At 46.6% G+C, this 288,358-nt stretch overlaps 2 protein-coding genes across 5 annotated transcripts; both read right to left on the bottom strand.

Annotated features, from left to right (window-relative positions):
• Positions 1-21,909: 21,909 nt before the first annotated feature.
• LOC134393620 (uncharacterized) lies at positions 21,910-29,546 on the bottom strand. The gene is made up of 4 exons (XM_063118678.1): positions 29,497-29,546; positions 26,369-27,186; positions 24,691-24,770; positions 21,910-22,352 (listed from the first exon to the last, which is right to left on the bottom strand). Exons 2-4 carry the CDS (start codon positions 27,139-27,141, stop codon positions 22,249-22,251), a joined length of 957 nt encoding a protein of 318 aa, XP_062974748.1. The 5' UTR covers positions 27,142-27,186; positions 29,497-29,546; the 3' UTR covers positions 21,910-22,248.
• A 15,654-nt stretch (positions 29,547-45,200) lies between these two features.
• ASIC4 (acid sensing ion channel subunit family member 4) lies at positions 45,201-279,671 on the bottom strand. 4 transcript variants are annotated; one of them, XM_063116837.1, is made up of 11 exons: positions 140,153-140,411; positions 138,830-139,368; positions 69,301-69,445; positions 68,384-68,511; positions 65,740-65,899; positions 64,182-64,238; positions 62,163-62,316; positions 61,535-61,626; positions 60,323-60,402; positions 58,885-58,989; positions 45,201-47,326 (listed from the first exon to the last, which is right to left on the bottom strand). In XM_063116837.1, exons 1-11 carry the CDS (start codon positions 140,157-140,159, stop codon positions 47,207-47,209), a joined length of 1,587 nt encoding a protein of 528 aa, XP_062972907.1. In that variant the 5' UTR covers positions 140,160-140,411; the 3' UTR covers positions 45,201-47,206. The 4 variants fall into 4 exon arrangements, with proteins under 4 accessions (XP_062972907.1, XP_062972904.1, XP_062972906.1 ...); XM_063116834.1 differs by lacking the exons at positions 138,830-139,368; positions 140,153-140,411 and adding an exon at positions 278,962-279,671; XM_063116836.1 differs by lacking the exon at positions 140,153-140,411 and having other exon boundaries at positions 138,830-140,133.
• Positions 279,672-288,358: the final 8,687 nt, after the last annotated feature.

The following is a 288,358-nucleotide window of genomic DNA, read 5'->3' as shown; positions in this document are numbered from 1 at the left end:
TACTTGTTATAACCTCTACATTGATGACCTCAACCAAAGCTTCAGACCTAGCCTTAATCTAGTACCTAGATTTAGCATCTAACCCTAAGAGGACTGCTTCCCAATGTAGCCACATTTATTATTGATTTCAGAAGCACCTTAATGAAGGTATCTCTTCTAAGCCAAGAACCTTTTTGCTTCAAAAAATTAACCAACACACTTGTGACAATTTTCTTTGCCCATTTCTAAAAATAGTTCCCAGTACTCATAGTTAGCTCACAACAGAACTAATCTTGTCTACAAAATACAATACAATTCTTATCAATTTCACACTCTAGTATAATGCATATTTTGTTACAGCAAAATTGGTGCCACTATCTCCAGCGTGTGGCAGCAAGCCAGAATACACAGGCCCTATTCAGACAACACACTAAGCCACGGTAGTTAAGCACTTTGAGCTAAGCAATATGTCGTAGCATGTCATGTGAACCATTTTTAACCATGGTGGCTACATAACCACGGTTTAAACACGCTCACTAACCATTTGCTGCAAAAGGGTTAGTGGCCTAACCATGGCTTAGCGTGTTGTCTGAATAGGCCAATATCCCCCTGTGCCTGAGAATCTATGCACTGGAAGAATATTACAAGCCGTATATATTATCACACTTTTGTGATGCTTCGGACATGCACAGAGGTGTGTCCAGGTGAGGCGTACGCGCTCAGTCCACCCATTATTTTACCCTGAAGTGAAGCCATCACTGACACACGCACAAACAACTGTAGACACAGCAGAGCAAAGTAAAAACTCTCAGTAAAACAGCATATCGAAAATGCGCAGCTGTGCAGGGAATACTATGATGTAGCTGCATCATATAAACAACGGAGTACCACTGCACAGCCACAACAGAGTATAGACAAGCCCCATACTTGGCATGCCATTGTAATGCCATTATGATACCACAGTCAGTCAAAGGGGCAGACTCTGACGTTTCTTTGACCAGAGCCAATAGACCCTTGAAAAGGCTTGATGTTTAATGAAAAATGGAACTTTAGAGGGAGGGACTCTCCAAATTACAGTTTGTCAGAGTTTAGGTGGTTGCATATTTGGTGCATTACATGTATACTTATGAAGTCCTTTAAAAAGAAAAGGAGAGCTCTCCATTTTCATGGTAATGTCTCGCTATTTCACAATCCTATTTTTAAAAAATCATTTTTAAAAGCCATGCACTCCTTGCTTTTGCATCTATCTATCTGCTGTAATTGGGGGGGGGGATTAAAACAGAAAACAGGCCATTTCAAGCGCAGCAAGGTTAACCACATTGCAGTGAGGCTAACTACCCTCCCCCTCCCGCCATTACATTTGTGTATTTAGATTTCTGAGCGGAATCAGGGCAGAGCAATACTAGCACTGTGAGGAAAGGTACTCTGTTTGCTAAATAAAGATTTGGCATAAACGTTCTGTATTCTCTAGGACGTCCTTCATGTAGCTATGGAACTGATTTATGAGTGCAGGCATTTTCTGCTCATCACCGCCCCTGGATCTAGTTTTTTCCTTTATTTCGTCCATAAACATATTGACCTGGTGAACCTGGAATTCAGCTGCTTGAGTATATTCTCTGAAAAATCCAAATCCATGATTTAGGAATCTTATAAGACTCTGGAAGTCATCTAAGAAACATCGGCATTCAGTGAAGATGGCATACAATTCTGTGGACCACACGGCTGCCGCTCCTCTAAGAACTGATGTAGAGACATCAGTCTTGGCTGTGCTGAGAGATTTTTCAATTTCAGCCACAATCTGGGTGATCCTTCTCATTTTGGGTGATATGGTCTGTGATTTTTTAAGCAGTTTTTCAAAATTCTCTGTTTTCCACCTAAGAAGTAGACAAAATGTGTGCTGTTTTAACTGGTTATTCCTGGGTAATTACAGCTACATCAAAATGTCCCACCTATTGGTGGAGGTTAAAACATCAGTTTAATTTCAAGAAACAGAATTTAGAAAAAGGCATGACTGAGGAACCATTCTGAAGCATGGTAAAAACACACACAACTGTATATGAGTTCCACTAATTATTATACTGTTATATGATTATTATTTGTAAAATGAGTAAACGCGTATAGGACTGATATTTAATAGTGTGGTCACTCAGAAGCTTTTTTAAAAAAATCTAAAACAGCACACTGGAAAGAAGTGCTCTGCAACCCTGTGCTTACTTCTGAGGTCTTACTTCTGTTTACTCAGAAGTAAGACTCTCTCTGTTCAATGGAGTTTACTCAAAGGTAAGCATGCATGGGATTTTAGTATGACTTGGATGTAAAAGCAGTTGAAATCATTGGGATTTACTCTTGAGTAAGAGAACCAGCAGATCTCTATTTACGAACTTGGAGATGCACAGCTTCACATGAACAAAGGAAAGGAAAAGTGATCCTTTGCACTGGTGGACTTTCAGGAAAAACGTTTAAGGGGGGGAATTAAAAAATTCCTAAAAAATCAGGGATATACCAATCAGATTCAAACTCGGCATGCTGAAAGCTCTACTTAAGAGCTCTCAAGGTCCAAAGTTTCATCTCGTTATCTTTAAAAATGAGGGAGCTGCAGGCAAGGAGGGTGCATTTTCTGCATGTCTTTTAAGGTGAAAATGTACCCCTGGTCATGCCTACTCAGGAGTAAGAACATAGAGTTAAATGGGAGATCTCTCCCTCCCCCTTCATGGTTGAGCGGAGAACCAGCCCACCAAATTTGATCTCTTTATCTTTAAAACTTATGCAGACGTAAGCATTTTTAAAAATTCTCATTTTAAAAAATCCCTTAAAATTAAGGCATGAACCAATCTGATTCAAATTTGGGATGGCTAAAGCCCTCCGTAAGAGCTATCACCATGCCAAGTTTGATTTCTTTATCTTTAAGAATTAAGCAGATGTAAGCATTTTGGTTACCTTGGAGCAAAGGAGGGGATCTGACCACCTTTACAAAAGAAATTAGTTATAATGATTGTTCATCTGCCCACCCTTTGAAATGAGCAAAACAAACCTTTGCTCCTCCTGCCCTGTAAACCTTTCCCAAGCCAAGGAGCAGCAACAGTCTCGACCTATGTGCTCCCTCTTGCTTCCTACAAATGGAGTCCCTTCCTTGGAATTTGTTTAATATGATCTTAGGGGAAAGTATAGTGTGTTGTTTTACCCTAATTGTGCACTTTCGGGCTGCTGTACTATTATATTTGGCAGAAATAAAGAAATTTGTTTTAAAAAATAAACAACTGCAGGGGGAAGGAGAATGTAGGGGGCGGGAGATTTCGTCGGCATAGTAGCGCTCCAGGTGAAAAGATACAGGCGCTGAAAGAGCTCAACAGCGTACAGACATGAAAGTGCCCAGCGCTCAACTCGCTAAGGAAACGGAGGGGGAAACCGCAGATGAAATAGAGATAAAAAAAGTAGGTATGATGGAGCTCTATCTGATGCTGACCTCAAGGGCTAGATAGGTCCATATGGGTAGAAACAGCCCTTGATGTACTGGGGTCCCAAAGTTATATAGGGCTTTTTAGGTTAAAGCCAGAACTTTGGCTTTGACCTTGATACAGATTGGCAAAGTGTGCAGGACAGCAAGGACTAATACTGCATAGGATTTTATTTATTTTGCACCAACAGGCTTGTGCAATCTCAATGAAGAAATGGCATGGCTTCAAAGGGTTTGTAATTTTCATTAGATGAGCAAAATGGGGTTGTAGGATGAGGAGAGGAAGTCCCTCGGTGAGAAATGGGTGTAAAGGCAAATAGTTTATGCATTGGGGGGAGGGAATGGGAATCTATCTTGACTTGTAAGCCCATACCACCACAAGAATACCTTGACAATAAAAACATACTCACTTTCTGTCAATTTTGCCAGTGAAGAAGTACTCAGGCACTGATTTTGCACACACGGAATACCTTGCAGTTTCCCCACAGCAGGAGTATTTGCCCTTCTCATACTCTCCTCTGTGCCTTATGGTGAGTTCAAACTCATATTCAATGTTGTTGGCATTCAACAAGGCGTTCCTAAGGACATCCCAGTTATTTTTGTTTAAACAAGGGATGCCATTTACTCCAAGGCCATTGCAGCAAACTTCAATAGTATTTTGTTCATAGCAGAAGTCATCAGTACCTAGGAAATGAGACACTTCATGGATGAGTATGCCTGGCTGGGAGTCTTCTGCAAGGTACTGTGGACACTTCCAGAACAAGGTACACAAGTAAACGGTTCGTTGCAGGTCATTTTGGTCTACGTATGCAAAAGTATCTGGCTCCGTAACATCCTTCTTAAATGTCACTTTTTCAAGTTCTGCAAGGAGCTTCTGAACTTTACGTTCTGTCAGTACTGCATGGCGTTTCATCCAAAACGCACCTCTGGCTTCTCCCTCAAGGACCACTTCATCAGGGTAATACGTCAGCACCTTGTCCTTTTTCTTCAGGGCATCCCGCAGAATCTCCAGGGCCCCCTGCTTTGCTGCTGCTGCAATTTGTTTCTCTTCCTTGGTCATCCTATCGCTTTGGGCATAGTACCGCTTCTTCCCTTTAACACAATATCGCTCCTTTCCTAATATTCTGCACTTAATGACCTCTCTTGAATCCATAATTGGGCAGATATTTAGAAACACTAATCCTCACCAACTTTCTAATTCACTTTCCTGTTGCAAAATAAAGCATATGATCAGGGTTAAATTACTTATATAATAATTTACTACACAGGACATTCCTCTTTCCATCTACAGGCACAGTGATGTCTTGTAATGGTATTTAATACGTGGACATACTACATGTTTGATATCCCCCTCCCTCCAGTCATAATCCTTTTTGTTTCCTTCTGTAAAGAAAAAAAAAAACTTTTCTCTCTTCATTCATCTCCCTCCTGGTTGCTTTTTCTGACTTATTTGTGTGTGTGTGTGTGTGTGTGTGTGTGTAACTTGGGAATTGGTATTATTTTTATTCTTACTGCTTCTCTTTAAAAAAAAAACATTAAAAAAATTCTATCCTTTCAGCGTGTGTTTGTTTTGTCTGCTCTGAGAAACCCTTCTCTCCTAGCTTTGCAGGTTTTCATGTATGTGTGTGTGTGTGTGTGTTGGTGGGCTGTAGTCTGTAGTCTGTAGTCTGTTACACACAATCACTGCTTGTGGGCAAAGCAGCATATACACACACATTGTGTTAACAGCATAATAATAATAATAATAATAATAATAATAATAATAATAATAATAATATAGTAGAGCAATGATGAAACATAGGGGCACAACCTCTCAGTTTGGGCTTGGCAGAGGAGTCAGAGGTGGGTGTGGGCGAGGTGCTGTTGGGGCCAGCAGCAGCAGCAGCACCAGTAGGCAGGCTGTCTCGCCCACAGTGAAAATGAGGCACCCTTCTTCGCTGGAGCAGCAACAACAACAGCAGGCACAGACGCCTGTGACTGAAATCAGTGCCCGCAAATCACTTTTTGAGGCATGGAAAAGTGCCCCTTTGGCAGAGGCAGGTACTAGCAGCAGCAGTGCCCTGGCAGGAGGAGTACCACTACCACCTTCTTCTTTATTTGTAGAGGGGAGCCCGCTGATGGACATTACATCAGAGATTTTGGATGTCCTCAGTGTGGTTGAGGGTCAGGAGGAGGAGGAGATCCTCAAGGACTAGGTGAGGAGCAGCAGCAGCCAAAGGCAAAGTCCCCCTGTCCTGTCTTTGTTAAGAAACTAAATTTGAGCACTTCTTCAGCCCAGGAGTATGGTTTTTGTTTTGTTTTTGCATCAGAACTAAGCCCACTGTGCTTCCACACACACAAAATCCATGACTGATGCCTCTCTTCCCCCCTGCTTCAAGCAGCCCATTTCACAAAACCAACAGAGCCTTGTTAAACAACTTACCCTATTTCTTCAATTCTAAGATGCAGTTTCCCCCCCATATAAACATATCTAAAAACGGGGTGCGTCTTAGAATCGCGGGTGTGTCTTAGGGTTTTTTTTCTGTTGGTGGTACTGATATTAGTGTGCGTCTTACAATCGATGGCGTCTTACAATCGAAGAAATACGGTACCACCACCGGGAGAGAGAAAGGTCAGACCGGCAATAGCTGGGTGTTTTGGAAGTGCCAGGTGGAGGGGAGAGACAACAAGCTACATAGATACATAGCTGTAGAAGCGGAAGAGACTTGTGGAGAGTAAGTGTGTGATAGACAATAGAGAAAGCGAAAATGAAGCTGAATGCGAGGAAGCTCTCCCAGGAGGGGGTTTTCTGAATTGTTTGCTGCTCTACTGCAAATTAGCTGATTGTTTCTAATCAACATTCAACACAGAAGGAGGAATTGGACAAACGAATTTATCAAGAGATGTCAGCCATACCACCAGGGGGAATGGGGAACCTTCAGGTCTCCCCAACCTTGATGCAAAACAGAGCCCCCCACCCGGCAACCTGGAATAAGAAAAGAAGCCGCCGCTGCAGCCCTCCCAGGCCAGTGATTTCACCTTCACCAATGCTCAAAAAGCATTGAGAGAGCCAGGCCTAATCTACACCAAGCAGGATATTGCACTATGAAAGCAGTATATAAAATACAGGAGCTGCGCTACTGTTTTATAGCGGCATTGAAGTACACTGACAACTGTTGGGGCCCATTGACACGTACCATATACCACTTTCACACCGCTTTTATAGTGATATATCCTGCTTGGTGTAGATTAGGCCAGAGAGAGAGAGAGAAAGGAGTGGCTGAAGCTGTGGCCATCCCCACTGCCATCCTTGCTTTGGACTTCTTAGTGATAAGGGCAAGGGCCCTACCCCCTTCTAGGGCAACTGTGTGTGTGTGTGTTATGAGCTATCCTAGGGTGAGTGTAGGATAGCTGGTGTGGCTGAGATCCAACCATCGCTCAGGTGAGAGCTGAGGGGTGGGGGCAATGTTTGCCCTGTCCTGGACGGGGTTGCACTCCCCCTAAAGGATCGGGTCCGTAGTTTGGGGGTGCTCTTGGATCCAGAACTGTCACTTGAGGCACAGGTGAACTCAGTGGCAAAGAGCACCTTTTATCAGCTCAGGCTGATATACCAGCTGCGCCCTTATCTGGACAGAGATAGCCTAGCTACAGTTATCCATGCTCTGATAACCTCTCGTTTGGATTACTGCAATGCGTTATACATGGGGCTGCCTTTGAAAACGGTCCGGAAACTTCAACTGGTGCAAAACAGGGCAGCAAGGTTATTAACAGGGACTGGCCGGCGAGATCACATTACGCCAGTCCTTTTACAACTTCATTGGCTGCCAGTCCAGGTCCGGGCCCAATTCAAAGTGCTGGTGTTAACATTTAAAGCCCTAAACGGTTTGGGGCCAGGTTATCTGAAGGAACGCCTCCTCCCATATGTACCTACCCGGACCTTAAGATCATCTACAGGGGCCCTTCTCCGAGAGCCCCTGCCAAAGGAAGTGAGGCAGGTGGCTACTAGGAGGAGGGCTTTCTCCGCTGTGGCACCCCGGTTGTGGAACGAGCTCCCCAGAGCGGTCCGCCTGGCGCCTACACTGTACTGCTTTAGTCGCCAGCTGAAGACCTTTTTATTCACTCAGTGTTTTAATACTTAATTTTAACTTAAATTTAAATGTTACTGTTTTAACTCTGTATTTTAATCTTATATCAACTTTGCGGTGTGGTTTTATCCTGGTTGCGCTTTTTATACTGTATTTCGTAATTGTGTTTTAAACTGTTGGGTGTTTTACTGTGGTTTTAATTTTTGTGAACCGCCCAGAGAGCTTCGGCTATTGGGCGGTATAAAAATGTAATAAATAAATAAATAAATTGGCTAGGGTGAGAGTCTGGCCATAGCCTGGATGACAGCCATGTGTGATTGTGTGGAACTCTGCTTGAGGAGGGTGGTATATTAGGCCATTTCAAATTTTTAGGTTGGTGCCTCACTTTCCGACTGCTCTGGCCTCCCTGCCTGACTTTATTGTTTCTGGTTGGTTTTATTGTTTATATATGTGCCCTGGTGAATCCCAGGGGAGGGGAAAGGGACAGGGTGCCCCTATTGGTGTAATCTCAGGGAGAGGGAGGTATGGCGTTGGGGGCTGGACAGGTCAGGTAAGGGAAAGGTGGGAGAGATATCTGAAATCTGTCTCAACTTTCGGTCCTTCCCCTATTTCTCAAGATCCAGGTTGCCCTATCAGCCCACCCTCTGATCGACTGGTGATGCTATTGAATGCCAGGTCAGTCCACAATAAAACAATCACTATCCATGATGATCATGGATGAAAGGGCTGACCTGGTGTGCATTACTGAGACTTGGGTGGATGAGCTGGGCGGAGTGGATCTGTCTCAGCTCTGTCTTCCTGGATACTAGATGCAGCACCAGCCTAGATTGGAGGGCTGTGGGGAGGAGTTGCCATCATCCATAAGGATTCCATCTTTCTTGCAAGGAAACCCATACTTTCTAGCACCAGTTTTGAGGGTTTGTACCTTGTGCTGGGCCAAAGAAACAGAACGGGTATGCTGCTGGTGTACCGCCCACCCTGCTGCCGGGCAGTCTCCCTGCCTGAGCTGGCGGGGGTGGTCTCGGAGGTGGTGTTGGAGAATCCAGGGACTGTAGTTTTGGGGGACTTCAACATCCATGCTGAGGCTATCCTGACAGGCCCTGCTTGGGACTCCATGGCTACCATGACAATCATGGGGCTGTCTCAGCAAATCACTGGCCCGACACATGTGGCAGGACCCTTGCCCATTGGGTGGATCCAGGGGGTGGTAAACACCTCATTCTGTCAGGGGGTGGTCCCTGCTGCCTTGAAAGAGGATGTAGTGGACCCTATCCTGAAGAGGACCTCCCTGGACCCAGAGGTATGTGAGAACTACTGCCTCATTGCTAATATCCCCATTTTAGGCAAGGTGCTTAAGTATGTGGTAGCTGGGCAGCTTCAGATGTTCTTGGAAGAAACTGGACCCATTTCACTCTGGTTTCAGGCCAGGGCACGGCACAGAAACAAGCTGGGTTGCTCTGACCGACGACCTACTCTGGGTCAGCTATGGCCTTTCCTGGACAGGGATAACCTAGCCACAGTAATACATGCACTGGTAACTTCCCAATTAGATTACTGCAATGCACTCTATGTGGGGCTGCCCTTGAAGACAACTCGGAAGTTGCAGCTAGTGCAAAATGCAGCAGCTAGACTGCTGAAAGGGACATCACATAGAGTCTGTATAACACCAGTTTTAAAGGAATTGCACTGGCAGCCAATATGTTTCCAGTCAGAATTCAAGGCATTGGTAACAATGTTTAAAGCCCTAAATGGCTTGGGACCTCGATACTTGAGGGAGTGCCTCTTCCTATATCTGCTTGCCCGAGATCTGAGATCTGTCAGAGGAGCCCTTCTCCGTGCCCCACCAATGTAAGATATACTGTACACTACGGTGGGACATAGGAGAGGGCTTTCTCTGTTGTGGCACCCTGGCTGTGGAATGCCCTCCCCCGGAAGCCTGACTGGTGCTGGCACTAGCTTCATTTAAGTGCCAGGTTCAGACACAGATTTTTAACAAAGCCTTTTATGACTAAATCCACCAGTCTGCACACTCTTGTTTTAATTGGATTTTACTGTTTTAAAATTTTATATTGGTTTTAATATATTACTAGTTCAATTTGTTTTAGAATTGTATATTTATTGTTCTATTTTATATGTATGCTCTTATCTGTACACTGCCTTGAGATCCTTGAGATATAGGGTGGGATATAAATATGTTTTAACAAATAAATAAATCTGCAGTCTCACCCTGTCAATTTCCTTGTATCTTCCATACTACACTTTGCTCCCATTTACAGCTGAAACTTACAAGGTCATTAAGAAGGCAGGAGTACACATATTGGACACTTAATGCACTTGTGAAAGATCCACCAAAAAATAATTTTAAGAAATGACTAACTCAGTCGTGCATTTTTCAGGGGTCAAAAAAAAATTACAACTTCACTTGTAGGGAACAAAAAGCCAGGGAACAAAAATGGGTAGCATTCGGACTGGGAAGGAAGAGACAAGTTGGTTTCTGCCACGAAGCACACTGGGAGACTGTCTGGGAGACTGATGAGGGGGGATCTACACTACTGCTTTAAAGCACTTTGAAAACTGTATATGGCGTGTGTCCTGGGCCCCAGCTGTTGTCAAAACTGTTATAAAGCGCTTTAAAGCAGTAGTGTAGATCCTGCCTGAGGGGGAACGAAGGACACAACAGCCCACAGTGAGCTTGTCAGGTTCACCGTGAGTCGTTCTGCAAACAACCCACCCTGAGTAGCTTATTCACAGGGTGGCTTAGAGTGTCATGTGAACCCACCCATTGTGTATGAGCAACCGAGCAACCTTGGATGAATACATTCCAAGGGCAATTTGGAAATAGCCCTGGCTATTGGGCGGTATAGAAATGCAATAAATAAATAAATAAATTAAAAAATTGTTATGCATCCCTCTGTCATTCATTTTAGTATGTTTCATACATAATAGACTTATGCCATTGACTTCCACAACATGACTGGGAGGGGTGTTTGTGATGGCTGCTTGCATAGGGCAACTACAGATGATGTTAAGCAGTTGTGTGATTCTTTTAAAAATTATACATAGCAGCTACTGGGGAGGGGGGTGAAGAGAAGAGATTCCATTAGTATCACTAGTGTGAGGAAAGCAGGGTTTAATGCTTTCATGCTCCTTCTTAAAGTGAGGAAAATCACTTTGCCCCCTCAGTTGCTATTATGGGGAGGAAGCTTCCATTGGTGCAAAAATAGAAGTTGCCCTCCTCCTAGGACTAACAGCAGCTTTGTGAAGCGATTTCTGTCAGGACTGCAGAATGGGAAACAAAGCGTTAACCTATCCTCTCTGCGTGCCGGTAGGACCCCACAGTAATTGCCAGATATGATTTTTAAAAGATTCACACAGAAGACTGGGAGGAATCCCAATTCTGTGATAAAAGTTACTTTTTCTAATGGAGTACTATACATTGGGCGGGGGGAATCCCCATTTCCCACTTTTGACCTATTGCAATGAAAAATGAGCCCCATGAATTTTTGACTCAGTACTGGCATTTATCGAGTACAAGACAGAAGGCAACAAACTACAAATGTTCCTAGACTGCAAGAAAAAGGATCTCCACTCCCCTCTGCTTGGAAGGAGACAAAATATTGTCGAGAGAAGTGATGCTATGTACTCACGTAGTGCTACTTTATTCCTTGCTCTGCTGTGTTGTTCAGTAGCTTAGTTGCTTCTTTCTCACCTTGAAAATAATGCAAAACGATGGTCCTGTAAACTGCAGTGTTTGCAAGGTAGGAGGCTGAGGTAGCTGGTCTTTGGCTTTAATGCTATTTATAATATCCTAGGTGTGGAAACTCCCTACCTGGCTTTAGATTAACAGGAGCCTATGTCTGTGGCACACAGCCCAGAGGTTTTTTTTCTTTCTAAAAAGCTATTAACTTATTTATCTCTATCAACATATACAACTTAACCAAAACTGGACTCCTTTCTAGAGCATTGTAAGATAGCCAAAACAACATCAATTTTTTAAAAAAAGGATCCAGAAAGTACCCAAGAAATTGTAGGTGCATTAGGTTGTTGTCCTGGATAAACTGGTGGAAAGCATGAATAAAGAAGGAATTATAAAACACATTGGAGAACCAACTTTGATGAGAAAGAGCTGGCATAGCTTCTGCAGGAGGAACGCTTGCCCTACCAAACTTCTAGAACCCTTTAACGGTGTCAACAAACATATTTGTTGTTGTTTATTTGTTCAGTCGCTTCCGACTCTTTGTGACTTCATGGAACAGCCCACGCCAGAGCTTTCTGTCAGCCGTCGCCACCCCTAGGTAATCCAGTAGAAATTATATACCTGGATTTTCAAAAAGTTTTTGTCAGAGTCTTTAAACAAAGACTCCTCTGTAAACACAGCAGTTGCGGGATACAAGGATAGGTCCTTCTATGTCTTGGTAATTCTTATATAAGGATACAGTAGTGTAAAGCTTATTACTTGAGATCTCCCAGACCAATTTTAGTTGTTTTCATTTTAAAGTGAAGCTCGAGCAATGTAGATTTGCAGAAAATTTTGAAAGTTAAAAAAAGTTTAAAGCTCGAGCTTTAGTAGCCAAACAGTATTTTTCTATGTCCTGGTTAGGAACCGGAGGCAGTTGGGGGGCTACAGCTCCCACATAGTTCTATGCCATGCTGGGAGAAAAACACAAAGATAGGGACAGAGGGAGGGCCTTAGACTTTGCAAGATGAGCCTGCTCTTGAAGTGGCCATATTGGCAGCAGGAATACTGGTGAAGGTGGAGGAAAATGCTCTGAGGCACTGACAGTGCAGGAAAAGAAGCAACCTTAGGAAAAGCTTGGTTTGTGAGGGAAGGAGGTGGGCTTGAGGCTTGAGGAGAAGAAGTGAATGTTATTCAGTGGCGACAGGTGTGAAGAAGCAAAGCCAAAACTCCTTGGTTGTGTTGAAGGAAAGGAACCTTCCAAGTCCCTACAATTTCCGGAGGAGTGGCATTGCAGGAGTCAAGAAAAGGTAAGTTTCAGCCTCAGACTACTAGCTCCCAATGCAACATGGGCTTTACACTAGTTAGTTAAAGAAGAGGAAACTGAGGTTAGGAATAAGTGGACAGTGTGCAAGATGGAAGTGAGCAAGTAATGGCAAGGTATTAGGACCTTTGCTATTGAATTTATTCATAACATGACCTGGAGTCAAGGGTAAGTTGCAAAGTAGCCAAACACGTAAATATCAGATTATTGAGCATGGAACATCACCCACACTGATGGTAGAAAGCTCCAAAAGTATCCCTCTAAATTGGGTGGACTGAAATGGCGACAAAATGATAAAAAGAATTTCAGTGTAAGTAATTGTAAATTAAAGCAGATTTTGGCAAAAGCCCTAACCAAATATGAACTCTGGAGCTTGAACTGGTGGCGTCTAACCAATGGATGACCCAATCCGATTCAAATTTGGTATGCTTAAAGCTCTCCTTAATATCTATTACTGTGCCAATTTTGAAGTCTTTATCTTTAAAGCTTATTCAGATGTGAGAATTTGTTTAATTCATATCAAATCCTGCTCCTGCGCCCAGTGGCCACTCGGAAAACACGCTTGGAAACTAATAGCAAAATAGGGTGGGTCTTTTCCCTTTATAGCACAATTAAAGCAGGATGCATGGGAGTACTTCACAGTCAAAGCAGATTATAAACTGGAAAACTTCAGAGTCCTTTGCAGGCAATTCGCAGTGATTGCACAGTATAACGCTGGTGGGATAAAGCTCTGTGTGAGGCTTAATAATTCCGGGGGGGGGGGGGATGCATCTGGGTATTTATAACAGTTACCTAGACAGGACTTTTGCCACTGTGAAAGGATAGTTGTCTGCTTCAGAACTGAAGTCTTACACATCAGTCTGAAATGACCTAACTGCACCACTGTTATTGATTTTAAAAACTGAACACATTACCTCACAGTTCATTTTCTCAGTGTACCAAGTAGACTAAGTGTATAATAAGTGATCCTTGCTTTTCAGGTCTGCTTTGTGTTTTCATTTCAGAAGCATCAGAGCTTCACATTTGGGAGTCTAACAAATTGACGTATTTGAACTGATCCCCCCCACCTGCCCCAATGAGAGTGTGTGGGCATTTGTGCGTGTGTAAACCGAGTGGTTCCCCACTGGCATAAGAGTTGGCATGGCTGCTTGAGCCAGCTTAAGCTATGTGTACTGGAGGCACAGATTCTGCTTGTGTCATAATGTCTTCTATGATATATGGTTTAATCTGTTTCAGGAGCTGAAATTTAGAGCATGTTGGTTTGGGGCAGGTATTGGACTTGATGATCTTTTGGTCCCTTCCAGTCCCAGTGCTCTATTATTCCTGGCCATACCCCTGCATTGGAGGAACAGGACTTTACAGTCAGCAAGATATGTACCTGTAGCTTGATTTTTCCCAAAAATGTAGGGAAAAGGGGCTGTGACATAGATTTCATTGTCTAATTTTGCATTCATCAAGATAACAGAGAGCAAAAGTGAAACTGTCTTTGGAGCTCGTTGAGAAGAAGCAATATGGATTACGGGAAATAGCTGGAAATCAGCCAAGAAAGTTTACTTTCGGATCACCGGCTTGTTTTTATGGAACTTGTACGGTTTATATAATTGATGCACGTATAGTTTGTACATTGTATTTAGGTCCTGAAATTAGAAACTATATGTGATGTGGGAGACCCAAAGTTTGTCTCTCACAGTATCAAGACCTAAACACCTAAAACTTGCCATGCCTACTAGGGGGATCCTCAAGTTAGAGTTATTTCATTTTAAAAACACATTTAGGGTCAGACTTCCTTAACCAGCACATAGCTTTGCGATTCATACAGTTGGAAGCCAGGGGGGATTAGTAGGTGGAGGGACACGGTTCTTAGTGGGCTGTGCACAGTCCCCCCCCCGATTTGCCTCAGAGCCCCCAAAATGGCCCTGATTTGACTCGGGGTGCTTTGGGGGTTTGCCTTGCAGGTCCAGTTTGTTTGCAGGTCCAGCACATTTCTTTCTTCCCTAGACAGTGTGACTGGGTTTTTTGTTAACAAAGCCCCCTGGCTATGGTTGCCATACATCCTGGAAAACCGGGAATGTCACGGTTTCCAAGCTTTTCCAAAATGTCCCGGCTAGTCAGTCAAGAATCCCAGATTCCTATTCCAGCCGGCCAGAGAATTTCCAACCTCTGAAATGGTGCCTTGAGCCTGCTCAGTGGAGTGTAACTGTTCATATTGAAGTCTCCTCTAGCTTTTGAGAACTAGTGGAGAAATGTAATTTAGTGTCATTTTTTTCTGTTTGTTTGCTTAAACTGTTCTTTGCCTTATTTATTTGCAGGTGCTTAACTACTTTAGGCTGCAATCCTATGCATACTTACCTGGGAATAAGTCCTATTTAACTTAATAGGATTTGTTTCCGAGTAGACACACATAGGATTGCAGTATTAGATAACTAAAGCTTAGATAGCTTTCTTTCTTTCCCTAGACCTTTACAAATTGCTGTTTTTTTTTTAAAAAAAAAAATCCTAGCCCCCCCCCCCCACAAATTGTCCTGATTTTGTGGATTCAGAATATGGCAACCCTACCCCTGGCATTTTGGCATTCTTTTGGTGGGGCAGTAGTATCTGGGTCCATAGATTATACAGCAGACCTGCAGTGGAAATCAGACTTGCCACCACTGCCACTATTTTCCAAAAGGCCACCTGCAGGCCTGTGAAGAGTTCAGTGGATTCCTCATTGTCAATAGGAGAGGGTGAGAGATCTTAACTTCACATTCCCCCAAAGGTCAACTATGAGAAACCCATAGAAGTTCAGCTCAGCCCAACCATTGATATACCACTTTAGAGTGTCAGGCTAAAGTAAATGAGTTGAGGCATAATGAACTACATATATTTCTGGACCTCCAAAGGTCCAATGTCCCCTCTTCACTGCCCCTCTTTCACAACACTGTTGAAAGGAACCAAGCCTTGTACTCACTGGATGCTACTTTACTCCTCAGTCTGCTGTATCTGGCCCCTTCTTTGCACGTCTTCCAGGAAGTGAAAGAGCTAAATCTGCAGAGCACCATGTGCAACTGATAAGGCTGATTTTACTGGGTTTCCTCTTCCACTAGCCTAGAGGGTGGGAAGTCCTTCCCCTTATTAGAATGTTAACATTAATAACATATTATTTCAGGATGGCATATGCCTGAAAGTTTGTTTGTTTGTTTTATAAAGAATTCAGTAGTGAAATTCTAGGTCTTTTTAATAGATATATGCAACATGTCTAGAATGGGTCTCCTTGCCACAGGATTTTTAGGCAGCCAAAATAACACCAGTGTTTAAAATAAGGAATCCAGCAGAGCTGTCCTGACCAGGATGTTCAAAAATACTTGGTAATTATTTATCCTACACCTTCAAGTTGTATCCCTGCCGTATTCTCTCACCGCTTCTTCCGTTTGTTTGTTTGTTTTGATTAAAAGAAAAATACATGTTAAGAAGGGAAAGATGGAAGCGACCTGCTTGAGCGATCTGTTCTGGAGGCACTTTAGTTTATTGATACCTGTATTCTGCTTGTGACGTAATGTCTTCTGCAATATGTGGTTTAATCTGTTTGGGCATCTGAAATCTAGAGCATATTGGCTTGGGGTGTTGGAGTTGGTGATCTTTTGGTCCCTTCAGACCCCAGTACTCTATGGTTCCTCTGTGTTGGAGGAACAGGGCTTTCCAATCAACCAGGTGTGTACCTGTTGCTCGATTTCCCCAAAATTTAGTAGAGGCTTTGAGATAGATTTCATTGTCTAATTTTGCATTCATTAAGATAATAGCAATGACTCAGTGCTTGCACGAGAGGTTCCTTTCCTCCTAAGATAATAGTTAACAAAAGTGAAACCGCTTCTTGGCGAGGAGAAGCAATGTGGTTTACTGGAAATGACTGGTAGATAGCCAACAAAGGGAGTTTACTCACAGAGCTTTCTCACACCAGCGTTATACTGTGCAATCACTGTGAATTGTGTGCAAAGAACTCTGAAGGTTTCCATCTTATAATCTGCTCTTATTGTGAAGTACTCCCATGCGTTCTGCTTTAACTGTGCTTCAAAGGCAAAAGCCTCGCCGTATTTTGCTACTAGTTTTTGTTGTTTTCTGAGCGGCCACTGGGGCGCAGGAGCAGGATTTGTAGAAAAATTAAACAAATGCTTACATCTGCATAAGCTTTAAAGATAAAGACATCAAAATTGGCACAGTAATAGATATTAAGGAGAGCTTTAAGCGTACCAAATTTGAATCGGATTGGGTCATCTGTTGATTTTTTAATGATTTTTTTCTTTTACATTTCCCCCCTTAAACCCATTTCCTGGTATGCAAAGGATCTGGCCGCCCGGTAGCAACAACAACAGTGACAGCTTAGTACTGTAGGGGATAATTCGAGGGAAACAGGTACGTGGGATGAAGCTCATTGATAACTCGCCTTGTTATTTTTATGGCTATAATTAGACAACTGACATATGTGTTGTTTGTTGGTACACAATACTTTGGCCCTGAAACAGCAAACTATACTTGATGTGGGAGATCCATGTTTAGTCTCCTAACTTTTTTAAAAAAGAGCTGAAATGAAACCATAGTGGGCTGTGAATTTGATCAGCGAGGAGTGTGTGTGCTTAACTCTTGCCTTGTTGGCCATTTTTTAATAAAAAAAATTAAAGCTGCCCCTTCTCATCTGCTTTCCCACCTGCTGGATAAAAGATATAGGAATCCTGAATCTTTTCCATTATGAGGGGAAAGGCAGCTTTGGCAAGCTGGTTTTCAATACAATGATGGACTATGAGGAAAGGGTTAAGTACTCTTCCTTCCCCCCCCCCTCAAACTGTTCTGCCAGATACAGAGCCTTCCATAGCTGTATTTCAGTTTTTAAAAGAAATAAGCAAAATGATGGGGATCCAAATCTCAGGTCTTCTGTGTGACACCTGCTTTGGCCCTGAGTAAAGCATTCCAGAATTCAATAGAGATCCCTAACTTGCTTAAGATCATAATCAGCTTTCTTCATTTGCATAGTTTCTTTTCTGTAACCATTCATCTGTCTGGACTGCATGATTAGATAACCAGAGCAATAGGGCAAGGATTTTAGCAGGCAGGGAAATACATCCGGATATCTAAAATGCTGGAAAGAATAACTGGCAGGATTTAGTGACTGCTTGGTTGCTGGACTAAGCTTTGCTCACTCACACAGAAGGGTCAAAAGCATGCCTCATTTTTCTCTTTAAGATCCTCTTGCAAGACCTCCACAGTTTGGAAAGAAAAATATATATCACCTGAACAATGACTTCTAAATCAATTATTTAATAGTGGTTGCAGATAATTGTGAATTGTTCTGCACTGAACTTACATAAATGAACTTACATAATCACTTATATGGAGTGTTCCAAAAGAGGCACGTTGGTGCTACAACATCAGACTTAGGCCTTTGGGTAGATTTTTGCCTAAAATTTCACCAAAAATGATATTACCAATCACCCCAATATTCTGTTATGTTTGACACAGCAGCCTACGCTTGGAAAAAGAAGCCTCATTCCAGCTTGGGAAAAGCACCCCAAAAGCCTAGAGGCCAGGTAGTCAAGGCCGAACTGTGTGACTAAGTTTGGATGACACGATAACCCATGATGGGCTAAATAAGCCATGATGGCTTATTTAACCCCTCATGGGTTATTGTGTTGTCTGTCAGGAGTTCTTTATCTTTTAACCCCATATGCCTTATTTGTCCAAAATAATCAGCTCTGATAACCCTTGGTCTCCAGAGTGGGTTATTTAACCCATCTTACATCATTGTGTTGAGTGGCGTTCACAGTGTGTTATTTGGTTGCCTATAGAGTCACTTGGCAAGAGCAGTCAAAACTGCTGCAGCCACTCTCCTCCAGCTGGCAGATCTCTGTTTCCATGATCTGCCTAGCGTTTGTATAACTTCTCCTAGTGTGGCTTCTATGGGGCTTAATTAGAACAAATGTGCAAAGAGAATATATATATATATATATATATATATATATATATATATATATATATCTTTAACAAAACATGTCTTTAGTAAACATTCAAACACAGAAATATGCCACAATCTGTCCTTTGTGCAACAACAAGAAAACATGGATCTCTTGCTCACAGCTCAATCCTGCATGGTGCGCCGAGTCCTCTGGGAGTCCCTTTTTGTAGACTTTTCAACTTTTATTTCCCAGGGCAATCCCCAAGGAGTAACAAAACAGTTCAGAATATTAGCCCTGCAATAACATAATTAGTACAATTAACAATACAAAAAATGATTCCCCACCCCTTGAAATGCTACTGTACACAATTAACATTTGAATTTACCTTATACAAGGTGATAAGGGCTTATAATTAAACAGAATTCACATAACATTCAGCTTGCAGCAGAACTGGCTCTCCTTCTCTCTGCTGCTGCTTCTCCAGCCCTCCCTCTGAGTGAGAGCCCCACCCAAGGGACCAAACCATCTACTCCATAGGGGTTACATTTGCACTCAAAGCCCCACCACACCCTAACCCCGTCTCCCGGCAGTGCACTCTACAACCTTCCCAAGTGTTCAACGCTGTCTTGGTTGGGTGGGGAAGCTGTGCAGGGTTGTCAGTTTGCCTTGTGGGCATCCTGGCCAGGGGAGGCTATGTCCTGCTCTTGCAAACTACCATGGAGTTATAGCTGCCACCCCCTTTTTGGTGCGCCCAGGGTTTTTGCTCCGTTCTGTGTAATCATGCAGGATTTTGATGGTGCATCAGGTGCCGCCTGAGCAGGGGGAGCTGTGTCTGATCCCAATCCTGCATACTTCCAAGGGTTTATTTGTGCCACCCCTTTTTGGTGCACCCAGGGGTTTCGCTCCTTTCTGTATAATTAATCAGGGTTGTGATGTGCGTCAAGTATACTGTATGAACTTTGGTCCCATCCTGTACACTTCCAGCTCTTTAGAGCCAGCAACCCCTTCCCCATTTTGTCGGTGTGATGCTGGAAGCACTGAATTAACCTCTCCCCTCTCACCACTCGCTGCTTCCCACAACCCATGACGGGTTGGCTGTCCTGGATTCAGATGACACATCGACCCATTGTCCAAGCCATAGGTTGCCAGGGTGGCCTGTTCCCCACAAACAAACCACCCTGCAGGCAGTGGTCTGAGTTCGGATGGTACGACAACCCACTGGGTTTGTTACCCATGATGGCTTGCTGTGTCATTCAACCCAGTCAATAGGTTGGCATGTCATCAGAAACTGGGAGAGCAATTTTATTATCAGCTACATTGCTGCTTGCCAAAACCAACAAAACACCCCTCTGCTCTTGGTGATCACACCCACCAATGCCGCCTCAAGACTCCCTCTCCAGTGACTGACCCTCCAACAATAGAGGGACAGTCAGTTGTTCGGCATTCCCCTTTAAAAAAAAACCTCCCCCTAATTATTTTTGGTAATTTTTTAAAGTTATTATTTTTCATCCGTCTTTTTCAGGTGTGCACTTACGCCTCTCTGATATGTGTAGTCCTGCCTTGCCAATGTCCTTGTAAGTTTCAGCTGTCAAAGGGAGGTCTCACCTTGTCAATTTCTTTGTATGTTACCTATTGCACATAGCTCCCTTTGACAGCTGAAATGTACAAGGCATTAAGAAGGCAGGAGTACAAATATTCCACAGCCCTAAAGCCTGCAGTTGTGGACTTGATCTTGATCAACATAGATGAACACAACTGCACAATTTTCAGGGGGCGATTTTTTATTTTTTAAATCTACAACACCATTTGCACATTTTCTGAAGCACCAAAAAGGGGAAAAAGTTGGGGAACAAAAAGAGGTAGTGATTGGAGTGGAGAGAGGGAAAGAAGACAGATTCTGCCACAAAGGACACTGGGATACCATCTGGAGGACTGAGGGGAGAACAACCCACATGATGTAGCTTATTTGCAGGGTGGTTTAGTGTGACGTGTGTACCCATCTGTTAATCATAGAATCATAGAATAGTAGAGTTGGAAGGGGCCTACAAGGCCATCGAGTCCAACCCCCAGCTCAATGCAAGAATCCACCTTAAAGCATCCCTGACAGATGGCTGTCCAGCTGCCTCTTGAATGCCCTAGCATGGGAGAGCCCACCACTTCCCTAGATCATTGGTTCCATTAGTTGCAAGTTGTCTTTTAATTGTTAGTGGTAGGAACTGGATTTCCTCATAGAGCTCCCTTATGAGTAAATTTGTCTGATGAACACTCTTGCATGAACTTTGCATTCTTCCAGTGGTCCAAGACATGGATTGGAGGTTGCAGCCACTGTACATCTTGCATTGGTCTTCAGGCACTCCTCTTTCTCGCCTTCCTCCTATGTCTGCTGTGTGACCAACAAGACTCTAACTTTGCCTAACTGTGAGTGCACTTTTTGTATACTGTAATTTCTCTCTCAGAAAGAATTTGGGGAAACTCACTTTTCCTTGGTAGGGCTGTCTGGCCCTTGGTAGACCACCAATTATTTGGCTAGAAAACTGAATGAGCTACAGCAGACCTGTCCAATGTAAGGCCAATGGGCCAATCGCTCCCCTGCCCCAATATAACTGCAATGCTTTAGGGAGATTCCAGATATTGATGGTTTCTGGTCCTTTCCTCCCTTTCAGGGGGAACCATAATGGTGGGGAGGGAAACCCTTGGGCTGTCGGGGTATGGCCAGCAGGAGAGTGTTGAGGAAAAAGAGGGAAAAAGCACCACAAAAAGGCTACGAGAAAAAGAGGCTACAAGCTCTGGTGCTAAGAAGTGTCAAAAGAAATTTCCCTATTTTTTATCTGAAATATAAAAATATTCAAAAAAACTTTCAACCAAACTTGTACAACGTTCAACGTTTCGGATCCGGAGATCCCTCATAAGGAGCTATAAGACATCCAAGTAAAATATATATAAAGTCATATTACATTATAAACAAGTTCATCCAACTTAAAATTAAATAAAAGGAACAACACTCATAGTGGCCAGCATGGCTTTCCAGAGCTCTGGGTGGGACACACAATTCTCCTGGTGGTAGAATCTGCTGCCCTTTGGGAACTCCCTTCTTATAGATGGGCTGGCCCTGAGCCAGAGTAGAAGGCAGGGTATTCTTACGCAGCAAGCTAGATCCTTGAGATGTTCTTAAGGGTTATTTTATTTATTTATTTATTTATTTATTTATTTATTACATTTTTATACCACCCAATAGCCGAAGCTCTCTGGGAGGTTCACAAAAATTAAAACCATAATAAAACAACCAACAGGTTAAAAGCACAAATACAAAATACAATATAAAAAGCACAACCAGGATAAAACCATGCAGCAAAATTGATATAAGATTAAAATACAGAGTTAAAACAGTAAAATTTAAATTTAAGTTAAAATTAAGTGTTAAAATACTGAGAGAATAAAAAGGTCTTCAGCTGGTGACGAAAGGAGTACAGTGTAGGCGCCAGGCGGACCTCTCTGGGGAGCTCATTCCACAGCTGGGGTGCCACAGAGGAGAAAGCCCTCCTCCTAGTAGCCACCTGCCTCACTTCCTTTGAACCTTCATTCAAAGAAGGTTAGATGATATATTCCAGGCTGTCATTAAATTATATAAGTTTTGATTTAGTGTGTACAAGTTGAGCTTTGGTGGGTAACTTAATGGAAACATTTTGGTCCGTGACTCAGAGGATAGTAATAAGAGTAATGATGTCAACTGCTGTTATAATAATAAAAAAATTCTCATGGTACATCAATTGTGAAATAATTATCTCATTTTTCTGAGCAAGGGTGCTTCCAGATGAGGCTTTACTGTGTAGTCAGTCTTCTGTCTCATTGGTTGACTGTATGGGGGATTCAGACAACGTGGTCTTCTGATTGTAGTTTCTCATCAGTTCTGCCATTTTTGTTAAAAAAATAATATCTAAGGGGAAAAAAGACAGAATAGCTGCATGTTGTCTTTTAATTGTCTGAAAACACCCCAAATTTTAGACAATAAATCTTGTTTTACTCTAGTGGATATATTTTATATCAAGCAAAGTTTAGTTCTCAGTCTCTGTCCAAGAAATAAATTAGAATAAACTTTGATCAATCATCTAAGGTTTTGAATGACAGCATCAAGGGGAACAGCAGCACAAGAGATTATTAATCAAGCACACTCGCTATGGGTGGCACTAACATATACCTGCTGCATTTGTCCTGCTATGGCTGGGGAAAACTCAGTCTGGGGCAATCCATGGGGCAAAGCCATCCGGCAGGGTCAAAAGGCAGGCAGAGATCAGGAGGACAGTATTAATGTTCCAGCTCTCCAAAAAGCAGGTCTGTGCCTGCTTACCCTACCCTGTGCCTGTTTGCATTCTCTTCCCCTCCTTATTGTTTTACTATGATTTTATTAGATTGTAAGCCTACGCGGCAGAGTCTTGCTATTTACTGTTTTACTCTGTACAGCACCATGTACATTGATGGTGCTATATAAATAAATAATAATAATAATAATAATAATAATAATAATAATAAGTGTGTAATGGAAGTCAGGGGTCCACCTGACAACCCTGCAAGGTAGGCTCCTGTCCTTCACAAAGTGCACAGTCCAAAGAACAGATTCTTAGCAATGGTCAGTAGTACAGGAGGTCAAGCCAAAGAAGCAAGGGAGCTGAGTTATAAAGAACTGCACTTCTCCAGGGTGGCGTCCTTCTGCCCACGCCGGAGAAGTGCGGAAGTGTTCCAGCGGCCATTCAGCTTGCTGGCCTGCCCTCTCTTCCCCCTCCTCCCTCTCCGGAGATGGCAACCCATCACGGGTCACCATTGGCTGGACATGCCAGTGAAGCAACACTGGAGCAAGACGACAGAGGGCAGATGCCATCGTCACCTCACTGAAAGAGGAAAAAGTCAGAGTAAGTCTACAACTTTTTAAATTCGGAGTATCAGGGGAAAGCCCTGGGATGGTTCCACAATGGCTGCTGTGTCATATAAATGACCTAGCGCCACGCCAGGGCCACCCCAGGGCTTTCCCCTCGTCAAGACAACCCCATAGTGCTTGTGTCAGGGAATCCCGTGTCGTCTTCACACACTGCAACGTTAGGCTCCTTGTCTGAAGAATCACCCTGCACTGGATCTCCGTCAGGCATGACAACTAACTCACAACAGCCATGGAAGAATGCATATCTAAGGTTACCTTCTTGATTTCTCCTAATTCCTGAACTATGTATTTTCAGAGAATAAGCAGAAACCAGGCCATTTAAATGTATCAAGGTAACCCCCATTGCAGCAATTTTCCTGACTAAGCCTCTTCTTTATGTTTGCATAGTTATGCTTCCAAGGCAGGGGCAGGGCTAGAGAAATAGTAGCAGTGTAGAAAAAAAGATGTTTTTGCTCAAAAAAGGCACTGCAAAGATGCTCTAGGATTTCTATACTGTCCAGCAGGACATCATGTAACTATGGCACTAAATTGAGAGTGCAGGCATTTGTTAGTCATTGTCTTTCCTGGATTCAGTTTATTCCATTATTAACAGCAGGGTTTTGACCGTGGAAGTATATAATTGAGCCACCCTGCCTGCAGTCCCCAGAGAATTCAGCTTCATCATTTAGGAATCTTACAAACCTCTGGATATCTGAAAGATGTTGGCATTCATGAAAGTTGTCATACAACTCCTTCTCAGTGGTGGTTAAACATGCACTGAAGGAGTTAGCAGAAGCACTGACAACTTCATCCAGAGCCACCACAGTCATTACTGCCACCCTCAGCCAACAAGCTAATATGTTTATGTTAGGGCGAATGCTTAACTTTTGAAAATTGAAAACGTGTATTACTGACGAAGTTGGAAACGGTGCATACTATCTGGAGTCATCGTTTAATATTACATTTATACGTTTTCCCTTGTTTGTATTCTTTCATGTTTATGACATGTTTTTGTCCATGTTAATCAACAGTAACTTTGCTACATGTTTATTAAATGTTTGCTAAATGTCCATTGACATTCATTATATGACTGCTGGCTAGGATAAATTGTGTTAAGGCTTTTGGTATATGCACAACACATTGGGCTCCCTATAGTTTGTGCGCTCAACTTCAAGAGTGTTGGTGGATCTTTTCCCTTTCTTTTCACCCTCAGCAGTATAGCAAATGTTTCTCTCAATGTTAAAAACAATAGGTCCCTCATTCTGGCTGTCATGCTTGCCACTCCCCCAGCAGGTGTTATGGAACTGTCAGTCTTGTTTGTAACCTCAGCATTTTTTGAAAGATCCATATATTCTATCTATACCTTTGATGATCCGTATCATCCAGGGTAGCGGGGTCTGTACTTCTTGAAGTTGTTTATTTAGAACTATGTCTGTTTTCCACCTAAGAAGTAGACAAAATGGATTTAAGTAAATTCATTTAATTCTTGATATCACTACAACATCAAAACACCCTAGCCATAAGTGGAGGTTAAATTTCATCCATGCAAGAAACAGAACTTAGCAAAAGGAATGGCCAAAGTACGTTTCTGAAGCAGAGCAAGGTCAGGAAAGGGGCTGTGTATGATTTTTACTGCTACTGAATGGCAGCTCTACTGTCCAGGCCAGTGACACCACATGTTACTTACAATACAGGCAGGCTATTTGTATTTGTTAAGTGCATGCTGCATTTCTGTTTCCCCAGTCAGTTCCCCTCCATTCTGATTGGGTGGCTGGATCTTTCCTCCTGAAGCAGAGAATAGAGACAGGCAGTCTGAGAGGCTGCTCTGCCTAACTCCCAAATATGGGCAGAATTTGGCTCCACAGCTAATTGGGTGTCACCTATTCTTTTCATTGTGACTATGGGCATCCTTGGATGATCCAGCTTAACAGTACAGAAGCAGAGGAGGAAGGACACAAAGAACTGGTTTAAACATCATGAGAGGCCATGCTGAAAACAAGCTGTGGTGGATTAGTTGATCACTCATCAAGCCATGCTGCTGCTGACAGATAATCTGGTGCTCGCTGGCTTCTTTCTTTCTTTCTTTCTTTCTTTCTTTCTTTCTTTCTTATTACATTTTTATACTGCTCAATAGCCGAAGCTCTCTGGGCGGTTCACAGAAATTAAAACCATGAAAAGCATAAAAACAACCAACAAATTAAAAACATGAATACAAAATACAATATAAAAAGCAGACAGGAGGACAATATATTCCTTTGTCCTCCTGCCTGCTCCCAGCATGTATTCCATGGGCTGTTACAGCACATCTCCGCTACATTCCTGCTGTGATGAGATTTTCTCCCCACCTTCCTTTCTGTGCTGCGAAGCACCTGTGTTGAAATATATGTGCTGTGTGTGGGAGAGGGAGAGGGAGAGGGAGAGAGAGAGAAAATAATAGAATCATAGAATAGCAGAGTTGGAAGGGGCCTACAAGGCCATCGGGTCAAACCCCCTGCTCAATGCAAGAATCCACCCTAAAGCATCTCTGACAGATGGTTGTCCAGCTGCCTCTAGTGTGGGAGAGCCCACAACCTCCCTAGGTAACTGATTCCATTGTTGTACTGCTCTAACAGTCAGGAAGTTTTTCCTGATGTCCAGCTGGAATCTGGCTTCCTTTAACTTGAGCCGGTTATTCTGTGTCCTGCACACAAAAGGGTTGGTATTAATCTTAGGAGTGGAGAGGCGGGGATGGGGGCTTACTTTACTTTTCCAGATGAGCTGTTTGAGAGTTTTATTTATATTCCTGGTGGCTGGGAGTGGTTAAAGAAAAAGAAAAAAGTCTTCTTCCCCTCTCCCCTGTTTTTTAACCACCTGCAGGTGGGTGGGTGGTGGATTTCTGCGTGAACACAAGAGGGGGGAAACTTAAATTCCTCCCTCTCTACTGGCATAAGATTGTATTTATTTTGTAGCTTGTATTTATTCTATATCTTGACTTGTAACCCTTATGGCTTGTAAGCCTAGGCTTCACAACAAGAATACTTAAAGGATAAAAATGTACTCACATTTCATCAACATTGCAAGAGTGGAATTGGTCAGGCACTGATTTCGCACACACAGAATACCTTTCAGTTTCCCCACAGCAGGAGTATTTGCCATCCTCAAACTTTCCCTTGTGGCTTATAGTGAGTGCAAACTCAAACTTAATATTGTTGGCATTCCAGAAGGCTTTACTAAGGCTAGCCCAGAAGGGAAGAGAGATGGCTGAACCATTTTCTGTGCAGTATTTTATCACAGAACCTTTGCAACCAAGATAAATAGTGTTTTCTTCATAGGTGAGGTCTTCAAAATTAAGGAAATGAGATACTTCATGGATGAGTGTGCCTGGCTGGGATGTTCTTTCAAGATACTTGGGAGACTTCCAGAAATAGTCACACAAGTAAATGGTTCTTTTCTCATCTTTTGGGTATACGTATGCAATGTAATGTATCTTGGTAATATCCTTCTTAAAAGTCACTTTTTCAAGTTCTGCAAGGAGGTCCTTAACTAAACGTTCTGTCAGTATTGCATGGCGTTCCATCCAAAATGCACCTCTGTCTTCTCCCTCAAGGATTACTTTCTCAGGGACCTTCATCAGCACCTTGTCTTTTTTCTTCAGGGCATCTTGCAGAATCTCCAGTGCTCCCTTCTTTGCTGCTTCTGCAACTGTTGCCTCCTCCTTGGTTAGTTCTTGAATTTCCTTTTTTTCATCATGCTTCTTTGTTGCTTTTACACAACTCCATTCATTTCCTTCCGTTGTGCCCACACTGACCTCTTTTGAACACAGAACTGAGCCCATTATATCAGCATACAACAATCCCCACCAAATTCTTAACTCAGTTTCCTGTTCCAAAAGAAAGCACATGGTTGAGACCAGATTACTTACTCAGTAATCAACAGAGTCCTTTTTCCAAGCCCATAATTTGCTGCTATCCCTATCACCATCTCCATGCCTACTGCCTTGTTGCTCTACACGCCTAAAACAGCCTCTCCAATCTGTTCAGCAAGCCTCTTCCACTCTACATTTGATGTGTTCCTTTCATGGATGCTTCTGCAATTGCTTTGGTCAGATCTGTAAAGAGCTGGTGTGGTGTAGCAGGTATAGTGCCGGACATGGGCCAGGCATACTCAGTTTCATGAAGCTAATTGGATGATCTTGGGCCAGTCTTTTTCTCAGTCTAATCTACCTCACCGGGTTGTTGTAAGGATAAAAGAGGGGAAATTTGTAGTTACCATGTGTTATTTAGAAGAAAGGTGAGATATAATTATAATAAATGTACTCCTCAACTATCTGCTCAGCCTTCTGGCTTCTCTTTCTTCTGAACCCTACAGTGATGGGTCTCCCTAATTGCAGGTAGGAGACCCCTGGAAAGCTCAATTCCCATTGTGGAACATGAAATTCTCATTTTCTGCATGTTGGTAGGAAAGACCTCATGGACAGTTCTTACAATGGAGTGAAATAAACAGTGTGGTCTTCCCAGGATCTGTAGTGGGACCAGCACTATTTAACTTGTTCCTAAATGATTTGGAGCCAAGGGATGAGCAGTTAGTTGATCAGATTGTTCAGGATGATGAAAACCCGAGTAGACTATATAAGAAGAACTACAAGAAGACTTCTTCAAACTAGGTGAATGAACAAAAACCGTATATGGGTTTCAACTTAAGTATAAAATGATGCACATTGGGACAAAAATCCCTACTTCACATATACACTGAAGGGGTCTGATGTTGAACTGATGAACATGACATTCTGGGGTCGTGGTGGGTAGCAAAATGAAAACAGCTGTTCACACTTGTAAATTCCAAACTAGAAATTTGAAACTAAAACAGCCAATATCATAATTCTTTTACATACATCTGTGATATGTTTACAGTCCTGTATATTTATATAGTATGTTTACAATATTATTGTAATGTTTGTAATACTGTGTATTGTGTATTCACCCCATTTGAAAAAGGATGACATAATAAAGAAATATGCAGAATAAGGCAAACAAAATGATCAAGGTCTTGGAGCCCCTTCCCATAAGAAAATGTTAAGGCCCGCACGTTTGTCCCTCATAACTTCCTCTTTTGAAAGAAGAAGTAAACAACGTGCACATGGCCCATTCAGTGGGCTGTTTTGATCCCGCTGCAAGAGATAGCGGCAACTTCCAGCTTTAAAAATAAGTTGGACTTACTGGGGTGTTTTTTTGTGGTGCAAAGAAGGCTAGAAGGGGCGGGAGGCACGGGGGAGGCAGACAAAGTCATGAGAGGGACCCCTGAAAATCTGTGAGTGCCCAGTAAGGAGCTTGCAATGAAACTTTCATCTGATGGAACTCTAAGAAGGCAGAGAAAGACTTGTGGAATACATTGGTTTCTTCTGTGTGGCCACAGGGATGCATGGGATTTCCAAATGGAATGTCATCAGCCCAGGTTGATCCGTTGTTTACACAAAATGGGAGGCAGACATCGTGAGAGGGACCTGCGAAAATCCATGGGTGCCCAATAACGAGCGTGCAGCAAACCGCTAGCTGTGATGTAGCCAAACATTGTACATTGGAGCAAAAATCCTAACTTCAAAGAAGGGGTCTTATCTGAGGAAGAGTTTTTTGGGGTTGTGGTGGATAGCAAAATGAAACCAGCTGTTCACACCTGTAAATTCCATGCTAAAGATTGAAACTAAAATAGCTGATATACTTCCTTTGCATATGTCTGTAGTATGTTTTACAATCCTGTGTATTTACATAGTATGTTTACAATATTATTGTAATGATTGCAATACTAATGTACTATTCTTTTCACCCCATTTGAAAAAGGATATAAGCTAGAAAAAGGCAAACAAAGCGTGCAGCTATCTCACTCAATTTAAAACTTTTTAATTTTTATTTATAGTCCTTGTGCAAGTCTATTCTCCCTCACCGGACCACTTTACAGAACTATGTTCCCTTTCTCACAACTCCCCCTCCCCATGTCGTATCCTTGTTAAGAAACGAGATTTCTTTCAGCACTTATTCAGCCCAGGAGTATGGGGTGTCCCCACCCTCACCCCTTTGCATCAGAACTAAGCCCACTGTGCTTCCACACACACAAAATCCATGACTAATGCCTCTCTTCCCCACTACTTCAAGCAGCCCATTTCACAAAACCAACAGAGCCTTGTTAAACAACTTACCACCACTGGGAGAGAGAACGGTCAGACCGGCAAAAGCTGGGTGTTTTGGAAGTGACAGGTGGAGGGGAGAGACAACAAGCTATGGGAGATACGTAGCTGTGGAAGCGAAAGAGTGAGTGTGTGATAGAGAAAGTGAAAATGAAGCTGAATGAGAGGAATTCCCAGGAGGGGATTTTCAGAATCCTTTGCTGCTCTACTACCAATCAGCTAATAGTTTCTGATCAACGTTCAACACACCCGCTCATAAAATTTATTTATTTATTTATTACATTTTTATACCGCCCAATAGCCGAAGCTCTCTGGGCGGTTCACAAAAATTAAAACCATCATAAAACAACCAACAGGTTAAAAGCACAAATACAAAATACAGTATAAAAAGCACAACCAGGATAAAACCACGCAGCAAAATTGATATAAGATTAAAATACAGAGTTAAAACAGTAAAATTTAAATTTAAGTTAAAATTAAGTGTTAAAATACTGAGTGAATAAAAAGGTCTTCAGCTGGCGACGAAAGGAGTACAGTGTAGGCACCAGGCGGACCTCTTTGGGGAGCTCATTCCACAACCGGGGTGCCACAGCGGAGAAAGCCCTCCTCCTAGTAGCCACCTGCCTCACTTCCTTTGGCAGGGGCTCACGGAGAAGGGCCCCTGTAGATGATCTTAAGGTCCGGGCAGGTACATATGGGAGGAGGCGTTCCTTCAAATGGGTTAGATGATCACATGTGCCTGTTCCTTTGACAGAAGGAGGAATTGGACAAACGAATTTGACATGAGATGTCATCATAAAAAAGATTTCCAGCAAAGACAGCCATGCCATGAGGGGGAATGGGGAACCCTCCGGTCTCCCCAACCTTGTAGGAAGAAAAGCAATTTGGGAAAGTTTGGCTTTGGGTAATGGCCAGAGACAGCTCTTCTTCATGCTGCTTCTTTGCACAACCTTGCAGCTTCATATGCTGTCCAAGCCTTGTGGAAAGGGCACCAGGAAAACCTGGTTCCCCTCACCTGCTTCCTCTCCCCACCTCACATGGTGCACCTCTCATACACCCCCCATCTGTCAAACACACACACACTACTCCGTAGCTCCCTAGAACTGGAATATGTGTTTACTCAGAAATAAGACTCTCTCTGTTCAATGGGGTTTACTCAAAGGTAAGCCTGTATGTGACTGTAGCAGTTGAAATCAATGGGATTTACTTTTGAGTAAGGGAACCAGCAGATTTGTAGTTTAAGAACTTGAAGATGTACAGCTTCACATGATCAAAGGAATAGAAGATCGATCCTATGATCCTTCACACTGGTGGACTATGGGGAAAGTAATTTAAGGGGGGGGATTTAAAAATCATTAAAAAATCAAGGGATAACCCAATCTGATTCAAATTTGGAATGTTGAAAGCCCTCGAGAGCCATCACTATGCTGATTTTGATCTTTAAAACTTATGCAGATGTAAGCATTTGTTTAATTTCCATTTAAAAAATCCCTTAAAAGCAAGGGATGATCCAATTGGATTCAAATTGGGCATGCTGAAAGCCCTTAAGACCTATCACTGTGCCAATTTGGATCTCTTTGTCTTTGAAAATGAGGGCGCTGCTGGCAAGGAGGGTGCATTTTCCACATTTCTTTTAAGGTGAAAATGCCTACTCAGGAGTAAGAACATAGAGTTCAATGGGACCTCTTCTTGCTCCAGAGGGACTGCTTATAACCCACATGCCAATTTAATCCATAGATAAATTGATTAATCAACTAAAACTCCCTTTTATTGAAAAGGAGAGAGGGAAAGGGGAGGGGAGAGAAGCTATGCAGCCCGATGGAAAAAGGCACACCCCTCTCTTTCGTCAGCAATACCGCCCCTTGAAAACACACCCACAGAACATTGGATTGAAAACAATGGATGAAAATACATGTTGAAGTTGGAGTGGTGAGCTTTCACATTACCGGAAGAACCAGACTTTTCACGTGTCAAAATATGTCGCGGGGGTGGGGGTGGGGGTGGGGGTGGGGAAGAACCGCAATCACAGCAGGACATGGTCAGCGTCATCTGAGTCCTTTGAATGTAATTCACTGCAACAGCAGATTAGAACACTGGTGTGATGAAGCTTATTGTTTCACGTAGTGATAAACCAGTCTGTCTTCACCTCCACCCTGCAAGGTAGGACAGGCTGCAAGACACCCTTCTGTCTTTGGTAATATCCCTTATCCTGGCCATGTTAGAAGACAGGCCTATGGCTATTATATATGCACAATATGTTCCTTTTCCAGAGCTTCATTTAAACTCCTTCACAATCTGGTTAGTGTGTCTGCCAAGCTGTTCAGTGCATAGATAATATGGACTTCAGGCTAGCCAAGAAAAATCAACTGTAGCTTCCAATCCAATATATTTCTTGAAGAATCAAGCAGAGAAATAGCCAGTTACTTTAAAAATAAAACGAAACATGAAATGAGGTCACGGAACCTTACCGATCAGAATCTGAACAAACATTTGGGGGATGGGAAGTGGGGGACGGGATGAGGCCCAAACTGACATTGCTTCTCTGCTTTCCATATGAAGACGAAGAAATTCTCAAAGAGCCCAAGTATTTCTATGGGGCTGGAGAGTTCCAGGAAGAAAAGTTCAAAATGACCAATGAATAGCTTTGGAGGACCTGTTCATTCAGTGATTTCTACTGTACTTCTTTTACATGAGCGGCGTTAGGTGGGAGGGTGGGTATCCGCCTGGAATGAGATGTATATCTGGTTCTGTTGCAGCCTTTCCAGGCCTGGACTATTCTTTGTTTAAGAGTCTTTCCAGAAAGAGAGATGGGGTAAAGTTTTGGATCTCAGGCATGTACTATTTAATAATAACAAATTAATTGATAAACCATGAATTCTGATTCTTCAGATAGGCAAACCCATTTTAATGGAACACAAAAGGAATATCTTACAATCGCAAGAAATTACTAACTATTGTGGTATCTGTAAACATTATTTATGTTGACTAAAATTAAGAATTTATCAGACACTGCATAATTTAAACAAACCCTTTATTACAATAATTAACGAATCATCAAATGAATCATCAATTTATTAAAGGTATGCACGCTTGAGCATTGCTATTTTATTAATTTTGTTTATTTCATTAATATTTTTTGGTGAGGAACTCAAAACAATGTTGGGATTTAGTCCACCTTCCTCCCACTCAGGGCTGTTGTCTATCCCAGATTACAGTCCTCAGCTAAGGCACCACTGCAGCACCACAGTTAACCTATAAAGCCTTATACGGGTTGGGACCACAATACCTGACGGAACGCTTCTCCCAACATGAACATACCCATACGCTATGCTCAACATCTAAGGTCCTCTTCCGAATGCCTACTCTGAGGGAACTCGGAGGATGGCAACAAGGGAGAGGGCCTTTTCAGTGGTGCCCTCCCCCCCTCAATTATGGAATGATCTCCCTGATGAGGCTCGCCTGGCGCCAACATTGTTATCTTTTCGGCGTCAGGTTAAGACTTTTCTCTTCTCCCAGGCATTTAACAACATATGCTGAGTTTTTTTTTAAAACCGACCCCATAATAGTTGTTTTAAACGGATATTGCTGTTTTTATGCTTTTGATGGTTTTAAATTTCTGTATATTTGTTTTTAATGTTCACTGTTTTTAACTTTTGTAAACCGCCCAGAGATCTTTGGCTATGGGGCGGTATATAAGTGTAATAAATAAACCTGTAGGGAATTATGGGACTAGGTTTCCCCTTTTGACTCTGTAAATCTATTGCCCTGTAGGGCAAAAGTGAATGGGTGGCAGAGACACTGATGTATATGTGAGCATATCACCATGCACCAGACGTCTTCCAAAAGCACAAGTATTTATTATTACAACTCATTGACAAACATTGGACAGAAAAAAAAAATTGATTTTGAGGAAAAGGAACAAGTGCAACTTAATTTTTTAAAATATGTCCCTGGGTCCATCTAGGCCCGGAACTGTTCTGCCCCCTGAAGAATTAACACAAGCCCAACCACTCATTCAGACTTCTGCTGCAAAGGTGAAACTGTTTCTTCCAATTTATTCACATATCCACTTGAGAACCCCAGCCTTCGTGGGACCTGGGGGGGGGGATTTCTCTCTCCCCCCACCAGCCCTGTTTTCCCCTGGCCAAAACTGGTAGAGGTAGGCTTTTTAAAATGTTCAGATAAGTTAACAGTCTATGCAGAAGCAGGCATAAAAAGAATCAATAGGGGACACTCCCAATTCGTTTCAACATTTTCTCCCAGGTTATGCATCCTAACCTGGGAGAAAATCAATTGAAAATCATGTTGCTTCAACCCTGGAAGAACCCGCCTTCCGCAGCAATGTTCAGCTGGGCTTTTAATCAAGGTAGACGTTTTTCCACTCTTTTGCTCGTAAAGAAAAGGAAAATATATATTTAAGTAGGATGAGGTACACCACTGTAAAGCTCTTATGTTGGCTAGTCAAAATATTGAAAGAACCATTAGTCTGAACCTGCAGCAAGACAGAGATAGCCTAAAAGAGATACAGTGGGGAATTGGCTCTGGTGACATTCAGGGCATGTGCACAATGGGGTAACTCAGAGCAGTGGAAAATAAAGAATGAAGGATAGAAAGATTAAGAAGTTAACACAGACATGGCCATTTCTAGGCACGCACAGCTGTAGTCAGACCATTCTTCAGGGAAAGGGTAGCTTGGATTGGGATGCCTTCTGCTTCATCAGGCTGTGACTGACCTGAGCAAGCTGGTGCGTAAATTTGGAAAGGGGGACTTTTAGTCTTTGACCTTGTCCTGACTATATTGATGATTCAAAATAACAAGCAGAGAGGAGGGAGAGATCTAAATGCAGTAGAATAGGAAGAATATTCAGCACTGGTAAGGTCTCATCTTGAGTAGTTCTGGGCACTACACTTCAAGAAGGATGCAGACAAGGTGGAGGGGGTTCAGAGGAGGGCAACGAAGATGATCATGGGTCTGGAAACAAAGCCCTATGAGGAGAGACTGAAAGAACAGGGCATGTTTAGTCTGGAGAAGAGAAGATTGAGGGGAGACATGATATTACCCTTCAAGTACTTGAAAGGTTGTCACATAGAGGAGGGCCAGGATCTTGATCATCCCAGAGTGCAAGACACGGAATAATGGGCTCAAATTACAGGAAGCCAGATTCCGGCTGGACATCAGGAAAAACTTCCTGACTGTTAGAGCAGTACGACAATGGAACCAATTACCTAGGGAGGTCATGGGCTCTCTCACACTAGAGGTCTTCAAGAGGCAGCTGGACAGCCATCTGTCAGGGATGCTTTAAGGTCGATTCTTGCATTGAGCGGGGGGTTGGACTTGATGGCCTTATAGGCCCCTTCCAACTCTACCATTCTATGATTCTATGTTTTTTATGAACCTTAGGAAGTGGGAGACAGTTGCTTGCCATAGTGTCTGTGGCCTGGAAGGCTTAATGCAGGGCAGGACAGCCTGTTTGTTAATGCAGGGTGGAAGGGGCTGTGCCTGAAGTGGATCCAGGAGTACTGCTATCATGCGCACCGGCTTAACAAGTGAAAGACTCGAAGATTGCTTTGGGTGAGTAGTGCAGACGAGGGATAGTTTTGAGAGCTCTGTAGTAAGTGCTCTTGGAGTTGTGGCCCAGGGTCTCACAGCAGCTCTGCAAGAGAAGGCACAATTAGTATTCATTACCACAATGCTGCCAACTTCAGCTTAGGACCTTTCATAAAAAGGGTTAAGTTATCCCTACTAATTGTCTGCCGTCCCCCACTCTCAATGATCAGTTGCTTTCTTCCTGCCCTGACAGTAGGGGAAGTGTTTCCTGCTTTTTTATCCTTGTGGGATGTGTGTATTAAAATACTCGATAGGTATAAACTGAAGATTAGACACAAGAACACTGATATGCTAAAATGTGGATAGGACATCCAGGAGACAGCTACAGCATCAAGAGGGGAGAGAAAAAAGTTTTTTTTAAATTGTATTCTCCCCTTTTGTTCCATTAGTTGCATCTCTTCTTTCACTATGTTGATTTTATACAGTATGTGTGCATGTTGGGGGGCAGGGTTGGGGTTTGAACGGTCAACACTTGTAGAATAAAAGCTACTCACATTTCATCAAGATCACAAGTGTGGAAAGGGGCATCCACAAAGTTCTCACACACAGAATACCTTGCAGTTTCCCCACAGCAGGAATATTTGCCATTCTCATACTTTTTGCCGTGTGTTATGGTGAGCTCAAACTCATACTCAATGTTGTTGGCATTCCAGAAGGTTTCCTAAGGGTAGTGCAGAAGGCTTTCTCGACATAATCATTATGTTTTCCTTGTAGTTTCAAGAGCTTTATCCAGTAATAAGAAAGTCCCATACTTTCCAAAAACTTTTCTGCATCGGAAGGGATCGTCGAACTATTTTCTGAATTGTCTTTTATCATACAACCATTGCAGCCAACATAAAGGGTATTCTCTCCATAGGTGAGGTCTTTAGCACTCAGGAAGTGAGACACTTCATGGATAAGGGTGCCTGGCTGGGAATCTTTTTCAAGGTACTTTGGAGCCTTCCAGAACAAGTCGCACAAGTAAATGGTGTTTTTGTCATTTACATATATGTATGCATAAGTTCTTTTTCTGTTTGCATCCTTCTTAAATGACACCTGCCTGAGTTGTGCAATGAGGTTATTGACTAGATTTTCTGTCACTATTGCATGGCGTTTCACCCAAATCTGACAGTCCTCTTCCTCATCAAGTACAAGCCTCTTAGGTACCTTCATCAGCACCTTTTCCTTCTTCTTTAGAGCATCTTGCAGAATCTCCAGCGCACCCTGCTTTGCTGCTTCTGCAATTCCTGCCTCCTCCTTGGTTAGGTCTTTAATGGTCTTTCCCCCGTCATGCTTCATAATTGCTTTAACACATCGTCGTTCATTCTTTGTCTTTGTGCACACAAAAATCTCCTCTAAATTCATAACTTCACGGAGGTAAGCAAACACACCAATTAGCAAAATCACATTCCTGTTCCAAAACAAAGCACACGGTTGCGGTTAGATGATTTATCCAGGTATTGATTATACTGGACATCCCTCTTTCCTCCTGTAGGGGCAAGGTTGATGCAAGAGCCTGATGGGAGCCTGATAACGGGGAAATGATGCACGGCCCCCATCCCATGGCCTCTACATTCTGGTGTAGCTCAGTTGTGCCCCTTAGAGCATCTGATAAGTTTGCTCCATGCTGAACAGGCCAGATCTTACCTTTTGTTCTCCAATAAACATCTGCATGCTAAGCTTACTTTTATAACAGTCCACCTGTTTTGAACTCTCTAATTCTTTTCAGATGTAAGTTTCGGATCATAAAGAAGATGGGTTTAGTAAAAAAAACACCCCTCTGATTTGCTGGCTTTTCCACTGATATCAGAACTGGACTATATTGCACTATTAAACAAAACAACAAGTCAGTTTCCTCTAGATGGCTGGCCTTTACTGGACTCAGATTCCCAAAGAAGCGAGACATTATCCTCACTCCCAGTTTTCCTATCAACTGCTAATCAGGAGGCTAAAGAGGCTGTCTCTCAGATCACCCAAGACACTACTTGGGAAAGGTCACATGTAAATATAAAGTATAAAGTGTTAGTTATCACCTTTAAAGCCCTACATGGTTTGGGTCCAGGCTACCTGCGGATCGCCTTCTCCCGTACAATCCGCCCCGCACACTCAGGTCCTCTGGGAAAAATCTACTTCAGCTGGCAAAAACTAGATTAACAACCGTTACCCAGAGGACCTTTTCTTCTGCTGCTCCCAGACTGTGGAATGGCCTGCTGGAAGAGACTCGTCAATTTAATAGTCTACTAGCATTCAAGAAAGCTATAAAGACTGATCTCTTCCAGGAGGCCTATCCAGTGGAATTTTAAGATGTTTTTAGGATGTTTTTTAAGGGTTTTTAACAATGTATGTTATGTTTTGGTTCAGTTTTGTGTACTTTATCGTTTATTGTTGTTCCCTGCCTCAGTCAGAATGGAGAGGCGGGTAAGAAATATATTATTATTGTTATTATAATTATTTAGCTAAGCTAAATTGATTGTACTGATTTTTATTTGGAATTCTTTCTCTGTGAGTGTTGCTTTACCTTGCTCTTCCTGTTTCTTCTCTCCCCACAAACTCCTTTTTATATGTGGACTTTTGGCTGTATTGTTTTTAAAAAGGGAATGTCAATGTCTCACTTAAACAGGGTTCAGATTGCTCTAGCTCGCAGGCCAAAACCACTCTCCTAGGCCACCCTGTCTGGCCTGTAGAGGCCTCGGGTGAGGCCACCCTTCCTCCTCAAAGCACCAACCTGGCTGACTCCACTTTCCTGCTTTCTCATTTCCCCTGATTGGGAAAGGGGGAGCAAAGCTCATCAAGGGCACCAGCTGAGTTCTGCGAGTGTGTGCATGTGTGTGTGTGAATTGTACGGCTGCTAAATAATTTTAAACCCTGGACTTAATTATTGTATGTGGGGATGGGGCTTTCAGACAGCCATGTGTATTACTTCAGTTGTGATGCACACATCTAACATTTCTCTTCTCCCGCTTCCCACAATTCCAAATGCTTCTACATTCCTGATATGTTAGAACAAATTACAAGCAAAAAATCAAACACTGTTTGCCAACTTTGATAAAAATAAATAAATGCAGAGTATGTGCAATTTCAGAATTTAAGGTGCTTCTAGACAGAGGGCTGTTACTGCCTCCAATCAAGAGGCAATGGTGCTTCTAATCTGTCTTTTCTTCCTTAACAGATTTTTTTTTCTGGTAAGAAAACATACAGAAGAAGTGGAGGGAAAACACAGGAGGGCTACAAATGGAAGATGATGTCATTGGAGCCTCCATAAAATTCTGCGAACGAGGCAGGACAACTGCATAATAAAAGCCTCATCTTAAATCATAGCTCTGGAGCATGACTGCAGCAGTAAAATGGAGCTTCAGCTGTTCTGTGAGTATGCTTACATTTACTTGGGAATAAGCGTCATTTTGTTGTAGATAATATATTTTAAATGTAAAAATAATGAAATGAGCATTTTTAGCCATGTACATACCCACTTAGCTACCCCAAATTCAGGGCCACAATGAGCCATAGGGCTAGCATTAAAATTAAAAAAACGGCAGCAAATTACACAAAATTTAAAGCCTGATGGAACAGACCAGCCTTTACTGCTCATCTAAGATAACATAGTGAAGAAGCCTATCTATCTCACCTCTCTCAGGAGGGAGTCCCACAATTGGGTGCTGCTACCAAAAAGGCCCTGTGTCAAGTACCCACCAATCTAGCCTCTCTAGGAGGAAGGACATTGGATGAGGATTGTTAATGATGTTCAGGTTCATATGGAAAGAGGTGGTTCTTTACATACCTTGGCCCCAAATGCTTAGGTTTTGTCAGTCAAAACCAGGACCTTATATTGTGCTCAGTAAGAAACTGGATGCCTGTGAAGTTGTTCCAAGCCTCGTGTAACATAGTGTCCCAAGCACACTCCTGACAAAAATTTAGCTGCTGCATTTAGTTTCTGAATACGCCAGCCACACATAGAGTGTGTTGCTGTAATCCAGATCTTTGCTGGAGTTGTGGGGTTGGATCTCTCAGCTTGTTCTTCTCCATTTTGTCCAGAGAGCATGGTCACTGGGGATGCTACTTAACCTCCAGAGATGGTTTGAGAGAGCACTTTCTCCCTTACCAGCCAGCCCGGTTACTCTGGTCATTATTTGAGTTCTTGATGCCTTTTTTCAGCTCTCTTGATTGCACAGACGCTGTCCCTTCTTGGAGAGAGCGAGAGCTCCATCACACCTACTCTTCCCCCCCCCTTAGTCCGTGGGCCCCCGCCCCCGTTTCCTTAGCGAGTCTAGTACTGGGCATTTTCATGTTTGTGCGTTGTTGCCCTGTTTCAGCTCATGTAACTTTTCACCTGTGCTACTATTCCTGCCCGTCCCCCTACGTTCTCCTTCCCCCTGCAGTTAATTTTTTAATATGTTTTTATTTCTGGGCAAATACAATAGTACAGCAGCCTGAAACTGCGCAATTATTGTGCCCAAACGGAGCTTCTAATGTCTCCGGAATTATCCGTCAGTTTTTCAGGCATCAATGGTGTGTGTGTGTGTTTCTTAATTAAACATCTCCATATTTGGAAAAGGCTGAGTGGGGTGCAGGGTAGCTTTGATATTGACATCTGTGGATAACCAAAATGCTTACCCTTACATCTGTGTAATTTTTAAAGATAAAGGGATGAAAAGTGATAGCTCTTAAGGAGGGCTTTAGCGATGGCAAGTTTGAATCAGATCCATTCATGCCTTGATTTTTAGGATATTTTTTTAAAAAAAATCCCCTCAAACCATTCTCCTGATACTCCACCAATGGAAACTTACACCTGCTTTCATTTGTGGAGGTTCTGTTTTCCTTTACTTTGCTAATGCACAGCTGTGCATCTCCAGTTCATAAAAGAGATCTGCTGGCCCCTTCTGCATCATCAAAGTAAAGGATAAAACCTCCCTCCATAAATACAGAGCTGTGTGGGACTATAAAATAGTTTTACTTCTTTTCTTTTGTGGGGGTGTAGGTGTAGGAATATGCAACATGGATACTTGCCAAATTGGCTTTAAAAAAAGCCTTTTCTTTTTATTTTCCCTCTGTACCTGAGAATTGTTCTGTGTCTTTAGTTCTAGATCCAGCGATCCAAAATAAAGAGTTCATTAAAGGGATATGCCCATCAGCAAAGTAAAGGATAAAACCTCCCTCCATAAATGCGCAGGGGTGGATTAACGGAGAATGTGTGTGTTTCTGGGGAAGAGGAATGGTTTGAGAGGGAAAAAATTAATTACAAAATCAACTGAATACAGGATCCGTTTCAAATGGCATGCATACAGCCCTACTTAAGAGCTATCATGTTGCCAAGTTTCATTGCTTTATCTTTAAAAATGATGGAGCTGTAAGCATTTTGGAGCAGTGAAAGTCTGTTCAACTGACTCAGCACAAGCCGTTTCACTGGACAGAGCATGCTAGAGAAGGAGAACCGTCCAGCCCTCCTCTTTCATTAGCAAGCACATGCCCCCAACAAAGGACATGGCGTAAGACCAGCAGTATATGAGGAGAGTGCTTTAATCCTGCTTGGAGGAAATAAGATGGACTTTCCCTGCTCTAGGAAAACATGTAAAATGGAGGGGAAGAGGCAGGGTGACTGCTGGACAGGCATAGCGTCATGTTAGTACTGGGCTGCAAAACTGCAAACCAGGCAAGATGAGCGTGCTATAAAACGCTGGTGTGATGGAACCCAGAGAATCTTGCAACACTGACCCAGGCTTTTGTAAGCACCAGTCTTGACTAATGAAATGCACTCTTTATGGGGCTGTTCATGAAGGCAACTTGGAAACTTCAGCTAGTGCAAAGTACAACTTTATGTTCAGGAGATTTTCACTTTCACACAGACATTGCTAAAGATATTTAGGTTGGGTTTTTTTTCACATGGACCCCCCTTTTTTATAGTTAGGCAGTAACTATACCAGATTTTTTTGGCCTGCCCTTTTGCAACCCACGATCCACACTGAACCCTTTTCCTGGCGTGCATAGCAGGATTTTGTGTCCACATGAGAGTGTGTCCATGACAGAGTGTGTTCAGGTATCATGTCCCGGTCTCATCCTTGCTCCTCATACAAAATCTTTTCTCCATTCTGGGCACATGCGTTGGTGAATGTAACTGGCCTGCTCACACTGCTTTTTAAAAAATAAAATAAAATAAAAACACTTTCTGGAAGTTCAGTATTTTGGAATGTCTTAATTTAGAAATACGGAGCACGCAAGTCTCCTGCATCTGCTGCCTCCTAGCAGGCAGCCGAAAACAGAGTGAACAGGTTCCTCTCTCACTGCTTTGTAAAAAGAAAGCCTCAGCCCCTCCGCAAATCACAAAGCTGACTCACACAATTTTATTTTTATACTTATAGTAAAAATTAAAAAGTATACAATTAAAACATATAAATAGAAATACACAAAAGTTAAAAATATAATTAAACCTGCTGCAATTTTAAAATATTTAAAACAATTAAAATACAGATAGCAATTTAAAAAAATCTAATGCATAAACAGAGGTCCAGACTATTCGCCAAAGGCCTGCTGGAACAAAAGTTTTTGCCTGCCTCTGGAAGCATAGCAAGGGAGCTTCCCTGGGAAGGGAGTTCCAGAGCCCTGGAGCAGCCACTGAGAAGGCCCTCTCCCACGTTCCCACCAGGTGTACCTGTGATGGTGGTGGGACCGAGAGAAGGGCCTCCCCTCAGAGCAAGGGCAGGCAGTTGTGCAGTCAGTGTAAAAAACTTCCCCCTGGATCACTCTACAGAAATATGTTCCCTTTCTGACAACTCTCCCTCCCTCTCCCCGTCCCCATGTCGTATCCTTGTTAAGAAACAAGAATTTCTTTGAGCACATATTCAGCCCCGGAGTATGCTTTTTTTGGCTTTGCATCAGATCTAAGCCCACAGTCCTTCCACCCCCCTACTTCAAGCAGCCCATTTCACAAAACTAACAAAACTTGTTAAACAACTTACCACCACCGGGAGAGAGAACGGTCAGACCGGCAATAGCTGGGTGTTTTGGAAGTGCCAGGTGGAGGGGAGAGACAACAAGCTACGGGAGATACTTAGCAGTGGAAGCGGAAGAGGCTTGTGGAGAGTAAGTGTGTGATAGACAATAGAGAAAGCGAAAATGAAGCTGAATGAGAGGAAGCTCTCCCAGGAGGGGGTTTTCTGAATTGTTTGCTGCTCTACTGCAAATTAGCTGATAGTTTCTAATCAATGTTCAACACACCCGCTCTTAAAATGGGTGAGCTCTTAAAATGGGATAGATCACGTGTGCTGGTTCCTCTGACAGAAGGAGGAATTGGACAAACAAATTTGACAAGAGCTGTCATCATAAACAGAGTTTTCCCAGCAAACAAGGAGACCCCATAAGAGACAACAGCCATGCCATGAGAGGGAATGGGGAACACGCAGGTCTCCCCGACCTTGTAGGAAGAAAAGCGATTTGAAAAAGTTTGGCTTTGGGTGGGAAAATGGCCAGAGACAGCTGTACTTCACGCTGTTTCTTTGCACAACCTTGCAGCTACATATGCTGTTTTTGGTGGGCTTGTGCATCATTGAATGATTGCTCTCGACTAATCCACGCCTTCCCCCAGTCAAGAATTCTGATCACGGATCTCCCTCCCGGCATTTCCTCTAGTTTGGCCCCTGCTAGCACATGTGTGAGGATTTCCTATCTTTAATAGTTGGAGTCTATTCTCTTGCCGTCCTCTGGTGATACATTCTGATGGGTAGATCTGGTGTTGGCTCCAGGGTTTCGAGGGCCCTTGTATGGGCGAGACATCCTCCATGGGGGCCCTGTCTCAGGGAGTCTTCCTTCTCACTGCCACCAGCTGCTTTTGCTCCTCCTCCTCTTTCTCATCATTGATGCCTCTTGCTGGCTTGACAGGCAGGGAGCCACTGAGCATGTAGGCAGCGACATCTACTGCTCCTCCTTTTCACTAGCATTGTTGTCTAGACTGGGGTGAGGTGCAGGTGAGCAAGCAAGTTGCAAGGGTGAAGAGGAAGAACACGTCTAGGGGACTATTGCCAGTGTGCCTCTGCTGGGCTGTGGGCCATGCCTACCTTTGAGCTGGTTGGAGTTAGATTCCATCCTACCTGAGCGGAAAGCCTGTTGCGCAAGTGCTCCAACCTTTCCCCCGTTGCACAATGTTGTTCTGCTATCCTGATCCAGTATACTGACTTCCATGAGCGCTAGGCTCTTGCTCAGTGTTATGCAACATATCACACCATGTGCTTAACCCAATACATGCACTTTTGCTTTAAAGCCAGATTCCAATCCATGGGTTTGCGCATGTTTGTAGGGCTATGTGGTATGGTGTGGGAGAGACCTGGGCTTGTCGTTCTCTTCCAAGCAAGCCCGGGGCTACCTGTACTGATGAGCAGGTGCTTGCAATGCAGCATGCCACAAATCGCAGGATGTATATCCGGGCCGATCTCCAGTGTTGCTCTTATGGGACAAGGGAGAAATGTCATTTGAAACGATAAAATCCATGCTGCGCTGCCACTTGTGCAACCTTTTGGCAGAACTACAGTGCTGCTACAACTCTTCCGCAAGTTTATATCAGTACTGGAACCTGAAACTAGGGCCAGCCTAAGACATTTTGCTGCCTGAGGCTGAATAGCAAAAGGCATCCCCATTCCCAAGTCAAGGTGTGTAGTACCCAAGGCTGGTCAAGTTGCTTTGGAACTTGAGACAGAAAATCCCACAAGAACCTTTTCCTGGGAATAATTAACACATTAATGATCATAATAATAATACATTAAGTGACTAAGTAATTGCTGTCCTTTCAAGATACCCGAAACTAGCTGCCTGAGGCAACCATCCCACTCTGCCTAATGGTAGGGCCTGCCCTGTGAAAATAGGTTTGGAATGGATCTTAAGGTAATTGTCAATCTGTACAGCTCAAAGTAGCTAGGGAAAAACGTTTGATTTATGCTGTTCTTGGAGAGATCCAAGACATACCTACAATAAAGTCTTCAACGTGTTTCTCTTTTTCCTGGGGAACCCTGGGGAGTGTACTTTTGTGAGGGAAAGCTAGGGATCCCTAACTGAGAATTTTCAGGACCTCACCATAATATAGTTCCCAAGGTGCTTTGGAAGATGCCATGAGATCTGTTGGAGGAGCTCTCCTTCACATCTCACCAACAGAAGACATACGCTATGGTGGGATGTGGGAGAGGGCTTTCTCTGTTGTGGCACGCCGGCTGTGGAATGCCCTCCCCTTGGAGGCCCGACTGGCACCAGCACTGGTTTCATTTCAGCACCAAGTTAAGTCATGGCTTTTTAACAAAGCATTTGATGGCTAAATTCACCAAGCTTGTACATAGTTTTAATTGTTTTAATTGGTTTTACTGCTTTTAAATTCTGTACTGGTTTTAGCTTATTAATGGTTTGATTTGTTTTTAGTTGTGTATTGTTTTATATTGTTTGTATGATTTTATCTGTACACCGCCCTGAGATCCTTGTGATATAGGGTGGGATACAAATGTCTTAAATAAATAAAGTGGTATAAAATCAATATATGTAGGGACGGTAGATAAGCTTTCAGAATCAGCTGGCAATGGGCTATGGAATTGCAGGGAGTTTTCCTTCTTGAGATTCTAAAAATGAAAGCTGCTGGATATCAAGCCTGAAATTTGCACCCTTTGATCTGAAAGTCTTTCTCCATAAATATAAGTATATCAGTACGACCGTTGGTTCCTCAGTGTTGAGGGAAAGGCTCTTTGCACATGCACATAAGTAAGTATCCACTGCTGTGTTTCATCCAAGTCAAAACCTTAGGACTGAAACACAGTTCAATGGCTCTGTCATGGCGAGTTGTTACAATTTCTGGACTTTCAGGGATTTGTGCTGGGTGGGCTGAAATGTTATCATTTGATCTGAGAAATCTAATCTTGTAAACTCTTAACTAACTGCTTTTGGAGTCAACATGTGCTGCAAATGGCATCTCAGATTGGAGAAGACAGTTTTGCGGATCAGATGGAGGCACGTTTCGGCAGTAGGGTGCCAACATCTCCCAAAGACAGAGGTGTCCGTTTTAGTGGGGATGAGAATGCTTTGTAGGGGCAGAACTGGGAAGATCCCAAGAAGGATGGAGTTCCAGACATTAGCAGGATAGAATAACTTATGACACAACAGACATGCCTGGAGTTCTACTTGTGCCTCTTTATTGGGAGAATCTTGTACATTTGTAAAACAGCGACTCGCGCTCAATAAAGTTATGGAATGATAAGCCCCTCCCGGGAAGATCCTTGGCTTGGTCCCAGTGAGAGCTCCACGCACCCTGCAAGGCTGCACCCCTTGGAATCACACACATTTCCAGCGGGCAGGCAGGTGGATGTTACCATCAACATCCTAATGCCTCTACAGCAGCTCATAGCCTCGATGCCCTTGACTTTTTAAATTGATCTACACAAGATCTTGGTGTTTTCACTGGAAGATGGGGAGAGCGTTTGCAGCATATTCCTGTGAGTGCCACGTTCCTTCCTGAATATGCACCCCCAGAAGTACAAGCACACTTCCCTAATTGTGGGGCAGGTCTCTGTGAGAGATCTTTGTGTGTCTAAGGGTGCATGCTGGCCGGGCCCCCCTCTGGTTTGCTACATGAGGGCTGGAAGCTGTTGCCGGGGTTCTGGGACATTCCCTTGCCCCACAAAGACAGCACAAGGTGGTTTGATTGGCTTTTTCCTGTCGTACCTTTTCTCGGGGCTCTGCCACAAAGCTAGAGGTTGACACACATTTTCTGCTCCTCCCCCAATATGCTTCTGGAGGACCAATCCCCAGCACTTGAGGATTCATCAATTCCCCCCGCCCCCCCACACTGGACAATTCTGCTACTGAGTGCGGTCTATGGGCCTGAGTCCTAGGGGACTGTGTGAGCTCTTATCCACCCCTTGGTGTTGTGCGGGACCCTAAAGGACTCCTTCCTTTCTCCTGGGGGGTGGGACAGTTATTTTTGGCTTGGACCCTGAATGCTGTTGGAGGAGGAGGATGGATGGACAATGCAGGGAAGGGAAAAGGCTGTACATCTGGGAAGTGGTGCCCCAAAGAAACCTGGGCTTTGTTGCTGCCAGCAACCTCCTGCTGAATCTGCCTCTGCACTTGGGCCTGGAGGAAACCTGAGATTCTGATGTCTATATCAGTGCCCGGCCTTACCAGCAGTTCTTGGCAACACCAGCAGGGGGCAGCTGCAGCAATGAAGGACTGAATATCTGGCTAAAAACCACAGGCCCAAAACAGTTATGTACAAATATACAGTTCTGAGGGGGATAAGGGAGGGGTGAAGCCGTGGGGTGGGGTGGGGCAGTGCCCATATGCTAAAGGGGCACATCCTGGTTCTTTCTTTAAGGGAAGGATTTATGGTCTTGAACCCTGTTATAGGTTCAATCCCAGTGTGGACAGCAAGAAGCAGGCAACAGGGCACAGGGCATTGCCCAACAGTAGTGAATGGGACACAGAACCTGTTTTCTGCCCTGAGACACCCCTGTGTGCATGTAATATTGTGATGAGTATGTAATGCATGTATGTAAGGGTTGGGGAATAGGTGTAAGGAAGAATACTAATGCTGGACAGGAGGACTATACGAAGTGAAAGGTGTTGGAAGGAACATTATGACTGCCAGGTGGAGTTTGTGGCAGAGGCAGACGCTGCCACGTAGGGTTGTGAACAGCTGGTTGGTTGCTGCTACCTCATCAGACTAGGCTCTGGAATAGATTTCTGCCTCTCTCTCTCTCCTGAGACAGCATCTTTGCTCCCGAGCGTACTCCATGTTCCCCGTTGCCCTTCCTCCCACTTTGCCGCTCAGGACAGACTGCCCCAATGAAGCCTTTTCCTATCCGTGGAGCAGTGCAGAGGCCATTCTGCCTCCCTGATCATGGCAGCGGATGCTCTCTCTGTGCTTCAATATGGTGGGGGCACTAAGCCTTAGAGAGGAGCGCCAGCTGGACTGGGCAGCGGATAGGACAAGGGGCTACAGGAAGAAGGGGGCTCAAAGCATCAAATGCCTTTTGAAAGCCTGAAGAGGTGGGAGAAGGTGGCTTGGGACTGGCCTTGCGACTTGGAAGGGCTGTTAGCACAGGGTAGGACCTGCTGTGCCCCGAGCTGCTCCAGCAGCGCTACCGCCCTTCGGTGGGGAGCGGTGCCCGGGCTGGACTAGCAAGCAAAGTCTTCAAAGACCCCTTGGGGCGAGTAGTGGTGGCGATGGTGATGGTTCGGCAGGAGGCCTGTGGGGTAGGTGCCCTCTGAGTGACGGCCCAGGGTCTCACAGGGGCTCTGCAAGAGAACATAAGAACATCAGAAGAGCCGTGCTGGGTCAGACCAAGGATCCACGTGGTCCAACACTCCGTTCACACACTGGCCAACCAGCTGCCAACATGACTGCAACAGCACCCTCCCACCCATGTTCCCCAACAACTGGTGTATACAGGCTTACTGCCACTGATAGTGGAAAACTGCACAGCACCCGTTACTGGTTTCCTGCCAACGTCAACTTAGCCTCCCCACCGCCACCCTGCCAGGTTGGGCTCCCTCTTCCTCCACCCCAGTCAGTTGTCCCTGCATGAGCAGTCTGCTCAATCTTCCTAGATAAAGGAGATGGAGACCAACAGTTTTAGGAAACCTGCACGTCACAAGAAAGCATAGGAGACATGGAGCTGCCATGGCTTTCCTTGTTCTGCGATATGACATCATCACACTATGCACTGTCCCACCCCTGCCAGCCAGGGCTGTGAGGAGGGGTAGGGCAACACAGTGTAATGACATCAACATCACGGATTCTGTCCTACTCCTACTAGATCAGTCGTGGGGAACCCAAGGCCCTCCAGATGTCCTTGAATTTCAACTCCCATGGGCAATGATAGGGGATGAAGGGAGTTGTAGTTCAGCAACATCTAGAGGGCCACACATTCCCACTCCTGAACTAGATGTTACAAAGAGGAGGGAGGGAGGAAGAGACATGGAACAGCAGCAGCTTTTCCTAATATCTGGTTATACCACTGACCAGTTATTTTCTTCTACTGTGGCAGAAAAAGGCAAGAGCTAGTGAGAAATTTTGCCCAGAATGGTAAACTTTGGACAATATTTGCCACTCCTAAACAGCAGCCCAATTTTGACGGCCTTCAGAGGGCTCCACAACCACATGCCCCCCTTTTTTGGCCTTGTCTCCCATTTCAACCACCCCATAGCAGTATTATTCCTTTTTCAGTGCTGGTTCATGATCCTGATCAGATTTACCTTTAACTGCTCTGCCCTGACCCCTGTAAAATCTGCATCTTCCTTAAAAGTCTGAGATGGAACTAACACACACACACACACACACACACACACACACACACTGTGAGAGAGCGCTTACAGAGCAGGAATCCACATATGAGGGGTGCCACACTCAACCATGCCAAATGAGATCAAGCTTTTGAAAATAATTACCGGTGTGGATTTAAAATGGTTAGGAACATCCACGATAACTCCACAGGGCAAAGTCATATCATTGAATTCAGAGAGGCCCTGTGCACTCAGAAAACATGCTTTGGGGATGAATATTATTCAAAAAGAAAATGTATGAGGGACATTAAAATGTCGGATCTCATTCACTGTGGTTGAGGCAGTTGAAACTTAGCTGAATGAGTACCAGCATAAGTATAAACTAAACAAGGTTAGTGGGAAGAAGTCATGTTGATTTAAGTAGTATTTCCAATGTTAATAAAATGGGAGGTTTCCAGGCAGGAAACATATTTTAGATCCTTAACATCAGGGGTCTAAATGTATCAACACTTACAATATGGAGATCTCTGAGGCTACGTACAGATGAAAATTCTTGAGACTTCTAAGTGGTATGTGGAAATATCACTGTCCACACTACACACATTCATTTTCTTTTCTATATACTCCTTTGATTAGTGGTTTGATTTTTTTCTTTTCTTTTTTTAGTAAAGGGTGTATACATACATATATGTCTTAAGAAATATTTTCGTAAGCCACTTTGACAGCCCTTTTGGCGCTATAATAAATCTTGGCTCTATAATAAATTCTATTTATTATAGAAGTACTAAAATAAATAAATAAATAAATATCCATTTATTTTGCATATCCACTATTATCCCTTAAAAAACAAACAAATACATAGTGCTCCTACGCAACTATATCCCACTATTTTAAAGGACATTTTCTTATTTTTAAATTCCATTTTCCTTCCAATGGTAGCTTAGAAAAGGAGTAAAAGTGATTAGAGCAGATTTATAATCTGGTCTAGTCAATTTTACTACTCTGTTTACTTGTATGGGATGGGATGACGACATGGCTGCAATTAAGAAGCAAGAAAAAAAGTTCCTGTTCTTTCCAGGGAGATTTCACATCCCTTGCATGATGTTTTACTTAGTTATTATCCTGCCATTGCGGGTTCAGGGTTAGCGATAGATTAAGTTGGAAGTTGCTCCCATGGCTCTTTAGAAATGTTATCTTATGCACAGTCTAAGATGGCTTTTATAAACAAGAAAAATAACAAGAGTTAGCATTTTAAAGACTCTCAACGTTCTATAACTGGCATTCCAAGACGAGCATCCTAACAAGCGTTTAAACACATATGCCTCTCAGTGCTGCTGCTGCTGCTGGCAAAACTGCCTTGAGGAGAGGCAGGTGGGAAAGTGGGACCAGCGGCCGCTCCTGGCGTATAACCTGAAGGGCTGTTGGAGCAGCCTTGGCTCACAAGCATGGAGCAACCTTGACCCGGCAGTTTGTAGCAACAAGGTGAAAAAAGTAGGGTATGACCTTGGCAGTGTAAATGGCAAGTGGAACAAGAAGAGCCCTGCTGGATCAGACCAAAGGCCTATCTAGTCCAGCATTCTGCTCCTATAGTGGCCAAACAGATGCCCATGGGAAGCCCACACGGAGGACATGAGGGCAATAGCAGTGGTTAAATCGTTGTTGTTGTTATTATTATTTATTATTATTATTTATTGTTGTTGTTGTTGTTGTTGTTGTTGTTGTTGTTTTTTAAAAAAACTCCCTGCACCCCACTGTATTGGATAATTTGCAGTTGGTCACCAATATTCCATTCTTGAGCAAGGTGCTAGAATGTGTGGTGGCTTCTCAGCTCCAAGGATTTCTGGATGAGGTGGAGTATCTAGATTCATTTCAATCAGTCTTCGGGTCTGATTATGGGGCAGAGACTGCTTTGGTCGCCTTGGTGGATAATTTACACCACAAACTGGGCACGGGTAGTGTGTCCCTGTTGGTTTTTCTGCAGCTTTCAATATCATCAACCATGGAATCTTTCTGAGGTGTCTGTCTGAGATGGGACTGGGAGGCACTGTTATATTGTGGCTCCAGTCTTTGTAGGAGGGGTGATCTCAGAAGGTGGTACTGGGGGGTTCCTGTTCAACATTGTGGCCTGTGTTGTCCCTCAGGGTTCCATCTTATATCCCATGCTATTTAATATATAATATGAAACCAATGGGAGGGATTGTCTGGAGTTTTGGGGTTTGGTGCCACCAGTATGCTGATGACACTCAACTGTATCTCTCTTTTCCATCTAAATCCACGAGAGTGTTCTGGTTCTAAATTGGTGCTTGATGTCGGTAATGGCCTCGATGAGGGCAAACAAACTGAAGCTTAATCAAGACAAGACAGAAATACTTTTGGTAAGTTGAAAGGCAGATAAGGGAATAGGGATTCAATCTGTGCTGAATGGGGTTACACTCGACCCAGGCTGCAGTTTGGGTATACTCTTAGACTTGGCCCTGTTGACCTGGGCCAGTTACAGGGAACATGTGATTCCCTTGTTACAAGACCTTCACTGGTTACCAGTCTGTTTCTGAGCAGAATTCAAAGTACTGGTTCTGACCTATAAAGCCATATACGACTTGGGACCAGGCTAACTGAAAGATGACCTTCTCCCAAACGAGACCATCACCTTCAGAGATGTATTTGGTGGTGATCCGAGACACACCCGGGCTGTGGATCTCCCTCCCAGGGAAGGCTAGGTTTGCTTTTTCTCTGCTTTTTTCAAGAAGGGTTTTTGCCTGGAAGCAGGTCTTTTGGGTTCTGTTCTGTTTAATAATATTTTTTGTGTAATTGTTATGTTTTTATGGTATTTTAATGTTTTGTTTTAATTAATTTTAATTGGTTCTGTAAGCCTCCTTGAGTGCCACATTTTCGTAGAAAGACAGGGTCCAAATGAAATAAATACATAAACAAATAGCACCCTCCTGTCCGTAATCCAAGCAACTGGTACTGAGAGACATACTGCCTCTTATCGTGGAGGTAATATATAGCCGTCATGACTAGTAGCCATTGAGAGAGTTGTTCTCCATAAAATAGAACTAGGTGCCTCATGAGTGTAGGGGTGTTTCTTTAGCCGTGGCAGCACAAACCCCTGGCATAGTGAAACAGGTGAGGGTCACCCACTTAACTGTTGATTATCTGCCGTCTCAGTGAGCCCATCTTTGTAAAAAGCCAAACCACCCTGCTAAATTCGGGAGGCCTCCCTGAATCCTAGGTCCAGGGTAGAAGGTCTTGGAGAAAAGGTGTCTATACTGCCTGCTTACCCCATCGTAGTGCTGCATTGTTTATATGCCCAAACTGTGTTTTTTCACGGTGTCCTTTTACCATGATTTTTAAAGTTGTTCTGAGCTCACCACATTGTTTCCCAGGCCATGGCTAGACCAGGCCTATATCCCAGGATCATCCCGGGATCATCCCTGTACATCCAAATGACACACAGGGGATACTGGGAGCAGGCAAGAATGACCCCTCCATTTGCCTGGGATAATCCTTAGGTCTAGCTAAGGCCCCAGTCTCTTAGTGGTGGCTGTGGTCCTGGTACAGTCAATGGGCATTGCTGGAGGCTGATGCAAGTCCAGGGTAAGTTCAGGTAAGCGCGGGAAAGCAGGGCACGGGGCAGACTTGACAAACTGAATGGCTGCCAGCACTGCGGTTTTTTATCCTGCTGTCTGAATTAATCGTTCCTGCCTCGCAACTGCGTGTTGCGGGGTTTTGAGGGAACCCAGCTACAAAGTGACATTGTATAGCCACAGTTTGCGTCTGTCTCACTTGGCTGCATGGCCACCTTGCTGGGTTGCCACCACCTTTCCCAAAGACAGATTCCCCTGGCACTTGACTTGGAAAAGAGAAGACATCACTGGGTTGCACAGAGGCTGTGATTCTGTCCACATGGTGGTGCTGTGACAACACGGCTTATCAGCTATGCTGGAACTTATCTCGTACTAGCTGTTTACCACAGATAAGTATTGATTTGAGGCATCTGTTCCATGTATCGAACCTGGAGGGTTCATGGAGCAACATAAATCTGTCCTGCATCTGCCTGATGTAATCTACATCAATGTAGTAATGACGTAGTACAAAGGTGTACACATAGCTCCACTCCTTTTGCTCCTGCCACAAACAATATATTTGTTAGAAGTCCTTCCCATGCATGCATGCACACCCACCCACACCCACCCACACTGGCAATTCACACCATTCACACACAATTAGAATCCGAACAGATGCCTGAATTTAGCATTAATACTTTCCACTGTAGGAAATTGGAAAATCAAAGTTAAAAAAAGAGAAGTAAACTAAAATGTGTAACTGCAATTTTCAGTATGTGGTTCATTTAAATTACAAGGAGTTCCTTAATGGCCCCATCTAGCCCAGTACTGCTTCTAGCAGCTCTCCGGGGGTTGAGACAAGGGGCTTTCTAAGGTGTGCTACCTGAGATTTTGAAGAAAAATGCCAGGGACTGAACACTGGGTTTTCGATGTGGAAAATCTGTGTGCCATCATTAAGCTAGGTAGGGCCTATCATCTTGATTTGTGCATTTATGGAAATTGATGAATAGAAATTAAATTAATGCACAACTGCACAATTATTATAGGATAGAGTTCTTTAAAAAACACATGATGGGAGAGAGGGAGAAGGAAACCAGAAATCACAGCCAGATATCCTTAGGGGGCAGCTCAGTTGCCCCAGTGACCAAACCCATGTTGTTGCAATATTGAACTGTATGGAATGTGCACACAGAGGTGAGTTCACTTGCGATGAAGACCTACCCCTTACCAGGAGTAATCCCGGGATGTTTGGCTCCGATCCTACTCTTACAGATATCAACCGCAAAACTCGTATTGGTTTTGATTGATCAGGATTGCAGCTTTTCATGTCCAAAATCAAGATGAGAACAAAGGACTTCCGTCAGGGGCTTGGGTCGAGATATAAGCCTATAAATCCACAGCTGCTCAAGTGGAATACAAAATGTTGCTCTCTCTTGGCCACTGCCCTAGGAATGAGCACAATCTTTCTGGTGCTTCAGGAGACTGACTGGGACCCTTGCTGCTGCTGCTGCTGCTGCTATATGGAACTCTTTCTCCCTATGGCATCCAATCAGCCAACTCATCAGGGATGGCAGCGGAACCTTTGCAGCATTAAAAGCCCGTCTGGGGAGTTCTCTGGCTGCAGCTTTATTTACAGCCCTTGCTGCAGCCAGGTTGAATTCCAAGGATTTCTAGCTTTTTATTGACTTAAATGTTGGCAGCAGCAGGAAATTAAAGTAAACTCAGCTGCTAATTAGTTATTCCTTGTCCGACAGCTCCAGAGCCAGCCAAAAATCGGCATGTTTGATGGGCCTTCACTGGCTTTGCTTCCTGCATTTTATCTTTATATAACATCGGGGCTCTAGGGATATGGAATGCACCGGCGGAACGACTCACGCTCATACCATAGCACAAGCATATGGTATATGTCAGTCATTCACAAGCATGCTCACATGAGATTAGAAGCAAGCAAGCAGTCTCTCTCTCTCTCTCTCTCTCTCTCTCTCTCTCTCTCTCTCTCTCTCTCTCACACACACACACACACACACACACACACACACACACACACACACACTTTTCAGTGCTTGTGCCAGGATTTTAGGGCCTTTTAACTTGGAAGACACAAGACATGCAACCTAGAATTCTTTCATCCTGCTTCTGATCTTTTTGGGTCCTCTGTAAAGTCAAAAAGGCCCTTTCTGGGCTGGAGAGCCCCAGGAAAAGCACAAGCACGCCACTCTCTGGAACTACCCTTGATTGTAATGTATATCACTGTACACATGAAGCTGCCTTAATGTTAATCCTCTGAGGTTAGGGAGGTGGCAACTGGGGAATGGGCCAGTTTCAGTGGCAGAACCCATTTGCAGGGGCTAAATCTCATTCATTCCACTGCCATGAGAAGACCTTTTTCTTTACTCAAGCGTATTCATGGGTCATAAGTATGAAAGCACCTGCTATGTGAAAGCCATGCCCCCACCCACCCCATGTGAAAAATTTACTCCATCAGAATGGAAGGCTTAAAGATGATCCTCCTCTTTTGCTGCTCCGTGAACACATAAGTATGTGGTAGTCCTTGGATAAGGTTTTTCCACAGGCAAGAACTCTTGACTCAGCCCTTAGTGATGGGTACAGAGGCTGGCATTCTGTCAGCATTGGGCCACAGGCAGGCGGATACATGGGTTCAAATGGCGCATTGGAGCAGATCTGCAGGAGGGCCACCATGGAGGAAGCGGCTGTTGCAAACTAGGACCTGGAACCATAAACAGTCGAATCAGGGCAACTAGCGCAGCGAGAATTAGAACCAAGGAGATATAAGGTCAGGTTTCAGATATACTGTCTAAACAGCATGTAGTGGAAACTGTGAGGTAGGGAACCTAGGTTGGAAAACACAGAATAGGTGCCTGGGGTCAAAGCTAGGTGGACTGTTGCTCACAAAAAGATTCAGGCCTGACCTGGAAGAATTTACAGTCATGCTAAGTCAGTAGCAGCCAATGGGCTGATTGGGAGCCTGAAAAATAAACATTGGCCCAGTCTTCCTCTACTCTGCATCTGTGAGTGGCTCACCACAAGGTGCACCAGCCCATTATCTAAGAGTCCCCCTATTTAAATTCCAGTCAGTCCAGACCCACTTTATCATATGGACTGCAGGGCTCTGCTTCCCCCCCCCCCCAAACAGTTGGCATTATTTGGTCATAGCCACTAAGAGCTCATCATTTCTCCACTGCCAGCTACAGCAGCTTTCTCTGGGATAAGTGTGTACCACTGTTTCCTTGGGTAGTCTGTAACTGGAGAGGCCTGTTCCACTATCTCCAGCTTCCCAGTCTGTGTCTCCTTTAGTTTTCTCTTTTGCAGGTTCTGTGTCCTTGAATCTGTACCTGAATCCCAGCCTCTGAGCCATCCATTCATGTCTAAACAAAGGGTGACCTGGATCCTCCATCTGTTTCCAACGTCCTTGATGACATGCAACTTCGCAGTGGATTGATGGCGGAGCAATGCTTCCAAGTTAGTATAAAGGAACGCGCATCTGTGTCGGTCTCAGGGCCCCACTAATGATACAGCAGATACAATTTAGTTCCACATTGATCTTCTTTGAATGGGCTGGACCAGGCAGGGCTACAACATTCAACAGCCTCGTTCATCTGTGTACCAGCTTCTGAAACACAACACAGTGCCGCCGATTCGCCTCCTTGGTTTTGGAGTGTGTGCACTGACTGAGAAAGACCAGCCCAGTGCACTTTTCAAGTAGAGCAGGTAGTCTTGAGGCATTAAAGTATGAGCAATTTAATTTCCAGTGGCTATCATCATTTTGCAGGGAAAAAGTCACACTTTGTACTGGTAGCATTAAGAGAGCCCTTATTAAACCCACTAAGCTTTGCTAGAACAACTTCCGCCACTCAAAGAACTTGAAACTTTTCTTTTCTTGACTAACAGTACAGAGGTTATCAGGACACAGATACTTCCATGGAGGCAAGGGGGAAAAAAACTATCAAAAAAGCCTCAGTGCCTAAATCAGCGGATGGACCCTGCTTCTTTTTCCTTCTGCCATCTATTTCTCTTCCCATTAATCTCAATGGAAAAAGTGTCGATATGTAGTAATGAGACCATTAGCCAAACAATCTGGAGGATCTTAAGATATTTTTTCTCTTTTCAGTAGGTGTCTGCTGTGGTTCACAGTAGCAAGAGCCTCTGCACAGTCTATAGCTGTACCAGTTCTCACATTTTGCTGAAAAGCATCCTCAATATATTAGCTAAGGTGCAGCAAGAATAGCCCTTGACCACAGCAAAAATAGCTAGGCATGAGCCCTCTGATTTTCTTTCTAAACTTGAGGACATATACTCTCTACTGGGGTGATCCATGTCTCTATTAATTTTTTATTTAAAAAAGATTGGCCTATAGTTAACAGGCCTAGGAAAGTGCATGGCCATGATTGCACCATGGAGTGTGAAACAATACTGAATTTAGAAGACTGAGGAATTCTGAGAATTCAAATGTTCATTTAAAAACAAAAAGCAGGATCCTATCCTTCATTGTTAAGAAAATAAACAGGTAAAAATGTTGGCTCGGAATGTCACTATGTGACTCCTCTTAGTTCTTAAACCAGGTCCCCTCAGCTTACAGATCTGCTCACTCCCCCTGCAAAAATGTCCTTGTCAGCCCTCTTCCCTGACTTTCTACCTTATTCCCTAAGAAAAATATGTATCCTTATTTCCACATTTGGGGAGGAGGACCAAGGGGGTGGCGAGGATGGACCCAATCTGCTCAAATGCAGTTTGTGCAATTCAACAACAGGGGCAAATGAAGACTGTGTTTACAGGTTCACATGTAATTTTAGATAAAACAGTTTTCTAGACCCCCTCCCTTTGCCCTAATTCACAGAACCAGAAGCTCTGCAGAAACCTGCACAGTGCTATGCTCACAGCTATTCACAAATGGCCTCTGCACAGGAATCAGAATGGGGTAATCTATTCAGTGCTGCTTGCAATTATCTCATTGATGGATACTGTTTCCCCCCGCAGACAGTAGCCTGTTGAGTGTGCACTACAGCTGATCTGTGTGCTGAAACCTGTTTCTGTGGGTGGAATACTGTCAGGGCCCCTGCCTAGGAATTAAACAAAGTTATTCTGGATCCTGCTTTGACTTCAATAAGGCCACAACGTTAGCTTGCATCCAGATCTTATGTATTCCCAGCCCACTCTTTCTGCTGCTAAATGGCCTTATCGGCTTCTCCTTTGCTTGAGGTCTGAGATTTATCAGCATCTTGTTAAATATACGATCTCTGAACAGCTCTTTTTCATAGGTGAGCAAACAGCCAGCAGTCTTATTTCAAGCTCTCCAATACCAGAGCCTCTGCGTCTTTTAGTATCATGGGTATAATGTTAACACTGCTTAGCTCCCTGATTTAAAGGCAAATAGAATGTTGGTGGTAGAGGATGAGTCACATCTTTTCATAGCTGCTGATGCTTTTAGAACAGTTACTATTATAGATTAAATTTATTTGCTCAGTTAAATCCTGCCATCTTTCCTTTCGCTATCAATTTGCTTCATTAGCTGTTCGCTAGTCTAGGTCCATATATATATATATATATATATATATATATATATATATATATGGAAGAAACTATTTCTGGAGGTAGGGTGGGGGTGGAGGGGGAACCCTGTCTGTACCTTTGATATACTTTCATGGTTTCTTTAACGAGGTTATGAATGTACTCTTTTCACTCTTTTTGGGATTTGCATTGTTGTGTGTGTGTGTGCTCCTGGGCCAGCAACCCTGTTGCAAAGGGAGTAAGGTAGTGGGTCAAAGCCACAATTCCCATCTCCCCAAGTGCCCTACTGTCAAGTTTCAATGTGCTGGATACTGCTCACGCCTGCCCCACCCCTACACTGTGAACAATTCAGGAGCCAGATGGCAATCCAAGGGAGACTTAGTTTGGCCCAGGATTCCTTGTTGCTGACTCTGGCTATATAAACAAAACACAAACTTTTGAATGGAAGCCGCCTTTTTTAGATGCACAACTCTCCCTCCCTCTGTGATCAGCAGCATTGGCTTAGACAGGGCTCCTCTTTCTAAGAGTCAGGTCTGATATGTCCTCCAGCTTTCAAAGCCTTTGAAAGTAGGCCTGTCTATGTCATTGTGTAACAAATCAGATTCTTAGTCAATTACCAACATGTTCTGGTCACTGTAAGTTTCCCATGTCAACCTGGATGGGATTATGGCTGAGGAAACAAATCAGAGACCGTCACTTGTTTGGCTAAACTAAATTTCTTCCACATAAGAAATTTGTAGCTCAGCTAGGAGGGTCTTACATCCACTGACTGTTCTCTGGTTTTATGTACCATAAAATCTTCCTTCTTCAGTAAGTTCTCAGTATTCACTACAATGTGTTAAAGTTATCAGGCATTGAGATGCATGTATATAGAACACATACCCCCCAGAGATACAGAACCCACTGATGCACAGCTGATATGTCAACATGCAACTTCCTCAAACAATGCTGTTATGAAATACAGATATGCATCTCACATACATCCACATGACTCAGCACACAGTGGTCCACAAATGAAGCCATTCTCTTAGGCTTAAATCCTATAAACTCTCCAAGTCATTTTTAAAATTTCAATGGACATTCTGGGGATATAACAAAATGGCATGCATTTTTGTATGCAAAAATATAGAAGGCTGTGTTCTCATTCTCTCTCTCTCTCTCTCTCTGTGTCCGTCCCACCTTACCCCCAGGTTTGCCCTAGCTGATGGGGTTCAAAGCTGGGACAGCAGCTGAATTGCACCTCACTTGCTTCCAGTGGGCAGTATCTAATACTGCTGCTGCTCTCCCACTCAATCTGTTGCACAAACTGGACCTCCCCATTTTGGAAATGCATGTTTCTGCTTGTTTCCGGCTGCTTGCATTAGCAGTGGGAACTGCTAGTGTGTGGAAAAGATTAGATAGTGCCCAGTTATTCCTCTGACCCCCACTGCATGGTAGTCACAGGAGTTAATCTGAGTGGGAAGAGATGTATATATATACCTGCTCCTTCATCTCCTCCAGTCCTAAGGTGGCAATGCTGCCTGAAGGCTTCTTCAGAGGAGGTTTGGGACGTCGTAGGCCATGGGCCACCTTGTCGCGGATCACCTGGGCACAGCAAGAAACAGGGAGAATGGCAGCATCATGGGCATTTAAATCCTTACACTACTTTGCATCACAGTGTGCTGACCATCGAATCTGGCCAACTCACATTTTGCTCTTTTCCCCTTTGTCTTGTTCCATTGGGTTAGATCCCATCCAGATCCTCCAGGCCCACCATTTTTCTCATTGAGGCTTGATGCCTGGCAGCAAGCAGTCATGAGCCACCAAAACACCCTGCATGGACTACAGCAAGCATCTGCCACACAGTCAGTGGCTGGGGCTGACTTTGAAGCCATCCAACTATAACAGATGCTATTGGCTCCCCCTTCTAGCAGTGATCCAGGTGCTGGTTCTGCAGGAAGAAGTATTACTAGCTTAGGACAGGGATGAGGAACCTGTGACCCCCCAGATGTTGTTGGACATCACTCCCACCACCCCGACAATTGGCCACGCTGGCTGTGGCTGACGAGAGTTGAAGACCAACAACATCTGGAAAGCCATAGGTTTTCCAGCTGTGGTTTAGGGGAGAGCACTACCTGTGCTGAAGGGAGGTGATCATCTCTGTGGGTTTAGGAGAACATGGGGGAGGTTCCAGGCTCTATGAAAGGAGATAATGTTACAAAAACTAACTAAAGGTAGAAATGTGGTATCCCACCACCTTCCTAGCATGGTAATCTTGGAACTTGAGGGGACTTCAGAGGAGGATCCCTAGTGGCTGTGAGGGTCAGGGGAAGTTGGAAAGTGCTGATAGCACTTTTGAGACCACCATCAGGAGTGATGCCCCACTTGAGGAGGCCATGGCATTAGAAGAACTGAAGCATCTGTACTGGTTTCATCCCCCTCTTTCCAGGCTCACCGAGATCATCTCCAGGAACAAAGGTGGCAGTGTGTCCAGAGCTGGAAGTGCAGTGCTTGTCTGGCCATGTATCAAATATCTTTGAGCCCTACTCATGAGGAGGAAGCATGCTCTGCATCAGGAGTCTAATGACAAGCCAGGAAAGGGTGGGGCATCAGCAGCATCCCCTATAAAATTGCTCAGATGGAGCCCAGACTTTGCTGAAGCAACATCTCTCCTACTGCGCTTGCTGGACAGCTCCCACGCTAGCCTGACCTTCCTGATCCTTAAAGGACAGGACTGCTCCTAATAAGGCAGGAATTGATCTTCATGACAGGGATGTCAGCAACAGGGCAAGAACACCTATTTTAGTGTGTGTTGGGATGAGCTTTGTTTCCCCCACTGATTCTCCAAGGTGAAGTCTCTGACTGCAACTCAGTACATGTCAGAACTAATACCACATATTCCTCCTATAGCTGAATCCATTCTCTCCTCAGTCCTCACCTCATAGATGTAGTCAAGGATTTCCAAGACAGTGAGGACGCTGGCCCCGATGAAGAGGCCCATTTGGCCTCCAATGTCTCCTAGCAGAAGAGAAAGGGGAATGTTAGGGCAAGAAAGAAGAGTATGTCGGAAGCATCAAGTCAGCTGCTGGGGATCCTGATAACTAGGAAGGCTGACAGGGCCCAGGGCAGCAGGGAAAGGGAACGAGAGAGATGGTGGTTGAAAGGGGTGGTCTAGGGGACGAGAAGAGTGTGAGTGGCAGGAGGTTGCCATCTGCTTTCATTTCGCTTTCCTTGACCTCTTATTCTTTTTTGGAAGTCAGGGTCCTTAGGCTGGAAGAGGGGGTTTCAAATTGGAGCTGAAGGAGAAGGTGAAGTAGGTATATGTGCACAGCTGGGATAGGAGAGGTACCACTCTATTAGGAGTGCAACTGGTAGTAAGGTAGCATTCATCTGTAATTGGAGGTGTGCTGTAGAGAGGGATGCGAAAACCAGGCCCAGACGGCTTGTCAACAAAGGGCACTGCTGGACTGCCCCTTGTTGGGCTGAAGTACTATCAATGACAGAGGCTGGAAGGCAATTCTGCATCTACTAGCTCAAGAACTGTCAGGTGACATGAAGAGCCAATAAGGTACCATTTGTCGCTATAAAGCCTTGGATGTAGGCAGTTTCAGCAATGCAGTCATGAGTTAAGACTAAGGGCTTCTCTACATCAGACTTTTTATTCTGCAACTTTACCGGAAGTTCTGCTTCTGGATTCTTTGCGGGATTAAGATCGGCCTTTTACATGTGCTCCCCTCTCCCAGGATTTTCTTTTTCTGCAAGTTCTATATGTTTCATTATGCAGCCCCTAGATGGCGTTGTGGTATAGCTATGATTATAGTGCAACTCTGTAATTACATGGGGGCATTCAAACTGCTATTTTAAAATAGTGCATTTTTCCTGTAACAAATAAAGCTACAAAAATGGTCACAAAGCACAGGCAAGGCCTGGAGGTTGATAATATCATGTAAAGGACCCACAAACTTCTTTGAGTATCTAATCTTGATTGCAGGATAAAAGCCTGGTGTAGAGAAGCCCCAAGGCTCTCTCAGTCTGTATATGGCCAATTTACCTGTTTGTCTGTCTGCATACTTGCCTTGGTTTCTCCAGAGCACGAGCCCTAACACAAGGATGTAGGGAGGCAGAAGGATAGCTATGCATATTCACTCACCCAGAAGCCCTGCCAGGTTGTACGCCTTCTTCTGCTCAATCGACTCATAGTTTAGAGCCTCAAAGAAGATGTCCAGCACCAAGAAGTTCTCCCTGAGGCCATTGGAAGTAGTCAAGGAGGATGGGGGAGAGAAAGGATGAACAGCCTGAGCTTTCCCATATATTCCCCAACACAGTCCCCTCCTGGGCCCCATTTGGTGTCTCCCATCCCATCCTAAAATGGGGGTGGAGAAACTCTTTTAGCCCGAGGGCCGACTTCTATCTCAGAGAAGCTCTTGGGGGGGGGGCACCTTCAAGTGGTGAGTAGGACCAACGACCAAAGGGGCATGGTAACAACAACAACAACAATAGCTTAAATCTCTTACTGGCAGTAATTAAGCTTTAAGAGAAGATTTCAGCCTTTTAGAATGGGGGAGGGGGGCTGTGCACAAGATGGAAAATTAACGGATGATTTATGGTTAGAGGAAGGGGTTTGTGGCCATAAAAAAGGGTGTGTGGCAGGATTGGGACCCTTGCAGGACCAGATTTGGCCCACAGGCCTGAGGTTCCCCATCCTTGCCCTAGAAGGATCACCTGTTGCCCCTGGCTAAGGACTGGACTGTGGACCTCATCAGTGCTGAGACACTCACCGGATGTAGGTCTCATTGCGGTTGTACTTGCGAGCCAGATACCGGGCCGATCCCTTGTTGGGAATGCGCACCATAGAGATCTCCTTGCCATAGCGTGTCATGTTGCAGGGCGTGGGACACACACAGCGTTCCTGGGAATCTTCGACGGCTGTATCTGTGAGTGGGAAGGCATGTCTAAGGCCTGAGGGGGATGCCCCGGAATAAGACTAAAGCCTACCCCTGCCTAACCACCCATAACTTGGAAAAGCCCAGCACCATCTATGAGTGAATGCCTCGTGAGCGAGGTTACAGGTGGGCAGCTGTGGGCTCCAGGCCACCTGCAGTGCTCAGGGACCTTGACTCCAGCCCACCATGGGTATCTAAGCCTTAGCATCCCCCCACCCTGCTCAGGACATGCAGGCGGGGGAACGGGATTGTGAAGGGAAGAAGGAGCATTCAGAGAGCCCTCCTCATTCCAATTATGCTCTAGCCAGCCTGCTTAACAGCTATTGGGTGGGCTGGCTTCAGCACAATTGGAATGGGGGAGAAGGGGTGTGGGGAGAGTCATCCCCTTCACAATCCTGCTCCCTCCGCCTGCTGAGCAGAAGGTGTGCGGGACAGGAATGCTAGGGATTGAGCACCCATGATGGGCTGATTTGCCCTGGGAAAAGTGCCAGTCAGCTGGGCAGCAGGGAGGTTCTTCCTATGAGAGAGTGAGTGCTTGGGGCTTGTGAGGCTGTGTACTATGTGTACGTTTGCATCCGAGAGTGGGGGAACACTGGCCCTGGCTGTGTCCGCCACACCCACACCAGTATGCAGCCCCACCACCACCCCTTGCTGCATGTGGACCTTGGTGACAATAAAGGTTGCCCACCCGTGGTCTAAATCCTTTCTGGAGCAGCTCTGCACATACGGTTCAGTCCCAGGACAGTGAAAGATCTGGGCCAGCCTTCCCCAAAATGGTGCCCTCTATATACTGTATGTTGGACTACAACCCATTTAGAGAGCTCCAGGTTGGGGAAGACTGCTGTAGGCCTTCCTGGGACTGTGAGTGGAGCCTGTAACACAACAACATCTTCCTCCTCCGTTCCCCAGGGAGGTAGCTACCCTCCTCCTGCTTTGTATCAGCCCTCACAGGTTGTGTTTCAACTGTATTCCTTGGAGCAGGAGTGGGGGACTTTTTTCCACCTTGTGGGCCCCCATTCCATAAAAACATAGGAAGAGCCCTGCTGGATCAGACCAAGGGCCCATCTAGTTCAGCACTCTGTCCACACAGTGGGCAACCAGCTGTCGACCAGGAACCTACAAGCAGGAAAAGGGTACAGCAGCACCCTCCCGTCCATGTTCCCCAGCAACAGGTGTACATAGGGATACTGCCTCTGATCCTGGAGGTAGCACATAGCTATCACGACTAGTAGTCATTGATAGCGTTCTCCAGGAATCTCTCTAAGCCCTTTTTAAAGCCATCCAAATTGGTAGCCTTATGCCAGTGGGGAGCAGGGCCAAAGCCACATAAACACCACATTCACACACATTCCTATGTCCCTTCATATCATCACTCCCTCTTTCTCACATACACCCCATACATCCCTCCACTTCCCTATCCATCCACACACCCTTTCCCACTCTCTTATGCACATCCATATACACCCAACACACCAGGTGCCTTTTCTGCTTAAAATGAGCAGTAGGAGTGAGGCAGAGGATTGCTGGGAGGGGAAAACTCCCTTCCAGTAATCTCCCCTCTCCGCTGCTTAGTTGAGTAGTGGCGAACAAGGCACTCTGTGTGTCTTGAGGCAGCAGCTCTGATGGAGCCTCCAGAGAGGGGACGGGACCTTGGAAGGCTGGTTGGGGAGCCATGTAGGCCAGAACCGGATGGTGGACCAGTGGTTCCCCACCCCTGCCTTTGGGCATAAGGCACCTACCACCCAGCTGTTCCCACAAAGGTATCAGGCGCTCCACTTTGGTTTCCCTGGCTGGCCATATCCTCTCCCTGTGGGCCTCCTCAATGGGCTGCACAATACCTACGGAAGTACCTACCTAGCGTGTGGTCAGCACATTCAATGTAGACGTTGGGTGAGCAGATGGTCTCATTACCTGGTAGAGAAGGACTTGATTAATGAGAAACGTAGAGGGGTCTGGTTCTGCCCTCCCCACCCATATGAGCTCATGGGTGGAAGAGAGCAGGGAGGCTGGTTATTTTATTAAGCAATTCTAGGCAGCTGCCTAAGAGTGTAGATGGAAGGGTCTTTCCTTTGATGTGCTTCCTTGATACATGTTGCTACTGGCCAGGAGCAGCTGGGTGAATGTAACATTAAGAGCAGAGGGCCTAATGTCATAGACAAGCAAGGAAACCCCAAGAAGGAAGCAGCAACACAAGTGGGTAGTCAAGAAACCCATTGGGTTCAGAGTCTGTGTGGGTCATCATCAGTGGCCCTTCTGAACCCAGGGGCTGAGGGACATGGAACAGAGATGGCCGTAATTGCCAAAGAGGTGGCCATGTTAGTCTGTAGCAGCAAAAAGTGCTCAGCCATGTTAAGGACTAACAGATTTATTGTGGCAATAAGCTTTTGTGGACTTATTATCCACTTCATCTGATGCAGATAGTGAAAAGCCCTGGGAAGTGGCAAAGGGCAGTGGGAAATGTGAGAGCAAAGGAGACACGGTAGCGGTTGGTGGTATGGGCCAGGGGGTTTCCGCAAGCCCTACATATCCAGAATCTGAGAGAGGTTCAGATAACACAAGAACCCACCATTCAATAACAACCCACACTGGGTGGGTTAGTGTGCTGTGTGAACCCAGCCTATGTTATTACATTTTTCTAGGGTGCCCAAATGCCTGGCTGTAGTCACTATGGAGACTGAGGATGTTTCCAGAAGGAGGACTCCTAGAGCTATCAATCAGAAAGCATTGTGCAGCTATTCTGTCTTCTCCCCCACCCCCTTAATGGGTTTTTTGTAGCAAGAAAATTTACAGGAGAAGTGGTGGGAAAACACAGGTCACAACTGGAAGATGAGGATGTCTATACACTGCCCCCCCCAATACAATTCTGTGAATAAGGCAGGGTGATGGCACCATAAAAGTTTCATCTGGAAGCCCCCAAGGTCACCCACCTGGTCTAGTTGGTGAGATCTTCAGGGCAAAGATCTAAGCAAGGGGCGAGTTGAACCACAAGGACCAGAGGCTTGTGAAAAGGGGTCCCTTCTCCCACCACTGACTCGGGTAGGCGAGGCATTCTTATTCCCCCAGAGCAATGGACACCTCAGAGTATGAGGGCTGAAGCAGCGTGCATGTAGCAACTACAAAGGATCACTATCATGCATCTGTGTCTTTAATATCAGTACTACATGGGCACATTTATCAGTGTAGTACTGATATTGAAGATCTTTCTGGCCCAGAAAGGTGTGATAAGAAATGCTTCTCCAGCTGAGTTGGCGAATGTCATATTGTTCCATTCAATGAATAGGGCCAGGGCCAGGGCCAGAAAAACAACAAAAGAAAACCAACCCTAAGAGTAAACGGCAAAATGAACACCAGGCAGCAGAGGCAGAGGGCCCTAATGCCCATGGGGCTTAGAGACATGGAAGGGTCACCTTACCTGGCATATGCACCATACGGCACTGGCAGTTCCGCACCACAGCCTCCTTCTCGCACTGCAGCCTGCAAGCCGCAATGCTGTAGCTCTCATAGCCAGGCAGAAACTGTTCTCCCTTCATGCTGGCCCGGCAGCTCCCCCAAGGCTGGGGCAGGTATGTCAGCTGCAGGAGAAAGGGTGCAGGTTCAGTGCTCAGGGAAAGCAGTGCCCTGGCCAGTTGGATCCAGGAAAGCCTCTCTCAGTGCACTCTCTGGGGCAGGTAGTGTGTCTCCCCTGGAAGCCCATCTTCAAGGCCAGACACCTCCTCTGCCACTTGGTTCCTGCCCCCATTAGCATGAGGCATCATCTGTGAACTCCATATTAAGGTGGGAAAGAAATACAGTTACTTCTGATTTTACAGATTTGCTTGACATTTCAGAGTCAAATATGCATATTTTTTAAAAAATTCAGTATAGATTTGTCGAATGAATCAAAGATTTTGTACCAACCTTAAAACAGGGTAGTTCTTTGTAGTGGTGGTGAGTCTGAAGTCTCTAGTTCAAACCTTCTATTGGCCACCAGCTCTCCCAATGGCCATAACAAGTCGCTCATAGCCTCAGCATCTTTTCCCTTCCCAATGTAATATTGCCCTTGCTGACAGGTTCTGAGATAATGTATGCAATGTTTGCACTGTAGAACAACTCATGGTTTAATTAACCCATGGGTTGTTGCCTTACCCAGAGTCACTAGCAATTTTTTTTTAATTCTTGGCCCAACACTTTTTTGATTATAAATCCTTCTTCAGGGGCACTTTTGCAGTAATATCCACAAATGCTGTGGCACCTCTGTAGCCTGGTGAAACAACCTATGAACTACCCACAATACTGGTTTACACAAAACAACCCATGGTTTAACAACCTAGAGTTCACAACCCAACAACAAACCAGGGGTATTCTTCATGGATTGTTCATAGTTAACAGCCTATAGCTAACCCATAGTTCCAGGTTCACATGTAAGGACAACCCATGATTCAACATCCATAGTATGGGTTGTTGTTATGTGTGAACCAGGTCAGTGTCTATTATATGTACTTGAAATGTGCTGTATGAATCCTACGTATTCGTAATAAAAGAAGTAGAAGAGCAGCATTTGTGTATCTCTGAGATCGGTGTTTAATGAGAGAGCCTACTTGATGCAGCCAATCAACCTCCTTCCAACAGTTGCTGTTAGAATGCAAAGAAATGAACCATCAAATGACAAAATGTTGACTTAACGTTTTTTTTTTACTGTGAACATTTTCTTTTATTGTAATGCTGTGGAATTCTTTGAGCCTACAAATGAAGCTTTTGATGAATAATCAGAGTAGCCACCCGGCTGGAGGGAAGACAGTCTTCATCTGCATATGCCAATTCATTGGTATGTATGAAAAAATTTAAATTGCCCACTGCCTAGTGCTGAAGCTGAGCTAAAATTAAAACAAAGCTAGGTGGCATTGGTGAAGTTTAATCTGAATGTGGTGGGAGAGGGAAAGGAGGCACTAAATTGGCACAGTTCACTGAATGTCTTTTCTGATGAAGGGATACTTGTCAAAGGACAACATCTTGGATTGGGTTTCTGGATCCTGTATTGAAATATCCCTACATAGTTTCCTCTGACTGTTGGATTTCTGTTTTACCATCTTAAGCTTTTCTTCTTACTCTAATGCCTCGTGGAGAAGCAGTCATTTTGGCATCTCCTCCACGGCCATTAATAATCAATCAATTAATCCATCCTTTTCCTCTTCAAACATATTTATTTACACTAAAAAACTTTCTTGGCTTCCCAAAGAATATTGGGAGTTGTAGTTTGGTGAAATGCTGAGATTTCTTTTTCTTTCTTTCTTTCTTTTGGTCAGAGATCCCTTTTATTCTACTGAACTACTGTTGCCACAATTCCCTGGAAAGGTGGAATAACCGTTACGCCAATTTAAGTCTGTAGTGTAGATTTGCCCATTAAAAAGGGTTTTTTGAAAGACAAAAACAACCACCTCGAAAGAACTTCAAACACTTCAGCATCTCACTCAAATTGCATTAGAGTTAGTTGAAAAGGTATAGAGTTTCCTGAATAGCATTAAGATGTGTCATGTTGCCGGATTTTTTGGCTGTCAGCATGTAGAGCTTTATTTAACTCCTTGGCATGCAAAGGTCGGATTAAAATATCCATGCAGTCCCATGGTATGATCTGCTAAATGGAGTTGACCCTACTACCATAATCTGGCTTCTGTATGTGGGCTGGTGTTGGGTGAGAGAGATGTCTTAATAGTTCACTGAAATTCTGCCTATGCTCCTTCCTCTCCCCAGCTAGTCTGGCTGGCTGAAACAAAACAAATAAGAATCTTATGAATTCCCAAAATATCAAATGTCTCTTTTTACATTGACATTCAAGACTAGACGACTACCGTGTTATTAAAGCCACCACATTGGTGCCATCTATGACAGCTCTTGGGGGATTTCAGGGATAAACAGTAACTGAAGGGAGAGATATTTCATCCTTATCACTCTGCTCAATGTGGCTGGGACAGCTTGTATCTACACCAGAGGCATCTCTCGCTATGGGCTTTGCCATTCTCCAAGCCTGAAACTGGAGCATCCCCTCCCCTGCTCCTTCCAGCCCATCTCTTGGCTCTTACCCGTTGCTCCTGGCAGGACACAAAGGTCTGGAAACCAGGAGAGACTCCAAACCCCAACTGATGGATGTAGGGTGGTTCATCCTGGCTGTGAATCTGTACCCGAATCCCGGCTTCAAATGATGTCTCATCTACAGGGAGAAGCAATCATGCCATAGTTATGGCTTTACTAGACCGCTGCTGAATAAATTCATGCACAATTACTCTACGAGTGTGATATATTCACGCTACCTGTTGCATTTATACATCCCTATCCTTTGCAATCAGGGCAGCTGATTCCTGCTTTATCAAGGGGAACCATTGCTTATCAAATATTAAATGCATTCATAGTTATCCAATTATTGCAGTTATCACTATATCTTATCTTTTTAAAAACAACAACCACACAAGTACGTTGCCAGGATCACCAGATTTTGTATACACAAGCGCATTCAAATTGTTTGGCTATTTGTATGAAATCTGCATATAAATAAACCATCTATATAGTTGCAATATATGTAAACTCCTTAGAGATTTTATTATATTAAGTGGTATGTAAGTATTATTAGTACAATAGAAAAATAAATAAATAAAAATGGCTATTCAGGTATTGAATTTCTTAACTCTTTGAATAGCGTGTAGAACGTTCCCTATTAGTTTTTCTTTCTGCTGTACATATTTTAATGGCCCTTTAATTATTTCCCCCAGGAGACACACAGATAGTTAGTGACTCAGTTGACTACCCTCCCCTCCCTCCGCTGGCTTTTGGGGCTGGACAGCGACATCTACGATGCATAACAGAGGTGATCAGGTACCAGGAGAGCAAGGACTAGCACAGGGAAAGTGAAAGGAAGCTTGGGAGCATGGATGAATCCTGCTGACATAAAGATTCCAGATTTTCCACCCTTTGGTCCCTATCCAAGCACCGCTCCAGCTCTTACTGGTCTCTCTCCAGATGGGCAGATACTCCTCCTGCTGGATATCCAACATGATCTCCAGCCCGTTGCCCATTCCACTCTGGCGAGTCACCCGTGGCTTGTTTCGATCACCATTGAATGTGTAGCATTTCCCATAGCGGGTGTAGACCTGTGAAGAAATAGAGGGGGCCATCAGGCAAAGCAGCTCAGCAGATACTGTACATGCCAAGGTAGCCAGAAACTTCCCATTCACCTCTGCCAAAGCTTGTGACCCGATCTGCTATTCCATCTCTAGGCTCATCCTTTCCTCAGTCTGTCACCATGACTTACCTGACAAGATTTAAACAGTTCATCTGCTAGCAAGGTGGTCCTTCAGCCACCTGGCTACTTTAATCAAAGCCGGGGACAAGCCACCGCAGCAGAGTAGAGAGCTAAATATCCTGCCTGAAGCCAGAGAGGAGTGAGACTGCATAGGCAGAAGCTGGGAGGGAGACATACATGAGTGAGAAAGAGCCCCATGTTCTATGGGGCGTCGGAGGACATACCCTGTTTGGGGGCTTCTCACCCTCATGAGAAACAAGATGTTGGACTACATGGGACTTCGATCTGATCCATTAGAAGGGCTCTTACAATTGTGTGACATAGACTTCATGCCTTAAAATATGTGGGCAAACTGTACCTGATCCTTGGAGGTCAGGAGAGGTAGGATGTTGGGAAGATAGCCCTATTCAGGCATTCTTCTTACCATGCGCAATCAACGCATGAAGGGAGAGAGCACTCCAGCCCTGCCCCTCTCCGTTGCTGTCCCATGTGAGGCGGTTGTCTGAAGAGGAGAGCCTCCTGTATCCATGGAGGCTTTCCACATGATTAAGGAACCTCAAAAATCATTGGTCATATGGAGGGGTCCCTCTCCTCATGTGTTGATTGCACATGGTAAGAAGAGAGCTTGGATAAATGCAAGAAATACATCAGCCTGCAGTATCACAAGATCCCAGAGTGAGAGTGCAAACATCACACGCAGATTCTGGTATCCCACATATTGTGATAATGGCCCCTCCCACATCTAGGACTCTTAAGAAACCCATTTGCTCCCTCAAAGCACCCTGAGAATGCCCTCCTCTCCCTCCTTCATATTTACCAATCATGCTGCAGCAATTATCGCTTTCCTTGGCCACCACCAGTCTGACCTGACTGATCCCTGAACGCTTTGGGATCCATCAGCAATATTTCAGGACCTGTTCATTTCTATTAGAGTCCAGATGCATGCGATACCTTGATCATCCCAGTTCAGCACCTTAAACTGCACAGAACTGGTAGTTTACGTCAAAACAAACAAGTAGTTTATTAAGGGAGATAGGTACAATAGGAATGCTGTTGAGGCACTAGGGGGAAGCAATATTGATTGCTAAGGAAACTAAAATGGAAGCTTAGCCTGTATTTCATGGTTGTTGTTGTTGTTTTCTCAAATTGTAGCATCCTCACACGGTGCTAAGATCGAAGTTTAGATTGCATAGTATCCTGGTCCACTGCAATGGTATTCATCACTTCATTCTCTCCAAATATTTTGCTCCCCCAGTGCAAGCCTTGTAATCCTCCACTTTCTGGGTTGTTCCATTGGTCATGGCAGTGGAGGCTGGTAGCTCAGATTTTGGTGGGGCTGTGAAGCCATTCAGGGTTTCAACCAGAACTCAGTAGGAGCTATTCAAGGTATTGAACTGATTTTAGGGCTAGGGTTCAGCACCTTGGATAGCTCCTTTAGAGTTCTGGCTGGTTCTGGCTGCAACCCGGAATGGACTCACAGCCTCTACTGGTTCCTGGGTAATTTATATGTGTGAGTTATATGAAAGGGGCATTGTAAACAGCGGAGAGTGGGCTGCACTGCTGCTCCCACCCCCATGTGTTGGTGGGGACATGTGCATGGAAGAAGCTTATGCATGAACCGCTGCTCCCATATAGGCTTCTGCCAGATTGGGACACCCATGTGGTCAAGAATTCTGATCGCATGAAAGCTGATGCATGAGCTGCTGCCCAAGTATGGGCTTCTTCAATGTGCTGGGGGGGGGAGGAGGTGTCCTACACTATGGAGGATAGTCCTCTCTTTTAAGGCATCCTGTATTTGAAGAGCTATCAAATTTAAAGGTAAAGAACCCTCAGAACCGGGAGCAGCCAGGGTTTTTGGAGTTGCCCATCCACAGTGAGCACCTGGACAACAGTCTGAGCAAGGCACATGGGTCACCTGGTCACAGTCTTCCCCAGTACGGTGAGAAGCATTGTCTTTTTATTTACATTATAGTAACTATTTCTACATTTGTATCCATATGTACAAATCAGCATATGCAAATGATATCGTTCCTGTGTTTTGGTGGCGTGTAGGCATAGTGGCTGCACAGCCTTGCTCCCCATTCATCGCATGGTGATTGCACTAGTCTTGAAATTCACATGCGAAGGGGGCTCTAGCTTATCCACTTTCCCCATCTGTGATTGGTTTAGCACCCATTTAGGACCATTCACAAAGTATGGCTGAGGCCAGTCTTTCTCAAATTCCCTGCCTGCAGGGCTCCTTTTTCCACATGGGCCTTTCTGCCAAGGAATCTCTGAGCACCTGCCATGGTGCTCTTGCGCACTGCAGAGCCTTCAGAGGCATGTTCCAAGCTGCATGCTCTGCACACCCATAGAAAGCCACAGAGTAGCCACCACCCACCCAGTTGCACAATCACTTTGGACCAGCTAACAGGTTACATGGGACTAAGTGGATCAGGGTAGCAAATACCATCATAGCAACAGTGCCAGGCTGTCCTCAGTGCCATGTTTGTTTTGTAGCTCAGCTGTAGAGCCTATTGCCTGATGATCAAGGATAGACAGCGATGGTCTGAATCACATAGGAACATCCCAAGCTGCCTTAGACTGAGTCAGACCATTGGTCCCTCTAGCCCAGTACTGTCAACACCGACGTTTTATGTAGTTTATTTGCCAGAGGGAGGAATGCTGTCTTTGAAAAGATAGGAGGGTGCTGGACCCATGAAGTTGAAGATCAGTGATACCAATGCACCACCACTTTCGATGGCCTAGGTTCGGCTACCATCTTCTAAAGCCGTGGTGGGGAACCTCAGGCTGGAAGGCCAAATTTGGCCCACCTGGGGTTCCAATCCGGTCCTCCAGGTCCCCAGATAGCCACACCCCATTTTCTTGACCACACACCCTTCCCTATACCTGCCAATCATTTGGGTTTTCCCCCCAGCTTTCCTCCAGTTTTCCCCATTCAAAAAGACTGAAAGGCCTCTCCTAAGGATGAGTTACTGGCAGTAAGAGCTTTAAGGCAAAATATGCTGGTATTTTAAGCATTTGGGCCCCACTCCTTCTTGCCCTTGACCCTACCCACCACTAGAATGCGGCCACTGACAGCTTCTCTGAAAATTAATTTGGCCCATGGGCTGAAAGAGTTGCCCACTCTTGCTCTACAGAGCAACCTACTCCCTGGTGTCTGCATCCTTCTGGCATATTACAAATTCAGACTCTTCAATTCTGGATTAATTTGTTAAAACCGAATCACTACCCGCCTCATCCAAGCTACTAAAACAGATGAGAATCATTGAACTGCTTTTCAAGCATGCATTGAAAAAGTAAACAAATCCTCCAACTCGTTCCCTTTCCCTCTTGCATATGCAAAAGAGTGATTCAAGTGTTTTAAGGATTAACTATGTTGTTCCCCATGATCCTGGCTATGCATCCTTAAGTCTTTTACTTCCTCCTTCTCCCCAAGACTAGGTACAGAATGGAAGCCACTCACAGGGGTGAAGTCTTGGTGCCCACAAGGTTTGCCCTGGAAGTGACATTCCAGCAGCATGTCCTCAATCTGATGCCCCATGCGATGGAAGAAGCTCTCCATTGTGTGCGGAGAGAGGCGTGGAGGCAGGAACCGCGAGTAGTTGGCCAGGCGGCTGAGCCAGGGCCGTTGCTCTTCAGGAAGCTCCTTCAGGACATTGGATAGCAGCGAGTGGTTCTTGTCGGTCAGCCCCAGCCAGTGCCCCACTGAATACAGATCGGGCCTTGTGAGCTGGAGGAAGCGTGCCGGGTTGTGGTTGCAGAAGGTGACCGCTGGGAATTGCATCTGTGGGCCCCAGCGCATGTGCACTCTGGTGTGCACTGGCTTCGACTGCAGGTATTGCATCCGGTTGGCTGACCAGGTACATAGCAGCCCCAGAGATGCCAAGAAGGCCCCACTCCAGATTAGGCGCTGTGCCCATGACTGCTGGTGGGAGCCCATGTAGTGGAGGCCATGCAGCTTGGTCACACGCAGGAAGCGGGTGGTGACCTGGGCCAGGGAGCCATCCAAGTCAGGCACAGGAGGGCACCCATCTGGACAGCAGGACAGGGGCATCTTCAAACCTGCTGAGAAACTCCTGGCTCAACAGATGTGGTCAGGCTGTGCCCAGAGACAAAGTGCTTTAGCTCTTCCCTTGCACTCTACGTAAGGAAACCAAGATCCTTGTCTGCAATGTTTTGCTTTCTGCAGGGAGCCCACAGTCCCCTCCGCCACTGTGTGCCAATTGTGTCAGATGCCTCTAGCTGCTCTCTGTGATCAGCGAGGGGAGGGGCAGATCCCTACATCAACACCCTCTCTTTGCCCTTAATTCTTCAAAAATCCTTTTCCATCTCAGGTGAGAGGGGGCCGAAGGTGCTAACAGGTTGCCACTCTTCTCCTGGGGAGGGCTTTGCATTCAGCTTGGCACATGCTTTGCCCACTTAACTGACCTTGTGTTGGCTTCCACACTCAGCAGTTACCTGCTAGCTGGGACCACCCCACACAGAGCAGACCGAGAGCCTGCGCCCTATGCATGGTAAAGGTGAACTGCCCCGCGTTTTATGGATTCTATGTATGTATTTTATTGTATATTGGGTTTTTTAATATTATTGTGATGATGTTTTCTGTTGTGCTGGTCTATGACCGAAATAAACAAACAACAACAACAACAACAGGTTATGTCTGAATTGTTAGGTCTGAGTACTAAATCCCCTGCTTGCGGGCACCAAAGGATTCTCAGTGCAGCCCAAAATCAGATTTCCTGTGACTATGCCTGGTGTGATCTACCCTTCTCTCACCCCCAGTACCTCTCGCCCTTCTCTCTCCTTTGATTTAGGGCCAAGGACAACCCCTCCCTGCGAATTCTATGCACCTGCATTACTGCCAACAGAACCATTTAATCAATACCACCTTCAACATGTGGGTGGGGGAGCTGTCTAGTGTTCAAAGGGAACCACTGTCAGTTCAGTGCAGATACTGAGGCAGCACTGAGCCCTTGTTTGCTAGTGTTATGCAGTGACAACGTTTTCCCAGAGTATGCTTCCCTGCATCAGACATGGCAGAATGCTGAGTTCTCAGCTCCCTTGGGAAAGCGAAGAGCCTGAAACTACTGCTGTCCATTCAGTTGGGTTCCACATCCCTGATTTACTATATTATCATCAACACCCTCATCCACATGGTAACAACAGCTGAGAAGGGGAAGCTTACATACATCTATGGACGCTGGAACTCCACATGATTGGGGTTCCAGCTCCCATGGATGCCAACACATGTAGTAGTCAATGCACATGCGCTTCCCCTCCTCAGATGTGCAACATGGTGGTGAGAGAGCTACACAACCTTGGGGGGTGGACGAGCAGCATGGCCCAGGTGCTCCTTTCAATGGGTAGAATGGGTCTCACATTGGCATATCCTGGAAACCTCACCCTACTGTTTCCTATCAAACCTGACCATTCTGACTCCACCCATCAACATGGCATCCTCTCCTCCACCCCACCCTGAGGCATTTCCCCCTCCACCCAAGAAGAACCAATGATCAACCATGATCTGACAAAAGGGACAGCCTTTCCCCCAGCTTTCTAAAGGCTATCTCCTCCTCTCTGTTCCACAGGAATGTCAATAGCTCATAGTCTCACCTCATCCTAGCAGGGTGAGGGCCGATCATGCTTGATGAGGGCCACCACATCAAGGTGAGGATGCCAATGAAGAAGGCCAGTTTGGGCCTAACGTGGATCACAGAGCACCAGGAACTAAGCGCGCACAAGTTCCTTTATACACCTGCCTGCTGGCGCTGCCCTGTTCCCTCCCGCCTCAAAGCCTTCCTGTCTGTTTCTGCTGTTCTCGTCACTCCCAGAGGGCTCTCAAGTGGCTGCCTGCCAGCTTGCCCCCTGTCTAGCTCGCAGGTTGCCTAACGAGCCCTTCCTGATTACATACTCCACTCATTACCACCCTAATTCTGCATCACAATTAATTGTGGTAATTAATAAATATTGATTACAGCCAACAATTGGAGCTGATCTCCCTCAGTAATTAAGCATTGCAGAGGCACCAGCCTCTTCTGTGCCTGACCTTCCTTTCTCCTTCAGGGCGGTGGGAGGCAGCATTTCACACCCCCACCCCAAATCCTGAGGGCTATGGGGTGCCAGGGTACAAATGAGGCTTTCGTGTTCCTTCAATCCCCCTAACAAGGAGTGCATGACATTTGCAGAGGGTTAGGCCAGGGGCTTGGGAAAAACTGCCCTTTGTCAAGTAGGCTGCCAAACTACACAAGCCTTTCAGCTAGGGTTGCCAACTTTTATTCCTGACAGGGCTCTTGTGCCTTTAGCGTTTTTGCCTGCTGCGCTTGTCATGTAGCTGTTAAAGGCATGGAACTGTTTTGTATCAGAAGCAAGAGCTGCTTATCTTACTTCCAAACCGTAGGGTTGCAGCCAATGTTAGGAACAAAAAACCAAAAGGAGGTGAACATCCAAGTCAGGTCAGAAAAAAAGGAGCCCATTTGAAATAAAACATCTTTGGCATCCTGAGAACATTGAAATAAATGAGACTTAGGTTAGACTATGACTGGATACAGCCCACTGGATACTATCCACAGAATTGTAAATAATGGACAGAGACACTCATCAAACGGGAAACACTCAGACATTTGGGGAGAACGAGCATCTTTAAAAGAGGGAGGCCCTTTCTCACATTACTTTTTTCTTTTTAGCTGTACACTGAAATGTAAAGTAAGAAGTTAACGTTATATCATGCAGGTGTACTCATCAGGGAGCCCCAACTGCCTGCAGCTTCCTGTTGAGTGTACATGGGAGCAAACCTGGTTTTGCTTCTGTGTAATGTTGAACTAACCTCAAAATGAAGGCCATGTAATTCATATTTAGTTTGCGCCAGGTACTACCATAGCTCAGCAGTGTGTGTGTAGAAAGAGATACATGGATAGATAGCCTCTGAACTTATGGTGATGTTAGCAAATTCATGAGAGCTACCCAATCTGTGCCAACTGGTGCTATTGTTATGGTGCATCCTGCGACATCTTGTTTCATTTTCATTTCATTATCCCTAGCTGTCAAAGTACTAATCTTTCTGCATTTATGATTTATACATTCTTCCTTCTGGAATTGCAAGCTTGGGCTTTTCATTTTTAATAAGCCATGAATTTGTGCATTTTAATTTGTGCATCCATGCTCACACTAATAAAGTTGATGTAGTTTGTGCTGAAAAGGGTTGGAGGACTTGAAACAAAATTGTGAATCATGACGAAGCTAGGTTTAGTTTTTGTTAATATATATATATATTTCTTAAAATTTGCAAGACATCTAGGTTAACGAGTGCACAGCTACAATAGTGCAAATTCACTTTTTCTGCAGCTGTCAGTCAGCATTCTGTACCCACTGAGCATACCCAGTCCTTCTTGGGCTGTTTTGTCCCCCCCCCCCCCCCTCCTTTCCATTCTGGGATGTTTTGGGTGTGGTGAACACACTTGTGCCCAATCTCAGCTACATTAAAAACTTTGGGTTTCTCCACTGATGACTATAGATAGCTCTCAAGTTTTGTCCCTGGGGACATTTAAAAATAGCTTTTCAGTGTGAACTAGGAAATGACCTATCCAGATAATGAGAAGGTTCATTCTAACCCTTTTACATCTGCCTCTTTCTCCCCCTCACTTTCCTTTCTATTCCCCACTTCACCCACTCAGTTGTCAGCTTTGGTTCCCCTCCTGCATTTACCCAGTGAACATTCCCTGCCATGGAGTCCTCCTTGGACTTTTTGGGAGGGATTCCCCCCACCCCCAAGGTCGTTTGGGCATTTGCAAACATTGGGTCAGAGTCGTCTTGTGCATAGGTGGTGCCCTGCTAGGTACAGCTCCACAAGCATGAGAGGTTTGCTTGGCACCTACATTGTTTTCTTCCCATCGCCAGCTGAAGACCTTTTTATTTTCTCAGTATTTTAACAACTAATTTAACTTAAATTTAAACTTTGCTGTTTTAATCTCATATTTTAACCTATATTATTTTTTGCTGTATGGTTTTATTCTGGTTGTGCTTTTTATATTGTATTTTGTATTTGTGTTTTAAATTTGTTGGTTTTTATACTCTTCATGGTTTTAATTTTGGTGAACCGCCCAGGGAGCTTTGGCTATTGGGCGGTATAAAAATGTAATAAATAAATAAATAAATAAGCAAGCAAGCAAGCAAGCAAGCATGGGAAGACTTGAATTGGAAAAAGAAGAAATGATATTACCTTTGCCCTATCTACTAAATATGAGAGAACAATCAAGATTAACAAACTGCTTGTGAGCTCCTGACAGTGTGGTGACCATATGAAAAGGAGGACTGGGCTCCTGTATCTTTAACAGTTGCGTAGAAAAGGGAATTTCAGCAGGCGTCACTTGTATGCATGCAGCACCTGGTGAATTTCCCTCTTCATCACAACAGTTAAAGCTGCAGGAGCCCTGCCCTCTTTTGTATCTGGTCACTCTAATATAGCTCCTGCAGTTTTAAATGTTGTGATGAAGAGGGAATTTCACCAGGTGCTGCATGCATACACATGCCACCTGCTAAAATTCCCTTTTCTATGCAACTGTTACACATACAGGTGCCCTGTTCAACTTTTCATAGGGTCACCCTGGACTGGGCCCTTAGCAGGTGCCCAACTATGTCTACAGAGAGAGGCTTGTATTTAAAAAAATGGTTTCCCACATGGCCCAAGGCTGTGATGGATCTCCACTGGGAGAAACTCTTGTCAATTTGCATCCATGATGTGACTCGGAACTAGAAGTAGGAAGCAGCTGCTTTTGATTAGGATTTCAGGACTTTAAAAATGTACGGCTGCTTTGGCAAGTCTTGGCAACACTTGCCAATGTTTATTAGGCAGCCAGATTGTGCATGCTTATTTTTATTTTTCACACTGCTTTAATCCTGTGACTATTTATTTCTGTTTTCTATATTAAGCCAGATAATTGACTTAAACATACATTTGCTCATTTTCCTATGTTTCCTCAATACGCCTTGCATTTGTAGGCCTTAAAATAGATCACATCATCAACATAATCGGATACCAAGATATTCTATCCTGCTAAGAATGGTTTGAAGAGATTAGTATAGTCTCTGGGTCAAATGTTAGATCTTGACCTCAGTCCAGAATAATTACTGCCTTTTAGCTCAGGCTGGGCTTCGTTTCTGTTTTAACAGGAAGCTGGTAGTGGCTCTGCTGAAGTCTAAGAGGCCAAGATAACATCAGTTTATTGAATCCTGCATTATTTAAGGGTGCAATCCTATGGCGATGCCACCTCCCTGCTTCTTCCCACTCTGCATTTTTACTAGTCAGGCTTTTTTTTGCCTGTCTAGCTGGGTCTCTTCAGAGTTGGAGGAAGGAGGGTGGGGAGGCATGGAGATACCTTGTATCCTGTCTTTGTCACTCCCTGCCCCGCCCCACCCACTGGCACACCCCCTTTGTGAGCTCAGATGCAGCCAACACAGTTCTCTCCATGTGCAAGGGGGAGGGAGCAGGGAGTGCAGATTCCTGGATCTGCAGGGGGAGTAGCACTATCTCTGGCCTCGGATCCAGGAATCTGAATTATGCTATGGCTCCCCAGACTCTGTCTAGGGGCCATAGGATTACTCCCTAAGTAAGCCATCACAAACATTACATTAAATAAGGCTCAAGACACACATAGAGCATTTATTTGTGTGTGGTTCCATGTGTCCCTGCATCATGTTTAAGGGATTCTTATCCTGAATGCTGACCCCCTACACTTGCATTTGTACATGAATGTGCCTTGCTAAGTCATAGATTTCCAGCATGAAAGCACCACATGTGGAAAATGCATCAGGTAGAAACATCTAAGTCTGTCTGGAACCCTGCACAGATAAGTACTTTGTATGTGCTCTGGATCTCATTATGTTCTTAAATGTTTGTGCCTGCATGTGTGTCATCCTCCTGCACCACTGCTAATAGCAGCACAGGTGATGTTGCTGTTGGATTGGGGCAACAGCACAGGAGAAACAGTTGGACTCTGCCTCCCTTTCATGCCCTGATCCAGATCTCTCCCCCCCCTCCCCGAATGGTTGTGATGCAAATTCCTCCCGTTCCCAGCAGCTGCTTTTTGAAGAAGAAAATTACATTGGGAGTTCAATCACATTTACTTTGACCAAGTGCAGAGAGAGCTAATGTCAAAAACTGAACATCTGGATTTTTTGACATGGTGGTACAAGTGTTCATGCGAAAAAGCCAGGCAGCGGGGTCCAATTAATGATGGATCACAGAATGTAGAGCAGATTGTGGCACTTCCTTGCATGATTATGAAAAGCAAACAAAGCCCAACCTGCTATTCTACACACACCCTCTTAATCTTACCTCATTAGCAGAGTTTTCAGCCTAGGCTCCTCTTTAGTTTCAAAGTCTAGTAAAAATCGCCTGCGCTCACAGTACCAACTCTCCAAGTAGACAGCAGGTGGCAGCACTTGCAAGGAGATGACACTGCCTCTTTATATATTATAGACTAAGATTCTTCTGCACTTCCAGGCCCTGAAGACTGAGGGCCTCCTAATACGTTAGGTATTATAAGACTGTACACTGTATGTATAAAGTATGTACACTGTCACATTTGAAATGGCTGCACAGACTTGTATGTACCAAGACATGTTCCAGAGAGCTGTGCATAATTGTGGCCCCCTGCTGTGAGTGACTTCAAACGTTATGATGCTACCGCATGTATCGATGTTCTTAAATGATAACAAATGGCACTCAGCTACAGTCACTGGCAAAATCTGTAGCTCCCTAAGGAGAGTTTCCACCAGATCCTTTACTGGCCGGCCACCACCACACACAGCCATACAACTAAAGCCAAGGAGGGGAATGAAGAATAAAGGGTGTGGAGGGAGGGTGTGTGGAGGGAGGTTAGCCTTGAGGTAATAGCCTCAGCTATTGCAATAGCATCATTTGTTTATCCCTCCCTCCCTCAACTTATTTGGAGGGAGGATGTGTGTGCCTTAAAGGCAGATAAGAGGTGTTTTAAGGGCTGCTTCATATTTTAGTACCTTTCAATTCTGTGAACCATACTCTTGGATTTTTTTGTGCATTTATGGAATGGAAATATATATGGGAAGAACTCTCTCTATAGGGAGGGCGGCGGATTGGACAAGAGCAGCATACCAGAGAAGAGGGTGTACGTCTGCAAGAGTTGTTTTGGCCTGTACACATATGGGGAATACCTGTATGTTTATATCTGTAGGACAATGTGTGTGAGAGTGTGTACACTCATTGTGTGTGTCTGCAGTGGTGATATTCAATTTATCTTATATTGAAAGAAATCTCTCTCTCTCTCTCTCTCTCTCTCTCTCTCTCTGTGTGTGTGTGTGTGTGTGTGTATGTTTGTGTACTTGAGTGTCTGGAGTAACAGGCAGTGATGTATAATGTCTGTGCTGGTAAAACACCTGTACATGCATGTAAAGTGTAAAACTGTCCTTCTCTGGAGGGAGGAATACCTGGGCCAGAAGGGTAGTGCTGTATCTGTCCATAGAACTCCTGGATCGTATGGACAGACTTTGTGCCTATAGCCACTGGATGGCAACCAGGAAATCAACAGGTGTGCGTTTCCTTATCACAGTGTTTTCATGCTGAGGGAAAGAAAACTGCACTTAGTGAATTTCTGGCTGTCATAGTCACAGAGCCTCAAAAAAGGATGGCAGCCACGGGGTTAGGTACATGTGAGTTCTGTAGTTGAGGTTTAATCGGCCTGTGGAGTGGAGAGGAACAGTCATGTGTGTTTGCTGGGGGCATCAGTGCTGCTGATAAAGATAGCTGGGTGTGCATGTTATATAGGGTGGTGTGTGCGTGCGTGCGTGTGTGAGAGAGAGATTCAGAGGTGTCCTAAAGAGCTAGCTGTGTCTGAGTCTCTGAGAGAGCGGAGTAGCCGTATGCGTGTGGCTGAGGCTGTGCCCGTCTCAGTGAACGTGCTCTTCGCTGAGATTTATTGCGCCATCCCCGATACCATCGGGCCCTTCACACAAGGGCAGCTTTATATTAGTTTTTCTCAGAGCTGAGGATGGTGGTTCCTGGCTCTGCTGGGAGAGAGGAAATGTCATTTTGCTGGGAGCTTCTGCCTAATAGGTTGATTTAACCCTGCCGGTGTGCGATGTCTGTGGCAGCTGTGCCTAACCAAACAGGACCTCTGAGCTGGTGGAAGCAGGGACAGTGTTACCTGAGGGGAAAGGGGGACTCCACTTCTCTCTCTCTCTCTCTCTCTCTCTCTCTCTCTCTCTCTCTCTCTCTCTGTGTGTGTGTGGGGGGGGGAGGGAGGGAGATGGGGCTGTTGACAAAAGCCTACCTGGTCAGCATCCTGTTTCCCATAGTGGCCAATGAGGTGCCTAGAGGAAGTCCACAGGAAGACAATAGCCTTCTTCCCCCAGCAACTAGTATTCAGAGGCGGCATGCTGGAAATAGCATAAGTAGCCATCATCAGTAGTAGTCATCTACTGACAGCTACTACTGATATTCTCCATTCTCACCACGTCTTGATGAAGCAAATTCCATAGTTTAACTAGGTGCTATGTGAAGAAGTACACTGTTTTGCCTGCCCTGAGTAGCAGGATTTAAATAGAATAAGTGACATGCTGAAGACCAAGGACCTAGTCCAAACTCTTGTCGGGGTGGGGGGTGGAGAAGAGTTTAAGAACATAAGAGCCATGCTGGATCAGACCAAGGGTCCATCTAGTCCAGCATTCTGTTGATACATTGGCCAACCAGCTGTTGACCAGGAATCCCCAAGTTGGGCACGGTGCAACAGCACCCTCTGCCCATGTTCCCCAGCAACTGGTGTATATAATTTGAGAGAGGGAAGTGTGACTCTCTTTGTGGCATGCTCCCTAAAGAACCGCATCCCCAAATTCATAAGTTATGTAGTCTCCAACATGGTGCCCATTGGCTGTATTGTGTCTGTAGATACATTCCATGGAGCCTGCCAGCCTCCCTGATCATCTTCATTTAAAAAAAGTTTTGCAGTTCTTTTCTTTAGTTAATTAAAACAAAATTAAGGGGAGGCTGGCATGCTGCAAAGTGAAGCGTTGGCCTCCAGTGGCATCTTTATTTTGAAAAATGCCTCATGGGCTCCAGAGACATTCTTAGAAAATAAAAATGGTGGCCAGCTACAGCCCAGTGCTTCATTTTGAAGCAGACCCAACTTCCTAGAAAAGAAAGCAAGAGAGAGAGAGAGAGAGAGAGAGAGAGAGAGAGAGAGAGAGAGAGAGAGAGAGAGAAGGTAAACTGAGGTTGTTAGGGAACATCCAGGTGAGGAGGAGGAGTGTTTGGTTTGACCTGTGTGTGAGTGAGCGTTTTTGCCTGATTTTGAGGCAGAGGTGTTGGTGGTATTGGTGTGTGAAATTCCTTCTTCATCACAACAGTTAAAGCTGCAGGAGCCCTGCCTAGCATGATCAGATACAAAAGAGGGCAGGGCTCCTGCAGCTTTAACTATTGTGATGAAGACGGAATTTCACAAGGTGCTGCATGCATACAAATGACACTACTGAAATTCTCTTTTCTATACAACTATTAAAGATACAGGAGCCCTGTCCTCCTTTTTGTATGGTCACCCAAGCTTACTTGAAAAACAAAATACATTAAACAAATTAAGATAAGCAGTAAACCGAAAGCTGAATAAAAGAGAAAGGAAAGATATTTTTAAAAGTTAAAATGTAAGTAAACCAAATTGGATCTTTTTAGGGAGGGAGTTCTGCCGTTTGGGTGCTACAGCAGCCATGAGGAAAGCTGATGAAAAATGTAACTAATTAAAGTTACAATTTAGCAGCCTTTAAATTATCTTGAATTAAGTTAAACATTTTACTTCTCACTAGTTAAAAGATAAGTTAAGAAACGAGTAGTCAGTTAAAAGTTATTTTGTGAGAAATGTGTGAAATACAATGGCCTATTAGCATTATTTTTTCATTTTCAAATGCAATGAGTGGATTTATTTCCCATAGGCTCACAGACGCAAACTAATTTACTCAGAACTCACCCTGCTTTAACTAAAAATAATGTTACTTGTCATACAGTTTTCAGAATAACAATATCTGTGTTAGATCCTTCTCATCCTCTCCACGTGCAACTGATCTTTGTTTCCTTTGGACTGCACAAAACGTATCCACATTTTAAGTCGTTGCTTTTGGCAGGATCAGGGTAGTCATGAGGTAACTGTGAAAAAATAACTGTTAAATTAGGCCACCATTGCTTAACCCCCATCATGTTATTTAATTTTTCTAATTGAATGATATGCATTATTCTGAAATAATAAAGAAGAAAATAGATTTTAAGCTCATGCAAAGAGCTGTGGAGCTCTGCAGCAGGGGGTGAGGCTTTGAGGACCAGGCTGTGGGAGCCAGAAGGAGGCATAGGATATTTTTAAAGGATCAGTTTTCACCTGGGGGCAGGGGACTCTAAAGGACACTTTTATGTAATGCAAAAAAATAGATTTTTAATATACATTTTAAAAGCACAACGGATCAGTTTTCACCTGGGGGCAGGGGACTCTAAAGGACACTTTTATGTAATGCAAAAAAATAGATTTTTAATATACATTTTAAAAGCACACATTTACTTCAAAAAAGAAATATTGTGATGCATGCATTTTAATATCAAATGGTGATGATTATTATTTCAGGAAACTTACCACTACTCTAAAGATGTCTAGAATTCCGAAAGAATCTTCGTCACAAAATTCCCATGGCATAAATCTCTGATAGGCTTATAAACTTGTACATTAAATTATTTCCTCACATATCTTTTGGGGGCTGTAAATTTAGCAGCAGAAATAGCTCCCTCCCATCAGTGTCTGTCCTTGTTTAGGCTCGTTCCCTCTTCTACAGCCAATTGGCTGCCTTGTTGACTTCTTCAGCTATTGGGCAGTACAGAAATGCAATAAATAAAATAAATAAAATCATAAAACTAAGGAACTCTAGGATGTGTAGTTCTTAACGGACCATATCTCATAAGAAGGCATACATACAGTGTGTATCTGTCACTTGAACAAGAAGCCTTAGATTTTCTTTATTGAATGCTCATTACTGGGCACTCACGGAATTTCGTGGGTCCTATTCATGATGTCATCTGCATCCCATGTGCCTTCTTCGCATGACAAAAAAGACCTCAGTAAATCCAAATTGTTTTTGAGACAGAAGTTGACGCTATCTCCTGCTGTGTGCAGAAGCAGCGTGATCAAAATGGCCCATTGAATGGGCCATGTGCACATTGTTTACTTCCTTATTTGAAATGAGGGACAAACATGCGGGTAGAGCGATGGCAAGGAAACACGATTTCCCCCCATGTGATGATGCTCAGGGTCCTAGCAAGTGTGCCAGGGAAAACTCTGGGAATACTGGGTTTGAACTTTAAACAAACAAAGAAAGAAACTTTAATGTACAGTTTTTAAAAGGTTACAATTAAACTTTTAAAAAAGAATTAAAGCTAAAAGTTGACTATTGAAAAATTTAACTAGTCAAAGTTAAAAGTTAACCATTTCTTAAGCCTTTGAACTAGTTAGGGCACAATCCTGTGCATGTTTAGAGAGAGAGAAAGTCCTACAAGCATCATTCCACAGCCAGCATGTTTCCTGGAAGACAAACAGGTGGGACTAAAAGAAAAGTAACTTGACCAAGAACCCAAGTAAAGATGGCACTTGCAGGCAGCACTTCGCTTTGCAGCATGCTAGACTACCAGGTTTTTGTGCATGTTTTAAAAAAATGTTTTTAAAAATAAAATAAAAATCAGGAGAGGCAGGGAGCCTGGTGGGCAGCAAGAGAGGCACTTGCGGGCACATTGGTGCCTGTGGGCACCATGTTGGAGACCCATGTTTAAATTATATCAGTCCTCCAATTTTTCAGAACAGACAAGGCCTTTCATAGGAGCAGGAGGAAAGGAAGAAGCTTCCAGTTAAAAGTTTGTACGGTGTCCAGGGAAATAATGCTCCCCTCAGCCTCTGGAGATAGGGTTGCCATGTTGCAGCCTGGAGATTTGCACTGTACCTCTGCAGCCTATTTACTAGAAAGGAAGGCCCAGTGTGGTCAGTGCTTCATAGTCCCAACCCCAAAAAGGGTGTATGGAATTGCAGCCTTAAATTGCCTGACGTGGTGGAAAACAAGGCAGCTACTGCTTTTATGATCCATTTCTCCCATAGTCGTGTTGTGTGTTGTCCTCTTCTTGCTAGCTGTAATGAGCTGGATTTGAGGTGTGCACAGCAGATGAAGGAAGGGGGAGCAGACAGGATAAACCACTACTACTGCCTTATATCTTGAGGCAGTGGCAAATCTAAGTTAGATAGAAAACCTGGAGTTGCACCCTGGCAACTTCATGTGGCAGTCATGGGATGTGAACTGTGGAAAGTAACTTCCTTTTCTTTGCTGCAGGTTCCATATCAGTTTTATTGGTGAAATCATATATATTTATTTTATGTAGTTTTCTTTTTAAAAGATGTATATCCCACCTTTCTATCATAGCAATCAAAGTGGCTAGCATAGTAGTTAGAACATACACAAATCATCATCATCATCATCTTCCCCCACCCCCAGCAAAATTTGAGAAGATGACTTACAGTATTTTAAAAAGAACACAATAAAGCCCGAGGCCTGATGTTGTTACTGTATGAAAGGCCTATGTTAGCTGTAGCTGTTCGGTGTCAGTTCTGAGGCAGGAAAAAGGCCACAGCTAGACCTAAGGTTTATCCTGGGATCATCCAGGGTTCACCTTTGCCTGAGCACTGGATCCCCTGTGTGTCACCTAGATGAACAGGTTTGACCCCTGGACGATCCAGGGATAAACCTTAGGTCTAGCTATGGCCTAAGATAACTAGTGGCAAAAGTAAAGTATCAGCTTGTGGAACTCTGAATTATAGCGGCAGGAATTTCCTTAGGCCCTGATATAAGCATTTGCTAAGAAAAATAAGAAACCCTGTAGGTGGGTTTGCCCAGTGAAGGAGAAGATTCCCCACATGTGGTGGGTAGCGATGGTATCAAGTAGATGATTTATAATGAACTAATTAAAAAACAATATAATAAAGCCATATGCTTTTTTAAAACAATAACAACTACAACAGAGAAACATATTTAAACTGTTTTACAGCCCAAATGCCAAGTTTTTAAACAACAACAACAACGGCAATGAAGGGTTCTGGCGGGCCACTTTGGGATGCAAGTTCCATGAGGTATGTGCCATGAGAGAGAAGGCCTTAGCTCACATCTGCTCAATCTCCCCACTAAACAGTACACAAGGATCCCAGGAAATGCTGGAGACTGCACGTATGAAGGCCATGTTTCCTATGGAAACAGGAAAGGGGTTTCTGTCACACAAGGTACTTCTAGTTGAGGCTTTATGGTGCCTTTGCCCTTCCTCATTCGTGGACTTTTACAGAGGGGGAGGGTCCAGACTTTGTGGTCTTACACTTGTAATCCTCCTGTGTTTCCCCATCACTTCTTCTGTCTTTTTTCCTTACCACAGAAAATCCATTAAAGGGGGGGGGGGGGATGTTGGAATTAATGCACAATGCCTTCTGGTTAGTAGCACTAGCTCTTAGTTCTGCAAACTTGTGAACCACCTGGCAAAGCTGTCTGCTGCCAACTGTCCCAGAACCATCCTTCCCCCTGTTTTTGCATTCTGAAAGCAGTCTGCAACTGAACCCTTAATGGGCCACTCTACCTTGCTGATGAGCTTCATTAGCCTACTTGGGACAAAATCAAACTTGCCAAGAGGCACCACATCTGCATGGGGTTCATGACGGCAAGCTGAACTTGGAAGAGACTGTCCCTTGTCCTTTGGCACCAACAAACCCAGAGAAAGCAGAGTACAGAGGCTAACTTTTCTGAGGCAGAGGCAGGGTGATCAGGACCATGAGTAACAGGTAGCTCAGATGTTGGAGATGAAGTAAAGCCAGCCTGAGAGACCTGAGCCTGGTGGAGGAGAGGGAGGGAGCATGACACTACATCTTGTGATGAACCGCCCCCTGTGAGCATTTCTGGTGCTGACAGAGATTGATGAGTTGCAGTGGATGCATGCATTTGAGAGGGAGTGCAGGGTCGGGGGGGGGGGCAGGGCTTTTCTCCTTTAACAACTTCATTAACGACCCTGGGAGGAGAGCAAGCAGCAGTAATGAAATCTGCTTGGCATTAAATCAGGGGGTGTGGATGGTCCAGGGCAGGGCAAGTGTCAGGAAGCGTGGTGCGCGGGGAGCCGCAGCTGCAAGATTTATGGGCAGGGAATGGGCAGGAGAGATTTATGTCCGACAAGGCCAGCCCATAGATCTAGGGAACTTGGCAGATGAGGGGGAGGAGGCTCAGGGGGAACAGTGAAACAAGGGAAAGACCATGGAGAAACAAACTAAAGTGTAGTGAGTGGGCCTTGTTGTAGGTTGTGGGGTGAGGGGTCTATACAGTGTGTGTGTGTGTGTGTGATCTTTTTGTATCAGCAGGCCTAGAGGGGTGGGCAGAAAGAGGGCTTAAATCTTCCTGACTGTGGGCACCTGGGACTAGAAAGAGTCCCAGGGGAGCCAAGACAAATGTTAGGGACAACAATAGAAATGAGAGCAGCTGAGTTTGAGAGAGGACAGGGCCTGAGAAGCTGAATGTGACAGAAAACTGGGTCAAGGCAAGCCTGATATATGTGGAAAGAACAACCAAAAGGCTCTGAGTGTGAGGCAGAGAAAGATCTAGGATGTAATGCTACAGAGAATGGTAGGACTTGACCCATGTCCACAAGGGCAGCCTTAGAAACTCCTGGTGTCTTAGCTATTCAGTGACTACTCAGGACTATCTTATGAAGTTGCAAGAAATCCAGAACTGCCTCACTGTGGTTCTGGCCATATTATATATTTCCTGTTAACCTTTGTATGCAGAAGAGGTGCTGTGAAGCGCCATCTTGTAGATGCAGGGCTGCCTTTGCCATTAGGCAGAGTGAGACAGTCACCTCAGGCAGCAGGTTTTGGATGCGATGAAAGGGAAGCTAAGTGTTAGTGGTGGTTGTTGTTGTTGTTGTTGTTGTTGTTGTTGTTATTATTATTATTATTATTATTATTATTATTATTATTATTTTGTTACTCCTAGGGAAGCGGAGAGGTGTTTGTGGGTTTGTTTTTTTTACCTCAGGTGCCAAAATAACTTGACTGGCTTTGGGTATTATGCAGCTGGGTTTGGTCTAAGGGGAGGGCCATGTTATTGTCTGCTCTGCCTCAGAGCTCCATCACACCTACTTTTCCCCCCTGGTATGCATCTACAATTTCCACCTCTGTTTCATTACCACGTCAAGTGCTAGTCACTTTCACGTGTGTACCTTCTTGCACTATTTTACCTTGTTTACTTTTTCACCTGTGCTGGGTCGCGCTTCCTGGTACCGCCGCTACGCTCACCCCACCCCGCCCCTTTTCCATATCCCTCCAGTTGATTGGTTCTTGTGGTTGATGGACATTGTGATGGACGTGGGCACCTCCCCCCCCCCCGGTTTTGTTGTCTACTATTTTAATGATTTCGCATTTGATTGATTAGGTGCCATTTCTGCCTTTTGAGGGGGAGAAATAGCAATGAGAGAACAATGAGAGTGGGATTGGAGCAGTGGAAGTGTGTTCGAGTGACTCAGCACAAGCCTGGTTGTTTGAGAAACTCAGCATGCCCTCTTCTTTTGTCAGCAAGACTGCCCTTCAACGCAGATGCCCCAAGAAGGGAGGTTCTGTGACACAGCACAAAGACAGCAATACATATGGATGGAAAGGCAGTTCTATCCCGTATGGAGAAAAATGCCACATTTTCCCTGCCCTAGGAAAACACGGAAAATGGAGGGGAAGAGGCAAGATGACTGCAGGACAGGGACAACATTGTGTGAGGGTTGCAGGGTAAAAAGGTAAACAAGGCAGGATGACAGTGCAATGAAACACTGGTGTGATGCAGCTCTCAGGCAGCAAAGTGTTTTGGGCCAGCCCTGGTTAGCTGATATTTCTGTGGTACAATTGTCCATACTTGAACAAGGCATGGTAGGAAGTGGTGTGGGGCCTTGACACAAGGGTGTGGTAGGTTCAGGACATGTCCCACCACAGGGAGTCAGGGAGGGGGTAGAGAGAGGGAAGGTGGTTTAACCATTACAAACTGGGAAAGATACCTTTATTTGTGTGGAGGAAGATTCCGTGCCTGATTTGCCAAAGGGCAGACCTCTCTGAGGGACCCCGTATTACTTTCCCCCAGATCTAATTCCCCTCTTGGTCTGTAGCCAAGAAATCAATGGACTGAAGTTCCTCTGTCCTGATGAGTTACCTGGGAAAGGTCTATCTATCTATCTATCTATCTATCTATCTATCTATCTATCTATTTATTACATTTTTATACCGCCCAATAGCCGAAGCTGTAATCTACAGCTATTGCAGAGAAATCATCCACCTTGTGATGGGCAGTGGCAGGGGTGGGGTGGGGTAGGCAGGCTGATGGACTTGTGGGTCAGTGTAGGGCTGTGCCTTCGAAGGCATTGTCTTCTGTACTGCTTGTGAGACTGAGACTGTATCCTCTGAGGAATTGTCTTCTCTTGCGTTCTGTACCCCTTGTGAGACTTAGCAAACTGAAAGGAGCATGTATAGATTTGACCACTTTCAGAGTCTTCCGATCCCTGAACTTTTGAAAATGTTAATGATGAGATATGCCCCTCTCTATTGTGGGAGGAGGCATGATAGGCTGCTCTATTTCCACCTCCCACCAACAGCCTGCATCTCTGCCCCTGTGCCTCAGTTTATGTGTGTCTGTTCTTGCTCTCTGGATCGTGGTCCTATCCGTCATCGCTCAGTGACCCCTGTACCAGTCTCTTTCCTCCATCTCCATGTGAGCTCCAGAGCGCCTGGGATTCCCACCTGCTGTGTGCCAGGGAGACCCCATTAACAGGGTAATTTCCTGACAAGAGTCCTCATTTCACTGCTCTTCGAAGCTATTGCTGCCACTGCCACCTCCGCTACACTCTGACCTTGACAGAAATAGCTCGGCTTTTATATCACCAGCCATCATCAAACATTCCTTCATCCCCTGTTTTTCTCTGGAGCTGCAAACCCCTCTCAGCAGGTTAGCATGTCCACGGAAGATGGGATGGGCTTCTGACGAGAGAAATGGGGCCTTGCCTTGTGAGCCATGTTGGAAGATGGGGATGTGGGAGGATCTTGTCACACAGTTCTCTGGCACAGTGGGAACCCAGCTTGACAACTGGAAGTCCCAAACCGAAATGCTACCCACAGAATAGGGGAAATATGAGAAAGTGAGCTTGTCCCTCACTCAGATGCTATTCTCCCTGGGAAGGGGCAGTCCCCGGAAGCAGTGAGCACAGACTGGAGTTTCCAAGGCCGTTTCTTCAGTCACTCAAGTTACCCAATGGGTGTCTGCATCAGTGGCCTGCTTGGCCCTCTCAGCTGTAGAGCTCAGACATAACCCCAACTCATCTGTCTCCACACATGCCCCTGGAAGAAATATGGCACACATGGTCCTCTGCCCCTTCTACCCATTAAACTGGTCACAGTCCAGTGGTGATGGCTTGAATATAGTGGGCCTTCTTCCTTCCCTGTATCTGCCATTTGGCTGTCAACAAGCCTTAGGTTTCTTGTGTGTGTTTTATTGAAACAACCTAAATATGCATTAATTGCCAATTTAAAGTCTGCATACATTTAAGTGAATTAATGTATAGCAGTGTGCAATAGCTAGGGTTTGCCTTCCGCTGCAACAACTGGCAGCCCTGCCTGTGTGGAGTATCTTTGCTTATGCATCATTCAGCTCCAGCTGAGTTAGCCTCACCTTAGAGTCCCTAAGCAAAGTCCCTGCTAAAACTAGATTAGCCTTCTCCAGCCTGGTGCCTTCTGAATGTTTTGGACTATTACTACCATCATCACTGACCATTGGCCATGGAGGCTAGGGCTGATAGGAAATGTAGTCCAAAACATTTGGAGGGTACCAAGTTGGGGACAGCTGGCCTAGATGCATCAGCTCAGTCTGGTTGAGGAATGCCTTTCTTTGGTATTATAGATCCAGGTGAGAATCCACTTCTGCACATCTCTGGCACTTGGCTAAAACATGAAGCGAAAACAACAGCACTGGTGGAGGGAGGCCCAGGGCTTTCAGTGACCTCCTGCATTTTCTCAAGCCATTGAATAACTCCCAAGGTCAGGGGTAGGCAGCATGGTACCTAAGGCATCAATGTGCTTCTGTGCACCTTTCTTGGCTTCCACCAAGGTGTCCTAACTCTCTCACTAATATATATTTACTGGCTGTAAAACAGCTTTCTATCGGTCCTGAAAACTGTATGTTCAAAGGCATTGATTAGTGCACTGGGGCTCAGATCCCACCTCAGTCCTTTGCGATACCTCCCATGCCAGCTATTATGTGCTGGTGCCCAGGACAGTATCTCAAAATGCCAAATGTGTCCATGGCCCCAAAAGGTTGCTTGTCCCACCTCAGGTTATGGATGGAGCGCTAGAGCTTCTAAGTCAGAATTGCAGCTCTTAGATGTAACTGTGTGGGCTGTAGTATCCTCAGTAGTACAGAAACGGCAGACAGAAATGGGAAGATTTATAGACAACATATGAAGCTTTCATCTTCTCCCATAAGTCAGGCCTGTCTAGCTGGGTATTATCTATGTTGCGTGGCAGTAGTCCTCCAAGGTCTCTGGCTGAGGTGTTTCCCAGACCTGCTGGTTGAGATACTTTTTTAACTGCTTGTGACAAGAACATGAAGGATTGAATCTCAAGGCATGTGCTCTACCACTAAAGTAAGCTCCTTCTCTAAACATTGACACCTCTGTGGCAGGAGGGTACCAATGTGACACCCCAGAAAGAGTTTTATGGGACTCACAAGCTATTTTTGTACAGTGACATGGATTATAAGGCTATGGAGGTGGCGGCTGGAGCAGCTAGGGAATAGGCAGTGTTCAGGAATACAGAGCTCCCCAACTGTATCAAGATGTGAGGTCACCCCATGTGGCACATTACTGAATTGTGTAATTAATCTCTGAGTATTTATGTACTGCTGTCTCCATGATCAGGCTGGTTTTCCAAAGACTGACTGAAAGATTGCTATACGTCGCTTCAGATTTGCACCACAGGCCTTAAGCAGAACCTGGGGTCATCCCATGAAGCTGATCGGTGAGAGATTCAGGACAGGTAAAAGGAAGGACTTCTTCACGTAGCGCATCATCAAACTATGGAATTCACTACCACAAGATGTAGTGATGGCCACCACTTTGGATGGCTTTAAAAGGGGGTTGGATAAATTCCTGGAGAAGAAGGCTATCAATGGCTACTAGTCATGATGGCTATGTGCTACCTCCAGTATCAGAGGCAGTAAGCCTGTGTGCACCAGTGGCTGGGGAACATGGGCGGGAGGGTGCAGTTGCACTGGTGTCCTTCTTGTGGGTTTCCTGCCGACAGCTGGTCAGCCACTATATGAATAGAGTGTTGGACTAGATGGTCTGATCCACCATGGCTCCTCTTATGTTCTGATGTGGTGGAGTAAATAGAGTGCCAGTCATGCTCACCACCTTTCATAGAGGAAAGTAAAGTGGATGGTACCATTATGAGGGCGCCAGATAACTGTGGCTCCTCCTAATTTGGATAATTTAGGGCCTTGGCATAGACCCAGGCCTATGACACTAACAGCCCTCAGAGCTGCAGCTCATTCACACTTATTGTGGGATTTTGTCACAGATGGGGGCTTTGCTTATCCAGTCCTTAAGGAAGGGCCTTCATACCAGGGAAGGAAATAATACCCTTGTGCCCATATTTCAATTGCCATGGGTCATCTTCAAGCAATTCGCTCTCTCCCTTCACTGCCACTGCCTCCACCCTTCCAAGCTTGGCAGCCAAACCACATGGCTCATGATACTTCCCACAGAAGGAGGAGCAGCCTGCAGCAGCCATGTAGGCCTCAGAACAAATGGCATCACCTCTTCAGACCAAGGCAGCCTACCATAGTGAGAGTACATGGGGCCTGGCTGTCCCAGTGCTCAGACGGCCTCTCTTGGTGGCCAGTAACACGTGGTTTCCTGTCTATGGGCAGTGCGCAGAGATTGAGGACTGCGGAGGAAGCACACGTGGCAGCCATGAAAACAGCCGTGGAAATGAGAAGCCGTGCCTGCTAAGTGAGAGTGCTGAGCTGGAGTCACATAAGTGCCCGTTGCCAAGGGAGACGGCCCAGGGAGACAGGGACACTCGCAGAAGCTGCAACTTCTGTAAGTGGCAAAGTCAGAGCAGGGGCACGGCCTGGACATCAGCTCACTCGCCAGAGTCAGAGTCCAGCAGAGAGGGGGGCCCTGGCTGTGAGGTTCTTTCTGAAAGCCACGCATGGACCTCTGTCACAGACAGAGTCATCCAATGCCCTTTGGTCCCAAACTGCAGCCCAGTCCCACAGGTCCCCATAATCCCAGACTCCCCAACCCCACTCTTGGATATCTCCACTTCTCTCACCGGCTCTAACTCCCCTCTCCAACTCTAGCATGCATATTGATATCCTCCAACCTGTTTGCTCCATGAGGGAAACACAGCTCAGATAGCAGCATTCCAATTGCTCTAGGCTTGGGATATTAGATCCGTTTGGATTCAGCAATTTCAATTCATTTCAAGCCTGATTTTGCAGCAATTTTCTGACCCAGTGGGATAGGATTTTGCTTCTGATACCTACTCCCCTCCCTCTCACTTGACTTCCCCCTCCCGTTACTTTTGCTTCTTGTCCTGAGCCCCTTCCTTGATAACTTGAATTTCATCTTGCCCCGCATACTGCATGCCTCTTATACCCGTGGCACAATATGTTCTCATCCACGGGCTCCTGCTGCTTTCTATCAGTTACCAGACTAAACAGCCTCCTTCAGACCCTCACATAGCACCTGCTCAGCAACTGCCCTAGCCTTGAATCTCCAAGCTTCCTTCAGCAGCAGCTGCTGCTTTGTGAAGCCCCCTGTCCCCATTTCTCTCATTTCACCCTCTGGCCATTATGGTTTCCTATGGATGCCATCTCAGCTGTTTGCCCACAGTGCATGGGGCATTCTCCTCTGAGGCCTGTTCCTGGCTCTCCAGATGGCTCGTACCAATGGCTGCTGCTGGGGAACTGCTTCAGTGAGGCAGTCACAGCTTATGACATGAGAGGCTATTGTACAGTTGAGTGCTTTCTGTTGTTTAATCTGGAGCAGAATGCTTCATACTGATGGACTCCAGGTAGACAGATCCTAACCAGGCAAGGGCAGCCCAGTATCCATAGGAAGGTCCTTCAAACAGTGTGCATAGGCTAGCATTGCTTGGCCTGGAAATATGTAGAGTTTGATGGCCCAGCTGGGTTTGCTGTCAGAGCACTGAATGTGATTAGCAAGGGAAAGCATTGCCAATGGCTAAGAACCCTGTCATTTGGGAAGGATCATCTAAAACCTTTCCCAACTGCCTCGCAGGAGGACAGCCTATGTTTACAGTGTGGCTCCCAAAGCTTCCCTCCCCCACACACAAAGGCCCCACCAATGGATCTTTTACAAATGAGATCCTCCCTCTACTATGCCTGCTGATCCTACCAGTTTATCTACACCACAAACTTTTGCACCACATTACCCCAAAATCCATGGCTGGCAGCCAGAGAACTCAACCACAAGGCAGCATGACCTATTAAGAACCACCACCATCACCCGCATCCCTGCATTGGCAAAGCTCTGAACCAGGAGGAGCCTTTTACATGTCCGTCATGCTGCTGCCAGGAGACACCCCATTGTGATCCATGAACCAGAAATTCCTGCAGTTAGGGAAACTCTTGGTGCATGAAGTGTGGAAGGAAATAGATTGAGACAACCTAGAAAGGTGGGGAGTAAAAGTGAAGGTGGAAGGGAGGCTAATTCTGTGGGATGTTCTGATTGATAATGAATATTAGGAGTGGCTGAGAGAAGGTAGTGGAGGTTGGTGGCTCTGATTTAAGTAAGGCTGTTAATCCATTCTGGATTTCAGTCAGAACCAGCCAAAACTCTAAAGGAGCTATGAAAAGGGCGAATCCTACTTTGAGGATAGGGTTCAGCACCTTGGACAGCTCATTTACAGTGTGAGCTGGAGAGTCAGCAGCCCTTTCTTCACCTACGGGTGTAGAGGGAGAGAGAGGGGTGGTGATCCCGGACTTACCTGCTTCCAGGATCATTGCCTTGTGTTCACATGGCTGTGTAACGTCCTGGGTGTTGCACCCACCATTTTTTTAAAAAAGAAGAAGAAGAGCTGGAGCGCACTTGCACTCCAGCGAAAATTAAAGTAAAAAAAAAAAAAAAAAAGCCCTGACGCCGCTCCCCCCACCCCGATGTCCCTTCATTCCTCCAGGCCCAACTCCTTCCCTCTGCTAACCCCCGCTATTCATGGGGAAGAGGGAAGAAACCGGGACGGGTGCCCGCACCTCCTGCTGTCTCGGGAGGATCCCGAGACTGTGGGAAGAATCGAGTTTTCCCAGGGATTATTTAGCCCTAGGAAAACCTGTGCTCATCCCCCCTTGCCCCCCGTGCATCATTTGGATGCACAGGGACTCAGCTGTGACCAGTTTGGATTTTCAGGCTGGTGTAGAAACAGCCAGTATTTAACTTCTCACCTCTACCATGAATTCATTTGGTGACCTTGGGCAAGCACTGTAGTCTGCCACCAGCTGCACTATATGGAAGATAATGGTCAATCTAGATTAAGGGCAAAGAACCTCAGGAGTGGGGGCCACATCCAGCTTGTCTGGATCCTAATCCTGCTTTCTGGGGTTCCCCAGTAGGTCCTCCCCCTGACCCCAGCTCCCTTTCCTAGGCCCACTGATCATAAGGTGGTTTCATGGCTTTTATGAACTTTCCCCTCCATTCTAAAAGATTGAAATGCTTTTCCAGAGGCTTAGTTATTGGCAATAAGAGCGTCAGGCTAAAATAGGTCAGTATTTTGGCTCCACCCCTTTTGCCTTTGGCCATACCCATTTTGCCTTTGAGCCTGCCCCAAGAGCTTCTCCAAAATGGTATTCGGCCCTTGGGCAGAAAAAGGTTCAACACCCTTGATGTAGAAGATGCAAAATGCATGACTGTATTTCACATATGTGTGTGGGTTTTTTTTGGGGGGGGGAATTAAAGACGTCGTAGGAGGGTCTGATCAGGATGGAGACCGTAGTGTTTGCAGCTTAACCCTTGCCCCTGCCATACATGATCCCAACAAAATTCGTCCATCCCACACTGCTATTCCCCGATGGTAACATTCCTCCCATGGCAAATAGCAGCTGAGGGATTTTTGTTTGGACTGTGGTACAAAACCAAACCCTATCACTCACTGGGACCCAATCCTGATTGCTATTTAACAAACCCATACATGAAACGTGATTACCCATTTCACACACCAGCTAGTTTGGTCCTTTTAATAGCCTACCTTGTAGGGATGTTGTATAGGTTACCGAGATAATGTGTGTGACATGTTTTAAGGCCACGCTATAGAATGATTAAGCCTTTATATGTAGCCTATCTTATAGTATTTAGCCGTGTAGATGGACATCCAGAATGGCAGCTGGTGTTTCTGACAAATAGGGTATTGGGGAGTGAGAGATGGATGGACTTCTAAAGAATGAGGGGCTTTGTGAAAAGGAATGAGATTGTACTGATGCCTTATACAATTAAGATTATAAATGAGGAGCTGTGGAAGTAAACAGATGTTGATCAAAGCTTCTCTTTGCTCCCCCAACTCCAACGCTTTGCAAGTAACAGCTGAAGGAAGGAGCTGCATCAGTCCCAACATTTGGGGCAGTGCCTAGAATAGCTGCACGGTCTCCGTCTCCTCCTTCTCATCATCTCCCTCCTCCCTTCTCTCCTGGCCTGCCTACCTGGGTGGGGAATTCTTTCATCCTCCTGAACACCAATTCCTCCAACAGAGCAGGCTGCTCTCTGGCATTAGCCAGCCTTGTTCTCTGTAGCCATTCATCCACCCACTCAGACAGATCTAAGATTCTCCTCTCCCCCCTCCCTTCCCTTCTAATGCTCTCAAGGAATACCATTCCATGGACTTGTGGTTCAACTTCTGCTGGGCAGAGATGCCAAAACTGGATAGGATAGCCAGCAGTGTCTAATTTCCAAAGTTATGTGACTCCAGAGCCTGTGATATTCTTTGATAGATTTTTTTAATTGAAATTTCTTTTCGGGCTTGTTAACACTTTTCACTAGTTTTGACTCCTGAGCAATGGAACCACTGCCTAGCCTTGGATGAAAGCCTGGGGCAATTGTCTCTTAATCCTAAGAAATCTGCACCTCGTTGATGCGACGTTAATTAATCCTCCCTAGCCACCCTGCTGAGTATCACACAATTAATTTGATTTGTTTCAAAGATACTTTATTGGCAAAAGAAAGTGTGTAAGCATTTGGGAAGTGGAGCATTTAGGAAGCAGGTTTTAAATTAGTCTGGGCTCAACTTATTTTGAATGCCGCAGCTTATGCCAATGACAACAAACATGGGCAGGGTGCTTTCCCATCATCACTAAGTAACTACAGTTCACAGCCCACTGTTGCACACTTGGCAATAGGAGGCAGAGTTCTCCCGGTTAGAGAGCCAGGATTCTTGCATACCAGAGCGCCAACATCTCTCCTTTGAGGAATTAAACCTTGTTCCTTATGCATTTGCCAAGACAAGGTAGAAAAGAAGAAATCAACATTCTGCAGTTGAGGGTCTGAATCCCTTTTGTCCACTGTTCGTTGTTGTTCACTTCACACAGTAGAATGCCAGCTCTGCTCTCTCTCTCTCTCTCTCTCTCCCTCTTTTCCTAGGACCATTTCTCCTTGTCGTTCTTTGCTTGAGGAATTCACATGCAGCCCAGTTCTCCACTTCTGATCCCCTCAGCTCAGAGGTGGCGAAAGAAGAGCTCTTTTGTTTGCCATGCTCTGTTCTCCAGGAGAACACACAGTACATTGGGTTGTGGTGTGCTAGACAGAACCCCTTGACCACAAGGCACACAGTGGACAACCTTGCCAAAGAAATAGCACATCTATAAGAGTTGCTTCACACTTTGTGTGGCCATATGCAGATGACACCACTTTGATGGCTGAAAGCGAGGAGGAGCTGAGGAGCCTTATGACAAAGGTGAAAGAAGAAAGTGCAAAAGCTGGGTTGCAGTTAAACCTCAAAAAAACCAAGTTTATGGCAACCAGCTTGATTGATAACTGGCAAATAGAGGGAGAAAACGTGGAGGCAGTGACAGACTTTGTATTTCTGGGAGCAAAGATTACTGCAGACGCTGACTGCAGACAGGAAATCAGAAGACGTTTACTTCTTGGGAGGAGAGCAATGACAAATCTCGATAAAATAGTTAAGAGCAGAGACACCACACTGACAACAAAGGTCCGCATAGTTAAAGCAATGGTATTCCCCGTAGTAACCTATGGCTGCGAGAGCTGGACCATAAGGAAAGCCGAGCGAAGGAAGATAGATGCTTTTGAACTGTGGTGTTGGAGGGAAATTCTGAGAGTGCCTTGGACTGCAAGAAGATCAAACCAGTCCATACTCCAGGAAATAAAGCCCGACTGCTCACTTGAGGGAATGGTATTAAAGGCAAAACTGAAGTACTTTGGCCACATAATGAGAAGACAGGATACCCTGGAGAAGAGGCTGATGCTAGGGAAAGTGGAAGGCAAAAGGAAGAGGGGCCGACCAAGGGCAAGATGGATGGATGATATTCTGGAGGTGACAGACTTGACCTTGGGGGAGCTAGGGGTGGCAACGGCCGACAGAAAGCTCTGGCGTGGGCTGGTCCATGAAGTCACGAAGAGTCAGAAACGACTGAACGAATAAACAACATCATTGTTCCCTGAAATAAACATGCAACATGTGCTGAGAAGTTGCATGTCCCTAAATTCCCACTGGGCATGCACTGAAGAGGCATGTGTTTGCTCATCACTCTTTACCTGTTTACTATGTGAAGTGTGACAAACACAACAGCTGACGCATAAAGTATGCCGTAGCTGTAAATGGAACGCTAGAGAAGGGGCTGGAAAGGATAGATACACAGGGCAAACTTTAGATGGAATGAACACTGAGCTTTTCTCCTCCGTTTTATTTATTAAAAAGGAGCACAAAGCAGTTTTAGCCTCTGCGAGTGGGGAAGGCACTGTTGTAGTTTCCCAGGGAGTAAAGGGCAGGCCAATCAAGGCCGGAGTGAAGCTTGCTTGTGCTTCTGAGCAATCCAGGGTCAGAAACCCGATGTCCAGAGAAAAATGAAAGCTTGCTTGTGCTAGTCTGGCAGGGGGAGCAGGTGGGGATGGGACAAAGAGAAGGGGGATGTTGCTGTCCAGTGAACTCCAGAGGGCTGGATTGGACCCCAGGGAGGCCAGGTTTGCCCCCCAAGCCTGAGGTTCCGCAGCCTTGCCAAATTCAGAAACCACTAATGGGTTACTTTGATGAGATAGTTGCTCCAACCTGACTATTGGCACCTGAGTTATAGGTCTTATGAGGAAAGGTGAAATGAACTGGGGCAATCCTGCTTTTGTTAGCCATTTGGCTATAGCAGGGGTCCCCAAGATCAGGAGTAGCATCTGAGTCTGGGCTGCTGCAGGAGCTTCAGTTCCCAATGAGAGAAGAGCAATGCCCTCCTTAGCTGAGGAGAACGATTTTCGCGCAGAGGGGGACAGGAATTTATTGGGACTTTCAACAAAGCCTTTGACAAACGTCTCTCCCCGGCAGAGTCTGTGAAGAGAATGGAGCCATCTAGAGATGAGAAGCAAAGTCTTGTCATGGATCACAAACTGGCACTGAGGCAGAAAAGTGAGGAGGGATAAACACAGGGATAAATGGTCCATTTTCAGCCTGGCAGAAAGATGCCAGCAGAGCCTGTGCTAGGCCAGGGCCGCTCCATTATCTCAAAGAGAAGAAGAGAGGCAGGAAAGGGTAGGAGGGGGATGTTTATATGTGGGATAAAATTATCCCAAAAAGCTGTGTGGGGAGAGGCGGGGGGGGGGAGAGCCAAATGAGAAGATCAAGGAGCAATGGGTAGTGACAGGGAGAGCGCCAAAGAGAAGCTTGGACACTGTGGCAAGATCGGCATTATTTGCCTCAAGGGACGGGGACTGGGCTTCTCGGTGGCCAGGGCAATGGATCCTGCCCTTTCTGGAGCAGCAGTAGGCGAAAGGGAGCAGAGAAGAAACAATGACGAGAGCAGGAGACAGGAGACGAGCCAAAGGGGAAACAGTGGTCCAGAGGCTGGCAGGAGGCTCGACAGAGAGTGTCCCCTTAAGAAACACCAGCTTTGCACAGGGACGGAGATAGCAGCGAGAGGCATCACTGAACAGATTCATTGTTGGGGACTGTCTACTCAGAGAAGGCAGAGACAGCCATCCCTTTCCCTCACAGAACTGAAATCAAGACTGCGACTCACTGGGCCAAACTATTCAGGCCACCCTTTTAGAAATTAGCAATGGCTTGGATTTATTATTATTAATATTATTATTTAGATAGAGTCATTAGCAGGCACAGGCCCTCATCCAGATGGGACACTGATGGGGGTGGGTGGGTGGGTAAGGAGGACTTTAACCCCTTGTCCCCCTCTGCAGTCCCAATCCAGGTGGCGGCTGTGGCTGCTATTTACTCTTTTAAAACCCGTTCACAAAATTAGTAATTTCATGAATGTTATCATGTCTAGACTCTAGGCAGACAACACAATGGACTAATGACATTCATTTTGAGGAGGGGGGTTTGAGCCTGCTTTTCACTCTTCTCATCAGCATTTCAGCTTTGCATAGAAATCTCACAGGCTCTTGTACTTTGTGGACTTTTGGCTCTGCTGTTGACAGCCCACCCACCTCTTTATGAATGCATCTGATGAAGCAGGCTCATATCCAGGGCTGGAGAAGCTGTTAGCCCTAATGGCTGCACTGGAACCCTGGAAGAATGTCTGGAAAGGTGGGCAACCTGGCACTCTCTAGATGTTTTGCACGACAGGCCCCACAATCCCTGACTATTGGCCATGCTGGCTGGGGCTTATAGGAGTTGTAGTCCAAAACATCTGAGAGGCACCCTGGTCGTCTAATCCATGGAATCTTATGCTGCAGCTGCCCTTCTTAGCGGGGCCTGCTATGCAAAGCTCAAAGGCAGACAAGAAGAGTGACAAACAGGCTCAGCGGCAGGGAGACTGGAGAAGGATCGAAGCAATAGGAAGCAGGGGTTATGAAGGGCGCTTATTCTTTGGGGCGCCGGGGAGGGATCCTCCTATGCATATCCTCGATGGTTTTGCTCAAGGGTCACAGATGTATGGGTGCTGCTGGAGCCCTGAAGTGGATGGTGGGACATTGGAAAGGGAGAGGGAGAAAAGGACTCATTTCAGAGGCTGCTCCGGCGAAGGGAAGGCAGGCGCCGCTTCCCCCGCTTTCTGCCGAGGCTCCCAGCAGTCTCCAGGCCTCCAGCCCCCGCGCTCTCCCGTTAAAAGCCTGAGCACCCCTCCCCTCCTCCCTCCAGGGCGAAGATCGGCCCTCAAAGGGTTAACAAGCAATTTCTTCTCTTGACAGCTCTGAAAACGTTCGCTATCAAGCGGGAGAATGAGAGGGGAGAGCGCCGCGGAGATAAAACGCCAGCCGCGCTGGCACCGCCTGCTTAATCCCAGCATTTAATCTGCTGGGGCAGAGCTGGCTGCCTTATCGCACCGTCCTTCTGCTGCCTCCATCTCATTACCGCTCCCAGGACCGTGCCGGCCGCGCGCGCGAGCAAGTGTATAAAACTAAAGTCGGCTAAGACCTGCCTGGGGCAGCGGACGCCTGCCAGGCCGAAGCAGCGCCCTCGGCACGCTTATCGCTGGCGAAGGCGCACGCACGACACGCTCCCCCGTGCTTCCTGCTGGGGAGAGGCAGGCGCTGGCGCACGGCGCACGCCTAGATCGAGCGAAGCGACACGCACTCACACACGCAAAAATCACACACACACACACACACGCACGCGTGCTGCCTAGATCTAAGCAAAGAGGCATGCTTGCTTTCTATCACTTACTGCAGAGGAAGGGAAAGGCGCACAAACACTCCCTAGGCAATAGTATTGGTGGTACAAGTCACCCAACTCCCCCCACCCCGCCCACAACACAGAGCGTCATGTAACTCGTGTGAATGTGGTTGGATTTACTTCTCTTACAGGGCACACATACTTTCAAGTTTGTTTCCACAACCTAAAGGGCTAGTAACTTGCTTATATATAGGAATGAAAAGAGAGCCATTGGCCCCGTTCAGACATGTTCAGCCACGCTGCTTAACCACAAAATGGTTAACAGAATGCATTCCGTTAACCATTTTGTGGTTAAGCAGCATGGTTTAGCGTGTTGTCTGAACCGGCCCAATGTGGCGTAGTGGCTAAAGTGTTGGACTAGGAGTCTGGGTTGTACTTCCCACTCGGCCATGGAAACCCACTGGATGACTTCGGGCTAGTCACAGACTCTGAGCCCAACCTACCTCACAGGGTTGTTGTGAGGATAAAATGGAGAGGAGGAGGATTATGTAGGCCGCCTTGGATGAAAAAAGGTGGGATATAAATGCAATCAATCAATCAATATGGAAATGTCAGAATGTTGAATACAGAGCCCCAAACCCATTTCTTACTCTTGTCTGGAGTATGATTATGGAATCAGGATTTTCCACTCAATCAAAGGCATTCATATAGGTCTTACATACTCAGAGGCTGTCTCTGTGCCTATCCCATCTAACAAAGGCATGAGCTGGATTTTATGGCATAAACCTAATTGGACTTCTGAATGGCTGTATTCTTTGCCCCATAGACACCAATGTTCCCATTCACATAAATGGGGATTTTTGGACTCCTTTCTTCTCACCTGCTCTATGCAGCAGCCGGCAATCCCCAGGCTTGCCCAGTAGCTGTCTGCCACCACATAAAAGACTTGTTCCATTGCTTTATTCTTTATTAGAGATTTCGTCATTGTGAGATCCAAGTCAGTAACCTATAACAGCCTCATTTCTTATGCATTTGGAGCCAGGGTTCGCTGGGGACTTGCTGGAGAGGTGGGGCTTAGCTTTGCCTTTTGTGTGCCTTTGTGGTTCTTCTAAACTATCCCCCCCCCCGTTATCCCCTTCCCCCCACCCACCCCGCCCCTGCTAATAGCCTGGCTGCATCACAGCAAATGTTCAGTTTTAAGGACGAGGGAAGACCTAGACAAAAGGCCTCGTCTCCTATCGCACTTCTGGGCACTGGTAGAGAATCCATCTCCTACCCAGCCGTGGTGTTATCTGCAAAATCCTTCACGGTGACATTGTGCAGATGCAAGACTTGTGTTCCAGGGTGCGTGGAGCAGGGCCTATCTCTCCAGGAGAGGATGTGCTTCTGCAGATAAGATTTATTGTCACACCGGCTCCCAGATGATGGTGCCAGAATTTCCATGCCTGGTTAACAGCAGCGGCAGCCCTCGCAGGCAGCTCAGCAGGCGACATCAGAAATGTGGGCTTCCCACAGGGACCGGTGGCATGTTGTGGGTCCCAGTACTGGGGAATGAGAGCAGGGCAGTTGCAGATTTGGGAACTGGAAGAAATCCTGCATGCAAGGAGATAAAACATAGGGCTGCTTCCCGTATTATGGTTTTAATGTGCATGCTGGGGGCTAATGCACTAGAGGAAGAAATTTGTGTTTTGAAATAACCTGGATACATGCCAGGGGCCTGGCATTTGGCCAGGGTTCCCAGTTGCACATACACAGCTTTCAAAACATGTGCTTGTTGTCTCCCATGAAATATAAAATGAAAGAATGACAGGCAAGAGGTGTCTTGGGAATGGGTGGCATAGTTTAGCGGTAAAGCATATGCTATGCATGCAGAAAGACCACCCCATTCTCAGCCTTTCCCCCCTCCCTACTCCTTCCTCCCACCTTTCTTCCTGCCAGAACCAAGGCTGCTGGCCATTTCCCTTGTAGCTCAGGGCACATCACTGTTTCCATCCCAGCTGGGGCATTCCCCTGCAAATACTGGCGGATGACACCTACCTATCTTTTTCTCCCACTAGAATAGGAGGGGCTTTCAGTGATCTTCATGCCATGACCAGCACAAAATTATTTAAAGTCCTAAATAGTTTGGGACTATCTTATTTAAAGGACTGCCTACGCCTGTATTAGCCTGCCAAAGTATTAAGATCAGAATCAGAGGTTCTACTCTCTGGCGCACCAGTAAGAGCCTTAAGACTGGCCGGTATTATGGATAGGACTTTCTCAGTGGTGGCCCCACATCTTTGAAACTTCCTCCCCAGGGAGATACATATGGCCAAATCATTGCTGGCTTTTTAAAAACCCTGAAGGCACATTTAATCCAGCCTGCATTTGATGCTTAAAAATCATTAGCTACTGTTCTTAATTGTAATTTGTATGTTCAGGTGTTTTTGGGGGGGGGGCAGTGTGCCTTGAAAAGCAGGTTAAAACTCTTTTAAATAAATAAATGTTACACGGTGTGGGATGATCTGTCAAGTACATCAGGAGACTATAGGGTTTTCTATAACTTCTGCCTTTACAGGGATGGACTGTGTTATTTCCTTATTTATTTATTCATTCATTCATTCATTTATTTATTTCCTTTTGTTCCCTGAGTGTCAATATCATTGTAAATGGTGACATAAGAGTATCTGGTATCTCCAGTATCAGAGACAGATGCCTATGAACACCAATTTCTGGGGAACATGGGCGGGAGGGTGACTGCTGAACTCATGTCCTGCTTGTAGGTTTCAGGCCACTGTGTGAACAGAACGCTGGAGTAGATGAACCCTTGGTCTGATCCAGCAGGGCTCTTTTTATATTCTTTTGCATGCTGGGAGCACAATGGAACTGAACAAGACAACAAGCGGCCAAGAGAAACCACGACTAGAAAAGTATCAGCAGGGCTGGGAGAGTTAAGGCAACCCCGTGCCCTGCAGCAAGAGTTCTTCCTGCCTGGCCAGGTGGCTCCCCTTCTGGCCATATGTCTTTGACAGGCGGGCAGCAGTGTGGTTGTGCAACCAGCACCCAGGCAGTGGGGTGAATTAATGAGGGATAGCACAGGGGTGAAGGAATGAACTGTGTGTTCCAAATTGAGGCTGTCAAGTACATCAGGAAGCAATGGGGTGGAGGAGCAGCAGCAGGACACCCTGACTGGGACCCTCCCTTGCATCGTTAATTCTCCATGCCTCTCCACTAGTGGAAGCTGGTGGCTCTGATATCAGTGAGGCGATGATTCAGAACCAGTCAGAACTCTAGGGGAGCTCTCCAAATGATATAAGGTTTTCTACCACGGTTTCACTTGTTTTTCCTCATAATGCAAGCAAGATGTGACAACCCCACCCACCCACCTTCTTATGTGTATTAAAGCCTTATCAAGTCACAAGGCTTGTCCACAGGTCCACATCGTAAGTTAGCCTTCTGTTTTCACCCCCACGGTCAGATGCAGCCCTGGTTTGAGCTTTTCATTACTCTTTCAGGTGTCTCCAGTTCTCAACTAAGTGTTCTGTTCTTCTTTGTTTGTAACAATAGTGTCTAAAGGCTGTGATTTGGGGGCACACTACAACGATCACTTCCAGTGAAGGAGATTTCTGCCCAGCTCATCCACAAGGCAGATCTGCTGAGGAAGAAGCAGTAATGGCAACTACAAAAAATGATGGCCACAGTAGGCTACTACAGATAGTAGAACAGGTTCTGGCTCCCACATGTGGTCAGCCACTGGACGCCTCTTCTCCCAGCTCTGCAGCTCACAAGGATCCCCTCAAGGCCACTTCCCCACTTACACCATGCAAAGTCATGCAGCTCTCCATAAAAAATATAGTTATTTTTCTGACATTGTCGTTTATAGACACATTGGGTGCCTCTCATTGTCTCCCTCATTTCAGGTGTTTTGTCTCCAATCATGGCTCATTTGTGCCGCACAAACAAAATTACCCTGTTGCATCCCAGAATAATTAACGTAGAATTAACTACCCACCTCTTGGTTCCATACAAATCATCAACAGAGATTAGAATCCCCAGATCACCTGGCGCCAGGCCCTGAAAGGGGTGATGAGGGTCCCTCTGTGGCTGGTGATCACCAGGTGGCTAAATGTGGCAAATAGTCCCTGTCAAATAGTCCCTGTCAAGGGGCAAATAGTCCCTGTCAAGGCTTCCGGAGCACACCTCCTCAGATGGCTTCTGTTGTTCCTCATTTTGGAGTCCAGGGGCTGAAAGGCACAGCCCCCTTCATTCCACAAGGAAAGCAGGGAAGAGCCAGTCAAGTACCTCAGAAGATATTGAATGGAAGGGAATATGGGGTGGGGGTGAGAATGACGGGGAGAGATAGCTGGGGTGTTGGTAGTGGGATTAAGAGCATCACGGACCACTTTACAGGAATCTTTCCCATTCCTCCCTCTCCCTCTCCCTCTCTCTTTCTGTCCCTGCAATTTGATTTGGGGTTTGTCATTTCTGCCAAGGAGAATTTGACACCAACACATTAGAGACGAGAGAGAAAAACAAACAGGGCGAGACCTTTCCCACTCCTGTGCCTCTCCTCTCTCCCCCACCCCGCGGCTGAAGGGAGGGAGGGGTGGTGGGAGGTAGGGCACAGCCCGGCAGCCTCATCAGGAGCTGTGAGTGAAGTAGGGTGAGCTACAAGCCCAGCTCGTTAATAATGGAACCCTTTTAAGGGAGATTATGCCAACTTCACGGCTTTGATCTTTGATTGCCAATTTGCATCTTTAAAGAGTTGGGACCGCTCCAGCCCTGGGCCTGGCCCTTTGTGGTTCTCTCTTGGCTGATGGGTTTGTTCTTGATGCTTAAGCAGGCAGCTAACGGCTGATTAAAACCCTTTCGGTGGTGCTTAAATCAATGCAGCAGACATGATAGGACCTGGCATTCCAAGGCCAGGGTGCATCCCACTGAAGCGCCAGTGAGCCTAGCTTGGGCGGGCTCTGGGGCACCTGGCATCTGGAGTGATACCCACCCTGGCACCAAGGAAATGTGAAAGGGGAACCAGGTGCTCCTTTGAGAATGGCGATGTAGTCCAGCTTACAGCAGCCTTCCCCAACCTGGGGCCCTCCAGATGCTTTGGACTATGCCTAACCATTGGCCATGTGGGATGGGGCTGACAGGAGATGGAGTCCAAAATATCTCTTGGGGAAGGCTGACTTACAGGGTGACTAAGTCAGCTCAGCAATCAAGAGCCGGTGGTTCTGATTTTGGTGGGGCTGTGAATCTATTCTCGGTTTCAATCAGAGCCAGCCAAAACTCTAAAGGAGCTATCCAAGATGTGGAACCCTATCTCCAAAATAGGGGATGTTTTGGAGATAGGGTTCAGCACCTTGGATAGCTCCTTTAGTGTTCTGGCTGGCTGAAACCCAGAACAGATTCACAGCTGCATTGAAATCAGAGCCACCGGCCTCCACTGGTCAAATCTATGGAAAGCAGCCATTGCCACACACTGTGGAATACAGCTCACCACACCACCATTCTACTTGCTCCCTACGATGGTGTTGTGAGCCATCTGGGGAAGCGGTGAAGCAATTAAAATGCCATTCTGCTGGAGGATTCGCCACTCAGCTTGTCACTCCAACTCCTCCTTATGCTAAAATGGTTTTGCAAATCCACCACTAAGTGGGTGGGGTGGGGTGGGGTGGCATGGCAAAAAAGGGATCCATCAGAGTCATCTGGTACAGTCCGAAAATTGCAGCAAGCTCTCCTATCCAAACCAGCCTGTTAGAGAAGGTGACAGACTTCCTGAAGAGTGGCCCTTTAATACCAGGGAGGCTGAGCATCTCCTTACCAAAGACCTTCCGTCACCAGTGCGCAGCTTGTCTTTGGCGAGGACACGTTCGGGAGACCAGGGTCCTGCCAGTATTGTTGATGGCTGATCCACCCTTGCAGAATGTCCTTCTGTTGGAAATTCTGCCGTGTCTCAGCCTGGGCATCTTTTCTGGACCCAGCACACACAAAACAGAAATACCAAAACCATGAAATGTGAGGAATTGTTTTACCTTTGCATATCTTGCTCTTTATTTTCATTCGGTGATGTTTTATGTTCTTTTGTAAACGTAACATAACAATAAATAACCATTTAAAAATGCCTTTGCCCATGCCAAAGTTAAGTCAGGCACAGGCAGTGCTAAAGGAGCAAGGGACAGCAAATGCCACCTGGAAAATGATTCTCCCTTCCATGCAAGCCAGAATTAGCCTGTTTAAAGCCTACTTTGTGCTTCCACATTCTCCCCATCCCATCCTCCCTACCTCTGGCACTGATGTCAGGATATAAATATTTATTTATCATTTAATTCTAATTCTATCCTGCTGCTTAAGAAGCTCAGAGTAGTTTATATGGATCTCTCAGTGGCCTCCCCTGTAGGCACTGAGCAAGTCCACACACCCTTTAGCTTTGGCAATGCTGCAGACCATTCATTGAAACACGGACATCACCCCACGCATCATTTCCATCAGTCATTTCATTTTTCACATTTCTATACCACCTAATAGGCAAAGTTCTCTGAGTGAGCGGTTTACAAAGATTTTTTTTAAAACAAAAAAAACTTAAAAACAATACTATTCATAATATAATACAGCTTAGCTACAAACATATAAACAGAGCAGACACACACAGAGACCCACATTCAAACAATACCCCATGAGTGGATTAAAAATCTATCATATGCTGCCAAATGCCTGGGAGCAGAGGAAGGTCTTAACCTGGCACAGAAAAGATAACAATGTTGTCTGCAGGCGGCCCTTGCTGGGGAGTTTACTCCAAAATTGGGGGGGGGGGTTGCACCACTGAGAAGGCCCTCTTCCTTGTTGCCTCCTTCTGTGCCTCCCTTGGAGGATGCACCTGGAGGGGGGCCTTAGGTGATGAGCACAGTGCATTGGTGTCAGGATAGGAGCTCCCTCAGTCCCAGAGGTTCCCCCCACAATTCTCGCTATGTTTTCACAAAGTCACTGACTCACACAGAATCCATCCTTTGCCATGTGACAATAGAATGCCTGGGGGCCAAATCCAACCCACCTAGTGTTCCAGTCTCTCTGGGATTCTCCAGATGGCCTTTCCTCCGGGTTTCCCCAGCTTTTGTGCAGTCCCCCGTCTCAATTTTATAAGGTCGAAATGCCTCTCCTGAGGCTCAGAGCATCATTACACAGGGGGAAATCGTGTTTGTTTCCTGTTGCTTCTCCGCTAGCACATTCATCCCTCATTACTTCCACTTTTGAAAGTGGAAGTAAACAACATGCACGTGGCCCATTCAATGGGCCATTTTGATCGCGCTGCATCTCCTGCACACAGCAGGAGATAGTGGCAACTTCCATCTTTAAAAATAAGTCGGACTTACTGGGGTGGGTTTTTGTCGTGTGAAAAAGGCAAGGGGTGGGAGGCGAGCGGGAGGCAGATGATGTTGTGAGAGGGACCTGCAAAAGTCCATGAGTGCCCAGCCACAAGAGTGCAATAAAACGCTCATCTGATGGAGCTCTTAATTACGGGCAGGAAGCACTTTCAGCTACACTGCGCTGCTATTTCTGCCCCTGCCCCTTTTGTCCTTCACCACGCCCATCACTGGAATGCATCCCCCAACAGCTTCTCCAAAATGGGCTTTGGCCTTCAGGTTGAATGAGGTTCAGCACCCCTGCAACAGACCAAGCCTCCCCATTATAAAAGGCCATCCTCCACAGAATCTCCCCTCTATAATCAGTGTGCCACATGTGTTTTCAAGTATGAAGCAGGGCTGACAACATAAAGATACTCCTCACTGGTTGTCCAAATGCTCCAATGTCTGGTATGCCTTTGGCCGTTCATGAAATTGCTGATATTTTGAAACCAGGAGTAGTCATGGTAGGCACTAATGGAGAAATATGTGCATTTTGGGTGTGGGTGTGATTAGTCCATGTTTTCCCCATAATAAAGGTGGAAGAAAACCCACAAATTCCACTCAAGCTGCTGGTATTGAGCAGTGGGAGAGAGGACGGTAGGCAGAATTACTCGACAGAGCCAGAAGAGATCAACCATACTGAGATTCCCATCAGCAAACTTTGCTCTGGAATAATCTCCCTTTGGTTAATATTTGCCAAGCGCTGTAGATGGAGTGCCAAGAATTTATTTGATTGCCACCAGTGACAGAGCAATTGACTGCACTGAGGACAGGAAGAATGAAGACTGGGGAATTCAGGCAAAATGGTGGGGCAGTAGACATCTCCCCCCATTTCTATCCAAGCTGGGGCACATGCCTGGAATGGGCATGCATCCAAACCACCCCTTGCCCTAGGAAGTGATTTTAAGTGCAGTGATACTTGGCACATCTACTAGAGACCAGACTCAACAGCAGTTCACTCTCCCACCACTACAGTACAGAGAGAATGGACAGGGACAGAAAGCGCCATGGGCCAGGTTTTGCCCCAGGGATGCAAAGAGATGGAATTTGCTACTGTGGGGCAAGCCTGGTGCCTTCAAATTAAGTCCAGGATGGAAGATTATGAGTGCAGCTCAACCCCTTCCCATTGCCTGCTGGATGCAAGAGGAGGGGAGGAGGAAATATGAAGATGTTCCTTTGTTCTTGACGCCAGAGCTCGTGGGCTCAATGGGAGTTATCATCTGCACTGCCTGACCATGACCATGCCTAGTCACCGCTCCCTTCCCATAGCTCCTCTGTTATGGGAGCTCAGCCCCACTCCATCCCCTCAGCACTCTAGAGTGAACCTGGTCCCCTGGGGTGACCCTATGGAAAGGAGGACTAGGCTCCTGTATCTTTAACAGTTGCATCAAAAAAGGAATCTCAGTAGGTGTCATTTGTATGCATGCAGCACCTGGTGAAATTCCCTCTTCATTGCAACAGTTAAAGCTGCAGGAGCCCTGTGACCAGATACAAAAGAGGGCAGGGCTCCTGCAGCTTTAACTGTTGTGATGAAGAGGGAATTTCACCAGGTGCTGCATGCATACCAATGACACCCCCTGAAATTCCCTTTTCAATACAACTGTTAAAGATATAGGAGCTCTGTCCTCTTTTCCATATGGTTACCTTACTGGTCCCCAGTTCTTAACACCCTCACATTTACCATTCAGATCCTCAGCTCTGTGAATTCCTTACTCTCACCCTTCCCATGCCCTGTTGCCTGCCTTTTTCTTTTAACTTAACCCTGCTGTTATGGAGCAGCTAAAGCACATGAGTCTTCAGACAGGCAGAGCTGGGGAACCTCAGGTCCCAATCCAGCCCTCTGGGGTTCCCCTGATGGCAATGCCTCTTTTCCCATGACCCCAACCCCCCCTTTCCCCCACCACTGATCATTACATGGTTTCCATGGTTTTGTGGATTCCCCACCCTCCTAAAAAGTTGAAATGCATCTCCTAAAGCTTAGTGACTGGCAGTAAGCTTCCATATATCCTGGTATTATTATTGTTTCTTGTCATTTTGGCCTCACCCCTTTTGTCTTTGGCCCCACCCACAATTGGGATGCCATCCCCAAGAGATTTTCAAAATTGAATTCACTGCTCAGACTGAAAGGGGTTCCCCCACCTCTGATAGAAGCGGAAGAAAGCCTTTCCCATCAGTTGTGGCAATGGAAGTCTTTCTCCCCTACAAGGCGCTGTGTTAGGCAGCCATGGATGAAATGACAGGGACAGCTTTACCTAGGCAAGTCTGGGAACATCCCATATGGCACCAAGACTGGAATGATTGAAAAGGGTCCCCCTGGGGTCTCTAGAGCTCAGGCCACAATGCATTCCGCATAGTAGACAGGACTGTGCGTCAGGACTCTATGCTATTATCATGGTGTTTTCCACAGCACCAGGGATGACACACATGTAGGTATACAATGTTTAAAAACTGATCGGGCCAGAGTTGCCAGACACATGTGCACACATGTATGCCATCCCTACTGTTGTGGAAAGAACAGTGTACACACAGTAGCCATGTTTGCATGGCTGCCCTGAGGTTCCTGGGTTCTGAGCTGCCACTTTCAGGTTGTTTCTTCACTGCCCATTGGAAGGCTAGTAAAGGCAGATAAGCTGCACCTCAGGAGTGGTGATCACCAAATTACACCCTCTGCGAAAGGTTTTTAATGTTCACTGTTTTTAACTTTTGTAAACCGCCCAGAGAGCTTTGGCTATGGGGCAGAATCATCATCATCATCATCATCTTTTTTCCTTCATGGCCGAAGCCTCCCCACAATGTCCTAGAAGGCTTTAGTACACCAATTAAAAATGTGTTTTTACCATCAATTTCAGCTATGAGTGTGTTTATTCACACATTGTCTATTTTGCACGTTGCTGTCTTTGCACAGCACAGAGATGTGGTTTTCTTTCTTTCTTTGCAAATGTGTACTTGCTGTGTTTGTGCATAGATGAGGCCATTGGTGCTACCTCTAAACACACCAGCCCCTTCCAGTCAGCCACGATGGTACACACCCACCTTCCTGAGTGCAATCACAGGATCGATCCGTGTATGTGTGTGTGTTTGTGTGTGGCAGGATGGTGCTTGTGCAGAAGCAGCTGGGTCCGTTATCAGGCCGGAGTTAATTAAGGCCATGTCAGACGATAAGAGAACAGGATGTCGGAGCAGGAGCCAGGCGAACAGAGGCGGGAAAGGGGGGCTCCAGTCTGGGGGGGGGGGAGAGGAGGCAGCAGCACTGAGCTAAACTCTCAGAGGGAAACATCCTTGCAAGACTCGGTGCTGAGAGATATGGTGGGGGTGATGGAAGCTCTTCCAGACTGCAGAGCAAGTGCGTGGCCTTGCTCTTGTCTGGGGCGGTGTGGAGAAAACTGCACACCTCTGAAGGGGCTGGGACTAGCAGGAGGCTATCAAATTACAATGGGGCAGAAGGGGTGGGGTTAGGAAGCCAAGACTGTGGGGTGTGAGAGTGTGTCTGTGAGTGAGTGAGATAGAGGGGAGGGCAGGATCCACACTACTGCTTTAAATTGTTTTATAATAGCAGTGACAACCGTTGGGGCCCAGGACACACACCATATACTGTATAGTTTTCAAACCATTTTCAAAATATCATATCCTGCTTGGTATAGATCTGGAGAGAGAGAGAGAGACAGAAAGAGAGAGAGAGAGAGAGAGAGAGAGAGAGAGAGAGAGAGAGAGAGAGAGAGAGAGAGAGAGAGAGAGAGAGAGAGAATACAGCCCTTTCTGCAATTCTGTTCTTCTTTTAAGTGCTAACCAGGTGCAAGTGAGCCTTTTGCTGTTGGTACTATCATGGGAGCTGCCCCTGCCCCAAATTGTCCCTATGTGAAGATGACTCTCTGCTCGCTCGCTCTACCACTGAGCTGTCCCCCCTCACTCCAATCCTGCGTCTCTATTGGCCTTTCTGATATTTCTGCTCAGAGGATTTTCCTCGTCACCTCAAACTCAATATGGCCTCCCAAGCCCTCCTCACTTCATTCCTTGTCCACAGACAATGTTGCCATCCGCCTTGTTGAATAGCCACGTCACCTTGGCTTTATCTGCGACTCCTGTCTCTCCTTTGTCCTCCATAGTCAGTCAATTCCCAAGTCATGTCACTACTCCCCTGCAATACTGCAAAAATACACCCCTTCCTTTCTGTTTCCCCTGCAAAAACTCTGGTCCCTGCCCTAGTCATCTCTCGCTTAGGCTCCTCTTCCTCTCTGATCTTCCATTGTCTCACCTTGGTCCCTTCACATCTGCCCAGCACAGTGCTCTTTGGTACTGATCACATGATGCCCCTCCTTAAATACTATTTGCTCCTGGATCCATTGGAAGCTCCTCGTCCTTGACTTTAAAGCACTCCATGGCCTTTGACTCTTTAAGTCTCTGCTCTTAAATCCTGATACATCCCTGCCCTTGACCTTCACTTTAAATGTAACGTTCTGCATTGAGTTAGGAAGAATCAGTTGCACAAATACAGGATGGGTGACACCTGGCTTGACAGCAGTACATGCGAAAAGTGTTAAACAGAATCAGCAGTGCGATGCAGTGGCTACAAAGGCAAGTGCAGTTCTAGGTTGCATCAACAGAACAATAGTGTCCATATCACATGAAGCAATGGCACTGATCTATTTTGCTTTGGTCAGTTCTACCTGGATTGCTGTGTCCAGTTCTAGGCACTCTTTGGGAACAGTTTGAGGAGACTGACAAACTGGAATGTACCAAAAGGAGGGGGATGAAAGTGGTGAGGGAGCTGGAGACCAAATCCCAGCAGGACAGATTGATGGAGTTGGGTGTGTGCCTGGTGAAGAGTCAGTTAAGAGGCAATATGCGAGCCATCTTCAAATATTCAAAGGACTGTCCTAGATGATGAAGCAAATTTGTTTTCTGTAGCTCCAGAGGATAGGGCCCAAACCAAGAGGTTCAAATTAATAGAAAATGGATTTCAACTGAACATTAAGAAGGCCTTTCTGGTGATACAAGCTGTTTGCCAGTGGAACAGACTGCTTTGGAAGGAGGTGGACTCTGTTTCATTAGAGGACTGGAGAGGCACCAGTCAGGAATGCTGCAGTGAATTTACTACATGAGCAGGGGTTGAACTAGATGACCTCTGAGATCTCTTTCAACTCTTTGATTCTAAGCATGCATATTGCTTATCTATTTACCTCTAACCTTCATCTTCCTCCACTTCCCTGCTGTTTTCCATATCAAATTTTAGATGGCAAGCTCCTAGGGGCAGAGACCTTGCACTCCATAAAATGCCATCATTTTTTTTTAACCGCCCAGAGAGCTTCAGCTATTGAGTGGCATAGAAATGTAATAAATAAATAAATGCACACTGATGACACTAAATAAACAAAACAAATAAATAATATCACAGCTTGTCTCTAGGCAAACTGCCTTAGCTCTGTAGCACTTCCCCAATCTCACCATTGTCTCTGGCAGGAGAGCCTGGTCATGTATCTTCAAGATTATGAAAGCAAGCTGGGACTATAGACAGGGCAGATGCCAGGGGACAGGGATCTCCTGCTATGGCCAGTGGGCATATTCAGAAGGCGCTACAGAACAGAGTCAGTTTGCCTGGGGTTGAGCTGAATGCCCACAAGGGACATGTACTACAGGAAGCAAATTGGCAGGAGTTTTCACCAGACCTGGAGAGAACAGTGCCAGTCCCATCACTTTATAGCCACAGATGCTCCCCTGTCAATGCACAACCTCTTCTGCCTGCCCATTGGCTATGCCCACCTGTCCTTCCCTGTACCACAGCCAGGACACTGCACACAAGATATCTGCTTAAGTGTCCTGTGCTTAAAAGACAAGGCTCGTCTATACACTACGTGATTATTAACATAACGTGTAGTTTGCCTCTAAGCCAATGGCCTTGTGGCAGTGAATTTCAACTGCTAATTAAGTGCTGAGTACAGAAGTATTTTGTCTGACTTAAATCTACGGCCAGTCAATTTAATAGTATGGCCTGGTATTCTAATTGTATGAGGGCATGAGAAAAAGCGATCTTCAGTGGTATATTGGTACATTAAGAAGTGCAGGTTCTCATCATGCCAGTCTCTATAGTCACATCCATAAGGAGAATCCAAACATTGCAGACAGCTGTATGGATCAATATCAACAGACCAGCTCTGGGAGTTTTCATTCATGACAGGATCAGTTCTTTTGTAAATTTAATGGGTCTTAATTGCCCAATTCAAGACCACCCCACCCCAAAATACCTTGCATCACAACAGAGAACAATATATCACACTTGGGAAAATCCATTCCCCACCCCCACCCCTACCCCCGCTCTCCCAAGCGTGGCGTCCCTGAGAGCCCCGATGCCACTAGACGCAGAGCGCTACACTTCTAAGACCATGCACAGAGTTGGGGGTCAAGATTGAGGGATGGTTCTGGAATGGTTCTTGGGGGAGGGCTGGTATCCAGCTGCAATGAAGCAAGCTGGGACTGCACCATTTTTTCTTCTCTCTCAAATGTCCTTCCTAGGATGCTGCCACATCCCCAATCTGCACCCACAAACGATGCTCCTCTTTCACACCAGCTGTTCTAAACTGCTGTAGTGAGGGGGAGATAAAATGAAGGGGGCAGGATATGGGTCCCTGCTATTTAAAAAGTGCCACCGCCATTCCCTATGAAAACTGGCTCCACTATACCACTGGTTCTATTTACCCACATTCTCCCCTCCATGCCTATTTTTATGAACCTCTTCCATATTAAACTAAAAAGCCCAAAATAGGTTCCCTGTTCCCCTTTCAGCTGCCCTTTTCTAAATATTTCATACAGGCTGCAAAAACATGTAGACATACTGCAATGCTGGGCTCTCCCACCTGGTGACCTCTCGATGTTTCAGACTTCAACTTCCATCAGGCCCTGCCAGGATGGGCAATGGTCAGGAATCCTGGGAATTATAGTTCTAAACATCTGGAAGGCACTAGGATTGGGAAGGCTGCCTCACATCTAGAGAACCTCAGCTTTTATTTTAATAAGAAAGCAAGCCTCAGACCCTTCTAACTGTGGAGATTGCCTTGAAGGTGCAGGAGCGCTGCCTAGAGGCATTTCTGAAGCTAGAAGGAACAGAGCAGAACTTTCAATGGTCAAGGGGAGATCTGCCAAACTACTTGCCACACTGTATGACTAGTAGAAATGGGGTTAATTTTATTTATTACTACATTTATATCCCACCGTTTTTCCTCTTGCAAGGAACCCACGGTGGCTCACACTGTCCTCCTTGTCTCCATTTTATCCTCACAACATGCCTGTGACATAGGTTAGGCTGGGAATTGGTCACTGGCCCAAAATCACCCCCAATGAGTTTATGGCCATGTGGGGACTAGAACCTGGATCTCCCAAGTCCCAGTCCAGCACTCTAACTAATAGACCACATTGGCTCTCAACCTTAACCTTAATCAAGGTTAAGGGGAGAAATTGTAGTAGTTTTCAAACATCCAAAAGGCTGTCTTGCAGAAGATGGAGCAGACTTGTTCTCTCTTGCTCCTGAAGGCAGGATTAGAACAAAGGGGTGGAAATGGCAGGGAAGCAGAGTTCAGCTTAACATTAGGAGAAACCTCCTAACACTGAGAGCTGTTCAGCAGTGGAACGGACTACCTTGGGAGGTGGAGGGTTTTCCTTTGCTGGAGGCATTTAAGCAGAGGCTGGATAGCTATCATCTATCAGGGATGCTGCAGCTGCTCCCTGCAGTGCAGAGATGGCACTGAGCAGGGGGTTGGACTAAATGATCTCTGAGGTCCCTCCCAACTCCATGATTCTATGAGAACGAGCAGTTATGTGCTGGTTGGCTTGATTTGTGTAATGCCCCCAAACCCTTCCCTAGCTGTGACCCAACTTCACCATAGCCTGGAGTCCGCCGGGGGGCTCAGTGTGTGTGTGTGTGTGTGTGTGTGTGTGTGCACAGATCTCCAGATGCATGGCAAGAAGAACTGTCTGCTTTAGCAGTGTGTTAATGGATGGATAGCCGAGGCCAAAGATTGGGCTCTTTTGGAGTGCTCCTCCGCCCCCCGCCATCCACATTCCCCCGTCCTCCGTCTCCAAGGGCAGTGGAGCCTCTGCAGAGTCCAATCAGCATTTTGCTGGAGAGACAGAAAATACAAAAGAGTCTTTGCAAATAATTAGTGAGTGTAATTGTAGCTGATCTTTGATTAATGAAGAGGGATTCTCGCCGCCTTAGGAGTCCCGGATGCCGTGTGCAAGAGCGGGTGGGGACGTGGGGTGGGGGAAGAGCGAGAGGCCGCCACATGCAGCCTTAATTGTTCTGTTCAGAGATTATTTATCACCCTTGTGCTCCCTGCACAACAGAGCTGGCTATTAGTAGCTCCCAGGCTATGGACAGACAGGCAAAGGGGGTGGATGGAAGAGAGCAGGAAGTCGAAGGCCATGGGGCACGGCCACAGCAAAGCTGCTGTCACAGCAGGGGCCCTTCCCTTGCTGGGGCTACTCTGACAGCATCCGTGGCCTGTAGAACCTGAGATGGAGAGGGGATAATCATCAGTTGCATCAATCAGGACCCCCATTTGCATCACTCTGCTGCAATCCTGTTGCCAGCCAGCCAGCCTTCCCCCCCCCCCCACTGACCCTGCTGTTGGTTCCAAGGGCACCAGCAGCAGTTGAGATAGGTCTATCTCTGATTGCAGGGGTCACAAGCCTCACTTAGCATGTGGCCAGTAAACACTCTGCCCATTTGCCTTTTCCCAGTCTCTCTGCATCACAAACCACCCTGTTCCAATGAGATGGGAAATAGGTGCTGATCCATTCACTCTCTCTCCTAGACACAGGCCCAGCCCAAGAAGCAGGCCAGGATCACAAATCAAGGCTTTCTGATCTCACGTAGGGCTGTTCCCAGTAGTGTAGTGGTCAGTTTTGAAGTGCAGGCACTCATCATGGCAGTCCCCATAGCTTCGCCCCCAGGGAAAGTCCAAAATGGCAGGCAGCTGCTTCGATCCACATCAACAAACCAGTTCTAGGATTTTTCATGTGCACCAGGAGCAGGTTTTTTTTGTAAAGCTGATGAGTCTTAATTGCCCATTCAAGCACAAGCCACTCCAAAATACTTCACATTACAGTAGGGAACAATATATTGTTGCCAGGGGGAAATCATTCCACCCCAGCTATGGGTAGGATTGCAGTTAAACTCAGAGGGAACAGGAGATTCTGAAGGGTGGTGGTGAGTGGCAGATGAAGTTGGCATCCCGGCTAATAAAAAGTGCCACCTCTGCTTCCCTGCCAGCCCTGGCTCCACCACACCACCAGCTATTCCTTGAAGGCAAGTAGAGGAAACTGAAGCATCCCTGACAAAAGATAGATGGAGCCCATCTATCCCTCTCAGACCACAGGGCATTGTACTTCCTGTCACCTACTTGGCAATCATTCCGCCCTCTCTGGTTATGCCCTGGATATGGAAGCTGACCACAGGAGCCCAAGGTAGGGAACGCGGGAGACAATATGGGGCAATCATGCTTGTCAAGAGGAAGAAGAATAGGCAATGAGGATAGAACATCAAGACAGCCATCATACTTTGTATTTGTCCATGCCCCAAAGCGTCTTTATTACCAGGTCATTTTGTGACTACTCTCTGCAGAGCTGATACAGCTACTAAATATATACTTGCATGGATGGATAGATAGGGATAGATAGATAGATAGATAGATAGATAGATAGATAGATGATAGATAGATAGATAGATGAGACTCTGGAAACCTGCATGGCTATGATTGCAAGGTATCAAAGGTATCAAATATAAGCATCTTATGTGGAAGCCTTGGAACTTAAAACAAAAAATAAGCCAAGTTTCTAGACCTTGTGGTTGCTCTGAAAAAGTAGATTGTGCATTGGAAGCTTTTACTAAGAGAACAGAGAAAATCTTGGTGGAGATTCCAATGCCAAGGTGTTTTTCCCCCCTTTCTTTTCCATGCAATTGCATTGTCACTTCCTTCTTGCAGCCTACATTCACTCTAATTCTACTATCCATCCCTTGATTTTTCCTTATTTTCCAGTCCCTGAAGATAAAAACTGAACAAAAGTTTCCAAACTGTGCAAGAAAAAGCCTCTAAAAACAAATCAAAAGACAAATCAAGCACATCTGGGTAATTTCTTTCCAACATTTATCATTAATTCTAGTTTAAAAAAATGTGGGTTTCATCATAGGTGCAAAATTTGGGATACTGTCATGAATTTTAGAGCCTCTAAAGTTGCTGCTTTATATTCATAATGCGATGTACATTAGGGATGCAGCATAGCCGATGTAAAGCTCTCGATTTCTTGCATTGCCCATGGGAATAAGTGAGGAACCTGCATGAGCCACGCATGAGCATGAAGTGGACAGTAAGGTCAGTTGCATTCAGTGAGATAGCACTGCTCTATATGGCCCATGACAAGAGTGTTACCCGCCAAAACACACACCTCTGGTACCCAGAAGGGAATTCCCTTTCATTGTGGCCTTGGAATTTGTTGCTCCTGGAGTGTGCAGAACCAGCAAAAGCTAAGGAAGAAATTGGGGTTAAAGAAGTTCTGGTGGAGAGAGGGGAGACAGGGGAAGGGAAAACAGATGGGAGGATAGCTATAGAGGAAGCAATTTTCTCAGAAGTTCTGCTGACAAGTCCTGAAACTCTGAAAGCTTTTAAGAAAATTAAGTAGCTGTGAGATAGGATCAGGGGCCCTTTTCATAGATGAGCAATAGATTACAAGATAAGATACAAAGGGCAGAGGGATCTATGGTCCATTTTCATCCTGGAGAGAAATAAACAATGAGGTTTTCTAAGCGTCTGCTCTGTTTGCTCAATAGTAACTGAGAAAAGAAGATGGAAAGTAAAGAAGGGTATGTGGGACAGAAGGACCTACAGCAGATACACATTTACTCAAGACCGTTTAAGTCTAATGGAGGCTGTTGGGGAGCATTTCCCAAAGGATCCTATAAAATTGGGGAAGGGCACAATGAAACAGCAGATTAAATTTAATACCAGTAAGTGCAAAGGAAGGCAGACTGGGAAAAGCAATCCTTCTTTTGGGTTAAGAGTTATGATGGGCTCTATATAAGGCTGCTCCCACTCAGGAAAGAGATTTAAGGGAGTCCTTGTGGCTAGCTCCCTGAAAACATCAGATCAATGGGCTGCAGCTGTCACAGGCAGACGAGATGTTAGGAGCAATTATGGAAGGGATAAAAATAAAAATAATACAGAAAATAGCTTCAGAATCTTATATATAAGCCAACAGCATGTCCACAGTGCCTGGGCATAACTGGTAACCAACCCTCCCTCCCTCCCTCTCCCTGCCCCTGCCCCTCCCTCAAAACAAAACAAAAAGATACAGCAGAACTAGAAAAGATACAGTAAAGAGAAGAGCAACTAAACAGTCATGTTTCCATACTACGCAAGATGTAAGAATAATATTAGGACATCAATTTATAACGGAGACAAAGGCAGAGGATAAAACTGCTACAAGATAATTAACGGAGGAGACAAAGTAGGGAAAGCAATACCTTGAATTGGAACAACTTTGGCAAGCCTTTGATTTTTCAGACACAATGAGGAAGGAGCAGCTAAGCCCTTAACACATCAAACAATTGGCAACAATAGAGATAAGTCAAGAGAGACAGGCTGATGGTGGAGTCACAATATAGCCCAGTGACCCAGGAAGCCAAGGTCTCTGTGCAGTTCTCCGTTTTCAGAATCCGTCAAAGTTTTGAAGTTTAGTGTCCAGAATTCTATATATAAATGCGCACACACGCAACCACCCTCCCTGCTCAAGGTCCCTTTTAGGATAAGGAGCAAGATGGTGGTTTGGCCACATCACGAGCAGAGTTCGTTCACCCCATAAAATCTGCTTTCGTCCATAATGATTTTTCTCTCTGTGTTCATTTGGGGCCTGAAGAGGTTGTTCGTTTTTAGCTCTGTATTTATCACTGGGAACTTACAGAGTTTTTTTAAAGGTACAAAAGATTTTTTAAAATATGCAAATACAGCAATAACCAAAACGATAAAAAGAGGGTGGGAAGTCACAAAAGAGCAAAAAAAAGGGAGGGAGGAGAAAAGAAAGAACATATCATAAAATATATCTATATACATAATCACTTAAAATCCTCCTGTTCCCCTCTTTTTCTTTTATATTAAGGGTGATGTAAACGTCCCTTTGTTTTTTTCTTTAAAGTTTTGTGATTAGAGTCCTCAAATCATTGGCAGGGTTTGCACCTCATTCCATCTTGGGTTGCCATATCTACCCCTGGAAGGGCTCCTGCTGCCATCAGTGAATTCAGGGAGGATAATCAGATGTTTGGGGTTAATGGGAATCATGGAAAGGTCTGGTAAGTTCTCTTTCAGGGTGTGCTCCTCCCTCAACAAGAAGTCACCTCCCCCCTCACGTGGTGCTTGTCTTAAAGTGGGGGGGGGGGATGAAGGTAGGAATTGTTCTGCACAGTTAACTTAAAATATTAATGAATGATAAAATAATAATAATAATAATAATAATAATAATAATAATAATAATAATAATAATAATAATCCTGTGAAACTCACTGCCTCTGGGAATAATTTATAACAAATAGTAACATGGGTGAGTTCAAAATTGGTATGACACGTTCATGGAAGTAAGCTAGATGGGACACTAGCCTGAGCAGGCTCTGGTCTAAAACTGAGTTTGTTTCTGCCACTAATTGTCCCCGGAGTGGAGGCTGCATTGTGGAGTGATCTCTCTCTCTCCACCCACCCACCCATTCCATCCTATCAGTGGTGTCTGTGCAGCTTTTCAACCATGGAAGCCAAGCCTTTCACTCACTGGATGGGTCATTGAGTTCCTGTCCAATTCATTGGGGGGGGGGCAATGGTGTGTGTGTGTGTGTGTGTGTGTGTGTGTGTGTGTGTGTGTGTGTGTGTATCAAAAGCCAAAGCTGAGGTGCTCAGGCGATAACCTCCTTCCCTTCTGATCAGGCTGGGCTTGTTAATGCAACGGGACTGAATCCCAAATACAGTCTGCATAGGTGGGGGAAGAAGCTGCATGGAACTAGAGCGGTTTCCTGGCCCCTTCCCCAAATGTTGACTGAGTTCTCTCAGTCTTGCTCTCCCCCCCCCCCCCCGCCTTCCAACCTCTCAATTCATTCCCAGAAAGACTGGCATTTAATACAGAGCTTCCAACTGTTTTCACAGTGTGGCTCTCTGTCCCTCCCTGCAGTTCTGAGTGAGCTTCTAACGGGCACTCTCTCTCCTGACAAGAGCAAGAGCAGCAGAGTCAAGGGGGCTGCTATTCCGCCCACAGGACTGCATTCCTGCCCCAGAGAAGGTGGCTGCGCAGTCAAAAAAAGAGGGGGACTCGAAGGGGGCCTGGAAGAGAGGCTGGACAGAGAGGCTTCCGAAGGAACACTGGGAGTCTCTGCCCTGCGGCGAGAGCGTCCATGCGCTGCCTTTCAGGTCTCATTACCCAGCCAAAGAAAGGGGGCAAGTGGACCCCAAAGGGTGGCATTTGAGTGCTTAGGTGAGGAGCGGAGCACCCTTGAAAGCACAGGCCACCAAAGAGGAATACAAATGCTCATGAGCTGGGAGGAGGAGCAGAAGAATCAGGGTGTCCTTAAATGAATTAAGGACCAATGGCGCTGGTGGCAAGCAACAGGAGACAGATTACTACTACTTCCATGCCTTACGCTCCTGCATGCTGACCTCTCTGGCTTGCTGTAGCCAACAGTGGCCATGTTGGAAACCCTATTTGATTCAGTGCTCCAGGTCACACATTCTTCAGCTAAGGGATTCTGCAAGCATGGCAGAGGGAGTAGGCACACATATGCACTTCCCACTGCCTGTTGGAGTACCGCGTGACTTAGGCGAAATGTGCAGAAAGCTGCATTATCATATTGTCCCCTCCCTGCCTTTTGAGCAGGAAGCATCACTTGAGCTCCCTGCCTCCATCAGAGATGATGTGAAAGCCAGTGTGGTTCTGTGGCCAGGATGTTAGATCAGGAAGGGTGAGATCCAGATTCAAATCCCCAGTCAGCCATAAACCTCTCTGGGTAACCTAAAGCCAGTCACTCTCTCTCAGCCTAATCTACCTTGTAGTATTGTTGGGAGGATAAAATGGTGGTGGGGAGGGATGATGTCTGTTGTCCTGAGCTTCCGGCGGGGGGGGGGGGCATAAAAATGCAATCAACCAATCAGTGTATATGTTGCTTCCATCATGGCATGGTGATGGAAGGCACATGCTGCAGCTCCCTTGCTGAAGCTAAACAGGTCTGGGTCTGGTCAATGCCTGGATGAGAGGCTGCCTGGGAACTCCAGGTATACCACCTTAAGCTCCATTAAGGAAAAAAGGCAGAATATAAATATTTTAAGACAGATGATATATTTTATAAATATATTCTCACCCCATATAGATGGGGATGATCCCCTGGGTCTCTGAATGTGTGAGTTGGACTGAGGACACAAGATGCATTTAGAAGTTTTCCCTTCTACCCCAGCAGAGAGAAAGGGAGCATGGAAAATACAGGTGAGGCCACGTAGGCTGGTGACATCTATATGAACCAACCTGAGGCCCTCCGGATGTGTGTTCATCCACAGCCAGTATGGCCATGTTCCTTGAGCCCAGAGCAGAACACATCAATAAATACATTTTTAAATAAAGTCATACAAAATTATGCTAGCCAATAAAAGAATGCCCAAATAAAACATCACAGGCATGCATCCCACTTAGACGTGAGCTTCAAAGGGAGAGCGGACGAGCAGCTGCTGATAATGATAATGCCTTTCTCTGATGCACTCATATTGGTGGCAGATAAAGCTTCCTTCTGCTGACTGTAAATGTCATGATTGGGTCATGGGGGACAGGAGCCATTACTCTGATTCTTAGAACTGTCTGTATTGTTTCTCTAATCAGTGTTGGAGGGACAATGTGTCGAAGGCATGCTCGGGATCGCTGCCGGAGCTTCGTTTCCCTGGTGTGCCCAAGCCGCCTTGGCGCTGTGTTGTGGGGCATGATTTTCTTGCTTGTCATTGGGGTCATCTGACCAGGGAGAAATGTGGTGTGTGTGTGTGTGTGTGTGTGTGTGTGTGTGTATTTTCCAGGTTTCCCTCCTTTGCACATGCATTGATCACGGGCTACCAAAGCGGAAGAGCCCCACACAAGCTCACTGCAGAGGGGAGGAGTGGGGAAGAAGAAAGCCAAATCCAGGCACTCTCCTGTTTGCCAGGTCTGACTCGACCTTTTGGCCTTTTGTTATCTCAGCGCTGCATACGTGTTGGGAGACTCGGCAGTCTGCGGTTTAGAAAGGGGGGGGGGGAAACATGGTTTTAAACAATTATTGTTTTTTCCACCTGACTGACTGCAAACTTGTTAATTTTTTCCCCTTTAATGTGTGAAAGCGGAGACGGCAGCTGCATGGAAATGAGTCGCCCTCCTATCCTCAGGCCCTGGCTGGCGTTCAGAGTACGCTGGCCTCTAGCGCAATCACGGCCTTCTATAAATAAAGCCCAATATCTCATCAATGGCAGAACAGCCGTGCTTTATAGAGTCATCTGACATAAAACCGTCCCTCTTTACGGCCCTCAAACCATTTGCGTCATTTAGCGCAGCTCTGTAAACCTTCTGTTTTCCTCACTACACCGTGTGGAGTGCCTAATGGCAGAGACACCGCCACACACGCTCTCTGTTCCGGAGAGCCTGGGAACCCCCGGTGCGGAAATATGGTTGCCTCCCACACATTTACAACTAGTGACACCTGGACCAAAAATCACCCTGGATATGATGCCAGGAACCCCCACCCCCACCCCGAGCCCAATGATTCAGCCCACAGTTGCAGCTGAGGAACATCTGGCACTAATTCAGTACAATGCAATACACTGTTAGAGAACATTTCTCAATGCCCATTTTTCTGCTCACCCAAATGACATATGGGCTACTCACTCCTCTTTGAGTCTGGTTAAAGCCTGGTAAACCCCCCCACCCCCACCCAATCCAGTTTCATCACTGTTGTCTCAGCATCTGTGAGAGTCTGCCACAGAATGGCACATTTTATTACCATCATGTGGTTTGTCGAAGAAGAAGAAAAAGAAGGAGGAGGAGGAGGAGGAGGAGGAGGAGGAGGAGAAGAAGAAGAAGAAGAAGAAGAAGAAGAAGAAGAAGAAGAAGAAGAAGAAGAAGAAGAGGAGCGTTTTGTGCATTAGTGAAAGAAAGGATGGCTGTTCATATAGCTTGTACAAAGCCAATTTATACAACTGCTTTTGAGGTGGAATAACCACCACAATCTGATTTTTAAAGTGTAATAACTTACACTTTTACCACACTGGCTTACTTTCACAACATCACTTCCCCCAACAGAAAGCAAAGGAGAAAAAGGAAAAATAGGTGTACTGGCCATAAGCAAAGTTCCAAAATCCATATTAGTACAATACTTTCACTAGGCCAACCAAAATATATTATACTAATATGGACAAGGGAAGAAAAGGTCACTTTGTGGAGAATTTGCCACCACAATATTGGCTATATGAATTGGGTTTCAGTGTGTTTCCTACCCACAGTTGCCCCCCAAATCTAATGCAACATCTCTCTTACTTGGGCTATATTGTGTTATCTGCACCAGTCATTATTATTATCTTATGCTCTTGAACGAAGACCAGTTAGCCAGTTTTGGATTTAGAGAGAATGGTAGGTCATACAAAGTCATAAATCACTCCCCAGTCACAAGGCCAGACCAGTGAACATGAGGTCAGCATCTCTCCACAAACACCTCAGGATACCCCAGCACAACATGGAGCCCTGGCTAAGGGCCTATTTGCATATTATAGCAGGGGTGTGGATGGCATTTAGCTTTGTTCAGCAGTGTTACTATAAAGTTTTCCTAAAACACCAACAACACTGAATAACACTGCCGAGTTGTCATATACTACTAATACCCACATCCCAAAATAAGGATAACATTGAGCTCCTTTGCCGGAATTGTGAACCTATATTTTCTCAGGCACAGCTCTGCGTCCTGCAATATGTGTATAATCATGATGAACTTAATCTGCACACATTGTCAAGGTGATTTTTAAAAAATGTTTATAAACTCAGAAAAAATATTAACAAGAACCTGATTTAGAAAGATCATGGACTGTTACCTTATGTTTTTAGGTAGACATGCTACTGTCCAAACCCAGTTCCAGGATACCCTTGGATTTCTTAATTGTTTTTTATGTGGCTGCAATTACCACCTAACAGGGAAGACTCCAAAAAGGCTTAACACACCCAGAAGAGATAATACACCCAGATGTGTATTAACAGATGTGGTGGTTAACAGATGTGTTAACCATTGCTGTGACTTCATTCATTGGGTAAAAACACTAAAAGGTGGGAACCAGCTAGTTTCTCACAAAATGAAGAGACAGAATAGTGGCTTCAGATTTCGCCTCATACCTTGGGTTCTTCTACAAGGGCAGAGACTTGGTTGTTGTTGTTTTTAAATGAAAGCTGGGAATCTGGAGACTATGGATTGTCCCCAAGGGATTAATTGCCCCCCTCCTTGTTCCTTCTTGAGGATGCCCATGAATATTGGTGGAATTTAGAATGGCCATCCTTATAATCTGACAGTTAGCCATATCTCCCTTTCCTTTATGCTCTCTTTGAGCACTGTCCCAGCCTCCACGGGTGAAAGCATAGGGTTTTAAGGTGCTTTCACATACCAATGTTAACAGCCCAGACCTATTCATGATTACTGGAAAAGCGGGGTTGGGTGGGGTAAGTCACAAAAGGCAATGAACGTAAGGAGTGCACCTTCCCTTGTGTTTCTCAGACTGGCAGAGATTGCCCTTGAAAGCAATATCCCACTCCCTCAACTTCCCAGATGGGACACATCCCGGTGTTCTCCCCCTTCCCCCTCATCTCACCTGTAGGCTAGTAAACAACTCATTGGTTCACTTTACATTAAAGTGAACTCAGCCAGGGGCCCATGACAGGTGGAGCGGGACAGGAAGTCAGTGATTTCCATAGTCACTGTCAGCAAGGGATGCTTTCTGAAGCAGGCAGACCCACAGGCTACCAAACCAAAGGCCTAACTGGCCACAGTGCTGTCTGACAGAGCCTTTTCTCTCTTTCCCTCTTCCTCCCATGCCAGGGGAGTTACAAATGACTCTTGCCATTGACCTGACCAATCACTTGCAGGAGGCTTGTGAAACTAGGCTGAAGGGTGCTGTTTGCCCCTTCTTGCTTTAAACATTACAGGAGCACTTTGGGATGAAGTCATGGAAATGTGGCTTCCTCACTAATTGCTGTAACATGTAAAGGGGATTTGAGTAATACTCCAAACTATGGAGGTACAGCTTCATCAAAACACACTACAGCTAGTGAAATCTAGCATATGGGTTGGTTCAGACTGGCCGTTTCTACACCTGCCTTTTTTCCAGGGATCATCCCTGTGCATGCAAATGACACACAGGAGATCCCGGGAGCAGGCAGGGACGATCCCTCCATTTTCCTGGGATAATCCTTAGGTATAGAAAGGGCCACTGTTGTTAGGTGCTACATAAACATAAATGAGGCACAAAGGGCTCTTGGGCTCAGATGTTCCTTTCTCCCCTCCCTCATTCCCCAAATCAAACCATGGTTTCCAATCCTGGTTTGCAGGATTTGTTTAAACAATAATTTGCTGGCTTGGATGAAATGGCAAAGTATGGTACAGCGCAAACAAGAAAAGTTAGGAGGGACTCATGGCACAGAAGGAGAGCGAAGGAGAAGGGAGTATGCAAGCTCTAGAGTCCTCCAAAACTTCCTCACATAGCACCAAACCATGGTTTAGCATTACATCTGAACCTGCCCAACATTATTACTACAAGGAAACACTTGCCACGCCTGGAGCACCACTCCTTTCCACTTTAATCCCTGAAGAAACATACAGCCACATCAATGCTGCATGAGCCTTCCCCACTCTACCTCAGGGAGTTCATACATGTGAGTTTATTACTCAATAACTACAACTTCAAGGGATGTCTGGCATGCATGTATCGCCATTATCACAGACCAAACATTCATATCACTTGACACAATGTTCTTCAATGGAGACAGTTCACACATCCAGCTGAAGGGATGTGTGAGTCAGCCCTTAGCTGATGGGTTATGAAGGCAGATGGGGAATTGAGGCGGGAACAGCTTTACAGCTCTGTCTGCTCTAACCCCTTCAAGGCCCGGTCAGGCTGACAACCCTGCACAAAAGCCTCCCTTCAATCCATTTGGCGGTTCCCAGAGCTGCTCGTCCCCATATGGCAGAGCCAGGCCCCTCGGGCATGCTCTGGGCACCTGCCACTGTGACTTGCTGAGCAGGAAGAGGAAGGGGGAGGAAAGCATATAGAGGAGCGGTAGACTTTCCAGAGCTACAGTGCTCAGCTTAGCCTGGCCTCTGCCACTCAGGGACTGAAAATGCCCTCCAGTCCCATAGTCTAGGTTTTCTTTTTTAATGTTCTAGATGTTTGTGAATAGGCAATCATTTTATATCGAAGAGCAAGAACTCTGTGTAACTTGAAAGCTTGCCTATGCCTACCACACCAACAAAAGCTGGGTTGATTTTTTTTAAAAAGTAGCTATTGCCTCAGCAATGATGTTTTCATTGCTCTCCGAGATCAACTGTCCATCCTAAGAAGCTTTTTTGGCATTTGCCATGTGCTGAATGACACAGGAGGAGATGCAAGGACAGTGTCTCTGTATTATGGAGCATGTGGCCTTGACCTCAAAAGACAGCCAGCTGCCAGGAAAGAACAGAGCAGCTCTGCACTCCTCTGGCAGCATGAAAGAGAGTTCGTCTGTGTGGGAATTCCACGGCCAGTGAGCAAGCAAGCTGCTCAGCTGCAGAATGATCAGGCAAGAAAGTGACCCAGAGAGGGTCCTGGGGCTACATCTGTTGTCACCACTGGTTCCACAACACATATATTTGGGATGAAAGGATGCAGAAGTAACATCTCCTGTGATGAGTATAGGGACATTTTCTGGACTTGCTAGGATTGTCATCTTGTGGGAATCGCAGAAAATAAGGGAGTAAGAGCAGAGGGTCTCCGTACTTACAGTTTTCCTTGCCTCCTGACTTCTAGAGCAAAGGAAAGGATAGGTAGCAAAGTAGATGGAACAACATTCAACCCAGAAGATTCTCTGGTGGAGCTAGAGGATGGAGCCTGGTGATATTTCTGTAGGAAATCAGCTTCTATTTCTATGGGCAACAGGAAAATCCCAAAGCAAGAACGGTTAAGACTCCAAGAGCCTCTAAGGGATTCTAAGCAATTTATCCCACTTGCAAGGGGCAAGTCCCAAAGTATTTTTCCATCAGAAAGGGATCTTGCTGCAGATTAGTGGGGATCAAACAAGAAATCTTTTCAGAGCCATTCTGGGCTCAGTCCTGTTGACTGTTCTATCTTCCTATTGCAGCTTTTATACCCTGTACTGGGGGTTGCATCCATCCGCACAGAAGTGAAATCTAGGCTCCAGTCAGAGCAAGGAAGACAGAATCAGAGACACCGACTCTAACCCAGGGGGTTCAGATGGTCCTTGGCACCAGTGGACAGGCAGGTGCAGGCGGGCGCATCCCCGTGCTGCCCTCACGCATTGGGCGGAAAGAGCAGCTTGAAGGAGGCTCCTTGGGCCCAGTGCTCGCGTGTTCCATGACAGTATTACAGACAGGCTTATTAAGTGTGTGATATTAAATTAACCCAGATAAGAGCGTAAGAGCTTTTAAAGTCAATTCATTAAATATAATTATGAAGATAGCATTTCTATGCGTGGCAGCAATCTGATCTCAATCACAGCAACGATGCTGAGCCTGCAGCCCCCGCGGCATCTCTGCTCCCCACTGCACTTGTTCCTGAGCTCTGCTGCTCCTCCCGGGCAAGAAATCGCTCTTCCGCCATTCCCTCTCTCAGCACTACTGTTCGTGGGCCAGTCACATCTCTTCTTCTTCTTCTTCTTCTTCTTCTTCTTCTTCTTCTTCTTCTTCTTCTTCTTCTTCTTCTATTATTATTATTATTATTATTATTATTATTATTATTATTATTATTATTATTAATTTATTTATATAGCACCATCAATGTACATGGTGCTGTACAGAGTAAAACAGTAAATAGCAAGACCCTGCCGCATAGGCTTACAATCTATGAACCACCCAAGCCCTCCTGGGCTGTTCTCAGCCTCCCTTAACATTCACGAGTTCCTGGCTCCCTTCTGGTTAAGGGCCCTCAGCATACCTGAAGCTCCATCTTTTCTATCCTAGGCCTGGGCTTTCTCCGCCACGTACAACAGATTTCCCTCAGTTTCTATTGGGATGAAATATGACGGAGGCAGCTGTGGTATCTTGCGTCTGTCTTCTCTCTGTTGGGGTTAAAGACTTGGATTCTTGCCCAACGGGGCATACTTTGACCCAGCATACACACACCCTGGAAGAAGAATGCCCAAGCTTTTCCAGCCAACTGCTTCCCCCCCTTCCCCCTCCCCCCCAAGGAGTTAATGAGGCTTTCGCTCTCCCAAGGCTGCTTGCGCTCCTGCCCCAGTTAATTAACTGCTCCTGGGGAACAATTAATATCTGTCAGGAGACGTGGGGCCCATGCCAGACACTCTGCCAAGTTTCTGCTCAGCAGAGATCGGGGGACAGGAAGGGGGAGCCCAGCCAGTCCCAAATGGCTTGAAGCTTAGATTCCAGATAGCCCACAGCCCTACATGGGGCATGCTTTCCTGACTCAAAATCGAGCAAGGGACACCAGCCAGCCTTGGCCAGACATATCACGTATCTTTAAGTAGGCCTAACAGAGCCTTGAGGATGTTGTGACACCCAGACTCTGCCTGTTGCCCGTGGCAACCAGTTCCCTCGCAGTCCAGAGAGAGGTACAGGTTCTCAGCCAACTGTGGCAGCAAACTCCACTATGGCTGGGTTGCCCTTTGCCGTACAATATGTGGAAGTGGGGAAGGCCTGCATGCTTTGGGAAAGCCTGTGAAGAAAACCACAGAGAGGGAGGCTTGACTACCTGTGGCGTCCAAATCCATCTAACCGAAGGCCCCAAAACTGGCCAGGGGAGCTCGAAAAGCAAGTCCAGAAAGCAAGCCTGGCCAGTTTTGGGGCCTTCGGTTAGATGGATTTGTTTATTGCCTGCCCAAGTGACTTACGCTGAAAGCCATAAACATCCATTGGATAAAGTTTGAGGTAAGTTTTGCTTTGAAGACATTGTGGTAGTTGGTCTTATTGCAAGACAAAAGAGGGGTTTGCACACTCTGGGTCCCCTGTCCCCATGGTTTTCTGGGCAAGGTCTGCACCAACAGTTTAGAGTGTCTTCACTACGTGCTTCTACAGAGTCCATTTGTGCAAGTGGTACATGAAACAACTGGTGAGAAAGAAAAGCAACAAATCAGCCAAGGAGGTGCCAAAATGGCAGGCAGATCTGCAATTTGGGGAGTCAGGCAAAGAGCTGTGTTGTGCAGGGCAAGCCACTTTTCAGGGGGGGGGGGGACCCCAACAGAATGGCAAGCATGCCCTGCCAAGAAAGTATCTTTGCACCGAACCAGAATTGATTGGTTGAGTCGAGGAAGGGGTGCAGAGGCCTTGAGGCTGCATCAGCTCCTGGGACTGGTTACTTATTCAGATGCTTTGGATACAGATTCCCTCTCATTGCTGGTTGCTTATTAGCATTTTCCAGCCTGCGGGCAGTTCTGATGGATGGAGCACGGCACAGGCCTCCTCTCACTGCAGAGCCAAGGCCGAGAACCCTTCTGCGGATATTATTATGCTCTGGTCCCTTTCGCTGCCCCTTTCCCACCGTGTTACAAGTGGGGGCTTTTGGGCAGACTAAGTGAAGTCTCTAGTCATCAGCAACAAGGATGATAGCCTTTCTTCCTTTTCTCTGCTGCAAAGTAATACAGCATGTTGGGGTTAATAGAGGGGTCTTCCAAGGCCAGATCACACAGTTGGCAGGAGGGATTGCCCTAAGACAACCTTCCTCAACCAGGCACTCTCCAGATGGGTTGGATTACAACTCTCAGTAGGCTGGCTCGGGGTTGCTGCAAGCTGTAGCCCAACACATCTGGAGGGCACCAGATTGGGGAAGGCTGTCGTAGGTGGTGAAACTAGAATGGAGTAGGAATTGCTGGGGGAAGCATGCAAAAAGCGTGGCCCACATGCTCGCTCACCTGTGTGTCCCTCTCATGCCAAGGGCCAACTCGCACATGCATGATCATCACCCGCTGAATGGACAACTGAAGATGTCTTGCATGTGTGAATGAAGACAACATAGATTAATTGCCTCAGTCAGAAGTTCCATATCATCCTGACTGAATACCTTTTCAAAGGATTGAAATGCTTTTCAAGGGAGAGAGTTCACATGTTCTGAGTGAGGATTGTCACGTCTTGAATGACTAATGATGTACTCATGTGCATGTGCAATGAGCCCAGACAGAGAGATATGATGCATATCATCTGAACTCAGGGGTGTTCCAAGTTATACTATTTAAAGAGAAGGGGGCAAGAGGGGAGACACATCTCTGTCCTCACATCTTAGATACAAAGCAACAGGGTGGCTCAGAAATGGTGGGTTCTACGTGCAACTGGATCTCTCTAGACTGTGCATGGACCACAGAATATATAGTAAAGACTTGTTGTGGCTTAATAAGCTTTTGTGGGCTGCCTAGAACCCCCTTCAGGAGATGTAGGAATTGCTTCACGCCACGCATCTGATGAAGTGGATTTTATGCTGCCACAAATATGTTAAGCCTATAAGGCAGGATGGAGCTCCTTGTCATTTTGCTACCATAGTCCACCTGCAAACTAGCCTTTTGGAATATGTCAGAATGAGCGCAGGATGAGGTGACCTTGGGCCAATTACACTCTCTCAGTGTAACCTAACTCACGGGGTTACTGTGAGGGTAAAAAGGGTGGGAGGAGAAAACTCTGTATATTGCCCTGAGTTCCAGGAAGGAAGGAAGGAAGGAAGGAAGGAAGGAAGGAAGGAAGGAATATGTAATAAACAAACAAGCCACACAGAATGGACTACAGAGAAATTGTGTGCAACAAACACCGAAACCACTCTGTACCAATTTGGAGCTAGCAAGAGAAATCCTCCAAACCAAGACGGAAGAGGCAGTGCAGCCAGTATGACAAAGCACAGCATGGCAATGATAGCTCCCTTAAAACATCAAAGATCTGTATATTATTAAGGATGAAATCTGTACTGATGTTGGGAGAAAGAGATGGCAGATTTGGCACTGTGCTGTCACCAGACAGGACAGCGGTGAGGAAAGGGGCAGAGGTTTCAAGCAGGGGGAAAAAGGCCTTTTGTGTAAAGACTGCTCCTGGCTCTACCATCTCCCTCTGTGAGGAGGGAATTTTATAATCCAATAAAAGCATATTTTCGAAATACACGGAAGAGCCACAGGTCCCCTTAAAGCATCTCTTGAACTGCATGCCATGGGCCACGTGAAATAGCTTTAAAACAGAACTTGCCTCTGCCCGATCTACAATTCTTTGGGGATTATTTCCTCTTTCCTCGGGCCAATCCGTGTCCTTCTCCTGGGCTTTGAAGGAATCGATCCTCCCCCTCCGCCCAACTAGCCACCCACACGGGCAGGCCTGCCTACGGTCTCCTTTTTTTCACTTTCCCCCTCCATTGTGCAGGCTGGGGTTGGGGGAATGGATTGCGCTGCTGCCTCCAAACAGTGGTGGCCAAGGAGCTGCACCAATGGGCAGGCAGGAGGCGGCAGGTGGAGGGGGAGGCGGCGCAGGGAACTCATTTACCCAGAGTAAAAATAGGATGGAAAATGTGACATTTATTAAGTACGATTGTGGAGGAAAGGTCATCGCCAGCCCCAGCACCGAGACGGGGTGCCGCTGATTATACAGCTGGGGAACGAGGCGGCAAAAGCGGGCTGAGCAACAGCAATTTAGGGGAGGGGGGTGGGAGAGGGAGAGAAATATGTGTTCCTTTGTGCTTCGAGCCCACAACGCACCAGGCAGGGATGCCTGCTGTTTAGAGCCCGGGATGCCTTAGGATCAACATCTGCCCACGTTCTCTAACCCTGACCCACCCTCTTTGTCCTCAAGTCCCAGCCAAGACCCTGCTTAGGAGAAGCCCAAACAAAGCACGTTAATGCAGCAAGCTCCATCCCCATCAAATCCCTTTGAAATCCTGGGCCACAGAAGGTCCTAGCACGGCTGACCGCTCGGCCCAGCCACGGCCCCTGCCCTCCCTGCTCTGTCAGCGCTGTCCTGTTCAAGTTGTCATCCAACACTTTGGATGGCTCGCAAGACTCACCTGCAGCATTCTGACCATCAAAACACCACCGCCCCACCCCCATGACACCTTCCTCCCACTGTGATTCCCTTTGTGGCTAAATGTCACACAGTGGCCAAGACTGTCTTTCTCATGGAGTTCCCTGAGCTCCCCAATATCTCAGGACCAAAGAAGACATGATCAGAGTGGGAATGTGGCAACTGCTAAAAACTTGGGAGCCTCCCCAACAGTACCAGCCAGGCGTGGAGCTGAGACAGGCAGGAAGGGTTTAAAAAGAAAAAAGAAAACGACATCGATTCCAATGTTTTTAGAAGCCCATTAGCCTCCCCTCCATGTGCTGGAACCCCTGCAGAGCAGGTGCCAGCTGGGTAATTGTTCTTTTGAGTGTGCACTGTCAGTGCGCCTGAGCACATCCCCTCCCCACAAACTCCCACTGCGCTCCTCCTCGCAGGTCCCACCCCCTCGGCCCTTTCCTTGCGCCCCTGCCTCTGTTGCCTTGCCATGCGTGAGGAGCTCTTTGTGCCCCAGTGTTCCATGGACAGCAGAAAAAGCCTGGCGTTCAATGTCTCAGATGATCAGTGGCACCCCTAGGGCTGGGAGGAAACAGAAGACAAACAGGCTGGGGTTCGGGTCCACTCGGGACACATCTGTCTCAGACACAGGAACCAACGGAGGGCGAACTGAGCCACAAACCAACATCTCTCTGGCCTAACACCGAAAGGGTTAACCGTCCATCCCACTTTTGCCCCCTGCCAAGCCCGGCAAGTGCCTGTGACCCCTGCTGCAGGGACACCCGGGAAAGGAGGGGCTGAAGCAGAACATGCCCGCCCGACTTCCCTCAGCTGTTGCGGGGGAGGGCAGGGCTGCCAGGGAATCTCCTGTCCAGTGGAGTACAAAGACCCAATTGATTTTCCCTGCACAATTCAAGCAGCGGAAGGGCGGGGGGTGGGGTGTCCTCCTCTGCACAGCCCAGGAGTCCAAGGCACAGGGTTCACACACACGGATACATTCAATGCCCTTCACAGGGGTGGAGGAGGCAGTGGTTGTGGAGAGCGAGATCTCCTGTGCGTGGCTCACCTTCTCACATGCTCCTCGCAGCCCCGACAGAGCAAGAGGGTCCGCAGCAGTTAGGCCAGGGCTGGGAGGCTCGCTGCAGCTCAGGAACGGCCCACCAAGATTTACTATGCTGGCCGGGCTTTACTGCACACAAGATGCTTACGCCGGGGAATCTTCCCGGCGGCCCCTTAATTTGCCGTCCCATAAAGAATGTGGATTTGTGACGCTAAATAGAGGGAGATCATTTACCGAGCACGGCTCTTACTTACAGGATCTTTAAAGGGGATTCATCATGCGATGCAACGGTGCGAGTGGCAGGCAGGCAGGCAGGCAGCTCAGCCAGCAGCAAGCCAAGAGCACAGCCACGGTGCGGGTATGTAGCAGCAGCAGCTTTTCCTAAAAGGGGACCTGAGCCATGCTAGCCTCCTCGGTAGCCCTTCTGAGCCACACTGTCAGTGTCTAATTTTGCCCCATCTCCCGCCACAGCCCTTCATTTCTCCCGAGCTGTAGCTCCCTAAAATGGTTAAAGCAGAGAGCCGTGCTATGTTACACTACTGCTAGAATGGGTAAAAAGTGAAGAGAAGGTCAGGACCCCCTACCCTCCACCCTATGCTGCCCTCAAGGGGCTATCCTGGGGCATGCCTTTGGTGCTGGGATTCCACTCCGTGGAACATTTCTATCCATCAACACTCTCCAAGCACAGCCCCCACCCTGCACCCCAGGAAGATCTATTTCCTTGCACTATGTTCATGACTATTGGTATTCCTTTATTTCACAAGTGCAGAATTTAGTAATAGATCAGAATATAATATACTGAAAATCAATGCTTTCCTATACACATACGCACGTATATAAAAAGCAAGTTTCCAGCCCTTCAGGCTAGTAATAGGTTTGAATGAGCAGGCAATGTCTAGTGAAATGTCGGGGTCAAAGGAACCTTACGTGGATTTCCCAGCAATTTTTTGTTTGATTGATTGTTTGATTTTTACTGAAGCATACTCTCAGGGGCTGCTAGTTTCTTTGGAGCAGCAAGAGTGAGTGAGTGAGGGAGGGGTACTCAACACTTCCCCCATGCATCATTTTCCCAGTGAAAATCTCCCTTTTACTGAACTGCTGTTTGCCCCATGGGCGGGGGAATACATAGCTGCATGTTTCCTCTGTGGAGCAAACAGCAGCTAGAGTGGGGGAAATTTGGAATGGGAAAACAACAAGAGGTGTGGGAGAAAGGATGTGCCCTCTTCTTTCCTCATGTGTTGAAGAAATTGGTAGCCCTCCCTCCCAACCCAAGCTGCTTCTCAATAATAACAGCAGCCATTAAAAATAATAATCAGGAGGTTCAGACAAAATGTATAGTTTGGGCCAAGGACTCCTGAGATGTGTGTGTGTGTGTGTGTGTGTGTGTGTGTGTGTGTGTGTAGGGGAGTAGGTTAGTGGTGGATTGAGCAGGTGGCCAGGGCTCAAGGCTTAATTTGCCCCACAAATTGCAGAATTTTCTCAGTGCTGAATTTGAGAACAGAATCTTGAAGATGGGTGCAACATGCACCCACAGAGAATCCTATAGTCACTTTATGGTCAGTGTTGCCTTTCTCCCCACCATTCCAACCTGACACAGCATGCAGGAAGCTCCCGCAAGCAAGCCCTTTAATCAGAACTTGACAAGTGTGGGGCAGGACTCCCATGGGGCTCTGGGAAGGTTTCTTGGGGATGGAGGAGAGAACATATGTGGAGGTCCTGGCCAGAAAGCCAGTCCTTGACCCACTTGACATATGTGTCTATGCGTGTGTGTGCATATGTGTCTGTTCTCCTCCCAACCTATCTAGGCTTCTCCCTGCCCTGCAACCCCGCCCCCCCTCCCAGTGATCAGAAGGCGAAGCAGCCTCCGGTGTCTGCAGGAGAGAAGCAGCTCATTTCCAGAGTCATTATGGTCTGAAAAGGGTCCCATCAGGTATTCCGCCCGCTCAGCACATTTATTTCCCCAAACCACAGCGGGGATTTGTGATTTTCAGACTCAATATTAGAGGAAGTGCAGGGCTGGCTCATTCCACCCGGCGGGAAGCCTCCCCGATAGTGCAGGCAGAGAGCCATGCCAGAAAATGCCAAGAGGATGGCAGAGTGGCTCTATGCTGCCCTGGCTGGGACAGTAGCAGTGCCACCATGGGCAACAAGCTTGGTGTACAGCCTCCTGGAAGGTAGGGAAAGCATCTAACGTCTCGGCTATCAAGTGCACAAAGGATGAAATGCTGAAACTACCAAGAGTATTCAGCACCTGTCCGGGCACTTCTCGCTTTCTCTAAGCACCTTGGGAGAAGGCGGTCTCCCTCTCAGAACTTACAGGGTCTTCTCCTCCTTCTCCTCATACTGCTTGGCAGCCTACTCTCCCAAGATAAGAAGTTATCCAGACGCAGAACTGGATGGTTCCTTCAGAGCCTGGCCCGCTTATGCCCATGCCACTCTCCTTTCCCCTCGCATCTTCCATACAGCGGTACCCACTGCCTTACAGCTGATCTTGTGTCCCATCACCCATGCTCTAGAGCAACTCAAGAACGGCAAGACCTGTTCTCTCCCAGAGTAAAACTTGAGATGCAAACCCAGCCTTGGCATAAATCCGGGCTCCAAGAAGTGCATTCCTTTCAACCAAGGTTTGGCGGAAGAGCCTGGGGAAGGCAGAGCTGGCACTCACCACGGTGAAGTTCTCCGCAGAGCAGTTCTCGCCGCTGAAGCTGCAGTTCTTGAGCATGTCATCCAGCTGGTGCCCAGTGCGGTTGACAATGTCGGCCATGTCTGGGTCAGGGTAGAGCAGGTCAGAGGCCTTGTGTCCATCACGGTCCTTGGGTGGCAGCCCAGTCATGTTGGCCAGGTGGAAGATATCGGCATCGGTCAGTGCGGAGTGGCGGAAGCGGTTGATGTTGCAGATGGTGATGGCCGGGAAGATCATCTTCTGGGTCGCCTCCTCGTCCAGGGTGGTGACATGTGGGTGCTCCAGGTAGAAGAGTGCTGACCGGGCTGCTTGGTACAAGAAAAAGGCCAGCGAGGCCACGAACGCGAGCGCCCAGAGGGCCTGCCGGATGCCCAGCTGCCCCGAGCGGCAAATGTGGGCCAGGCCGTGCAGGGTGCTGGTGCTGGCAAAGGCAGCCAGGTCACGGTGGCGTGGCCGGCTGGGCTCCTCTAGCAAGCTCTCCTTGTCCCCTTCCTCTTTCGCCGCCTGCTTCTCATCCTCCTCTGCAAATTTGATTTTGCAGACAATCTCAATCGGCATCTGTGCCGAGGCACCAGGCAGCACGCTACCCCCCCAGCGAGGGGAGGCAGCGGGAGCCTGGGTTGCCCGGCACCGGCCGCTCTCCCCTGGCTGCTGCAGGACGCCCCTAAATTAGGAAGCCCAGCCGAGGAGAGGGAGGACTGGGGAGCCTGGCCCCTGTCTCCCAGGAGCTCCCGGTCGCCGCTTGGCTCTCGTCTCACTAGTGATCTCCTCCTGGTGTTTCAGTTCGCTTATCTGCACAAGCCCAGCTGCCCGCCGCTCCCTGCGCCGCTGTGTGTGCCGCTCCTCCGAACGCCCGGTTAAGACCCCGCCAGATACAAGCAGCATTTAGGCATCGTGCGCTAATAAAATCCAGGGGATACTTAATAATTCAAGGCATGTCAACATTATTTCATCCTCAAATAAAAAGAGAGGAGGGGTGTGGGGGGAAGCCAGGGAACGGCGGCAGCGGCGAGCAGCTACGAAGGAAGGAAGAGCTGGGCAAGCGGGAGCCTCGCTCTTCGGAGCCACCACTCCAAAGTGATGCCGGAGCCACTTGTTTGAATCGCTCACAAGCTGGCAAAGTCTGTGCCAAAGAGGAGAGGCGACGGAGCCAGCCTCCGCTCTGGCGGCTGCTCCGGGATGCTGAAGCTGCTCAGACAGGGCTCCGGCTCCCTCTCTCACTGCCTGCCACCCACTTCCTCCGAGGGAGTCCCTTTCCGGGTGCCCAAGGCTGCTGCCCCTGGACAGCTCCCTCCTAAGCCCTACCTTCCATCTCCGCGCGGACCTTCAGACGCCTCCTTGGCAAAGAGGAGGAAGAAGAAGGAAAAAGAAAAGAAGGGGGAGGAAAAGTTGAGAGAAGGAAGGAGACCAGCAGGACGGCGATCCTCCCGCCTCGTCGGCTGGCGCTGGGGTCCAATGGGCAGCGACGGCACACAACACCCCCACCCCGCCCGCAGGCTCCAGGACTGACTAATTGGAGAAGGAGCGGCCCACGACGGGGGCGGGGGCGGGGGGGAGAGCGGAAACGAGGAGGAGACGCCCCCTCCCCCTATCGATCCCGCTCCCCGCGGAACAAACAAGAGGCAAAAAAGTGAAAGGCTTATTGATCGGCGGGAGGGAGTGCAGCTGCTGGGGATTAGGGCAGGAGCAGGCGGGCGGGGAAGGAGGAGGCGGACGCTTTCCGGAGGAAAAGGAACGCGGCGCAGCCGGGACCGCAGCACTGCCCAGCCCCAGCCCGCAGCAGCAGCAGCCTCCGTCTTCCCTGCACCATCGATTCCCTTCCCTCCGTTCGCTTCGGAGGCAGTTTAATTGCTTTGGCGGAAGGGCCCTGTGTTTCCCTCTTCCCCGCCCCTCCTGACAAGTGGAATTAGGGCCGGGGAAACCCACCGGCGAGCGCTTAAGCTGGCGCGGAGCCAGAGGCCAAGCAAGGAGCAGAGCTGCTCGGAGTGCCCCGGCCCGCGACGCAGCACGGGCGGGCCCGATGCTTGGAGGGCTTCCTGGTGGGCGGGGCGGGGCCGTAGCAGCGGAGGGGGCAGAGCGGGAAGCAGGGCACCCAGACCCGCCAACTGGGCGCAGTGTGGGATGCCGGGCCGGGCGCCCACGGACCCAGCCTGAGAAGCCCAAAGTTCTGGGAAGCCGAACCACGCAGCACTGCTGCTCCGATCCACATGCCAACGGGCCAACCCAGGGGAGGGGAGGAAGGGGGCTGCTGCAGCTGCACTCGGCTCGGTGCGAAGCTGCCTTATCCCGAGTCGGACCCTCGAGCTGCCCCCCTTGCCAAGGGCTTTCCAAGCAGCGGCCTTTGGTCGCTCAGTTGAGGGGGCTGCTCCTCGTAGCTTCCGCATGCAAAGCATGTGCGCTACCTCTGACCGACGTCCCCACTGGTGGATAGCTGATTCCCCCCCCCCCCATGTTTTGGGAAACGTTAGTGACTTCCAAGAGATACCAAGAGGGTTGGGAAGGAAGAGGAGCTCCCACGCCCCCCCCCATCAGAAGCCACACGACGACGAACCCCCACCCCCACCCCACCTCTGCCGGTCACAGCGACCTTCACTGGGCTCGGCCGATGCCAGCGGTGGCAAATCCGGCCGAGGAGCGCGCTCACACGTCTTCGATCCCTGCCATCGACTTGCACGGAATACATACATCCCCCGCCCCCAACCCCGCGTGGGTCAATACGGAAGGACAGGTCCCTCCTGGGCAAAGAGCATTGATCGATGCCCAGAGTGGAAGAGCGCCAAGATGGCTCTAGGCCAGGCCGGGCGAGGCGCCGGCAGGAGAGGCAGACGTTTGGGGGCGTGCGTGCGGGCACTGAACTACTGAGACAGGGAAGGGGGTTGCACAAATGGGGGCGGGGGGGGGGCAAAGCGAAGCATGGTTTTAATAACGGGAGGGCTCCACTCCATATTCCGGAAGCGCCATGCCTGTCCGGCCTACTCAGACCATTGCTTGGAAGCCACCGTCGGAAAGATGCAGTTTCAAACATTGCGAGAGGGGCTTTTCTGCAGTAATGCTCTCACCAAACCTTTTAATACCGTTTGTTTAATTCTAAACGCTCTTTAGGCTGCAATCCTGTACCCAGTTACCTGGGAATAAGCTCCACTGAATTCAATGGGATTTGCTTTTGAGCAGGGGAGTTTAGATTAGGATTTTAGGGTACCATCAGTGATTTCGTTCGTGTGTGTGTGTGTTTGTGCCCTAAATTATTTTGCCTGTGCAGAAGTCACAGCAACATAAAGGGTTTCTAGTACCTATGAAGCTCACTGGGTGACTTTGGTCCAATGTCTGACTCTCAATCTAACCTACCTCACAGGGTTGTTGTGAGAATAAAATGGAGAGGAAGAAGACCATGTATGGCACCTTGGCTCCTTGGAGGAATGCAACAAATAAATAATAAATAAAATACTCTTTTCAAGGCAGGGAAGGTAAGCAGGACAGTAACACAGGGCCAGCCCTAGAATAAATAGCCGAGGGCAAAGAATGCCTTTGTGCCACCACTACCACTCCATCAGTTCTGCATAACTGCGAAGTTGTGCAGCTTGAGCAGAACTGCAAAACCTACAAAGCCAAGTTGTGTTCTGCTGATCTTTTTATCTAGAACAAATGTCATCAAACTGGAAACAGAAAAGGAAATGTATTTTAAACCTAATTGATGGAAGCTAATTTTCATAGTGAGTGACCAAGCAAGTTGTAGAACTTTGAAAAAGTACTGCTCCAATTCATCCATGCGCACTAGTGTTTCTTTTTTTTAGTAAAACAATTCTATTTGTTATCTTAAACCTCCAGGGAGCCACACATGGCACAAGAATAATTGTTTGCCTGTCTTTTCTTGTAGTATAGCCTCTCATGAACCTTACTGCTACACTCTTAGCCAGTTAAGTTCAGATTTTAGCAAAAGATCTAAATGTAACTGGGATTTAGGAGACAACATAAACCACACCCCTTTTAGACTGTACCAGAAATTTCCCTCACCACCATTTAATGTGGCTTGTAAAGGAATGTCTTGTCCTTTCAAAACTGCAACCCATCTCAAACCTGAACCTGGATTAGGGTCCTACCCATTTAAGCCATTTTCTGAGTCATTCCTACCATAAGTCACACTCCAAATGCAAGTCATAGTTGTATCTTTAGAGCTACCTTTAGCATTAATGGCGGGGCTCACTTTGAGCATTTATACCGACAACTTGATTACAACAAAACAACAAACCCTTCCTCCAACTTCACTTCCCCCACCTATATTAAAACAATCACACCAGGAACCCAAAGCCTCCTCCAACTTCAGATTCATCTCACTGTGATCCAGCAGTTGTGTATGAATGCGCGTGCACACACACACACACACACGTTTTATGAACATCCTCTTTGAATAAGGAATTAGGAGAAACTCATAAAAATCCTTCTCCACTCCAATGTGCTCTTTCATGAGTTGAACCCCAGTATATTTTCAGAGGTTATCCTGTTATAAACTAAACATTCTTGACCTACGATGAGTAAGGACGGAATGAAGGAAGCTGCCTTACGCTGAGCCAGACCGTGGGTTCATCTAGCCCAGTACTGTCAACACTGACTGGCAGAGCTTCCTGGGATTTCAGGCAGGAGTTTTTCCTGCCTTATCTGGCAACAACGGGGATTGGACCTGGGACCTTCTGCATGCAAAGCAGGTGCTCTCCCATGGAACAATGGCCCTTCCAGACAAGGCCTTTATGGCATCATCACCTTGCTTCATTCGTGGAATGTTATGGCTTTTATTGCCCTCCCAGGTTTTCCCACCACCTCTTTATCTGTTTTCTTACCACACCTAAGGAAAAACAGGACAGAATAGCTGAATTATACTTTCTGATTGGTAGCACTAGAAGCCCTCCATTTGGAAGCATCCAGAGACAAGCTGGCTTGATAATGAAGCCCTAAAGCCTGCATTTAGCATGTTTCCAGAAGAGGCTTTTAGGATGCTTCCAGACAAGGCTTTTATTGCACCATCACCCTGCCTCATTCACAGCAGTGTCTCTGTGTGTGTGTTTGTGTGAAGTTGACCCAGCAGTATAGGGGAGCTGAGAAGATGCAGTTGCAGGAGGTCCAAACAAGTGTAGTTACATGACTTAGGTCACTTCACACATTTGTGCTGCAAAACCAGGTTTCCCACAGGGTATGCACTCAAAAGAAAACTGCAGCTGATCTTAGCTCCCTGATGAGTGCAGCAATATAATACACCTATTTGCTGCATGCAGGCTTTACATTTTAAGTTAGACAGAAAACAAATCCTAAGTGTGTCTAAAATACAATGTCTGAAGTAGCTATGGATTTTGCCAGCAAACGGGTCACATGTTCATTGGTGCCAGTGCACCCCATAGTAATAGGGGTGGTGTCCACATTTATTGTCAAGTGTAAATGTGCTATACTTTACCATCCCTTTATCCAGGGTGTAAGAGCAATGGAGTAGGCAAGCCAGTAGCAGGTGAAAAAGGCATGCAGGTGGAAGATAATTTTTCGGGGTGGGTGGGGAGTCGTACTGTTTTAATCCTGACCAGGTAGTAACCCTGCTCCCCCCACCCCTCTGAAAGATCCCTTGTGCTGACTCAGGCAGAACTGCTGCCCTGGATGGCATCTCTGCCTCTTCAAGGCTGTGGCCAATGGGCAGGAATGAATTAGAGCTGGCTTGGGAGCTAGCTGAGCCCTGGCTCCTGGCCCCATGCCGGCTGGATCTGGCACTGCCTCCTCTTTCTAGGTCCCTGATTCAGGCCCTGCCAGCTGCATGCCCAGCCCCATGCCTAAAGGGGATCAAATCTGGGACTATCATTAATTTTGATCTAATTGAAGGGATTGTGGCTGCAGAGCCCAGCTGGTCGCAGCGTGAGTCTCTCTGCCTCATGCCAAGCAGAGCCTCCTGAACCTACGGCAGAGAGACGGGCGGGGGAGGAAGAGAGAGAGGGAGAGGGCTGGTGCCCCTCCTGCGGTGCTTGTTATCGCAGGCAGGTCAGGCTCTCGATGAGGGCGGTAGGCAGCACCGCTTTGGGGAGATCCAGGATGACAAGACGTCCAGTCCAATTATACATGTGCAGCCAAAGGGGCTGGTGCAGCCATCATGGTTGGTTCTTCTGCAGGCTGTTCGACTCCTCGTGCAGAGAAGGCTAAGAGGAAGGAGCATGGGATGCAGGGGTGGGCAAGCAGACAAGGCAGTGGAGAACAAGCACCAGATATATCCAGGCCCCACGCATGCAATGGGATCAAAAAACAGACACGCACCAAACACACATTACTAGGCAAGCAGCATAGCTCCTCTCCCAACCAGAAATTTGGATACAAGCTCCTGAATGAATGGGACCAGAGTCAGAGGGGCTGGTATTTTCATATTGTGCTGTGCAAGGCACAGCTCTACTGCTAAGTGACATTATTTGTGTATTTAAGTATGTCCAGCGTTGCTGTTTGAATAGCATCTGTGCCTGAGCCATTGTGGTCTAAGACCTCAAGACTTGCTGATGAGCTGGATCTGCAGGTTGTGGGTGAGAATGCTGTGGTGGCACTGGTGACGAGGGACTCTCTGTTGGTCCTCTGTGCCTTAGTAGTTTGGGTGTTCCTTTCATGCATCGGTGGTGTCATACTACTGGTGCCTATTCCTATATGCTGGAGTACATAAACGGGTGCTCATATGCCACTACATGAGGAAAAAGTATGATTTCAAGGCAAACGTTGGAATGGAAATGCACATGCACCTGAAAAGCATCTTCTCATTAGGCAAACTTCTTCAACTATGGTTCACCCTACCCCAAACTAATTGGGAACGAATTGGTAGATGCTGCTTTTGTGCAAGCTTCCACACTTTCTTCTACATAGAGATGGCTTCTTGCATGATGCTGTTTTGCCTAAACCAGAGGAAGGGAACCTCTGGGCCAATGGGCCTAATCTAGGCTGCAAAGGTTTCCCATTCAGCCTGGCTGCAGTTCTGGCTGTAGAATACCAGAAAGAAAAAGTGTTCCCTTGGTCATATGAAAATACCTCTCCCACAGCCGAACGGCAGTTTCCCACTTCTAGTTGCTAATTGGGGAGATTCAGAATCTGAAGTCCAGTGACAACAGAGCCAGTCCCTGCTTACAGTCCCTGCTCTGCACAGGGAAACAACTTTGGTCTCAAAGAAAATAGATTTGCATTGACTATCTGTGGCATTGAAGAAAGTGGTGCGGCAATTACAAAGGAGATGGACATGGATGTTCATCAATAGATGAACACCATTTTGTGGGATGAGCATGCAAGCCCTAGCAGGAGTAGAACAGTACCCATTGTTCACAACCCCAATGTGTCACACAGTGGCTAACCATAATGAATAATGGAGGAATGGAGGAATAAACGAAGAAATGATGGATGAATATATGGATACATTTACATTCTATGAGAATTCAAAAGAAGTAACTGCTCACCTGAACTCTAAACAGTGAGGCATGTACAGAACCAAGATTTCATTAATAACCAGTTCCTTAGTAAAACACACCTCTGTGGATACAAAAAATGTCTCTGTCTCTAGGATGGGAGAAGCAGGTTGCCCCAAGTATTCAGCCCACTGCTGTGGGTGGAAAAAGTGCATGGCATGCAACTTCTGAACAGGCTGAAACAGGTTGCTTGCACAAGCTATGAAGCTCGGCTTACACAGGGTTTGAAAAAACAGCCCTGTCTTCTTTTTTAAAAAGTGCATCCAAACTCATTCTTAAACCAGGCAGTTGGGGTTGCTCATACTTCATTGCTCCAAATGTTTGTCAGTGAAATAGACCAATAATCCGTCCTGGGAAATTTAACCAAATGATGTCCCATCTGACAGGCAGGAGCTCGTCAAAGTCTCAAGCAAAGGACTTCACTATTCTTGGTCACCAGTATCTTTAAAGCGAGATGCCAGGGACTGAACTGAACTGGGGACCTTCTCTTTGCAAAGCAAATGCTCTTCCACTGAGCTATGATCAGGGAATGGGGGTTCCCTTGCTCTGGGGACACAGAAGGGGTGGATTTTGGCAGTGCTGGTTCACAGCATCAAACCACAGAAAGTGTCCAACTTTCCGATGTTATCCTGATAGCAGAATTCTGTGTATCTGTACAGAAAGCATACAGTCTCTAGTTTGGTCTAGGCTGGAGTTTAAAATGAAAGGGAAACTTGGAGGGAGAACTGAACATTTTCAGAGAGAGGAAGATAAATGTTTTGAATCAGACTGTGTGTTAGGTCTTCGACTAGTAAAAGGTTTGCCAAAACTCCATTGCTCTTGGCCTGCCCTACCCATAGAGCCAATAGGTACTTGAATAAAATTCTGACATGTGAGAAGTGCTGAGAACAGGTTTCCCAGGGAGGGCCTACAGCTGCCTCCTCAGGGTATTTCTATGACAACACTGAATAAACATTTAGCCAGGGTTGTGTTTGAGTTCTGCTCAGACTTGGGTCCATGTAGAAAATCTGATTATCTTTCATTAAAGAAGTGGTGTGTTTACTCACTCACCTACTTACTTTGTTTCATGCCCTGCACTTTCGATCCCTAACCAACCCCCAAGGCAGCTTACAAATGAAACAACAAAGAATAAAACAACACAACAACAACAAAAAACATTTAGAAGAGTAAAATCACATAAAACATGTAAAAACAGCAGCAGCAGCAGCAGCATAAAACCTGTACCGTGTCAGTCACCAAAAGCATTCTCAGTTTGGACAACACGTTAGTCGACAGTGGTTTTAGAACTACGCGGTGGAGTTTTTACACCACCATTGAGAATCGTGTTATCTGGCGGGAAAACTCCATGCAACGGTGGAGGTTTTTTTTGGAAAATACTCCAGGCAGAATATCAACGCTGTTCAGAGGAGAGTTCCTGCACAACCATTGTGTGTCGTGTGGCGGTCTCTGTGTCCTTCCCATGTCTACAGAGTCACCAGGCAAAAGCAGCAGAAACTCCGGCCGCTCTTGCCCAGTGGGGCTCTATAGGTATGGGAAAGAATTCCGTGCCAGGATGTGCTTGGGGAGCCCTGATCGCATGTCCCTGGGTGGGGCACCACGATCACGGCACCCCACATGCTCCCAGGGACGTCCACATCCTTTTGCCCACCCACAGACCCATGATCCACATGGATATCGGTTCAAGGGGATGGAAAGAGCTTACCTGATGCTCTCAGAGGAGAGCCCAAGCTCGTTCCATCCCCTTGTGCCAATCTCCAAATGCTTTGCAGGGCAGGGAGCAAAGAATGTCTCCTGCGGCTTGACATGTAATGTTAAACCATGGGAGAAATCCATCCGCCGATATTGGGGAGGGTGCACAACAATCTGTCTTGCAGCTGTCATGAGAAAGACAGTTTCTTGCGCCTCCTGTCCCCATTCACCATATGAGAAGGGGAATTGGATGCGCAAATATCTCTCCTGCCTCTGCAAAGGATTCCCCTTCTCTTCCGGCGAGTGGGGATGGGATGTGCAAGGATCTGTCCTGCTTGTGATGGCTGCAGGACAGATCGTTGCGCCCACATGGTGTGTCCCTCATTCCTGTCGGGGCCACGGCGACAGGGAAGGGGGCAGTGTTGTTATAGCGGCCCACTGGCCTGTTGCTATGGGGAAGGATGTGCTAGTGCTGAGCCATGTGATCCCCTGACAGGGATGATGTAGCTCGGCGCTGACATGCCCTTCACCAGCGGATGGATCTGGGGCCCTGACACGTGAGGAGACCGTTCTGCAGCCTCTTGCTTTTGTGGCAGGGGTGGTGTGTGTTCCTCCATGCGTGGCTGCCACAGAAGCAAAAAACTGCAGAATGGTCTTCTCATGTGTCAGGACACCAGATCCATCTGCCGGCAAAGGACGCATCAGCGCCAAGTGATGTTGTTTGTCCCTGTGCAACCGCTGCCGCGAGAACCAGCGGGTGCATTACCTCCAATGACAGGGGAGGTGATGCACCCGTTCGAAGACGACACATTGATTCCACCTCCTGTCAGGAGGTGTGATGCCTTCGCCATTGCTTCTTCTCCAGCAATGGCCACTGCGAAAGATGCACCATGGCCGTTGCTGGAGAAAGAAGTGGTGGTGGAGGCATCACACCTCCTGACGTGAGGTAGAATCAATGTGCTGCTGCCATTCCGGCGACGGCACGTCTCCACGCGCTGCATCTCTCCTCCCCCTCTGCCCCTCCCCACAGAATGGTGGCATGCCGATAAGGTAAGCAGGAACCAGCGCTGCCATTCGGTGGAGAGGGTGGGGGGGGGAGATGACTACTCAACGCAGTGCGGCACGCGAATAGTCATTCGTGGAGTGGACAATTTACACTCCATGGACTAAAGTGTAGTCCAAATGCACCCTTAGAGTACAGTTTTTCACTGCCTGCTATAAGGAGAGAAACGACTGGACCAGGTAGGGCTTTACTCTATCTTCTACACACTACACCCACATAGGCACAACTCAGAACATAATGAACTTTTCTGGATTGGCTGGAAAAGGAACTGGGGGACTGTAGCCACTGAGGACTAAATCAAGCTACTGGTGTCCTTAAAAGAATAACTGATTTAGTTTTATTTTGGAGGGTCAGTGGGGGGAGGAATGCATGACGTATGAAAAGCAATTTTACAAACGTTCCTTATAGTAAGTGAGGTACACTCATTTACCATGTTTTCTTTTTATTTGCACTTTTTCAATGTTAAGAAAAAATAATGAGCAGTTTCACAAAAGTAACGTTAACTCATGTACAGTGGCTTTTTAAAAAGGTGTTTTTAATGGTACAGAATACTGAGCACAACCCAGCCTAGTCTTAGCACTGTTAACTCCTCCCACCACAATCAAGGGAACTTAATGAGCATACTGACATTACAATGAATGGGACTCAAAAGTACTAAACTTAGGCTGGAGCAAGTCCACTGTGAGTTTTCCTACACTGTTTATTATTGAGCCCCAGTCAGACTCTTAGTTTGCATAAACAGTTTATTACCAAAAAAAAAAGTTCATTCAAAAATATGGTTATGCTAGATCATTTTTGTATTTTCCCCTTATTATGCCTCAAACCTTCCCCCACAGTTCCTTTATTAAGATTTGTGAAAAAGATGATTGTACAATGTTGCACACTAAAACGTATTATGAATGTAAAAAAACCAATAAAAATGAACAAAAAAGAGAAACACATATATAAAACCCAACAATCAATTCTTGCCTGTCACTAGATATTCCTGCCTGGGTTGCAGTTTGTTCACACAGAGTAATGCATAATCATATACAGTGTTATTTAAAGGTTGCATTTTTTCTGGACTTTTCAGGGATGGGAATGACCTCTGGGGGCCAGAGTCACAGACAATGTGGTTCAATGGTTTTGGTAATACTGGGAGATAGGGAAGATTATTTTTAGTACTGATCCAATACTGTTGCTCCCTCTTGCTCCTGTGTTGGAGATGTACAACAACAGGAACTTGGCATTCAATTCCACCCTTCATTCCGCATGCAAATTTGGCCAGGAATGGCCTTTGTTGCTACAAGGAACGGTTGAAAATATCGGCCTGTTTGCTAGCAACTAAATTGCCCCTTTTGTCTTCCTCTACCCATAGAACAGCCTTCCTCAACCTGGTATCCTCTAAATGTGTAGGACTACAACTTTCAACATTTCCCCAAGCTGGGAGTTGTAGTCCAACATATCTGAAGGGCCCCAGGTTGGGGAAGGCTGTTGTAATGCTTGACTGGGAGGTCTGAGCCCCTTGCCAGTCCTTGCAGGCCTATACTCTCTCTTCGCAGCTCAATCTCCTGTACTGACATAACTAGGGACTCTCTCTCACCTTCCACTACAGCATTAACAATTTGATCCATTTCCGTTTCACGCCTGTGAAGTGTTTGCCAGCTCTGCAAGTGCATCCTCCCAAGGGCTCCTCTTCCTCTCCATTGCTGACAGTGTCGCTAGCTTTGGTGGACAATGGGGAGTCTCCACTACCCAAAAGAAAACACCCACAATTATTTCAAGTTTCAAAATCGTCACATTCAGATTACGCTGTTCTGGCTTTTCCTGTGCTTTTTGGTGACCACAGAATTATTCCTGGTGAAAATTCCTACTCTAAAAACCTAACCCAAGAAATCACCTGCCTCCCAAGTGCCCTCCCGCCCCTTCTAGCCTTCTTCACATGACCAAAAAAACACCCCAGTACATCCGACTTATTTTTAAAGACGGAAGTTCCAACTATCTCCTGCTGTGTGCAGGAGAAGCAGCGCGATCAAAACAGCCCATTGAATGGGCCACGTGCACATTGTTTACTTCCTCTTTCAAAAGAGGAAGTAATGAGGGACAAATGTGCAGGCGGAGAAGTAGCAGCAAGCAAACACGATTTTCCTGTGCTTGTCAGCTCACATATCAATAAGATCCAGGATCTCATCCTGATTCCTTATCTTGCCACACACACACCATTGGCCATTTAGAAAAAGGTAGAAGGCACTAGCTGCCAGTCACTAGTGGAAAATAATCTGTTTACAGGAATATATGCAAGTGGAAATGTACAATCATGCAACTTTTTACAATTAAAAAAACAAAACCTCCCCATGGAAGTGCAAGCCTCTGAACCCAGGCAAAAATGCCATGAACAAATGTTAGTCAGTTGTACCAGTGAAAGAGAGGAAATGGGAAAATAATGGAATGGGGAGGAGTTGGGGAATGCACCTGGGAGGGTGTCTTCTGGGGTGGGTTAGCAAGGCAGAGGTGGAGGAGGAGAGAGGCTTGCAGGCTTTGCTCGGGTGGATTGGTGGGTCATGCTTAGGCATGGCTAATCCACAGCCAACTCACATTCAGAAAATCAACATGGGGGAAAAGGTTTTAAAGGAATGCTGCACCGCCACTGAGAAAAGCATTGCAAGCTGCAAATGTGCATCCACTCCACACCCACTCATAATATTTGTATGCACCCCAATTCATATATATGCAAATATTCATTTGGCACATGTATATAACAGCACATATTTTAGCTCTGAAGACATACATGATGTGAAGTGGGCCTCAGTGCAAAGGAGCTAGTTGTATGTAGGAATATCTCCGCTCATACCAGAGCACTCATTCTCCTATCTGCAGGACAGCACCCCTCCCCTCCCCCAGCAAGAGCCCTCGCCCTATGATGCCCACTTTTCAACTTGTCACCTGCACAGTGCTTTATAAAACTTTAAAGCTAATAGCCCCATAAACTGCTGTAATGATACTGCAGCAGCACAGAGCAGGCCAAGATGCTCACATCTTGCTGGGGGTGCAGAATCACTGGCCTTGTTTGCCTATGCAGGGACAGTCTGTCAGATCTAGTAGATCTCTGGCTGTTCCACTTTTGTATGTGTGTGTTGGGGTGGGGGGGTGGGGAAGAGAGTGAGGGGGGGGGGAGAAGGAAAATTAGCTGGCATGGGGAGATTTAAAGCTCGGACCCAAACAGTCGCCTCCTCAGCCTCTAACCTTGTGCCTCAAAAGGTCATCTGCCCACAGCCACCCACCTCAGGCTGCTCTCCTGTCAGAACTCATAAAGTGAGCAATGTTGTTGGGCCTGACCAGGGAGACCCCGGAGGAGAAAGGGAATCGACGGACAGGAAACATGAATCTTTTATGCACCTGCTGAGTCACCCGCGAGAGCGGGGAAGGCTGGCAGGAGAGCAGGGCATTCCGTCAGGGAGGCCAGGCCGCAGCCTGGGAGTCTACATGTGAGGGAGAAGGGTTTCCACCCTCTCAGCGTAATATCAGGCGAGAGGGGAGGAACAGAACAGGGCAGGACTAAGAGCTTTAGAAAGGTCTAGACAAATAATTTCCTTGCCAGCAGCTTGATTTACCTTGCACCCTCTCCCCTTCCAAGCAGACACTCCTGAAAAACACACACTCCCAAACTGCTCCAAAGTCGGAACATAAGAAAATTGTCAAGGGCGGGAGGGTGCTCCAAGTTTTACATGTTTCTATTGAACTTTAGATATGAGAAGTAGGGGCCCGCAGAAGAAAGGACCCGAGGGGCAGCTGACTCCCGCTCTTGTTTGGCAGCTGCTGTTGAAAGTTTTTCTGAGGTTCCCACCTCTCGCAGACTTCAACTTTTCACTGATGTCTGCCGTGATAAAAACGCCCCCTGCACTTTTTAAATTTCCTCTTTCCTCTCCCTGAGAGAAAGTGCTTCATCACACCTCCTTTTATTTCCCTGGTATGCATCCACAATTTCCACCTCCGTTTCATTAGCACATCAAGCGCTGATCACTTTCACGTGTGTGTGTGTGTTGTTACACTATTTCGCCTTGTTTACCTTTTCACTTGCGCCAGCTTGCACTTCCTGGTATCACTGCCCCACCCCACCCTTTCTCCTTCCCCCTCCAGTTCATTGGTTCTTGTGGTTGATGGACATTCTGATGGATGTGGGCACCTTTCCTCTCCCCACCCCAACTCTGGTTTTGTTGTCTAAAGTTTAGTGATTTAGCGTTTCATGGGCTGGGCACCTGATACAACAGGCAGAAAAAAATAAAAAATAGGGAAGTTGAAATGGATGGATGACAGAGCAATGTGAGTGGGGTTGGAGCAGCGAAAGTCCATTCAACTGACTTGGCGCACTAGAGAACCACCCTCCTCTTTCGTCAGCAAGACTGCCCTTCAACACACATGCCCCCAAGAAGGGAGGTTCTGCGACGTAGCGTGAGGATGGCAATACATGGGGAAGGAAAGGCGGTTTTATCCTGCATGGAGAAAAACTACCACACTTTCCCCGTCCTAGAAAAACATTGAAAATGGAGGGGAAGAGGCAAGACGACTGCAGGACAGGGATGATGTTGTGTGAGGGTCACGGGGCAAAACGGTAAGCAAGACAGGATGACAGTGTGATAAAATGCTGGTATGATAGAGCTGAAGGGAAAGTATTGAGCAACAAAAGCGGGGGCGGAGAAACGACAGTAGGCAAGCGTGATTTCCCCGTCTGATGGAGCTCAGAGTTGCCCCATAGCAATCCAGGGACAGTTGTTTCTGCGTCTTTTTCTCCTGGAGACGGGGGGAGAAAAGCTGTGTAGAGCAGAGCCAACAGAGCATGAGAGTCTGCGGCAGTGCACGCGCTGGGAGAGTTGCTCAGCTGCTCTTACACTGAAGCTCAAGGCACTGGACTGTGCACCACGCACCAGATGGGGACTTCACTGAGGTGCAGGTGACACTGCAGAAGGTGTGAATGGATCAGACTGATCTGGAGTAAGTGCCTGGCCTTTCCTGGGCAGAAGAAAGGCGCACGGATGCATTGCACAAGTGCCTGCACACCCACACCTGCGACACCCTGTGCAAACAATGCCTTCTGCCAATTTTACATTTGTTGATCCATGCCCAACACGCGCAAATACACATTTCCCACCATTCACTCCTTCCTGCCTCCCCCCTTCCAAACAAAACAAAACAATAAAGCTCCATTAATCCAGCATTTATAGCCAAGATTCTGAATGTACCCAAGCTGGGAAATTCAAAGATATGGTTCCCAGAACAGCCATAGCTCAGTGGCACATGGAACCCAATCGAGGCACCCAGACATGGTGATACACACGGGGCAGAGTTAGCATCACCACGGGGGCCATCTCTTTGAGTTGCCTGACATGCCTGTGATTAAAGCCTCAATCTTACGCAAGCAGCCACAGAGCCTTGCCGCCTGTCACGATAATCTCAGGCGCTTGGGCTAACTAAGCCTGCGGGGCCATCATCCCACCCACACCCCTCTGCCCCCGCCTTGTTGGGAAGCTAGGCAGGCAGCTATTGCACAGAGTAATCCCAGATACCCGCCCTCCCAACCCGTTTCTGCCAATTCCACTTGTGCGGCAGGCGCTCTGAGCAGGGCAGGGTATCAATATGCTCTCTGGAGCAGGAGAGAACACACGAGTCTCAGATCGTTACATCATTTAACGGTCTTTTCACAAATGACGTTAAAGGTGATTTCGCATTTCACGCGCCTGAAATGCAAATGCAAAACCTAGATTGGCTAGAATGCACACTCCATTTTAAAATGGCTCTTGTCTGTTTTCTACCCCACATTAGCAACACTGTAATGAAGAGAGCCTGAAAGGCGCTTTTTTTTAAAAAAAATGTCATGTGTGAAAGCAGCACTCTTGTTTTGGCACATTCTGGAATAATTACAACCAACCCCCCCCCCCCCCGCCGCCCACCATTCCTGTACTCACAAATCACAAATGAGGATTTCAATCACCGACCCATGCAAAAAGAAATTCACTCCTTCACCACATTTTATTTCAGCCTGATTGTGAGTAGACAAATTTATGGTGTAAGGTGGTCCCCACTTTCCTGAGTGGCGAGAGAAATTCCACGGTAGCACTATAGAATTTCATTTCCTTTAGCTGAGAGAACACTGGAGGCTTCTGATATTTTTGTACTATGTGTTTACAAATATTCGGGCAGAAAATACTGCAAGCAAATCACACAAGACAGCAAAACTGCTGATCTTGCATCAGATTCCTACAGAGCCAGTCCACCACGAGGTGCTTCACCTTCTGCCAACTCACAGCTCACTCTCCCCGCAACAACAAAACTACACTATTCCTCGGCTTCTCCAAGGCAAAGGAGAGAGATTTCCAGCCATCAAGAGACGGTAATGTTCTTTTGTTAGACCCTGATCATCCATGACTTGTCCAGTAATAAACCTATACACAGTAATCAGGAAGCCAAAATTTAAACAATAACTTAAGGGCCAACTAATTCATGTTCAATACCAGCCAAGGAATTATTTTATCCTGTTTCGTTCTTTAAAAGGAAGAAAGAAAAGGAAACCACATTGTGTATGCGTTGGTGGGTTAGATATGGGGAAAAGAGATATAAGAGCATGTTTAAAGAGGTAATACAGGGAGGGGAAATGGCAGTGAAGACTAAAAACAAAACACGTTAGGTTGGGGTTGGTGACCCTAGGGCTAGAGCAGCAGGGGACATGAGGTTCAGAAGTGCTCTGATCTTGTGGCTGTTTGGAGGATGTCAACCATATCCCTTTTGGAAGGCCCATGGCTACCAAGTGGATAATTGTGCCTCTGTGTTACTGGGATTGATTATTATTATCTATGGGATTGATTATTATTTTTAGTTGCTTTAGTGGCTATTTTTATTGCTTTGTTTTCTCAGGTGCCATTGAGCTTTGGAAAAGCAGAGTGCAAATGTTTTAAAAGAGTACAAGCATAAATCATGTGGGGAACCCACCATCTGGGCCACCCCCTCTCAAAATACTTTGGGGTTTACTGTTTATGGCACACACTGGAGCTCCCGGGGCAGGATACACACGTCTGGCTGGCATGAGCATAAGACCACCACAACCACATTGCAAGTTAAACAAATAATAATAATATTGCAAATTGCTATTGAAAATAATATTGCAATTATCTGCCCCTATAAAAGCTGCAGCAGCCCTGCCCTCTTCAGCTAGAGTGGCCAGATACAAAAGAAGGCAGGGCTCCTGCAGCTTTAACAGTTGTGATGAAGAGGGAATTTCACCAGGTGCTGCATGCATACAAATGACACCTGCTGAAATTCCCTTTTCTATGCAACTGTTAAAGATACAGGGGCCCTGTCCTCCTTTTCATATGGTCACCCTAAGATATGAAAGTGTAAACCTGCCTTTTACCAAGTCAAATCACTGGACCATTGTATCTCTGTTACTATCTGCTATGACTGGTTGTGGCTTCCCAAGGTCACAGCCAAAGGCCTTTCCCAGCACTGCTACCTGAGGGGTTTTCAACTGGAGTTGCCAGGACCCTTCCAGATGCACAGCATGTGTTCTCTTATTGAACTATGGCCCCTCCAGGCCAATGGTAGGCTGTGGTGAAGAGATGGGAAAATCTAACCGCTTTTAGGTGCAGATCAGCATTGGGACTTACAACAGGTCACATCTCTCAAATGACTAAGCAGTGAACTATTTGAGCCCCAAAGGTTGATGCCAACTTAGGCAAGACTAGAAATTTGGGGGCATTCTCTGACACTGTTAGAAGAGAGCCACAAGTGGGACCTGCAACAAAATGTTGCAGTGTGGGATGCTCCTATTCAGGATTCCAGCCATGCCCTTTTCCAGGATACTCTATTCCATCTCCTGGCTCCCCAGTCAGCATTCCCCCCTCCCTTAATGTTTTCCCCCTAAAACGTTTTTGGGTTGTTTAGTATTTCTGTAAACCTCAGGGCTCCCTCAAGACTGTCGATACCTCCCTCTTGTGCATGGATGCCTTTTGTGTGCCTGTTTGACTACCTAAGGATCCATATTTGGAGGACTTTGTTATTACCATCTAGGATGTGCCTGCCTTGCCATGGCTGTCCCCTTTTCAAGTAAGTCAGCCCTTGATATCGAGCAGTTCATCAAACAGGCAACCTCAGATGGCTTTCTACGTTTTTCCTTCTGTGCCATGTCCTTTCTGCAGATGGGTATAGTACATTTTATTAGGCCAACCAAAAGATCACAAAAATATGCAAGCTTTTGAGGTCTCCAGATGTCTTCATCAGGCAAGATGTTATAAAAAGCTGGGGATGGGAGGACAGAGGTGAGGGGGGGAGAAAAGACTTGGTGATGAAGTCACATTGTCTGCATGTTCGGAGTCCCAAGATAAAATGGGGGAGGAGGGATCTGTAGACATTCAAATTAGGCAAAAACAGGTCATGTGATGGTTACAGGTTGGTCCTGCAACTGCTGCTGGGATGAAGACAGGTGAAAACGCTGGATCTTCCATTTTAAAATATTTAAAATTCAGATGGTCTCAGAAGTGTTTTCCATGCTGGGCAAAGTACATGGGTCAACATGTCTACCTTTGCTCTTTCTGCAGTTGGTCTCTGTGGATGAGCCTAGGAATTCCTTCCTCGGCTACTTGGTAGACAAGTAGCATCTCCTTGCAAAGGTAGAAAGAGGCTGCACTAATATTACAGCATGCACCTTGGCACAGACAGGTCAACTTTTGCTGAGAACCCATTTAACAGTTATCCTACTCTGGAAGACAAGTGATGTGATAGCTGATTTGTTCTGCCATTCTGGCTCTGCAACTGGGATTCTCAGCGGTGGCTCTTCACCTCCCAACAATCACCTGTCCCATTGCTATTATCATGTTGGGACAGGTGAGAAAATTAAGGGATTCAGAATTCTCCACATACCACAAGCAATTTCCTTCTTTGCTAGACTAACTTTAAATTCACCTCTCCCAGTGCTCATCTGTACATGCTAAATTAATTTAAGCATATTCAAATATAAAATGGGGCATTTCTAAGTTAAAATATTTTCATCAGTGTATTCAAACTAGGCAGGTAGCAGCCTTAAGCCCCAAACTCCAGAAGTCGCACAAGGTGATTGTTCAGTTGGGGGAAAACGGGTGATCAGTCCCCAAAATCAAGATGCAATGACAAACTAAAGGAATGAGCATATGAGCCCCATAATAAAACAGGGGCTTGAAGGTAGGTAGTTGCTTTTCATCCGGTGTGTGACTTCTTGAAGGTGGGGAGGATCTGAGGAGGTAGGAAAGTTAGTTTTAAGTTAAATATTGGTTTAACAAAATGTCCATCTGTGCAGCTTTGGTTCTCAAGAGGCAGTGGGGGAGACCCTCTCCATCACAAGCTGGTCAAGCATCTGTGACGGGACCACAGGGGATAGGCCAGACAGTGTCTTCCTTCCTAGTGGTTCTAAATTCAGATCACTTTTGCTCTCCCTTCCCCAGATCTCTGGAAAGTACGGGACTGTGGCATGGGAAATGAGGGGCTGCTCCAGCCAAATCTCCCCATCTCCTGGCGAGTTACTCAGCGCTCTTGGCACCCCACCACCCGTGTCTGTCTTGCAAGAGGGGCACCTGCTCTGTCAGCCCCTGTTATTTCATTCGCGCTTGTCCCTTCCCATTAGTGCAGCTGTCTGCCACCAGAGAAGGGAAAATTGATGCTAAACGGGATATCAATTTATCATGGAGTCTGTCACCCGCCACGCAGCTCTGCCAGGAGAGCAACGGGACACCGCTGCGCCAGCCAAGCAGCACCTGTAATTAACAGCCTGCCAGCATTCTGCCACCCCCTGCATCCGCTGAGCTACTAGCAGTGAGACCCTCCAGGTAAGGTGTTGGGAAATCCCAGCCACATGGGTGCTCGCTCAGGTGGCTGAGCCTGTAATGGATGGTTACCAGATAAGCTAGGAGCAGAGCTGGCCCAGAAGACTGAAATTAAGGATCTTCATTCAGTGAAAAGTGTGGATCAAGAAGGTAACATTCTGAGTGAGTTGCCCACCCCCTCCCTCCCTACCTCCGTCCGTCTATTTTTCCTGTCCTTCCTGCAGCCACACACACTATAACTTCATCTTCCCATAATGCCATCTAGCAACGACCTCCTCCTGCCACACCTGCTACCTGTCATCTATCTCTTCCAAGCTACAAACTTGCTAACCATTTCTGTTAGGGTGCAGGGTAGACTCCTACCTCCTAAACCACATTTGGATCTTTTCTAACTCTATTCTGTTCCATCAGCACATTAACCACCATTTATTTCATCAATTGTCATTCACAAGATGTGCTTTGCAAGAGCTGAGCTGCAACATCAAAGTAGAGCTTGGCACAAGAGCTCTGCTCCTATGCAAGTTTAATTAAGATAAGTTGCGCAAGTGGTCAGCTGTAATTGAATTAATATTAGAAATGATAAACTGAGCAGAACAAAAAGAAAAACACATAGCCCACTTTTCAGTTTTAAAATATGGCCAGATGGCATGTCTTAATAGTATTATTTAGTATTTTGAATTAATAGAAATATTAAAATACCAAAAGCCTGTTTTCTTCACACCTCCTCTGGTTTTTGGATTCATTTTCAGCATTGGAAGGCACTGGTGGAGAGACAGTGGGGCAGGGATTCTAGAGCAGAGGCATGGGGAGACATCTGCTGGTTTTGACTATTCAGATGGTAGCAGACATGAGTTGGCACAAATCAAGCTCAACCTACCCTACTCTGGCTTTGCACTTCAGGTCCTCTGGCCCTTGTTCTGATCTGGCAATTTGTAGCCTGATTTCACTGCCCTGGTTGGAATCCACCAACTGAGTTATGTAAACTTTTGGGAAGTCATTCACATGGGAAAGTAGGGAGCCTAAAACCTGAAGCAAGAGCCACTTGCTCCAGAGTAGCTTCTTTACAGCGGGCAATGAGTTCAGAGGAAACGTCTTTGGCTACAGCACCTTGCTAAAGGTTGCCAGATTGACATTTCGGAAAGGGATGCTGTGGAGTTTTATTCATTTCAGTGAACGCTGTAACATGCAGCCTTCTGAAATAAGGGGCAGCCAGACATTCAGTTCTATAAAGTGGCCCTAATTTGTAATGAAGGTCTTCCCTTCTCAATTAAGGACTAACTGGCAACTTGCACGCCACTGACCAGGCCCAATGGGTGGAGGGACATCTGAATATCTCCAGCCCCTCTAGATATTTAGGCAGTCGCTTAAAAGTTGAGAAGGGAGGACGGAGAGGGAAAGATTTCCCTCTCCTCTGTCCGGTCCCAGTTCGTATCTCTCCCTCTCGGCCTGGCCGCTGGCCTGCTCCATGCACTTCCCTCAGCACAGTGAGGCTGTAACTCACACGGCTGACACCAACCTGTGAGTAACGAGCCGGGAGCCCGAGTCACGGGTGTGAGTTACGGCTGCTGCCTGCGTACAGGGGGACATCAATCGCGGGTGATGCACGGATAGAAATGTAACCATAAACGCTGCGGGGAAGGAGTTGCAGGGCAGGAAATAAATCCTGGGCAGCCGGGAGAGGAGTGAGATGAGGGGCTCCCTCCACAACCTGCTCTTCTTCGTACCAGTGACCCAGCAATGCCGGACGGGGAGGAGAGGAGGGAGAGGGAAGAATGGTCAGTTTTGAGGAAATATCTCTTATTCTACGACTTTTCAGTATCAGAGAATGCCCGAGATCAGAAACCTTTCAGCTTCACAGGGTCTGCTAGAGAGCTACTTTCACAGATCCGTATAACGGTCTCTTCACAACTCTGTAAACTGCACTGAACAAAGATCCTTCTAAATCCATAGAGCCCTGTGGAGCAATTCCCACCCCAGCTGCAATTAAGAGGGTGAAAGGTCAGACAACGGAAGTACCCAATGTGGCAAAAACGGGGGGGCATTGGGGGGTTAAAGTAAAGATTAAAAAATGAGATATGTCAATATATATGTGTGTGTTATTTTAGAGAGAATTATAAAAGTCTATAAATGAAGAAATGTAGACGTTATGTGCTGGTAACTGGGAAGGAGAAGGGAAGAAAACATACTGCCTTGGCTTGCATGTATGGGTTATCATTGAATCGTGAATTGTCATTACGTGCGAACCCTGGTTTAACTGTTGGTTGTTAACCATAAACAAACCAGGAAGAGAACACATGGTTTGTTGTTGGGTTATGAATTCTGGGTTGTTCATGGTTAACAACTCATAGTTAAACAATAGTACAGGGTTTGCACTTAACAAACCGTAATTTAATGACAACCCAAACTCAACCCGTAGTCTGGGTTGTCATTATTCATGAACCTGGTCATTGTCTCAGTTGGCTACAGAGATTATAGAATTTAAACAAGGATTGGCCATGCTGGCTGAGGATGATGAGAGTTGTAATCCAATATATCTGACAGGCAGCAGTTTGGGAAAGGTGCATCTAAATAATTACTAAAAGTCTTGCCCTTATTATGAGTATCTGCCTAGCTTGAACTCCCAGCTTCTGTTTTCTACTTAACCCCATGCTATATAATCAAAGCACCCACTGACACCTAATAGCACCTGTTTATAAATTCAGCAAACTGAAGTGTAAAGCAGCGGTCCCCAACCTTTTTGGCACCAAGGACCGGTTTTGTGGAAGACCATTTTTCCACGGACCCGGGGTGGGTGGGTTTGAGGGGTTAGGGAGGGGCCAAGGGGAGGGCCGCCCCTTTCCTTGCCAGCCGCAGCCACCCTCCCTCCCTCCCTCCTTCCTCTCACCAAGCATCAGCCCAAGCTGCAACCTGCTCGGCGTTCGGAGTGTCAACGGCGCTGTGTGCCTCCAGCCCATCCACGCGCAAGGCCCGCTCCTGCCTGCAAGCGGCGGCGGTGGCCAGGGTCACGCCTGCCTGGTCCCCGAGAGGGAGGAGCGGAGCTGCGGCAGCCTCCCCACCCCCGCCGCTGCACCCGGAAGCCGCTCTCCCACAGCGGCTCTGAGAGATGCTGGAGTGGGGCGGGCATGCGAGGCTTTGCTTCGGCTGGGTGGGCGCCCAGCTGAAGCGAAGCTAGGATGCGGGGGTGGGAGCGGATGGCTCCGGAACGGCGCGCCCGGAAGTCGCTCTCCCAGAGCGGCTTCCGGCCAGGTGCGCCGTTCCAAAGCTGCCCGCCCCCACCCCAGCATCCTAGCTTTGCTTCGGCTGGGCAGGCAAGATGGCACCCAGCGCCCAGGTACACTGGGGTGGGGGTGGGTGGGTGAAAGCAGCTCACCTGCGCGGCCCGGTTCCTAACAGGCCACGGACCGGCACTGGTCCGTGGACTGGGGGTTGGGGACCCCTGGGGTAAAGCTTTTCCTGGTCTTTACATCTTCAAGTTGGATTCCCTCCATAATCAAAATTAAAATCCCTGCATGTACAAAGCTAGCAAATCAGGGGAAATGGTTCACTCCCTCTCCACTTCACGGGGCATCATTCAAACATGAAACTCCACCACCACCATCTGCATACTGAAGTGGCACCACTTAATTTTGCTGAATGCATAAACTGGGCTGTACTCTTCCTGGGAAGGTTTTTGTTCCCTTCATTTCCTTGTAACTCACTATTCACTTTGATCCTTCAGCCTTTTTAATTTTCCCAGCCTAGAACCCTTCTTGTGGTGGTTCTTGGAAAATTCTACCATGTTTTAAAACACTGTTAGGTAGTTGTGGTCCTAGAACTGGCATAGCACCGAGAGACATTATTCCAACTTCATCTCTAGGAATAAAATTATTTCCCTGACTCCACTGCTAATACATTTGAATTTTGCATTTTCATTTTTGGGAAGTTCCAATCAGTTGCTTGTCCACTACAGCCAACAGTCGGCCAGCCACTGTTCCCACTGAATAGACAGATATTCCCCAGCACACTGGTCCAGTAGCTGTCACACAGCAGTTGCAGCAGGGCATCATTATTATTATTATTATTATTATTATTATTATTATTATTATTATTCTGCTCCCAGCAGCAACTACACATAGTGGTCTCATCTGCTCTGGCTGCCTGCTTGACTTCAGGGGCTCTCTCTGAATAGAGAAACTCAAATTTTACCCCTTACTGCTTCTGAAGAGAGCTGAGTTAGGACAAGCACCCCCCTTGGGCATAAATGTTGCTGAATATGCAAGGGTCATTAGGCTGTGAGCAGGCATGCTAGCGTACTCCAGCCTCTGAATCCCAGACACATCTGGGACTTGTGTGCGGGAGAGCAGAGCATGGAAGCATTTCAGCGTACCAACTTCATCACTTTTCAAGAGTCCCCCTGCTCTTTTAGTACAAAATTTGCAGACTAGAAGGCCTCTTGCTACTGAACCGTAGCCAATTCTTTTAGGTGCCACGATTCTGAACTGCACTGGGATCTAATGAAGGAAGAGGTGGCATAACACTGAGAGCACCATCCAAGGGGTAGCTCTGTGTGTATTTCGAAAGTTGGTGTGGTGAAATGGATAGATAGACCTCTGGTCCTACACCTTTGGAACAAGCTCCCATTCGCGGTCCACCACGCTCCGTCATTGCAGGCTTTTCAGAAGGCCTTGAAAACATTATTTTACTGTGGCCTTCTCATGATATGGCTATTGTTGTTGCTGCTGTTGCCATTGTTGTTGCTGGTTTAATTGCTATTTTATGGTTTTATTGCTATTAATGTTTTAACTGTTTTTTTTTTAATGTATTTCATTGTTGTAAACGGCCTTGCAAGGGCTTCTGCCCTGAATGGCGGCCTTTCTTAATAAATAAATAAATAAATAAATAAATGTTATAGTGCAATGGTCTTCAACTGGTGGGTCGCAACCCAAAAGTGGGTCGTGAGATCGGTCTAGATGGGTCACAGCAGCGCTACTGCCGCCATGTTGGGCAATCGTGAAATTGTGAAAGTGGGTCCCATGTTGCAGGTTGGGAATCCAAGGTTGGTCTTGGGTCTGGACCAGTTGACGAACACTCTTATAGTGGACCAGCAGTGTCAGCATGGAAGTATCTGTTTGAAGAGGGTGTTGGCATGTCCCAAGAGGGGCTGGGGGGGGGGGGGGCGTAATCTCTGAAGGCCTGAGGCCTGAGGCCTACTTCACACTTGATGTGGAAGGCTATTGTGTTTGCTGTGGTTGATGTTGCACCAGTTCTTGTTGTGTTTAACATGTGAAGTACGAGGAACAGACATGCCTTTCTAAACACACATTTGATATACGTATGTCAGGGAGCTGTGGCTAACAACGACAGCAACAACATTAATGTTTCAATTTCTAGCACGTTTCCCAATCCATATTAAGCCTTTATGGCAGCTTGCTAATATAATAAAGAAAACATTAACATTAGAAACGACCAGGCATGAACACGTGCCTGCCAGTCACATGTTATGTGTTTATCACAATGAGCCACCTCCAAAGACTTCAGTCCATCATTTGTTTTGAATGGATCATGACACCATTCCCTGATGACTCTGGATGTACAGTATGGGGATGGACAGGGGTAGGTGTCATGACAGGACAGAGCTGCCTTTTCCCAGGTTGTTTGTACCTATGAATACCAAAGAAATGTGCTGGCAGAGATTTACTCAGTGTAACTGGCCAATGCCTGGCATGGCTAGGCACGTTTGCCCATCATCTGAGAGCGCCAGAGATGGAATAGGCTAGTAATTGCCTGTGTTCTCCCAATGAGGCTGTATCATTTTTATGTAAATATGACATTTTCCCTGATGCTTTTGAATGTGCACAAAAAAAGAGAACATTTAATCGAGTCGCAGTGTCCCTGCCGCGGGCCAAAACCGTCCTCTCCCCCATCTCCACTGCCGTGTTGTTTTAAGAGCGTGGCTAATGTGCACTGTCCACCTCCATCAACCAGGGAAGCATTCTGCAGGCCCTGCTCAGGTGCAACCCACACCAATGTCTAGCCCACAGTGAGCCATGAGCACAAGCCACATGCCTCTGGAAAGACATTAAGAAAAGCTTTGGATGGCTCAAGCAAGAGTCAAACTACAAGTGACTCAACTTCTCCTACTTCCCTCCACATTTCTGCTATCCATATGAACACCAAGCAAGTCAATCAACAAACCCTAGGCTCAGAAGTGCCTCCTGACTTGGACACGGCAGGAGAGACAATATTCTGCAGGATCTCAAAGGAGTTGCAGAATGTGGAATATGGGGTACAGAATTCAGCTTCCTGAGAATCTCAGGGTTGTTTTTTTAAAGCATGTTCCTAGTGCTTATGGGTGCACCAATTATGTTTAAAAACACACAGTGTTGTGAAAATCTCAGGAGACAAGATTTCCAGTGATTGAGAGGAGGGCTGCAGTGCCCTGCATCTCATAGCTCCTGCTGAACTCTTTTGATAGCAAGCCAACCCAGAATAAATTGTGCAGAATAAATTCTAGTTTGCCCAATTTATACATGCTGCAGAATTCAGCTTTTCTTAGTACAGTTTTTTTTAAAAAAGATAATAATGCAGAGAAGAAACAGCTCCAGTTAAATACCTCTACTCTGCAGCCTAACTATGACCCATTTCATAGTGCACCCTTCTTGGAGAGCAGGGAGGAAATGGGTACTGTACAGAGACCACCTTAAAAGAGCAGGTCAATGTATATGGAGAGTTGTTGTATCCGGAGTTGTTGTACCAAGATCCGGAGTTGTTGTACCAAGGTACCTATTCCACCATTGCAGGAACCTTCTGTTGTGTCTCCTGGAGTCTCAAAGGTAGGCCTCCACCTGTGGTTTCCATAATTACTCCTTTGAAATACAGGTTCCTCTCACTCTGCTCCCTGTCTTACCTAGCATACATCTCCTGCATACTGCTAACAATTGGCACAAAAGCCTCAGAGAGGTAAAGGATTAGAGAGACATCTATCATACTGGTCTTCAAGTTGCCAGAACAGCAAATCAAAGCTAGGAACAAAGAGCCCCAAATCTCTGACCTGAAAAAATCACACCAAAAGCATATCTCTTTTGATAGTGGGATGGATAAAGCTAGGGCAGACTCTCACCAAACACCAACTCAATAACACAGTATATCAGGAAGCAGGAATTAGCAGCCGTTGTGCAGCCATTCAGATAGAGATATTCTCTGCACTAATAGCCCAGATGCAGAAGTGTGGGAGAAGTTCTTTCCCCCTGCAAAATGGGAGTGTCAGTGTTGCTTCCAGCATTGGTCCAGATGCCCCAGACTGGCAAATGAAAAGACATCATAATATCCTAAGGAATAAAATAACTGCTCCCACCTCCGCCCCTCCCATCTTTGCATCAGCATGATGCTTGTTCTAGATTTAAAAACAAAACCTGAATTATCAGTATGTGACCATCAAAAACTGCATTTTGCTCATGTCCTGCATCTATACATGGAGCACACAGTGCGGGGGAGGGGGAGGGGCAGCCTGGAGTGAACGAGTCATTTACACAGAGACCTGAACACAGGATTAGACGTATAGAACTCAGAAGCATCTACTTTTCTTCAAAGCAAAGGAAGACTATTGTTTCCTCCAGCACCTTGGCCAACTCCAAATTTGGGAGTTCCTGGGTCCTTCTAGCAGTCCTGCATCTTCTGCTGGTCTGCAAATGGTATGGATCAGTGGTTCCTAGAATGAAAAGCACAGAAGAATTACCAGGGAAGGCCCACTCACTTCCCTGACCCCTCTCGGTAAGTACCTCAGTGGGGCCAGATCACAAAATGGCAACACGTCAATGTAATATTTCTTGTGCTGATGATGCTTTTCATTGATAAACAATTCCATGAAGCTTTTGGTTAGTTCATGAGGTTCCCCAAACTGTGCCTGTTCACATGAATGGCCGTTGTCTTGCCTTATTTTAGTTGTGGTTAACATGGTTTTATTTTCAAATTTCATAATGAAAAAAGGAAGAATTTAACCATTATTCTCACTTGTTCCTTCCTTTCTCATATCCCCAAGTCGGAATGAGAGGGAATCTTGAGGATTTGTCTTGTGTTTTAGGGGGGTGTAAGAGAGGTAGGAAAGAGACTGACACATTATACACACAAAAAAACCCCCACTATACACACAGAGACAAATACATGGAGAACACACACACACACACACACACAGACAGACAGAGATGTGTGTGAGTGTGTGTGTAATCTCACACAGATGCACACTCTGTGAGAGTGAGTCTGACACAATGCTTGTGATACTGGAGGCAGGACACAAAGGATAGTCGGGCTGAGGGCCTGGAAGCCGCTCTCTGTTCCTTAACAAGGCCTCTCCACACCCTTGTGCTCTCATCAGCAATGAACCTCCCCCCCACCCATGCACAAGCATTCAGCTGACATCTCCATTTCCCCCTCCAACTGCCTCGCTGCATTACCCACCCCGCGGGCGCCCGGTGCTGAGCAGAAGCAGCTTTCATGGGGCATGGAGCAGCTCGATGCCAAGCTGCAGCCAACCCTCCAGGGGCTGCGGCAAAGGGGCCAGTTTAGCACAGAAAAGCCTATGCCAGGGGTGTGTGTGTGTGTGTGTGTGTGTGTGTGTGTGTGTGATGTGTAGGGAACAGCCTGTGTATTCAGTCTAAGCCTGAGTAGCAGCTATGGGGCTCGGTGCACCAGAGCCAGCCAAGAGAAATTTCTACTGTGGATTTTGCTCTGATGCATCAGGCGACAGGGCAGCAATGAATATCCCAAATCCAGAGGGGCCCGATCCCACAAAAAAGGCTCACAGAGTTTGGTGAAAGGATCTTAGTGCTTGCATGACATTACAGTTTTGTCCCTTTAGCCAATCAGGACTAAATTGCTTCTGTACCGTGTGAAGTCCGGCTTGGAGGGCAACAGAAAATAACATCCAGTGCATGTATCTTGAGGGATTAGCCATACATCTCAGGGGCATTTCAGACATCACACAAATGCAAACCTGGGTCTGCCCCAAAGTGTGCATTCAATCATGCATCCATGATTAATACATGCACATGATGTACTTAAGTGTATATGTATTTGCAAATACACCTTACATTTTTTAAGTATACACCTAGGGCATGGTCTGAAGGCACACGAGGCAGCCACCTTGCTGAAGCTAAGCAGGTCTGGGTCTGGTCAGTGCTTGGAGGGGAGAATACATGGGAACCACACATAGCCCCCTTGAGTTCCCCGATGGAAGAATGTTGGATATAAATGTAATAATAAATAAATAAATAAATAAATAAATAATACATAAATACTTTTTAATTTTACATCTAGAAAATGCAATGTGTAAAGTGGCACTGTGTGTGTTTCTTCACTCCAGGGCGAAGACAGTAGAAACAACTACACTTGTTTGTGATGGGTTAAAGTTGTGGTGTAGTCATTCTAAGGGAGCATGCTCATTCCAGTGTCCCAAATTCAAGGAAGCACAAAGGCCAAATGAGCTGTTACCTAAACCACCCACTGCCAAACTACATGTCTTCCAGTAGCATCTAGCTGAAGCCGGTACATGACACAACAGCATAGTATTAGGTGCTCCATACTTATTTTATTTATTTATTGGTTTTTTATACCGCCCAACAGCCGAAGCTCCCTGGGCGGTTCACATACCACTGCCTCATGTGGGAAGGAGGCAGAATGCTCAATACCATTATATCTCCCAGTCAGATATAGATGACACATAATAGGATGTGGAAAAAAGACACGGATGGACGGCAGCCACATATTTTAGGTAACTTTTAGTTTGGCACAGAGAAACATCTTTCCCTTAGGTTGTTGGGGATCAAAGTAGGGTCTCACTCATCAAATGTAAACAAAGAGGAAGTCAGTGTCAAGGTCAGGGGGATTGGGAGACACTCTTTTAAAGAGCAGAAATATAGTCCTCTTGGCTCCATCCATCTCAGAATCCTTCCATTCATACATCTGCCAATGTGGTGTAGTGGTTAGAGTGTGGGACTGGGGCTTGGGAGATTGGGGTTGTAGTTCTCACTTGGCCATGAAGCTCGCTGTGTGGCTTTGGGCCAGCCACTGACTCTCAGCCCAAGCTACTTCACAAGGTTGTTCTGGTGATAAAATGGAGAGCATGAGGACCATGTCAGCCACCTTAGGTTCCTTGCAAAAGGAAAAAAAGGCAGAATATAACTAAAAATAAAATCTGAAGAAGGCTGTTGTTTTCCCCAACCTGATGCCCTCTAGACATTCTGAGCTACAGCTCCCAGGATTCCTGGCTGGGACTGATGGGAGTTGGAAGTCCAAAAAATCTGGAGGGCACGAAGTTGGGGAAGGCTAGCTTAGAATTTTGGAAAAACATCCGGACCAAAATGTCTTTGCACTTTATGACATTCTGTTTAGTCTCCTGTTGTTCCTCTGTTACTTTTTACATATTTGCAGAACATGTGTGCTTCTTTTCGGACAGCAGCTGGAAGGGCAGCAGATTTGGAGTTGGCCAGTGCATTCAACCACCACCACCACCATGTGGTGACCAAGGGAGAGTGAGGTGTCATTGTGATGGAGGGGCTGTAGCCATCTGCTCTGATGCAAAGTGATATTGCTGACCTACACAGACACAGCATGGCAGCTGCACCAGCACTGCACAAACAAGCCCTATTCCGCCACCGCCCTGCGGTATCACCGCATCTGCTATGTGCACTGCTCCACCCTTTTCCTCTGTTGGTATTTATTTCTGGGCATGCAGTGAGCACTGCTGCATGCTGGTTGTGGATAAAGTGTTATAAAACAAACAAATGTGCCCACAATATTCTGTGCTCATAGGCAACCACACAGGCAATAGTGCCCAGTCCACATACACACATAACAATTGCTTTTTACAAAAAAAAAAAAAAAAAAAGGGTGGGGAGGATGGGGAGTGGGCCTTGTGATCTTGCACAAGGTGAGAAGTCACTCCTCCTCCTCCTCCAAAAGAAAAATGGAAGAAATTTGCAATAAATGGCTGGATCTCTATGACATTAGTGTGGAAAAAGAAAAACACTTGATAATGTAGGAGGAGGGATGGGACCAATAGTCAGGACACTGTGATGCATTTCTCCAATATAAGCAAACGGCATCCAGAAAGGGCTAGTACCTTGTCTAATGAGGTAATAACTTTCTCACATGTACACACACACACACACGGAAAGTTAATTGGGAGAACGCAGCCACACAACAAAGTGCTGACTGCACAAGGCATTCCTTGTAGTACCAGGTAGAGATGAGAGAAGAATCAGCTGGCCTGGATGTACCCGGTGGTGACCCAGAGCTCTTTTGTCTTCATCCTTTCTCTGACAGCAGCCAGACGTGGAGGCATCAAGTTACACAGGAAGAGCCCAAAGCACTGGTGGAGCATTTTGTATCCGCACTTGATCACTTCTAGCCTGCAGCAATTTAAAGGCTTAGGAACAACCTAAGCATGAGGACGCTGCTATTCTGACCACCTGAGCTGGTCCTAGCTGTTGATATTCCTCCTTGCTGTGAACTTGTCAAATTCTCTTTTGAGCCAGGCTACGCAGGACAACACTGTGCCGTCACTGTGCCCCACAGCAGACCTCTGTGTGACAGGCAGGACGAGGCAGGGTTGGAAGGCCCAAAGATGAGAGACCGTCAGCAGCATGAACTTTAAATAGAAAGAGCTGCAAGGAGAGCTAGACGTGAGGGGTGGCAAGGGGGTGGTGTGGGAGGTGTGCCTCCTAGCCAGCCGTGGAAAAGCAGTGTTTGTTCAAATATATTTGTTAAAATTAGGGTCTGTTTCTCTTTGGCTTCCCAAGAGGAACACAAAAGGGCAGGAGAAGTTATGTGGCAGAACGGGCAATGTTAGCAAAACATTAGGAAAAATTCTTGATATGAACCACTGGACGGAAAAGCCCCCTAGGGAAGGAGGTGTGGTGTGTGTGTGTGTGTGTGAACATCTTCAGTCAAGGATGTTTTAAAGGAATGGCCCAGGTCTAAGGCAAAGCTACTTCACGTTTAGGTGGCAACTGAATAACTCCGGTAAACATTGGTGTTTGACATGGTAAACACACAAACCATAGAGAGGCTCAGGGCACTGAATGCTCAGACACACACACTTGGCAATGGGCCACGGCTCCCTAACACATGACCACTAAGTGCTTGAGCATGTGCATCTCACCCTCACACATGTGCATTTACCACACAGGTAGCAAGGCAATACCTGAGTGCCACATGATGTAAAAAGGTTCACAAGGCAGTTCCAGTGAAAAGACTTGGCCTTATGAGTGTCTCTAAAGTTTCTTTCAAGCAGTTCTGTGGATCTTTCAGTGGGCTTCCCCTCACCTACCCACCCCCACCCCCCAGGAAATGAGGGTCCAGATTGGATTAACTGTGCTCGAGGAAGTGGATTTCAGTGTCCCCTCCTTTTCACAGCTGCCCCCTCCATCCCCCTGAAAATGCAACACAGAGAGGCAGGAGACCCTGCTGAATGGGGTGAGCTGTAGTGTGTGTGTGTGTGAATCCCCCAAAATTGGGAGGAGGGACCTTCTGTGGCAGGGATTTTCTGTGGCAGAGACCTTCCTCTCCTGGAAGGCAGGTTCTAGATCCAAACCCAGGGCCAGTGGAGAGATAGATGGAACAGGCCAGGGTGGGAGGGTGTGGGCTGAAAGGGTCAGGTGACTCTGCACTATCAGCAACAGCAGAAGCTTCAAGATGTCCTGGCCAGGAATGAATTAATTGTGATATTTTGTTTTATTTTATTTATTTATTTATTTTATTACATTTATATCCTGCCTTTTTTCACTCCAAGGAACCCAAGGCGGCCTACATAATCCTCCTCCTCTCCATTTTATCCTCACAACAACAACCCTGTGAGGTAGGTTGGGCTGAGAGTCTGTGACTGGCCCAAAGTCACCCAGTGGGTTTCCATGGCTGAGTGGGAACTAGAACTCAGATCTCCCGACTCCCAGTCCAACACCTTAGCCACTATGCCACACTGGCTCTCTAATGAGTGACTGTGTGAGGCCCAAACTGAGAGAGAATGCAACCATCTCAAAGTTTCCCCATGCAGAGGATAAAGCAATATTTCCCAAAGTGCCCCTCTCATGAGACTTTCTCCATGCCACACTGAGGCGAGAGGAGGCAGAGGCAAGGCCTCTTGCAGAAGCAGCCCAGGGAGAAAAAACACACTAGTTCCATCCTCCACGGAGGTCTTCAAAAGGTAGCTGAGCCTGAAACCAGTTAGGGAAGTGTGGCTGAGGCACAGACAGAGGACCCCACAGCTTAGCAGGGCAGTGTTCAGGAGCAGGCACTGCGAGTTCCTCAGGGCTGTGGCAATGCCACCATACCTGGAAGGCAACTCACACACCCAGGTGGGGGCGATTTTGCCCCAGAAAGGCTGCTGCACTTTTCTTCTCACAGCCATCCTTGGGAGGGAGTGGGGGCTCCCTGCTGCTGCAATCCTTTGCAGGCCCTCCTCCCGCTCCACTTCCCTCCCTTCTTCTTTTCCTGCTGGGATTTCAAAGGAGACTCTGGGCTATTTCCAGCCGCTTTGTTAGCGCCTGTGCCACCAGCAGCTGCGAGCGCATCCGGCCCCCATCCTCCCTAATGAAGAGAGAGCGCAAAGCTTCTGCCGCCTTTGTCCTAATCACAAAGCCATTTCCCAAACACCTTCCCCCGCCACCCCCAATCCAGCATTAGCTATTTATAGCCCAGTTGCCTCTTGCCGTATTGGGAACTCCCCCTGCCCCCTACAGTGGCTGTGGTTGCCCTGAGCCCCTTTATTATGGGGAAACCTCCCGGAAGATGTGAGATGCTCCACAGGTTCGCTCAATCCAGAGGCAGCTCGTTAGTACATAGGGGTTAACGAGGAGTATCATCTTTAGCAAGAGGTGGTCAAAACTGGGGGTGCTTAGGAAGTCATCCCCCCCCCCCCACACACACACAGCTTGAAGATGCCATGCTGCACACATATGCCGGGTCTCCATTCATAACTAAAAAGCAAACATAGCCATGTTGGCCAAAAGAAACTATCGAAAATCCTTATCACCTTAATACCTTTACTAAGTCAACTCAAAGGTCACAAATACTTTGCAAGCTTTTGAATTCTCCAGAACTTTTAATTACAGTTCCTCTCTACTTCTGCTTTTCAACTACTTAAGAGCTTCTGTGTTTCGCCTAAGGATGGAGACTTCTTTTGCAAGACAGCTGGATTTTATATTTTCAAAAATAGAGGATCAACCATAGTTTTGTTTCTTCTTCCAAGCAACCCTTGGGAGGATACCAGGTGTAACCTGGAGCCATGTCTGTATCTTAGGGTGACCAACTGTCAGGATTTCCCCGGATTTGTCCTGGTTTTTGTTCTTTCCATAGTGTCAGGGGAGATTTTCTATAATTTTCAATAATGTCCTGGAATGACACACCTTCCCCTTTAAGGCTGCCATTAGCATGGCAGGAGTGAATGACATGCTTTCTTGAGGCACATCATTCCCCCACCCCGAGCTCCAATTGAGGTCTTAAAGGGGAAAGTGGGTCATTCGTGGACATTATAGAAAAGGCCCCAATTGGAGTGGATGGTGGTGGTAAAGAATGAAATCCTTTCCCCTCCTCCACTCCAATCGGGTTCTTTAAGGTGGCGGGGGAATAACGTACTTTTTGCAGGACTCAGAAAGCTGCTTCCCCACACACACACTAGGTGTCCTCTTTTTTGGTTTCCCAAATATGGTCACCCTACTGTATCTGGTAGAACCTAAGTTGAATATCTGCAGTCTCCTCCCACTTTCCATCTTAAGATTATAACCAAATGCAGATCCATACATGTACCATTTCTCTTTCTCCCCACCCCTTCCCCTATTTGTTTTGGGCTTCTCTACATTGAAGCAAAAATCCTACACCCTTACCAGGGCTTCATCTTCTGAAGTCTTAGCAGGATTATGATTGGCACAATACACGTACTTCTTCCCCCTTTTTCCTTTGTATTATTTATTATTTATTACATTTATATACTGCGCCATAGCCGAAGCTCTCTGGGCAGTTTACAAAAGTTAAAAACAGTGAACATTAAAAGCAAATATACAAAATTTAAAATCATAAAAAGTATTTTTATTACATTTCCTTTGTGAGCAAGTTCCATTGGCTTCATTTATACAGCCAGTAGATGGCGCTGCAATATTTTGTGATTTTGGAAGTACACCACCTCTTTGATGGTGGTTTATAATATATTTATTACCGCATTTTCAGTGATTTATAAAATCGCAGAATAAAGCTAAAAAAATGACAAGAGAGGAACCAGAGTTTGATGTCTCGTGTAGAAATGGCCTTTGTTTCCCATTCTGCCTTATGAAGAGTTCTAGAGAACTTAAAAACTTGTACAATATTTTGTGAGCTTGGAGCTGGCCTAACAAAGATATTGCAGCAATATGGATTTTAGACATTTTTGAAACTAGCTGTATTCTAATCCAAGAACCCTAACTTCTGGTTTAGCTTCAGCCTTCCAAAGCTATGAAGCAGAATGGCTGCTCAAAAGCCATTCTTAAGTCACTCTATAATACAGGCACGACGTATAAAAAGTAGAGTAAAGTACTGAGTATGTATGAGAACTGGTGTACCACAGTGGCTAAGAGATGGTGCTATAAACTGGGAAGTCCCAATTTGAATCTTGCCTCTGCCGTGAACTCACCAGGTGGCCCTGGACAAGCCATTCTCTCAGCCTCAGGCCTGTCACGTGTAATATAGGGGATCATAGTTCTGACACCTTGTTCTGAAGCACTTTGAACACTTGAAAGAGCCAGGCACATGTTAGTTATAATGTATAATAATATACTGAAGACTACTATGTAAGCAAGAGAAATAGGAAGCATGATGCGTAATGCTCTTATTGTATTATTTTTATTTCAAATATTTCTAGAGCACATCTAGTGCTAAGGCGGCTTTCTAATGAAATTCTTGCATTCATTCTCACAAGCATCCTAAGACTTAACCCATAAATGTTGCCATTTTGCAGACAGCAAGCTGACGCTTGAGACAGCATGACTTGCACCACAAGCACAAACATGCACAGAGTCTCAGGGCAATGCCACACCTGAGTACACTGAGCAGAACCCTGCATTAGAGAGAATTACATATAACTCCACCTCACTGTATCTCCCCTCCCAAGACTGAGAGTAGTAGTAACTCAGTTGCCACTGAAAACAACTTTCTTCTGGAAGCAGTGGGTTTCTTACGGCTGCCTTAACGATCTAGGTTTACCATGTGGATCAGCTCTATCTCATGGGCACCTCTATTTCAGTGCCACCTCCACCCTTTCTCTCCTGGGTCAGTGGCATGGAAACATTCCATGGGATAGTGTCCCATCCCATATGTTGCAGCAACTGTGTGAAGCTCCCATGCCAGTAACAGATGAAGTGGATACCAGTGGGATCACTATATGCCAATATACTGCTCCTTCATGTTGAATAAATGCTTTTGCCACTCAGACACACACTAACCCCACATCACTCCTTGGTAGTATTACTAAGTACCTGCAATGTCTTTCATATCTCCCCACCCCCCAGCGCTGTTCTGGGCAGACCTACTTATTCGGGGCCTTCCACTGGGGAAGAATTATATATGGGGGCAGCAGTGTGTTGTGAGAGATGGGAAGCGTGCCTGCCAAGCTAAGCCAAGCTTCGGAAACTCCTTCCTTCTCACCAGGCCCAGAAGCATCCTTGGCTCCAACAATGGAGTTGGAGCGACTCTCTTCAAACTTGGGCCTTTCAAGCCTCAGCTCTGTGATCATCCCTTTGTTGCCAGCCCAAACAAAGGCCCGTGCGCGTGTATGCCCAGCGCCGAGATCAATGCCAGGCCCTCGGTGCTCCCGCCCAGTTCCCAGCGCCAGAGGTGAGAGACGGTATTTATAGCTGCTTTCAAACTGGCAGAAGAATGGAGGGTGGAGGGAGGGAAGAAGAGCCACGGCCTGATTTCCGATCCAATTCCTGCCACTAAAGATAACAGCTGTGTGCAGACAATTAAAGGGATAACTGGGACATGCTGAGAATGGCAAAGCACTGGGGTGTGCACAGGGGAATGGGAGCGCAGGGGAACAGAAATTTTTGGATGTTATGGGAAGAGAGAACTTTAGAAGCAGCGGGAAGGTTGGGGCCCCTTCACCTGGATGGATTGATCCTTTGCATCTTTGAGGCAAGAAGGGTTGAAGAGTTTGCCGATGACACCAAATTATTTAGGGTGGTTAAAACAAAAAGGATTGTGAGACGTTCCAAAAGGATCTCTCCAAACTGGGAGAACGAGCATCTAAATGGCAAATGTGGTTCAATGTTAGCAAGTGTAAAGTGATGCATGTTGGGTGAAAAATCCCAACTTCAAGTATAACATGATGGGATCTGAGCAAGAAAGAGATCTTAGGGTTCTGGCGGACATCTTAATGAAAATGTCAACCCAGTGTGCAGTTACTGTAAAAAATAAAAAATGGCAAACTCCATATTAGGCATAATTAGAAAAGGAATTGAAAACAAAACTGCCAATATCCTAATACCTTTACACACTATCATATTGCCTTTATACAAATCTATAGTGCGACCACACTTGGAATACTGTGTACAGTTCTGCTCACCACGCTTAAAAACAGATATTGTAGAGCTGGAAAAAGGGCAGAAAAGGGCAACTCAAATGATCAAGGGACTGAAGCATCTCCCCCATGAGGGAAGGTTACAAAAGCTGGGATTTCGTTTGGGGGTGGGGGGGAAAGGAGGCTAAGGGGAGACATGATAGAGGTGTACAAAATTATGCATGGTGTAGAGAATGTGGCTAGGGAGAGATTTTTCTCCCTCATCCCATGAAGTTGATGGGTGGGAGATTCAGGAAAGATAAAAAGAAGTACTTCTTCACATAGCGCATTGTTAAACTATGGAATTCACTACCACAAGATGTAGTGATGGCTACCAATTTGGATGGCTTTAAAAGGGGGTTGGATACTTTCCTAGAGAAGGCTATCAATCACTACTAGTCCTGATAGCTCCAGTAGGAGAGGCAGTAAGCCTATGTACCCCAGTTGCTGGGGAACATGGGTGGGATGGTGCTGTTGCACTTGTGTCCTGCTTATAGGTTCCTGATCAACAGCTGGTTGGCTACTGTGTGAAAAGAATGCTGGACTAGAAGGACCCCTGGTCTGATCCAGCAGGGCTCTTCTTATGTTCTTATGAGGCCTTGTTACGCAAGATATACGTCTCTGTTTCTTTTATTACGCTCTTCTCTATAGTCAAAAGGACCTTGTAAGTTTTTGAAGCACTACATAAACCTGCAAACCTTGTTTACCAAGACTATAGCTTAACAAGTACGCACAGCATGGGTAACAATGGCTCTATCTTACCACCTTCACCACTCAAACCCCCCCCCCCCCGCCAAGAGAATCTGTTTCCAGCCATTGCAGCTGCCTCCACAGTCTGTTAAAAACAGTATTACAGCAACAAACCCCTGTTCTAAGAAGGATACCCTGTACCTAAAACATTATCTCTCACCAGCTGTCTGTTCCTTTAAGATTTGTACGGACGGAGATCTCACAACTCCCTAGAGAGGTTTCACCGCTGAACTGCTCTTAAAATGCTAGGAAGTTGTTTCCTAATGCTGAACATAAATCTGCCTCCCTTTAATTTTAAATCCATTGCTTCTTGTCTTATCTTTAGTGGATTTGGTGAACAAATGTCTGCCCTCTACTAAATGACCTATTAATGATAGGACAATACAGAGAGATGCAAGTTACAGAGAACTCTTCTTCAGGCAGAAATTAAATGTCTGCATATAACTCAAAAAGTTTGCATACTGTTAACGCTCACAAAATCCTCCCTGCTCTGTTGAAAACAGCATCTCTCTTCCCATCTTGTATCTTTACATCATTAGTCACCTAATCTTTATTATTATTACTATTCTCTCTCTCAGACACCAAACATAGCAATTACTATTTATACCAAATGCTTTAGGATGAGCTGGGAAGGCTTGCTTATGGGCAAGCAATTAAGATTCCAGTTCAGACAGATTATTTTTATATTTTTAAAATGTTATATTTTGAGGTGTGGAGGGAGAGAGAAGGGGGATTTGGCTATCTGCTGTGAAAGGCCACTAGTGTCAGAAACGAGCAAATGGACTGGTCAAAACTACAGTGCACCAGAACACATTCTTGCGCAGCATTAGTGTGGGTAATTTGGCTTCCTTGCACCAACACCTATGCATTGCCTGCAGGAACCAGAGAAATGGCATCCAGGCTTGAATGGTTTTTGATCTGGAATATTGCCAACCTGGCAACTATGAAGCAGGGAATGAAAAGCTGGGCAAAATCCAAGCAGTCACTCTGGGTGCTTCCAGATGGAGGGCTCCTAGTGCTAATAGCCAGAAAGTATGTGCCCCCCACCCAAAAGATGAAAACAGTGGTGGGAAAACAGAAAAGGGTTACAAGTGATAACGGTATTGTCTAGACAGCCCCCCTCCAACTAAAATTCCATGAATAAGGCAGGAAGATGGTGTAATGATAAAAGTTTCATCCCGAACCATCCTTCTAGAAGAACTGGTTTTAGAGGCCTTTCAGAGAATAACTTTGCCCTTCCCATGAAGCTCTGCCAAATTTTGCAAGCCCAACAGGATGAGCCAGGGTGAGCAGCAGTCCGTCTGGTAGAACGCCCTGTTCCATCAATCAGAGGGGGACCCGTGCCCTGTCCTCTTCGTTTAGTCCCCACACTGCAGTGGTTTAGAACAGCAGCTGTGGAGGAGCAGCATAATTTTTGTTTGCGAGTCCAGGGAAGGGATGCGGCAGCATCCTAAAAAAGACGGGAGAACAAAAAACTGGTGCAGCCCCAGAAATCCTCATCGCAGCCAGATACCAATCCTCCACCAAGAATCAGAGCTGCCCCTCAATCCTGACCCCCCCAACCCTGTACGCGGTCTCAGGAGTGTAGTCCTCAGAGTGCATCCCTCCGGTGGTGTAGGGGATCACAGGGACGCCACACCCGAGCTTCTTTATCAGCAGGGACACTGATGTCATCATCTGCCACCTCACTAAGACTTCCCTGTTCCCTCTGAGTTTAGAGGCAGTCTTCACAGTGGCTGGGGGGTGGGGATGGATTTTCCCAAGGATGTTATATTGTTCTGGGTTGTAATGCAGGGTATTTTTGGTTGGCTTGGGTCTCATCTTGTGTCTCATCATTGTGAACCGCCCAGAGAGCTCCGGCTATTGGGCGGTATAGAAATGTAATAAATAAATAAATAAATAAATCTACACCAAGCAGGATATTGCAGTATGAAAGCGGTGTATAAAAGGCAGGAGCCGCACCAAGCAGGATATAGCACTATGAAAGTGGTATATGGTCTGTGTCAATGGGCCCCAATAGTCGTCAGTGCACTTCAATACCGCTATAAAGCAATAGTGTGGCTCCTGCCTTTTATATACCTCTTTCATACTGTAATATCCTGCTTGGTGTAGATGAGGCCTTGGTCTCGAAAAGGCAGTTAAGACCCAAGACCTGCTCCTGGTGAAGATGAGAACGCCTAGAGCTGGTTTGTTGATATGAAACAATACAGCTGCCTGCATGTTTGGACTCTCTTTTGGTGTGTGGTTATGAGGACCTTGATGATGATTGCCTGCACTACAAAATTTACCACAATTCCACTGCATCTCTTCCCTCCACATGTGGAAGACCCACACAGTATTCTAGCAGCAGCAATGGATTTAGTTCCTCCACCACCCCAGTAATCACAGCTGGCATCGGCTGCACCTCAGTGTCATCGGCACTTCTCAACTTCCAATATTGGCCGGAGATATTGACAGGAAATGAAAGATTCATGCTTCCAGCAGCACCTACAACAGCCGCCTCACCTGCTGCCTCTTTCCTCCCTCATTGGGAGATGTGCTTGGCATCATAATGGGACCAGAATGAGAACTAGTAGGCTCTAAACCTTGACACAGAACAGTATTACGTGGGACTTGATGTGATAGGAGCAGGGCCGGCCCTACCGCTAGGCAGAGTGAAGCAATTGCTTCTGGTGGCAGATCCTGGGAGGCAGTCGCAAGATATTGGAGGAGGGGGCTGTGGACCACCCAGCCTGCCTTATGGCCCCTAAGCAAGCCTGAGACTTTCAGGTATGGTGCCTGTCCAGTCGATTTTTGTCCATGGAAGGGGACGGGGCGCTATCTTGTACTTTGCCTCAAGTGGCAAAATAGCTTGAGCCAGTCCTGAGTAGGTGAGGGTTGCGAGAAAAAGAGCCAGAATCTGCTCCAGCTAGATCTGTTGCTGTGTCCAGCATTCAAGCACTGCCGCTCTCTACTTCCACCTACAGACACTACTATAATTTTCACTACTGTAAACCTGGAAAGGGCGGAAAGGGACAGAGAGGAACTCCAGTTCTCTAGAGTTCAAATACTGATATAGGATCAGGTAACTTTTCTGCAGCTGTTAACAGAGTTGCAAGTGGGGTGTGTGTGGAGAGGGGACAGAGCAGGGGTGTTGAATTTCTTTCAGCTCAAGGGCCCCAATTCCGTTCTATAGAAGCTTTGGGGGGGCCACATTTCAGTAGTGGGCAGGGCTGAAGGCAAAAGGCGTGGAGCCAACATACCAGCATAGTTTAGCTAAACGCCAGCAACTAAGCCTTAAGGAGAGACACTTCAACCTTTTAGAATGGGAAAAAAGAACTTCACCGAAGCTGGGAAACCATCAAATGATTGGTGAACAGGGGGTTTGGGTGGGGGACGGGGGCGCGACCATCTGGGCAACGCTGCAAGCCGCATTTGACCCCCAGGCCTGAGGTTCTGCACCCCTGGGGTAGAGCAAGAGTAGGCAACCTAGTGCCCTCCAGATGTTTTGGACTACAATTCACATAAGCCACAGCCAACATGGAATTGCAGGAGTTCTAGTCCAAAACATCTGGAAGGCTCCAGGTTGCATAGAGCCAGGAGCATGTCAGGATCAAACAGGCCACCACTGCTGCCGTTCTTATCCCAGAGCCTCAATGACCAGTGTACTCCAGTTGAATGACTGGTCCCCCTGACTAAATCTGGGCTGTATATGCAGGAGGATGCCTGTGAGTTAAGCGGTTGACTGAATCTTGACCAACCGGAGGGCACCAAGAGAAGACAGAAAAGACAGGGGCCTAAAGAGCATGAACTGGATATAGACAGATTTAGTGTTTGTGTGCAAGGAGCTCTCAGCTCTTTATACATCACTCAAATGGCATCTATGTTGCTCCAGTGAGAGCTGGTGTAGAGTAGTTGTTCAAAGCCAATGTTACAGCAGGAGTGGGTCCTCATATGTTTCAGCCTACAACTCCCACCAGCCCTAGCCAGCATATCCAACGGTGAGGGATCATGGAACTGCAGGTCATAACATCTGGTGAACCACAAGGGGCCCACTCCTGTATTATGGGCTGGATGTATTCACTGCCTACCTCCCTGGTTCAAATATCATTTTAGCCATGAACTCACACACCTGAAATATGGGGATAAACAGCTCTGGCCTACTTTACAGAGTTGGTGTAAGCAAGACTGAGAACGTAGGCGAAGCACTTTTTATGCAAAATTCTACAGAAAAGCCAAGCATGATTATTCGTTGCATTTGAATTTTGTGCACACCCCCGCGGAGGCTGTTTACTATGAATCAGGGGGATTGATTTGCCCCTTCAGGGCATGCTTTGTTAAGCATGTGTGCAGAGCTGGGGAATTCCAGGCTTTTTAAAGCAGATTCTACCCATGTCATTTCAGACACACACAAGCAACCTTCCTCTCTCTTGCGCTGGTAAATGTTCCCTCTGTGCTTGCCTAACTTGTTCTCTTAGCACAGGCATAGGGCAGGCAGGCAGGCAACATAAGGGGCTAAACTAAAAGTTACTGTGGGAGACACACCTTTCTTTTTATGAGTATGTCCATCACATGCATTATAGTCTGTGAACGGGCAGACCTGTAAAAAGAAACATGCGTCCACCACATGACATGTAAAGTAAGTGTGTGTGTAGGGGTGGAGGGAGTAATTAGGCACCCTCCCCCATGTTTTTAATAACTGCTCAAGCTACATATGTGAGCACATACGTGAATGGCAATGTGAATGATAGCCCCTTTGGACCTCAACACACTCCAGGTAGGTCTAGAGTTGCCATTATTCAGTCTTTTATCTGTCCAATTGGACATTTTGGCTCAGGATCATTAGAAGCCATTTTGTTGAAACCAGGTGTTGAGTTGAGGGGAGGGGTTTAACTTTTCTTCCTATTGCCCCACACCGCCATTGATTAGGCTTGCACCCCCAAACATCATCAGGCTTCCACCTAATTAATCAAAACCAGCTCCTGGCTCTTCCTGCTAGTCAGGAAAATTTAAAGTCCCAAGTTGGCAAGCCAAGTTGGGCTACATGGTCCTTCTCTCTGCCTGCTGCTTCCTATGAGGTCCCTTCAACTGCCCAGTCTACCATCATCAACAAAGAAAATGGCCCGTTAGACACAGCACCAAGCTACACTGAGCTATATCAAAATGGGTTAACTAAACCTCATCATCATGAGGGTAGTGCAGGCTTCCCCATCCTGGCACCCTCTAGATGTGTTGGACTACAAATCCCATCACCCCAGCCATGCTGTTTTGGGGATGATGGGAGTGGTAGTCCAACACAGCTGGAAGGCGCTAGGGAAGGCTAGCAAAGGTGCATAGCATCAGACCCAGGGTCAGTTGAATATGGAGCTCATGTCAAGCACAGCTAGGCCTGCAGGAAGAAATCTGCTCAATGCAAAGCCTGGAAAGCATCCCTGGAAAGGGCAGGTACACACATCCCTACGACACGTGCGCGCACATCCTGTGCCGACAGCACGAAGCTGGCTGTATGAAGTGCGTAGCCCACGCTAATCTTCCGATCATCCCCACCAGCTGCGGAGTAAAAGAGTGGGCTGGAGGCCTAGCATGTGCTGACAGCAGGGACTGGATGTAAAACACGACCGCATGCAAATCCTAAAATGAGTAACATACAGAAGTACAAATGTACCCCCGAGACAGTAGATGTTCTCAAATGACACCTGCCTTAAAATGGTGCTGCATGTGTGCCTGGAAGGGAGAGGGTGAGTAGGAGGCTGGCAGGGATGACGAACAGAATTTCCACTGGTTCCACAGGCCTGCCCTTATAGACTTCTGCCTATAACATTCCCCTGCCTGCTCATCCTGTCTGTACATTAGAATTGCCAACTTGTTAGGTGCCTTTTAGAAAACAGGCAGGCAAAGAGAAGTCAAGCTGAGTAAAGCATCATTTGCCTTCCCTGCATCCAGATGCAAGGTAAAGCTCCAGCGGTTCAATTTCTGTGTGTCAGGCTGGTCTAAAAGGCACAAGGGGCAGGACCAATAAACAGTTGACTCCACCTTTCTATTCATCTAATTGCAGGGTTGGTATGACTACACAAAATCACTTATTAGTTGCATCTGGCAGCCCCAATAGACTATTTCTTTTAGTATAAAAACTTGGATTCTTAAATCATTTCCACAGTCTGTCCCTTCTTGCTCAAAGTTCCGGGGTAATGGCCACTTATCTATCTGATCTTAATGACATGAAACTAGAGATGGATTCACCCACCCACCCCACCCTAATTGCATGAGTCTTCTGTGGACGGGCTGCATCCAGTGTTCCACTCCACCATCTTCCAATTGTTTGTAAAGAATTTCCATAATGAGTGTTGGATTTGGAGCACATGCAGAGTGTGTTCTTCTCCCTACATCTTTTAGTTTCTTCCATTTGCCACTATTTCCGCATCTCCCCCCCAACAGCTAAGATGTGCACATGACAGCATGGATATCAAAACAATGCGCCACTTTGTTTTTGAAAATGTGCTCATGTCCACGATCAGATCAGCTTTCTTTGGCAGCTTCCATCTTATGCAGGCTTTCAACTGACCAGCTTGCCAATGCTCATCTTGTTCCACATTCTAAGCCCTCAAAGGCTTGCAAGTGTTCATCATAGGGTTCCTATCATGGTTGCTATGCACTATGAAGCTGCTCAGAGCTTTCAATCTGGTACCATGGACAACTAAGCAATTTCTCCCTCATCTGGAACAGTATTTAATTTAAAGAGAGAGAGAGCACAGTATGTGCATATGCACAATAAGAAAACAAAGGGGGATCTGTATATGCCAGTGATGATATCTATCTATCTATCTATCATAGTATGGCAATGGGAACCTATGTCAATCACTAGCAAGCCAGAGAAGGCACAGAATGGGGAACTAGCTGAGCAGTGTAGCAAATGGATCATTTGAAAGATCAGGCTAAGTGAAATGCTGGAAAGCAATGTTGACAGTGTTGTGTGTACAATTACATGCTCAAAATGCACAATGATGTTTTAATGTGCATGAGAAGCTGAAGTGGGGGGCGTGGAAACAGCAACAAATGAAAACAAATGGGAATCTGCCTGCAGCAAGAGTAAGCTGCACATGCACACTGGTCACTACAAGTTTCCAAAACCCAAGTTGGAAGAATGGCAGAAAGCAAATGCACTGATGCCAATTCCACCAGTAGGACAAAGTAAATCAGATCAGAGGAGAAACTGGAAGCACCACATACCTAGAATAGTTGCATTCGTTTTTTTTGTTCACCATTAGATAGGAAGTTCATTGCCTTTTTATGCTGTGCAATACAGGAAGTCTGTGTAATATGAAATCTGGCTTAAATTAATCCTATACTGACACAAAGTTGACCCATAAAACGGTTGCCTCTTTTGTACCTTAACAATCTTAGAAAAGCATTTGGCATGAATGGGAAGATGACATCAGCATTTTGCAAAAACTATGGAGCAGCTGGACCTGTGGCAATTCTCCAACACTCACCTCATTCGTAACATGGATTATGTGCAAGCAATAGAACAGTATATGTAAGCAATAGAACAGTAAATATTTAATCTAAATAGGATTGGCCAATTGGTTATCATTTATATCAGTTCAGCTTCAGAATGCCAGGTTCTCCTTAGAAGGTCCCATGGCATTTAGGAGCAAAGCTAGTCTGTAGCATGACGGAAATGTTAGCAATTGAAAGAAATAAGTTGTTAAAAAAAAAAAAAAGATGCAAAAAGAAACATGAAGGGAGAGGGAATAATAGCAATGTATATAAAAAATGAGTACACCTGCACAGAAATTCAAGACAGCAAACAAGGCAGTCCTGTGGAGAACATCTGGTTTAAAAAAATAAAAATGTGGAGACAAATAAAAACAGCATTGCAGTCAGAATCAATTACATATTGCCAAATCAAAGAGAGGATGTGGATTATACTTTCCTGAAACAAATTACAAATATTTCAGGGGAGCAAGAATTGGTAGTAATGGAGGACATCAGCTACCTTGATATTTGTTGGTAGACAAACTCCACTAAGCATGGAATCTCCAACGAATTCCTGACATGCCTTGCTGTGAATTTACTCTTTCAGAAGATGGAGGAAAGAACTGGTCATCCTTGATTTGATCCTAACCAATAGGGAACAGTGTCAATGAGATTAAAGCAGTGGGAACCATGGGGGAAAGTGACTGTGGCAAGATCTAAGTTAGTAATGTCCTGAAAATAAAATAGGGCACATTTAAGAAATGGAAGGAAGGACAGGTCACCAGAGATGAGTACAGGCCAGTAGTTCACACTTGTAGGAACTGTGACAGGAACTAGATGCATGAGAATTCATTTCCACCCAAAAAACATTCAAACAAAACCTATTTGCAACCTTGAACATAAACACAAACATGCAGACATTTTTGGAGAAAATATTCACACATTTCCAAAATTACAAGCCCGTTAGCAAAATGTGTATTTTTGGAAAATGAGAAATTTCCAGAGTTTTTCAATAGGGAAACGTGCAGATTTTAGTTCACACTTTTAAAAATGCACATTTCCTGCTTGAGGGGAAAAATCACTCATGTTTAGGAACATGAATGAGGCAAACCAAGCTTTGAAGAGGAATTCAGAGAACCTTTACGAACTCAAACATCACATGTTTCCCCATCCATATTCAGAACAAGTTGAGGCTGGCAAAGAATACCAAGAGCAGCAAAAGGATTTTTCCAGGTAAGTTTGAAGCAAGAGGAAGGAAACGGTAGGCCCTCTGCTCAGTAAGGACGGTGAAATGTGAATATCTGATGTAGAGAGAGTGGAACTGTTCAGCTCCTATGTTGCCTCCATTTTCTCCCCATATTCAACCTTGCGTAAGTACTGCAGCTGGCTGAGAGCTCAGAATTGAAGTTCAACACTGATAAGGTGTTGATCAGGAAATACCTACCTTACCGTAAATGAATCTAAGTATTCAGAATCAGATGAATTGCACCTTAGGGTACTAAAAGAACTTCCTGATGCACACTCAGAACCTCTGACTATCATCTGACTACTGAGAGCCAGTGTGGTAAAGTGGTTAGAGTATTAAGCCTGGGACTCAGGTGATCCAGGTTCTAGTCCCCACTTGGCCATGAAGCTCACTGACCTTCAGCTTAATCTACCTCACAGGGTTGTTGTGAGGACAAAATAGGGGGGGAGGACTGTGTAAGGTGGCTTGGGTTCCTTGCAAGAGGAAAAAAGGCAGGATAAAATTGCAATAGTAATAATAACAATCTCTGAGAAATCCTGGCGAACCGGTAAGGTGCCACAGGCAAATGTCTCAGCCTTCAAGGGAAGAAAAATAGCTACTGTATATTCTTGATCTCCATGACTTAGCGAGGGCATTCTAGAACCGTTCTGAGGAGAAACCTCCCCTTGTCCAGGAGGCATGATCCAACAGTTGTTCCTCTGAGGTGAGGGGCCTTCCTCTCATTTCCCAAACCAGAACAAAGTGCGGGAAAACCCCTCAACCCCCCCAAATAGACTAGAAAACTATCTGTTGTGCATGTTCTAGTTTTGGTTTCCTGCATCAAGCTATGAGCTGGACTAGATGGCCTACCAGACCCCTTCAACTCTGCGATTTTATGAGCATCGGTTTAGCAGCACTGGGCTGAAAAGCCCGACTAAACTTTAGGAATGAGGAGTAAGTACAGTGAGAATACACATGGAATTCACTCTAGGAACTAATTAATTTTGATTTCATCTTCAGCTGACTGTTCAGATTGGAAAGTTATTTCTAAGTGATTACTAACAGTTATCATTTACATGGTACTGCCAATGTGCATCAAGATGGCGAAGCTCCAGGGATCTTCCTGGCCAGGCCAAGGAATCCCCCCTCTGACTTGAAACAGAAATTTGGCTGAAGTGTTTTGTTTAGGTTAAACTATGCCAAGATGTAGTGATGGCCACCAATTAAAAAGGGGTTGGTTAAATTCCTGGAGGAGAGGGCTATCAATGGCTACTAGCCCTGATGATTGTGTGCTGCCTCCAGTATCGGAGGCAGTGAGCCTGTGTGCACCAGTTGCTGGGGAACATGGGTGGGTGGGTGCTGTTGCAACATGTCCTGCTTTGTTGGTCCCTGATCGACAGCTGGTTGGCCACTGTGTGAACAGAGTGCTGGACTAGATGGACCCTCGGTCTGATCCAGCAGGGCTCTTCTTATGTTCTTAAGCAGGCCCCCTTTAAACCGTGTCTGAGATCTGCTTTGTTTATTCACTACAGCAGGGTGGGGAACCTCAAGCCAGCAGGCAAAATCAGTTCCTCCTGGGGTCCCAATCCAGACCTCTGGAGTCTCCTAGATGGCTACACTCCTTTTTCCTGTCCACACATCCTTTGCCCTGAGTGCCAAACATCTGGTGGTTTTGCAGCTTTTGCAGGCTTTTTTCCATGTTCTAAAAGGCTGAAATGCCTCTCCTTTGCTGACAGTAAGAGCTTTAAGCTAAATTACATTGGAATATTTGGTATTTTGGTCCCATCCCTTTTGCCCTTGGCTGTCCCCCTTTTTCCTCCCCCACCCCACCCTGAAAAGCTTCTCTGAAATTGAAAGAGATTTCCCACTCTCCAGCAAAAAGGCTTTTAAAAATACAGGCCACAACACACATTGCAGCTCAGCAAAGAACCAGAGTTCTAGCACGGTGCCCCATCCCACCATTAGCCCTTGTGGATCTGCAAGGCACCTCCATGATGGCACATTTGCCTGGCCCTAGGAGTAACTGTGCTTCTGGGCAAGGGTGATCACTTCCTCCCAGAAAAGCTAGCCTCACAACGTAGAGCCTGCCACTAGGTGAATGAAACTCTAGGAACACACCGCTGGGGGCAGTCCCCTTCCGATGGCATCCCCAGAGGCTCTCAGCACTGCCTGTTTGCAAAATATATAACCCTGATAAATCCTGGCTTGTGCATGTGGTAATTCGCAATACATTTTCAAATATACTTCAATTATTTCCCCCATATATCACGGGGAAATTGCATTGGCGAGCAGCAGCGGTAAGCAGGGAGTGCATGGTGGGGCGGCGTTAATAAGATTGGGCTTGCTATTATGCATGAGGTCGTTGAGGACACAGTGGGGAACCTCATGTGTCAAAGAGAGAAAGAGAGAGAGAGAGAGAGAGAGAGAGAGAGAGAGAGAGAGAGAGAGAAGAATAAATGAAAGTCCCTGCTCCCCCCTCCCATTTCCCCCAGCACCTTGATCAACTCTGCTGGGATCAGTTGATGCAAGTCCAACCTCCTCTCCCATCACAGCGCCAGAGCAGAGATTCATCCCTGTCCACAGGCTAATGCCAGATGTTTTAAAAGAATGCAAGGCACCACCCAGGGCCCCAATGGGCAGGAATGTCTACCACAGTCGAGTTTGGCTACACAAGCAGAAACCCTAAATGGGGGATTTAACAGAGGTCTATCTAAACCAGTTTTCCCCTTGCAAAGAGAAGGCAATACTTGAGTACCTAGCTAGATTGGAGTTATTGTCTCTCTTTCCTACATTTTACTCTGCCCACCCTCCAAGAAGCTCAATATCTTTGTAAGTGGTAAAGCATTTATTTATTTATTTACAAAATTTATATACTGCTCCCTATTTAAAATTTCGGAGTGGTGTACAAGATAAAATAAAGTAAAAAACAGAATAAAACACCTTAAAATAGATTTTAAAAAAAGCAAAATGCAAAGTGAACCATGGCTGGTCATCAAGGGAAGGCTTCCTGGAACAATGACATTTTCAGGAGGCGCTGAAAGGAATAAAAAGTTGGTGCCTGCCTGACCTCCAGAGGCAGGGAATTCCATAGGAGGGGGGCCACCACACTGAAGGCTCTTCCCCTGGTGGACTGCAATTGGAGGATGCATCTATGTGGAAGCACCAGGAGCATGCCCTCAGATGACCTCAGTGACTGGGCAGGTTGGTAGGGGAGAAGGCGCTCTCTCAGGTATCCTGGTCCCAAGTAGTTTAGGGCTTTGTACACAAGTACAAGAACTTAAACCTGGCCCAGTAGCGAATAGGCAGCTAGTGCAGTTCCCTCAGCAGAGGAGTTACATGCTGGAAAGGTGCAGCTCTAGACAACAGCCGAGCTGCAGCATTCTGCACTAGTTCCAGCTTCCAGAGCAGCTTTAAGGGCAGCCCCACATAGAGCGCATTTGCAGTAATCCAATATTGCAGTTACCAATGCCTGTACCACCATGGCCAAGCTATCCCTGTCCAGGAGAGGCTGTAGTTGGTGAACCAGCAGAAGCTGGTAAAAGGCACTCCGAGCCGCCATGGCCACTTGAGCCTCCAGCGACAGAGATGGATCTAAGAGTATCCCCAAACTACGAACCTGATCTTTCAGAGGGAGTGCAACCCCATCCTGAACAGGCAATAAGCCTGCCTCCCGGATTCGGGAACCACTCACCCACAGGGCTTCCATCTTGTCAGGATTCAGTTTCAGTTTATAGGCCCTCATTCAGCCCATTACGGAGTCTAGGCACTGGTCCAGGACCTGCACAGTTGCCACAGAGAGATAGAGCTGCATGTCATCAGAATATTGATGGCATTTAGCTCCAAATCCCCTAATGACCGCTCCCAACGGCTTCATATAGATGTTAAATAACATCGGGGACAAGATGGTGCCCTGCGGCACTCCATAGCTCAATTGCCAAGGGGCCAAGGAGTGATCACCCAATGCTACTCTCTGAAAACGACCCTGTAGGTAGGACTGGAACCACTGTGGCACAGTGCCTCCGATGCCCATCCCAGGGAGTCGATGCAGGAGGATACCATGGTCAATGGTATCAAAAGCCGATGAGAGATCGAGCAGGTTTAATAGCGTTGCACTCCCCCTGTCTCTCACTCGAAAAAGGTCACCCATCAGGGTGACCAAGGCTGATTCAGTCCCATAACCAGACTGATTCATACAACAGCACATTTGCACATGGCACAAAAAGTGCAAGAAGGGTTTTGTGAGTGTACAAAACACGCATGCAGCACATCGTGTTCCCCTTTAAATATGGGAAGCCTTTCCTGCTTTTCACTTGCATGAATGTTAAGTAACGATGAAGAGATTTCCATGCAAATGCATCTTTCAAATGTGATGCACTACAGGCACAGAACTCTGGCACATATTTATTTCTAATGTTTTTATACTATTTTCTGAAATACCTGAAATTGTACACAGTAAGAAAACAGAAGCAAATACAACCTAAAGGGACTAACTGCACATTCCAAGCACATATATGTAACAGAGCCCTGATAACTTTTTTTTAAAAAAAGGATCTTGGGGATGAATGGGGATCTGGAAGGGAGAAGTGGTGGGGTTACTTAACCCTTTCCCCACCAGACAGCTTTCTGCTCCAGATCACACCTCCCCACCACCATCCTCCAGGCAGGCCCCAAACACATGTGGAACCCTACAGAAGCAATTTGGAACAGAGAAGCAAAGCAAAAAAGGGTTAAGCACCACCTCCACTTGCTGCTTCGCTGCTTCAAATCCCCCCTCCCAAAGTTGTTTTTCTAAAAACAAGCCAACAAAAACAGTAATCAAGGGTGTGTTAACGAGCTTTTGTGTACTACCTGTAGTTAGCAGACTCACAAGTACAAAAGGAAATTGTAAGAAGAAGCTCTTCCATCTTGAAAGGACAAGGCACAAACCATGCTCTAGCGAATGCCCCGAGTCCCAGAAGCACCTACCTATTGCTATGCACACATGTTATGCCGTGTTCTGTGTCGTCTGTGTGACCACTGCCACTATCTCACAGACACACACACACACCGCTTCCCTGCCTAGGGTTCTGGAGGGGAGGGAGAAAAGACGGCCTCATCAGGATGTTCCTGTCCGGTTGGATCCATACTGGGATGGCTGCTGGCTCTCAGCACCTGGATTGCTTCTTTTACCCTGTTTAGCATTCGCTCTCTCAGCGGTGGGCCCCAGCCCCTCCAAGTCACGAGGCTGGGAGTAATCGTGCCCTTCAGGGCAGGCGCGTGTAATCATTTGGGACAGTCAAATTTCTTTACATTTCCCGATGAATATTTATGCAATTTGTGCAGAACCACCAGAGCTGCAACACCACCGCGAGCGCAATGGGAAATGTCAGCACAGCCTCAACCCCCCACCCCCACCCCCACCCCACCCAAGGCTCCCCTTGCCGCTTGCACATGGGAGCTGCATCTCGTCTCTCACACACAGAGAGCCATAAACATACACATGCCCAGCTGCAAGCGTCTCCATGTCACAAAGCCAGGAGCTGGAGCTCAGTTCAAATACACCCATCCGCCCCACAAAGCCCAGACACAACTTCCCGAGAGATGCACCCATGGAAGGCTGCATGACCTCACGATTCAGATCGTGGGGTTGGCCCTACAGAACACCTTCTCAGTACTTCAGCCATGAGAAAACAGATTTATGTCCATTTTTCTGCCAGGGCTCTTTTATTTATTTATTTATTTATTTATTTATTGTATTTCTATACCGCCCAATAGCCAAAGCTCTCTGGGCGGTTCACAAAATTAAGACAATTCAAAACAAAACAACAGTCTTTCACATTTTAACAGTGAGGAATTCCACAGGTGCTGCTCAGCGCTTCCCAGCATGGTGCAATGATCATTACCTGCTGATTTTCTGCCCGACATGCTGCTGTTAAAGATACACAATTCTTACCAGAAGAATAAGGAGGAAGAAGAGGAGAACAAACCAATGTACTAAAGGGAATGGCATAAGCAGGCTGGAACGCCCAGGTTTTCCCAGCCTGGTGTCCTCTGGAGGTGTTGTATTACAGCTTGCATCATCCCCAGCCAGCATGACCATTAGGAGCCATGAGGGGAGTTGTAGTCCAATTCATCTGGAAGGCACCAGGCTGGGGAGGGCTGCCATGTCTCCTGATGTCCTATTTCAGAGGAAAACCTCTAAAGGAAGGTGCGAAAACCTGGTCTTGGGGTGGAAGAGAAGAAAGGTCCTGGAAGGAACAAAACACATCACATTAAACCTTTAAATGTCGCTCTATGGGAACAAAATCAGTTTTGTGGTAACACTAAACTCAAACAAGCCAGTTCATGGCAGCCCTGAGGGCAATGACTCAGCTAATGGGCAGGTCCAGCTGCAGACACCCGATGTGGCTTGCAGGAAACTGAACACCAAAGCCAACGGTTGCCATGCTGCCTGACCAAGAAACAAACGGGTACAGAAATCCCAAGAAGGAACCAGGCACAATGTACAACTGATCTTGACAGAGTGACTGTTGCAATCTCATTGTTTTGACAGGCTTTCTTGGAAGGGTCTGGATCCCCTATCATCCATAACCTAAGGATCTTTTGACTGAGCACCTTTTCAATGTTTCCAAAGGGTTTTGCTAGACATTAATAACAGTATGGGATGATGATCAAGCACTTGCTAAACAGAATACCCAAGGCCAGATTAACAATGAATGACACAGTCTACCCAGAACCATGACTACCATAACATTCACATCTTAAAAAGACAAACTTTGAGCAGCCATAGTTTGGGAAGGAGAAAAGCTGGGAGTGTAGGTGGTAAAATCTCAGAAATATCTACACAAACATGTCTTTCATATATTAAACGTTGTATCTGTACTTCAGAATTTGCCCCCATGTAGGGGTCATATTTTGTCCCTTTGCAGTCCCTACAGCAACATGCTGTTGTCCTTCTGAAGCTGCTTCCTGGAAAACTGCTAAAAGGTGCTTAAAGAGAATGAGCTTAAACAAGGAGATGGATTTGGGGTTGAATGAATATCTTGAGTACAAAGGGTATCTGGAGGAGGAACTAGATTCTAGACAGCCTTCAGGTTGTATTATTGCCCTCAGTCAGAACCAGCAAGCTTAATCTGGCCCTTAGAGCAGGGATAGGCAGAAGGTAGATCAGGTAGAGATCTGGATGATTTCCAGTCAATCAGCAAAGAATTTCACATTCAACTGTTTAACAACAAAATGACTCTCCCTCCACTCCGCCCACCATGTTATGCTGCTGAAATGAAGAAAGCTTTAAGTGAATTCTTGTGTAGGTGGAAGGTGAGCTCTGTTCAGTTCTTGTACTTAAAACACAACAAACAAACATCCCTGAACCACTAATTCCTGAGTTTAGAATTTTGCACTGAGCTCCTGTGAGTGGATCTCAGAGTTCTAGTAAAAATCTACCAAGTAGATCCTGAAAGCCTAAAGTCTGCCCACCTCTTTCTCTGTGTCTGATTTTCAACATAGGTGGCGGGAACAGATCAGTTCTCTATTCAGGCTTTGAAAGGGACAGGGATACTTAGAATCATAGAATAGTAGAGTTGGAAGGGGCCTATAAGGCCATCGAGTCCAACCCCCTGCTCAATGCAGGAATCCACCCTAAAGCATACCTGACAGATGGTTGTCCAGCTGCCTCTTCAATGCCTCTAGTGTGGGAGAGCTCACAACCTCCCTAGGAAACTGGTTCTATTGTCATACTGCTCTGACAGTCAGGAAGTTTTTCCTGATGTCTAGCCGGAATCTGGCTTCCTGTAACTTGAGCCCATTATTCTGTGTCCTGATTGGGAAGAGATCCTGCTTCCCCTCTGTGTGACAACCTTTTAAGTATTTGAAGAGAGCTATCATTAACATAAACATTAACAATCTCAGATATGCAGATGACACCACTTTGATGGCTGAAAGCGAGGAGGAGCTGAGGAGCCTTATGACAAAGGTGAAAGAAGAAAGTGCACAAGCTGGGTTGCAGTTAAACCTCAAAAAAAAAACACAAAAAAAAACACCAAGATTATGGCAACCAGCTTGATTGATAACTGGCAAATAGAGGGAGAAAACGTGGAGGCAGTGACAGACTTTGTATTTCTGGGCGCAAAGATTACTGCAGACGCTGACTGCAGACAGGAAATCAGAAGACGTTTACTTCTTGGGAGGACAGCAATGACAAATCTTGATAAAATAGTTAAGAGCAGAGACACCACACTGACAACAAAGGTCTGCATAGTTAAAGCAATGGTATTCCCCGTAGTAACCTATGGCTGCGAGAGCTGGACCATAAGGAAAGCTGAGCGAAGGAAGATAGATGCTTTTGAACTGTGGTGTTGGAGGAAAATTCTGAGAGTGCCTTGGACTGCAAGAAGATCAAACCAGTCCATACTCCAGGAAATAAGGCCAGACTGCTCACTTGAGGGAATGGTATTAAAGGCAAAACTGAAGTACTTTGGCCACATAATGAGAAGACAGGATACCCTGGAGAAGAGGCTGATGCTAGGGAAAGTGGAAGGCAAAAGGAAGAGGGGCCGACCAAGGGCAAGATGGATGGGCGATATTCTGAAGGTGACAGACTTGACCTTGGGGGAGCTAAGGGTGGCAACGGCCGACAGAAAGCTCTGGCGTGGGCTGGTCCATGAAGTCACGAAGAGTCGGAAATGACTGAACGAATGAACAACAACATCATGTCTCCCCTCAATCTTCTCTTCTCCAGGCTAAACATGCCCAGTTCTTTCAGTCTCTCTTCATAGGGCTTTGTTTCCAGACCCCTGATCATCCTGGTTGCCCTCCTCTGAACATGCTCCAGCTTGTCTGCATCCTTCTTGAAGTGTGGTGCCCAGAACTGAACTTCACAGGCTATGGGGCATTTCTCTACACATGAACACAAGCTGGCAACTCTTGGAACGGTCAGGGCAAGGATCATCTAAAACAGGTCAGAGGCTTCCCGTTTCTTTTGTTCTTCGTTATCTCCTTGACTGAGCAAGCACAAACTGTACCCTACAGAAGAACCAAGATCAAAGGAGAAAACAAAATGGAGAGTGGTGCTGGCAACCAAGATAGCGGAGTTCTATCCCTGGGTGATCAGAAACCCTGGGGTTTTATCTCCCAGCTCTGGGAGGGAAGTGGAGCCTTGCAAGTTTGGGTGTCAGGCCAGGCCTCCAAGGTACTCTCTCTTCTGCTTCTGCGAAGATGGTATATGGAGGCCCTGGCTGTGAATTAGGCTCCCCATGAAAATGGAGTGGTTAGTGCAGGTGAAGTTTACATTAAACAGAGGGGGGGGGGGAAACAAATTACGAATCGTAGGAGCAGGCCAATGCGGCGCAGCACGAAGCTGTCTGTCAGGGGCCGGTGCCTCATGAATATTCAGCACTCACGTTCGGCACTAAATCTCATTGGAATGTCAGGGACCATTAGCTAGACAAGGTGTGTGTGTGTTTACGTGTGTGTATGTGTGAGTGGGTGGGAACCAGGATAAAACAGCAAATTCTCACATATTCAGGTATATGGAAGAGGCTGGATTAGAGGCCTGCTTGGGAAGTACCCCTGGGAAGGTCAAAGGTACCCGACTTTCCCCTTGCCAGACAAGCCTACTCTGGGATATGGGCAAAGAATGAACATTGCTCCTAGTACGGCACTACTTTGGGGCAGGGGGAATCTTCACTAGGGTCTTAGTCAAGTTCTCTAGTACCAGCAGCCATGACAATATGGCGTCTTCTTTCAATGGAACTGGCCAATATGACAAGGAGCAATCAACCTTGGCTTAAAAGAGAGGAACTTCCTAGCTCCCACCATTCTGGCTCTGGCTGAGTTCTCTTGTCAATGAGCAAAGCTATGGCAATTCCAAGGTTAACTGTCATATTCAGTTTCCAATCCTATGCACACTTACTTGGGAATTAAGCCCCATTGAAATCAGTGGGGCATCCTTCTGAATCAACAGACTCAGACTGTGCCTTTAGGGTTATTTGACCCCACAACTGCATGTTAAGATTTCAGTATGCACTCAGGGAAATGTTGAAGCCACAGCCCAGCTCTAATCCCCACAGAATAACTTGGGATATCACATCACCTGACATCCATGCCATCAAAAAACCACCTATCAAGAATGGCTCTTACAAATAATAATAATAATAATTAGTCAAATTATTCCACTAAAGAAACTAATTTAACATTCAATCCTAAATCAGATATTGATCACTGATCCAGACGTCTTGCTGCATTTCAGCAATGTTTTATTTAAAACTCTGGGCACAGCATGTGTGGGTCCATGACTGGAACTCTTGGCCAGCACATATCAGCTAAGTACATGAACTTGGGTGGCTGCCATTAGGGTTACACACCACCAAAATTAGCAGAACACTGGAGCGGGGAGGGGGTGTGAGATTCTAGAGTTCTAGCACTGAGCACCTCCTCCATAACATGCACATCATTCAGGCACAGCCTACAACCTCCGGGAGCGTAGACTTGTGGTAGAAGGGAGGATAAGATTTCCCCAGGAATATCAGCTACTAAAACACAACTTTGATGTGATACCATCGACTAAAGATTCTATTTGCATACATTTAAAGAAGCCCATACATCCAGATTAATAATAACCTCCAGATTTGTGTCTGCTGGAACAGGTGGCATGCCAGAGCCTTACGCACCTTAGAGAGGCCGCTCGTGTGACTCAGTTGCTGCAAGAAAGACTCTTTTTTGTCATAGATGCTACACTTTTCAGTGGGTAGAAGATTTCTTCCTGACCAGTTTTTTTTTTAATTTAAAATTATTTGCAGGCCACCTTTAAGGACAGAACACTCTCTAGGTGGCGTACAAAATAAAAATACACAAATGTGCCCAAAACAAATAATAAATATTCAATAAAATACTATAAAGACACAACAGATAACACCAATAAAACACTCCCATCTAATTGCTCTTGTAAGCACAATGTTTGAGCTCATATATATGAAAATTAATTAGAAAAGGACAGCCATTGGATAGCATTAATAGTGAGCTTGAGCTCAAATAATCGTATATATATATATATATATATATATAATCACACACATTTCTGTTTCTTAACAACTGAGATGCACTGGCCAGTCAGACACAAATTAAGTGAAGTTCTTTGCATGTGTCAATTCTAAACTAGTTGCCTCTTCTGCTTCTTAAACATTTATTTAGCCCCAGGAAATACACTAGGAACTGCATGTGTTCGCAGAGACACAAACTTACATGTACACATATGTTTCTTTCTGTGTGTGTGTGTGGGGGGGGCTGTTTCCAGGATGACATTATTGAGGGGGGAGTGTTTTTTTGTTCTGTTTTTCAGTTTGGCCCAGAAAGTGACAGAGGGAGAAAAGCAGCAACACATTCTGAGCTCAGAAGATTTGCAATCCACATTACAGGCCCAATTCTAAAGGAAGGATGGGACAAGAAGAGGAGACTTGGAATGCAGAGAACAATGTGAGCTAGACCTTCAAACCCCTCAAATCTATACCCCACCACCCATTATATTGAAATGAGCATTGCATATGTGGGCAATGGCTTTGTGATATGGGTCTCACCTACACCAAGCAGGATACTGCACTATGAAAGTGGTATATATAAAAGGCAGGAGCCACACCAAGCAGGATATAGCAGTATGAAAGCGGTATATGGTATGTGTCAATGGGCCCCAACAGTTGTCCCTGTACTTCAGTACCGCTATAAACAGTAGTGTGGCTCCTGCCTTTTATATACTGCTTTCATACCACTTTCATAGTGGAATATCCTGCTTGGTGTAGATGAGGCAATGGTTGAGAGCTTGGGTCGGGAGGGGAGGAGACACTGTCATGGTTGTCTTCAGGAGCTAGCAATACCAACTCCAACTTGAGTGCTATTTTTCTTGGTAGAAAGGTGGGATACAAGTCAAAGACAAAAAGAAAGAAAGTCCTCAAAGCTTAGTATATGTACCTGAACAACAACAGTCTTCTCACTCCTTAAAGCACATTAATTCTGGCAAAAGCTTTCATGGACCATAGCCCACTTCATCAGATGCTTGGTAGCTGCTGGCCAATCCTCCTTTTGTTTGGATTCCCCCCCCTTCACTGGGATGTGAAGCAGCAGAGAACCACCGCAAGGGAAGGGTGGATTTCTGGGAGCTGCCCCCACCCCCAGCAGGCGTGAAAAGAGTTGCCCTCAGGGAGCTCGCAGGCCGGCCAGCCACTTTGCTGAGGCAAAAGGAAAGAGTCCGCCAATTACACCGATACATTTAAGCTCTTAATCCTTCTGAAGATTATCCCAAGGTCGGGGCGTCAGTGAATCCCCACAAGCACAGCCTGTGGTGTTGCTGGCAGCTGGGCCAGGCAGATAACAGCCAGAGCTGGCTGGGGAACAGGCAGGCAGCCCTCCTTGGGACTGCCCCTACCATGCCACTGGCCCCAACAGAGGCCTGCAAAAAATGGGGCCTGCACTAGGCCCCCAAGTTGCCAAGAGGGGAGGCATAATGTCAAGCTTCCCCCATGGAGCTCTGCTTCCCCCAGAATTCTCTGCCAAATGTGCACACACTTTGTAAAGCAGGCTAGTGCTTCTCCTCCTCTTTCAACCGTGCCAGAAAACACACAAATCTCAAACAGCCCACGTCTTCAAGGGCAGAAGGAATTCAGTGAGGCCGTCTACTCAGCCTCTCTGAGCTGAGTCCCCAGTCGCTATAACAAGCCATTGAACGAGTTCTGCTCAAAAGCGTCTCCTTTCCAAACTGTGCCTAGTCTGGCTATGGAGACTATGGTTTCTTCCTTCCTAGGTGAGGTGTGCCAGTAATAAAACCTGCAATCCTATGCATACCTATCTGCGAATAAGCCCCACTTCTCAATTTCTCTGGGGAGGGGGCATGGGGCTGAACATGGGAAAGGGGGCTAGGCTTATTTGCTTACATTTATGTATATATTTCTATTTCTATTTCTGGAAACCATCCTTCATCAACAATGGATCCTAGAGTGTTTAAAGCCACGTATTAAAATAACCAGTACTCAACAAAAATGTTACATTTTAATTATAATATTATGGTAGTTTACACACACCACCACCATTCATAGTCCTATACAATATACCATCCAGATTGAAGCCCAAGATAAAAAAAAATCAACCAAACCTTTTTTTATGAATTAAAATAAATTTATTATAGCTAACCAGAGGGAGCACTGAAGGGTAGATAACTAAACAAAGCACTAAGGAGAAGAAATACATTCAGGATATGTACTGCAGCCAGTCAGGCTGTGAGCTTACTGATGTTACCTGGTTGGGCATTGCCCCCTCTGGGAAATCCCAGCATTGTGCTACCTAGAAATCCTGGAGGGGGCTTGAGCACCCCCCTGTAGTTTATGACCCTACCCATTAAGCACAACGGGGATTTTCTTCTGAGTGAACATGCCTAGCATCACCCTGTAAATTCCCTCCCCATAGAACACCGGACTTGGGTTTCTAACTGATGCACGTCAGGACTCAACTTTAAGTCACCTCTCCCCAACCTTGCATTCCCCCAGATGTGTTGGACTGCAACTCCCATGCTTGGCCATACTTGCTGGGAATTATGGGAGTTGCAGTCAGTAAAAACTAGTGGCTCTGATGTCAGGAGGGCATTGAATCTACTCCAGGTTTCAGTCAGAACTCTAAAGGAGCTAAGATAGAAGCAGAAAGCCTATATGCTGGGGAACATGGGAGAGAGGGTGCTGTTGCATCATAACCTGCTTGTGGGTTCTTGGTAGACAGCTGGTTGGACACTGTGTGAACAGAGTGATGGACTAGATGGATCCTTGGTCTGATTCAGCATTGCTCTTATGTTCTTAAGATGCCGTAAATAACTCCTGACTGAAATTCAGAGTGGATTCACTGGTCCACTGACATTGGAGCCACCTTCCTCCACTGGTTTCAGTGCATCACACCTGGAGGAGGGCTGCAAGGCTGGGGAAGGGTGCTCTAAGCTCTTGCTTGCTCTTCTGGCTCTGCCTACTTCATAAAGGTGTTGTACCTGGAGTCCTTATATATGACTGCTAGTGTAAAAGGGAAGAGCATCAACGACACCTTTTCTTTGTCAGTGGCCAAGTGCGCCCTTTCAGAGCAGTATAACAGGGGAGAGTTGGATCTCCCATCTGCAACACCCTGCATTCCATCCCACAGAGAGCAAGGTTACACTAACTAGTTTTGTCTCGGGAAAATTGCCCTCTTCCTGCTATAAGCGCATCAAGTAGTCCTTGAACTACAAAGGCCAGCCTGATAAGCATTTCTTGATGGCCAAAGAAAGAACTCTGATTACCTAATTAATGAGCCTGTTCTTTCTGACTAAGTTGTTCAAAGCTTTCCACGCAATTCAAGCTCTGACAAAACTCGTCCGCGAGAAATCGTGTGCTCCAAAGCCTTTTACTACTGTTATACTTGCCGACCTGTGATAACCTCACTCCAGGAAAGAAAAAACTACTTAAAAGTTCAAACAGTTTTAAATTCTGTTTTCACTGGTACCCAACCCAAGCAACCACCTATTTTAAAATTGTGACGTTTTGCTAAATACCATACCTGAGTTCTGGATAACTCTGATGTCTTTTACCATCAAAGCAATGCCTTTGGGATCCTGTTTGTTGCATTATTCTAACTTATAGTATATTTGGATATATTTACTTTCTCTAAAATGTGTGTGTAGCAAACAGTTTCCTAATCACATCTCTTTCAATAAAGGACCTCTGGATTCACCATAGAAATTCAAACATTCTGCCCTGTTTCGAGAAATCTTGCTGTGATATCTAGAGTATATTCTCTAAAGCAGCCTTCCCCCAAACTGGCATCTTCCAGATGTGTGGGGTGGCTTAGGGTGGGGGGGACTGCAATCCCACACATCTGCAGGCTTCTGTCTTCAAGAAGCCTGCTCTAAAGGACAAATATGTGATTGGAAAAGGGGGGAAAGCACAAGGGGCCAATTCTAGCCCAGATGGAAGGGGCACACGGGCTTCTTGCATGTTGTACATAAGCAATCGAAGGGTGGGGTATAAGTACTATGAGCACAAATGATCTCATCAGCATCTGCACAAGAAGAGTTGACGAGGGGTGACAGACTACCCCAAAGGATTAACATCCGATTGAGAATATTTAGCCCCCGTCAGCTGCATTTACACATTAGGCGCAAACCTGAGGCTAGGCAACCGGTGCACAGATTCCAAGCTTGGATCTGGCAGCATCACGTCACAGTAAGCACATTGTTCTCTTCAACAACTTATGCTTTGATTTTCCGAAGACAGACCTCCTTTGTGTAAAGATGTCCTTTACATATTTTTACCTCCATTTTGGCTTCCCCCCCCCTTTTTTTTTTGACAATCCTTTGGCACCACTATAGATGGATGGATAGATAGCTGCTGTCACCTCCTACTCTTTGAGTGCTTTTACCAGCAACACCTGAGGGAAAAGCAGCACTAGGGTTATTAATAACTGAGGAGGGGGCTGGCTTCATTTGACTCTAAAATTGCGGTGGTGCCAAATTATTGCTCTTTTAAAATCTGCTTTTAATCGGAGAGAAAAGAAAAGAAGTTTGGACAATTAAGAGTAATGAGGAGCTTTAAAAAATAGCTCTGGGAAAATTAGCTGTGCTTTTTACTGCACTTGAAACGTTTAAGGAGCTATGTTAATGTGGCATAAAAATCTGTGTGTGCCGGTTGCGTGTTCGCACAGAACACAGTGGGTTCTCGGAGAAGCAAAGCACCCACAATCTGGATGCGGAGAAGGAAGCTATTCACAAGGCACCCAGTTGTTATTTGTGTGTGTGTGACCAGTCATGGACAAGGGAGCAAGGACCAAGCCAAGGTCTTGCCCACCATTGCTCGGCATTTAAGCCACAGTTCCGCTAACTCAGCCTCCCTCAACCTGGGTAGGACTGCAGCTCCCATCAACCCCAGCCAGCAAGACAATGGGCATGGTGGCAGGGGATGATGGAAGGTGTAGTCCAACACATCTGGAGGGCACCAGGTTGAGGAAGGCTGCTCTAACTTAAGGCAATTCAATCAATCCACTACACTGAACCAAAAAATATTGGGAAGAGAAGGCGTAATGGGGGTCCACAGACAGACATTTCCAAAGTTTGTGGCAAATGGCTACCTACAGAAGTTTGCATTTCTTTGAAGTCTATTTATTAGTCCACTTCCTTTCCTCTTCCTTTTCTGAATTGTAGTCCTCCAATAGAAAGGGAGCCATGGACCACAGGGGAAGAGAATGCCTTGAAGCATGGGTTGAATCCCATTACCTGGCACTGGTACTAGAACAGAGCAGAACAGTAGAGTTGGAAGGGGCCTATAAGGCCATCGAGTCCAACCCCCTGCTCAGTGCAGGAACTTATTTATGCAGTAATTCGTATGAAAGGCTTGACCTTGGCATACATAAGCTTAGACAAGCCTCCGCACCCCTGTGTGCAATAAACCTTTCACCAATAATCATACACAGATAGATGTTATACCCATCTGTCAGTTCAAGCAGGTCTGTATATGTGAATTAGGCACAAAGATGTGCAGTCTGCACAAGGTTCACCCACACACGGCTCAATATGTGCTAACACGGATGTCTGTGTCATTCTGCCGACACACACCACTGTCTTAAGTGTACACAAGCAAGCCCCACCTGACTGGAAACTCACAAGTGACACCACAGCCCAAGTTAACATTAAAAAACCAACAAGCACTCCCCCCTCTCTCTAACACACACACAAGTTTACAACATAAAACGACAAGTATAAAATCATTTTTCAAAGTACTCCTGCTCTAATACGTTGATTTTCATTTACAAATGCACAGTGTAATGAAGACAAAGCACCACCTCTCTCAGAGGAATTCTTTATCCATAGATCAGGGGAGGGGAATATGTGACCCTCTGATTGTTATTAGACTCAACTCCCATCAGCCCCTGGCCAGCATAGCCAATAGTGAGGGATGATGGCAATTGTAGTCCAACAACATCTAATCAACCAAATAGTTACCCAACCAGATAGATACCACTATCTGGTAACTACACCCAGTTGCCCTACTTCTGAGTTTAGAAATTAGGGTTTCCAAGGCAGAGATATGACTTGATCTCCAACATATTCAGGAAGGAAGGAAGGAAAGCAATTAGGCACTGGCCCCTTTCTTCTGAAGAAACCAAAAACTATTACCAGACCACCAGATAGGAATCATTGTGCATGAGAACTGTGGTGAGATGGGGAATGAACAGTCAGCGTCTGACACATCAGAAGGCAGGAGAATCTCAACGGCAGTTGCAGAATTAGCACTGCTTGCACCTAGAGGTTTAGAGGAACACCAAGTAAACAGCAGACATCCCTTATGTTGTTCCAGCCAATAACTTCTGATGGACCAAGTGTTAAATTCCCAGTTATTCTACTTGTTGTGGCAATGACCCATAGGGACAGGTTTATAGGAAGCATGGATCAAATCAGCATGCTTGGATGTTCCAAGAGGATGGTGAGATGGAGCGATTTATGTTCAGTACCATGTTCCATGGTGTTAATTCACCTTGGCACAGAGATGACATTGTCATGGCAGCCGAGAAGTGACTGTAAATAAGGGTGCGAGAGTGTTGCAGTTCCTGGAAGCATGGGTGGTGTAGGTGTGCTTTCAAAATCTCTAAATTGATGCAGCCAGTGGCACTGCAAAGGCTTATCCTGTTTGCATTTAAGCCAGGATTCTCTAGATCAGGGGAGGGCAGAAGGTAGATCATCTAGTGACTTGGACTTCAGCTCTGAGGCCCCTGCCAGCATGGCCAATGATCAGGAATGCTGTGAGTTGAAGTCCAAAATATCTATTATTATTATTATTTATTATTATTATTATTTTTTATTTATATAGCGCCATCAATGTACATCTGCAGTTCTATCTTATGCCCTTCCCTGCTCTAGAGAGTGAGCCTTCCCAAATGTCCCTCCCCACACTGCAAATAACAACAACAACAAAGTATTCCACCTGCATTATTTACTCTTGCCTTTGGCTTGGGCACAAGTATATGAAAGGATATAAGAAGGAACACGGTAACATGGATGCACATTGTGCTTAAAATGCACAGTGCATAAAGCTCTTGAGAGGTGGGGGAATAGGTGACCATTCCGTTGTGCTCTCTGCTGGCATTTAAATCAAGAACTGGCATTTGGATGTTGGGCACCCAGTCAACACACATTCCAAGAGTGGGTGAGGGAAGAGTTTGGACTTTCTTGGGCAACTGAACCAGTAGAAAGCCCTGCCTCAAATCTTTATCAAATTAATACATCTTTTGTAGAGAGGCAGCTAATGCTTCAGGCTGAAGGCAAGATCCACCCCTCCCCAAACTGGCATCTCCCATATTCCCTGAGCCTCTCTGAACCAGTGAGTAGTTTGGTTAATATATTTTTAGCCATGGGGGTCTTTTCTTCTACCTCTGTCCATGAGGCTCAAGTGCTTCCAAGTGACTTTGCCACATGCTAGCAACTGAATCCCCTCTCTGCTTCTTCCATGTTGACCTGAGCAGATCATTTGACGATTCAGCTTTCCCTTTGCCTTCCAGCTTTAGGACTGGAATGTGTCCTCAACGTTGAATGCCTTTGAAGGCAGCATAGTATGCTACCACACTAGAGCACTTTAACCTGGTTGAGTTGTAGCTTTTCTGCAATTCACCAGAAGCTGAATTAACACAGAAGTTCCACACATAATGTGGTCCTATGTTATCTGGCAATGGCCTTCCCCACGGCCAAGATCCATCACTAATCCCCTACCAATGCCCATCAGGAAGCAATGAAATCTGCAAACCCAAAACGTCTAATTAAAGACAAAAGGGCCTGAAAAACCTCCATAGCACTTCACCTGTCCGCACTAGTCAGGGTGGTACTGAAATTGTATTACTTCATTACCACCTTCCCCCAGAAGAACCCATCACAAACTAGATCCAGAAAAACATGCACAAACACAGGAAGACTTTCCAAAAGAGACTGGAATGGAATTGGCTGACAATGACATCACTTGGACGCTCTGTAAAAAGTGAATGAAGAAAGAATGGCATTTCCTCGGAAAAAGCCCAGTATGGAAGCACCTAGATTTGTCAAAACACATTGAGCATGTCCGTCTAATGCCTCTTCTATGAGCCATCAGTTCAGAGTCCTTTATTGCTTTCTTGGCCATTTTTTTTCTTTTTGCGCTGCCCTGCTTTCCTTCTTGCTCCTCTTCAGGTTGTTGCTCTCTCTCTCTCTCTCTCTCTCTCTCTCTCTCTCTCTCTCACTGCTGTTGCTGTGACCTCCCCCAGCTGCACAGTGTTGACAACCCCTCTCCCAGAGGGGGTACAGGGAGAGGATATGCAGCAGCTGGATAATTTTCCAGCTAAGTGTGCAGTAAAGCGCACAGATGGGTTATTGGAGCACACAGCACAGGGAACAATGTGGCAACCACAAGCGTTAACTCCTCAGCGCAGCAGAAAAGTCTTAGATGCAATTCGTATGGTAATAGTGTTGGCACTAACGATAATTGGTCCTGCACTATGCCTGGCACCGTGGATGATCCACATTCATTGGTGGGATTAACACCCCCTCCCATGCAATGTTCTGCTGCTCCCTTCCTCACCCAACCCGCATGGACCCACAGTTAGAAATTTCATGTGAGCGTTCAATACAGATCTGCATAAATCTGCATCTGGTTTTTCATGGAAATCTATGCAAATTTAAAGAGGAACTATTTGCAAACACTAAAACTGGATTTAAAATGCAATCTGGGAAATGGAAACCAGAACCATGGGGACCCCTCCCCTCTCTTCCCCCTCACCTCACCAGGCCAAACAAAATGACAGCCTCTTGGGACAGAAGTGCATCTTTGTCTGTTGTTGTAACAAGGTACAGGAAAACTGTGATGCTTTCTTTGACCTCAAATTCTGACAAAAGAAAAAGAGTCAAGCCTTTGCCAGCTTTGATAATGGATCCCAGATCCCAACACTCCAAGTACCAAGCATTCTCCTGTAGGTTACCACTAGCTTTGCCATGTAGGCAAAGAAACAGGCAGCCGACATTGTGGCCCTGTTCAAACGACACCGTTTTTGTTAACAGAAAAGCCTTAACCACCATGGTTTAAGGTGTCGTCTGAACAGGGCCATTCTCACCAACTACTGTATCTTGCAAGTTGCATCCTTTGTTACTCACTCCCTGAAAGTGGGCCTCCACAAAGGGCACAGATCTGCTGTCCTAATAGACACGAAGCACCCCAGGCTGCCAATTCATTTAAGAAATACAGTTTTGAAACACCCAGCAGTTATATCCAGCTGCAATACAAACAAAAACAGGTATTGGGCAGTACAGAATTGTAATAAATAATAAAAACACAAATTCATTTAGCATAGCAATTTCAGAAACAAGGATAAACTAAGAAAACAAGCATACTATACACCTTTGCTTCAGCCAAAGCCTCTTGGTTTAAGAGGGGCTACTGAAGCCAGATGTCTACAAACATGGTGAGTCTTTTTCTGTATTCCCCATTATAGACAAACTGTTATTGGAACAACTGAAACTAGCTGCCCAAAGTATGTGCTGATAGCAGAGCTATTAGGAACCTGATTATCTTTTTGACTTCTCTGGGATTCCTTCCCGCTTAGATATTCTTGATAGGTCACCCCCTTATCCCCAAAACGTATCCTGATCCCATCCTGTCCCTTTCCCCACCCCCACCCTGCCACCACTACCAATTGCTTGTTACCCTTCCTTCTTTCTCTCTACTCAAGACTGTAAATTCCTTGAGACAAAAATTTGTCTTTGCTGCAATGTTTGTTTATGGCTTGAGGTAAGTGATAATCCTACAGTGCAACCCTATGCATATCTGCTCAGAAATAGGGCCCATATACTTCAAGACCCAAATAAGTGGTCATAGGATTGCAGCTTTAACATCTCGTGTGGGTAAACAAAGCCACACCTGGGTGAGCCCGCATATTTTATAAAGTCTAATGCATTCTGTGGCAAAGGAAACATAATGCCACCAAGCATGCTGTTTAAAGCAGGCTCCATCCATAGGAAGGTGAAGAGCCACAACTGGTAGGAAGGCCAGGCTAAATGGTATAGGAGAAACCTGGGAGTTTAGTCAGAAGCAAAGACGTTGCTGAAACTTGCATTTCTTAGTCAAGCAATACAAGTGTCAGCACCTTGTAATACTCATCCCAAAACACAAGGTAAGCATTAGGACTCCATGCTTCTTCCCTAACCTGGATCAAACCCCAAGCCAAATCCAGCTCCTTCCACCCGCTCCTCCTCCAAACCTCTCCCTTCCACCCACTCACTGCAGGCCTCCAACTCTCCTCTTCCCTCTAGTGCCTGGTGCACTGCTCTGCAGCATATCAGGCACATCGAGAACAGGCATGTCAATAGGGGGTGAGACACTACATTACCCAGCTCTACATGCGCCTGGCATGTTGCACAGCAGAGCTTCATGCAGTACAAGGGGAAGGAAATAGTCATAAGAACATAAGAAGGCTCCATCTAGTCCAGCATTCTTTTCACACAGTGGCCAACCAGCTGTTGGCCAGGGACCCACAAATAGGACATGGGTGCAAGAGCACCCTCCTGCCCATGTTCTCCAGCAACTGATAGACTTACAGCCTCCTCCCTTCCTCCACCTGCTTGCTGCCAGAGCAGTTGCAAAGTAAGAGGGTGAGCAGGGGATGCATGAGTGGGTTTGTTGAAATGGGGGGGGGGGGGGAATTGTCCTACATCTGATTTTTCTAAGCTCTCTAAGAAACAGCTTGGATAAAAACAGAGGGGCTCAGAATTCTCAGCAAAACCAAAAGCTTTCCACTGTGAACTCACTTTTCACCAGTCAGAAATACCAAGGAGAGCTGACAAATATAAAGGAGAGCAGGTAGGAGCAGATGTACATGTAGGTCCTACTCTGTAGGAGAACTGCTCCCATGTGGAGAAGGCGGTATGGCTGTATTATGGTGGAGGAACAACCCCACAAACACTTTCCTCTAAAGCATCCTACCCAACTCACCTAGCCACACCTTTGTCTTTTTCCTCTGCTCCATGCAATGTATGTTGGGCATCCGGTGAACCCTGGGCTGTTCACGAACAATTTCCCAGCTTACTGCAGGTGTTAAGATTGAGGGCAAAACCCTCTCTAAAATCTCTTGGCTACAGTCTAAGAGAACAATAATATTGGCCCCAGGTGGTAGGCGCTGCTACAACCTTGGAAAAGAAGACCCTGGCATCCAATGCCTCCACTTGCAGCCGCCTTGGAAAGAACTATGCGCTTTCCAAGGTTGCAAAGGCAAACTCAGAGAGGTCTGAAAGGGGGCACACCAGCGGGCAGGAAGATGAGAGAAGGGAAGAGGCCAGGAGGAGACAGAATACAAAGAATCCATCACCTTCACCAGCCCCAGTCCTGTCCCTGCCAGCACGACTCCTATAGACGGGTTCAGAGGCCCGTCCAGAGTAAAAACAACAGCAGGCGCATGGAGAGGCAAAAACTGCCTCTGCTGCTCCTCCTGGTCTTCTGGGAGTCGCCCAGCGAGGCATTGGATCCACAAAAGCCTCTGAGTTCAGAAGCCTCCATCTAACAAGGGCACAACCCTCAGAACTGCCCCCTAAGTCAAACATTGCCCTGCCCCACCCCACCAGTTCTCCCACAACCTTATGTTTGCCTTTTCTGCATTTGGAAATTTTCTAGTGCATTGAGTAGATTCTCTGCTGCTCTTCCACGGGGGCCCAGGTTAGTCTTCCCTTGTTTCAAGCTTCTTAGGAGGGGATGAAGGAAGCAAAGATCCCCCTCCTCACATCATAAGCGGTGGCAGCTTGCTGCAGAGCTAGTTTCCCACTATCCTCCTCCGCCAGCCTCTTGATAAAATCCTGACTCCGGGCCGCACTTAAGAGCATAGTTTTGCCAAACCTGCCAAGCTCTGCCCAAATCACAGGTCCCAACTACAAGTGGGTCTGACGCGCCACGTGGCTCTGTTCGCCCCGGTGAACATGATTAATCAGAGCCGCCTGCCCAGGAAATGAAAGGCAGGTCAGGAATGTATCAAAATGCAAATGGGCCCTTTTCAAGGGAGTGAATGTTCAGGGGGGTGGAGGGAATGCGAAGCGGCGTATTGCAAGGGAGGCACAGGGTAGGAAAGAGCCCTCCAGGTCGGAGCAAGAGATGGGGCCATAACTGTGCGCCATTAGCATGCGTCGGATCTGCGGTTGAAATCTGTGCCCAGATCACAAGGGGACACCCTTGCCCTTAGAATAGCCATTTAATTCCCGCTCCTGGCCCATTAGCACACACACACACATTCCCCAACATAATCACAACGTTCGGCTATGCAGATATGCGCACACACACCCTCCACAGTGTGCCTCACTCCAATTAAAATGCATAAAGAAACAGGGCGCATCGGATGCAATTTCACCTGCAGATGCTCCAAAGAAATCAAACAAACTAAAGTTAGATATTCCCACATGGTCCTTACTGCTGAAAAGGGTTGGGGGGCTTTTGTCATAAAATTTGGTTAGATAGCCTTACTATTATCCATGCCGCCCCGAGGAAGCAACCTCACACTCGGCGAGTCTCTAAACTATTTCTCCCAACATCTATCTATTGTCCAATACTTATTTTAGTGGCTCCCAGGCTTCTGCTAAAGTCCCGAGAATCACAGCTTTCACATATATCATACACATACGCATCTCAAGCCTTCACAGGAGGCGGAGAAAGCCTTGGGAAAAAATGATTACAGCATGTTTCATGCGAGCTGCATTGTCTGTGGGTTATACATGGTGACTCTCCCCAGGGGCCAGCGGGGGGGGGGGGGGGAGCTCAACTCAGCCCTACTCAAGACAGCTTTGCTGAAGTCAGACTTAAGGTTGGCTAGCACCTGATAACTGGCCAAAGGGCCTTGCTGCAGAAGGATGAAAGAATCCCAGATCCTGGTAATTCAGGCTGCAATCCTATCACCACCTATCTGGGAGTATGCCCCATTGAACTCAGTGGGACTGACTTCCAAGGGTTTTTCACAATCAAGGATCTTACGCTTGTAAGAGCTGATGAGGGTACCTAGGAATTTAATTTAAAAGCAGTTTTAAAACAAAGACATACACACACACAAATAATTGCAACATTGTGCATGCGTGCTATACCAAAACAGCACAACAGACATGCCAGAAGGGGTGGGTGGGAATGAAAGGCAAACCAAATTAAGAAAGGCACAAGGACATGAAGGAACAACCTGATTTCCATTTGGCAAGATGTCTGTCCACGCATTCTATTGAAACGCAAGTTCAGTTTGCCTTTTGAAAAAGCAAAGAAAACCTGTCCTTCCCGGAAAAAGTGACATTGCCCTTGCATCTATCTCGTGATGGAAGCTCATACCTCATTACTCCAATTAGACTCTAATGTCCACAGCATTTCTTGCCCTTAATCTTCAAAGTCTGCAAACATTGTGATTTTTGATTTCCCCTATGTCATTCAAATGCAATACATACATCCACCAGAGGAACATTTGAGTTTCAAAGAACTCTCTTTTGTTTTCTGTCCCTTGGTTAAGGCCTACGGGAAAGGGGGCCAATCTCTGCCCTCTTTGCAGCTCCCACATGCCACACCGAAGCTAGGCCACGAAACCACAGGTGCGGAAGGTGCCGGCGCCCAACCTTGGGAAATGCAAAGTAATAGCAACAAAGGCAAGTGCCTCTGAACATGTGCAGAAGACATCCTCTGCTTCACTAACCACAACTGGCACTTACTCGTGTGAGGTTAGTGGCGGCACAGCAAGGATCATAAACCCAGCACCTCTCCTTTTTAGAGAGTAAGGCTGCAATCCTGTGCATACCTACTTGGGAGGAAGCACCATTGAACTTTATGGGACTTATTTCTGAGTAGACGCACATAGGGTGCGCTGTTAAGGCTTCAATCCTGTTCCCATTTACCTGGGAACAAACCCCATTGAACTCAACAGGACTTCTGAGTAGACATACCGGGGGGGGGGGGGGCTGTGCTGTACACCACTTCACAGAAGAGGCTAGTCAGACACGAGAATGACCCCGCCCGCGGCCAGCCGTCTCTCTGTCTCGGGGCCGCGGCACGTCTGTCGTCGGTTCCCTTCCCACCTCTCTCCCGCTGGCCCGTCCGCCGCAGAAGCCCGCAGGGTGGCTCCCTCCGGCGCCCCCGCGTCGCGCGCGCGGCCTCCCGGGGGAGTGATAAGCACAGCAGGAGTTACTGCCGCCTGACACTTTAATGAGGCGGCGTCCCCGCCGACATTAATATTGCGAGGCCCGCAATTCCCCGGAGGCCTTTTGAGGGGGAAGCAACCCAGCGCCAGGAAAATCAAATAAATAAATCTCGCCTAAACGCCGGCGAGACCGCGGGAGCGCGCGGGGCACTCACCTGATTTCCCCGGTGAGCCAGCACCGGCAATCAGCGCCGTGCTAAACGGAGGCGGCGGGTGATTTATCCCAGCTCTAAGGCTCAGAGTGGGGCCGCCGCCGGGTGATGCATGGAGCGGGAGCACACAAGGGGGGTGGGGGGAGGAAGCCGCTCAGGAGGCCACCGCTCAATCCCAAATTAATTTGAATATTTTGTCCCATCAAATCTATTTAGTGCCGCGCGTGGCCCACGTCCAAGAAAGATTGATGACTGTTCCGGGCTGGGGGCCTTTGATTGCACCTGGCACGGCGCCCGGCTGGCGCGAGGCCTGAGGCGAGCTGACTCCCGCGGGGAGGGGAGGGATATCAGCCAAGAGGAAACCCCCAGCCGTGGCCAGAACCGGGCCACGTGCGGGCATCGGGGCAGGACAAGGGGGCGATCGAGCCTCGGCGGGAGAAGAGGATGGCGGGCAGTCGGAAAACTCTGCGTAAAGGGATTTAGGTTACAGTACTTGCCCCAGAATAAGCCCCATTTAACGCAATGGGACTTACTTTTGAGCAGTAGACATGCATAGGGCTGGGCTGCGCTGCCTGCCTGCAATCCTATCCGCACAGGATAGGGAGGGTCCACTGACCAGCGCACATAATAGGATCCGGGTGCAACCCTGGGATCCGCGCCATTGCGAGCCGGGGGACATTTTCGAATAACCGCGCATAGGGCCGTGTTATGAGTTCGTGTTATGGAAGATAATAAGCCTGGGTAGGTGGGCGGGACTCCTGGGTTCCATTCTTGGAGGTATTGGAGTTGGGAGGGTTCCGAGTAGGGGTGGAGAATCTTTTTCAGACAGAGGGCCGCATTCTCTAGTTGTAGTCCAACACATCTGGAGGGCACCCGGTTGGGGAAAGCTGCTTTAAGCCTAACATGCAGTGAGCCAGTTCCTTACACAAATCAGACTGGAACAGATGTTAGATACTCACAGGTTTTCTTTGCTGCGGCATCTTTACCTGTTGAATTTCTGTCTGTCATATTAAAGACACCAGAATCATGCCAAAGGACAGCACCAAGCAAGGACCCTAGAGCAGAACTAACCCCGAACAGACTTAGCACGATTGTGGAGAGGGGGGGGGGGCACTGAATCACATGATCACTTTGGGGACTTACTCCAGATCCCTGGGATGATCTCAAGATCCCAGGAGACCCAGAGTTTGAAATGATCGTTCTTTCATGTTTTCCAGCACAGATTCAGCACAGATGTCTGTTGCCACACATGCACACACAACAAGCACTTGGGCCTGTGGAAATAGAGGTACCCAGATGACCCACATTCAGAATGGCTTGACTTCCCCACAATCACACAAAACTGTGACTGAAGAAGTCGCCATGGATGGAAAATAAGCCTGTGTGAATTAGCCTCCTGGGCCAACTTTGACTGTGCAATGAATGGCATCCATAGGCAGGACTTTGCCATCCAGTCCTATAAAAGGTATTCCAGATCTTTAAAACAGGGCTGTCACTAAAGACAAGAGAACAGGAAAGAAATTCTCTGGGTTCGGCCACACTCAAAGGCTGTCACAGTGAGTGCTGCCACCTACTGTCTCCCTGTTCCTGACATTGCTCCCAGTACAGCCCATGAAGCACGGGGAAAGCCCTTTCCCCCCTCCTCCCACCTACCTACTACTGCCACATTTATCACCAGGTGTCGGGTGCTCATGGAGCGCGAATTTCTCCGTCGCAACTAATTCCTGGGCCTCACACTCCATGGACTCTGCTGTGTGTGTGTCTGTGCGCTCATGAGATATGTGTGTATATAATTATAAGCAGAGCTGCAGAAGCCACCTATTCTTAACCCTTCTGATGCTTGAGGTGAGGAAAATGGCACAGGTAGGGAATTCTCACAAAGAGCAGCCTTCCCCAAAGTGGTGCCCTCCAGATATTTTAGACTATTTATTTATTTATTTGTTACGTTTATATACTGCCCCATAGCCGAAGCTCTTTGGGTGGTTTACAAAAGTTAAAAACAGTAAACATTAAAAGTATACAAAATTTTTAAAACCACAACTCCCACCATCCCCAACAATTGGTCATGCTGGCTGGGGCTGATGGGCCTTGTAATCTAAAGAGACCCAGACTGGGGAAGGTTGGACTAGAACTTGCAGCCTGCTGCTTTGGGTTGTATGTAGTTGTTTTAAAATCTCTGGTCTCTTGCAGGGGACGCTTCTTGGTTTGTTGTGCGTTAGATGCATTTTAAAGTCCCCTAAGGAAAGGTGTGCATGGTTCTACCGCAAACAACCCACACGATCTAATCATGGAGAAAACTTGGCTTGATCACCTGGTTTGTATAGACAAAAAAGAGAATTAAAATGTGTCAAAGGTTAACCCTCATTAATCATGCTTACATCGCGAAGACCTAGATCAAGGAAGGATACTAGAAAGACATTTAGTGCAGCCTCATGGGACGGGAAATTGCAATTTTTCGGTATGTATGGTCTCCCCACATCCAGCCTCCCACCAGAAAGCACACAGCAGCATCTTCTAATATTTCAAGGATGAGGTTCCACAATATACCCAGGCCACTAGTTCCCAATGAGATTTTTCAGCAGGGACATTTTTCCTGATATTCAAACTCAATGTAGGCAGCTGCAACAGAAACCCATTAATATAGAAATTAATAATGTATAAATTAATAAAACAGTTATGTATTGCTTCTTGCGACCGCATTTAAACGATTTTTTAGAATGCGCCCTCCAGCATGGAGTTGGGGATTCTAATCCATTAGTAAACTCTGAGAACAGCATCAGGCGATGGCGTTCAGTCCGGGGTCATCAATCCTGGGAAAGTCAGAGATTCAGAAGTTGCCTCAACTCTTGCCCTTACTTGCCAGATGCAAACGTTGTTTGTTCTTTTAAAACAAGTTGTTTATAAAACTTTTCTGTGGCACAGGGCCTATGGCAGCAAAAGCGAGGGAGGGAGCGCCCCAGAGATGGGTGCTGAAATCTCTGTGTATATTGTAATAGTCCCTGCCATTTTGGAAGCATCTGTCCCTTTACCAGCAGAGGAAGAAACCGACTAGAAGTGGGGTGGGGCTCAGGAGAGGGCGGGGGGATGGTGGCTGATGATGGAGTGCATTTTTGCCTCTGATTGTTACTTGCCGCATGCATGCTTCTTTTCACAGATGTGAACAGCTGTTTCTGTGAATCTGCATGATGAGCAGTTTCCTCCCAAAAGGTTTAATGACCCGGTGCTGCCATGGAATCAAGTTAATGAAAAATTAGTGACTGTAAAATGACCCTGGCTGGGCTTCCCCTGATCACACCATAGATGGCCATCTTGCAAGGTAAATACCAGTTGACATAGGACACGCCATAATGTCCATTCTCTTCCCAACCTGCCCCCCCGAGGCAGAAATTCTCAAAAGCCCCTTCCCTACAACCCTTCAGCAGTACAAATACAAGATAAATAATAACAATACATTCAATAACAATCACTTTGCTGCCTTTTCGTGCCACCCAAAATTAGCTGCCCGAAGTGACCACCTCACTCTGCATGTAGGGCCGGCCCTGGTCTTTGGCCATCCCCAAGTCCTGAGTTCAGTCATTGGCATTTTCAGTTAAAAGAAACAAGTGCTCCTGCTTGAGAGCCTGGGGAGGGAGGGGACCAAATACGAGTACAGGAGGAGAAAACTGGACTAGATGCGCCATCAGAATGAAGCAGCTGGTTTTACCCATCCCAAAGGGCAGTAAGTGAACAGTGAAGGGAAGACAACTCAGAGACCATTGCACGGTGGGCTTCCTGAAGGAGTGCATTACTGACTTCAGGGGGTCCTAGAGAGAAAGTCTCAAGATGTCAGCATGGACTATATGCTTGTTCCTGGAAAGAAGGGGGGAAGATTCTGCCTAGATTTGGCACTGAACTGCCTTCTTCAGAAAGATGGAGCCTGCAAGAGAGATGGAGGGCAGGGCAAGGCTGGTTGCTCAGTCTGGAGGCATCTGATGTCAGAAGATGTCACCATTCAAGCCAACTTCCCTTGCAGCTAGTGGCAAGAGCTCAAAGGGGAAGAGAGAGAGAGGGAGGAATGTGGGGACTGACATGCCTCTTCACAGGCTTCCCTCCAACCACGGTGTTACAGACAAGAACATGCCCTGCATCTCAAAGGGGGACTGAGCAGGCAACAGCCAGGGAAACTGATGGGCTCGACAGCTGCTGAGGACCTTGCATAGTATGCAGACAGAGAAGGAAAGGAGGGTGCCTTTCTGGGGTGGGAGAGGATGGGGTCCCAACAGGTCCACTATTAGCTCAAGACTGCTGGCTCTACAGTAGCAGGAGTAGGCAACCTGGTGCCCTCCAGGGTTTGGATCCAGTCTTGGTCACACTTTGAGTAACCCCATGGAAATCAACAGCCCTGGATGAACTTTTAAGCAATATAAGCACGTGCTTAGGGCACCAAGGGAAGGGGGGGGGGAACCACAGACTACTGGTACCATAGCTGTAGCCATCTAATTTTAAGGAATTCCAGATTCCTAGCGGCATATTATATTTTCCCCTTATAACAATTTTATTAAAAAATGCATAAAACAGTGATGACAATTTGTATTTTTTTCTGTTGCCCTAGTTATAAGTAATTGCCTTATATTGCTTGCTGCTATTTAGTGTTAGATAAATATAATAAAAAACAGTTTATATATAATATAGTTGTGTGTTCTGGCGTGGGTGATGGCCTTGAAGAAAACTGAGTTTTTAATGTCTTATTTCACCTTCAGCACTTACTGAGTCTTAATGTCTTGCCAGCTAAGCAATGGAAGGGCCAAGGGGGCACCATTATTAGGCTGTGCTTAGGGCAACAGCTGACCTTAATCTGGCCCTGGAAATCAATGAAACTTAAGTTAGTCATTAATTACATGTTCTACTGATTTTAATGGGCCTAAGTCTGGATCCAACCCGAGTTGTCTTGGATTACAATGTCCTTTATCCCAGAACATTAGCCATGCTGGCTGGAGCTGATGGAACTTGTAGTCTAAAACATCTGGAGGGTGTTGGGTTACCAACACACACACCCATACACACATCTGGTATAACAAACACCAGTTACTGAAAGCAAGCATGGCAAATCAGGTGACAGGTGACTGACAAGCTCCCTGTATTCTCTCCCAGGGCTCAGATTGACCTGGAGCAACTGAGCAAGGCAACTGCAATAGGGCTCATGGTAGCTAAGAAGAATGGACCACGTGGTAGCTACTTGTTCCCTCTTTCTTCCCCATGTGAAGAAAGAGAAAGCTGGTCATCCCTGTTGTGGGACAGACAGAAGCAGAAGGCAAAGCATTGGTAGGGAAACATGATTCCCCCCCCCCTTCTGATGATGCTCAAGGTGGCTGATATGGAGGAGCTATCCTATGTTATCCTCACAATAACTCAGCAAAGTACATTAGGATGATTTCCCCAAGGTCACCCAGTGAGCTTTATGGATGAACAGGGATTTGAACACAGGGATCCTTGGTCTTAGTTCTCTCTCTCACACTCTCACACACACACACACTCTACTAAACCAGTCTTTTTCAACCGGTGGTACGCATACTTCTGGTGGTACGCAGAAGTAGTCAAGATGAGATGCGGCATATTGATAACAATTCACAAGAATTTACTCTCCCACAACCCACACATCCACTCCTGCCGGCCCTACCAGCCATGGGTTATCCACCTCTGACCTTTCAGCATGCTAGTACTAACCTTTTAAATTACTAATGTATTATTATTTGTGTTTGTTTGTGTTTTAAAGCCATACCAATAAAAGTTACTGCCAATGATACTACTGCAGTAATACTACTCATGGTGGGACCCAGGTTCTTTGATAGAGTCATGGAGGGCGAGGAATACATAAGATACGAAAGGCTGAGCACCACTGCAGTACACCACACTGGCTCTTAGGGGCCAGGGGTCCTGATGCCTTAGTAGAATTAAGCTAAAGAACACCTTTTATGCTTGGAGTTGGAGGGAACACCCTCTTCACCAGAAGAGCATCCCAGAATGGAGAATCATGTGTGTGTGGCAGTGAAGGCCTGCTTGTTGCTGTCAGCTAGCATCAGGAAGTGCAGTGCTATATGTGTAAATCATGCACATGAATGTGCCTCCCTCACATGGGCTTGACAGGGGAATTGGCATGCCCCAAGCATATATATGGAGTAGTGCCTTTGCCTGCCAGCCCTAGTTCCAGAGCAGGCTGATAGCTCCTATTTCAGTGGAGGTGGTGAAACTGCACTGAGTTTCAGTTAGAACCAGTCAGAACTCTAAAGCAGCTAGCCAAGGTGCTGATTGGATCTGACTGAAACTCAGAGCAGATTCAATGGACGCAGTTATTCCACCCGAACAAGATTGGGCTTTATTAAATCAGTCGCGCAGGCGGGCTCCGGTAGGTCCTTTTGTGTCCTGCTAGGAGCAAACGTCAGCTTGCATTAGCATTTGGTGATGACTTCTCCCGCAGTGGGGAGCACCAGGTCGGGCCTGACATCTCCATCATGCTGCCAGCATGACAAGCATCCTGATTGGAAGGGAAAGGTGGCAAACCCTCTGGGAGATCCAGACAGAGTTTTTCCAGGCTCCTGGCTCTCCCGGGCACCAACTTCATCCCTGGAGAACCCATCAATGAGGGAGACGTTGTGCTGGCTGATGAACTGGAATTGCCCTTGTCTTCAGAGTATCCATCTACATCACAAGGCCTGTGGCAGGCTTGCAGGGGAAAGGAAAGGAAGGGAAATGGGGGCAGGCCAGTGCTCAGAAACATCACACACATGCGTGCACACGTGCACACACTGACCCCACAGATAAATAGATGCAGCACCTTTAAACCCACCATATTTAGCAGTTGAATGTCTGATATCACCAGCAAAACTTCTCCAGAGGAGGAGACATGAGACCCCTATCATGGCAAACATGACTAAATAATCCCACACCATCACAGGACATGTCCGTATGAAAGGAGCCATCGAAATACCTTGGAAAGATTTGTCTAAGATTGGCCTTATTCCCTCCAACCACATATTCTTAGCTATTACCTGTCAGCTCATGCTAGGAACACACACACACACACACACACACACACACACACACACACACACACACACACACACATATATATATCCTGGCCTCAGATACAAACTCTGCAATCAGCCAGATCTACATCTCATGTCATATCAATACAATCCCATCATGGTGATGCTATATCCCTCTCATTTATACCTCGTAGTGCACACAGCGACAAATATTGCAGTATTTTGGATAATATGGAATAAAAAAGCAGGAGATAATGCTAGAAAGGTGGAATATGGAATGCATAATGTGCCATAACAGTTATCAGTGCACTTCAATGCTGATAAATATAGTGCTTGTCCCAAAAGAAATCTTTTCAGGATTCCCTCACTATACCACCACCTACATACACACACAGAGAGAGAGAGAGGGAGGGAGGGAGGGAGGGAGGGATCTCCTAACTTTTTTTGAACTAGTTATTGAAAGAAGATGCCCTGCAGAACAGGTCAGACACTGCTTGAAAAGGAACAAGATCTTGTCAGCAAAGCCAATGCGACACCCCACCCCCAAAACCCATACTCACTGAAGCAATTACCCGAAGACAGCAAACTGAAATTACAGGGGACCTATATTTGCTAAGCCCAACACATATGAAGTGCCTGGTACAATATATCTCAGTTGCAATTGTGTGGGTGAAGCCAAACAATCCTTGAGAACATAAACAAGAACAGCCCACGGCTTGGGTGTGCAAACACTTTCCCCCAACATGATTTGGCTTTTTCCTCCTCTGTGCAGAATGGGAGCAAGTATAAAAACACCTTTTAACAGTGGGTCTGAGAACTTAAATTCATGCCCCTGCTGATTCCATAAGCCATGGATTGAAAAGAGGCCTTAAGTTTCTTGAATCATTGCCCCCTCTCCCAGCATCCACCCACAGTGGAAGAATGTGGATCCCAATGCTGAGAGGTAGGTGTGTGTGTGTGGGGGGCACAATAGCCCCAGACTCTGGAATCACTCCAGAGGAGACATATCTTGCCCTGATTGCTGCAGTGTCGCTGGATTTGTGGGCAGTGGAGGTGCAGCTAGGTAATTTTTGACCCTGGACTTAATAGATGGCCTTGCGTATTACTTCAATTGTGAAGCACACAACTAACGTTCCTCTTTCCCACCCCCCACCCCTGCCCCCGCCCAACCATTATTCCATGCTTTACCACCACTTTTACATTCCTTATACGTTAGAATGTTTCCCAGCCCTGCTAAATTAAATAAATACTCTGAGCATGTGCAGTTTTGCATTTTAAGCTCACTGCACCATCATGACTACAGGAATAAAATGGAGTTTGCTTCTGCCCCCATCATCTACTGCTCTCTGGGAATTCATTGGAGTTGCAGGGCCCTGACTTTGACCCCAAGATCCAGCCTATCTTCAGCATTGACTGTGGGTGCAATATTTATATGACCGGGGGGTGGGGGGTGGAAGTGCCAGTGTGTTCTCATTGTAACTATAACACGCATTCTTAGCGGAATAGTCATATGTAGCTTGTACTATATGCTGATGTTGTAGAGAGCTGCAAGAAGGGTACATGCCCGTACATGCAAAATTTGCACCAATGTGGTATGTGTGTGTATTTGAAAGGGAGGAAAGTCTGCATGCATGCAAGCAGAGAAGTGTGCGCTTCGGCGCAAACCTCATGCGTCTACAGGCATGTGCTTGGCCTGTTTTTATGAATGAATGGGATGTGAATCCGTGTGCAGCTGTGCGTCCAGAGGGGGAGCCCAGAGCACCAGGGAACCACTACCCCCTTCTTTAACACAGAGCACATTGCCGCTTCAGACATTCCTTAACTGGCACGCGCCGGCGTTTCTGTATAAGCGGTGGAGAGTCCAATTAAAGGCCCATTGTTGGGATTAATAGCTGTGGCAGGCTCCCCCTCCGCCCCCTCCCCAGGCACAATAGAGGAGCGTGAGCAGAGGCTATTGAGGGGCGTTCAAGCATGGAGAGCTGCATGAATTCCAGATGGGCTGCTCGAGCGTCGCTCATGCCCACCCCAGGCATGAGACCAGCCCCAAATCCTGCCCTCAGTATGAGCCACATCCCAGTATTGAGCATCAAGTCTCTACGGCAGGGGAGCAATCCTGCCACAGACAATGGACCCAAGCCCATTCCAAACAGAGGCTTGGGCGCCTCTTTCGCGCTGCCAGACCAGCACCTTTTAACAGGTCCCTAAAGGTTGTTTTATTTCTTAACAATGCTTGCATACCAGCTAACATTCTCGGAGTCCCTCACAGTAAAATAGGGACAGCTCAGGATCAAGTTAGATGCGATGTTAAATGCGTCTTTGCCTTGAATGTGCAGTAAAATATGGGAAAGCATAACATTAAGACATTGAAAAGTACACAGATTAAAACAGCTATAGTAGAAAACTAAAATAAATTAAACCACCAGCAGCAAAATAATAATGATGATAATAATAACCACTACTACCACCACCAGCAGAGACAAAACACTGGTTGAGTCACTATTCCCCTTTTGACTGGCCAAAAGCCCCTCTGTCATGTCTGGATTAAGCTTCAATTTGTTTGCTCTCAGCCAGCCCATTACCGACATCAGACACTGGTTTATAACTAGAACCACTTCTTCGGATTTAGATGGAAAGGAGAGATAGAGTTGGGTGTCATCAGCATACTGGTGGCACTGAATCCCCAAACTCTGGACATTCGCCCCCAGCGGTTTCATGTTAAATAGCATCATGGATAAGAATGAACCCCGAGAGACAATGCACATCGAGGGCCAGAGCATCGATCAGGAATCTCCTAGTAACACCTTCTGAACTCGCCACTCCAAGAAGGAGCAGAGCCACTGTATAACAGAACCACCCAGTCCAATCTCCGGAAGACACCCCAGAAGGATACCATGATCAATGGTATCGAAAGCCAATGGAAGGTCCATCAGAACCAGCAGGGACACAAGCCCCCTGGTCCAGTTCCTGGCTCAGATCACCCACCAAGATGACTGAAACAGCCTGAAGCCAGATTGAAATAGGTCTAGTTAACCCACATCATCCAGAAATTTCTGAAGCTGAGAAGTCACCACACATGCCAGCATCTTGTACAATAATGGAATATTGGATTTTAAAAGAATATACACATTAAACACAAAGGCACATTTAATAGCACATCTAGGCTGGCTATTAACTGTGCCTATTTTCCAGGGATGTTCTGCAGAAGTTAAATATCTTAGTTGAGGAGGATCCAGCTTGATACTTCTGCCTGTGTTTGCAAATGCACATATAGAAGCCAAATAAGCATTGCTTACCTTCCATTCCCCCTGCCCCCACCCCAATTGCTTATCCAAATGTTGCTGAGCGTGCAGCTATTCTTTACTAAGTACAGCCAGATCCACTGTGAGATGAAACATTCTTAAGAAAATGGTTCTGGTTAGTTTACTAAAACTGCTTCTGAAGCTGATGCATGGCAGGGGGTGTGCAGTTTCATACGAGTACATTGGACAACAATGAAGGAAGAGCCTTCAGCAATGTATAATGATCCCTGGGGGTGAGAAGAGGGATTACAGATATACACAAGTCTCCCTGATTCCATCTGTAAAATGTTGGAAGACGGCAGCAAATGAAAGCGTCTCAGCAGCTTTCTTCAACCAGGTACCCTCCAGATATGTTGGACCACAAGTCCCATTACTTCCAACTAGCATCTGGCTGGGGGCTATGGGTAGGGTGACCATATGGAAAGCAGGATAGGGCTCCTATACCTTTAACAGTTGCATAGAAAAGGGAATTTCAGCAGGTGTCATTTGGATGTATGCGGCACCTGATAAAATTCCCTCTTCATCGCAAAAGCTAAAGCTGCAGGAGCTATACAAGAGTGACCAGATACAAAAGAGGGCAGGGCTCCTGCAGCTTTAACTGTTGTGATGAAGAGGGAATTTCACCAGGTGCTGCATGCATACAAATGACACCTGCTGAAATTCCCTTTTCTATACATCTATTAGATATACAGGAGCCCTGTCCTCCTTTCCATATGGGTACCCCAACAACTTCCATAGGCTATGGGAGGGTACCGTTTTAAGGAAGGCTGCATTGCAAGGGGAGTTGGCAATGCTGGCCTGGAACCACCTGAAGCAAAAACTCAACCCAACGTCCTCCTGCTCATTTGTTTTCAAAGCAATGTTTTCAGTTCTGCTTTTACCCTCCAAGATAATAACAACAACTCAAAAACAGTTCACACCATTTATACAGATAAGTGCTCCAAAGCAATATATCTGTTTGAAAGTCATTTAACCCATTATAAATACCCCAATGGCCATCCAGAAGAGCTAATAAGGGATAAAAACAACAACCACAACCCACATCTCCTGCTTAAAGAATAAACATTTTTTTAAAAAAAAATACCCCAAAACTTCCACCTCAAACATAACCCAACCCCCCAACCCCAATCAATTGGAGCTGCTCATGTCAGAAAGGTTGTAGGCTGATGTTTGCAACATAAGCAGCTTGGGAGAAAAAAATATTAACAAATGTGTGCGATTTCCTGGCAGGGGCCAGCACATCCATGTCCCCAATATTTAGGGTTGCCATCCTCTTACCAGCCACTGCTCCTGTGTTTGCAATGGCAGTTTGAGCATCTTGCCAAATCTTTAGCTGCTGATGTCTGCAAAACAAGCTGCTATTCAAGACACAGAAGCGGCAAGCGAAGTTGTTGCTTTTCCCGATAGGCAAAACGTACCAGTAAATTGCCCTTGGGGAAATAATTTGTTGTACATTTGCTTGTTTAAATGTATACATATGTTAGAAGCTCCCATTACATAAAGGCTGATCTAAAAGACACTCACGTATACCAACACCCGCCCACCCACCAGTGCAGCTGAGTGTTGCCTTCAGAAAGAACTGCCCCGCATTAGGTAAGACCTGCCAAGCGTCAATCCTCCTTCCACGCCCTTTCGGTCTAGGTTCTAAATACAGAAGCAGCTGGGATGGACCTATCTACTGCAGTTAACAGGTCCACTCGATTTATTTTGGGAGAAAATATCCACCCTTCGAATCACGCGCTTTGCCAAATGCCTCCCTCAGCTTTCCTTTCACCCTGTACACCCCCAGAGAAGGGATGCTGACGCCACCACGCTGCATGGGGGGGGGGGGGGTTTGAATGCCTGATGCTTTTTTCGAAGTGCTGGCTCAGCATTCTCCTCTCTGCTGCAGCCAGGAGAGGGGGTGGCTGAGGGGGGGGGAACTCCTGCGGGTGGGGGCATATGGCCCCTACGGAGCCATCTTTTCCAGATGGCAAGGACCGTTAGCGTGGCTCCCGCACACTCGGAGCCATAAACTTTATGGGCCTCATCAGTTAGGGTAATGGGAGCTGTTAAAGTCGCGCAGTTTAAGCAAACTCTCCTTGCAGGAGCCCGTGGCGCCAACATAGGCGCAGCTTTGTGCAGGCAGACCCATTTCTCATCTTGGGTGGGGGTGGGGGTGGGTACTGCCCAAGGCTTTCCCCTCTCCATTCCAGTAGTGGAGCATCAGCTTCTCCAGCCCCCACTACTGGAGGAAGACCCCAATCCCCTGATCTACAGAAGTGGCTCCATTAAGGTTTGCTTACAGTCTGGGGAACCTCTTTCCGCCTGAGGGACAAATTCAATTTCAGTGAAGCTCTCAAGGGCCGCATTCCTGTATTGGGTGGAGCTGAACGCAAAAGGGGTGTGGGCAAAAATATCAGCGTATTTAAGCGTAAAACTCTCCCTGCCACTAACTAAACCTAAGGCTTTAGGATGACCATATGGAAAGGAGGACAGGGCTCCTGCGTCTTTAACAGTTGTATAGAAAAGGGAATTTCAGCAGGTGTCATTTGGATGCATATACCACATGGTGAAACTCCCTCCTCATTGCAAGAGCTAAAACTGCAGGAGCCCTGCCCTCTTTTGTATCTGGTCACTCTATGTACAGAGGTCAGGGCTCCTGCAGCTTTAACTGTTGTGCTGAAGAGGGAGTTTCATCAGGTGCCACATACATCCAAATGACACCTGCTGAAATTCGCTTTTCTATACAACTGTTAAAGACACAGGGGCCCTGTCTTCCTTTCTATATGGTCATCCTACCTTAGGAGAATCATGTCAGCCTTTTAGAATGGGTAAAAAACTTCACACAACCCAGGAAACCACCAAATGATCAGGGGTTGGGGAAAATAGAATCAGGCCAGAAGGAGGTGTGGCCATTCTGGGAAGCTCACAAGAGGGGTGGATTTGGCCTCCGGGCCTGAGATTCTCCAGCCCTGGCTTCTAGCTTAGCATCTCTGGGCCCTCAATGCTTGTTTGCACTATGCACCTGTGCCAGTTTGTGGCACCTGGAACATTATATCTGCCCTGCCCTGAATACATCTGTACTTTGGTGCTGTAAAGTATGATTTTGAAAAGTGTAGCAGTTCAGAAGGGCAAATGTCCTCATTTAAATGCAAATGAGCCAGTACAGAAATGCCATGAATTGGGAGCTGCAATTGCTGCATACCCAGACTTTTGTGTTACAATCTTTGGTTTTCCTCCTTTTCCTGATGACTTCCCTAGTTTAAAAGGTAAGGCCCACATGGGTGGGTTATTTTAATCTATGGATTTTGTCTCCTCCTGCCCGCTCCTTTCCCCTATCCTTCCTTTGGCTTTGCACATTCTCACAAATTTTAACAGTACTAGCCCTAGCATTTCTGACTTGCTGGATATGAGAATCAGTGGTTCCAGCAACTTCTTTAAAACAACCTGGGTGGGTTCACTGATCATTTAAAACAGCCCATGGGTTCTGGGTGGTTTCTTAACCACACCAACAAACCAGCCTTGCCAGGTTTGGACATCACAGCAGCTTACACGTGGAGTTTGGGTTACGGAAATGATTATGCAAATCAGGACGATGACTCTTTTCCCATGTTATCATGTTTAGGCAAAGAGGGGTTTTGATTCTTCTAAAATCATGGCAGAATGTTGTAGTCTTGACAATGCAAAGTATTCTGGGAGAATAACTTTGAGCGCAATCCTATGCACGTTTAGAATGAAGAAAAGCCCTACAGCTTCCAGCATGCACCAGCCAGCCATGCTAGGAGTTGTAAGATTTTTTTCTGCCTAAACATGCATAGGATTGCATCTTAATTTTCTTTGAACAAAAACAGCTGTAACATGTATCATATTACCCACTTTGGAATAACTACCATTCCGTTTCTCTATTCGCAATTACTTACGTCAATCCCCATTTCATCCATAACCCACGTTCTATTACAAATCTAATTGTGGTTGTCACTTAATTAGCCACAGGGTAGTTAAATGGTGTTCAGGGTTAACTGATCCTTGTTCAGTGCTTGTAACTATGCGCCTTTTGCCAACTGGATTGCATTTTTCTAGATTGTAAGCCTGTGGACAAGGCCCGCCTTGTTTTTAATTTTTGTACAGTGCCTACTTATTTTAGATCAGACTTCCCCAAGTATCTTTTGGATGTGTTCGACAACAACTCCTAGTATATATTTCTCCTGGCTGGAGGATGCTGGGAGTTGTAATCCAAAACATCTGGAAGGCTCTAGGTTGGGGAAGGCTATTTTAGGTGCTTTTTAAGTAAGTGAGTTATACTGAGGAAATAATGAAATCAGCGGGTTGGCTACACTAATATTTCAACCAGGTTTATCTGTAACACTTCAGGTCAGCAATTAGGAACATAGGAAGCTGCTTTAAACTGAGTCAGGCCCTAGGTCCATCAGTGTCCACAGTATTGTCCACACTGACTGGCAGGGTTTCAGGCAGGATTCTTTCCAAGCCCTATCTGGAGATGCAGGGGATTGAACTGGGGAATGCGTGTATGCAAAGCAGGTGCTCTACCACTGAACGTCTTAATTATGGTTGGGGTGGGGCAGGATTTTCCAGCGGCTGAATCTATGGAGATGGGTTGTTTTTTAAAAGATCTTAAATTGCCTAACAAGGTATTTTTCCCCTTTGTGTTTGCAGGAATTGGTAAGGGTTGGTTTGTACAGTACTTATCCAACCTGGCAAACTGCAACCCGCTATTCATCTGCGTTTCATCCAAGCTGGCAGAACTTCTGCTCTGCAGGTCCGCCCAGAGGCTCCAAAAGGCCCAAGGCAAACAAAACATTACTGGAGGCCAGAGGCAACATAACTGTGTTTGGAAAACGAAGATATTCTACACAAATCATCACATACAAATGTCTGTACCAGACATGAATTGTAGGAGATTACTGATGACTAGCCAGGTACTGAGCAACATAAAAACAACAGCTTAAATTACATGATATATATGTTTTTAATAACACCAATTCCAGCTCTCTGGGGATAGCAGCCGTTCTCTATACTGGCTGTTTTTCTGAATGCTACACATATTCCTCTTTTTTCAGTTTCACCTTCTCCACCCCCAGTTTTTGTTCCCCAGGATTCTCTCTTTGAAAATTATAGGCTTGCTCAAGCCTCAGCTTTAACGCCTATGATGCAAGGTCTACAAATTTGGAGGATCTAGGACAGTGGTCTCCAACCCTTTTGGAACCATGGGACATTTGGCATTTCAAAAAAAAAATATGCCACGGGCTCAATCACCAAATGGCTTTTGTGGGGTGTGTGGCCAGTCACACAAGCTTCCCCACTCACTCCGTTAACTCACTCTGGGTGTTTCTATAAGGAGGGCTCTCAGCACTACCAATTATTAGTTGGCACCATACAGCTATCCTGTCTTTTCCACCCCTCTTTTTTTCCTCCTTAATGGTTTTCTGCACTAAGAATAAAGATGGAAGAAGCAGTGGGGAAATATGGGAGGGTTATGAGTGGAAGCCAATGACATTGGACCCCCTATAAAATTTTGTGAATGAGCCGGAGTGATGATACCATGAAGACCTCTGCTGGATGCCCTTTCCCCCTGTCTCTCTCGGACTTCTTTCTATGCATATTTTCTCACAACAAGGGAAAGAGAGAGAACAGAGATGTAGAAGGAATAAGAGAGAGAGTACACACACACCACACACACGCACACGTGCACACAAACACACACACACACAGAGCGCATCCCCCGCCCACATACAAGTGTATATAGAGAGATTTCTCTATTCATTTGCAAGGCAGTAGCTGCCCTGCCCAAAAATGGCTGGAGGGGGGAAAGGCGCCCCCTCACCAAAGACCCTATTGGTTCATGGGTCTTGGGTGGGTGCGTGGCTCCCCCATCAAGCCATTTTTGTCAGCAGGGGCATAACCATATGCAACTTAATGGAGAAAATGCAGCATTTACTTGCGTGGGTGGTGGTGGTGGTGGTGGTAAAGCCACCTGGAGGCTCATTATGGCCCAGAGGGTACACTGTCACAGGTAGTCAACATGTTGGGGATCCCAGAACTGGGACTAGCTGCTCTGGCAACAGACATGTCAGAGGACTGCCATGCAGGTAGGAGAGAAGAGGGAGCCATGTGTGCACAGGTGCTAAAATCAAGATGCCAGCTATACAGATGAGCAGTTGCACAAACACGTTCAGCACATAGGCCGAGTGGTAAAATAAACCTGAATTAGTCCATGGGCAGATGAAAGGCAGGGGCCCTTGCTCACTGGTAGAACATGCTTTGCCTGCAGAAAGTCTCAGGTTCAGTCCCCTGAATCGCCCATTGAAAGGATCAGATAGCAGTTGTTGGGAATGCCCCTTCCTTGCCTCAGAGTCTGAAGAATCACTGCCACTCAGAGACCAGGTTCACATGTAACGAGAAGCCGCCATGGGTAAATAAATATCCGTAAAATAGGGTGACCATGTGGAAAGGAGGACAGGGCTCCTGTATCTTTAACAGTGGCATAGAAAAGGGAATTTCAGCAGGTGCCATTTGTATGCATGCAGCACCTGGTGAAAGTCAGCATTAAGATGCATTAAGGCCGTTTGTCCCTAAAGCTCTCCCTCCTTCTCCCCACCCCATTGTTCTATATCCTCAAAGTCAGTAACCTGGGATATATTCAGCACTTACCAATCTCCAGACATGAGTAACCACATTGGCTCCTGCCACTTCCCACAAGGCAGCTTCCTTGCTCTGGAACTGTGTGATTACATGCTTGTTTCCTGATGATTTGCTCTGCTTTCACTCTCACTGTACTTCAGGGTTAAAAATAACAACAACAGGGCTAGGAAAAGTCCCTTTCTGTGCCTCCTTTCCACCAATTATCTTTCTCTTCTGACCATAAACATGTAGAATATAGTGTTTGAATAGGGCGACAATCCTTAGCATACCTGATAAGAAGTTAGTCCCATAGAACTTTTTATTCTCTCAGTATTTTAATACTTAATTTTAACTTAAATTTAAATTGTACTGTTTTAACTCTGAATTTTAATCTTATATCAATTATCCTGGTTGTGCTTTTTATACTGTATTTTGTATTTGTGCTTTTAACCTGTTGGTTGTTTTATTATGGTTTTAATTTTTGTGAACCGCCCAGAGAACTTCGGCTATTGGGCGGTATAAAAATGTAATAAATAAATAAATAAATAAATAAATAAATAAATAAATTTAGTTCTAAGCAGATGTATTAGGATCAGGCTGTTAAGGGTGCATAAATCCTATAGGATGTGTAAAAACATAAAGATAGTCTGTCCAGGAGGACAGTTTTTCCTTTTGCATCTCAGGGACACGCAAACAATGTATTTAGTTTGAAGCAGGTTAGATGATCACGTAATGCTTTGTGACTGCCTTTGCTAGAGAATCTAATTTTGTTACAGTAGGCATTTTTCTTGCTCTTTCCTTTGTTTGGGCAGGCAAATGAGTGACCGGCAGGGCCTGAAATACTCTACCAGTACTCAGTGTTCTAGCACATTTCTTCTGAATATTTGGCTAGATGGGCCATCTAAGGAGATTCAGACCTATTGTTGGGATCTGAATGCTTCCTGGGTTAGATGCCCATTTCCTTATGCTGTGGCAGATTTAGAGCACTTTATTGGAATGCATTGGAATGGATAGGATGGCAATTTTGTAATAAGGGATTTGTGAGATCTGCTACTGCTGCTTGAATTCAGGAGGGGCCCAGAATATAGATGCAGGCCCTGGCTCCATTAAGGCAGCTATCATATATGCACTTACTTTGAAGTAGGGTGTATGGATCTTGTTATATCCATTCCATTCGTGTTTCACAGATTGTCAAGCGCCTTTCATTCTGTCGACCACTCACTGACAAAATCATATCTATTTTTTATGGATATATGAGAAGTTTACTTATGCTAATGCAAGTGCATGTTAGTGGAAATCCCTCTCAAAAGGAAAAAGAAGTGTTGTGCAAGTCCAAGTATTTTTAAACTGAGCCATCCAAAAGCCATGTCCCTAGTCCCTAAGAGCTTCCAGTTTAAAGCACAGGGGAACATGTGGCCTTCCAGATGTTGTTGGTTTCAATTCACATCAGTCCCAGCCTGGATGGCCAATGGCCAGGAATAGTGAGAATTACAGTTCAACAACATCTGGAGGGCTGCAAGCTCCCAAGTCCTGGTCTTAGTGTTGATAGTGGGAAAGTTAACAGAGTATGACAAGATGAGAAGAGACAAACATATCAAGTCAAGAGGCATAGATTCAGGCTGCATAGCTAGTGTATCATCCAATGACTATGTTGTAATGTTACCCAAACCTTTGAGTGTCTTCAATAGCTTCCACAACTTGGCCAGGTGAATAACTGCTTATTACCTGCACTATGGCCAGATCTACAACAAGCAGGATCAGGGCCGGTGCCAGACAATTTTGCGCCCTAGGCAGGTGAGCTGCTTTCACCCACCCCCACCCCAGCATACCAGGGTGCGGGGTGCCATCTTGCCCAGCCGAAGTGAAGCCAGGACGCTGGGGTGGGGGGGCCGGCGGGCGGGCGGCTTTCGAACGGCGCGCCCGGCCAGAAGCCGCTCTGGGAGAGCAACTTCCGGGCACATCGTTCCGAAGCCGCCTGCCCACCCCAACATCCTGGCTTCGCTTCAGCTGGGCACCCACCCAGCCAAAGTGAAGCCAGGATGCTGGAGTGGGGGGGGCATGTGTGGCTTTGCTTCAGCTGGGTGGGCGCCCAGCCAAAGCGAAGCCAGGACGCTGGGGCGTGCGGGTGGCTTCAGAGTGGCGCGCCCGGAAGCCACCCTCTCAGAGCTGCTGTGGGACAGCAGCTTCCAGGTGCAGTGTTTGGCGCCCCCCTTACCTTGGTGCTCTAGGCGGCTGCCTAAGTGGCCTCTATGGTAGCACCGGCCCTGAGCAGGATATAACACTTTGAAAGCAGTTTGAAAATGGTATATGGAATGCGTCCTGGACCCCAACAGTTGTCAGTACTGTTATAAACCAGTAGTGTAGATCCTACCTACATTGCAACTTCGCCTGTCTCTCTGCTCTACTTTGACCCATCCCTTTCCTAGCTGTTTCTCTTTACCCCTGAACCAGGAACTTCTCCCGCAATCCACCCCACTCTATATCAATGGAACCAGTTCTGCAAACCAACCATCTCAAGTGATTACAGATAAAAATCCCACGAAGAACCTTGAAATCCGAACACTTGTAGTCAGGTTGCCTGTTTATATAAACACATGAACAGGCCTAATTGGGATCATTCTTACTGGAACTCAGTGTACAGAAAAGACACACTACTCATGGTTCTACCTTAAGAAAACTCAAGGCTTCCTGCACCAAAATGCACCAGAAGATCAGAATAGTAAATCAAAATACAATACTCTCCTACATATTCTCAGTGCCTGGGCTAAACACAGCTCCATACAACAAGCAGTGAATGCAAGCAATCAAATCCAAGGAAATGCTCAATTTGTTAATGTAACCGTTGAAATAGCTTGGTGCAGTAGACAGTAAGTGGTGATCCTGGAGTACAGAAGAAGATACCAAATATGCAAGGTAATATTGTTTATTGAACCAATATTTGTTGATGTATACAAATCGTGGGGGTGGGGGAAATGAGTCAAGCCAGTTACAAACCAGATTGCTGCAGATCCCTAGACAGATTTATGATAGTGGTAGAAAGTTTCAGGAGAAAGGTGGGAAGATTTCTGTTCTTGTTTGCAAAGACTGCTCTGTTGGTTGTACCTTTTGTTATATAGCACTATATAGACCCAAGGATCTTTAGGAAACAAATGCTACATCTCCACGGTGTCCCTTCTCTTGGAAAATGTTTAGCTGATGACAGTGGAGGCTGGTGGTGCCAATATTATTGGGGCGGTGAATCTGCTCTGGGTTTCAGTCAGAACTCTAAAGGAGCTGTGATGGCACTGACCTCACACAGAAGGCGTTGCCTAGCATACCCTTCTCAAGCCAAGCCCCACGTCTTGAAAAGCCTGAGGAAAGGGTAAAAACAACACAACCTTTCCCCTATATGTGAGGGAACAAGGTAAAGGGTTTTGATAAATAGGTTCTATTGTTGAGGTACTGAACTGCAGGTGTATTGTTAGATGCTTTCACACTGTGTAATGTAGCAGGTAATAAATCCGAGCTGACATGTGGTTTGTGGTAACAGAACACAAAGTAAAGTTTATTGAAATTTAACAGATCTTTGGTATTTCAATTTAGATCAAACCTGCTTATTTTTATATTTAGAACAACAATCCCAAGTCCCTTATAATTCTTCTCACTCCTCACACCAAACACTCTCACGAAGCACAAGCCAGACTAAAACTCCCAGACTAAAACCAAACCTCAAACCAACCACACAATCCCCTCAGCCAACCTATTTATACTCCTCCCTCCCTCTCTCTCACTGCAACACTAGCCACACCCACTCAGTCAAACATTCCACACTCACTAGACATACAAACTTCAGACATATCTAAGGGACAGAAAGGTGGGTATCACCACAGAGCCCACTGGCATCGGAGCCACCAGCTTCCATTGGCTGATGACCCTAGCTCAGGACAGTCCATGCCATTAGTCTTTTGGGCTCAGGACTTATAGAAAACAGTTTTCAACAGTGGTTATGTAATATTAGTGATATACTGCTTGACAAGAATTCATGCATAAAAATAATCAAGTATTATAAACTTATCCACAAAGGGCCTGTTCAGACAACATGCAAAGACATGGTTAGGCTGCTAATCCTTTTGGAGCAATTGGTTAGTGAGAGTGTTTAAACTGTGGTTATGTAGCCACCATGGTTAGGAATGGTTCATGCAACACTCTAAGCCATAATGTTTAGCTCAAAGTGCTTATCCACTGTGGCTTAGTGTGTCGTCTGAACAGGGTCATTGTTTTATAATGAGGTAGTAATCACTTCAAACAGGACTGTCTGTGCATGTTTTGCTGAAAAATCATTCCACAATAGTATCGCCCTGCCCAGATGCTGAGAAAAGCTTCCCCTGTTAACTTGTGTGTGTCCTGCAGGAGTTGAAGGGACAGAACTCCTACGAGATAAGTTGGCAACCCTAGTAAAATTTTCTCAGTTGTGAGGGGAGATGGCCATGGGCTTCTCCTTTCTTCTGTGCAACTCTAAGGCTGCAATTCTATGTACTGTGGGCCCAATGGGACTTACTTCCAAATCAACATAAAAATAAGTTCAGTTCTATGCATCTTACTCAGAAGATGTCCTACTGAGTTTATTGTTAAGTAAGATGGCTCCGAAATGCAGTCTCAGGGAGCATTCCTATGCATGTTTAGACAGAAAAATGTCCTACAACCCTCCAGCATTCCCTTATGCTGGCTGAGGAATGCTGGGAGTTGTTAGACGGTTTTCTGTCTAAACATGCATAGGATTGTCCCCTAAGTCTTCTAGCAGGGCTAATAGCGGTGGGGGGCATAGGAAGGGATAGGGAACAGGAGAAGGGTTAAATTTCCTGTACCCAGGGCTGTGGCTCTGCCCGAATTCAGAGTGCCCTGTGGGCATTTCTAAACAAAAAGGAAGTCATCTGGAGATCCTGCTGTGGCTCTCCTTATTGAGCACCCTGCTTGGCCCTAACAGTTGCACCAAAGAGAAAATTCTACCTTGTCTCATTGCATGAAATCACACCTGGTGAAACAGAGGGTCAAGGTCTTTCAGTTAATTTTAGTCTTTCAGTTTCTGCTTTTTTTAAATATGTCCCTGCATTGTAAATCTTTCCACAACTGCTAGGTTTTATTTTGGATTTTATTTTTCATTTTGGTTTAATACCATAGTTTTAAACTTTAAAACTTATATGTTACATTTTATTGTGTTGTATTTTATAGTTTTAATTGTTGTGAACCGCCCAGAGAGCTTTGGCTATTGGGCGGTATAGAAATGAAAAAAATAAATAAAAGAAGTGCAGCCCGTAGATTATATAGCTGGAACAGACCACTCTGATAGATGTGAGGGAGAAGGGAGGCCTCCTGTGTGCAGACAGTTGTAACGGTGAATGTCTTAGCACTCTGTCAGACCATAAAATGCTGATTCATGGTGTAAAGTCATTGTGACACATGAGAGGTACCACTAGACTGCTAATCACACCAAGGGCCCGGGATTGACAGTGTGGATTAACAATTGTCAACAGCATGCAGGAGACATGAGGGAAATCAATGCGTGTGAATATCTTCGTGATCTGGGGACCGTGATACCTGTACGGCAAGGTCAGCAGGCTAGTTGGATGGATTGTAATCAGGAGCTTTACTCAGACTAGAAAAAAGGAAGCAGAACAAACATATAGACACACACAGGCACATGCTGCTCCAGGCATAATGGGGATGGACATGTCCTTGGGGAGGACTTTGAAGGAAAAATGGATGCTTTAATCAAATAAAATACCTTAAAACTGCCATCCTCAACCTGGTGCTCTCCAAACATGTTGAACTACAACTCCCACCCTCCACAGACATGCTGGCTGAGCACAGTAGGAATTGTAATACAACACATCTGGAGGGCACCAGATTGGGGAAGGTTGCTTTAAAGCAAGGTTGGGCACAAAGTAGATCTCCAGATGATTTGGACTTCAACTCCCAGCATTCTTAGACATTGACCATGTTGATAGGGGCTTCTTTGAGTTGAAATTCCAAACATCTGAAGATCTGCCTTCTCCTTGTTCCTGCCTTAAAGAACTGTTTCTCTAACTTTAGGAAATCCTGCTCCCCTTCTAATTTCAGACCAGCCCCACAGCTAAAAACTATTTTAGTCAGAACCAGCCAGAACTCTAAAGGGGCTATCCAAGTCCTGAAGAAGATGCCCCAAAATTGTTTCAGTTCCTTGGATAGCTCCTTTGGAGTTCTAAAACCCAGAATAGACTCACAGCCCCACCACAATCGGAGCCACCAGCCTCCACTGCTAGAAACCATATAAGAAGATAACAAAACAGATTTGAATTTTTTTTAATGGCTTAAGCTGAAGAACTTGTTGATGAACTTGTTGCAGTTATGTTATGTATTCATGTACCCTACATTATAACAAAGACAAGCACTGTCTCTTCCATGTACATAAGTAAGTTCTTACAGAACTGGATACTATATGGCTGTGTGGCTTTCATTAAACTGTAAGTATTTACAGGATCATGGTCATTATTGGTATTATTTTCATCATTTCAGACATGAGCTTCCTATACTTCAAACACATTATGATGCATTGATCAGCAGGGCTTACAGACAGTTGTAATCACCTTGAGTTAATGATCTTGGATTTTTGTGAGGGAGCTTGCTGTATTGTCACTGTATTGTATAACAGAAGGTAACGCTTGGACAAGATTTGTGCAGGGGGAGAACCATGAGCACCAATTCTGGGCTGCCAGGCAATCATTCAGGCACTGTACTGAAGAATTAACTCATTGCATTGCCTCAGCCAACGTTCTGTGCCATTCCCATGTCTCAAGTGGCAACGCCATCCAAAATGCTTCCCTTTCCTTGGGACAATACGGAGCAGAGAGATGTTTGTGAGCAGGTGTGTGGAAAGACAGAAGGAGCATAGCTCAGCCTTACCCAGCCTAGTGCTCTCCCCCTGATGTTTTGGACTACAACTCCCATTAGCCCCATCCAGCATGGCCAAAGTTCAGGAGCAATGGGAGTTATAGTCCAACAACATCTGGAAGGCTAGCTTTGCCCTTCCTGTACAAAGCACTTTTCCCCCTCCTCCCCCACAAATCTGAAGATTTCCCCCCTTTTACCTTTAAACCTGCTGCCAAATGGGGAGCCCTGGCTTGTCCCACTCATTTCCACCCACCTCTTGCCATCCAACCGCAACACTTCCCTTGCCCAGTGTAAGAGCGGAACTCCAGATGTGCTAATGGGGAGGAGGGAGGATTGAGCAGTGGAAAATGGGGAGGAGAAGCAACAGATTTGAAAGTGAAGAGGGCCACCTCTGGGTAGCAGCCTGGCAACTGTGTGAACCTCAACCCCCCCCCCCCCAGTTTGGTCTGGTTCTAGGGGAATGAAACATCTTTCTGGGAGGCTGAGCCTTGCGCCCGTGTCTGGATTCTCCCCTGCCTACTGAATGTGGCAGCCTCACACACACATCACAGGTGACCAGATGGCAGGTATGAGTATGTATAACCCCTGGCACTGGCCTCGGTTGTAGCAGCTCGTGATCTTGTCCTTCCGTATGCACGGGAGGCTCCCAGCCCTGACCCAGAGAGCCTGATTAATTACGGAGCAAGACATTAATATTCACGGCTAATTAAAGATTCTTATCGTGACTAATTCAGCTTATTCGACATACTTGGATCAGAGACCACAGGCCTTTGGGAATAGAGGACACCGTGAGAGAGGGGAGATGGAAGCCGGAGAGTCTGGAGCCAGAATGTGGGGAGACCTTGGGCTTGTCAGGAGCCGGTAGCAGACAAAGAGTGAGGGCTGGAATTTGGAAATGCCAAAGGCAATGCTGGCATTCAGGGAGCAGGGCAGAGCTAGGAGACAAAATATGGGTGGGGAACATGTGGCCCTCCAGATTATATTATACTGCAACTCCCATCAGCCCCAGCCAGCAGAGCCAAAGGCAAGGCATGCTGAGAGCTGCAGTCCAATGACATCGGGAGGGGCACAAGTTGCTTGCTTGCCCACCCCTGAGTTCAAGGGGCGGTCAAAGCTCAGGAGGTGGAGGAAGGCAAGGTGCTAGGATTGGTACTGAGAGAGGAGGCAGATTCTGAAGTCTGAGTGTGCCTGTCTAGGAAGATGTCATTTTGGGAAGGGGGCAGGGTGTAGACTTGGCAAGGAGTGAAGCCTGGAGAGAGGCTTCTAGGGATTCTGTCCCCTTTCTTCCCGACGTTCCTGGGTGATTCCTCCCCAGGCCCCCCAAAGCCGACCCCTCCCATGGAGTGAGTGGGGGCTGCCAAGGGAAGGAGCACTGGGGCGGTCTTCCCTCTTAAGCTCCTGTTACACAAATGAAAGGTTTTTAGTCGGAAAGACTCGGGGAGAGTAATACATCTGGCGTATTGATCGCAGGCCAGGGACCAAGGCACGGCTTAAACAGTAATTGATTTCCAGCCGCCGAGCCGTGTTGGGGAACATTGATTTAACAGCACTGCAGACACTGCTACTAATCTGATTAAAGTCTTTAGCAGGAATGTTATTCTAAAGAAACACGGGCAGAGTTGGGAGTGGGTGGGGAGAGAGTGGGAGGAGGCCAAGGGGGCACCGAAGCCTGGGGTTCTGAGGGCAGAAGAGGAGGGACGTGGGGATTTGGTTGCGGAAGCCGCCTGCTCAGCCTCGTGCGATGAGGCTCCTCCAGGAAGGGGAATTCAGTGGCTCGTTCACATGTGAATTCTACCTTTGGTGGTCCTCCGCACTTGCACTCAGCTTTTTAGGGTGCTGCTGGGACTCTGGTGATCCCTAAATCTTGGCCTGCTGAAAACTGGAAATGATGGACAGAGGCTTGTAGATGCCCAGTCTGTGCCGCTTCGGGCTTGCTCCAAACAAGCCAGAGTCCTCAAAGTATGAGGCAGCCCTGCCTAGAGATGTGAAGGCCTGGGAAAACCCGCCCACCTAGAAAAATAGGAATGGTGTCCCCCAAAATGGAGGGGGGATCCAGCCCAGGGATTTTTGAAAAAATTTGAGGGAAAACTTTCCCCCTGAAAACTTTTCTGTCCTCTCTCTCGCCCACTATTCCCCCACCAAGTTTTCACATCTCCAGCCAAGAGACAGCAAACAGCTGCTAGGAGAGGCTTCAACACTTCCCTTTCCTGGTGTCTTCTCCCAGTCCAGTAACTGTGCGGGGATCATGTGCATGCCCTTTACATAAATACACCAGTACCATGAGAGCCACTTTCCCCATGCCACGTAACGTGCCTCTGTAGCATTCCAAGAACCACAACCACATGAGCAAGGTTGATTACATGACCCATTCCCACAGAATCCCAGCATGCCCCAGCCCTATCATCTCAGCATGAGTTGTACATGTGTGTGTATCAGGGTTTGTGAGGGATCAGTAGAGAAATGGTCCTTGATCCCAGTGCTCCATTTGTCATCCTTGGTCCTGGACCTTTATCTTGAGGTTACCTGTTCATAACAATGAAGGGGAAGAAGGCACCTCACCTGTGAGAATGAGTTCCTCATCTCCCCGAGCTAGACAGGGAGATGAGCAGTGTGCCAGGTCATTATGACATTACTTGCACATGGCATAGGAAACTTTCCAGGCTCCAGTCCTAGGGATTCTCCTGGTTATAGCCTGTGTCAGCCTTCTAAAGCATAGTGCCCTCCACAAATTTTAGACTTCATCTCCCATCAGCCCCAGCCAGTATAGCCAATGGTCAGGAATCCTGGGAGTTGTAGTCTAAAACATCTGGAGGTCAATCAAGTTGGGGAAGAATGACCTATGCTACCGCCTTTACATTCTCCAGGACGCCTGAACTCACTCTCACTCTCTCTCACTCTCTCTCTCTCTCAGTGTGAGTGAATGAGAAAAAAAGAGATATTTAGAGGTAGGGTAAGATTGGGTGTATTTGGAGAAAGGGAGTTGTCCCACTAGAACCACTGAGTAAACACGTGCACTTGCATTCATTGTTTTCTGCTTTATCTCCTATCAATTGTAGTAGCATCCCCAGGAGAACCAAGCAAATTCATTCCACCTGTCATCACCACTTAGTTGATTCTGGAACCACCTCATTTGTCTTTATGGCATATCCCAGTTACTTTGTGGACTAGGCATGCGCCTGAAAACAAGGTCCACAAATCTGCCTCCCCAGTCATCTCTCTCCCCATAGCTCCAAACTACCTGGCCCAGTGTTATTGCACTGCACTGAATTAAATCAAGGCGATTTAAATCAGTAATTTAAATCACCAAGAGAAGAGATGGAATTAAATCATTGATTTAAATCAAGTTTCCCATTTGTACTCCAGCTATTTCCTAAACAAACATGCATACTAATTGGTTCATATAAACATTAAAAAATGTTGATTTACAACTAAACTGTGTCTTTATGCTTCAGAGAAGGTAATCCTTTTTTTTTTTTTTTTTGCTCATGCAGTCCACGTGCTTTTGCACTGCAGTATTAAAATCCACTTAGAGAAGGGGTAATTGATTGCACACCTTGAAAATATCTCTGTGCTTTCTCCCTTCATCCCAGACTTGTCCTGTTTCAGATAAACCTATTCCCAAATTTACTGCCTTCTATCTATAATCCATCCCAGGAGCTCTTCCCTGCAGACACTCACAGCTATCCTTAGATACCAAAAGAGCCATGCGGTGGACTTCAGATCCAATAGACCTGCCTTCCCAACATGGTGCCTTCCAGCTGTTTTGGATGTCAACTCCCATGAGCGTTAGCTAGCATGGCCAGTGGTCAAGAATGCTGGGAGTTGCCATCCAAAACATCTGGAGGCCACTAGGTTGGGGAAAGTTGCATAGACCATGTGTATGTCTCTGTACACATTTGAATCCCAGTTTTGTGAGGGAGATCAAAGGTAGACCATATCCTCTGCATGAAAAAAGCTCTCAGGTTCCATCCTTGACATCACCAGATAATAAGATCTTAGGGCCTACGTAGATGAGACATTGGGAGATCTATAATTGGATCTCCAATGTTATTGCTTTTTTGTTTTTTTTTAAGTTAAAAGCAGCTGTAGGGCTCCTGAATAATTCAGAATAGGGCTGTTGGGTCCTATGTGTGCGGGTAACCTTTCCCTTTTGATGTTTTCAAAATCCCCTCCAAGATTATATTTAGGCCGGGTGGGAACATATAAGATGGGATGCCTGTATGGTTTCCCCTGCAGGCAAATAGCAACTTTGAAGGGGAAATTTGGATTAGGAAACTCTGTGTGTGTGTGTGTGTGAGTGTGAGCGAGGCTAGAACAATGGTCTAGTTTAGCAAGAGGCAGCTTCATACATCCCTCATCAGCACCCCCATGCCTAGCTTTGGTCGCTGCAGTGGCGGATCCTTTCATTACCAAGACAGATCCAAGGCAGCACAAAAGAATTGCTGTACTTGCTCCAGGCAGTGAGGTCAGGAATCAGTCAGAGATTATCTCACCCTTTCCGATTTAACTGAGGGATCTTTTTCCAGACCCACTGCCCCTCCCCTCCTTATTTTAATAGTGCGGAATGCTAAATGGCCAGGCTCCATGGGGTTCAGGCACAGGTATACTATAAATCACCCACGCAGAATGAGTATCTTTCCTAATCAGAAACGTACATTCGGTCAAAGAGAATCACGCTAATAAAAAGGATGGACAGTTTGAAAATGAACGCTTTGCTCAAAAGATTAATTATCAGTGCCTAGGGGCTTCAAAGTCCACTGTGCAAGGCCAGTGGCGAGAAATCTCAGCCAGTACACCCAACTGCCTCCCACAACCTCCATTCTGGGGGTGGGGCGGGGGGGGGGGAAGTGCCACAGGCTCACAGTAACAGGAAGTGGGGGGGGGCAGGGCATTTTTCTTTCTAGAAAGCTGTTTTATTGGTAAAAGTCATATTGCTGGGGACAAGAGATGGATGACCTCACCTCCAGGGTCTAGGACCAATAGTAATTCTTAGTGTCATCATGACTTCATGAGTCAGGTGGCTGAGTTGACCACACACCCCATTATGACAAAGGAAATTACCATTTTAATTGATTTCCCAGGAGGAACAGGATGGAAGGAAAGGAATTCAAGGACTCATTAATCAAAACATTTGCTCTGTCTGGAAAGGTGTTTTCCCCCTAACAGAAAACAAAAGGATGTTGATTTCTCCTGATATTCAAGGAAGAAAAACATATTAGGAGACTGATAGCTCATTGACTCCAGCAGGCAAACTATGTGTGTGTTTTCCTGTCTTAAAATGGAGGTTAAGTCCTAACATAGCTGCACATTCATTCATTCATTCATTCATAGAGAAGTACAAATATTAGAAACAATATCAACATAAGTGCCCTTTCTGTGCCAGTGAGTGACTCTCATGCATCAAGTCATAACTTTCCACTAGATCCTCCTGCACTTTACTTGGTAACATGGTATTGCCGGTCCTTGGAAGACACCAGTGACTCCCTGTTTATCCCTAAACATGCAGGAATGAAGATCCAAAGCCCCATAAAAGGGGCTCAGAAACCTCCCATCATTCATTACCACCCATCTCAGACCCACCTCACCACCCATCTCAGACCCATCACTATTTGCAATAGAAATGGCAGGTGTGGGCCCTCCACTCCAGTTTGAGCCAATAGCAGGAGGAGGAGGGTTTAAAGGCCCTCTATTCCCCATACTAGGGTTACAATATGAATTGGGGGCCCTGTGCCTACTCTAGGCTAAAAGAAAAAAAAGACAAAGCTAACAGTAATATCTCTTTTGGTCCTAAGCAGCATGCCGTTCCTCTTGAGGTCAAAAGATCCTGTGTTCCCCCTGTGGCACACTCTGAGCCCTCAACCATGGCTAATCTGCCCAGAATATTTGGAATTTATTGGTCCCAGAAAGAACACTCCTCAAAGTAGTTAGGGTGCCTCACCCCAGTATACAACAGAGGAAATGGCATTTGAAAGATCCAACTATCTGAGTGTCAGAAAACATCATGAACTGTTATGCAACTTTGGGTCCAAGGCTGGAGTTAGAGGGATGACTGGCCTGTTATGGCTTGGGAGTCTTCATATTGAACCAGTTTGCACATTATGGTGGCAAATCATGGGTTAATTAACCCACAATTTTCTGGTGTCATGTGTGGCTGCCATTGTGAATATGCAACCTCTGATCAGCCCGATCAGACGCTGTTCCATGAAGTGTGAACCAGATATTATGGGTTAATCGTGGGTTAAACAACCCAAACTTAACCTACAATTTGTTGTTAAACTTCGGGTTGTTTAACTCATGATCAAGTGTCCAGATTTGCATGTCACAGACCATCATGCCAATCAGAGCTTGCATATTCAAAATGGCAGTGGCATAGGCTGGGCACCACATTACTTGCGGATGGGCTCCTTGGTCTCTTTACATCTCAGGGCATGTCTAGACGATAGCTTATCCTGGGGATCACCCGGGGATCACCCTTGTGCATCCATATGACACACAGGGGATCCCAGGGGCAGAGAGGGATGATCCCTCCATTTCCCCAACATTACCAGGACAGCTTTTAGCCCATTTTTTCCCGTGGTCTCGGGATCGTCCCAAGACTGCGGGAGGTGTGGGCGGCCGTCCCGGTTTCATCCCGGCTCCTGGAGAGTAAATGTGAGGAGCCAGGAACTGGGCATGGGGCACAGAGCTCTTCAGGAGCTCCATGCCCATCGAGGGGGAGAGGGGGATTATTATTATTATTATTATTATTATTATTATTATTATTATTATTATTATTATTAAAAAACTAACCTTATCATTGAAGCGCTCATGCGCTCATCTTCAATTTTTTAAAAAAGGCAGGTGCGACGCCCTCCTTCCTTCTGGGATGTCGTGTGTCACGTGTAGACTGATGGGGAGGATCTTGCAATCAACATATCGAGAGATCCTCCCCCCTTCCCTGTCCAGTGTAGACATGCCTTCAGTCTTTTCCTCCTTCAAGCAACATCAGAGTTCTTTCCATATACAGATTTCCTTCTTCCCAGTTTTATCACAAACTCTATGTCAGCCTTCCCCAACCTGATGCCCTCCAGATGTGTTGGACTACAACTCCTACCACTCTTACCTTGAGAATTATAGGTATTGTAGTTCAATATACCCGGAGGGCACCAGGCGGGGGATGACCTGGTCTATACCCTCCTTTCCAAGCATCACCCTGCCTATTTAAAATCTGCTCCTTTCCTAACAAGTTTCCCCCAATCAGAGTAAAGAATAGAGACTTTCCTTAGAAACTGGTTTTGATGTTTAAACTTTACACCTCTTTTATAGCTTGGGATCAGGGTACCTGAACATAAATCATAAGAAGAGTCAGGCTGGATCTGATGGAAGTCCTCTCTAGGGCCCAACTAGATGCCTAGAGGAAGCCCACAAGCAGGACATGAATGCAACAGCATCCTCCCTGCTCATGTGCCCCAAAAACTGTATCGAGAAGTTTGCTAGCACTTATATCGGAGGGTATATACAGCAATCTGGACAAGTAGCCATTGATATCCTTAACTTCCATGAATTTGTCTAATCTCCTTTAAAAGCCATACAGGCTGGTGACAACCACTACATTATAGCAAATTCCATAGTTTAACCATGTGCCGTATGAAGAAGCACCTCCTTTTATCGGGTACCTGAATCTCCCATTATTCAGCTTCATGGGAAAAACCTGAGCCGTCTTGTAACCTGCTTTCATAGAAGGTTGCTCCAGCCCGATGATCATTTTGTTGGCCTGTTCTGCACCTTCTCCACCTTCTCCTTTTTGAGGCACAGTGACCAGGACTGCATTCTAAATGTAGCCACACATAGATTTGCATAAAGCCATTATGATATTGGCAGCTCTCCCCGCCCCCTTCCCCGATTTCTTTTTCACAGCAGCCACATACTGGGTCAAAATTTTCGTTATGCTATTCACCAGAGCCTCCAAATTCTTTTACTGGTCAGTCACCACCAGCTCAGATCCCAATGGCATATATGTGAAGTTAGAAAAAAAATTTGCCCAAATGTGCATCACTTTACACTTGCTTACATTGAATTGGTTTGCCATCTTAATGCCCATTTCCCCAGTTTGGAGAACCTTTCACTGTCCTTTTTTGTTTTGTTCTAACCCCCCTACATAATATGATGCCATCTGCAAACCTCACATCTAACCCCTAACTCCAGATCATTTATGAACCAGCTAGAAAGCACTGGACCCATTAACAATGTTTGGGGGCCTCCACTGTTTATATCCCTCCATTGCAAGAACTTCCCATTTATTCTTATAGTCTACTTCCTGTTCTGAAGGAATGTTCTAAACCTGCCCAGATATTAAAATGTTCAGCAGAGGTCTTTCTCTGGTCTGAGAGGTCTGAGTTGAGGGAATCATAACCAGAAAGAGAATCTTTCCAGTGGTGGCATTCCATTTTTGTACCGCCCTTCCCGGAGAGATCTGCCTGGTGCCCTCCCTGTGAGGTTTTAAGCACCATGTGAAGACTTCTTTATTTGCTCAACCTTTTCTGTGATGTATCTCATGCCTAGTGCTGTTTCACTCATTGCTTTATTTGCTGCATGATATGGTCTTATTTTATATTGTTTTATCTGTTGCTGAATTGGGCTTTAAAAACTTCCTGACTGTTAGAGCAGTGCGACGGTGGAATCAGTTACTTAGGGAGGTTGTGGGCTCTCCCACACTGGAGGCATTCAAGAGGCAGCTGGACAACTATCTGTCGGGGATGCTTTAGGGTGGATTCCTGCATTGAGCAAGGGGTTGGACTAGATGACCTTGTAGGCCCCTTCCAACTCTGCTATTCTATGATTCTATGTATTTATGCTGTTTTAATCTCTCTCTCTCTCTCTCTCTCTCTCTCTCTCTCACACACACACACACACACACACACACACACACACACACACAACACACAAGTGTGTGTGGGTGTAATTGTGTTGTAGGCCACTTTGAAAGCTGAAAAACACTTGATATATTCTAGCAAGCAGTCAGTCAGTCATTTCCATTAAAAACAAAGGAGAGTAAAACGGGTGGTGCTGAACGTTTTTTAAGCCAAGGGCCAAACTCAAGTTCAGAGAAGCTCTCAGGGCTGTATTTCAGTGGTGGGTGGAGCCAAAAGTAAAAAGGGGTGGGATGAAAATTCCATCCTATTGTTGTTTAAAGCACTTATTACTGCCAGTAACTAATCCTCAGGAGAGGCATTTCAGTCTTTTAGAATGTGTGTGTGTGTGTGTGGGGGGGGAACTGGGGTGGGGAGGGAGCTGGGGAAATACCAAACAAGTGGTGCTCAGGACCGGGGGAAGGGGGCATTGCTATCCAGGGGACCCCAGAGGGCCATATTGGTACCCCGGAATTTGTCCTGTGGGCCCGAGGTTCTGCACCACCAAAGTCTAACTACCCCACTGTGGGACATAAATACAACACAGCTTGGCTGAAAGATTCACCGCCCAAAGAACTTGTGGTTCCAGCCTTCCTTCTCCACCTGGATAGGGTTACGGTCAACATCCATACTAAGGGGAAATGTGCTGTCATCATCCCATCCCACCACACAATGTGGCTAATTCTCAACATCTGTAAAATTATAAATAGAAAGCAAATGCCCAGTTGGAGGATCTCTCCCAAGGCAGAATGTGTTTTTATCTCAACAGAACCTTCCTTCCACCTCTGTCTTCTTTGAGAGTAAGGAATATGGCAGCCTTCCTCGATCTGGTGCTTTCCTGATGTTTTGGACTACAACTCCCATCATCCCCAAGAGTTTACCATGTCGGTTGAGGCTGATGAGGGGTTATAGTTTAAAAAAAAAACCCATCTGGAGGGCTCCAGGTTGGGGAAGTCTGGAATAAGGAAACATAAGGCCAAATTACACATCTCATAGATTTGCGTGTTCTCCCTCTCCCTCCACACCCAACTAAAAAGTGGAAATGTGGCAGAGGAGCTGTGAGAGTAGGGGGAAGAGCCTTCTTAACCTCTCCCCTTTGTTGACATTATTCTGCCCCAAACAGCAGAGTCCACACACCTAAAGCAAAACGATATTGGAGTCTCTGTATCATTTCCCTCACAGGAAGAAAAAGCAGCTTGGGGAGGGCAATTTTGAGCAGAAGGCAAGAAGGGGGCAAGAAGGGGGGGGAAGGGTCAAGTCTTCTCTTTTTGTCACCACCCCCTCACTCTTGATTGCAGCCTCCAAGGCTGCTTTTCTATTATTATTATTATTATTATTATTATTATTATTATTATTATTATTATTATTATTATCTTAAGAGGAAAAGAAACATGCAACTGTTTGGCTCATAGAATTGGCCCAGAGGGCATCAGGGTATGAAAGGGCTTTGGGAAAGGCTGCTCTCCTTGGTCTGGAGACCTAAGACCCCGGAGAAAGAAGTGTCAGGTTGGTGAGCCAGGAAGGGAGCAATGTCAGCTGATGCTCAGTTGCCTGTGTGTCACCCAATCTCTCTTTCCTACTAGCTCACTCGTTTCATCGATAAGGTTAGATTTTTAGTTTTACTGCAAGTTCTGGGTGTTCAATAAACACTGCTGATTGGAGAGAGATTGGACCGCCCTGTCCCTTGGGAGCAGCAGAAGTAAGGAGCAGAGATGCTGCTGCCATTAGCAATGCATTTTTTATATTTAGCCTCTCAATGGCCTGGGAGGCTAATGGGTGTGTGGGGGGGTGAGGGACAGGAACAATACAAGCGTTGGGGAGCTGGGATGAATTCCTGAGCAATGACTTTTTTTTTCTTAGAGTGGTGAGTGTAGGAATGTCAGATATTCAAATGAATTTGGATTCCTGTGCATCCAACCTGCAGGTTCTGCAGCAGACTAGGGCCACAGCTAGACCTAAGGTTTATCCCTGGATCATTCAGGGGTCAAACCTGTTCATCTAGGTGACACACAGGGGATCCAGTGCTCAGGCAGGGGTGAACCCTGGATGGTCCCAGGATAAACCTTAGGTCTAGCTGTGGCCCAGCTTTTCCTGAGTTGCAAGGATTCAGGTTTGTACTTTTGGGAGGGATTTGTTCAAATTCACACTTGCGCTAATGTGTATCACTAATTCACACTTGTGTTAATGCACGTTCATGGAAGAGTAAATGACTGGTAATGCACATTAGTGCAAGTGGGACTAAATTCTCATACATCCCTAAAAAAATATCCAATTCCACCAATGAGAGGACGACGGAACAAACGACATCTGATAATCTGCAAAACACAGACAGGAGGGATTTAAGAAAAGCTGTACAACCCTAGGGGTGTGTGTGTGTGTGTGTGTGTGTGTGTGTGTGTGTGTGTGTGTGTGTGTGTGTGTGAGAGAGAGAGAGAGAGAGAGAGAGAGAGAGAGAGAGAGAGAGAGAGAGAGAGAGAGAGAGAGAGAGAGAGAGAGAGATTCTTTTAGGAGTCTGGGTTTGTGGTGAAGGACATAATACATGTGACATATGGAAACTCAAGTTTCTGAAGAGACCTCCTTGCTCATGTTTTGCCTCCCCCCCCCATCTTTTTGTTGGAGGGAGAACTGGAGTCCTGCAGCTTCCTCTCCTTCCATTTGTTGTGTCCCAGGCTGCCTTCATAGCAGTAATTAAATTATAATATTTATGAGGATTTTACATCTTCTGCCAGATGGAACTGTGACTGGCATGAAGAGGTGGAGCTGGACTCCACTCTTTCAAGCCCTTCATGCCACATGTCCACTGTCTGCCGCTCCCCGCCCCCAGGAAGGAGGGAGAAAGTCCATGCACAGTCAGAAAGGCTTCGGCAAGGAACCATCTAGCAGTACCCGCACCAGGGAATGAACTGTGCATGGGTTTTTTTTGGCTTTTGCCACTCTAGACTACCACATCCAAGAAAGCCTCATGTATGGGTCAGTTCACACACCATGAAAATGTTCCCTATGATGTTTACTGTCTTGGTGGTTCCAGCAGCAGAAGTCATCATGACAGGAATTACCACCAGAAAAATGTGGCTCTCTCTGCAAAAGACTCAGTTCATCCCCTTTATTTTCCCTGGTCTTCTGCAGTTCCTGAAAAGTCCAAGTATATTCATCAAGTATATTCAAGTATATTCATCAAGACTGATAGTAGGGAAGGGAAGTATTTTCCATTTCCTGATCAGCAAAAGTATCGCCCCCTAGAAAGTGATGTCCTAGGCAGCCACCCAAAATGGCTGGGTTGAGGCAAAGTGTAGCTGTCACAGGTCCATAATCCCCACCATCTGGTAACACATGGCTGTGCCTGGGAATGACAGTAACAGTCTGACTCATCCCCAAACAACAGCCAAGAACACAGCAGCACAAGGAGGGAAGAGTCAACTACGGGGAGAACATGGCAGTGGCCATTGGATGATCCACGATTATGGGGCTGGGCGAGAGGGGAGAGAAGTTTCCCTCTCCACTTCATCTACACCATGCTATGTATAATTTTATATTGTTATTAGCGATATGCTTCTTAAAATCCTTTTTTGCATCCCTTATTGTTTGCTTGTATTTCTTTTGTGCAAATTTGAGTTCCTTTTGTTCTCATTTGGGCAAGACGTCCATTTTCTGAAGTAAGATTTTTATCAAAGCTTCCTTGACACTGCTCATTAACCACACTGGTGACCTATTGGACTTGTGGATACCTCTCCTGCCCTGTGGTATACATTCTGAGCTTCTATTGTTGTAGCTTTGAGTAACCCCTGGAGAGATTTGACCCTATTGACTTTCCCTTTCCACTTCCTTGTTACCAACTCCCACATTTTTTGTTTTTGTTTTTTTAAAAGTTTTCTCTTTTGAACTCAAATGTGACTGAGTTGGACTTCCTTGGCAATTTTCCACTTACATCTAAATCAAATTTCATAGAACTGTGGTCATTGTTTCCAATTGGTTCATCAACACTTGCATCCCGCACTAGATCCTGGGCAGGATCTACACTACTGCTTTATAACAGTTTATAATGGTTTTGATAACTGTTCAGGCTCAAAACACATTACATACAGTATACTGTTTTCAAAGTGTTATATCTTGCTTGGTGTAGATCTGGCACTGGGCACCATTTAGGATTACGTCCAGGGTCACGTCCCCTCCGGTCGGTTCCATCATCACCTGTTCTAGGGCACAGTCATTTAGAGTATCTAGAAATTTTAACTCTTTGTCATAACCAGAGCATGCATTTATCCAAGCTCTGGAAGGGTAATTGATGTCACCCATGACGATAACACTGTGGATGTCCTTCCACCTCAAGATAGGAACACAGGAATCTGCCTTATACTGAGTCAGACCCTTGGTCCAGCTAGCCCAGCATTGTTGACACTGACTGGTAGTGGTTCTCCAGGGTTTCAGGAAGGAATTTTCCAAGCCCTACCTGGAGATGCCAGGGATCAAAGTGGGACGTTCTATAGGCAAAGCATGGGCTCTGCCACTGAGCTATGGCCCTTCCTCCATAGATCACTCTGAGCTACACTGGATAGTTTGTCCCCAGTACTAAATTTCCCCATTTTGGCTCAGGGACTTCTGGCATTAACATTGGCCCTTTCTACAGCATACAGGAGAGGGCCATTTTTTTAAAGTTACAGGAGCTGTAGCACACTCACGCTCCAGCAAAAGATAAATGTGTGTGTGTGGGGGAACCCGCTCCTGCTCCCCCACCCACCCCCGATTCCTTCCAGCCCGGCTCCTTCCCTCTACTGATCTGCGCTACTCGTGGGGAGGAGGGAAGAAGCTGGGACGGGTGGCCACACACCTCCCACGGTCTCCGGATGATCCCGAGACTGCGGGAGGAATTGGGTTTTCCCAGGGATTATTTATCCCTGGGAAAACGCGTGTTCATCCCCCCTGCCCCTGGGAGTCCCTGTGCGTCATTTGGACACACAGGAACTCAGCCATGACCAGTCTGCATTTTCAGGTTAGTGTAGAAACAGCCATAGAAACACCTTTACACAGTATCCCTCTCCAAATGTCTCTGGCCTCTGCATTTCCCCTTATGCCCTTTTGGCCTCTTTGACTGGCTATCATGTTCTGCTGTGTGACTGTGGCCTATTTCTACCCCATCCGTATTCATCAAAGACATCTTTACCCTCACTCCCTAGGGCTGAGTCATCCTGATCCAGACACTCCACAGCTCCTATTGGCTCCCCCTGCCCACCCAGGCTTATGGGCCTATGGCCCGATTGGAATCCACCACAGAAGAGCCTTTAGCATCGCGGCCCCATTTCTGGGGAGCTCCCTGCTCCTGGGGGTCAGGCAGGGGCCAACACTGTGATGGTTCCAGCACTTCCTGAAAACAGCTCTATTCCAGGAAACATTCCTTGACTGACAGCCACTGGTTTTACTGGAGTTCTGTTTTTTAAAAAGTAACATTTTAATGGTGTTTTAATTTTTGTATCTTTTACTGTTTTACCTCTAATGTTTACTTTTTACATTTATTTATTTATAAATACATAATCCAGATCAGCACCCCGTACACTTACATGTAAGTTAAAAAAATAGAGAGGCTAAGGGACACGCTACACATTTAACATGTCATGTAGCTTAGCTCTAAGACCCTTCATCAGCTGGTGTTTCCCTTCGTGCTGGAAGAGCCATGTTCCCTCACTAGCCTATTCTACTTGTATAGCCCTGGCTAGCCTCTCCTAACTGCTGTGGCAGCCAGTTAGATCAAGAGGACATTGCCATGGACTAGATGGCCAACTGAGCTTCATTCCACTCTCGGAGCTCTTCCACTCTACACCATCCGACAAAGGTATGTCGCACCCATGTTAGCCTTTGCATAAAGCTACCTCGATTGCCCCTCACTTCACTGCAGGCAACTCATGTAATGCTGTTAACAACCCCTCTCCCCAAAGCATGGACACACAGGCCAGGAATTAATTCTAGCTCCCCTTCATCTTCTCTTCTCTACCTCATGAGCTTTCCAGGCCCGCCCAACGGAGCAAGACTGTCTGTGTATGAAAAATAAGGGTCAAGCTATTTTAATCCACAAACTGTGAAGAGGCCCAGAGGCCCATGTTGCCATGATGGAATTAGGATGGAGTGAACCAGTTGAGAGGAGATGCAGCTCACAGGAGGAGAGGAACTCTGATTTGGGGGAATAAAAGCAAAGGTGGTAAGGAAGTGTCTAGTCACCTGGGACACAGAACACTTCACCACACAGAATGGAAGATCGCCAATTCTCCAATAGAAATTCCATTGATTCCTGTAATTTCAGAAAGGTACTAGACTAAACATGGAACATTTCTGCGCTTAAAAAAAAAAAAGCACTGATAAGCAGTCAGTTACAGATAGCTGTGAAGATCTAAGAGCTTTGACTCATTGTCCTGGCTGTTTTCAATAACATTCCGAGGTGTGCTTCGTGAGCCATTGTTCAGAATGTCTCTCTCATAATAGTATAACTCAATGGGGTCACCCCATGAAGCTGATTGGTGGGAGTTTCAGGACAGATAAAAGGAAGTACTTCTTCACACACCTCATAGCTAAACTATGGAATTCACTCCCACACAATGGAGTGAAAGCCAGCAATTTGGATGGCTTTAAAAGGGGATTCGACAGACTCATGGAGGAGAAGGCTAGCAATGACTGCTAGTCTTGATAGCGATGTGCTACCTCCAGTATCAGAAGCAGTATGGCTATGTACACCAGTTGCTGGGGAAAATGGGTGGGAGGGTGCTGTTGCACTCATGTCCTGCTTGTGGGTCCCAGGTCCACAGCTGGTTGGCCACTGTGGGAATAGAGTGCTGGACTAGATGGCCCCTGGTCTGATCCAGTAAAGCTCATCCTATGTTCTTAATTTCTGTTAGGATAGGACAGCTTTTCTCAGCCTGGTGCCCTCCAGGTATGTTGGACTGTGACTCTCATAATTATACAATTCTCATAATTATGGGACTTGCCGTCCAACACCTCTAGACAGGGCCAGCCCTGCCATGAAGCAGGGTGAGATGCCCACATCAGGTGGCAGAGTAGTGAATTGCACTGCTCTCCCTGCCCCCACCAAGAAGGCCTGCCACCACTGCCATGCCTCCTCCAGCAGGTACTCTGGAGAACCCTAGCAGCCACTTTCATTATGGTTCCTGGCTGCTTCAGTGATGCACTGTGCATTGATACACACCTACAGAGGCCTCCTGTGCCTAAGTGTCACCAACATCACACCATATCAGCAAAAGAGCCGTCTGCCCAACAGTAGCTAGGCTTGTGTTGTTTTCCTGACCCACAACTCTCTGAAGGCACCAGAAGCATCCCCCAACCCACTCATGTTAGTAACTTTGAAGGTGAAACTGAAACTACCAGTGGCCAAAATGGATTATGGAAAGTTGTTGGTGAGAGGCTTCATGGGTATCCAAATTAAAAATCCTGGTCCAATGTATCTTAGTTAGAGCAGAACTGAGCAGTTAAGCTGCTCATTTTAAAGGCAGACTAGTCATGTTAGGATGAAAGTTCAGTCCAGGATGATAAGCTGTTCTGATGCATAAATCCCTTTTCTATATGAACTCATCAGAGTGATTTCAGAGAGATTATTTGGATTTACCCACGTAGTTACCATTGTGACATCTGGAGTGTCAACAGCAGCACACGACATGCTGCGCCTGACATGCAAAGGTCGCTGCGTTTTGGAATTCTTGGTTATGAAAAGTGTTGACAATTGTTCTATAGATGGGTTTATGGCTCCAACATCTGGTTTTTTCCTCCCACTAGAAAGAGAACAGACTTGCATCCCTTGCCTTTCCAGCAGGGCTGCTGATATGATTTTCTGGTTCTAGTATACTATTTGTATTCAGACACCTCCCACCCCCTTGGACATGTGAATGTACACTAACAAGAGGTGACAAACTGTTCACATCACCAAATGACCTCAAGAAAATTTGTAGTCCCCTCATCCTCAGTCTGCCTTGAAAGAGAACTACAGATCTCTCACCAGGCATTTCCCTCCCACGATGCAATAACAGAACAGTTTTCTGACATCTTCTTCTGGCATCTGGTTAGTAGGTGATCTCTCTTGGTCCTTACTGTGGGCGCAACCTGGTCTTCAAGTCCCAGCTTTGGTCTTCAAGTCCCATCAGCTCCAGCGAGCATGGTCAATGGTCAGGAATGCTGTGAGTTGTAATCCAAATTATCTGGAGATTTACTTTATGCTGTAGGCCCCCCACATTTGGTTTTACACTATCCATATCCACATGGCTAGTGCCCAAGCAGAGGAATATATATCCTAAGGAGAAAAGGCCGCAGAGTCTTCTTTATCCCTTTCTTGGTTTTACTTTTGAACCAGGGCTCATTGTTCTCTGGCTGTTTCCATGTGTAACACTAAAAATGCCTTTCTCACATCCTACAGATGTACTACAAAAGCAACAGACACATCGTCAAGAATATCAAAGATGACAGTTCTGTATCTTGCATTGACAGTGCTGATGCATACGCACAAATAGTGCACAGGAGGCTCACAGACACTTTGAATGTATGGTGTGAAAATGCCCTGAAGCTGCTCTCTGTAGCACTGTTGGTTGCTGATAGGGTCAGGACAATGGGCTGGATGGTGGATTGCTGTCTGCTACCTACCCCCACCAATAAGGGTCTGCTATGGAAAAAGCAACATCCCACATCGTGGGATACCATGCTGTCCGAACCTGGCTTGCGGTGCAGGCATAGTGACTTTTCACCCACCCTACAACCCCTAACACAAACCACAGGTTGTAGGGTGAATGAAAAGTCATTATGCCTGTGCTGCACACTGGATTTGGATGACATAGCAACCCGTGATGTGGCACAGGTAAATAGGATAATCCCAATGATGTGACTGGCATGCGCAGGGAAACAACCAAAGCTGTTACCTCCACGGATTGTCCAAACCTGGCCAGTGAATCCTTCAGCCGTGATGGATTCCAGCTTCACAACTTGCCTTACATACATACATACATGTTAGCAAGATAAACATATGCTCAGCTGTCAATCTGACTTTTCCATTTTAAAAAAAAGATTTTAAAATAGTATTTATAAAGTTAGCTCCAGAATTGTTTGACCTTCACTGGGCCCTAAAATAAGATTTAAAATCATTAATAACAAGCCAGTTACAAAAAATTCTTCAGTGAGTGGAAAAGGCGTTGAGGTTGTCACAAGTACTAGACAATAGGTGCCTTCCATAGCCGGCTTTCCCCCACTTCATACTGAAACACAGAAAACTTGCAGAACCATTTTTTTTACTCTAAATTCATCTCTCGACATAAAATATTATGTTTTATTGATAGAAGAGAGGATGCTTTTGAACTGCTCCTACCTCTCTTACAAACATTACATCTGGCTTCACCTGTACTAGTGGCAGTTTGGATGAAGAGTAGCAGGAGACACTCTGTTCATAAGTTCTTTGTGTACCAAGGAGGAGGCAGGGGAGAGATTTTTGCTTTTTCCAAAATGGGAAGCTGTGCCAGTCCAGTCACCCCCCAAATCCGCCTCCACCTGCGCCAGGAGCCACTAGGGAAACAGTCCCCAGTCCTGCTTCAGTGTTTGCTATCGATTCTTTCATTTCCGGCTTTATTATCTTTACACCACACCAGAGAAAGCTTTAAATAATTCACCAACGTGAACTCGACACAGATGTTCCCGGAGGCAGCTGGATGCGGAGCCCAGGCTGTGTCTGAGCTGCCGAGATAGCAGCTTCCCTGGGGCCAGCTGATGAAGCTGGGACTGCTCCGAGGACGGGCGGCGGGGGGGGGGGGGGAGAGATGATGGATCCCGGCAGAAAAGGAAAATGGAGGTTTGGGGGCTCTGGAGAATCACTGGCTGCAAATCTGGGGTGCAGAGGTACTACTCTGGCATGACCCTGAAGTCCTGAAATCCCTCCTTTGCTCTTCCAGTCTTGCTTCCATAGCTCTGTGGACGGCCCTTAGCCTTAATCCAAATCACCCATCTAAATCTTGCCTCCTCTCCCTCCTCTCAAATTTCTGCACCCATCATGAGTTATCAATTCAGGGCAAGGCAATTGACTGGGTAGATGGAACACCTGCCCTGGAAACAGGCCCTCTTGATGCTGGGAGAGGGTGGGGGGATTGGCAGAGGGTAAAAAGAAAGAAAATGGAGAGATGTAGAGTGGATTAATGGTGGGAAACAAGAGGAAGTTGTCGTCGTCCCAGGTAAGCAGGGAAGGGAAGGTGGCCTTCAAACTTAGGAGAGAGAGATGCATGTAGACCTAGTCTAAAAAACCTAGAGCAGCCTTCCCCAGTTGTGTTGGACTACAACTCCCAGCACTCCTGACCATTGGGCATGCTGGCTAGGGCTGATGGGAGTTGAAGTTCAAAGTTTGGAGGGCACCTGGTTGGTGAAGGCTGGCCTAGAGACACTCCTGTTTAGAGCCGCAGCAGTTCTCTTGAAGCTCCTCAAACCAAACCTCAACTATTCCCTACCCTGTCATGCCAACCATGGGCTCTGGGATGATTAACCCAATATCAGAAAGTTGAGCAAGAAGTGGGAAGGAGAGAGTAGTGGAGAGATGGAGCCATTCTTGAAGAGATCCTTGATGCACAGGGACCAAGGGATTGGGAGCAAGAAGCATTGATCTTGGCTGGTGGAGGAGAAGATGTAAGGTGCTGGGAAGGCTGTATGTATACAAGGAGGGGCCAAAGCTCAGTGGTAGAGCAGCTGCTTGACATTTGCAAGTTCCCAGGTTTAGTCCCTGGTTTCTCCAGGTAGGGCTAGGAAAACTCCTGCCTGAGAGCCCCACCCCACCCCGCCCCACCCCAGTCAGTGTTGACAATGCTGGGCGAGATGGATCAGTGGTCTGACAAAGTATTAGGCACATTCCTATGTTCCTATATCTCAATCCAGGGGCCCCAGCAGTCACTATTGTGCCATGTCCACCTCATGCTTGGCAAAGTAAGCCCTGTGCTTTAAGGGTACTGGCTCTGTCAGCCAACAACAAAGGCCAATCCCTGTCCACCAGGACCTATAAAGCCCTACACTCAGAGGTTGCTCCTCAGTCTTGAGTTAACTTGTCCCACCTGGCTAAGCACCTTCTCTCTTCCCCTGTACTGCTGCCTTTTGAAATCCAGTCTCTGGACAGACCTCTGGACTGATCTCAACCACTTTTGGCCCATTGAACCTATGGTGGTTGCCTCTGGAACTTGACTCTTGCCTGTCTTGGACTACGTTACTTGCCTCCAGGCCTTTGGCTGCTGCTTTTGGAACCTGACTGCTTGCTCGTCTCAGGCTATGTTATCTGCCCCTGGTCCCTTTGACTGCCACCACTGGAACTTGACTCTATGCCTGCCTGGACCACACTGCTTCCTTCCCGCTGAAAACCAGTACCCTGAAATCTAATCATTAGGGCAGCTTCCTCAATCTCCAGGTGTTAAGACTGTAGATCCAATCATGCCCAGCCAGCATGGCCATTGGACATGCTGCCTGGGGATGATGGGAGTGGTAGTATAACACATCTGTAAGTTGCCAGGTTGGGAAGGCTGTACTAGGGAGTCTGATACCTCCTAGACCCTGACCAGAGAAGATGTAAGCATAGGTACTAGGTAAGTGTATAGCCTTTCCTAGCCTTGGATTCCCAGATATTGTTGGACTACAATTCCCGTCATATCAAGTCAGGGATGATGAGAGTTGCAGTCTAACATCTGGGGACTCAAGGTTACGAAAGGCTGGTGTAGAGGTTAGTTCCGGACAAGTTCTGGACCAGGAGGAAAAAGAGTTCTTACAGCCTGCCCCCCTCCACCAAGACTCTTCATCTTGACAAGGGCGCTTTTGCACAGCAAGCCCCCAACCCCCCTCCCTGCTTTTGTGCTTCTTTACATTAACCACATGTGAAGGAGTGAGTGCAGGGGTTTGCAGACGAGAAGGAGCGCCTTCTCACATTCCCGTTTTTTGTCTTTGTTTACTTTACTTTGGAGGAGGCGACGAGCCTGTGCATGGAGCACCTGTGCCTCCTTGCACCCCTGTTTTGTTTTGTTACCTTTTAGGGGCTTCTCCGTATCCCGGAAAAGCATGAAGGTGGGCCAGTGGCCATTCAGCCCACTGGCCCACCCCCTTCCCCCTGTCTGGCCAGATGGCAACCAATCAGGGTTTGCAATCTGCTCAGATACGCCTCCAAAGCAGCTCCAAGAGAAAAAAAGTCAGGGTAAGTGCCCAACTTTTTTAAAGCAGAGCTTTGGGGGTTTGCCCCTGGATGGCTTCGGGATGGCAGCTGCGTCTTATAGATGACCTGCCGCCACTCCGGATTCACCCTGGGGCAAATCCCTCATCAAGACAAGCCACTACTCTGGTAGAAGTTGCTCCTGATGCTGTCAGTCCAAGCGCACAGCCTGCACACTCCTAGCCCAAGTCTTCCCCTTCTCCCAGCTCAGCTGACGCACCTTGCTCCTGAGTTGCACCTCTCCACCCCCACCCCTACTTCAGCCTCAAGTATTTCCTGTGTCAAAATAGATTTATTCCCAGACAAAGCACAGTTCGCCTGGTGCTTGCTCTGGCTGTAAATACAGATCAATAATTTAAGGGGGCAAAAGCTATTAATAGAATGGGGGCGGTGGAAAAACATGTTCACCGGAGAGATGGGAAAGTCACAGCCAAGGTCACCTTGGAACACAAACAGATCAGTGGTGCGTGATGAGGGGAGGGCAGGGGTGTTGCACTGCAGGCAACAAGGCGAAAGTACAGCCCTATAACATGGGAGAGGGCCCAGTGGATGGAGGAAGGCCAAGTGGCTTAGAGGTCATCCACAGGGGAGTGTGCTCCATCAGAGGTGGCCTTTCATACATGGTTGACCTTCACCTCCTGGGCCATTGGCCACACTGTCTGGGCTCACAGAAGCTGGAACCCAACAACATGTGGAGGGTCACAGGTTTCCTATTTCAGGTATAGACCAAGGGCCATGTAGCTTGGACCTGAGAATTACGTCTGAGTGGTGGGGACAGAAGAGAGAAGCAGGGTGGAACCTGGGACACAGGAGCAATCTACAGCCTTTCCAGTAGTGGTGTAGTGGAGCCAGGGCTGAAATGGACACAGCACCAGCACTTTTTTATTATTATTAGCAGGGACGCTGACATCATCTGCCACCCTGTTCAGCATTCCCTGTTCCCTCTGAGCTCAGCTGCAATCCTCAGCAACAATATACTTTTCCCTGTTGTGATTTTGGGGTGGCTTGGTCTTGAATGGGCAATTAAGGGTGTAATCTTGCACATGTTTAAACAGAAAAGAGTCCTACAACTCCCAGCATTCCCCAGCCAGCCATAGGATTGCGTCCTTAATTGTCCATTAACTTTACTAAAGACCTACTTCAAGTAGAGATGAAAACTGCTAGAACTAAATTGTTGAGATGGTTCAACACAGCTGCCAGCATTTTTGGCTTTCCTTGAGGGTGTGGCTATGGGGACCATCATGATGAGTACCTATGCTTCCAAATTTACTAATACATCACTGCTCCCCAGTGGATCAGACAAGGTGAGGACTATGCACCTGGATATTTGACCTGAGGTCTTGGAAGCAGCAGAGCAGGCAAAACCAGATGGCTCCCCCCAGTTCCGTGTTAGCCAGTCCATGATGCAACACCTAGGGAGTTCAGTTATGGGGAGAGCTAGGAATTCCAGGCTAGTAAAAAGAGGCTTCAATACAAGACAGTTGTTTTCATGCTTTCTGTGCTCAGGGAACCCTTTGCACATGGCCTCTTGGCTAAGGAACCTCTGAGCATTGGTCAGGGAACCATTCTGCACTGCAAAGTGTTCTGAGAAATGTTCAAAGGCATACACTCAGTTTGCAGAGGACACTGGGCCTGGCCAGATTTATTAGGTCTCACCATCACCTCCCATCAATTGAAGGAGTGCCCTAGAAAACACCCATAAGAACTTTAAGAAGAGCCACGCCGGAACAGACCAAGGGTCCAACTGGTCCAGCATTGTATTCCCAAAGTGGCCGACCAGCTGGAATCGCACAAACAGGACATGAGTGCAACAGCACCCTTCCATCCATGTTCCCCAGCAACTGGTGTACATAGACATGGTGCCTCTGATGCCTAACATATCACTGCAGCATCACATGGCAGGGGAAGATGGTGGCGGTTGGCTATGTGTCAGGTGGGCATCTTGTCCAACATTGCCGTTCTTCTAACGCAGCCGTGGGCAACTTGTGCCCTTGCAAAAAAAAAATATGGCCTAAAACTCCCATGATCCTTCACCACTGGCTAGTGCTCATGGGAATTGTAGGCCAAAATATCTGGAGGGTCTCAAGCCGCTTACCCCTGTTCTAATGGAAGAAGCTCTGATGAATGTCGAAAGTACCCCACATGTTTTGAAAACAACCACTAAGAAAAGTAAAGACGTGAGTAAGAGAAAGGTACTTGCATCACAGGAAGGAGCAGCATGCCCTGCTTCTGCTGGGCTTAAAAAGACAGCAGCTCCAGAGGAATAGCCAGTGGAGGACAGAGAAGATAGGGCCAAGGGGCCGGAGCCAGCTGTTTGTGATAACACAGTTTTTGGGCGGCAGCAGCACTGGTAGCCAAGCAGCCACTGGCATGAAACATATTAGTGTAAATAACACGTTGGCTGTGCTATGAGCCCAGGGAGTGGGTTATTGATGGCCTGGCAGTGCTGCTCTAATGACAGGCTGCACTCCCCTCACAGTCATCCCTGCAATTATAAATGTGATCGCACAGTGCAAACCCGGCCTGCCTGGCCAGCCCCCTTGTCAGCGTGCAAGCCACGAACGATGGCCTCCCCTGCAGCGCGCCCACAACAGCCACCAGGAAAAGGAGACATTTTCCAAATAAATATGATTAAGAGAGAAGGCCAGACAGATGCGTCTCTCGGTAACAACCTTTCATGCCTCCAGCACTGTATGCAGCAGCTTCCTTCAGCTTTATACGCCTGGGATTTTCATGGCATCCGGCACAATAAATAGTCCAGTGGCCCCTTGTTGTTGGCTAACGTGCCTGAATCAGGTGCCAGCTCCAGCCCAGGCTCAAAGCCCAGCAAAAAAAGTCCGGTCAGGAGACTGCAACTAAGGCAAGTGTCCTTTATCTGAGGGGTATTGGATCCCTTGTTGCTGGTATGTTTGCAGGCAGCTGAACAGGATGGTCATTTCTTTGAGTCAGACAAGGACTCAGGATACAACAGGCTGCCCAGATAAGGCTGAAGTTCCTCACCCACTGCTGAAAGCTGGGAAGAACCCAGTGGTCTCACTCTGCACCACCTGCCTCCTTCTCCAGCATGTGGCTGGTAGGAAGATGCCCACCAAGCCCCACAAGAGCCTCAAATAATTTAACATAGACTTTGTACAGGGACATGGGCTATAGCAGGGGCACAGGGCCAAATTCACTTTTATTTATTTATTACATTTATTATTTTATTTATGTGTTTGCTTGTTTATATACCGCCCCATAGCTGAAACTGTCTGGGTTGTTTATAAAGAAGCAAGTGGTGCTGGTGGTGATGGGGGGCAAACTTACAACAAGTAATAGTATATCTCACATTGGGCCTGTTCAGACGACACACTAAGCCATGGCTAGGCCACAATATCCTTTGCAGTAAGTGGTTAATGAGTGTGTTTAAACCTTGTTTATGTAGCCACCATGGTAAGGAATGGTTTACATGACACACTAAACCATATCATTTAGCTCAAAATGCTTAACGACTGAGGCTTAGTGTGTCATTTGAACAGGGTCATTAACGCTTTCACTGCCGATAACTATGGCTGAGTTCAGACGACACGCTAATCAACGGTTGTTTCCCATTCTGTTCCTATTACCCCCCTCCCCAATTGATTAGTGTGTTGTCCGAACATAGCCTACGTCTTAGGTGAGGCATTTCAACCTTTTAAAATGGGGAGGGGGAGAGGAGAGAACTGCACAAAAGCCAGGGAACCACCAAACAATCAGTGGTTGGGGGGAAAGGGGGTAGGGTCGGGGTGTGGCATGGTGTAGCCATATGGGGAACCCTAGAGAACTGAATTGGGACCCCATGTGGGGTCCTGAGGCTCCCACCCCTGAGCTCTGGGCATAGATATTTTGCCACCCAAAAGGAGCTTTGCATAGTAATTCCTTTTGCTGAGGGAGAAAGTCCTGCTCCTCTTCCTGCTCCCCACAAGTGCTTCTGGTTGCCAGGAGCTGGCTACTGGCATGCCAGTGTGCGTGTGTGTGTTTTGTTCGTGTAAGCTTCTGGGGAGATGAAAGGAAGAGAACATGAACAGCAGAGGAGCAGACGGGTGCCAGAAAGCTCTGCAACCAGCTGCATTCCTGGGGTGGCATGAAAGATGGGGGTAATTCCACAGCGTTGCCAGCTGATGAGGGCTGGCTGGCACTGCCAGGGAGCAAGGAGAGGAACAGAGGGGTAGAATGGATTGTAGAGCTGTGGCTCAGAGTCTCGTTCTCTGCTGAATGCATGTGGCGAGATGATACTTGGAAGTTACTGCCTGGATGGTGAGCCTTCGGACAGGCAGTTCAACCTAATCAAAAATAGTAGAATTCAGAAATAATATGTAAAATGTTAATGCTTCCTAAGTATTGAAAGTGTGTTGTGTGCATTCAGCCCTGTAAGGCAGATCAATATTTTCCACCTTTTGCATGGGGGTGGTGGTGGTGGTGGTGGGGTGGCTGAATCTGAGAGAATGCCTTGAGAAGACTCTACACAGTGAGTTTATGGCAGAGGTAGGATTTGAACCAGGGATTTGCTGGTTCACAGCGTGAACTCTCAGCCACCTCATGAACTACAGGGAATGTTTTTAATTTTTGTGACCCGCCCAGAGAGCTCCAGCTATTGGGCAGTATAGAAATGTAATAAATAAATAAATAAATAAATAAATCCATTGTACATAAAATCATAGGACTTCAGGGGAGATAAACAGACACATACACACACACACACACACACACACACACACACACACAGAGAGAGAGAGAGAGAGAGAAAGATTCAGTGACTGGAAGAAGGCTTAAGAGTGGCAGATCCGATGCTAAAAATAAATGATTGCTGCTCCTTAAGATACAGAAGACTGAGATACTCTGTCCTGTGAACCCATCTGTACAAACATCCATATTTCCCCCAAAGCATCAGATTCCATCAAGACAGAGGGCCAGTCAGAGCCAGGGCTGTCACAGGAGGCAGGTGCCCTGCTATGGCTGGGGCCAGCTCAGTCCTGCGGCCAACAAAAGGGGAATAATCCATTCAGCAGAGTCAGGAAGAGATGAGAAGCACAGCAGCACTACTGCTCTAGACCAAGGAATGGCCAAGAGCAGGGTCTGAGGCACAGCCAACATACACTACAGGCAAACAACCGAAAACTAGCACAATTGAAGGGATGGGGTCTTACCGGGAGTTCAGAGATCAGCACGTGAGGGGTCAGGCTGATGAAAAAGAAGAAAGGCCAGAAAAACTAGGCTGCCAGGGACTAAGAGCCAATATAAAACTACTGTTCCAGCAAACATTAGGCCTCAAATAACAGCTTATCTGGTCAGGTTTCTCAGCCCACACCCAGGTACAGATGCAAGTCATTAGTCCTGGCTTCAGAGTCTCCCTACTACTGAGGAGAGTCTTGCTCTTGAGTGGACCTTTTCTCTTGAGGAGCCTGGTTGCTGTGGGTCTTGAGGTGTGCACTTTGCCTCCAAGTGGCAGCCTGGGCCTTCTGCTCTAGGGCTGGGAGGACCTCCAGCCACCTCCACTGACTCCAGAGGCCAGGTACAAACCTCAGGGGCTTGCCTGGGGTTTCCTCAGGGTCCACCATTGTTGAAGGGCCCGATGTACAGCAGTTGGAGCTGCCAGTGGTATCACTAGAATCAGAGGGTCCTACAGAGGGTCCTTTAGACTTTGTAATGTCAGAGTCTTCATCCAATGTTTTATCCTGGCCTGGGTCTTGGTCAGGTGTGGCAGTAGGGAACCATAGCAGCATCCAGTGGATGATGATGGCTCTGATTTAAGTGGGGCTGAAAAACCATTTCGGCTTTCAATAAGAACCAGCCAGAACTCGAAAGGAGCTGTCCAAGGCATTGAACTTATAGTTTGGGTTGTTTTTAAAGTGTTCAACACTTTGGATAGATCCTTTCAAGTCGTGGTTGAAACCTGCAACTGATTCCTACCAAAAACCAGATCTACCAGCCTCCAGTGACAGCTAGGGATGGGTGAACTCCCCCGCACCCAGTTCGCACGCTGCTCAACCAATTCCTGTCACTTGCCCAACCTTGGCGGATGCATGGGGCAAGCCAACAGGTGCTTGGCGAGTGCTTGCAGTTTCCTGCTTTTTCACAAGCCACCATTTTGCGGGTAAGCTATTTTGTGGGAAATCACAATTTTGCATAAAATGGCAGCCATGGTTTGTGCTAAATTGCATGGTCTAATCAGACCATTTATGCCTGTAATTTTGCACAAATCATGCTATTTATGGCTGTCATTTTACGCAAAATTTTGATTTCCATAAATAGCTTACCCTCAATTTTGCACAAAAGGCAAGCACAGGGCTTCACAAGCTGGCATCCGGGGCACCAAGGTGGTGAAAATTTGCCAAGCTCCACCCCAAAATGGATTCCTCCAACAAACCTAATGGCAGCATCCTAGGGTCAGGCTGTAGCATCTATCACTCCAAACAGCATCCAAGAGGAGGCCCAGCATCCTGGATCATGCTAAAAGCAAAGGGCCCCAACTTCTCTCCCCCCCCCCCTCCGACTTGGGCTGATATGCCAGCTGCGCTCCTCTCCAAGGATGGGTCCATGACTATTGTCATCCATGCCTTCGTGACTTCCCAGACTGATGCCCGTAATGCCCTCTCCATGGGACTATCTTTGAAAGCCATTTGAAAATTGCAGCTGGTACAAAATACAGCTGGCTGCCGGGATGGGCCACAGAGAGCATGTTCTGCTAGTGCTGATGAGGCTGCACCAGCTGGCAGTTTCCAGGCAAGATCCAAGAAGTTCGTTTTAATCTTGAAGGGCCTTGATAGTGCCATATGCAACCCCTACTCCATGTGCCAAGCTTTAAGACTGAGTATTATCTCCGCAGCAGCACCATAACTGTAGGATCCCCTTCTGAGGAAAGGCCCTGGGCTCTGTTGCTCTTTAGCTTTAGGAAAGCACTTAAACTTAAGCATTTCCATTCCAATAGGCTTTCCAGCAGGATTGATTTTTCTGCTATGCTGTGGGTCACTGAGTTTGTTAGTTTAACAATATTTTTGAATCCCCTACATTAAAAGACATTTCTAAGTGATATATCTATATCTTTCTATATAAGCAGTATATGATCATAATGAAATACTATCAGCCTTTCCTGACCTGGTGCCTCCAGTGGGGTTGGACTACAATGCTCATCTGGAGACCACTGTATACTAGAGTGCAGAACACTGAATAATGGGCTCAAGTTATAGAAAGCAGATTCCGGCTGAACATCAGGAAAAACTTCCTGACTGTTAGAGCAGTACGACTGCTTCCAACTCTACTATTCTATGAGTCTATGACAATTGAACCAATTCCATAGGGAGGTCATGGGATCTCCCACACTAGAGGTATTCAAGAGGCAGCTGGACAGCCATCTGTCAGGGATGCTTTAAGGTGGATTCCTACATTGAGCAGGAGGATGGACTCCATGGCCTCTTAGGCCTCTTCCAACTCTACTATTCGATGATTCTATGATTCTGTTACTGTGTGCAGAAGACAACATTACCTTCCTGGGAATGCTTGTTTGGGAGAGCATGTTTTTAGGAGGTGCCAAAAATCCAGAAGGGTTGGTGCCTGTCTAATTTGTAATTGGGTTTATTAGTTGTTTTAATGCAATTTTGATTGATTTATTATTTATTGCATTTGTATACCGCCCCATAGCCAAAGCTCTCTGGGTGGTTCACCTCTTAGTTTTGTTGTATATTTTCTATTATTGTGAACTACCTTGAGTTCTCTTTTGGGCAGAAAGGTGGAACAGAAGTTTTAAGACATAAGAACACAAGAACATAAGCAGTGCCCTGATGCTGGATCAGACCAAGGGTCCATCTAGTCATGCTCTCTGTTCACACAGTGGCCAACCAGCCATTGGCCAAGGATGAACAAGCAGGACATGGTGCAACAGCAGCAGCACCCCATTCATGTTCCCCAGCAACTGGTCAGAGACTGGGAAATGGATTCTTCAGCCTTGTGAAAGGAAATGAGACCCCAGGACCCTGGACAGCATCATGATGTCAATGTGAGCACAGCACCAAGGACAGCACCCATTTCTTCACCTTAGGTTCAGCCCCCACACCCAGAAATCCATGCAGCCCCAGAACTCTGAAAAAGATTCTTCTCCAATCTAAAATGAATGAAAGGCGCAATTTCTGGGCAATATATGGGTCTTGCATGGAAGCTGTGCTTGGTGCTACATGCAGAGCTTGCCATGTCTTCAGCAGCAGTCTAGTTTGCCATTATGCTCTGCACCCAGCCCAAGAAATTACTAATGTTATACCAGGCTGGTGACAGGAATGCCACTCCTAGTCCTCTGCAGTTGCTTGTCTCTACAAAATTAGCATGAGCCCTCATGCTTAACTTCCAGTGGTGTAGTGTAAATTTTAAGGTGCAGATGCTCATTGTGACTGACCCCATAGTCATCCTCACCCCCTCCTTCACGAGAGTCCAAAATTGCCAGTAGCTTCATAGATCCACAACAAGGGAGGAATTCTATCAGTTCTCATCACCACCAAAAGCACGTCCTCTGTGAAGCTAATGGGTCTGAATTGCCCATTCAAGACTACACCGCCACAAAATGCATCGCATTACAACAGGGAACTGCATAGTTTTGCTGGGGAAATTTATTCCCCTCCACCTTCTGGCTACTGTGAGGATTGCAGCTGAGCTCAGAGGGACACAGGGGATTCTGAGGAGGAAGGGGGTGGCAGGCGAAGGCAGCCTCCCTGCTAATAGAACAAGTGTCTTGGCTGTGCTCCCTTGGGGCCCTGGTTCCACTACACCACTGCATGTGTCCATAAAAGAAGGAGAAGTTGGCTTCACTGAGGTGAAACAGAAAAGGGAAGCAGAATCTATATGGACAGCCAAATCATCCTGGTGCCATTAGCTAAAGGCTAAAGAAGGGGATGCAAGAAGGAAGTGGAACCCTTTGGGCCTCTGTCTGGTCTTCAACTGAGCCTTAATCTTGACTTTGGTTGATGGAGGCAGGGATGGCAAAGCTGACAGTGGACAAGGGCATAATGGAAAGGATGAAAATATTTGGACATGCAAAAGGTGTAGGCAGCTGTGTTGATTAATTAGGGGGGAATCATTAAAAATGACGTTGCGGTAACATCTTTATTAGGACCTACTAAAACAGTGATAGACAAACATTTTGGGTCCATTGGTACATTTTACATTTTGAAATGTGTCTGCAGGCTCCACCAAAAATTGCTGTCCAGGTGAGTGGGTGCACTTCCACTTCCACTTGCACTTGCACTTCCACTTCCTCCTCCCTCCCTCCCTCCCTTCCTTCCTCTCCAAATCCCCCTTCCTATTTCCTCTGTCTCTTCTCCCCCTTCACTATTTCCTTCTACTTCTCCCCTTCCTGCTCATGACCCCCTTCTTCTTCCTCTGCCCTCCACCCCATTCACTATATCACCTGCTCTGTGGGACCACAACAGGAGGTAAGGTGGTGGAGCAGTGGCAGCAGGGGAGAGGAAGGAAAGGCAGTGGTGGGGTGAGGCAGGAAAGATGGCCACCTGGGAGGGAAGGAAGGAAAGGCTGCAGCGGTGGTGTCCACATGTGGTGGCAACAGCAACAGTGTGGTGGCAACAGCAGCAGAGGGGAAGAAAGGTGAGGCAAGGAAAGGCTGCAGCAACGGTGATGGAGGGAGAAGAAGGGTCTTGGGGCCGCTGTGGCAGCCGTTGCAACAGGTGGAGGGGGGTTGAAGGGAAGGCAGCAGTGGGAATCAAGGGTCTGGGGCCCAGAGGGAGGATTGCAGTGTGCCTGCGAGTGCTGTGTTGCTGATCCCTGCACTAAAATGTCATGAAATGATTATCTAAACATTGTGACTCTTAGGCGCTGTAGTGGCAGAGTGGATGGGTGTCACACTGTCTCTAAAGTTGCATTGCACAGCCACATCCTGGAGGCATTACTAGCATCACAACTTGCTTTGAGAGGACCAGGTTTGTGTGGCGTGTGGGGATGGATGGGTGAATAGAAGACCAAGGCTATTCCCAGAGTTTGGCACTTCCATGTCAAGTTGTGATGGACAAGATTAGGTCGTAAACCCTTCTGCTTCTGACAGAAGGCCACAGTCTCACTGTCAGACGTGAACAAAAGGACATCACATTTCTCTAGTGTTCACGTTCAGCCAAGGTCGTTCCAGTGTTGTTCAATGCAGAGAGAGGTGAGATTGAAGTGAATAAAAACTGAGGCTTGGCCCAATCCGGTAGCAGCTCCCTTGGTTTCCCCCTTCCCCACAAGGCCAGTGCCTTTAGCCTCCCCACCACCCATGATCAGGGAAGGCCTGGGCTCCTCCTAGACAAAGCGACTCCCGCTCTCTCTGGGGTCAAGGAATGGCCAAAGCAGTAACTCCCCAGGCGGAGGTGAAGCTGTCAGGCATGGCCCAGAGAATACAGTGACTGTCAGTTCTGGTTCTGGCTCATTACCGGGAGATTAGTCCTTGATCCCAAGTGCCCTGGCCCAGGGGACAGGTATTCTGGGAAGCAGGAAAGGTTAATTTCAGGGAGATTAGGCTGGTGCCTCACTGGGACGTGAAATTGAGGTAAATCTGTTCATCTGAATGAAAGGAACAGCTGCAGCACGCAGCAAGGGGAGATGCTAAAAATAGTCTGGTATTTACCTGTCAGAGCCTGGATGGCCTCTGGGGAAGACATCACAGCACGTTGGGAGCACATCTGTACATAAGCTGGATCTTGTATGTGACCGGGAGAGGGCCATGGTCTGCTCATGAGAAAATGTCTCCTGTCCTTCATGGTTTTGGGGCTTTGTAACATGTGGAAAAAGGGGAATGAGGCCCATGTATTTGGAGCCCCGACCACATCCAAGATTGCTTCCCACAGCTCAGACTCCTCAGAGAGCCTGAGTGGCTGTCATAGAGTTGGAAGGCTCTGGAAGGCCATCTAATCCATCCCAGTGACATCCATCAACCTCCTTTCCCTGAATGTTCTGTGCCAGCCCTCCCCAGCCTGGTGTCCCCCTAAATGTGCAGGACTACAATTCCCAGCATCCTCCATCTAGCTGGGGGATGATGGGAGTTGTCATTGAACACATCCAGATGGCTCAAGTTGTAGGAAGATTGTTCGATGACACGCAGACCATAGAGTCATAGTTCTTGCAAAGCAAATAGCTTGAGTTTACTCACACAAGGAAGACAGGACAAGCAATGCGCTGTAGAGGAGAATGCAAAAGATCTAGCGTGGTGGTCCAGACGCAGATGAGGCTTCATTTATTAGCTGCTGCACTACTGAACATTGCCCAAGCAAGGGACAGGCCCTGGATGAAGGTGTGTAGGTTTTGGGAAACTCAGCCTGCATGGAGATTTACAGTTGTCTGCCCAAGCGTGAATGACTAAGCTTGCTCCCATGCCAGCTCCTCTAAAGTGGCTTTGCACACACGCTCCCTTTCACCAAATGAATTGGGGCCTTCCTCAATCACAGCCTGACAGCAGGGTGCCCGGTGCAACTTGTGTGGGCCCATAACTGAAAAGGAGGGGGCTGTTGAAATCCCCCGCTGTGGCAGCCTCAGCCAACACTCCAGGCAGCTTGAACAAATGGTTAACTGCCCCACGATGAAATTATTCTTCGAAGAAATCTCCTGCTGGGAAAACTGAGTCATGCCTATCTCCTACCTCCTTCCTCTCCTGAGCACTTCGGGATTGTATAATCCATTGCAACAGATCAAGGCAAAACTGACGGCAGGGCACAGGGTGGGGTGGGGGGATGAGTAGAGCTGCTGTTGTCCAAGCCATACTGGTCCCATGAGGGACTACACAGATACAGAGTGGCCAGGTGTCCTGCTTTGCAGAAGATAGTGTTCCATTTTGGAGAGCTAGCAAGGGAGAGTCCTCTATTTGAAGGTGTCCTCTGTTGGAAGGGCTGTCCAATCCAGGTCTGGGTTGAAGTCAAAGAATCACAAGGCAGGAGAGCAGCAGAGGCCTTGGAGTTGCCCATTGACATTTAGCAATTGGGCAGCAGACAGGTCACTACAGATGGATGTATCGTGTTGCTACTGAAATTATACTTATTCTTTCTAAATTTGCATATGCAAGTGCTATGCAAATTGCCTCCCCCCCCCCGCCCCGCTCTCTTGGTGATGCAATTCCTCTTTTTTGGCAATGCATAAGTGGCCACCCTACGTGGAAGGCAGGATCTACCAGTGAGATGCGCCTGCAATTGCCTGAATTACAGCTCGCTATGACAATGCCTCTTAAGTGGTTCTTAACAAGATTGCTTTGGGATTTCAGGGGATTTGTGAACAACCACCCGGCTCCTTTCTGCTCATTTGCTGCATATTGGAGAGAGAGAGAGACGGGGGGAGAGATCTCAGGTCGGCAGTGGCTTTGGGGCCTCTGTGACACATCGCAAACAGGTCAGGCGGAGCGGGCCTGAATACACACCAAGGAAATTCAAGTGGTGCATCACCAGTTGGGAGTGCGGCCTCTTGTGAATCAATCCCATCTTCCTCTCTGCCCTGAAACCGCCCCCGCCCCCGCCCCCATACCTTTCTCTTGCATTGCCTGGCGCTCCGGCTTCACATTGTAATATCCCACCATCACTGCCACCATCCCTGCTCTTCTGTCTGCACCCATGGATTTATCCACCTGCTCAAGTGGGCTCTGGTCCACTAAAACTTCTGCCACAACACATTTGTTAGTCTTTAAAGTACCAGCAAGGCACAAACCCAGGTGTCTTTGTTCTTAAGAAGGACATCAAACATGTCACCCCTTTTCTCAGTTAGTTACCTAAAAGTCACCAACCTAAGGTGACATTTTTCTCAAATAGCCCTCTTCTGTCAGCCTCCCACCATCTCACTCCCACCACTACCCTAGCCAGGGGCTACAGATGCCCAGATGCCCAGGGATGCGCTCCCTCCCTGTTCAACACAGGGTGGACTAGACCAACGAAGAGTCTTGTGGCATCTTAAAGGTTACTATAAGCATTCACATTAGTCACTTTGCTTATCTTAAGCTTTTCATAAAACTATCACAAACTGCACGGGTGTGTGTGTGTGTGTTGGCATTTCATTGCCATTTGGCTCCATTCTCCCTCCTCCTCTATACCTGCCCATTGAGGACAACACTTCATACATCTGATGAAGTGGACTTTGGCTCATGAAAGCTTACACTACAATAAATCTGTTAGTCTTTAAGGTCCCCCGAGACCATTTGTTGTTTCTGCTGCAGCAGATGAACAGGGCTGCCTCTCTGGAAGTTGTTAGGGCGGACTACACCAGGCTTCCTCCGATCCAGCACTTTCTGTGCCAGCTGACGTTCAATGTGACAAAAATGCAAGGATGACCATGCACCTGGTTTCTCCATGCAGAAGAAAATTGAAGTGTGGATTTGGCTGATGCCAGGAAGGAGACTGGACTGGTCAGGCTGACTGGGCTTTTCCAGGGGAAAGACCATGGGATCACAATGCCATGTGGGGGTGGGGAGATGCTTCTCAAATTTGCAGATGACACAAAATTGGGTGGGATAGCCAATACCTTAGGAGACAGAAACAAAATTCAAGATGGTCTGGCTCAGCAGCAGAGGCTGGTGGCTCCAACATCAGTGGGGCAGTGAATCCACTCTGTCTTTCAGTCAGAACCAATCAGAACTCTAAAGGAGCTCTCCAAAGTGCAAAGCCATCAGCCTCCATTGTTGGCAGGTTGGAAAACCGCACAGGAAATAACACAATGACATTTAACAGAGACAAGTGCAAAGTTCTTCATTTAGGAAACGGGAATCAAATGCACAGGTTTAAGATGGGGATATCTGGCTCAGCAATAGTACATGTGAGAAGGATCTTGGAGCTGTAGTTGATCGCAAGCTGAATATGAGTCAGACATGTGATGTGGTTACAAAAAGGGTAAATGCAATTTGAGGTTGCATTAACACAGTCTTCTTCAACCTGCGGCACTCCAGAAGTGTTGGACTGCATCTCCCAGAATGCCCCAGCCAGCAGAGCTGGCTGGGGCATTCTGGGAGTTGTAGTCCAACACATCTGGAGTGCCCCAGGTTGAGGAAGGCTGCTAACAGAAGTATAGTTTCAAAATCATGCGAAGCCAGGGTTTCACTCCACTCTGCATGGGTCAGACCTTACCTCAAATACGGTGTTCACTTCTGGACACCAAACTTTAAGGAGGATTCAGATAAATAACAACAAGTTCAGAGAAGGGCAAAAAGATGATCAGGGGACCAGAAACTAAGTTCTATGAGGAAAGACAGAAGGAACTAGGTATGTTTAGCCTTGAAAAGACTGAGTGCTAGGGGGATATAATAGCATGGTTCAAGTACCTAAAGGATTGTTGCACTGAAGTGGGTTCTCTGTCATAGAAGACTGTAGGACATGGAATAATGGGCTTAAGTTACTGGAAGGCAGATTTCGGTTGTAATCAAGAAAAACTTCCTAACAGAGCATTCAGACAATCGAACTGACGACCTAGGGAGGCAGGTGGGCTCCCTGTGGCTGGAGGTATTCAAGCAGACACTGGGCAGCCATCTGTCAGAGATGCTGCAAATTAAATTCCTGCACTGAGCAGGAGGTTAGACCTGATGCCTAAAATGGCCCCTTCCAACTCTAGGATTCTATAAAATTTAGTGGGAAGGAACCAGGCAATACAAAGAGAGTTTTTAGAGTAGTTTGTTGTCTTTTATCTCAGATCATGGGGGGGGGGGGGGAGATCCCAAGCCCCCTGGCACAACAAAAGGGATTGAGTGTAGGCTAAAAACTTGTTTCAGTTTATTTTTGCCATGCAATAATTCCATTTTATCCTTACCTCGCCTAATACTTGTCAGCATTGTATGTTGTTGATGACGACTAGCAATTACCATGGAATGCTACGTTGTCTGATTCAACAGGGGGTGGGGGCTGAGGTGAACTGGTCAACTTTGGGGGATTCTGTCCCTAACCAATCCCTGTTCTAATTCTTCACATGCACACTAAAGGATTCTGGGTTTAGGGCAAGACTAATGCTTCCATTTCCGGTGGATTAAAAGCAGGGCTGGTGAAAATCTTAAAAGGAGCTTGCTTGTGATTTAGGCATCTGGGGTGAGAAGTTGAACACCCAGGAAATGGTAAGAGAACATTTTGCTTCTGAAGATTTGGAGGAGGAAGAGGGCCAACCTAGAACTGTGGTACTGCAAGGACTTCTAAAGATGGTAAAAATGTATTTGAGTCAACAAGCAAGGTGTTGAATAATGGCATTGAGGCATCAAAAGCAGGGAATAAATTTTTTATTGTGTCCAGGTAGGCCAAGATATATGATCTCAGCATTAGGACCTTTGTTTCTGCAGGGCTGCAGCTCCCCAAAGTTGATCTGTTTACCTCAATTCTCCAGTCATTAACCCTTTGTGACACACCTCTCCCCCTTGCAGGTGTTGGGAAACCTCTGTGGCACATTGGACATCCTTTTCTCCAGGTCTTCTGCTGTTCTGCTGGATGCACAAAACAGGAGCACGAGGACATTCTGCAGGAAGCTGGTCTAAAGAGACCTCAGGGGCCTGCTCCAAAGCAAGGGTGTGGAACTTTATGCCCAGGAGCCAAATCTGGCCCTCGGGGTGTGTGTGTGTGTCTCAAGATAGCCATGCCCATTTACCTTTCCCCTGACCACCTATCACTTAGTGGTTTCTTGGCTTTTGTGTAATTCTTTCCCAGTCTCAAAGGTTGGAATGCTTCTCTTAAGACTTAGTTTACTGGTATTAAGAGTTTTAAGATAAAATATGCTGGTGTTTTTTGGCTTTTTTGGCTTTTTAACCCTGCCCCTTTTATCTTTGGCCATGCCCACCACTGGAATGCGGCCCCTTGGAGCCTCTCTGAAAGCCCTTCTACTTGTCAACCTTTCCCCAAGGCCACCATCACAAAAGCCCTTCTTCTCCCCACCCTCCTCAGCCCTAATTCCGTGATGCTCACTGGCATGGCCATATCCCACCTCTCCTGGTTAGTGAACATGTGAGAAGCAGCATCGTTCCTCCTCCCATGTGCCGGCTTTATTCACCGGAAACATTCCCAACAGCATCCATTGATCATCAGCTTTATGGCTCATAATCCTCGCCCCATTGACTCAGGGCAAGCGGAGGAGGAGGGGCAGCATGCGGGGCTCCTTCCTCTGGCTTATTACACACTTCAAGCCTGGAGCCCTCCCTCCTGTCCTGGCAGCTGTTGTGAGAAGTCAGCAGGGAGGGGAAGAGGGTTACTTTTCTAGCAGCCTAACAGGTGCCAGATCATGCGGAGAGGGGTGGGAGGAGGCCCTACATGAAAACTCACCTGCTCGCTATCTTAACTCCTGGCAGCAAAACTATGATTGTGTCTTTCTACAGGCATGGGGAGTTCAAACAAATGCTTCCATGCATCCCCTCCAACGTGTGTCCCACAGGGTAGGCTGGGCAGAGTCAGGCTGGTGCTGCCCTTTTCTTTCATGTTTGGCAGTAGCGGCATCAGGCTGGCAATGTTCTCCACCACTCAGTCCAGGAAATGTTCCTGGGCTGATGCTGCAAGGCAGGAGGTGCCCTTGTTGCCTGAGTCCATCCGTGGCGCCAACAGGCTTTGCGACGTGCTGAGAGGTTCCATCTGGGTCGGTGTGCTAAAGCGGCAACACCAGGTTTGCTGGGCATTGAATCAGATGGCACCATCCCCCCCCCCCATTTTTTAATTTTTGGTTAGGCCTGGCAGAAGCATGCCCTTGAGGCTGAGCTCACCACCAGAAGCTGTGGTTGGAAAGCAGGAGTCCTCATTGAGAAACAGAAGGGGTTCAAGGAGCAGCCCCTGCCTTAGAAGCTGATCACCTAAAACCTAAATTGCGGATAACCCCCCTCTCTTGCACACTCATGCACACTCATACACACACTCCCCACCCAGCCTTTGCTTGTCTCCGAGAGGCTCAGATGCAATGAGCGCCAGCCGCCTGACACCTGTGCGCTGTGCCGCACGGCAGCCTCACTTTGTTCTCATTATCGCAATGAGCGGAGCCGTCACACTGAATTAAGGCCCTTCCTGTGCATAGCTCCGAGCCACTGAGCGTGCAGCAGCCACCAGGGCTCTGAGCTTCAACTTGTAGCAGCAGTGAAAGCCGTCTCCACTGCCCAGCAGTGAGACTGGCCATATGGACAAATCTGGGAACAGGCTCTCATGCCTATGTGGGTTTGGCCCCACAATTTGTGTGCCCTGAGTGAGAAAAGCGAACAGAGAGAAAAGCCACGCATGCTTTAGCATTGGCAGAGATACCCAGTACCTGTGTGTGCGTGTGCGTGCACGATGACTGGGTGCGCTCTGTGTATAAGAGCGCAGGGATGCTTATCTGGTTGAGCTTTTATATTGTATTGTATTTATATTGTATTTATACTGTTGTTTTATACTTTGAACGTTTTTAATTTTTGTGAACCGCCCAGAGCGCTCCGGCTTTGGGGCGGTATAGAAATGCAATAAATAAATAAACAGTTCAGAGTGTTCCTGTATCTGTAAGAGTTGTGCAGCGGGCAACGTTCTGCCTGGTGCAGCTTCTCTTGTCATCTTAGCAACGTGAGGGGGAAAAGGCATTGCTGGCAAAAATTCTGAAAGGTACAGCAGCTCTGTGAGTTTCTGGACTTGATAATCCCAATTAAGGGCCCAAGTTAGACTCACTCACAGCGAGTGCTGCTGACTGCTTTGCATCCCAGTATGAGGACCCCAGAGCAAAAAGGGCCCAGTTTACAGAAGAAAGGTAATCAAAACATCACTCCAGCTGTAACCTCCAGCTTAAAGCCACACTTGAATAAGGACTGGACTATTTTTTTGATGCAAATGGGGGTAATGGATACAAAAGCAGCCCAAAGCCCAATCAAAGGCTAGAAAGGGCTAGAGCGTTGACACACCTGGGGTGTTTACTGTTAAAAGAACCCCGTAGAGTTGCAAACAATTCACTTTGCTGTGAATCCCACAAACAGCCCTTTCCACCAGGGAGCAGTAGAGGTCGACAAAGGGAAAAGATAGTTGTCCCACCCACCCTTCGCTTGGCCGACCACACTCATATACATAAATACACACGCCATATACACTCATATACATAAACACACACACCAGCACCCATTAGAGTTTGATGTTGATCTCAGGCCTGGATGGTTCCCTGTCATTTGCCAAGTGTTCCTAGGAGCACCATGAAAATGTACAGATTTGTTGTTCAACCTAAACTTGATCAAGCACTTCGTGAAATCTACTGAAAGAATGGAGTGAACATTTCAGCTGTGATGTGTGATGGACCAGAAGGGGCAAATTCATTGAGCTCTGCTGTCCAGAGGAGAGGGAATGTCTAAAAGTACGTCTGTACACATAAACCATTCTACCCCAGCCCAAACCAACCAGCCTCCATTATCAAGAGACAAGAAGAAAGGGGAGTTTTCCTAGGATTATGAAAAGTGACACCTAATATCTCTTGATATCTGTACTGTGAAATCTCAACCCTGTTTTGAACTCGGAGCAAGGCTCACAGCTCCAGAGGGAAAGAGGGCAGGGGTGGATTTGTTGCCCTTTTTGGTCGCTGGTCCTTTACTGACCCGTGGGGCACGGCTTCAAACTAATCCCTGCTTTAAGTCTGAAGAGCATCATTGCCCTTTAAGAACCTAGGAGGAGTGGGTGCCTATGAGAGCTCAGAGGAAGAAGGGGCTTCTCATAAAGGAGGCCAGTACAAAGCCACCTAGAACTCTAGGCTCCCACAGGCCAAAGTACACCATCAACAGAGAGGTAACTCCTCTTTTAGGACTGATGTATCCTGCCTTCAGGTTACCCTTCAGATCTCTCCCCATTCTAAGTATTTATGAATACTGCAACCTTCTGCTGAATTTCCCCAGCAGTTCCATTCCTCTTGCCTTATAACCCAGACTCTATTCTCTTACGTCTTGGGCGTTCCCTCTGGCTGCCGCTTGAGATAGCTTACAGCAGCTTTCTCTTGAGGTGCTTCCAGGCAGAGGGCTCTTAGCGCTACAGATCAGAAGGTCTTGGGCAGCTTTTCCATCTTTTTCTCCTTATCAGATTTTCTACAATAAAAGAAAAGATGGGAGAAGTCATTTGAACGGGGGTGGGGGGGTGGGGTGCCAATGCACTCATTGTGGATTGTGCCCTGCTTGTGGATTCCCCTGTCATCAGCTGCTTGGCCACTTTGTGGACAGAATGCTCAACTAGATGGACCCTTGGTCTGATGTTCTTAAGTGGTGGGAAACCATGGGAAGGTTTCAAGTAGAAGACAATGACATCTGGACCGCCTGGAAAATTCTGTAGCTGGGACCACGTGATGGCATGACAAAAGCCTCACCTGGCACCATCCCTGGTGTAGCAAGGAAGTGTAAAAAATTACTGGCTTATAGATCCTTCCCCACTTCTTCTTCCACTAAAGCTATTTGATTGACAATATTTTTGTTCATAAAAACATAAATAAAATAAAACTTTAAAACTTCATACAGATGTACATTGTTTGAGTGGTCAAGTTGCTGGGGCCGCCCACCTATCATGCTGTCCACTTGCCTGTCCAGGATTGATCTCAGGATTGATGTCAGTTGTGCCAGTTTTCAGCAGAATCTGGCTGTGTACAGAGCTGATTGGCTGGCGCTGGCGAGATCACAAACCCCTGTCCACTCATCCCCCCAAATGGCTTTGCAGCTCTTTTTAAAATAGATTTTCCAGTTTAAAATAAACAGCAAACAACAAAAGTTTAAATAAACATTCATTCTAAACTTTTAAAAAAGGGGATGGTCCATCTGGGGGTGGAGAAAGACAAATAATTGAGAGCAGCGTTTGATTAGCTGATAAGTACATCTATTGAATGTGCTGTAAAAGTGAGAAGGCAGACATGCCCCGTTGAAGAAACGTGGCACGTCCTGTTTAAAGGTACATCTGAAGGCACCAAATCCCAGTGCCACAATGAAGGGTTACACATAGAAAAGGTCAAGTAGGCTGAGGCACCGTCCGTACCTGTGATGTCTAGCTGACCTGGAGAATTGATTGGCAGGAGGCTGGGGGTTCTGGGGCCAGCAGAGCTTAATAGCATTGGTAGCTTTGCAAGCAGAGATAATGGAATGGCTGTTCTGCAGCGCACACAGGCTACCTGCCGGGCCAGGTCTAGTCTCCCCCAAAACTGCAGGCACTTAATTCCCCTTTATTTGGCAATGGTTGGGAGTCTCATCCCAATGGGAAAGGAGAAATCCAGGGTAGCAGGAGGCAAAACCCACCATTTATCCAAAGACACATAGAAACGTTCTTGCTCCAGTGTCAGCAATGAGAGATAGAATACAGGTCGCCATATGGAGCTCCCAGGGTCAAAACTGGCAGGAGAGACATTCACAGGGCTACTTTCACAGGCTCTGGCCTTACTTTTGACACAGGCTGGAAGAGTTGGCTTTGCCTTAAACTAGGGGCAGGCCACATGTGGCCCTCCAATGTTGTTGGAGTTGGAAGGGGCCTACAAGGCCATCGAGTCCAAACCCCTGCTCATTGCAAGGTCCACCTAGTCCATCACTCTGTTCACAGGGTGGCCAAGCAGATGCCCATGGGAAGCCCACAAGCAGGACATGAGTGCAGTGGCACCCTCTCACTCATGTTCTTCAGCAACTAGTATACATAGGCTTACTGCCTCTGATACTGGAGGTAGCATTTAGTCATCAGGACTAGTAGCCATTGCTAGCATTCTCCTCCATGAATTTATCCAACCCCCTTTTAAATCCATCCAAATTAGTGGCTATCACTACAACTTGTGGTAGTGAATTCCATAGCTTAAGTCTACGATGGGCAAGGGAACACTTGCAGGCCTCAACATTGGAAATGCTGGCTAGAGCGGATGGGAGTTGCAGTCCACCAACATTTGAAACTGCCCATCCCTGCTCTTATACTCAGAAAATATCCAGCCTGGCTCAGCAATTAAATTGTTCAAAGTAAATCATTGTTTACCTGCTACTTTGATTACTGAGCTGCATGCTGCACATCCCTTCCCTGAGAGTGTGGTTGTTTGGTTGTTTATTACATTGTTAAACTGCCAACAACCAGTTGTCTGGGCAATGTACAAATTAAAAACCCAAATACAAAGTAGCAAAAGAACAAATCAGAAGAAATGTCTCTCCTTGACTGACGTCCACCCCTGATCTGACTAGAGGGGCTTGTTGTTCACTGTGTTACAACTAGTCCTAACCCACTTCTCTCCCTCTTCCTCCCTCCACTAAAGCAAAATAGAGCCCAGGGTCGTGCAAGAGGGTCCTCCTCAAGGCCCTGTGTCTGCTAGGTAGCTATTCTTACCTGAGCCTTTGGCCTTTATTTGTGATTAGTTGCCAAAGCCATCAGTTCCTCCCAACACTCTGAGGTTGGTACCAAAGGCTTCTTGGTCATTGGCTAGGCAGATGCTGGTAGAGCAAGCTGAGAAACAGCCCTATAAGTGCCTCTAAACGATTTATTGCACACTCATGATTGGCCACTCACAGAAGTTTTTGGGTCGATTTCATGACAATGTCAACAACCAGGATGTCTCCTGCACAATCCTTTGGAAAACCCAGGATAAAAAGGACCACTCTTAAAGTGGTAATAGCTGGGAAACAGCAGGATCTTTCGCCACTAGAAAAAGCTGTCTCAATAGAACTCAATGGAACTGAATGGAGGGGAAGTATTCAATTCAAACACATTGTCTCCCCTCTCCTCCCATGTAATGCAACCCATAACAATCACACCAAAGAACCAGGAAGCACAAAAGCCCTGGGTAATCAATGCAATTTCCCTGAATGTAGAGACACTCTACATCTCTTTAGAAGCTATGGAGCTAAAGGTCCCCAGTTTCAGGATCCAGCCAGCCTCAAATGAATTTGAACCCATTCCTGGATTAGACCAGCTAAGATGAAGGAAAGTGGATCCCCAGCATGTGGTGCCAACCTCCGACAATGGACTTGGCTCAGTGCTAATAGACTGGAGAAACTAAACCTGCAGTGAACCCTATTCCTACAGAAAATATGAAGAGCTTGGAGCAACAATGGTGGCGAAAAGGCAGACTTACTCAGCGAGGGGACCCAGTGAGAGTGTCTTTCCAAAGGAGCCTTTAAACCCCGGACCCAGCACTGTTGCTCATCCATGTGAGCAGAAGCCACATCCCAGGATGTTCATATTATCAAAGCAGAATGCATTTCATTATTCTGGGCACAAATCATAAATTGCCACCAGGCTGGGATGCACCCCCACCCCCATCACTGCATGCACCTTTATATATTGCTGCACAGTGAACTGAGCAAAACGAGTGCAGGTTCTCTCCAAGTATAAGCACAGGATCTCTGACAATGACAAGATGCAGAAATCTGAAGCTGTAAAGCCCTGCCTGTCTGAAAACCTGAAGAGCAATGTCAGTGTAGTCAGTGGGGGAAAGGGGGCCAGAGTCTTGGGATGATATGTTCAGGGCAATTCTCCCTAATGCTGGAGGACTGCTAGAAGGACCCTTGCTCAGAGTCTCGGGAGTCAGGCACAGTGTTTCATCAGCCGGCGATTATGGAAAATGCGGCTGATCCCAGCATGTGGCCTCAGGCTACAGAGCAACCTGCCCGCAACACAAGCAGACAGGACAGACAGGAGAACTGGAATCTCAAACAAGGTTGGCCCCCAGCTTGCAAAGGCCCCCAGAAGAGAATGAAGGTGGTGGCTATTTTACAAGAGGGTGGCTAGAATATGGCATCCAAGCCATTTTTGAACTGTCTGATGGGGGGGGGGGGGGAAAGGGCATCTCCTGTAGCAGAAAGAAATGCATCTCATTTGTTTGCTTCAGCCCATCCCTAGCCTAGTCAGGAATCTATCTACTCCACTTCTCCCACAAGCTTAATGGACCATTCCCACCATTCGAACTGAGTGCGGCAGGGATGCGGGCTCACCGTTTTGAAGTCGCCAGCGTCACACGACTCATTGCCGAACTGACATTGGACCAGCATCTCGTCCATGCGGTGCCCAGCACGGTCATGGAGTTCCTGGAAGTCAAAGGGGAGGTTCCTTTCCCCTTTGCTCTGCTTCAGCTTCTTCCTCAGCACTTCCAGCACTTCTGCATCCGCAAATTCTGTTGCAAGGATCCCATCGTCCCCATCAAGGAAGCCCAGGAACTGTCCAGCCCAGTAGAGGTCATGGCCCGAAAGCTTGGAAAAGCGAAGCAGGTTGAGATTGCAGATAGTGATGGCCGGGAAAGTCATGTAGTGGAGGTTCTCTTCTTCCAACGTGGTGGCATGCGGGTACTGGAAGTAGAACTCCACACGCTCGGCATAGACGTGGATGAGAAAACCGAGAGAGGCCAGGAAGGCCGCTGCCCACAGAAAGTTGCGGGCCGTGTAGCGCCGGTGGCGGAAGATGTGGCGGATGCCATGGAGTGTCGAACTGCTGGCAAACTCTTCCAGGTTAGGGGCAAAGGGAGTGACATCAGACGGGTGTACCGCACAGGGGACATCTTCAGTGTGTTGGACTGCCTTGGGCAGAGTGGAGAGATGGTGCCAGGAGGGTATCTCCTCTGGCCACGCAGTCCCTGGCATAATTGGATGCCCTCTTGAAAACAGGGGAAAGATAGGAGCCCTGCTAAGGCACACCACGATCCACGGTCGGCAGGGTTTGGTTGGGGCGATGTGCACTGCAGGGCCCCTCTCTGCCTAGCAATAGAGCATGATGCTCGCAGCATCACGTTAGCAGCCACAGGGGCGGGGAGAGGCCTGGCCTCCTGCCTGGCCTTGGTCCCTCTTGGGAGTTTCAGGATGGTAAACATGCTCATTCAGGGCAATTAGCACTGCCGGATCCCGGAAGAGCTGCTGCCAGGTGGGGGAGCAAATGCCTCCCTCGCCAACCACAGGCTGAGCCCATCTCTGCCCCCCTGGGACTCGGGCTGATCATTAGGAGGAGGCATGCATTGATTCACTTCAGCACTTAGTGCAAGCAAACCTAAGTAGCCAAGCCTTGAGGAACAACAACCAGCCAGGGGAAAGGAAGACTTGGCTGGCCAGCTCCTTTTCAGTCTGGGGGTTGGACAACAGCTCTCATCAGCCCCAGCCAAATGGTTGGGAATGATGGGAGTTGTAGTCCAACACATCTGGAGGGCTCTGGGTTGCCTAGCCCTGATGTAGCGGAAAAGAAAGATCTGAACTGGAAGGGGAACTGGATGCATCGTCTGGTTCAAATCCCCGTACTCAGGAGAACTTAAGACTTGGGATCCATCAACCAGTGGAGTCTGTGGTGGCTCCGAGGTCAGTGGGGCTGTGAATCCACTCCAGTTTTCAGAACTCTAATGGTGCTATCCAAGGTGTGGAAGCATCTTGGGGAGCTCCTTTAGAGTTCTGACTGAAACACAGAGTGGATTCACTGCCCCACTGATATCCGAGCCAGCAGCCTCAATTGCCACCAATCTCTCTGTGTGTGTGTGAGCACTACTCTTAGGGCAGCGAGCCTCAAGCTGAGTGACTCTGATGCCCAGGCCAGGACTTAAGTGAACTGCACAGCTCTACAAAGGACAGCCCCACACAGTCCTGAAGTTGAGTCCCATTCAAGAACATCTAGAGCCACCCATGGATCAGCCCAGAACTCATACTGCTTAGGGGCCAGCCCATCCTGGGCCTCAAAGCTAGAATGCTGTCAGGAGCCTCCTGGAACAGCAGGTGCCCAGCAGCCTCTCCAGGTCAACATGTGGCCTGTGTTTAGGTGGAAGAAAACCCTGGGAGAATCAGGGGTGAGCAATGTGTGGTCCTCCAGATGTTCTTGGACTACAACTCCTACCAGGCCTAACCAGCATAACCAATGGAGAGGGATGCTGGTAGTTGCAGCCCAAGAACACGGACACAAGTGGCTTCTCCTCCCTGTCCCCATGTAAAGATAGACCACTGTGGGCAGAAGTATAGAGTGGCCAGGTGTCCTCTAATTGAAGGACTGTCTGGTTTAAAAATCAAGAAACATCAGAAAGGAAAGCAGATCAAGGGCCTTGAAGTTGCCCATCAACAGTGAGCATTTGGACTGCAGACACGCAAGACACCTGGTCACACAGTCTCCCCCACTAGGGTGATATGCATGGCATGTTCATTTAAGTTATGGTCATTATTTCTACATTTGCATCTATACGTATGAAGCAGCATATGCCAATGTCATGCACAATTGGGTCTTATATTTTTGGCGACGTGTAAGTGGCCGCCCTAAGCTTCCAAGCTTGGAGGTGGAACAGATTCAGTGCCTCCATTTTAAGGATGAACAAATTCCTTCTAACGGTTGCAGCCGACACTTTCTAATTCAAAGGGACAGTCACAGTGGTTGGGGAAACTCTTGGCAGGACCCTCTACAAAACAGGGGGAAATAAGGGTTTGGGAGCAATCACGAGAGAACTCAAGCACCTGGGAGAGAAAGAAAACATTAAGAACAGTTTGGGCAGTGTAATCTATATGGAACTGAAATGGTGGAATGCAAACATACCCACCCAAATGCATAGGCCTCCTCCTCTCAGATTAGAAGGTGCCAGAAATCATGTGTGTGGGGGGAGGGGATCTTATTCAGAATGCAAAGGTTATAAAGTAAAGTAGAATGAATATTTGATTTCGTTCACTGTGGACCAGACACATACGTAATTGAATGAACAAACAAGTTCTCCCTTGATGGGTGAAGGGTAATTGATTTGAACTGGGAGCTGGCAGGGGGTAAAGGAATGTCTCCTAGGAGAGACAGGAAGGAGCAGCTAAAAGCTTTTGAGGAAAAATATTGAAACAGAGTTAGCATTTTACAGAGCAGGCATGCTGAAGCAAATCAGGGGGAAAGCCAAATTACCTGGGTTCCTAAATGTTGCCCCATGAGAAGGAGGCAGATCTGGGCAGGGGCTGCCAATTCTCGAGCCCCAAAGGTGCCAGTCACTGCTTCCCCCCCCCACCAGACATGTGTCCCCAACCCTGTCAGCAACACCCACCTCCCTGGCACACTTTTCAAGAGCTGCATCCCATCTTTCTCCCACTCTGATGGCCTCTTTCTCAGCCACCGTTTAACCCGCTCATGATACTCATTCATACTCCTGTCCCAGGGATGAGGGCAGCTCACATCTCTCAGCTACTGGCAGCTTCTGGGCGTGAGGGGAACATCTCTACTGACCACACTGTTTTGTGGGCAGCTTCCCACACAGAGTTTCGAAAGAAAACAGACATCCATTGTATCCCAGGACAGCAGAAGGAACTTGATGAAGAAGAACCCTTTGCCCCTCAGCACACATATGGGGAACCCACAGCCCGCAGCTGCTTTCCACGAGGCCCGTGAAGGCTCAGGGAGCCCAGCCCACTTTCCCTCACTGTCCACCTGATCGAGTGGTGGGGAACAGATCACTTGTTTCTCTGCTGCCATTAGCAACGGGGAAACAGCAGTTTTCCTCAGGATTACTGGAGGAAAGGGGGTTGAGGTTAAAGGATTGCCCATCCCCTAGTAATTCTGATCAAGGTTACTGTTTCCCCACTGCTAACCTGGAGGAAAGGAAATGGGGCTCCTCCCCCAGACAGAGGCTCCTGACAGCAACACTCAGCTTCAACGAGATCCATCTCTCTCCCCCACCCCACCTTCAGCAAGGCTTTAAATCCATTAGCTTTGCATAATTAGATTTTTCTCAATTACCAGATTATGATAATTACTGGCTCGTTTGTAACAGCTAGCTCATAATCCGGTATCATTGCACTTGGAGCGGAGCCAGGTGCCGTGTCGCCGAAGTAGCAAGAGTGTCGGCATTGGAAGATGAGCTGGGTGGGTGGGTAGGAGGATTGCTCTGCCAGAAGGCACCCGCACAGCTGGCACCTGCTTTGGCTTGGCTCATCTACAGAACAGCTTTCACCTCACCTTGGCACACGATGAGGCCCCCTCCTGACCACCTGCATGAGACCAGCACATGGGGGAAGAGATGAGACTTTGGACCTCAGAACTCCCGTTGCAGTACCATCAGCACACCCAGACAATTCTTTTTCCTTCCTCACCATCTTTTTAGCATAGGCCAGGCTGAATTCCTCACAGGGCCTGTTCAGACAACACGCTAAGCCATGGTTAACTCCTTTGCAGCAAATGGTAGTGAGCGTGTATAAACCATGGTTATGTAGCCACCATGGTTAGGAATGGTTCACATGACATGCTACGTCATAAAGTTTAGTTCAAAATGCTTAATCACCGTGGCTTAGCGTGTTATCTGAATAGGGTCATAATGTTGTCTGCGGACTAGAGGACAAGTCTTCTCATACTTCATCTTCTCTTGTTCTTTAGTCAGCAGAACACTGATGGCCAAAGTTATCCAGGCTAAGACAGGAACCTGGATCCCCAAGATCCCAAATCTATACCCGTCTTGCCACGTTATGGAGTAGAGTCAGCAGAACAGAAGGAGATGCTAGCTGGAAGGTGAGCAAGTAATGGCTTATGGAAAGTGCGTGTGCATGCATGAACATGGGTGGATGTGCATGCATGCACACGCAAAATGGATGCTACATCACTGTGCTGGGGGCAGAGGTCGCTCAAACTATGAGTAGCTGGTTCGAATGAAGGCCTGTGCATAAGCAGAAAAGTAATCAAAAGAAGAATGTAGGCAGGAATTGATCTTGTTGTTCTAAGCCTTTACTAAAATCAGTGCAAATTCCAGAATCCAAATTAACATTTAGTTCTTAAAATAGCTAAAAGGAAAGTACCGTGTGAGCCTTTTGCTAGAAATGCAATCGATGTGGAATAATTAACTAGATCATGTACCTGCTTTTCAAAGGTGTGCACGAAAGAGCATATAATACTGATCTTGTAAGACATGCAGCGAAATCCTGTGCATACTTACTAAGTAGTAAGCCCCAATGTATTAATTCAAGGAGGCTTCCTCCATCGTAAATGCATTTTTAGGATTGCAGCTTTAAGGAGAGAGGGACATGCTAGAGGGTCTATGAAATTCATTGTGGTCTGGAGAGAGGATTTTTCTCTCTCTCCTTCTCTCATAACACTGGAACCTGTGTGGTCACCCAGTGAAGCTGATTGGCAGTTGGCTCGGGACTGACAAAAGGAAGTAATTCTTCATGGAAGACATAATTAATGTAAAGATTTCACTGCTACAGGGCGTGGTGATAGTAACTAGCTTACACGGCTTTAAAGAAAGGATTAGACAAAAGCCCATGGAGGATAACACCTATCGATGGCTATTAGTGATGACAGGTGGCATAAATGGCCGAAGACATTTTGCTGCCAGCCTGAGGCAAAGGATAAAATGGCCCCCTCCCTCCATTTCATGTACACAATCTAACTGGACTGGCAGTGAAAGCTTGCTTCAACCCTGACTAGCCGGGGGTTGCAGGGCAAAGTGGCCCACCCTCTGCCTATTCCCCACCCCTCAGAATCTGCGTTTGGGGGCTGCTGCCTCACTTTGCCTAATGCCAGCACTGACAGGTGAGAGCTGCAACAAAATGTTGCAGTGTGGAGTGGTGCTTTCAGGATTCGAGCAGCCACTCTGTTCCATTCCTCCAGCCACAGGGGCATTGCTAGGCACTTAAAAGATTTCAGTGGGGCGGCAGGCCAATAGGATACAAATCTGCATAAAGTCTTGAAAGGCTAATTTAAATCTATGCATGCAAATTTAGAAATACCTGGATTTATTTACATTTCATGGGAGTCAAAGCCAGCCAGGAAGGAACCAAGAAGTGGTTGAGGGAAACACCCATTGCTTCTGGCCTGAGGAGAGAGAGAGGCCACGGCCTGAAAGTACTCAGTGGAAAGACAGGGGGGGGGATCTACACTACTGCTTTAAAGCACTTTAAAGCGCTTTATAACAGTTTTGACAACTGTTGGGGTCCAGGACACACTGCATATACAGTTTTCAAAACGTTTTCAAAGTGCTTTAAAGCGCTTTAAAAGCAGTAGTGTAGATTCCCCTTTTGTTTAAAATAAAATGTAGGTTTGTTTGGAAGAACGAGTCTGCAGGTTACAGAATACCATCTTTGAAACGGTCTCCCAAAATGGCTCAGATCACTCAAGGCAAGGCAGTAGAGGGGGGAAAGGGCAGAGGCAGTAGAGGGGAAAGGTGGAGAAGGAAGATTGTCAAACCAATGCCAGAGTAAGTTATAAATAGGCCTTTTTATTCTGTTGAGGGCCAGGCTAGTCTCCCCTTGCTGGTGGTCTTGTTTGGATAGAGATGCTGGAGCCCCTTGGCTAGTAGCAAAAACCAGAACATGCCTCCTTCCACTCTTCTGTAGTCTTGGTCCCCGTCTTGACAGTGGTGCATCTGAGGCACAAGGCCTTGGGCTCCCGTATTGGCGCTCCTTCATGGCATCTGCACAGGAAGGAGCACCAATGTGGAGTTGCCACCTCCGGGCCGAGCACTGAGGAGGGGGGAGGAACAAGGCAGCCAGAGGGAGGTCAGAGGGAGGACAGCCGGCTGCCCCATTCCTCTCCCCCTCCCTGTTTTTTTAATCTATAGATGCAAACTTTCGCATCTATAGATTAAAAATAATGGGGGTGGAGCAACGGGGCAGCCAAAGGGAAGTCAGAGGGAGGAGAGCCAGCTGCCCCGTTCCTTCCCACTCCCTGGTGTATGGCCCGGTGGCAGCCTCCTGGCTACCCCATTCCTCTCCTCCCCCCATTTTGTTGTTTTCATCTGTAGATGCGAACCTTCGCATCTACAGATAATAATAATAATAATAATAATAATAATAATAATAATAATAATAATTGGGAGAAGCAATGGGGCAGCTGGAGGGAGGTCAGAGGGAGGAGAGCTGACTGCCCCATTCCTCCCCTCTCCCCGGTGCTCAGCACGGCAGCGACCTCCTGGCTACCCAATTCCTTTCCTCCCCCCCCATTTTATAAATTAATTTATTAATTTATTTACCTTTGGCCTTGACTTGGAGCTTCTGGTCCGTCCCCTTCCTTGTCCTGCCAGCCAATGGCAGCCAATCAGGGGGCGCCATCGGCTCTGCAACCAAAAAAGTTGGGGTAAGTGGCTGACTTCTTTGAAGTGGAGTTTCTGGGGTTTGCCCCCGGATGGCTTCGAAATGGCAGCTGAGTCATGTAGATGACCTGCCGCAACTCTGAATCCACCCCGGGGCAAACCCTTTATCAAGACATCGCCCTGGGCCATTGTCAGTGTGAGCTCTTTCTTTCTAGAAGTTCTTCCTTAGTAGTTGTTTCTAGCAGCCCTGGGTGGTAAGAGGAGACTACCTGAAGCACCTGCTTCCTTGGCCAATGGCTGGAGCAGGCAGGCAGGCTGGGTTTGCCCTTGCCAGGCATCCTTCCTGGAAGGGAGGACGGAGGGCAACCTCTTATTTGGCTTCCTGCAGCTGCTGCGTCTCTAGCTAAAGGCTGGAGGCACTTGTGGTAACCAAGGAAGCGTCTTTATTTCATTTTAACAAGCTAACAGTGGGATTGCTTAGGCTACAGGTAGGAAATTGAAGGGCCTCTTGTGGCTGGGAGATACCAGGAACTGACTAATTAAAGGGCCAGAAGCAGGGAGAAGCCTCAATAGTGCTTTGCCAGTGTGTTTTAAGTAAATGAAACAGAAAAGTGGGGGCCTGGCGAGAAAAACTGAAGGACAATATAGAACAGCACTGCCGTGCAACATTTTGGCAACATTGTCACCTGGAGTCTTCTTTGTAAAAACAGAGTGAAGAAGGAAAGCAGCTAGTGTTCAAGCAATGCTTTCCTAACTGAGTTATGCACCTTCTCTCCCTCCCTCCCCTGCTCTTTCCTTCAATTGCTATTGTCTTTTGCTCTTACAGGCATTCCACCCCACTCTGCCCCCAACGTGTGTCTTTAGGAGAGAGACAGTGCAGCCTTCATTGAAAATGGCACACGGTGCAGGATGCTTTCAGGCCCAGGGGGCATGGAGACTTATTATTGCAGATGGCTCCTGGAAAACATCCGCTCAATACGTTTGTGCCATTGAAAGTGGAAACAGAAGCCGTCAGGATTATTAAGAAAGGGGTAGAAAACAGTTCAAAACATGAATTGCCTTCTATAAATGGATGGGCATCCATACCGAATACTTTGTGCAGTGTGGGTCATCCTATCTCGAAAATCTGTGGGAGAGAAAAGTACAGAGTAGTCCGGGGAAAGAGTCGGTTTGCCCTCCGTACAAGGAAAAAAGCAAAATGTTTAGCATGGCGACTTGGAAAAGAGACTGAAAAGAAGGGATATGATTGAAGTGTGCATAATTATATAGTGAAGAGGGAACAGTTGCTTACCCTTTCGCTTAATGCTGGCACAGAAGGGTACCTGGTGAAATTAGTATGCGTACTGCAGGTTTGATTGAAACCAACAAAAGAAAATATTTTACACAGTTTATTTGTGAAACTCCCTGCTTCTAAGAGCTCATCCAGATGATAAGGAGAGGATTTCAAAACTCTGCAATTTTCTTCTCTCTCTCTGCATGCCAGTGCTTGAATTAGCAGGGCTGGCAGGAGGGGCCTGGTCCTTTGAGCCAGCCCCTTTAGCTGCTATTTTCAGAAGGCTGCTGGAGGACAAGACAAGGCTAAAACTTGGGAGAGTAGCAGGATGAGGCGTGTGGATTTCATGAAGGCCTCCTGACTTTCTCCTCCATAATCCGAGCCAGGGATTATGGTGTAGCGGAGTCAGGCCTCACAGGGATGCAGCGCCTGCCCCATCTTTTTTATTAACAGGGACACTGGTGTCCTCTGCCACCCCCACCTCAGACTTCCCTGTTTTAGCTGCAATCACCACAGAAGCTGGGGCATGAATTTTCCCTGCAGGGTATATTGTTCCCTGTTGTAATGCAAAGTATTTGGGTGTGGGTGGGTGTCTTGGGGGACATCTACAAGCTAACAGTGGGGTTGCTTAGGCTACAGGTAGGAAGTTGAAGGGCCTCTTGTGGCTGGGAGATACCAGGAACTGACTAATTAAAGGGCCAGAAGCAGGGAGAAGCCTCAATAGTGCTTTGCCAGCGTGTTTTAAATAAATGAAACAGAAAATGGGGGCCCTGCGAGAAAAAACTGAAGGATAATGTAGAACAGCACTGCCATGCAACATTTTGGCAACATTGTCGCCTGGAGTGCTTTACCCCAGGGTAGCTTCAGAGTGGTGTCAGGTGAGTTACAAGATGCAGCCGCCACGCCGAAGGGATCCAGGGGCAAAGCCCCAAAGTTACGCGCTAAAAAAGTCAGGGACTTATCCTGACTTTTTAAACTCGGAGCCAGGCTCCGTGCCTCTGTGAAGGCTTTTTAAGAAAAAAAATATTAAAGGGGGAAGGGGGCGGATGGGGGGGGGGGAGAGGAATGGGGAAGCCAGAGCAAGCTCAGAGGTAGGAGAGCCGGCTGCCCTGTT

The sequence above is a fragment of the Elgaria multicarinata genome, chromosome 2 (assembly GCF_023053635.1).
Source record: "Elgaria multicarinata webbii isolate HBS135686 ecotype San Diego chromosome 2, rElgMul1.1.pri, whole genome shotgun sequence".
Lineage (NCBI taxonomy): Eukaryota > Metazoa > Chordata > Lepidosauria > Squamata > Anguidae > Elgaria > Elgaria multicarinata.
This window is presented reverse-complemented; position numbering and strand designations above follow the sequence as displayed.

Coding starts and splice junctions, on each gene's coding strand:
- ASIC4 (XM_063116834.1), bottom strand. CDS start 279,603: ATGCCAGGGACTGCGTGGCCAGAGGAGATACCCTCCTGGCACCATCTC. Junction 64,239..65,739: donor CCGTATGGTGCATATGCCAG/GTAAGGTGACCC, acceptor CTTCTCTACCAG/GTAATGAGACCATCTGCTCA. Junction 58,990..60,322: donor TCCTTGACTACATCTATGAG/GTGAGGACTGAG, acceptor TGCTGTGCCCAG/GTGATCCGCGACAAGGTGGC.
- LOC134393620 (XM_063118678.1), bottom strand. CDS start 27,141: ATGGGCTCAGTTCTGTGTTCAAAAGAGGTCAGTGTGGGCACAACGGAA. Junction 24,771..26,368: donor TCTTGCAATGTTGATGAAAT/GTGAGTACATTT, acceptor TCTACTTCTTAG/GTGGAAAACAGACATAGTTC. Junction 22,353..24,690: donor GATGATACGGATCATCAAAG/GTATAGATAGAA, acceptor TTTTCCCCTTAG/ATATTATTTTTTTAACAAAA.